The sequence below is a fragment of the Ranitomeya variabilis genome, chromosome 2, assembly GCF_051348905.1.
Source record: "Ranitomeya variabilis isolate aRanVar5 chromosome 2, aRanVar5.hap1, whole genome shotgun sequence".
NCBI lineage: Eukaryota > Metazoa > Chordata > Amphibia > Anura > Dendrobatidae > Ranitomeya > Ranitomeya variabilis.
In genome coordinates this window covers 141977108-142265465 of record NC_135233.1, presented here as the reverse complement: position 1 = coordinate 142265465, position 288358 = coordinate 141977108, and the positions used below count along the sequence as shown (strand labels likewise).

General features: G+C 43.8%; 2 protein-coding genes across 6 annotated transcripts; one reads left to right on the top strand and one right to left on the bottom strand.

Annotated features, from left to right (window-relative positions):
- Nucleotides 1-98066: 98066 nt before the first annotated feature.
- On the bottom strand, nt 98067-132230 carry ARV1 (ARV1 fatty acid homeostasis modulator). Of its 2 annotated transcripts, none has more exons than XM_077283046.1 (6): nt 132063-132230; nt 127737-127863; nt 121318-121437; nt 115061-115214; nt 103624-103848; nt 98067-100331 (listed from the first exon to the last, which is right to left on the bottom strand). In XM_077283046.1, exons 2-6 carry the CDS (start codon nt 127860-127862, stop codon nt 100213-100215), a joined length of 744 nt encoding a protein of 247 aa, XP_077139161.1. In that variant the 5' UTR covers nt 127863; nt 132063-132230; the 3' UTR covers nt 98067-100212. The 2 variants fall into 2 exon arrangements, with proteins under 2 accessions (XP_077139161.1, XP_077139160.1); XM_077283045.1 differs by having other exon boundaries at nt 131872-132088.
- Nucleotides 132128-273878, top strand: TTC13 (tetratricopeptide repeat domain 13). 4 transcript variants are annotated; one of them, XM_077283043.1, is made up of 23 exons: nt 132128-132236; nt 172512-172606; nt 180768-180843; nt 184521-184591; nt 192480-192545; nt 194223-194315; nt 198154-198270; nt 199321-199431; nt 201954-202036; nt 213199-213340; nt 216699-216873; nt 219424-219580; nt 222400-222530; nt 228144-228276; nt 230089-230181; nt 233004-233087; nt 233768-233852; nt 240134-240240; nt 256271-256406; nt 258526-258605; nt 269169-269247; nt 270659-270738; nt 273620-273878. In XM_077283043.1, the coding sequence occupies exons 2-23, from the start codon at nt 172538-172540 to the stop codon at nt 273732-273734; spliced, it is 2283 nt and encodes a 760-aa protein (XP_077139158.1). In that variant the 5' UTR covers nt 132128-132236; nt 172512-172537; the 3' UTR covers nt 273735-273878. The 4 variants fall into 4 exon arrangements, 3 of the variants coding, with proteins under 3 accessions (XP_077139158.1, XP_077139157.1, XP_077139159.1); XM_077283042.1 differs by having other exon boundaries at nt 132234-132491; XR_013221076.1 differs by lacking the exons at nt 132128-132236; nt 270659-270738; nt 273620-273878 and adding exons at nt 132245-132491; nt 257637-257713 and having other exon boundaries at nt 269169-269220.
- Nucleotides 273879-288358: the final 14480 nt, after the last annotated feature.

Genomic DNA, 288358 nt, shown 5'->3' with positions numbered 1-288358 from the left:
TATTGTCTCGGATAGAGGTGTCCAGTTTACTTCTCACTTCTGGAGAGCCACATGCAAGCTACTGAATGTACCTCTGGATTTCTCTTCGACCTACCATCCTCAATCCAATGGACAGGGTCGAGAGAGTCAATCAGATCCTGACCAACTTCCTGCGACACTTCGTTAATGCCCAGCACAATGGCTGGGCCATTATAACAACACAGACCAAGTTCACCACAATCACAGCCTTATAATGTGGATTTTACTGCTTTTTGCAAAATAATGATATGCGGTCAGCCTCAAAGGTGTATACCGAGTAGCTGCCATTATTTCTCAAAGAAAGCTGTCCCGCTTTGTACTCTCAGAGACCTTTGTGACGCAATATACACGTCTTCTTCAACACATGGCTTAACAATTATGACCAGGGACAGTATAGGTCTTTCATGGCCCACTGAGTCAATGTTTTGAAAGTGACGATACACCACCATAAGCAGGCCAGGTCATGATACCTCCACAGTTGGGTACTATGTCTGATTTCCACACCAGGCAGCGAGCACTTTTCCAGCTCCTTGTAGTATAAGTGCCACATGCCTGAAATCCTCACAATTACATGCTTTAATTTAGCATGTTATCAATGAGGTTGGTAAAGGTTATATGAGGAATATTCTACCATGCTCAATGAACTTGGGCACATAAATCATCAAGATCCACTGCTGGCAGCTCCCTTTGCAATTGTTGACCAATGACGTCCCAGATGTGCTCAACAGGATACACTGCATGAACTGGTAGCATGCTTAGGCTACACAGGCTGCTCACAGTAACACATGCAACTTGGTGTTGTGTTGATAAACAGCTTTGATGTTTCAGAGAAAATATAGTTTCAAGATCATTAAGTGCATATGTAGGAGAGACGTGAAAAAAGCCATACAAGGGCGGATCCGGTCTAGTCTCATCTCTGGCTATGATTCAGGTTTTCAAACTACCTAAAAATATATCTGGCTGTAGTTGTGCTTCCAGTGTTTGGGCAGCACACATTGAGCTACAGATTTCCTTTAACTGGAAAAACAATTTATGAGAAAATTGGCAGTACATATCAATTTTAGAATCCAAAAAATATTATATGGTATTACATCATAACAGACATTGGAAACAGCCTTGAACAAAATTCTGTCTACATACAGTCTTATGAAGAATAACAAAAAACTGTAACATATACAGTATATTGGGAAATTATGAAATGAAACAGATGTAAAAATCTAAGCGAAAATCATTTAAGTATTAGTCATTGATAATTCATGCATTGTAAATACTGCCACATTCAAAGGGATAATTACATAAAGGGAGATCCCAAAGCCTATAAATAATAGATGACGGTAGTCTTAGTTAAATATCATTTTGGCAGCATTTCAAATTATGCCACAATATCAAATCTTCAGACAGCAATCCTGTACTACAACTTCCTACAGGAAAGTAGCAACTTCCTCAGAGAAAGTAATTTCCTTTGGTTTCTGAGAAGAAAGATGGCTTGTATTTTATGTAGTTCTCACCTTCTACTTGAAAAATTAATAGGGTTGTCTGGTCACATACATTGATGATCTATCTATCTAGGTGATTATCATGAACAACACTATACTGCCCCCAATCATCAGGGCAATCACACAATTGACTGACGATTGATGGACGAGACAATGGCTGCTTCCGCTAACAGGCCAGTTATTGTGTGCTTTCCAGTGAACGTATAGTATATACACATCTAATCTCAACACACGGCTATACTGTGTGCATATTATATATATATCTATATATATATAATTGTCTAAGGTCCACTTCCGTCTCTTTATCTGTTTGTCTGTAACAGAAATCCCGCGTCGCTGATTGGTCGCGACCAATCAGCGACAGGCACAGTCCGGCCGCGAATTGACCCCTCCCTACTCCCCTCCAGTCAGTGCCCCCTCCATACTCCCCTTCAGTCAGCGCCCACATGCATTACACCGCGGCATAACGCGGTGTAACGCAGTCCGTTAACTCTGCCATTAACCGTGTAAGTGTGACCAACTTTTACTATTGATGCTGCCTGTGCAGCATCAATAGTAAAAACATATAATGTTAATAATAATAATAATAAAAAAAATCATTATATTCTCACCTTCCGGTGTCCGCGGCAGCCTTTCCCGCTCCTCGCGATGCTCCGGTCCCAAGAATGCATTGCGGCAATGACGCCAAATGACGTAGCGGTCTCGCGAGACCGCTACATCATCACAGGTTATTGCCGCAAGGCATTACTGGGAACAGAGCGTCAGGAGGAGCATCGCTAAAGGCCTGGGCTGGATCCGGGGGCTGCCAGAAGGTGAGTATATAACTATTTTATATTTAAATTATTTTTTTAACAGGGATATGGTGCCCACATTGCTATATACTACACGGGCTGTGTTATATACGGCGTGGGCTGTGTTCTATACTGGGTGGGCTGTGTTCTATACTACGTCGCTGTGCTATATACTATGTGGGCTGTGCTATATACTATGTGGTTGTGCAATATACTACTTGGCTGTGCTTTATACTACGTGGCTGTGTTATATACTACGTGGGCTGTGTTATGTACTGCGTGGGTTGTGCTATATACTACGTGGGCTGTGCTATATACTACGTGGGCTGTGTTATATACTGTGTGGGCTGTGCTATATACTACGTGGCTGTGCAATATACTACATGGCTGTGCAATATACTACATGGCTGTGCAATATACTACGTGGCTGTGCAATATACTACGTGGCTGTGCTATATACTACGTGGCTGTGCAATATACTACGTGGCTGTGCAATATACTATGTGGCTGTGCTATATACTATGTGGCTGTGCAATATACTACGTGGCTGTGCAATATACTACGTGGCTGTGCAATATACTATGTGGCTGTGCTATATACTATGTGGCTGTGCAATATACTACGTGGCTGTGCTATATACTACGTGGCTGTGCTATATACTATGTGGCTGTGTTATATACTATGTGGCTGTGTTATATACTACATGGGCTGTGTTATATGCTACATGGGCTGTGAGACTATTTCGCCTGGGGTCCTCAAAAACCTGGAGCTCGCCCTGGCTTCACTGATTGGTCGCACCCGGCCGCGAATAATCAGTGACAGACGCAGTCCGGCCGCGAATTGGCGCAGGATTTGAACCACGCTTCGCTAATTGGTCGCGCCCGGCCGGTCGAATCCTGTGTATTCATTGCATTATTTTGAAATCTTCACAAATAAACTGCATACATATTCTAGAATACCCGATGCATTAGAATCGGGCCACCATCTAGTATATAGATATATATATGTATATGTATAGATAGATACAATTGCTGGTTGTACCAGCCTCATGCGCGGTACCACCAGCAGAACACAGTCGCACCACACACACACACACTGTATACACCATGCGTACCACACACTCACACACTGTATATGCCATACGCACCACACAAACACACACACACTGTATATGCCGTACGCAGCCTCTTGCGCGGTACCATCAGCGGAACACCGTCGCGAACACGCCGCCGGGATTAGCCGAATGATTCACTGACTGCCACCATCTTTGTACAGGAGGAGCGCATGCGCAGTTTTAATGTGACCGCCGCTGTCTGTCTGCATAAAGATGGCGGCTGTCTGATTTACTGCCCAGGCGCAGTGAATCATTTGGCTGATTCCAGCAGCAGATGTGCGACATGTCTACAGGCAGAGAAAGCCGGTCACATTAAAGGGTTTTTTCCCACAAATGAAAGTTCATTTTAAAAATTGTCTGTGTCTGACCGTGTACGAAGCATACCACATCTCCTTGGCAGGGGAGGAAGCAAAAGACAACACTGACATTACAGCAGGGGATCACAGAGAATTCATTTTGTCAGGTAAAATATTTCACTGACTGTTTTTAAACAATATTTCACCTCACAAAATGTATCCTCTGCGATCTCCTGCTGTAATGTCAGTATTGTCTTTTGCTTCCTCCTCTGCCCAGAAGCTGTGAGAAAGCGCACAGGCGGGAGACAGCTCAAACTGGACAGCACAGGAAGGAGAAAGACAGCAGACAAGGGGGATAGCACATGGGGTAGACAGTTCAAAGAAGAGAGCACAGATGGGAGAAGTAAGCACACGGGGAAAGAGAGAGTCGATAGGTGGGTGAGCATATGGGGGGAGAGATTTTCAATGCTGCAAAGCCTGCCCTCATCGTGACATTACCACCCTGTGCAAATTAATTCAGGCAAAGCTTTTTTTAAGTAAAATCGTAAGTTGGTTACCACTCAGTGATTCAAACCAGTTTTAATATATAATAAATAAATCTTGGTCAACTAGCCAGTGGAAAAAGGTAATTTTCAGAATTAGTATGTAACAGTGCATTATAACAGTTTATTTTTTTGCTTTGTCACAATTAATTTGCACAGCACTGTATATATCTATATCTTAATATATACTTACCTTGTAATGTCTTCACATCCTGTTTGGTCAAGATGTGTCCGGATCCCAGCATTCCAAGAGGAGGAAGTTCAGCTACCGCCATATTGGGACACCCAAGTGATCGGTGTCTCAATATGGAAACTGCTCGTGGTACCAGCCTCTTGTGCGGTACCACCAGAGGAACACCATCGCGCCACACACATCACACACAGTATACGCCCCAAACACAAACACACACACAGACTGTATATGCCATATGCACCACACACACACACACACACACACACTGTATATGCTGTATGCACCACCACACACCCTGTATATGCTGTACGCAGCCTCTTGTGCAGTACCACCAATGGAACACCGTCGCGAACACGCCGCTGCTGGGATCAGCCAAATTATTCACTGACCGCCACCAATTTGTACAGGAGGCAGCATGGTGCCTTAGTGGTTAGCATTGCAGCGCTGGAGTCCTGGATTCAAATCCCACCAAGGACAACATCGGCAAAGGGTTTGTATGTTCTCCCCATGTTTGCATGTGTTTCCTCCGGGTACTCCGGTTTCCTCCCACATTGCAAAGACATTCTGACAGAGAATTTAGATTGTGACAGCGATGATAATGTGTGCAAAAACTGTAAAGCGCTGTGGAATATGTTAGCGCTATATAAAAATAAAGATTATTACTATTACAGGAGGAGTGCATGCGCAGTTTTAATGTGACCTCTGCTATCTGTCTGCACAAAGATGGTGGTGGTCTGATTTACTGTGCCTGCGTGAATTCCGTGCAGGAGCAGTGAATCATTCGGCTGATCCCGGCGGCAGATGCGCGACATGTCTACAGGCAGACGAAGCCGGTCACATTAAAGGGGTTTTCCCATGAACGAAAGTTAATTTTAAAAATTGTCTGTGTCTGACTGTGTACGGAGCATACCACATCTCCTGGGCAGGGGAGAAAGCAAAAGACAATACTGACATTACAGCAGGGGATCACAGAGGATTTTGTCAGGTAAAATATTTCACTGACTGTTTCTAAACAATATTTTACCTCACAAAATGTATCCTCTGTGATCTCCTGCTGTACTGTGGTATGTTCTCTACATGGTCAGACACAGACAATTTTTAAAATGAACTTTCGTTTGTGGGAAAACCCCTTTAAAAAGCAAATATCAATGCCAATATGGCTCCTCCTTAAAAGTACACCAATAACAATGAAAGGAAAGCAGCAATGGCACAACGTTGAAGATAACAATGGTCAAATGAGACTCTTGAAGAGCATTTGCATTGCTGGGACAAAAACAATGCACATGAGGGGAGAACACAGCACAGGAAGGAGATAGACAGCAGACAAGGGGGATAGCACATGGGGTAGACAGGTCAAAGAAGAGAGCACAGAGGGGAGAAGTCAGCACATGGGGAAAGAGAGAATGGATAGTTGGGTGAGCACATGGGGGTGAGAGATTCTCAACGCTGCAAAGCCTGCCCCCATCGTGACATTACCGCCCTCCCGATGCGATAGCATCTGGCCTCCATCTAGTATATATATATTGTGAGATAGTGCTACCTGAGTGGGTTGGGGACATTCGCTTGGCAATGGGATTAAAGCACTCAGGCACGGTTTCTCACAAAAACATAGCACTTTAACTCGCCAAACAGTTCATTATATACATCCTCATAACATAACAAGCACCAACAGTCTGTTCCAATAGCAGATACTTCTCTGCCGGTAACTCCCTTTGTCTGGAGTTACCTTACAGGAGCTCCTGCTCACACACTGAATCCTGTCAGTCCTGGTTCCCAGGGAAGCTGCCGAACTGGGATCACCGTCTTTGTGACCAATGCACTTCGGATAGTCCAAACCCGCAGACAGAACTGTAGATTCCCCAACACAGTAGCCATCACAGGCTCTGCAGTTATGGCCTCTCCGTGCGCTATTCAGGAAGTCCAGTCCCAGGCACTTCCAACACACAGGCCCTCAGTCCATGGCCTCACCATGTGCTTTCAGGAATCCAGTCCACTCCAGGACATTCCAACACAGACCATCCAGGACTTTACACACTGACCATTCTGGTCCACACACTCTGAACATGTGACCCAAGCCCTGGTCACATTATGTACCTGTAACCACCCCCATAGGTGGCAGGTGTGTATGATTAGCCAGTCCCACCCAGGTCTCCGACTAACACTGCAAGCCTCCCTTTTAACTATACAAATACTTCTGGAACTACAGGTCCCAGAACAACAATACTACAGACTTACAGCGCAGACTCCCTCTGCGCGACACATGCCGGCCATTTACAATCATGCCAGACACTGTTTCATTATCACCATTACAGATACGCCTCCATGCGTATCCTGAAGAGCACATAGAGCGCCCCCTGGCTGTAACATGGGTCACTGCATCACATAATATATATGTAACGCCCACAGGGTGTGACAAGGTAAAGTGGACTCACTAGACCACTGATGGTGCAGTGGCGGCTGTATACCCGATACTCAAAAGACAGGAGAGTGGATCTCAGAAACCAAAAGATATTTATTAACAAGGTAAAAACAAAAAGGAAACAGGTGTCAGAGGGAAAGAACCTCTGGATCACAACACTGTACCACGTAGTGGAGCACCGGGCAAGGTGTACCCCTATACAGGGATTCCCCCGTCACAACACCAGGTGGCCTGAATGCTACGAATCCAGGACCAGAGGACGACCCATACTGACAAACTAGCAACAGAGTAGAATACTTGGGCCTGCTGGTGGAGAGAATCCCAGAAGCTCCATGAAATCCAGCAAAGTTGATCCCACTGGTAGCAGGGTCTGGAGGATTCTGTGAGGAGAGGCAAGACAACTTGGAGTGGGAACCGGAAAGACCAGAGGAGTCCAGAATGGGATTCGCCAGAAGAGGACTCTGTGAAAATAGAATTATAAGTAAAGTGCAGAGCACAGCAGAGCGTGGCCTGAAGCTGAGGCAACAATCCAAAGAATGAACACATTGCCCAAGCACCTCCCTTAACTGGAGGGTGCTTTTTATTCACAGAGCATCATAACACAAACAGCTCTAATAGCGAACAGGTGTACTGCTGTTTCAAGTATGTTCAGGAAGCGGGGCGCGGCTCCTAAGAGCATTTCCAGGAGACCTGCCAAGCGGATGCAGGTTCTTAGCAGAGAAAGAAGCTGCTGATCGTCTGGAGCCACGGACAGGGTGAGTAAGGCTGTGTGATAGGCGCCGGTGTTGTGAATTCTGTTCTCGAGCTCCCTCCTGTGGTTATGAATGGTACTTCGGTGAGTTCTGTTCATGGACTCCCTCTGGTGGCTGTGAGTGGAGCTGCTGGTTCTGAGATTCCTTCTCCAGCTGATCTCATTCAGGCCTTGGCTGGCTGCTCTATTTAACTCCACTCAGAGCTTTACTTGATGCCAGCTGTCAATGTCCTAGTACTGGTTCAGTTCTCTTGGATCTTTCAGATGACCTGTCTATTTCAGCAAAAGCTAAGTCCCTGCTAGCTTATTTGTTACCATTGTGTTTTTGTCCAGCTTGCTATTATGATTTAATCTTGTTTGCTGGAAGCTCTGGGATGCAGAGTGGCACCACCGCGCCGTGAGTCGGTGCGGTGGTTTCTTTTGCACACTCTGCGTGGTTTTTTGTTAGTTTTTATGCTGACCGCAAGATCCCTTTTCTATCCTCTGTCTGTTTAGTTAGTCTGGCCTCCTATGCTGAAATCTATTTCATTCCTGTGTTTGTGACTTCCATCTTAACTCACAGTCAATATATGTGGGGGCTGCCTATTTCTTTGGGGAATTTCTCTGAGGCAAGGTAGGCTGTATTTTCTATCTTTAGGGGTAGTTAGCTCTTAGGCTGTGAAGAGGCGTCTAGGTAGAGTCAGGAACGCTCCACGGCTATTTCTAGTTGTTGTGATAGGATTAGGGGTTGCGGTCAGCAGAGCTCCCACTTCCCAGAGCTCGTCCCGTATTGCTAGTTTGCTCATCTGGTCATTACTAGTGCTCCTAACCACCAGCCAAACATAACACGCCAGTCTCCCTGCACAGCGGAAACCGGACCTGCGGCTGAGGGCATGACAGTATATATATATATATATATATATATATACATATATATATATATATATATATATATATATATATATACATATATACATACACACACACACACATATATATGTACACACTTCATTACAGTCACCACCAGGCTCCACAATAACCACAGAAAAAAGCTGCTACCACCAATTGTTTATACAGGTCGATTGGAAACTTGTTTCTGGTAATGTAGAGCTTCACAAGACTTCAGGGGTACAGTTTAAAGACTATTACATTTCATATCTTTAATCCCAAAAATTAGGCAGTGTTTACAAAAATGTACAAAAGATATTACAAAGGGGTCAAGACAATGCAGTATATATGCAATCACATAAAAATAAAAAGGGATGAATACAAGAAAATTACTGGACCTGATGTCACAGGAATGGTGTAGATCTTTGCATAGGGAAGCACTCCAACTGGAAAATATGGCTGTCCTACAGCAAGCTGTATCTCCCAGCACTGAACAATGGCATTAATTCAGAATCTGCTTTTATCAGGTACAAGCCACTCCCATTGGTGACCTCAGATGGGGGCTTGTAGATGTGATGTGGCTCAGGTACCAAAAATTATGAGATACCCGATATTAAGGATATCTGCACTACTGGAGGTCACAGGCCAGAAATATTAATGCCATATTTCCTATCATGATTTTAGCTATATGTGAAGACACGTCTCTACGGAGACATGGCATATCCAACTTTGTCCAGAGAAGCACACAGCACGGTGATGTAAGTAAATGCGTTTTGTTCACCACTTCATCACAACGCTAAAACTATGTCTCCCACAGCTATAAGACCTACACCGGTCACAAAAATGTTTTCCAATGGCTGGTATCCCATGCCATCCTAGCTATCTGAAATTATTTTGAACATAGAAAGCCTAATCTACATAGGAGAGAAAAGTGCGCCTCACATATCTGCTCTCCATCAGATAACCTACTTCAATTACCTGTTCACAGCAGGGATCAGATTGAGTGTTAGCTTTTTTCCATTTATAAAATATGATGATACCATGCTCATATGCTCAATATGAGGGTGACAGTGATGCTGGGAGTTGTAGCTATCAAAACTGGAGTGACACAGAGAACACTGCGGTATATATCACTGTTCTACATTAAAGTATTTTCTACCTGTTTCTGCACTTGTAAGTTGAAATAAGCATCTCCACTAGTGTTGAGCATTCCGATACTGCAAATATTGGGTATCGGCCAATATTCGCTGTATCGGAATTCCGATACCGAGTTCCGATATTTTTGTGATATCGGAAATCGGAATCGGAAGTTCCTATAAGCTCCCAGGCGTGTGCGGTGCGTATGGTTCCCAGGGTCTGGAGGAGAGGAGACTCCTTCAGACCCTGGGATCCATATTCATGTAAAAAATAAAGAATAAAAATAAAAAATATGGATATACTCACCCTCGGACGGCCCCTGGACCTCAGCGGTGCAACCGGCAGCCTCCGTTCCTAAGAATGCAGTGAGTGTAGGACCTGCGATGACGTCGCGGCTTGTGATTGGTCGCGTGAGCGGTCACATGAGCGTTCACGCGACCAATCACAAGCCGCGATGTCATCGAAGGTCCTTCACTCTGCATTCTTAGGAACGGAGGCAGACGCTTGCAGCGGTGACAGCCAGGGCTCGTCCGAGGGTGAGTATATCCATAATTTTTATTCTTTATTTTTACATGAATATGGATCCCAGGGTCTGAAGGAGAGTTTCCTCTCCTTCAGACCCTGGGAACCATCCAGGATCACTTCCGATATTTGTGTCCCATTGACTTGTATTGGTATCGGGTATCAGTATCGGCGATATCCGATATTTTTTGGATATCGGCCGATCCAATCCGATACCGATACTTTCGAATATCGGAAGGTATCGCTCAACACTAATCTCCACTCTACCTTCTGCAATTCTTAATAAGTTTCTCTTATTTGTACTGAGAAGTGAACAGTACATCATTTAGATTCTCTAGTAAGATTTTATCACAAGCCTCAATAAGCCCCAAACCCTATAACCATGGCTATTTGTGTGGAAAAAAAAAATCAATTTGAGGTTCTAATATCCTCAAATTTATAGGTAATTTAAAGGTTATTACATTTATAGGTAATTTAAAGGTTATTTATAGTAACCTTTTCTGAAAGGCCATAGAGGCTGCAATACCATTAAGCAAAAGGCATCACTAACTAAACAACACCATGAAGGAAGACCAAGTATATCTCCAAACAAGTCAGGGGCAAAGTTATTCAGAAGTACAAGTCAGGGTTGGGTTATTAAAGGGAACCTGTCACCCCCAAAATCGAGGGTGAGCTAAGCCCACCGGCATCAGGGGCTTATCTACAGCATTCAGTAATGCTGTAGATAAGCCCCCGATGTATCCTAAAAGATGAGAAAAAGAGATTATATTATACTCACCTGGGCAGGCGGTCCGATCCGGTGGGCGTCGCGGTCCAGTCCGGGGCCTCCCATCTTCATAGGATGACGTCCTCTTCGGGTCTTCATGCTGCGGCTCCGGCGCAGGCGTACTTTGTCTGCCCTGTTGAGGGCAGAGCAAAGTACTGCAGTGCGCAGGCGTCGGGAAAGGCTCTCCAAACACGACATGGCACCCGCCAATGATTCCAGCCAATTTTGCGCTCAAAAAGTCAAACGCTGCTCCCTCCCTCCTGAGCCCTGCCATGCACCAAAACAGTGGCTTTTCCCCACATACCCCTGTATGTACTCAGGAGAAATTGCACAACAAATTTTGTGGTCCATTTTCTCCTGATACCCTAGTGAAAATAAAAAAAAAATTGCTTCCAAAGTACATTTTTTGTGAAAAAAGTAAAATGTTCATTTTTTCTTCCACATTGCTTTAGTTCTCATTAAACACCTGAAGGGTTAATAAACTTCTTGAATGTGATTTGGGCACCTTGAGGGATGTAGTTTTTAGAATGCTGTCACTTTTTGGAAAAGACATGCCCCCCTGACAAACTACAGGTAGGAAAGGCAAATTCTAAAACCGAAAAGTTCGGCATTGGCAGGGACCCCAACTAAAAGAGCCACCTTGACAGAATGCAGCATTAGTGCTGCACAAGTTGGCTCTTGTAGTTAAAAACGCTGGGGGGGGGGGGGGGGGGTGTGACAGGTTCCCTTTAAAGAAGTAATCAAAGGGAAAGATATATGGGGCACATATACTGAACACACTAAAAAGTACAAAGTAATGAAATACAATACTAAAGGTACTGTATATAGGTTAAATGTCCAGCACAGTCAACATGGGTGCAGAGCAATGCAAGCGATACTATTCCTATAGGGTATACAGTACCTATACATAACAAAATCTACAAGAATGCATACATTAGTCCATGATTTAATAAAATAAGTCAATCTCCTGAATATAGAGAAGTAATCATGAGGAGAGACATACTTACAGCCTAATCTATATAGAAATTAAGATATAAGTATGAATAGCATACATCGCATCCCCGGTTCAAGGTGCGGCGCACACCCCGATGCATGTTTCGGAACTTAGTCCTTCGTCAGTTCAAGAATACAGCAGGTTAAAGAGCTGTAAGTGCATCGTCACATCCTAATGAACTTCAAGACTGAAATTCAAATCCTGATTTCTCCCTGCTGGAGCAGTTCTGTTGGGTCATCAAGGGATTCATTGGATTAAATTTTAAAGAATTACACAGTCATATTAATTGTTTGGTGGAAAGGATTCTGACATTTTCCCTTGAAAGGGCATGTGTCAGTAGGATGAAACCTCCTAAGTCATCCATAAAGAAAGCTGCAGGATTGGTACTTGATTTGTGAAACATTTGGTTTTCATAAAGTAAAAGGACGTGAAAAGTAAATAGATGTCTGCAGGCATGTCCTCCCATCTGGTCATCCTTGTATTCTACGCAGTCCCTGGCTATTGTTCACACTAGCAGAGACTCATGCGCCAGCCCTACTGCAGAAAACGGCATCAGGGCTGAGCAGGGATCAAGTGTTGTGGGCCCCTTAATTTCCAAGCACCAGCTCTTCTGCACCAAAATTAGCTAAGATCAAATGATGAATGGATCAATCCACTGAGGATTGAGTTCGAAACTGGGAAAGTTTCTCTTGTGTAGTGTGTAAGCTTTAATGGTCAGCAAGGTCCTCTCGCTCTCTATCCTGTAGAGAGTAAGCACTTATAGTCAGGGGGTTCTCTCTACCCTCTCCCTTATATGTATTCTGCAAGCGATTACAAGCTTTCCAGATTTGCTCATGTTTATTTTCCGCAAATCAAATTTTTTGGGAACATTAGGCGATGTTGATGAATTCGAATTTGAAAAGCGCCGCTCATCTCTAGTAAGAACCTGTACATTTTCCATGCTTTTTTTTTTTTTTACTATGAGGAGGCCATTTCAATCATACACAATCATTCAGTGTTATCAAATTGCACAAAATAAAGTTTTATAACTTGAGGGCAAGCTCACTGGTGCTTGTTAGGACATAATAAGGCACATATGTGTCATTTACTTCAATTTTAATCACCCAAGGGCCCCACTTCTCTCCTGCTACTGGGGCTTAATCTCATTACGTGTCAAAATTAGAATGACTCAATTTCATACTAGTGTAGCAATTCACTCGGAAAAATAGGCAACACACTAAAAACTGCAACTAACCCTGCCAGTTCCTGTACAGACCAGAGATCCTGACCGCACAGTCCTTAGTGGTTCCTGCGTGAGCTGAGATAGCTCTGACCACAGACTAGACGATCGCAACTCGGATCTACAGGTCCTTCTCAAAAAATTAGCATATAGTGTTAAATTTCATTATTTACCATAATGTAATGATTACAATTAAACTTTCATATATTATAGATTCATTATCCACCAACTGAAATTTGTCAGGTCTTTTATTGTTTTAATACTGATGATTTTGGCCTACAACTCCTGATAACCCAAAAAACCTGTCTCAATAAATTAGCATATTTCAACCGTCCAATCAAATAAAAGTGTTTTTTAATAACAAACAAAAAAACCATCAAATAATAATGTTCAGTTATGCACTCAATACTTGGTCGGGAATCCTTTGGCAGAAATGACTGCTTCAATGCGGCGTGGCATGGAGGCAATCAGCCTGTGACACTGCTGAGATGTTATGGAGGCCCAGGATGCTTCAATAGCGGCCTTAAGCTCATCCAGAGTGTTGGGTCTTGCGTCTCTCAACTTTCTCTTCACAATATCCCACAGATTCTCTATGGGGTTCAGGTCAGGAGAGTTGGCAGGCCAATTGAGCACAGTAATACCATGGTCAGTAAACCATTTACCAGTGGTTTTGGCACTGTGAGCAGGTGCCAGGAAGCATGAAGTGCTCCAAAATCTCCTGATAGCTAGCTGCATTGACCCTGCCCTTGATGAAACACAGTGGACCAACACCAGCAGCTGATATGGCACCCCACACCATCACTGACTGGGTACTTGACACTGGACTTCAGGCATTTTGGCATTTCCTTCTCCCCAGTCTTCCTCCAGACTCTGGCACCTTGATTTCCGAATGACATGCAAAATTTGCTTTCATCAGAAAAAAGTACTTGGGACCACTTAGTAACAGTCCAGTGCTGCTTCTCTGTAGCCCAGGTCAGGCACTTCTGCCGCTGTTTATGGTTCAAAAGTGGCTTTACCTGGGGAATGCGGCACCTGTAGCCCATTTCCTGCACACGCCTGTGCACGGTGGCTCTGGATGTTTCCACACCAGACTCAGTCCACTACTTCCTCAGGTTCCCCAAGGTCTGGAATCGGTCCTTCTCCACAATCTTCCTCAGGTTCCGGTCACCTCTTCTCGTTGTACAGCGTTTTCTGCCACATTGTTTCCTTCCAACAGACTTACCATTGAGGTGCCTTGATACAGCACTCTGGGAACAGCCTATTTGTTGAGAAATTTCTTTCTGGGTCTTACCCTCTTGCTTGAGGGTGTCAATGATGGCCTTCTTGACATCTGTCAGGTCGCTAGTCTTACCCATGATGGGGGTTTTGAGTAATGAACCAGGCAGGGAGTTTTTAAAAGCCTCAGGTATCTTTTGCATGTGTTTAGAGTTAATTAGTTGATTCAGAAGATTAGGGTAATAGGTCGTTTAGAGAACCTTTTCTTGATATGCTAATTTATTGAGACAGGTTTTTTGGGTTATCAGGAGTTGTAGGCCAAAATCATCAGTATTAAAACAATAAAAGACCTGACAAATTTCAGTTGGTGGATAATGAATCTATAATATATGAAAGTTTAATTGTAATCATTACATTATGGTAAATAATGAAATTTAACACTATATGCTAATTTTTTGAGAAGGACCTGTATGCTGCCTGAAAGGCTGTCAAACGCTTCACATTCCTCCTAAAGAAATGGAGGGTAGAGCAGAGTGGAAATTACCTACAGAAAAGAAAGTGTGTTGAATAGAAAGAGATCCCAGAATGATCCAAACTAAGCTGCCCTTTATCTTCCCTTATTCACACACTGATGTCCACTCTAACACATGGTAAGGTTTTTAATATTAGACAGTGTAAGACTGACCTGATAAGGTCACCTTGCGGACGGTGGGATACTATTTTTGATCAAAAGCAGTATTACTAAGAACCCTGTGTTATTTAAATGCACTTTTGCTTTTCACTTATTCAGTTAGAGCAGGGTTTATGTTCATTTTGTTTCTTGTAGGTTTTATATGCTCTATGGCCAATGTGAACATGCGTTGATGTGCTGCATGTGTACCAACTTAAACCAAGCTCAATTTTTGTGTTTTAACTAATCAGTTGGTAGAAATTGACAGCTGAGCTACAGCTGTCATGGCCTTAATCTGAAAAACCTCAGCTCCTGATTGTTTAAACTTCTAGATAATACGGTCAATACTTACAGAGGCATCTAAGTGGAAGGAGGGTCCGTTGGCCACTCTGTCACCCATGGAATGCTGATGGGTTACTGTGATAGGTGGAGGCCTTATAATGGCTTAAAGATTTGCCACCTACATAAGTCTACTAAGCCCTGCGGCAATGTCTAAAAATACTGTCTGAATAGAATACTGACACGCAGGCATACTACTGTGTAGTACATGAGTATTCAGTACACCCATGTGGTCTGTTCTGCTGAGGAATAAGGTACATAGGATTGAGGCGTTATGACCAAGAGTATAGCCTAGAATATTAGCATATCATTAATAAAATATATTTTATAGAAATTTAACAAGTGCATACAGAAAAACACTTTCAATACATGAATATGTAAAATCTTATTGCTTGGAACTGTCTTAAACTATGTAAAGTATTTATAGAAAGCATTTGTTTGTGTGAATTCCCTATGGTGCTCTTTGAAGGTAAAGGAATTTCAGGCATGAGAGCAGACCAGCACATGCTCTAGAATGCTAGAAATTTTGAGACATGTCTAGGGTGACTCCCTGTACAGCAGCTGAGCAGCAGAGCAAAAATACACGTAATTATATTTAACAAAAAAAAGTATAGTTTATGTATAAACATTTTAGTGGAAATGGGATATTCTGGCACTATGTCTTGACTTTTCACTAAATTTTGAGAAATAGCTTAAATATGTAAAATTGATACTCATAAAATACATTTGATAATTCAAATACGTGTCCGAATGTAAAAAACGATTAAATATTATCTGTCAACCTAAATAGCTATTTGGTACATATTTATATTAAATATATAAAACCCTAAAATTTCTTAGTACCACAATTCTATAGAATCATATCTATATTGCCATATACCAAAAACACAAGTCGCAGACAGATGAGGAAAGACAAGATAAGAACACCATAAATTTGGTATTTTGCACCAAGATACAAACATCAGATTCTTTTAAAGGGAATCTGTCACCCCCAGATGTATAAGACCTATTGATATGGGCATACAGGTAATAGAAATGTTACACTAGTCCTACCTGTATGCCTCATATTAATGGTCTTGTTGCTGAGAAATGTTATATTCTGTCTTTATGTTAATGATTTCTTACAGGCTCTGGGGCATGTGGTGCCTGGAAGAAATCCCTGCCTCCTGTCTTTATTGTAATACATACCACCTCCCATCAGCGTCAGTTATTCTTGATAACCAGCCTTGCTGAAGCTGACAGCTGAGGGTTGCAGCCCAAAGTTGTCAGTTTTGCCTGGCTGATTATCAAATATACAGTATACAGGGGAACCCCAAGTCATTTTTTACATTATTTATAGCACAGGGAGTGGCTGATGAATACTCCCATCAGCCGCCACCTGCTCTCTCTGTTAACAGTTGAATACAATTCTCAATATTGTCCCCTGCTAGCGCTGATTGGAGAACCGGAAACACAGACGTCTGAAAGAGCTCTTAGTGAACGCGGTCATTTACCAAACTTTGGATGACTTTTGCCGATTTTTAGGAAAAAAGCTCTAGAATCCGAACACGAATCCAAATGTGCAATGTTCATGCCAAATTTGAGATTGTCAAACATTTTCAATACACAGTATCAGACTTTTAGGCTACTTAAATTGTAAACACTGTCCAAAGATTTTCTGTTTTGGGGGCAGATACCTGTCTTGGTGGTGGTGTGTATGGGTATAATATTGGACTATAAATCAAATAATAAAGCTGGAGTGACTGAAAATGCAAATGTCTTATCTGCTAAACAAATTAAATAAAATATTGTGGGTACGTTCACATGAAAGAGTTGTGACAGTTGCAACTCCTATAAAAGCATGTAAAGACAGCTGCCGGACCACCAACAAAATGCCATATAGAAAAATGAGGAATACGGGAGTTCAGAGTCCGCACTGACCAAGGTTCAAAGGTGTATGAAGGTGGTTTATTATGTCAATGAGAGAGCTAGAGCTTTTTTTTCCCACTGATGAAGCTATTTGGTGGCTTGTTTTTTGGGGGGACAAGATGACCTTTTCAGCAATAACGTTTTTATTTACATATGAGTTTTTGGTTGTGTTTTATTTCCCTTTTTTGGCGGTGTCAAGAAAAAGCATAGTTTTTTGGCACGTTTATTATATACTAGATGGTGGTCCGATTCTAACGCATCGGGTATTCTAGAATATGTACAGTGCCTACAAGTAGTATTCAACCCCCTGCAGATTTAGCAGGTTTACACATTTGGAATTAACTTGGCATTGTGACATTTGGACTGTAGATCAGCCTGGAAGTGTGAAATGCACTGCAGCAAAAAAGAATGTTATTTCTTTGTTTATTTTTTTTTTAAATTGTGAAAAGTTTTTTCAGAGGGTCATTTATTATTCAACCCCTCAACCCACCAGAATTCTGTTTGGTTCCCCTAAAGTATTAAGAAGTAGTTCAGGCACAAAGAACAATGAGCTTCACATGTTTGGATTAATTCTCTCTTTTTCCAGCCTTTTCTGACTATTTAAGACCCTCCCCAAACTTGTGAACAGCACTCATACATGGTCAACATGGGAAAGACAAAGGAGCATTCCAAGGCCATCAGAGACAAGATCGTGGAGGGTCACAAGGCTGGCAAGGGGTACAAAACCCTTTCCAAGGAGTTGGGCCTACCTGTCTCCACTGTTGGGAGCATCATCCGGAAGTGGAAGGCTTATGGAACTACTGTTAGCCTTCCACGGCCTGGACAGCCTTTGAAAGTTTCCTCCCGTGCCGAGGCCAGGCTTGTCCGAAGAGTCAAGGCTAACCCAAGGACAACAAGGAAGGAGCTCCGGGAAGATCTCATGGCAGTGGGGACATTGGTTTCAGTCAATACCATAAGTAACGTACTCCACCGCAATGGTCTCCGTTCCAGACGAGCCCGTAAGGTACCTTTACTTTCAAAGCGTCATGTCAAGGCTCGTCTACAGTTTGCTCATGATCACTTGGAGGACTCTGAGACTGACTGGTTCAAGGTTCTCTGGTCTGATGAGACCAAGATCGAGATCTTTGGTGCCAACCACACACGTGACGTTTGGAGACTGGATGGCACTGCATACGACCCCAAGAATACCATCCCTACAGTCAAGCATGGTGGTGGCAGCATCATGCTGTGGGGCTGTTTCTCAGCCAAGGGGCCTGGCCATCTGGTCCGCATCCATGGGAAGATGGATAGCACGGCCTACCTGGAGATTTTGGCCAAGAACCTCCGCTCCTCCATCAAGGATCTTAAGATGGGTCATCATTTCATCTTCCAACAAGACAACGACCCAAAGCACACAGCCAAGAAAACCAAGGCCTGGTTCAAGAGGCAAAAAATCAAGGTGTTGCAGTGGCCTAGTCAGTCTCCTGACCTTAACCCAATTGAAAACTTGTGGAAGGAGCTCAAGATTAAAGTCCACATGAGACACCCAAAGAACCTAGATAACTTGGAGAAGATCTGCATGGAGGAGTGGGCCAAGATAACTCCAGAGACCTGTGCCGGCCTGATCAGGTCTTATAAAAGACGATTATTAGCTGTAATTGCAAACAAAGGTTATTCCACAAAATATTAAACCTAGGGGTTGAATAAAAATTGACCCACACTTTTATGTTTAAAATTTATAAAAATTTAACTGAGCAACAAAACTCTTTGGTTTGTAAGATTTATGCATCTGTTAATAAATCCTGCTCTTGTTTGAAGTTTGAAGGCTCTAACTTATTTGCATCTTATTAATCCTGCCAAATCTGCAGGGGGTTGAATACTACTTGTAGGCACTGTATGTATGTATATAGCAGCCACATAGTATATAGCACAGGCTGCGTAGTATATAGGAGGCATGTAGTATGTAGCAGACAAATACTACGTGGCCTGTGCTATATACTATGTGGCTGGTATATACATACATATTCTAGAATTCCTGATGCGTTAATACAGGCCATGCAGTACATAACACAGCCCACGTACTATATAACATAGCCCACGCAGTAAATAGCAGCCACGCAGTATATAACAAAGGCGACATAGTATATAACACAGGGCACATAGTATATAGCACAGCCCACACAGTATATAACACAGCCCACGCAGTATATAACACTGCCCATGTAGTATATAGCGCAGCCCCCGCAGTATATCACACAGCCCATGTAGTATATAACACTGCCCATGTAGTATATAGCACAGCCCCCGCAGTATATCACACAGCGCACGCAGTGTATAACACTGCCCATGTAGTATATAGCACAGCCCCCGCAGTATATCACACTGCCCATGTAGTATATAGCACAGCCCCCGCAGTATATCACACTGCCCATGTAGTATATAGCACAGCCCACGCAGTATATCACACAGCCCACGCAGTATATCACACTGCCCATGTAGTATATCACACAGCCCACGCAGTATTTAGTAGTGTGGGCACCATATCCCTGTTAAAAAAAATGATTAAAATAAAAAATAGTGATATACTCACCCACCGGGATCCACCGAAGCTCTGGCGATGGCGCGTGGCTGCCGCCATCTTCCGTTCCCAGGATGCATTGCGAAATTACCCAGAAGACTTAGCGGTCTCGCGAGACCGCTAAGTCTTCTGGGTAATTTCGCAATGCATCTCTGGGGACGGAAGATGGCGGCAGCCGCGTGCGGCTCGGCGGACTACGGAGGGTGAGAATAGCAGGTTTTTTGTTTTTTTTATTATTTTTAACATTACATTTTTTTACTATTGATGCTGCATAGGCAACATCAATAGTAAAAAGTTGGGGACACACAGGGTTAATAGCAGCGGTAACGGAGTGCGTTACCCGCTGCATAACGCGGTCTGTTACAGCTGCCATTAACCCTGTGTGAGCGCTGACTGGAGGGGACTCGGGAGAATGGAGCGGGCGCCGGGCACTGACTGCGGGGAGTAAGGAGAGGCCATTTTGACGCCGGACTGTGCCCGTCGCTGATTGGTCGTGGCCGTTTTGCCGCGACCAATCAGCGACTTGGATTTCCATGACAGACAGAGGCCGTGACCAATGAATATCCGTGACAGACAGACAGACAGAAAGACAGACAGATGGAAGTGACCCTTAGACAATTATATAGTAGACTTTTTGACTGTGCTCACAGATTTATAGATTGGATTATTCTGGACGTGGCAATGTCAAATAAGTGCACTTTTTTTACATAAATATATGTATTTATAGGTATAATTTTTTTATTTTGTGATTTAAAAAAAAATATTTTACAATTTTTTTAACCTTTTTTTTATTTTTTATTTTTTACAAAGTCCCACTATGGGACTTTAACTTTTATTACTATAGTCACTGGTATAATGCATTGCCTTGCATTACACTTGTCAGTGTTACACTGACAGAGTGCCTTTTAGACCATGCTATATTCCATCTGCTTTAATGTCCTAGTGTAGCAGGCAGACACTCGATTTCAAACCATTATCATGCCCTGTCATTTGGGTTTTAAGACTATTGTTTAAAAATATCTGTTTATATTTGCAGGACACGCAAGAATTTTTGTTTATATTTCAGGACTTTTTGTGGCATGATGAATTAAATCTTGACAGTATTAATGTCGAGCCTATACAGCTTCAATATGTGAGTGTGCAGGCAATTAGACATCAATTTCTTACATTCAGTGGAGGCATTATTATACATCTACATTATGTCTGATGTTCATATTAAATGACAATGCATTCCAGTTTGATGGCAGACAGTTCCGCCAGATATGTGGAACCGCGATGGGGATCCTTGTGGCCCCAACTTTTACTAATCTATTTTTGGTGACTTTGGATGATGGATTGATTTATAATACAGCTAATCTTTTTGTTAAGTATATACATTTGTATTTGAGTTACATGGACAATATATTATTTGTTTAGTCAGGTTCTGAAAATGAATTTTGCAATATCTGAATGGCAGCAACAGTAATATGCATTTTGCAAAAATATATTTGGTAAGGATCAATTGAGTTCTTGGATGTATCAAGGTGATAAATAAGGAGCTGGTTTCAAGCTATTATAAACCAACTGCTACAAATTCCCTGTTGCACTTTGATAGTTCTCATCAATATTATACTAATAGAACACTGCCACCAATTTTTATTTTTGAGAAGCAAAACAGCAAAGACCAGACATTTAGTGCACAAGCAGAGGATTTCTACCATTGTTTGAGATTGAGGGGTTGTCCCCAGGATAAAGCTTATGCTTCAAAAGGAGCACAAAATAAGGATAGGGAAATTGTATTAAGCAAAACAGGTTATAAAAGTAAAAGGGCAATGAGATTTGTATTTTCTCTTAGACATCCAGTTGAAGATATAAGATTGAGGGTAGGTGCCCACGTTGCGGATTTCTGTGCGGATTTTTCCACACAGTTTTTGAGAAATCCGCAGGTAAAACGGACTGCATTTTACCTGTGGATTACCTGCGGATTTACAGCGGATTTCCAGTGTTTTTTGTGCAGATTTCACCTGCGTTTTACCACCTGCGGATTCCTATTGAGGAGCAGATGTAAAACGCTGCGGAATCAGCACAAAGAATTGACATACTGCGGAAAATAAACCGCAGAGTTTCCGCGTGGTATTTTCCGCAGCATGTGCACTGCGGATTTTGTTTTCCATAGGTTTACATGGTACTGTAAACTGGATGGAAATCCACAGGCAAATCCACAACGTGTGCACATACCCTTCCTATTTTCAAGAATTGGTATAATATTACAAATAATTCCAAGATAGCTTAAATTTGTTAGAGTAAGCCAATTATATCTTTTTGATGGATTGAGAATCTTAGGGATTTCCTAGTATGATGATGTTTCATATTTAATACTTGCCAGAAGACGTGGTTTATGAATAATGTACTAAAAGGTATATACAGATGAGGTCAATACTGATTTTGTAGTCACCTGATCCATGGTAAGAGGCTGCAGATTGCAAGTAACACATTGGGCGTGAACAGCTTTCTCATCTGTCAAATGAATGTTGTGATATATGCATTCTTGTATCCATGCTAAAGGTTCTAAATAAGTAAAATAATTAGACCAATGTTTCAAAAGTTTGGGGAACATGATTGTGACATAGGATCCCTTTGTTTGATTGTCTCATGCAGGTAGAGCACTCAATGACAGGTTTTAATAGACATAATGCCCCATAGCAAAGTGTAAATTGTTTGTCAGATTAGGGCCATTAGGACTGCTCGGACTGTATGTAAATAAAGTGTGTATTGTTAAGTAGATGGGGTTTGCAGAATGTGGGGGGCTGCAATAGACAAAATGACAGTAGGCTTCTTTCCATGTTCCTATACCACTGTTGTAATAAATAGCCTATCTTTTCACTTCTTGGTGAATGACGTAGATTTTCTACTCTGTATATTGCTGTGGACTGTGATTTTACTGATAATGGCCTGGCAGGTTTATCACGTGAGTTATCTAGGATTTTTGTAATATGGAATGGAGCAGTGCCAGGTTACCTTTCTTTATTGTGCAACAGTTTGTTTTTTGCTGTAACCCAACCGCACCTGGGGAAAATAACTTTCTGAAACCAGAAAACTCCTGTTCACACTCGGTGTTTTTGCTGCTTTTTTATGCTAATTTTCAGCTGCTTTTTACAGTACCAGCAAAGCCTATGAGATTTCAGAAATCTCATGCACACACATTGTTTTTTTTGTCATCAGGATTTTGTGCTTTGCAGCATTTTTTTTACATAGAGCATGTCACTTCTTTCAGTGTTTTTTTCAGCGTTTTTGTAGCGTTTTTCACCCATTGACTTGAATGGATGGTGAAAAAATGCTGCAAATACGCAGGTTGACTTTTTTGCAGCGTATTTGCTGCAGAAAAGTCAAGGACAGCCAGATGTGACCTCACACTCAGCTCTGCTATTTCTAGGTGGCAGGCTGCATGATGCGTCCATACAGCCTGTCATCCAGCAGAGCGGACCCGAACCCTATTCACTTGAATGAGGGGCCCAACAATACAGTGTTTGACACACTGTCATATGCATGACAGCGCAGCAAATACCGCTTCTAAGCGATGGTGAAACCATCCCTGCCTGTCAGAAAGCCACAGTTCCCACGCTGTCAAAAGACAGCGGGAGTGCTCGGCTGTGATCGGAGGTATATAGTTTACAGGTGTCAGCTGATAAGACTACAGCTCCCATCATCTGACACCCGCTGCCGCTAATGACAGTGAGAGCAGGAGCAGCGGTGTTATGATGACCTGGTGGTTAGGAGCACTAGGAATGACCTGATGAGCAAACTAGTAATACAGGACAAGCTCTGGGAAGTGGGAGCTCTGCTGACCGCAACCCCTAATCCTATCACAACAACTAGAAATAGCCGTGGAGCGTACCTGACTCTGCCTAGACGCCTCTTCACAGCCTAAGAGCTAACTACCCCTAAAGATATTTCCCAAAGAAATAAGCAGCCCCCCACAAATATTGACTGTGAGTTAAGATGGAAGTCACAAACACAGGAATGAAATAGGTTTCAGCAAAGGAGGCCAGACTTAACTAAACAGACTGAGGATAGAAAAGGTATCTTTGCGGTCAGCATAAAAAACTACCAAAAAACTACGCAGAGTGTGCAAAAGAGACCCCCGCACCGACTTACGGCGTGGAGGTGCCACTCTGCATCCCAGAGCTTCCAGCTAGCAGGGCAAAATCATGATAGCAAGCTGGAACAGAAAAACAGTGGTAAACAAATAAGCTAGCAGGGAATTAGCTTTTGCTGGAGTAGACAGGTCATCTGAAAGATCCAAGAAAGAACTGAACCAGTACTAGAACATTGACAGCTGGCATCAAGTAACGATCTAAGTGGAGTTAAATAGAGCAGCAGCCTAGAACTAAACGAAGTCAGCTGAGGAAGGAACCTCAGAGCCAGCAGCTCCACTCACAGACACCAGAGGGAGTCCATGGACAGAACTCACCGAAGTACCATTCATAACCACCGGAGGGAGTTCGAGAACAGAATTCACAACACAGCGGATAGGAGTATTCATCAGCCGCACCTGCGCTGTAAATAAATAATTAAAAAAAAGGGCATGGGTTCCCCTGTATTTTTGATAACCAGCCGAAAAAATTAAAGCTGGGGGCTGCAACCCTCAGCTGTCAGCTTCAGCAAGGCTGGTTATCAAGAATAGAGGAGTCTCCATATCGTATTTTTAAAATTATTTATACAGTGGGGCAAAAAAGTATTTAGTCAGTCAGCAATAGTGCAAGTTCCACCACTTAAAAAGATGAGAGGCGTCTCTAATTTACATCATAGGTAGACCTCAACTATGGGAGACAAACTGAGAAAAAAAAATCAAGAAAATCACATTGTCTGTTTTTTTATCATTTTATTTGCATATTATGGTGGAAAATAAGTATTTGGTCAGAAACAAACAATCAAGATTTCTGGCTCTCACAGACCTGTAACTTCTTCTTTAAGAGTCTCCTCTTTCCTCCACTCATTACCTGTAGTAATGGCACCTGTTTAAACTTGTTATCAGTATAAAAAGACACCTGTGCACACCCTCAAACAGTCTGACTCCAAACTCCACTATGGTGAAGACCAAAGAGCTGTCAAAGGACAGCAGAAACAAAATTGTAGCCCTGCACCAGGCTGGGAAGACTGAATCTGCAATAGCCAACCAGCTTGGAGTGAAGAAATCAACAGTGGGAGCAATAATTAGAAAATGAAGACATTCAAGACCACTGATAATCTCCCTCAATCTGGGGCTCCACGCAAAATCCCACCCCGTGGGGTCAGAATGATCACAAGAACGATGAGCAAAAATCCCAGAACCACGCAGGGGGACCTAGTGAATGAACTGCAGAGAGCTGGGACCAATGTAACAAGGCCTACCATAAGTAACACACTACGCCACCATGGACTCAGATCCTGCAGTGCCAGACGTGTCCCACTGCTTAAGCCAGTACATGTCCGGGCCCGTCTGAAGTTTGCTAGAGAGCATTTGGATGATCCAGAGGAGTTTTGGGAGAATGTCCTATGGTCTGATGAAACCAAACTGGAACTGTTTGGTAGAAACAAAACTTGTCATGTTTGGAGGAAAAAGAATACTGAGTTGCATCCATCAAACACCATACCTACTGTAAAGCATGGTGGTGGAAACATCATGCTTTGGGGCTGTTTCTCTGCAAAGGGGCCAGGACGACTGATCCGGGTACATGAAAGAATGAATGGGGCCATGTATCGTGAGATTTTGAGTGCAAACCTCCTTCCATCAGCAAGGGCATTGAAGATGAAACGTGGCTGGGTCTTTCAACATGACAATGATCCAAAGCACACCGCCAGGGCAACGAAGGAGTGGCTTCGTAAGAAGCATTTCAAGGTCCTGGAGTGGCCTAGCCAGTCTCCAGATCTCAACCCTATAGAAAACCTTTAGAGGGAGTTGAAAGTCCGTGTTGCCAAGCGAAAAGCCAAAAACATCACTGCTCTAGAGGAGATCTGCATGGAGGAATGGGCCAACATACCAACAACAGTGTGTGGCAACCTTGGGAAGACTTACAGAAAACGTTTGACCTCTGTCATTGCCAAAAAAGGATATATTACAAAGTATTGAGATGAAATTTTGTTTCTGACCAAATACTTATTTTCCACCATAATATGCAAATAAAATGATAAAAAAACAGACAATGTGATGTTCTTGATTTTTTTTTCTCAGTTTGTCTCCCATAGTTGAGGTCTACCTATGATGAAAATTACAGACGCCTCTCATCTTTTTAAGTGGTGGAACTTGCACTATTGCTGACTGACTAAATACTTTTTTGCCCCACTGTATAAATAATTTAAAAAAAAACGGCGTGGCCCCCCCCCCCCCCCCCATTTTTCACAACCAGCCTTGCTAAAGCAGACAGCTGGGGACTGGTATTCTCAGGCTGGTATTCTCAGGCTTATTGATGTGCAGCGCCCCAGAGTCCTGGTCATTGCAGTAATGTCGCTCTCCCACCAGGGGGAGTGATGTTACGTCTGATGGTACTAAAGGAGTTCACCTGACCAGGTATCACAGTCACACACTACACTTCACACTCCAGTCCACCAGGGGGAGCAAAGGCGCTATTTACTAGGCCACTCCTCACACTTGGGTAAAACTGGTGGGTTGGATAGGAAGTGAGAGAGAAGCTGCCTGGGTTTGACCCAGAGAGGACCTGTCAGACAGACAGGGGGAGAAGGAGGAACATCTGAGCTGCAGACAGAGGGTCCCTGTCAGGGGTGGGATCCTGACAGAGGCCAAGCACGAGTTAGAACGTTACGGAGCTGCGCCTGCACTTCATTGCGGCAGCATCCTAAGAAAGGACACGAAGCGAAGTATATTGTGGAGAGTGAGAAACGAGATCACAGCACAAGGAGATAATACCAGTAGGAGGGTCTGCCCCGAGATCGGTGGCCTCCTTCTGAGGCGCGTAGCCTGTGGCCGGAACACCGAGGGAGTAATAGGCTCTACGCATTACTCCAGAACACGGCAGGACAGTTAATCCCAAGTTGGCTGTCCAACCTTTACACCTATGAAGGCAACGGAGGCAAATTGTGGGAGAGGGGCATCACTAGGGTCCCTATAAAATAGCTCCAGGCCTACCCCGTCATACGGGTTTGTCCTATCCATACCATCTGGGGGACAGAGAGAAAACATCAGAGACATCCAAGAGAGTTGTGAGGACTATCCCGTGGTGCTCAGCAGGGAGGTACTACAACACACAGGCGCTAGTAGGAAGGCTACTGATTTCCACCTGCAAAGGGAACTCTGGATGTGCCTTTGGACCAGCCAGACTCAGCCAGCCCTGTGAACAGTGCTCTGGACTGTGGACGCTGAAGTCTTCAGTAAAAGGTAAAGAGACTGCAACCTTGTGTCCTCGTTATTTACTGCGACCTACCATCACCATCTACTCTACTGGGAAGCCCTGGGGACATACTTCACCTCCCCCTCCACCAACACCGGGGCAGGAGGATCGACGGAGGGAACCATAGGAGCCACATATCTCCGCAACAACGACCTATGGAACACATTATGGATGGCGAAAGATGCTGGAAGGTCCAAACGAAATGACACAGGATTAAGAATTTCCAAAATCTTATAAGGACCAATGAAACGAGGCTTAAACTTAGGAGACGAAACCTTCATAGGAACATAACGAGACGATAACCAAATCCCCAACACGAAGTCGGGAACCAACACAGCGACGGCGGTTAGCAAAACGCTGAGCCTTCTCCTGGGACAATGTCAAATTGTCCACCACATGAGTCGAAATCTGCTGCAACCTGTCCACCACAGAATCCACACCAGGACAGTCCGAAGGCTCAACCTGTCCTGAAGAAAAACGAGGGTGAAAACCAGAATTACAGAAAAAAGGCGAAACCAAAGTGGCCGAGCTGGCCCGATTATTAAGGGCGAACTCAGCCAAAGGCAAGAAGGACACCCAATCATCCTGATCAGCAGAAACAAAGCATCTCAGATATGTCTCCAAAGTCTGATTGGTTTGTTCGGTTTGGCCATTTGTCTGAGGATGGAAAGCTGAAGAAAAAGACAAATCAATGCCCATCTTAGCACAAAAGGACCGCCAAAACCTCGAAACAAACTGGGAACCTCTGTCCGACACGATGTTCTCCGGAATGCCATGTAAACGAACCACGTGCTGGAAAAATAATGAAACCAAATCAGAGGAGGAAGGCAATTTAGGCAAAGGTACCAAATGGACCATCTTAGAGAAGCGATCACAAACCACCCAGATAACCGACATCCTTTGAGAGACAGGGAGATCTGAAATAAAATCCATGGAAATATGCGTCCAGGGCCTTTTCGGGACCGGCAAGGGCAAAAGCAACCCACTGGCACGAGAACAGCAGGGCTTAGCCCGAGCACAAGTCCCACAGGACTGCACAAAAGAACGCACATCCCGTGACAAGGAAGGCCACCAAAAGGATCTAGCCACCAAATCCCTGGTGCCAAAGATTCCAGGATGACCAGCCAACACCGAACAATGAACCTCAGAGATAACTCTACTAGTCCATCTATCAGGTACAAACAGTTTCTCCGCTGGGCAACGGTCAGGTCTATCAGCCTGAAACTCCTGCAGCACCCGCCGTAAATCAGGGGAGATGGCAGACAAAATGACCCCCTCTTTGAGAATACCAGCCGACTCAGGAACTCCCGGAGAATCAGGCACAAAACTCCTTGAAAGGGCATCAACCTTCACATTCTTAGAGCCCGGAAGGTACGAAACCACAAAATCGAAGCGGGAGAAAAACAGCGACCATCGAGCCTGTCTAGGATTCAACCGCTTGGCAGACTCGAGGTAAGTCAGATTCTTGTGATCCGTCAAGACCACCACGCGATGCTTGGCTCCTTCAAGCCAATGTCGCCAGTCCTCGAACGCCCACTTCATAGCCAACAACTCTCGATTGCCCACATCATAATTGCGCTCAGCAGGCGAAAACTTTCTAGAAAAGAAAGCACATGGTTTCATCACCGAGCCATCAGAACTTCTTTGAGATAGAACAGCCCCTGCTCCAATCTCAGAAGCATCCACCTCGACCTGAAATGGGAGCGAAACATCTGGCTGACACAACACAGGGGCAGAAGAAAAACGACGCTTCAACTCCTGAAAAGCCTCAACGGCTGCAGAGGACCAATTGACCACATCCGCACCTTTCTTGGTTAAATCAGTCAATGGTTTAACAACACTAGAAAAATTAGTGATGAAGCGACGGTAAAAATTAGCAAAGCCCAGGAATTTCTGAAGGCTCTTCACAGAAGTAGGCTGAGTCCAATCATAAATCGCCTGAACTTTAACAGGGTCCATCTCGATAGTAGAAGGGGAAAAAATGAAGCCCAAAAATGAAACCTTCTGAACTCCAAAGAGACATTTAGACCCCTTCACAAACAAGGAATTAGCACGAAGGACCTGGAACACCATTCTGACCTGCTTCACATGAGACTCCCAATCGTCCGAAAAAAACAAAATATCATCCAAATATACAATCATGAATCTATCCAGGTACTTTCGGAAGATGTCATGCATAAAGGACTGAAACACAGATGGAGCATTAGAGAGCCCGAATGGCATCACCAGGTACTCAAAATGGCCCTCGGGCGTATTAAATGCTGTTTTCCATTCGTCGCCCTGTTTAATACGCACAAGATTATACGCCCCTCGAAGATCTATCTTGGTGAACCAGCTAGCCCCCTTAATCCGAGCAAACAAATCAGACAGTAACGGCAAGGAGTACTGAAATTTGACGGTGATTTTATTGAGAAGGCGGTAATCTATACAAGGTCTCAGAGAACCATCCTTCTTGGCCACAAAAAAGAACCCTGCTCCCAACGGTGACGACGACGGGCGAATATGCCCTTTCTCCAAGGACTTCTTTACATAACTCCGCATAGCGGCGTGTTCTGGCACAGATAAATTGAACAGTCGGCCCTTCGGAAACTTACTACCAGGAATCAAATTAATAGCACAATCGCAATCCCTATGAGGAGGTAGGGCACTGGATTTGGGCTCATCAAATACATCCCGGTAATCTGACAAGAACTGAGGGACTTCAGGAGGATGGGAAGACGAAATTGACAACAATGGGACATCCCCATGTACCCCTTGACAACCCCAACTGGATACAGCCATTGATTTCCAATCCAATACTGGATTATGGACCTGTAGCCATGGCAAACCCAAAACGACCACATCATGCAGATTATGCAACACCAAAAAGCGAATATCCTCCTGATGTGCAGGAGCCATGCACATGGTCAATTGAGTCCAGTACTGAGGCTTATTCTTGGCCAAAGGCGTAGCATCAATTCATCTCAATGGAATAGGATACTGTAAGGGCTCCAAGAAAAAACCACAGCACCTGGCAAACTCCAAGTCCATCAAATTCAGGGCAGCGCCTGAATCCACAAATGCCATAACAGAATAGGACGACAAAGAGCAGATCAGAGTAACGGACAAAAGAAATTTTGGCTGTACCGTACCAATGGTGGCAGACCTAGCGAACCGCTTAGTGCGTTTAGGACAATCAGAGATAGCATGAGTGGAGTCACCACAGTAAAAACACAGCCCATTCTGACGTCTGTATTCCTGCCGTTCAGCTCTGGTCAAGGTCCTATCACACTGCATAGGCTCAGGCCTCTGCCCAGAAGACACCGCCAAATGGTGCACAGTTTTGCGCTCACGTAAGCGTTGATCGATCTGAATGGCCAAGGACATAGACTCATTCAGACCAGCAGATGTGGGGAATCCCACCATAACATCCTTAAGGGCTTCAGAAAGACCCTTTCTGAAAATTGCCGCCAGGGCACACTCATTCCACTGAGTAAGCACAGACCACTTTCTAAACTTCTGACAATATACCTCCGCTTCATCCTGATCCTGACACAAAGCCAGCAAGATTTTCTCTGCCTGATCCACTGAATCTGGTTCATCATAAAGCAACCCAAGCGCCAGAAAAAATGCATCTACATTACGCAATGCAGGATCTCCTGGCGCAAGGGAAAATGCCCAGTCTTGAGGGTCGCCACGTAGCAAAGAAATAATGATTTTTACTTGCTGAATGGGGTCACCAGAGGAGTGGGGTTTCAAAGCAAAAAACAGTCTACAATTATTTTTGAAATTCAGGAACTTAGATCTATCCCCAGAAAACAAATCAGGAATTGGAATTCTGGGTTCTAACATCGGGTTCTGAACTACATAATCTTGAATGCCTTGTACCCTTGCAGTGAGTTGATCCACACAAGAGGACAGACCTTGAATGTCCAAATCTACACCTGTGTCCTGAACCACCCAGAGATTTAGGGGAAAAGAAAAACAAAACACGCTGCAGAGGAAAAAAAAAATGGTCTCAGAACTTCTCTTATCCCTCTATTGAGATGCATTAACACTTTACGGGCCAGCTGTACTGTTACGATGACCTGGTGGTTAGGAGCACTAGGAATGACGTGATGAGCAAACTAGTAATACAGGACAAGCTCTGGGAAGTGGGAGCTCTGCTGACCGCAACCCCTAATCCTATCACAACAACTAGAAATAGCCGTGGAGCATACCTGACTCTGCCTAGATGCCTCTTCACAGCCTAAGAGCTAACTACCCTTAAAGATAGAAAATAAAGCCTAACTTGCCTCAGAGAAATTTCCCAAAGAAATAAGCAGCCCCCCACAAATATTGACTGTGAGTTAAGATGGAAGTCACAAACACAGGAATGAAATAGGTTTCAGCAAAGGAGGCCAGACTTAACTAAACAGACTGAGGATAGAAAAGGTATCTTTGCGGTCAGCATAAAAAACTACCAAAAATCCACGCAGAGTGTGCAAAAGAGACCCCCGCACCGACTCACGGCGTGGAGGTGCCAGTCTGCATCCCAGAGCTTCCAGCTAGCAGGGCAAAATCATGATAGCAAGCTGTAACAGAAAAACAGTGGTAAACAAATAAGCTAGCAGGGACTTTTGCTGGAGTAGACAGGTCATCTGAAAGATCCAAGAAAGAACTGAACCAGTACTAGAACATTGACAGCTGGCATCAAGTAACGATCTAAGTGGAGTTAAATAGAGCAGCAGCCTAGAACTAAACGAAGTCAGCTGAGGAAGGAACCTCAGAGCCAGCAGCTCCACTCACAGCCACCAGAGGGAGTCCATGGACAGAACTCACCGAAGTACCATTCATAACCACCGGAGGGAGTTCGAGAACAGAATTCACAACACAGCGGATAGGAGTATTCATCAGCTGCTCCTGCGCTGTAAATAAATAATTAAAAAAAAAGGGCATGGGTTCCACTGTATTTTTGATAACCAGCCGAAAAAATTAAAGCTGGGGGCTGCAACCCTCAGCTGTCAGCTTCAGCAAGGCTGGTTATCAAGAATAGAGGAGTCTCCATATCGTATTTTTAAATTATTTATATAAATAATTTAAAAAAAACCGGCGTGGGCCCCCCCTCCATTTTTCACAACCAGCCTTGCTAAAGCAGACAGCTGGGGACTGGTATTCTCAGGCTGGTATTCTCAGGCTTATTGATGTGCAGCGCCCCAGAGTCCTGGTCGTTGCAGTAATGTCGCTCTCCCACCAGGGGGAGTGATGTTACGTCTGATGGTACTAAAGGAGTTCACCTGACCAGGTATCACAGTCACACACTACACTTCACACTCCAGTCCACCAGGGGGAGCAAAGGCGCTATTTACTAGGCCACTCCTCACACTTGGGTAAAACTGGTGGGTTGGATAGGAAGTGAGAAGCTGCCTGGGTTTGACCCAGAGAGGACCTGTCAGACAGACAGGGGGAGAAGGAGGAACATCTGATCTGCAGACAGAGGGTCCCTGTCAGGGGTGGGATCCTGACAGAGGCCAAGCACGAGTTAGAACGTTACGGAGCTGCGCCTGCACTTCATTGCGGCAGCATCCTAAGAAAGGACACGAAGCGAAGTATATTGTGGAGAGTGAGAAACGACATCACAGCACAAGGAGATAATACCAGTAGGAGGGTCTGCCCCGAGATCGGTGGCCTCCTTCTGAGGCGTGTAGCCTGTGGCCGGAACACCGAGGGAGTAATAGGCTCTACGCATTACTCCAGAACACGGCAGGACAGTTAATCCCAAGTTGGCTGCCCAACCTTTACACCTATGAAGGCAACGGAGGCAAATTGTGGGAGAGGGGCGTCACTAGGGTCCCTATAAAATAGCTCCAGGCCTACCCCGTCATACGGGTTTGTCCTATCCATACCATCTGGGGGACAGAGAGAAAACATCAGAGACATCCAAGAGAGTTGTGAGGACTATCCCGTGGTGCTCAGCAGGGAGGTACTACAACACACAGGCGCTAGTAGGAAGGCTACTGATTTCCACCTGCAAAGGGAACTCTGGATGTGCCTTCGGACCAGCCAGACTCAGCCAGCCCTGTGAACAGTGCTCTGGACTGTGGACGCTGAAGTCTTCAGTAAAAGGTAAAGAGACTGCAACCTTGTGTTCTCGTTATTTACTGCGACCTACCATCACCATCTACTCTACTGGGAAGCCCTGGGGACATACTTCACCTGTGGGAAGGTACACCATCTAGCTGCTATAGCATCACCCCAGCGGACCCCTCTGCAGCGTCGGTCATCCTGACCGAATACCACAGGTGGCATCACGAACACCGTACAAACTTCATCCTTTAATTGGACGCCCCTCAGAAGGGCCACGGACCGGGTCGGGCCACCGTGACAGCCCCCGAGCAGAGAAGGACCCGGTACCGAGTTTCCCATTGCCCTACACGTGGGGGCGCTCCAGATGCCTCTCCATTACTAACCTTGGGGCTTGTTGGGTGTTGTGAATTCTGCTCTTGGGCTCCCTCCGGTGGTTATAAGTGGTAGTGCTGCTGTCTCTGGATCGCAGCATTCATCAGGTGTGTCAAGTTTTTGCAATCCTGACTGGGCTATTTAGCCTTGCTTGACCCTTTAGTCAGTGCCAGTTGTCCATTGTTCCTGGAGGATTCACATCCCTGCCTGCTATCTCCTGCTTTGCTGTTCATTTCAACAAAGATAAGTTCTGGCCTTGATTTTTGCTGTCCACATGCTGTGGCCTTATTGTTCAGTTCTTTTCCATGTTTTTGTCTTGTCCAGCTTGGTTTGTATAAGGATTTGTTTAGCCAAGCTGGTATCTCTGGAGATACAGATATACCCTCCATATCTTTAGTTAGCTGTGGAGATTTTGTATTTTCTGTGGTGGATATTTTCTAGTGTTTTAATACTGACCGCATAGTACTCTGTCCTATCCTTTCTATTTAGCTAGAAGTGGCCTCCTTTCCTAAATTCTGATTTCAGTCTGTGTATGTTTTTTCCCTCTCCTCTCACAGTCAATATTTGTGGGGGGCTGTCTATCCTTTGGGAATTTTCTCTGAGGCAAGAGAGTTTTCCCTTTTCTATCTCTAGGAGTAATTAGTCCTCCGGCTGTGTCGAGATGTCTAGGGAGTGATAGGTACATTCCACGGCTACTTCTAGTTGCGGTGTTAAGTTCAGGGTCTGCGGTCAGTACAGGTACCACCTTCTCCAGAGTACGTCTCATGCTGCTCTTAAGCCACCAGATCATAACAGTTGGGCTAAGCATACTGCGCACGCCCGAGAAGCAATTTGAATGCGCACGCCCCAAAACTATATGCGATCTGTGATATTCACAGAAAAGAATATGTACAGCAAGGCGAGGAAGGGGTTGGAGATGGACAATAAGCCCCGCCCATCGGAGCGGACAGAGGATATCTACATACACCGCAGGAGGAATAAAAATGGTATTTATGGATCGTAGGTGGGGAGTCAAGGGGTATCAAAAGTACTTGTATAATGCATAGGTGACACTGAATTGAATGATATTTTTCCATGATATTGTTAGAATCTGTTTAGTTTGTTACTATCCGCCATTTTCTTGTGGAGTTCCGGCTGCTGGTCTTTTTCCTCCAGTGCTGGGTTTGTCTTGAGTCAGGTGTTTGTTTCACTCTTTATTAACCAGCACCTGCCTCCCATTCCTTGCTGGACAACAGTGTTAATCTGATTGAGCTCTAGTTTGGTTCTTTGCTTAGTGTTCTGTGTGTGTTACTTGTGCAGTGCTGGTACCTCTGGTTCTGCTAGCCTTAGTTTCTCTTTTCTGTTGGATTCTGCAGCCTTCTCTGTGTTTTCTACTAGGAGGTGACCCGTTTTTGTACCCAGTCCTTAGTTCATTTAGGGTACCCCTTCCCCTTATCTATAGGTCTTCGCTTGAGATTAATCTAGGATCGTCGATGGGTCTATTCGCAAGGAATGGGTTGCCCACTCCATCGTAGGGTTTCAGCCTAGTCATAGTGCAGGGTCAGTTTTCCACCTTCTACCTTAGTCCTGTGTTGCAGATCCGTAACAGTTTGTCCAGCCAGAAAGAAGTATTAAAAAAAAAAAAACCCTCCCTGATTTCTGCAACAAGAACAGCATTCAAGAGCTTGCTCACCGTCTGCAAGGATTAACGTTGGAAGTTGCCAGCTTACAGCAGCACGTGAGTAAGTGCCCTGGAATCCGCTCTGATGAACCTAAGATGGGTTTGCCTGAATGTTTTTCTGGTAAACGGCAGGAATTTTTTTTCATTTAACCCCTTCGCTACATGCGCCGTACTAGTACTGCGCTGCCGGCACTGCATTTGTGCCAGCCGCAGTACTAGTACGGTCTCGCGCTGAGCGCCGCGGTGATCAGGTGCGGGTGTCAGCTGTATATGACAGTTGACACCCCGCAGCAATGCCCACGATCGGCACTAGCGCTGATCGCGGGCATTTAACCCCTCTGATGCCGCTGTCAGTAGTGACAGCGGCATAGAGGGGAATCGCGCAGGGACGGGGGCTCCCTGCGCTCTCCCACCGGAGCAACGCGATGAGATCGCATTGCTCCGGTGATCCGGAAGGAGTCCCCGGATCCAAGATGGCCGCGGGACTCCTTCCGGGTCAAGAAATCACCTGGCTAGCCGGCGCCTGCTTAGAGCTGCTGAGAGCAGGTGCCGGAAAGTCAGCTACACTTGCCTGTCAGATCGACGATCTGATCTAACGTTGAGTGCTATGCACACTGTCAGATCAACGATCTGATCTAATACAGTGATGTCCCACCCTGGAACAATAGTAGAAAGTAAAAAAAAAGAGAAATAGAATATATATAAAAAAAAAAAAAAATCCCCAAATAAAGGAAAAAAAAGATATTTCCCAGTAAATCCATTTATTTATGTAAATAAAAAAAAAAACAATAAAAGTACACATATTTGGTATCGCCGCGTCCGTAACGACCCGCTCTATAAAACTATCCCACTAGTTAACCCCTTCAGTGAACACCGCAAAAAAAAAAAAAACAAGGCAAAAAACAACGCTTTATTATCATACCGCCAAATAAAAAGTGGAATAACACGTGATCAAAAAGACGGATATAAATATCCATGGTACCGCTGAAAACATCATCTTGTCCCGCAAAAAAAAAGCTGCCATACAGCATCATCAGCGGAAAAATAAAAAAGTTATAGCTCTCAGAATAAAGCGATGCAAAAACAATTATTTATTTATATTAAATAGTTTTTATTCTGTAAAAGCGCCAAAACATAAAAAAATTATATAAATGAGTTATCGCTGTAATCGTACTGACCTGAAGAATAAAGCTGCTTTATCAATTTTACCACACGTGGTGTTACCCTTGGGAAAAAAAATATGGGGGCTAAAATATCATTTTCGTGGAAAAAAAAATATTTTATATTTTCACGGCTCTGCGTTATAAACTGTTGGTTCAAAGTTCTCACAACACATCTAGATAAGTTCCTTGGGGGGTCTAGTTTCCAATATGGGGTCACTTGTGGGGGTTTCTACTTTTTAGGTACATCAGGGACTCTGCAAATGCAACATGATGCCTGCAGACCAATCCATCTAAGTCTGCATTTCAAACGGTGCTCCTTCCCTTCCGAGCTCTGCCGTGCACCCAAACAGTGGTTTCCCCCCATGTATGGGGTATCAGCGTACTCAGGACAAATTGGACAATAACTTTTGTGGTCCAATTTCTCCTGTTACCCTTGGGAAAAAAAAATTGCGGGCTAAAACATCATTTTGTGGAAAGAAAAAATGATTTTTTTAATTTTCACGGCGCTACATTCTAAACTTTAGTGAAACGTTTGGGGCTAAAAGTGCTCACCACACATCTAGATAAGTTCCTTAGGGGGTCTTCTTTCCAAAATGGGGTCACTTGTGGGGGGTTTCTACTGTTTAGGCACATCAGGGGCTCTCCAAACGCGACATGGTTTCCGATCTCAATTTCAGCCAATTTTGCATTGAAAAGTCAAACGGCGCTCCTTCCCTTCCGAGCTCTGCCATGCGCTGAAACAGTGGTTTATTCTCATATATGAAGTATCAGCGTACTCAGGACAAATTTCACAACAACTTTTGTGGTCCAATTTATCCTGTTACCCTTGGGAAAATTAAAAATTTGGGGCGAAAAGATCATTTTTTGTGAAAATTAATATGAAATTTTTTTTACGGCTCTACATTATAAACTTCTGTGAAGCACTTGGAGATTTAAAGTGCTCACCACACATCTAGATAAGTTCCTTAGGGGGTCTACTTTCCAAAATGGTGTCACTTGTGGGGGTTTCCACTGTTTAGGCACGTCAGGGGCTCTCCAATCGCGACATGGGTTCCGATCTCAATTCCAGCAAATCTTGCATTGAAAAGTCAAATGGCGCTCCTTCCCTTCCGAGCTCTGCCATGTGCCCAAACATTGGTTTACCCCAACATATGGGGTATCGGCGTACTCAGGACAAATTGTACAACGACTTTTGTGGTCCAATTTCTCCTGTTACCCTTGGTAAGATAAAACAAATTGGATCTGAAGTAAAAATTTTGTGAAAAAAAAGTTAAATGTTCAATTTTTTTTAAACATTCCAAAAATTCCTGTGAAGCACCTAAAGGGTTAATACAATTTTTGAATGTGGTTTTGAGTACCTTGAGGGGTGCAGTTTTTAGAATGGTGTCACTTTTGGGTATTTTCTGTCATATAGACCCCTCAAAGTCACTTCAAGTGTGAGGTGGTCTATAAAAAAAATGGTTTTGCAAATTTTGTTGCAAAAATGAGAAATCGCTGGTCAACTTTTAACCCTTATAACTCCCTAACAAAAAAAAATTATGTTTCCAAAATTGTGCTGATGTAAAGCAGACATGTGGGAAATGTTGTTTATTAACTATATTATGTGATATAACTCTCTAATTTAAGGGCATAAAAACTAAAAATTTGAAAATTGCTAAATTTTCATAATTTGACAAATTTCTGTTCTTTTCACAAATAAATGCAAGTCATATCAAAGAAGTTTTACCACTATCATAAAGTACAATATGTCACGAGAAAACAGTGTCAGAATCACCAGGATCCGTTGAAGCGTTTCAGAGTTATGACCTCATAAAGTGACAGTGGTCAGAATTGTAAAAATTGGCCCTGTCACTTAGGTGAAAACAGGCTTTGGGGTGAAGGGGTTAAATATGCATGTTTACTTTATTTTCGGCTTAGACCCAGGTCTTCAGGGGCTGAATTACAGCGTGTGGGGATTATTATGTCATTATTGCGAGGTGAGCCCCAAGTTTGGGCATTTTCATTGTGTCCGGATGACCCTTGTTTGATGTCTGTAGAACCATTTTTTTGGTTATGGGGGTGTTATATGATGATCCTGATCGGGTCACTACAGCCGAGGCAGAATTCAGGCGGCTGAAACAGGGTTCTGGCGATGCTGAGAGATATTGTACTCAGTTCAGATGATGATCTGCAGAGGTCAGCTGGAATGATCCAGCACTCAAGAGTCAGTTTTTAGCAGGATTGAATGACAGGGTTAAATATTTGCTCATTGCATATCCTGCACCTTCTACGCTTGAGGTTGCTATGCAATTAGCTATCCAGGTGGATAGAAGATTAAAAAGTAGACAGAATGAGGAGAAGGTTTCAATTTTGCTGGAGAGCCCCGTTGACTGTGGGGAGCCGATGCAACTTGGGGCGATGTCCTCTTGTTCCCAGGAAAGGCAGAGAATATTCTTAGAGGGGCTATGTCTTTATTGTGGTAAGGCTGACCATTTTAATAAGTGAAGGACGCATATACAAGGAAAAGAGAATAAAAAGGTCAATCAGAATAACCCTCCATTTTGCATTGCATTTTTATGGTCGGCAGGAGTTTCTTTTTCTGGTAGTTCTACCTGTCGTGGTCATTCGATTGATTTTCAAGTGATGGTGGACTGTGGTTCTGCACTTAATTTGATTGCTCAACAATTTCTAGACAAGTATTAGATTGATCCTGTACCTTTATCATGCCCTTTTCCTGTAGTGGCGATTGATAACACTCCTCTAGAGCATGGGTGAGTTTCTCGAAAGGTCACCGGGTTTCCACTCACTGTGAATATTGAACACCAGGAATCTTTAGATTTGTTTGTACTTGATAAATTGCCTTTTGCAGTTGTCCTGGGGATACCCTGGTTAAAAATGCACAATCCTGTACTGGACTGGTCGTCAAGTACGATAAGATCCTGGGGTCAGGAGTGTTATGGGAAATGTTGTGATGTACACATTGCTGCTGTTGTGAAAAAAGAGCTACCTTAAGCTATTCAGGAATTCTGGAAAGTATTTTCAGAAGTGGAGTCACAAGCTCTCCCACCTCATAGAAATTACGATTTGCGCTATTGAGTTTGTCCCAGGTGCTACTTTCCCTAAGAGTCGTTTATTTAATCTGACGATTCCCGAGAGGGAGACCTTAAAGGAATACCTGCAGACTAGTCTTGCTGCAGGTCATATAAGACCCTCTAAGTCCCCCTGTGGCAGTGGGGTTTTTTTTGTAAAAAAAAAAAAAAATGGGGGTCTTAGGCTGGTTTCACACTTGCGTTTTTGTCTGCAGCGTTTTTTGCACAAAAAACGCATGCGTTTTTTTTCCTATATTTAACATTGAAAACGCATGCGTTTTTTTGCACATGCGTTTGGTCGCGTTTTCAAACGCATGCGTTTTTTGTCTGCATGCGTTCATTTTCAAAAATGCTACCTGCAGTATTTTCTTGCGCGTTTTTTTGCCGCGAAAAAACGCATGCGTTTTTTCGCGGCAAAAAAATGCATTGCTGTCTATGTAAACGCATGCGTTTTTAAGCACATGCGTTTGTTTGCGCTAAAAACGCATGCGTTTTTATAGAAAAAAACCAGAAAACACACTGAAAAGCCACCCACCACCATCAAGGTGATAAAGGGATCCAAACCCTAACCCTAACTCTACCCCTAACCTCACCCCTAACCGTTTAATAAACATTTTCTGACAGTCATATTGCCACGTATTTAAGTGCCACGTATCACGTATTTCAGTGCCACGTATGCCACGTGCCACGTATTTAAGTGCCACGTGCCACGTATTAAAGTGCCACGTGCCACGTATTTAAGTGCCACGTGGCACATATTTAAGTGCCACGTGCCACGTATTTTAAGTGCCACGTGCCACGTATTTAAGTGCCACGTGGCACATATTTAAGTGCCACGTGCCACGTATTTAAGTGCCACGTGCCACGTATTTCAGTGCCACGTATGCCACGTGCCACGTATTTAAGTGCCACGTGCCACATATTTAAGTGCCACGTGCCACGTATTAAAGTGCCACGTGCCACGTATTAAAGTGCCACGTGGCACATATTTAAGTGCCACATGCCACGTATTTAAGTGCCACGTGCCACGTATTTGAGTGCCACGTATTTAAGTACCACGTATTTCAGTTGCACGTATTTCAGTGCCACGTATTTCAGTCACGTTTAGGGTTAGGGGTAGGGGTAGGGGTAGGGTTAGGGTTTTCTTGTTTTTTCTTGTGTTTTCTTGTGTTTTCTTGTGTTTTTCTATAAAAACGCATGCGTCTAAAAAACGCATGCGTTTTACCGCGTTTACATGCGTTTTTCACACATGCGTTTTTTTTAAAAAACGCATGCAGACAAAAACGCAAGTGTGAAACCAGCCTTAGGCCATGTCTGGATTTCAAGGAGATTAATAAGATCACTGTGCGCAATCCTTACCCCTTGCCGCTAATTCTGGATTTGTTTAACCAATTAGTTGGAGCCAAGTGGTTCTCTAAGATCGATCTCCGTGGGGCATATAATTTTCTGCGGGTAAAAGAAGGCGATTAATGGAAGACAGCCTTTAATACCCCGGAAGGACATTTTGAGTGTCTAGTTATGCCTTTTGGCCTTACAAAATGCTACAGCGTTCTTTCAAAATAACATTAACGATATCCTGAGGCCGTTGATCGGTAGGAGTGTGATTGCTTATTTGGATGATATTTTGATCTATTCGCCCGATCTGGAGTCGCATTGGCAGAGAGTTTGTGAGGTTCTGCAGATTCTGAGAGAAAACACACTCTAAACACGCTAAACTGGAGAAATACGAGTTTGCGGTACAGAATATTAGTTTTTTGGGGTACTTTGCTTCCAGTGATGGTTTTGAGATGGACCCGGTGAAGATTCAGGTGGTATTGGAGTGGCCTAGACCTGAATGCTTGAAGTCGATTCAGAGATTTTTGGGGTTTGCTAATTATTATAGAAAATTCATAAAGAATTTTTCTGTTATCGCAAAACCCCTTACTGATCTTACTAAGGAGGGTTCCAATACTGTCCAATGGTCCCCTGAGGCTGTTAAGGCTTTTGAGCATCTCAAGGAGAGCTTTAGCTCTTCTCCTGTTTTGATCCAGACAGATGAGACTAAGCCCTTTCTGGTAGAGGTGGACGCCTCATCAGTTGGAGTGGGGGCTGTTCTGTCCCAGGTGGGGGAGGATGGTATACATCCCTGTGCTTTCTTTTCTAAAAATATTTCAGAGGCGGAGCTCAACTACAATGTTGGGAACCGAGAATTGCTATTAAGCTTGCGGTGAGCATTGGCGACATTTTTTGGAGGGCGCTAGACATCCTATACAAGTCTTTACTGATCATAAGAACCTGATCTACCTGGATGCTGCTAAAGGTTTCAATGCCCGTCAAGCTAGGTGGGCATTGTTTTTTGCCCGGTTCCATTTCTCTGTGACATATATCCCTAGGACAAAAAATGTTAAAGCTGATGCTTTGTCTCGAAGTTTCTCCCCAGCAGTTAATACTGAAAAGGAAGAATCTATTCTGCAGAGAGGGGTGGTGGTGGCAGCATTAGGTTCTGAGTTGGAAAATAGCATTCTTAAAGCCCAGGATGCAGCACCAACTAACACTCCATATGGGAAATTATTTGTGCCTAAAGCCCTGAGGAGAGCTTTGTTTACGGACTGTCATGAGTCTTGTTTGGTGGGTCATCCAGGGATTGCCGAAACAAGAAAGTTGATCAGTCGGAGTTTCTGGTGGCCGGGGTGGCTAAGAGATATTGTCAAGTGGGTGTGTCAGTGTACCGTGTGCGCTAGGTCTAAGGCTTCTCATTCTCCGGTGGCAGGGTTGCTTTGCCCGTTAGAGGTTCCTAATTCTTCAAGGACGAATCTTGCAATGGATTTTATCACCGACCTGCCAGTCTCTGAGGGTTTCTCTGTTATCTGGGTCGTTGTGGACCAGTTTAGTAAGATGTGTCATCTGGTCCCGTTCAATAAATTACCCTGTGTTAAAACACTTGCCAGGGCATTTGTGAAAGAGATTGTCAGACTCCATGGTGTTCCCACGGACATTGTCTCCAATAGGGGTTTGAGTTTGTGGCTCGCTTTTGGCCTGCCTTTTGTGACAGACTTAAGGTTCATTTGTCATTTTCGTCAGACTATTATCCTCAGTCCAATGGACAGACCGAGAGGAAGAACCAGGACGTTGAGCAGTTTTTGAGATGTTTTGTAGCGGACAATCAGGAGATGTGGTCGGAATATCTACCATTAGCTGAGTTTGCTCTCAATAATCGTACATCTTCTTTGGCTGGGTGTTCTCCTTTCTTTTGTTGCACTGGGAAGAATCCATCTTTCGGCCCTTTTTCTAGGATTGGGGCGGCGGTGCCTGAGGAGGAGTTTTTCTGGAAATTTGGTAAGGGCTTGGACCAGTGTACTCCATAATCTTAAACAGGCTAATAGGAGGTCTAAGAAATTTTTTGACAAGAGTAGAAGGGAGGCGAGTTTTGTTGTTGGGGACATGGTTTGGTTGTCTTCTTGGAATCTGCATTTGAAGATCCCTTCTAAAAAGTTTGGGCCGAAGTTTGCAGGACCTTTCAAAGTGGTTCACATTGTCAATTCGGCAGCGGTGAGATTAGACATTCCTTCGTCCTGGAAAATTAATTCAGTTTTTCATGTATCTTTGCTGAAGAGGGTTGACACGCCAGATAAGGTGGCTATGCCGTCTGCTCCTCCAATTGATGAGGACTGCAAGTTTGAGATTTTATGCATTCTTGATTCCAGGTGGCATAATGGAGGGTTACAGTATCTTGTGTCCTGGAAGGATTTCAGTCTCGAGGACAATTCCTGGCTGAAAGCTGTGGACGTCTCAGCCTCAAGGTTAATTAAGGCTTTTCACAGGAGATTTCCGAATAAGGCCCGGCCTAGAGGATCCGGGGGATCCTCATTAAAGGGGAGGTACTGTTAGAATCTGTTTAGTTTGTTACTATCTGCCATTTTCTTGTGGAGTTCTGGCTGCTGGTCTTTTTCCTCTGGTGCTGGGTTTGTTTTGGGTCAGGTGTTTGTTTCACTCTTTATTAACCAGCACCTGCCTCCCATTCCTTGCTGGACAACAGTGTTAATCTGCTTGAGCTCTAGCTTGGTGCTTTGCTTAGTGTTCTGTGTATGTTATTTGTGCAGTGCTGGTACCTCTGGTTCTGCTAGCCTTAGTTTCTGTTTTCTATTGGTTTCTGCAGCCTTCTCTGTGTTTTCTACTAGGAGGTGACCCGTTTTACCCAGTCCTTAGTTCTTTTAGGGTACCCCTTCCCCTTATCTATAGGTCTTCACTTGAGATTAACCTAGGATCGTCGGTGGGACTATTCGCAAGGAATGGGTCGCCCACTCCATCGTAGGGTTTCAGCCTAGTCATAGTGCAGGGTCAGTTTCCCCCCTTCTACCTTAGTCCTGTGTTGCAGATCCGTAACAGATATCCCAAAAAAGTGGTGACAGATTCCCTTTAACTTGGGCATAGAAATCATCTACTGATTATTATTATTATCTACTGCTGCCAGCCCCTTTGTAGTTGCCCAGCAACATGTGTCATGGACCTGTTGTGTTGAAAAATAGCTCATAGGACACTTTGGAGAAATTAATGTACCATCGGTTCCATGGTTGACCTATTCTGTACTGCAACTGAAGTTAAACGTCAATTAACAAGTTTAAAAATAACCCGACAGCTGATAAATGCTGCCCAATCCATGGATAGTATGTATCAGACACTGCCTGTATAAGCTCAGCCGTGTATCTTAGATTCTGAGGGGTTTCAGAGAAAAACATTCTTTAAGTGCTGCAGGGGATCGAGCCACTCTGAAAACTAGTCAGACGGATCCTCTGTGGTTTTTCCACGCCTCTACTCAGGATTGATAGGTCTCTGACTATATTCGCACATATTAAGTTATGTAATCACTGCACTCGTACTATGAGAAGTTCTTGATTCAAGTGAAAAGTTTATTCAAATAACATAGAAGTAGTGGAGCGATAGGCGTTAAAACGTTTCGGCCAACCCGTGGCCTTGATCACAATATCACTGTAACAGACAGAAAAATACAAAATAAATATTCTACAAATCCAAATATACATATATACAATTTGTTGAACTATATACATAATTCTGAAAACATGTCAGGGTAATCGCCAAATAGTTATATCCCAAGATATATGTGGGATATGTAAGATCAACAAGGCGTTTCATAGAGAGATTGGTTTAAATAAGCAGAGTAAGTTTCTTATATATTGAAGAAGGCAGATGGGATTTAACATACCCTTATTGAGAGGTTCCCTCTAGTATGAATACGAATTGTTGCTGAGGTAACCAACAAGGGTTGGAGGTGTGTTGCCCTGTTGAAGGTGACAGAGTAGTGAGGAATTTAACAAGACATGGAAAGTATATCCTGATAAAGTAGAACCCATATAGTCTATAAGGGAGTATCTATGTAATAGGAGGTATGCCCTCTAGCAGTTATGTCCGAAGATGATGGGTCGGAAATGTAGTGCAATTATACAGTTATACGTATACTTAAGTATAATAACCCAAAATGGGTAAAAAATGGTAAAGGATAATATGATAAGGATAAAAATTGTGGTGGTGTAGTAGAGTAATGAGCTTTATAATATCACCCCTAAGTGAATGAATAACTATGCCGTACTTGCCAGAATATTAATAGCACCAGGTACACAGCAGTACATGAGACATCGCTGTCTATAGTTGAAGATTATAAATAGACATAACTGTAGGAAAAAATTTAGAATAAAGTAGATAAAATGACTGAAAGGTTAACAAAATCGTGGCTCCATGGCTGTGTACTACCTGCACGTGTGGTATAAAGTGAGCCAGGTCCAACCAGTAATATCGCTGCACTACTTTAATAGGTAAGAAAATAAGGGGGGATGAAGCTGTGGAGAAATAATGTGGGTAAGGTACAGTTAGAAACATGGGTATAAAAGGTGACTAATCTCCAAAATGAATAAAACCTCAAAATGTACTGTTCCAAATTATTAAGCACAGTAGAATTTCTAGACATTTGATATGTTTTAAAGAACTGAAAATGCTCCTTTGTGGAATTTGCAGCATTAGAAGGTCACATTCACTGAACAAAAAGTTATTTAACTCCAAAACATCCTAACAGGCCAAGTTACATGTTAACATAGGACCCTTCTTTGATATCACCTTCACAATTCTTGCATCCATTGAACTTGTGAGATTTTGGAGAGTTTCTGCTTGTATTTCTTTGCATGAAGTCAGAATAGCCTCCCAGAGCTGCTGTTTTGATGTGAACTGCCTCCCACCCTCATAGATCTTTTGCTTGATGATACTCCATGAAGATGATTTTGCTCCTCAAGGCATGTTTCTGCTTTTTATACCATGGAAGAAAGTTGTTAGTCAGAAACTCTATATACTTTGCAGAGATCATTTTCACATCTTCAGGAACTTTAAAGGGCCCTACCAGCTGTTTTCCCATGATTCCGTCCCAAAACATGACTCCTCCACATCCTTGCTGACGTTGCAGCCTTGTTGGGACATGGTGGCCATCCACCAATTATCCACTACTCCATCCATCTGGATCATCCAGGGTTGCTCGACACTCATCAGTAAACAAGACTGTTTGAAAATTAGTCTTCATGTATGTCTGGGCCCACTACAACCGTTTCTGCTTGTGAACACTGTTTAGGGGTGGCCGAATAGTAGGTTTATGAACCAAAGCAAGCCTTTGAAGGAGCCTACACCTTGAGGTTTGAGGGACTCCAGAGGCATCAGCGGCTTCAAATATCTGTTTGCTGGTTTGTAATGGCTTTATAGCAGCTGCTCTCTTTATCCGATGAACTTGCCTGGCAGAAACCTTCCTCATTATGCCTTTATCAGCACGAAAATGACTGCGCTCAGATTCAGCCACAAATCTCTTAACAGTAAGATGATCACGCTTAAATTTTCAAGAAATATCTAATGTTTTCATCCCTTGACCAAGGCATTGCACTATTTGATGCTTTTCGGCAGCAGAGAGATCCTTTTTCTTTCCCATGTTACTTGAAAACTGTGGCCTGCTTAATAATGTGGAACATCATTTTTAAGTAGTTTTCCTTTAATTAGAATCACCTGGAAAACTAATTATCACGTGTTTAAGATTGATTTCAGTGATCCATTGAGCCCTGAGACACAATGCCATCCATGAGTTTATTCGAAAAGCAAAACAATTAAATCATTTTGACACTTAAATCCAATTTGCATAATAACTTGGAACACAGTGTATGCTGGTAATATGTGGTATTATTCGGTAACTATGTGGCCTGGTCATGATGTGGTGGTATTTTTTCCCTGTATGGGGTATTATTGGTCTTGGTATAGTGGATTGTGTTGTATATGGCAGTCATCTGTTCTCTCTGATATTAATTAGAAGATTCTTTATTTCCATTAGAGATTAGATACTTGGATCACAGCGACAGAGATGCAGTTCTACAGGGGTTCTCCTGTGAAAAAAGTAATCACAGGATTAGTGATAACGTATTGATTGGTGGTGGTGGTGGGGGGGTCTGACTGCTGGTACCCAGTCGGCAGATTGTGGAACTTTTATCCCCATTAGACTGGAGCGGTATGTCCAACTTGAACACTGATCCATTCATTCACTCTGTGGCTGCGAGCGCTGCTCTTGTTTTTTTCTGGAAGCCCCCAAAGAGAATGAATGGAGCTGTGGTCAGACATCTGAACTGCTGCTGCATTTTAAAATGAGGATAAGTGTCCTGTCATGGATAAAACTTCCCCACCTTCCGATCGGTGCAGTTTCTAATGGGCGGACCTAAGGGTACCGTCTCACAGTGGCACTTTGGTCGCTACGACGGCACGATCCGTGACGTTCCAGCGATATACATACGATCTCGCTGTGTCTGACACGCTACTGCGATCAGGGATCCCGCTGAGAATCGTACGTCGTAGCAGATCGTTTGAAACTTTCTGGATCACCCGCTGTCATCGCTGGATCGGTGTGTGTGACACAGATCCAGCGATGTTCATCGCGATGTGTTCACTTGTAACCAGGGTAAATATCGGGTTACTAAGCGCAGGGCCGCGCTTAGTAACCCGATATTTACCCTGGTTACCATTGTAAATGTAAAAAAAAACACTACATACTCACCTTCTGATGTCTGTCACGTCCCTCGCCGTCTGCTTCCCGCACTGACTGTGAGCGCCGGCCGTAAAGTAAAAGCAGAGCATAGCGGTGACGTCACCGCTGTGCTGTGCTTTACGGCCGGCACTGACACAGTCAGTGCGGGAAGCAGATGGCGGGGGACGTGACGGACATCATAAGGTGAGTATGTAGTGTTTTTTTTAATTTACATTTACAATGGTAACCAGGGTAAACATCGGGTTACTAAGCGCGGCCCTGCGCTTAGTAACCCGATGTTTACCCTGGTTACCCGGGGACTTCGGCATCGTTGGTCGCTGGAGAGCTGTCTGTGTGACAGCTCTCCAGTGACCACACAACGACTTACCAACGATCACGGCCAGGTCGTATCGCTGGTCGTGATCGTTGGTAAATCGTTTAGTGTAACGGTACCCTAAGCGATCACCTATCCTGTGGAGCCCATGGATCGGTGATAACTTGTTTTATCCATAGAACCTATAATGTAAAATACCACAAATGTACATCCCAGTTATGGGGGCACACAGTAGATGTGCAGAAGCCGCCGCTGTTTAACAGTCGATGCTCCACTATAATGATAACGACTGACATATTTGCATATAGGGTGGGCCCCTAGAGTCCATTCCCCTGGTTGGCCCCAGACACCCCAACCCGACCCTATATATAATAAACTATATAATCTGACTCTTACTGGTGTGATGCCACCCCCAGAAGAAGGCTGTTCGCCGAAACGTGCGTAGGGGCAGGCGTTGGCACCCACCAGAGGTAACTATTTGCACATTACTATTGGAACTCTTTGATGAGTATTTTTACGTCTAAAGATATACTAATTTTGTACTATATATTTATATATTTTGGTGCTTGATGTTTAATCATGTGCATTAAATTAGTTTGTTTAGTTTTTTATAGTACCTCTGTTGATAGCATGGTGGGTTCCTTTGCCAAATTTTGGTTTCCCACTTTTTAATGTCCATTATGTTTGTATTTTTGTTTTTTTCTTTTTCAATAAAATTTGTATTTTTTATATTATTGGTTGTAGTGTATAATTTTTCTTATCGGATTTTTGTGTCTATGTACTGAACCGTTACTATGTCCATCTTTGGTTAAATAGGTTTTGGCATCCATTTAGACTAATTGGATTTTGTTTTGTGTGTAGATACCCCTATTTTTTTTTATTCAACCCCTTTGTCTTCATTTCACTGAGAAACGTGGAGTCGATGTCTCCACATGTCGCCATATTGGTATAGAATGAGCTAGTAAAAACCCCATTAGGGCCAGTGACAATAGGAGGGAATTGAACCGTGAATCATGGTGGATTTACTCACTGCAAACAAGAGTACCAGCCGTTCTAATCTTCAGGCAGGACTTAATCTACCATTATGTTTATTATTCATTGTATATACTAAATGGGTCTCCTTTATGTATGTTTATTACTCACCTGTGTTTGTAATCAAATTTCTCACAGAAGAACAGCGCACCACCGGGTGTAATATCCAAAGTAATCTTTATTCAGCCATAGAGCATCAAAGCGACGTTTCGACCATATGTTGGTCTTTTTCATGCTTGAAAAAGACCAACATATGGTCGAAACGTCGCTTTGATGCTCTATGGCTGAATAAAGATTACTTTGGATATTACACCCGGTGGTGCGCTGTTCTTCTGTGAGAAATTTGAAGCTTTACCCAGGAGGGTTCCCTGGATATGGAACGAGCGCCCAAATGAGTGAGTGCTGTCAGCCACCTTCATACTCTGTGTTTGTAATCAATCATCAGCGACTGTATTGTCATGTGACTAAACAGGATATATTATTTAAAGTCAATCTATTCTCTAACCTCTGTTCAATGACTAAGGATGTTAACATCTGAAACAAGTTTGTTTCTACTAATATTCTGGTGTGCAGCTGCGATCAATTATGTTTTCAATAAAACTTCTTGGATTTTATCGGATGTTCCTAGAAGCTGGATTCATACTTGCCTTGTTCCTCTGCACCTGTTGTACCACCAACTCCAGATAGTCCAGAGGGTGACTGACTTTTTTCCTCATTAGAACATTAAAAAAATCTTACAAAAAGGTTTAGTTGCTATTTAACCCCTTCATGAGGTATTTGTTTTTGTGTTTTCATTTTTTGCTCCACCTCTTCCCAGAGCCATAACTTTTTTATTTTTCAGTCAATATGGCCATGTGAGGGCTTGTTTTTTGCTGGACGAGTTGTACTTTTGAACAACACCATTGGTTTTAACATATCATGTACTGGAAAACAGGAAAAAAATTCCAAGTGCGGGGAAATTGCAAAAAAGTGCAATCCCACAGTTGCTTTTTGTTTTGCTTTTTCACTATATTCACTAAATGCTAAAACTGAACTGCCATTATGATTCTCCAGGTCATTATGAGTAGAGATGAGCAAATTTGCTCAGGTTTCCTCTTATTCGGCAAGCTATAGCGCTTGCCGAGTAAGCTGCAGAAAGAACCCGGATACATGGAGCGCGCCAGCTGATCGGCGCCGTAGCTGCATGTGTCGTGGCTGTGTGACAGGCATGACACATGTATGGAGAGCCTGTTTGTTGGGCGGGATCCAGGAAGCATATGTGTATGGTTGATATTTTCATTGTTTTATTTTGAAAGGGGGGTAATTTGAACTTTAATATTTTTTTTATATGTTTTAAAATATTTATTTTTACTTTTGGCATGCTTCACTAGCCTCCATGGGAGACTAGAAGCTGCCATAACCCGATCAGCTTTGCTACATACAGGCGATGATCAGATTGCCTGTATGTAGCAGAATTACTTGCTATGAGCGCCAACCTCTGGGAGGCGCTCACAGCAATCCGGCAGTAACAACCATAGATGTCTGCAGGAGACCTCTGGTTGTCATGCCAACCCATTGGTGACCTGCGATCATGTGACGGGGGTCACCGATGGGCGGATTTCCGGTGCAATTGCCCAAAGTGCATGTTAAATGCCGCAGTCAGCGTTTGACAGCAGAATTTAACGGGTTAATAGCCACGGGTGTTCAAAACAGCTGACATGTGACAGGAAAGATGTGGGCTCAGCGCCAGAGCCCACATCAAAGGAAGGGTGTCCGACGTCGGCATACTATTACGGCCGAGGTCGCAAAGGGGTTAAGGTGCATTTAAACTGAGGCCTATCCAGTGTCGGCCTGAGGAGCCAGGGGCCGACCAGTAATTTATGCTGGGGGCCCACTTTTCAACTACATGCAAATGTGACATTATCCTTAAAGGGAATCTGTCACCTCATTTTGGCCCTATAAACTGCGGCCACCGCCATTAGGGGCTTATCTACAGCATTCTGTAATGCTGTAGATAAGCCCCCGATGTGACCTGAAAGATAAGACAAACAAGTTAGATTATACTCACCCAGGGGCGGTCCGGTCTGATGGGCTTCGTGGTCCGGGTCCAGCGCCTTCCATCTTCATGCGATGACGTCCTCTTCTTTGCTTCCTGACGCGGCTCCGGCACAGGCGTACTTTGTCTGCCCTGTTGAGCGCAGAGCAAAGTACTGCAGTGCGCAGGCACCGGGAAAGGTCAGAGAGGCCCTGTGCACTGCAGTACTTTATGCTGCCCTCAACAGGGCAAATCAGTATGCCTGCGCAGTAGCTGCAACAGACGCAAGGAGGATGACGACATCGTATGAAGATGGGAGGCGCTGGACCCGGACCTGCAACACCTATCGGATCAGGACCGCACCTGGGTGAGTATAATCTAACTTGTTTTTCTTATCAGGTTACATCGGGGGCTTATCTACAGCATTACAGAATGCTGTAGATAAGCCCCTGATGGCGGTGGCGGCAGTTTATAGGGCCAAAATGAGGTGACAGATTCCCATTAATCACAAATTTATATAACAATGAACTTGGTAGATTGTTAAAAAAATAAGATGCTGCCTTTGTCTACATTCAGTGATTCAAGAATTCAATGCTAAGTAGTGCACATATATCAGGTTGGTGGCCTGCTCCTGCACAGGGGCCTACCAGAGGATTCTCCTGTTGGCCATTAAAAGCCTGGGCCTATCTAAAGAGGCAGTCAATCGCCCATACAAACAAAACATTTGTTCATCATGTGAAATTATTTTTAAGCTTGCTTTAATATCTTTTCTCTTGGCAGCAAATTGTCCTGTATTAACAAGACGTGTTGTCGAGAATAATGTTATTCTATGTGCTTATGAAAGTGGGGTCGGCTTGTCTAAGCAGGCTATAAATCAACTATTTAACCATGAATAAGGGTGGTCTATCCACTTTAAACACATTGGTTTTTCTTGGATTTTTTTTGTCTTGCTTTTTATGGATTAATTAAATGTTCACATAGAATCTGCTTGAGTGTTGGACTATACCTCCATTACCTTATTAAACGTCTGCCAATCGGCTTCATATACCTATTCAGCGGTAGTTTACAGGCCGCGATAGGCCAGTGTAAATGCACCCTTTGATCAAAATACCTTATAGGTGAAGTCTTTCCTGATAGAATCTGTTCTCATACCTTTCTTCTTTATCTGGTCTACACACCAGGGTGACTTCACATCCACAGCTTGTCTCTGCAGATTTCCATCTTATCTTGTCATCTGTAACACATCTTGATGCAGTTCCCTTAAAGAATACTTCCCACATAAGTTTTTGTCCTCTTAATATATTGCAGTCATCATAATATATTATATATACAGTATATATGTAGCCTGACTGCCATTAGGTATCGAGATGAGATCCTCAGACCCCTTGTGAGACCATATGCTGATGCGGTTGAGCCTGGGTTCCTTCTAATGCAGGACAATGCCAGACCTCATGTGGCTGGAGTGTGTCAGCAGTTCCTGCAAGATGAAGGCATTGAAGCTATGGACTGGCCCGCCCGTTTCCCAGACCTGAATCCGATTGAACACATCTGGGACATCATGTCTAGCACCATCCACCAACGTCATGTTGCACCACAGAATGTCCAGGAGTTGGCGGATGCTTTAGTCCAGGTTTGGGAGGAGATTCCTTAGGAGACCATCCGCCGCCTCATCAGGAGCATGCCCAGGCGTTGGAGGGAGGTCATACAGGCACGTCGAGGCCACACACACTACTGAGCATCATTTCCTTGTCTTGAGGCATTTCCACTGAAGTTGGATCAGCCTGTAACTTCATTTCCACTTTGATTTTAAGCATCATTCCAACTCCAGACCTCAGTGGGATATTAGTTGTGATTTACATTGATCATTTTTTGGTTTTATTGTTCTCAACACATTCCACTATGTAATGATTGAAGATATACAACTGGAATATTTAATTCAGTGATAGCTAGGATGTGGGATTTTAGTGTTCCCTTTATTTTTTGAGCAGCAGTATATATATATATATATATATATATATATATATATATATATATATATATATATATATATATATACATACAGTATATATATATATATATATACATACAGTATATATATATACAGTATATATATATATATATTATATATAGCACTGTCTACTTACAATTACTTATTTTGACTTTTTACCCAGTTTATTCCTCTTGTTTCCATTATGCCCATGGCATTGCGTGATTAAAAACTGACTACCTGAATCCTTCTATGGTCTATTTAGAAACAGGAAATCTCTTTTCTCTGCATGAGTTATCTCCCTCTTCAACTCCTGACTCTGCTGCTCTGCTCCTCCCTACTGCAGTGAGTAAAATTATACTTCTAGAGCGGACTAATGGAAAACAGAAGAATTAACTGGGTAGAAAAGTAAAATGAGCAATTGTAAGTACAAAGTGCTATAAAATGTGATGACTGCAATCTATTAAGAGGATACAAATTTTGATAGGAGTAATTCTTTAAAAATCAGTGTCATAACGACGTCTGAATACAAATATCTGCCTATGAGGTGCCCTAAATAAGCCCTATGTTGAGCACCCGAACAAATAATTGCCTCTCGCCTCTCACTATGCTCCCTGCATAAAAGACCCCACACTATCCCTCTTAATATATATGGACTGTCCCGATCAGAGTTACCTTTTCGTGGTGGGATGGCTTTTATGCTAATTTTGATCAAAAACAGTATTACTAAAAACTCTGTATTATTTAGATGCACCTTTTGCTTTTTACTTACTTACAGCAGGGTTTTTGCTTACTTAAAGCAGAGTTTTTGCTAATTTTTTCTCTTGTAGGTTTTGTCTGCATTATTAAGTAAGGCCTCCACACTGTCTCAACATCTAGCTGTTAATTTCAGTAACCCCTGCCCCTTCTCCATATTGTGTCCTCACACTATCACAACTTTTGTATACTGACCCCCATACTGTGCTCTCACATTATCCCTCACTCTGTATGTTGCCCCCCATACAGTGTCATCACTCTACATATTGCACTCACATATGAAGCCCTCACACTGTCCCTCACTTTTTATACTGAACAAAACACTACTCTTCTCCCAGTCTACAATAAAAGTTTATTTTATCTTCTGCTCCACCTTCTCTCAGGCCTTCGGCTCCTCTGTGGCTCTCTATCACACACAACCAGCTTAACCCCATGTACCCCTCTGCCACACAGTCTGGTCCCCTTTGTACCTCTCTATAAAACACAAGCAGCCTGCATCCCCATGTACCCATCTATCACAAAGGGCATGCACCCTCACATACACCTCTATCACACACACAGCCTGCACCCCCATGTACCCTTCTATCACACACAGCTTGCACCCCCATTCACTCCTCTATCACACAGACACAGCCTGCACCCCCTTGTACATCACTAAATGATGTCATATTTTCCCACAAGAACACCCTAGTGGCATATTAGTGGAATATTTTGGTGTAATTGTTTGCTTATTTATTTCCAAGAAAGTCCTTGATGAGGTCTTTGAATGATAACCAAGCATTCTTTTGGAGTTCTGACGTTGTCCTGATGAAATGTTCATCTTTGTCATATGAGTTGTCAACCATCAAACACACCAGCCTTTACTTTTTCAAATGACAGGCTAGGAAATACCAAAATCAGGTACTTGAAACAGTCTACTCCAATTGGCAAAGCTTTAACTAATTGCTTCATGAGACCCAGTTTCATGTGCAGAGGTGGGAACTGAGAGGTCAAGTGGCTCATGTAGAATGTTTGGATCACTAGGTTTGAGGTCAGATTTTTGGAAGACAATTCTTCTCCACCCAGTGCTTCTCATGAGTTCTGCTGTCCCACATGCACAGAAAACAAGGATACTTTGTGTATCCGCATTGCTGACCAAGAAGTAAGCATACCATTTTAAGGTCAACACCGATTATCCAATTGTGTTTGCGATATTGCAACTCAATGATTCTCTTACTGTCCATGTATGCATCACAAAAAGAAACTGAATAGCCAATTTGGACTGCACCAAATAAATTGCCATTGTGGAGGAAGACATACTTTAAACTCCGTTTGGGCAATCGATGAATAGTCGACATTCATTTGAGTTATAGATTAGAACTCCAGATTCCTCAGTTAAACCATGTATGTTATGGCAATACACAAACCACGACATGGCAAAAGGCGTAACCACAACAAGGGGTGAAATGGTCCCGACCGCAACCGGGCCCGTGCAGGTGGGGGCACGTGTGGGTGAGCGGTACTCCGACGCAAGCAGAAACTTCAACTCAATATGACTGGGGGCACATGGCAGTGATGTCATGGCTCCCGTCGCTTGCACACTTAAGTCAGCTGCTGGCTTCAGAAGACGCCACAAGGCGTGTGAGTGGATGGGAGGTGAGTATAATTTTTTTTCTATGCATTAAAGAACAGCAGCAAAACAGGGGACATATACCTGGATGAAGCCAAGGATAATAGACATATTACCAGGATGTGGTCCAGGATAAGGGACATATACCAAGATAAGGGTCATATTACCAGGATGGGGGCCCAGGATAAGGGACATATACCAGAAGGGACATATTAACAGTATGGGGTATATATATCAGGATGGGGCCCAGGATAAGGGACATATACCTTGATGGGGGATATATATACCAGGATGGGGCCCTGGATAACGAACATATATACCAGGGTGGGGAATATATAAAATAGGATACCTTTGCTCCTTTTTTCAAGCTATTTTTCCTCACGCAGTCTTGATGCTAGAAGTTCTGAAGCCTTTTTTGATCGCCACAAATCTTGTGCCAAATCGTTCAACTCATGCTGGTTAAATCCCTTACAAACAGAGACATCTTCAATATTAAAATCTTCATCATTGCTGTCACTTTCTCTTCACCATAATGCTGTTCTTGAAAATAGGGTAGTTCAAGAAAAACTGACATTGGGATTTTAGATAAATGGGGCACTGGAGGTATAGCTGATGGTAGACTAGGACACTACATTTTATATCTACTTTTCTTAACCTGATGTTTTCACTTTAAAAAAGTAGCAGTCACTGGTATGATCTCTTGGCTCTCACCATACCATATGTATACCAAATGGTGTCTTATCACGTGTTCCCTTTGTTCACATCTGTAATCTCTTGATACACTTCTTGCACACCTTGTGGGCAGCCCAAGACTTACCTTGACCATCATGTTTTATATTTAAATAACTAGGCTTACTAGACAAATGTGCTGATGTCTGTCTTTTGACTGGAAATGGTAAAATGCCACAGGTACATCAAAAAGGAATCAGGGCTGTTAACCCCTTAACGACCGCCGATACGCCTTTTAACGGCGGCCGCTAAAGGTACTTAAACCACAGCGCCGTTAATTAACGGCGCTGTGGAAAAAGTGAATAGCGCCCCCCAGAGTCGGATTTTCTCTGGGGTCTCGGTTGCCTAGGGTAGCCGAGACCCCAGAGAACATGATTCGGGGGGTTTTTACCGACCCCCGAGTTGCGATCGCCGGTAATTAACCGTTTACCGGCGGTCGCAACAAAAAAAAAAACGCGATTTGCCATTTAATTTCTCTGTCCTCCGATGTGATCGCACATCGGAGGACAGAGAAATAGGGTCCCCGATAGCCCCCCAATACTCACCTACCTCCCCCGGTGCTCCTCGTGGCTCCCGATGGGCACCGCCATCTTTTTTCCGGGGAAAAGATGGCGGGCGCATGCGCAGTACGCCCGCCGCCCGGCACCCGGAAGATCTTTGGGGTCTCGGCTGCCGGGGGTAGCCGAGACCCCAAAGAACATTATCGGGGTCGGTTTGCACCGACCCCTGTTTTGCGATCGCCGGTAATTAACAGTTTACCGGCGACCGCAAAAAAAAAAAAAGCGATCTGTAATTCTCTGTCCTCTGATGTGATCACACATCAGAGGACAGAGAAATAGGGGGATTCGGGGACCCTAACATACTCACCCGGTGTCCCTGGGTCCTCTTCTGTCTTCTCCTGCCGGCCGGCTTTTTCGTCATGGCGGGCGCATGCGCAGTGCGCCCGCCATCTGCTGCCATCTGCCGGCCGACAGGAGAGACGAGTTGGGGCTAAAATTAGGGTTAGGGTTGGGGCTAAATTTAGGGTTAGGGTTGGGGATAAATTTAGGGTTAGGGTTGGGGCTAAATTTAGGGTTAGGGTTAGGGTTGGGGCTAAATTTAGGGTTAGGGTTGGGGCTAAATTTAGGGTTAGGGTTGGGGCTAAATTTGGGGTTAGGGTTAGGCTACTTTCACACTAGAGTTTTTTGGCTTCCGCCGCAATGCGTCGTTGGAGAAAAACGCATCCTGCAAAAGTGCTTGCAGGATGCGTTTTTTCTCCATTGGCTTGCATTAGCGACGCATTGCGACGGATTGCCACACGTCGCATCCGTCATGCGACGGATGCGTCGTGCTTTGGCGGACCGTCGGCACAAAAAAGCTACATGTAACTTTTTTGTGCGACGTGTCCGCCATTTCCGACCGCGCATGCGCGGCCGGAACTCCGCCCCCGCCTCCACGCACCTCACAATGGGGCAGCGGATGCGTTGAAAAAACAGCATCCGCTGCACCCATTGTGTGGCGCTTACACCGCTAGCGTTGGTACATTGGCCCGACACACTGCGATGGGCCGAGTACGACGCTAGTGTGAAGGTAGCCTTAGGCTTCTTTCACACTTGCGTCGGTACGAGGCGGTCGCAATGCATCGGCCCGACGTACGTTGTGAAAATTGTGCACAACGTGGGCAGCGGATGCAGTTTTTCAACGCATCCGCTGCCCAGTCTATGTCCTGGGGAGGAGGGGGCAGAGTTACGGCCACGCATGCGCGGAAATGGCGGACGCGACGTACAAAAAAAAGGTTACATTGAACTTTTTTTGTGACGACGGGGCTAAAGTTATGGTTAGGGTTGGGGCTAAAGTTAGGGTTAGGGTTGGGGCTAAAGTTAGGGTTAGAGTTGGGATTAGGGTTAGGGTTTGGAGTAGGGTTGGGATTAGGGTTACATTTGGGATTAGGGTTGGTATTAGGGTTACGTTTGGGATTAGGGGTGTGTTGGATTTAGGGTTTTGATTAGGGTTATGGTTAGGGTTGAGATTAGGGCTGTTTTGGGGTTAGGGTTGTGATTATCGTTAGGGTTGTGATTAGGGTTAGGGGTGTGTTGGAGTTAGGGTTGGAGTTATAATTTGGGGGTTTCCACTGTTTAGGTACATCAGGGGGTCTCCAAACAGGACAGCCAATTTTGCGCTAAAAAAGTCAAATGGTGCTCCCTCCCTTCTGAGCTCTGCCGTGCGCCCAAACAGTGGTTTACCCCCACATATGGGGCATCAGCGTACTCGGGATAAATTGGACAACAACGTTTGGGGTCCAATTTCTCCTGTTACCCTTGTGAAAATAAAAACTTGGGGGCTAAAAATCTTTTTTGTGGGAAAAAAAAATATTTTTTTATTTTCACTACTCTGCATTATAAACTTCTGTGAAGCACTTGAGCATTCAAAGTTCTCGCCACATATCTAGATAAGTTCCTTGGGGGGTCTAGTTTTCAAAATGGGGTCACTTGTTGGGGGTTTCTACTGTTTAGGTACATTAGGGGTCTGCAAACGCAACATAACGCCCGCAGACAATTCTATCAAAGTCTGCATTCCAAAATGGCGCTCCTTCCCTTCCGAGCTCTGCCGTGTGCCCAAACAGTGGTTTACCCCCACATATGGGGTACCAGCATACTCAGGACAAATTGGACAACAACTTTTGGGGTCCAATTTCTCTTGTTACCCTTGTGAAAATAAAAACTTGGGGGTTAAAAAATCTTTATTGTTAAAAAAAAAAATATTTTTTATTTTCACGACTCTGCATTATAAACTTCTGTGATGCACTTGGGCATTCAAAGTTCTCACTACACATCTAGATAAGTTCCATGGGGGGTCTAGTTTCCAAAATGGTGTCACTTTTGGGGGGTTTCTACTGTTTAGGCACATTAGGGGCTCTCCAAACGCGACATGGCGTCCGATCTCAATTCCAGTCAATTTTGCATTGAAAAGTCAAATGGCGCTCCTTTGCTTCCAAGCTCAGCCATGCGCCCAAACAGTGGTTTACCCCCACATATGGGGTGTCGGCATACTCAAGACAAATTGTACAACAACTTCTGGGGTCCATTTTCTCCTGTTACCCTTGGTAAAATAAAAATTTGGAGGCAAAAAGATCATTTTTGTAGAAAAAATGCGATTTTTTATTTTCACGGCTCTACATTATAAACTTCTGTGAAGCACTTGGGGGTTCAAAGTGCTCACCACACATCTAGATAAGTTCCTTAAGGGGTCTAGTTTCCAAAATGGTGTCACTTGTGGGGGGGTTTCCACTGTTTAGGCACATTAGGGGTTCTCCAAACGCGACATGGCGTCCGATCTCAATTCCAGCCAATTCTGCATTGAAACAGTCGAACGGCGCTCCTTCACTTCCAAGCTCTGCGGTGCGCCCAAACAGTGGTTTACCTCCACATATGGGGTATCGGCGTACTCAGGAAAAATTGCACAACAAAACTTGTGGTTAAATTTCTGTTTTTACACTTGTGAAAATTGAAAAAAATGGTTCTGAAGTAAAATGTTTGCAAAAAAAAGTTAAATGTTCATTTTTTTCTTCCACAGTGTTTCAGTTCCTGTGAAGTACGTAAAGGGTTAATAAACTTCTTGAATGTGGTTTTGAGCAGCTTGAGGGGTGCAGTTTTTAGAATGGTGTCACACTTGGTTATTTTCTATCATATAGACCCCTCAAAATGACTTCAAAGGTGATGTGGTCCCTAAAAAAAACATGGTGTTGTAAAAATGAGAAATTGCTAGTCAACTTTTAACCCTTATAACTCCCTAACAAAAAAAAAATTGTTTCCAAAATTGTGCTGATGTAAAGTAGACATGTGGGAAATGTTATTTATTAACTATTTTTTGTGACATATCTCTTTGATTTAAGGGCATAAAAATACAAAGTTTGAAAATTGCAAAATTTTAAAAATTTTCGCCATATTTCCATTTTTTTCATAAATAATCGCAAGTAATATCGAAGAAATGTTACCACTAACTTGAAGTACAATATGTCACGAAAAAACATCCGATAAAGCGTTCCAGAGTTATAACCTCTTAAAGTGACAGTGGTCAGAATTGTAAAAATTGGCTCGGTCATTAAGTACCAAATTGGCTCTGTCACTAAGGGGTTAAGGCACTTAAGATGAGAAATACCAGAGGCAGACATGATCTGAAAGAAAGGAAATAGGTGTGTAAACAAAAAATAAATTCTGCTAACCCCTTGTGTACAGACATTCGGAATACCTCTCCCCATATAGAGCGGCACACAACCTCTCGCCACTCTGTCTCACATGTAACTGAATAGCCTAGGCAATTAACAACCTGTTTCCGGTTGCCAATGTCGTCCTCCACCATTCACCACTTCAGGGCTGTTTGCTCTCGACCAATAAGAGAGCACTAGTGCTACCCTCGATCCAGCCTAGAGTAATCGCTTTAAGATAAGCTGTAGAGAAAAAAACTCTGATGTGATAGAAGAAAACTAACTGCAGTTTTGAAACCGGCATGCCTATTGTAGTCTAAATCAGCAGAAAAATCAAACTCAAAAATTATGTTCAAAATTGTTCCCCAGTGAATTAGTTGTTGATTACATTTCTGTGGTTTACTAAGACTAAACATTCTGAGGCTTTAACCCACAGAGGTGATTATATCCCCGGATGACAGATATACCCATGGATGGTGTTGATACTAGAGTCTTATTGAGATGGCATGCAATTATGGCATGTGAAGTCTCTGTTATGGAGATGACAATTATCTTCACCTTTCATGTAGCACCAATTTGGTAATGAGGAAGTACACAGCAATGGTTTGGCATTCAAAAAATGTCAGATAGTTGCTAATTAATTGATTTACACATAGGAGATGCTGCCAAGTGTCCAATGATATTGGCTATTATGTATCTGATCTATAACCCAATATCACTCCCATATCACACACAGCCTTCACCCTAATGTACCTTTCTAACACACTCCCATAATACTATTAAACATACTGCCTGCACCCCATGTACCCCCTATTACACATGTACTCCTCTCACACACATTGGCTGCACACACACACACCTGTTAGTCCATGTACCTATCTATGACACAAATTAACTGAAGAAAATAATGTATGGCACTCACCAATGCGGTTTTCACTTGCTTTATTAGACGCTGTGCGGCTCAGGCACGGGAGACATGTGCAAAGTACGGACTACAGCTGTTTCATGCTTCAGCACTTCAATGGGTCCTGCCTATCTATGACACATACTGCTTGCACCCCGTGTATCTCTCTATCACACACAGAGCTTACACCCCCATATAACCTGTTATCACACACAACCTACACCTACATTTACTCCTCAAATCACACACACAACCTGCAGCCCCTTAGTATCTCTCTCACACACACACAACCTGATCCTGCATGCAGGGTTAGACTGCCTACCGGGACACTGGTGAATTGCCCAGTGGGCCCCAGAGAGAGAAAAAAAATAGAATTAGACTTACCGGTAATTCGGTATCTAGGAACCTTCCATGACAGCATAGGAGGTTGTCTCCACACCCTAATGGGGGACAGGAAGCACAAAGAGGTTAAAAGCCCCTCCCACCTCCTACTCATCAGTGACTTATAACGAACACCATATCACCGGTTACCTTTAGGCTCCCAGGAGTTATCCAAGGAACATAGAGAGGAAATTAGTGCTGTCGTGGAAGGTTCCTAGAAACCGAATTACTGGTAAGTCTAATTCTATTTTCTCTAGTCACCTTTCCCGACAGCATAGGAGGAATACCAACCAATTCTGCACTAGCGGGGGACAACAACCTGGAGAACTTTCCAGCCAAAGACTAGATCCCTATTGGACAATAAGTCCAATCTATAGTGCTTGGTGAAGGTATGAAGCGAAGACCATGTTGCAGCCTTGCAGATCTGCTCGGTGGATGCACCTGCTCTTTCAGCCCAGGAGACTGAGGTAGATCTCATAGAGTGGGCTTTGACCCCAGCCGGGGGTGTCATGTTCTGAGCCAGATATATTTCAGATATGGCCCTCTTGATCCAATTCGAGATGGTACTTTTTGCAACCTTGTTCCCCTTATTTAGACCCGATGGATGAGGAAACAAATTTTGGTCAACTCTCCAGGAACTGGTTCTAGGTAGTTTAAGATAGTACGCCGAACATCGAAAGTATGGAATTCCTCCTCTTTTGGATTTGCTTGATTTTGGCAAAGGGAAGGGAGGGCAATGTCGTGAGACCGATGGAAAACAGACACAACTTTAGGAAGAAAGGATGGATAAAGACGGAGGACTATAGAGTCATCTCTAATTAGTAAATAAGGTTTTCTTATTGTTAAAGCTTGTAATTTTCCTACAAGACTTGCTATAGTTATAGCGACAAGGAAGGCTGCTTTGTATGAGAGGAGTTGAGGAGTACAAGGGTTTGAATGGTGGGCGTGTGAGCCCCTTGAGGACTAGATTTAGGTCCCAAGAAGGGACAACAGTCTGTTTTCTGGGATGCGATCTGAGAGCGGATATCATAAATCTCTTAATACAACGGTGGTTGGCTAAGTCCTGATCGAATACAGAGCTCAGGGTGGAGAACTGAACCTTCAGGAGTACTGGGTTTAAGGCCTAACTCTAGCCCTTTCTGTAGGAAGTCCAATATTTGTGAAATATTTGGGTGATATGGATCAGGCAGATTAGGGAGGCAGAAGGATGAAAACTTCTTCCACACCTTATTATAGATAGCGTTGGTAATTGGCTTCCTGGATCTCTGTAAAGTAGCAATTACAGTGTCCGAAAGTCTTCTAGCACTTAACACCTGGGCCTCAGTAACCAGGCAGCTAGATTCAACATTTGAGGTTTTGGATGATGAAGGGGCCCTTGTGAAAGAAGGTCGGCTTCCAACGGTAAATGAACTGGTCCATCTATATGCAGCTCGACAATGAGGTTGAACCAGCTTCTCCTCGGCCACACCGGAGCCACTAAGATGGTTGGAACCTGATGTTCCGAAGAGTTTTTGTCAGCATTGGAATTGGTGGGAATGCATAGGCCAACCAAAAGCTCCATTTTTGAACAAAAGCATTCACTCCCCTGCAGTTGTCTCTGGGATTCAGGGAAAAATAGACTTTGACCTGTGTGTTTTGACCTGAGGCTCCATGCCCCCGGCTGTAAGTCCTGGTGACTCAGGAAATCTGCCTGAATGTTGGAGGATCCCTTTAAATGGACAGCTGTCAGGGAGAGGTGTTTTTCAGCCCAACAGAATATTTGGTCTGAAGTGCCCCTTAGGCTGTTGAACCTTATGCTCCCCTGATGTTTGAGGTGAGCAACTGCAGTCATGTTGTCTGAATAAACTCTGACGTGACATCCAGAGATTAGATTGCTTGCTGCCAGAAGAGCTTCTTCCACCGCCTTCAGCGGAAAGGAGTATGAGATACTGTGGCCCCCCAGCCCCGCTTACTGGCATTAGATGTTATCATAACCAGAGGGGATTGTGACCAACTTATGCCTCTGCGAATATTTCCGGGGCTTAACCACATCAGGGAGGCCCTTACACACCCTGGAATGTGCACTCTCCTGTTCAGAAAGCTGGGATTCCCGTTCCAGTTCTTGAGGATGTGAGCTTGAAGAACTCTAAAGTGGGCCTGCGCCAAGGACACTGATTGAATACAGGCCGTCATGGCTAGGATTGACATGGCTTCCAGAAGAGTAGGGGATCTCTGTTCTCTGAAGTCTGCGATCTTTGCCATCACAGTCAGGCAATGATCTTCTGGGAGAAAATACATGTTTCCCAGAGTCTAAAAGAACCCCCAGAAACCTTCTTGTTTTGGAGGGCTGAAGCTGAGACTTCTTCAGATTTGGAAGTCACCCCAGAGATCGCAGAATATCTAGAGTCCTTGATACATGACTCCTGAGACTCAGAGGAGAAGCCTACGACCAGCAAATTGTCCAGGTAAGGTACGATGAAGACGCCTTGTCTCTGGATATGATACAGCCTCAGCCATTATCCTGGAGAAGACTCTTGGGGCCGAAGAGGAGCATGTGGAACAGGTAGGGCCTCACCTGCTGGTTCTGCTGTACCACAAACCTCAGATATTTTCTGTGCCATGGATGAATTGGTACATGGAAGTAAGCATCTTTCAGGTTGATAGTTGCCATGAAGAAGTGTGGGCCTATTAGGGGAATGGCCGATTTCACTGATTCCATTTTGAATCTGTGATAGAAAATGTGCTGGTTGAGATTCTTTAGATTTATGATGATGCGTGCCTCCCCTGAAGGTTTCTTCACCAAGAAAAGACGGGAGTAGTGGCCTGTTCCCCACTCCTCCGGCGGTACTGGGAAGATAGCATTTGATCTTAAAAGATCCTGGAGGCCTGCCATAAGCACTGTCTGGGCTCCCTGAGATCGTAGGGAGGTGACTCTCAGATCCCGAAGGCCCTCCTTGATGACATTGAGGACCCACCAGCAATTGGAAATGGCCCGATAATGGTGGAAAAAATTTGCGAGCCTCACTCCCACCGGATCAGAGTAATTGTTTATCCTGCTGGTGCTGTTGTTGGGGAACAAGGATGTTTTTCCCCTTTCCCTTAGCATAACTCCATCTCCCAGTTTTTCCCATTCCCTTTGTCTGGGGGGGTCTGAGACTGAGAGGCATGAAAAAATAACGCTTCCTTGGAGGTTTTTGCTCAGGAAGAGCCTTTTTTTCTATCTGTGGCTTTCTCCAAAATTTTGTCAAGAGCAGGCCCACAGGCTTATTCGTCTTTAAAGGGGATTGAGCATAACTTGACTTTCGAGGTGACATCCCCACTCCACATCTTGAGCCAGAGGGCTCTTCTGGTGGAGTTAGATTGAACCAGGGATCTTAATTCTAATTGACTCCATAGACGCATCAGCTAGAAAGGCAGTGGCCCTCTGGAGAATAGGCAGAGAGTCCAATAACTCCCCCCTTGAGGTACCCTGGGATATATGATTTTCCAATAATCCAGCCATCAGAAGAGTGCTCTGGCCACACAGGTGGAAGCTATATTGGATTTTAACGCAGAGGTGGATGTTTTCCAAGATTTCTTCAGCAGACTTTCTATCTTTTTCCATCGGATCTTTCAACTGGGAAGAATACTCAAAGGGGAGTGCGTTTTTTTGGCTACTCTGTACGTCCACCTTAGGAACGTCCCATCTAGGGGAGTCACTTTCCAAGGGAAACCTATGCTTCAATTCTGAGGGGGTGGTAAGGCGTTTCTCTGGAAGCTCCCATTCCTGAGATATCAAATATAGGATGTTTTTATGTACTGGTAAGCCAATCTGTCTCCCTGTTTTTAATCCCCCATTTTGTCCTGAATGGATTGAGGGACTGACTCCTCCTCCAACCCCATAGTAGTCCGTACTGCACTCACCAGCTCTTCTATATACTCTGAGGAGAAAGAATATTTTCTCGCCTCCAAAGTTTTAGGGGATGTAGATTCTTCCCATCGTTTTGAAGTATAAGAGTGCTCGGACTCGGAGTCCTCCACTTGAATTTTCCTCTTTTTAGGAGATGGTCCCAAAGAGGGGGGTTGTGGAGGGCGAGGGGTAAAGGCGGCTAAAGAGGATTGAACCTCCTGCTTAACCAGGGTATGGATTTCCTCAAGGAGGGCTGTTCTGCTCTGACCACCTTATCCGTGCACACTTGACAAAGCTGCTTCTCCCATAGCGAGGACCCTAGCCTAGGATCCACCCCGCATCAGACTTACTGGAGCTGGGGCAGCGCTGGGTTCTGCAGGCGCAGGGCAGGAAGCACCACCCATACTGAGGGGATCAGTCTTACCTGGAGGTGTCTTCAGGCAGGTTTATTTGGCCATAAACTCTGCCCTCAGCTCCGAGAGCAGGCATCCACGTGCTTCTGCATGCTCAGCACGCCGTTCGGCGATCCAGAGGCTGAACCTTGAAGTACATGCGCTCCAGGGTAGGACACAAGGCCTGGAAGTGACACATGCCCTTTGATGACCTCCCTTCCGGGACACCGAACAGCACGAAACAGGAGGAAAGACCGGAGAGCTCAGGGAGGCCTCCGGTCGGGGATCACTGGCCCACTTTACCCTCACGTGGGGACGCAGGTGGGCCAGGAAGGTCCCGAAACCACCGGACATGGGACGATGGGAGAACGGAGTAGGAGGGCCAAGCCCACGACCACCACTGCCTGGCTAAAAGGAGGTAAGCTGCAGTCACTGGCCCCACAGAATATATCATAAACTCTCCATGCTCTATGGGGGACAGGAAAGACACTGATGAGTAGGAGGTGGGAAGGGCTTTTAACCTCTTTGTGCTTCCTGTCCCCCATTAGGGTGTGGAGACAACCTCTTATGCTGTCGTGGAAGGTGACTAGAGAAAAAAATATTTTTTAGGGATGCGGGCCCTTTAAAAGCGCCAGAGGCAGAGGTGCAGTCACACAGAGCTGTCCCGCCATCATGACCAGGGCTTGCATCACATCCCACCAAACCCAAGTAAGTGCTTGGGCCATTGGCAAAAGGGGGGACACACCCTATGAGGCCATGAGTCAGGGGACCGGAGCATTGGGCCCATCTTATACTCACATCTCCTCATTCCCAGCAGCTAGTGTCTTTAGTGCCCTGACTCTGTGATGTCTCAGGGCAGAGGGCGTGATGACATCACCTTTGTCCTGGGCACTGCAGAGAGGGTGAGTATACTGAACCTGCGGCGGGATTGGGAGAGGTGAGTATTTGATTTTTTTATTGTATGGAGTATTATATGGGTCCCTTTATATACTGTATTGAGGAGCATTATATGGGGCCCATTATATACTGTATGGAGAATTATTATATGTGACCCATTATATACTGTATGGAGGAGCATTATATTGGGTCTTTTATATACTGTGTACTGTATGTAGGAGCATTATATGGGGCCCTCTGACCCCCCACCTCCACTCATAGCTACGCTACTGATCAGGACTTATCCCTGAACCTATATAAAAAAGAGAAAAAAGTGATCAGCACTCACCATTCCTGATGCTATAAAAAGTCTTTATTAGGACATGGACACGGACAGGGAGAGCATGGTGTCCAGGGATGACAGCTGTTTCGCGCTAAATGCGCTTCCACAGATCCCGATCCGGATCTGTGGAAGCGCATTTAGCGCGAAACAGCTGTCATCCCTGGACACCATGCTCTCCCTGTCCGTGTCCATGTCCTAATAAAGACTTTTTATAGCATCAGGAATGGTGAGTGCTGATCACTTTTTTCTCTTTTTTATATTATTACCTCTTTTTGGTTGAGCACCCCATACGCCCATGCACTGAGTAGGGGGTATAGGAGCTGGTACAGCGTATTGTAGCACGCTAATAGGTGATCGCATGGGACAGCAGTGCGAGTATATTATCTTTTGTTTGGACTTATCCCTGAACCTGTTTGTATCTAAATCTGGGTTTTCCCTTAACCTTGCAGTCCATCGTGTCCGCTGATTTTGAATTGTGTAGGTCTGAACTGTGTCCTATTCTGTTATCCTCTCCTGTCAGCAACTCCGAACTCAGTCCTTCTCAGAGTACCTGACACTTGGGGTCAGCAGCCGCAGTACCAGGCTCTGCCTAGGAGTGGTACCTGGCGGCTACCTGCAACTCAAATCTGACTCTACCATGTGCACCACCTGTGGGTGTGACACCTGACTACAACTAAGGTGGCGCACCCTAGTCGATGTAGGAGAACCTCAGCAGATGACCACGCGGTTACTAAAAAAAATCTCTATACAACTACCAACACTGATAACCATACTGTGGTAGATACCAGTCCTGCAGAACATGTATGAGATTACAGTACAGTTACAGATAGTGACTTACAGCTGACGTTTATTCTGGTGGAATAATTCACTTTTCCCTGTCTTTTCCTACTGGCCCAGACCGACATGACAACTTCTTTCATCGAGGGCTTGGCTGCAGAGAATACAACAATGACACATTTGACTTCTCACATTTCCAGCACCGTCCCCATCTTTCCCCAACCTGCACAAACTCTTTATCCTGCTATTACCCCAGTGTTGAGCTGCTGTGTCCATATTACTGCACCTACTGTGTGGTACTATGTGCTCTGTAATTTTCATCCTACTAAGTTATCCTTTCATTGCACTCACAGTAGGAGATCAACAAGTGTCCCACAAACACTGCAAGATATCCCCACAGTGAATTCCTCCACATGCACAGTATGATGATCCTACTCTATCCCCCCTCAACTCTTCTGGAAACGTATGGTGACCCCAACACAGTATGATCCCCCAACTGTGACCCCCCCAACACAGCCCTCCATGCAGTATAATGTGCCTACATACAGTATAATGGCCCCACACCTCTCCACTCTATGTAATGGCCCGCACACAGCACTCCACACAGTATGATGGACAACACAAACCTTCACTGTATAATTGCTTGCATACAGTATAAAGACTCCCACATAGCTCTCCAAATATTATAACCCCATATAGCCTTCCATATAGTATAATGCACTCCCCACAGTCCTCCATATAGTATAATGTACTCCCCATAGCACTCCATACATATAATGCACTCCTCATAGTCCTCCATACAGTATAATGAACTCCTTATAGCCCTCCATACAGTATAATGCACTCCTCACATTCCTCCATATAGTATAATGCACTCCTCATAGCCCTCCATACAGTATAATGCACTCCTCAGTCATACATACAGTGAAATGCACTCCATAGTCCTCAATACAGTATTCTGGCCACCATATTTTTCTCACCGATTAGAAAAAACAAATGCAATACTCACCCTCTCCTCCTCATTTCCCCTCTGCTCTTGGCAACAAGCGTTCTGAAGCATGTCCCTATGGTGAAATTATTTTCGATCTTTTCTAGTGGTACCATCATTTTTGCCCAGTCCGTTTTCATTAGTTTTTTATTCTTCTATTGAACCACAATTGAAAAGCAATGTCTGATTTTAATTAGTTTATATTCAATAAATTTAAATTGAAAATGACTTTCGTAAGTTTCAAGTTATTTCAATGATCATTGTGGGGTTTTCTCACTTTTCCAGGATTTTTGCCGTGTGTGTACATGGTTATGTATTTTATTAATTAATGTAATAACTACGTTTTTAAGTTAAACCTAATCTAAAACATTTATATATTAGTATAGTTGTGCTTCCCTTATATGACATGAAATACCCGTTTTTGGGTCGTAGTGAAGTAGTGACTCAAGTCAAGTGTCAATGCTGGATGACTCCTGCTCTCCTGTGAAACATCTGTGAGTGTACCAGGTAACTTAGGTTTGATGTTTAAATCAGTGACAAATGTCTATGTGAGTTGTCCTTAAAGAAAGTGCCAAGTTGGCACAAGTAGATGTACAGTATAGGGCAGTCAATGCTAGCTAAGAGAAAGGTATGTAAATAGCTTTTCCAAGAGGAAGAAAGCTGCCACCTATTGGAGGTACTCGCCCTATAAATCAAAGGTGATCCCCTCAGCAATGTATGTATGGAGCTGCTGTGTTCTATCCTATAAATTGGATAGTCAAAGCCGCTGCCAAAGCAGTTTACAGCTCTTTAGTGGGTGTGCCGTATGTCTGACCCCTACCCATGGATTAGTCATCAATACTACAGTTTTAGAAAACCACAATAAGCCTTAATTGTAGAAGAGATCAGTCCCCCAAAATACAAGAGACCAGTAAAATAGTAGTTCCTAACAAAAAAATAGAGTCTATTCCCTTGATGCGGGCACTCATCAGGAATTTTAGGCCCTATTTACTGCATCAGATCCATTGGCATATATTGGAGGTACCACACTGAAAAGTGCATCCGGATAGGAAAATAATTGCTAAAGTAACACCTTCAATTGAGCATTTCAGCGCACTTTGCCATATTGCTAACTTTCTGGCTATTAGGGTCAGAGTATTCAGAATATATAAGGCATTATAGGAATTTTGAGTCACTTGCATAGTGGTTGACTACTTTAACCCCTTAGTGACAGAGTCAATTTGGTACTTAATGACCGGGCCAATTTTTACAATTCTGACCACTGTCACTTTATAAGGTTATAACTCTGGAACGCTTTAACGGATCCCGCTGATTCTGAGATTGTTTTTTCGTGACATATTGTACTTCATATTAGTGGTAACATTTCTTCGATATTACTTGCGATTATTTATGAAAAAAATGGAAATATGGCGAAAATGTTTAAAATTTTGCAATTTTCAAACTTTGTATTTTTATGCCCTTAAATCAGATAGATATGTCACACAAAATAGTTAATAAGTAACATTTCCCACATGTCTACTTTACATCAGCACAATTTTGGAAACATTTTTTTTTGTTAGGGAGTTATAAGGGTTAAAAGTTGACCAACAATTTCTCATTTTTACAACACATTTTTTTTTTTAGGGACCACATCACATTTGAAGTCATTTTGAGGGGTCTATATGATAGAAAATAACCAAGTGTGACACCATTCTAAAAACTGCACCCCTCAAGGTGCTCAAAACCACATTCTATAAGTTTATTAACCCTTTACGTGCTTCACAGGAACTGAAACAATATGGAAGGAAAAAATGAACATTTAACTTTTTTTGCAAACATTTTAATTCAGAACCATATTTTTTTTATTTTCACAAGTGTAAAAACAGAAATTTAACCATACATTTTGTTGTGCAATTTCTCCTGAATACGCCGATACCCCATATGTGTGGATAAACCACTGTTTGGGCGCACCGCAGAGCTTGGAATTGAGATCGGATGCCATGTCACGTTTAGAGAGCCCCTGATGTGCCTAAACAGTGGAAACGCTCCACAAGTGACACCATTTTGGAAACTAGACCCCTTAAGGAACTTAACTAGATGTGTGCTGAGCACTTTAAACCCCCAAGTGCTTCACAGAAGTTTATAAAGTAGAGCCGTGAAAATAAAAAATCGCATTTGTTTACACAAAAATGATCTTTTCGCCCATAAATTCTTATTTTCACAAGGGTAACAGGAGAAATTAGACCACAAAAGTTGTTGTGCAATTTCTCCTGAGTACGTCGATACCCCATATGTGGGGGTAAACCACTGTTTGGGCGCACTGCCAAGCTTGGAAGAGAAGGAGTGCCGTCTTACTTTTTCAATGTAGAATTGGCTGGAATTGAGATCGGACGCCATGTCACGTTTGGAGAGCCCCTGATGTGTCTAAACAGTGGAAACCCCCCACAAATGACACCATTTTGGAAACTAGACCCCTTAAGGAACTTAGCTAGATGTGTGGTGAGCACTTTAAACCCCCAAGTGCTTCACAGAAATTTATAACGTAGAGCTGTGAAAATAAAAAATCCTTTTTTTCCCTCAAAAATGATTTTTTAGCCTGCAATTTTTTATTTTCTCAAGGGTAACAGGAGACATTGGACCCCAAAATCTGTTAACCAGTTTGTCCTGAGTACGCTGATACCCCATATGTGGAGGGGGGGGGGGGCACTGTTTGGGTACCCATCAGGGCTCGGAAGGGAAGGAGCGCCGCTTGGAATGCAGACTTTGATGGGATGGTCTGCGGGTGTCATGTTGCATTTGCAGAGCTCCTGATGTACCTAAACAGTAGAAACCCCCCACAAGTGACCCCATTTTGGAAACTAGACCCCCCCAAAGAGCTTATCTAGATATGTGGTGAGCACTATGAACACCCAACTGCTTCACAAAAGTTTATAATGTAGAGCCATGAAAATAAAAAAAAATCATATTTTTTCCACAAAAATGATCTTTTCACCACCAAATTTTTACTTTCACAAGGGTAACAGGAGAAATTGGACCCCAAAATTTATTGTGCAATTTATGCTGAGTAAGCTGATACCTCATATGTGGGGGATAAACCACTGTTTGGGTGCATGGCAGAGCTCGGAAGGGAAGGAGCGCCGTTTTGGAATGCAGACTTTGATAGAATGGTCTGTGGGCATTATGTTGCATTTGCAGAGCCCCTGATGTACCTAAACAGTAGAAACCCCCCACAAGTGACCCCATTTTGGAAACTAGACCCCCCAAGGAACTTATCTAGATGTGTGGTGAGAACTTTGAATGCCCAAGAGTCGTGAAAATAAAAAATATATTTTTTTCCACAAAAAAGATATTTAGCCCCCAAGTTTTTATTTTTCCAAGGGAAACAGGAGAAATTGGACCCCAAAAGTTGTTGTCCAATTTATCCCGAGTACGCTGATGCCCCATATGTGGGGGTAAACCACTGTTTGGGCGCACGGCAGAGCTCAGAAGGGAGCACCATTTGACTTTTTGAGCGCAAAATTGGCTGTGGCGTTTAGAGACCCCCTGATGTACCTAAACAGTGGAAACCCCCCAATTCTAACTCCAACCCTAACCCCAACACACCCCTAACCCTAATCCCAACCCGATCCATAATCTTAATCACAACCCTAACCCCCAAAACACCCCTAACCCTAATCCCAAAGCTAACCATAACCCTAATCAAAACCCTAAACCGAACACACCCCTAATCCTAATCTCAACCCTAACCTCAAAACCTAACCCTAATCCCAATACACCCCTATCCCTAATCCCAACCCTAGCATTAACCCTAATCCCAAACCTAACCCTAATCCCAAATGTAACCCTAATCCAAACCCTAATCCCAACTCTAACCCTAACTTTAGCCCCAACCCTAACTTTAGCCCTAAACCTAGCCCCAACCCTATCTTTAGCCCCAACCCTAATCGTAGCTCTAACCCTAACCCAAGCCCTATCCCTAACCCTATGTGCACACGTTGCGGATTTTGCTGCGGATCCGCTGCGTTTCCACAGCTGCGGGTCCGCAGCAGTTTCCCATGAGTTTACAGTACAATGTAAAGCTATGGGAAACATAAAACGCTGTGCCCATGCTGCGGAAAAAAACACGCGGAAATGCAGCGGTTTACATTCCGCAGCATGTCAATTCTTTCTGCGGATTCCGCAGCGGTTTTACACCTGCTCCATAATAGAAAACCGCAGGTGTAAAACCGCAGTGGAATCCGCACAAAAACCGCGGTACATCCGCGATAAATCCGCAGGAAAAACGCAGCGTTTTGGCCCTGCGGATTTATCAAATCCGCTGCGGAAAAATCCACAGAGAACCATTCTACGTGTGCACATATCCTAACCCTAACCCTACCCGTACCCCTACCCCTAATTGGAAAATAGAAATTCATACATTTTTTTATTTTTTCCTTACTAAGGGGGTGATAAAGGGGGGGGGGGTATTTACTATTTTTTTTATTTTGATCACTGTGATAGGATCTCACAGTGACCAAAATAAACAAGTGGAAGAATCTTCCTCTGCCGGCCGGCAGATCATGGCGGGCGCACTGCGCATGCGCCCGCCATTTTCTTACCGGAGCAAGAAGCCGGCGGCCAGCAGAAGCAGGAGGACCCAGGGACACCGGTAAGTATAACAGGGTCCCCGAATCCCCCTATTTCTCTGTCCTCTGATGTGCGATCACATCAGAGGACAGAGAATGACATCGCTTTTTTTTTTTTGCGGTCGCCGGTAAACAGTTAATTACCGACGATCGCAAAACAGGGGTCGGTAAAAACCGACCCCGATCATGTTCTTTGGGGTCTCGGCTACCCCCGGCAGCCGAGACCCCAAAGATCTTCCGGGTGCAGGGCGCACTGCGCATGCGCCCGCCATTTTTTCCAAGGAAAAAGATGGCGGCGCCCATCGGGAGCCACGAGGAGCAGCGGGGGAGATAGATGAGTATTGGGGGGCTATCGGGGACCCCATTTCTCTGTCCTCCGATGTGCGATCACATCGGAGGACAGAGAAATTAAATGGCAAATCGCGTTTTTTTGTTGTTGCGACCGCTGGTAAACGGTTAATTACTGGCGATCGCAACTCGGGGGTCGGTAAAACCCCCCCCGAATCATGTTTTCTGGGGTCTCGGCTACCCTCGGCAACCGAGACCTCAGAGAAAATCCGACTCTGGGGGGCGCTATTCTCTTTTTCCACAGCGCCATTAATTAACGGCGCTGTGGTTTAAGTACCCTTAGCGGCCGCCGTTAAAAGGCGTATCGGCGGTCGTTAAGGGGTTAAGGAAAACTACAGCAATATTGACACACTGTGTTCGGCCTCATTAATACGGCCGTGAAAAAAATGTAATGGCGTCAGTGATTTGCATCACTGTGTCCGTTTTTACGTTCAGTGCTTTACATGGATAGATAAATAAATGAATTACAAAATCTTTTCCTATACTTTGCAATGTTAAAAACCCACACAGCAGACATCTGTATTGCACAATTAAAGATGTGTCTGACAGGATATCAACACTCTTCAGACGACCACCCATTCCTGCTAACAGATGTGGGGACAAATGACACCGCAAGAAAGGACCTGGAAACCATCTGCAGTGACTTTGAAAACTTAGGCAAGAAAGTGAAAGAACTGGGAGCGCAGGTGGTCTTCTCTTCCATCTTCCCAGTGGATGGCCATGGAACAAGGAGGTGGAATAAGATTCTGCAGGTGAACAACTGGCTACGTCAATAGTTTTGTCAGCAAGGATTTGGATTTCTGGACCATGGAGGTGCACCTTATGAAGACTGGAAAACATGTATTTGGAAGTCGCTTTGCTGCAATCATCAGGAGAGCTTTAAACTAGAACAATGTGGGAAGGGAAGCAAAAGGCCAGAAAAAGCCATACACCTGATAAATGCTATTGAGAACTCTGCTATTAGGAGTGGAAAGGAAGAACAAAGACAAAAAATCTAAATATCCTTGTGTCTTGACTTCCCTGTACACTTCTTTCCCTGGCAGAACAGGAGAAATAAGGGGAAGACTGCTTCACCGAGTGAATATTCACAAAGATCACTTAGCAGTATTGCAGTAAGTAGGTAAAGGATTACGAGGGAGGCACATCTCAGCCGACGCTAATGACTCATCCACTCTGGAGGAGCTTCTGCGGCTGGACCGACCACTTGCCTGGCCATCACCCATATCGTCACGGGTCTTTCGCTGGGCAGTACGGGGCTTCTGAACAGTATTCACGTGCTGGGCTCACCTGCTCCTGCTGCTCACTTACTTCCATTATGACAATGGCTCAGAAGCATGGAGCTTGTGCAGTGTCCATTTTTAAGCACACCTCTGTTATGACCTGGTGGTTAAGAGGCCACACCGATATGACCTGGTGGCTAAAACGCAACATGGGACGAGCTCTGAGGAGGTGGTATCTCTACTGACCGCAGTCCCTAATCCTAACAACAACACTAGTAATAGCCGTGGGATGTTCCTGACTCTCCCTAGACACCTCTTCACAGCCTAAGAATTAACTACCCCTAAAGAAGGAAATAGAAAGCTATCTTGCCTCAGAGAAAACCCCAAAAGGAAAGATAGCCCCCCACGAATATTGACTGTGAGTGGAGAGGGAAATGACATACACAGAAATGAAATCAATTTTCAGCAAAGGAGGCCAATACTAAACTTGATAGACAGAGAGAAAAGGATACTGTGCGGTCAGTATTAAAAACTACAAAAATCCACGCAGAGTTTACAAAAATGAACTCCACACCGACTCACGGTGTGGAGGGGCAAATCTGCTTCCCAGAGCTTCCAGCTAGCCTGAATATGACATAGTGACAAGCTGGACAAAAAGAGACATATTTGCAAAGCAATAATGTCCAAAGCAAATGGACAAACAAGAACTAGCAGAACTTATCTTTTGCTGACAAGGACAGGCCATATGAGAAATCCAAGGAGAGAACCAAATCCAACCTAAGACATTGACAGCTGGCATGAACTAAAGCCCAGAGCAGGTTTAAATAACAAACCCAGGCAAGGCGATCAGTGATGGCAGCTGCTACAGCTATCTAAAGGAGCAGCAGTTCCACTCGAAAACACCAGAGGGAGCCCAAGGGCAGAACTCACAAGAATACCATTAGCAACCACAGGAGGGAGCTCCTGAACGGAATTCACAACACACCTCCCTCTCCAGATATACGGTTCAGCAGGTCCTGGCCCGGGCGCTTCTTCCTTCCCCAGAACTGTCATACTCCCAGCGCAACTTGACTGCCCCAGTGCCCTGCCTCCTGCAGCCAACCGACCGAGTCACTGCCCCTGACCCCAGGTGCCCCAGACCCCGACCACTATCCATCTGAGCTGGCACCCGGCAGCAGGGACGCACCCCCAGGCCCCACCCCCTGATGCATCGCCACGGCGATCCCAGCCACATCACTGAGACGCCGACCGCATCAGGGGGCCCGCCCAGGGGGCGCCACCAGCCGAGCCCCCGGAACACACCACAGCCCCAGCAGCACGCCGAGCAGCGCCATGTCGGGGACCGCACAGAATCTAAAGGGGCATACTTACCTTCTTCCGGCTCTGGCCCTCCGGAGTCGGTAATCCCCCAGACACCACTCCACCTGCCTGCTCACTGCCACGCGGCCCACCCTGGTGCTTCCAGGGACCCTGCATTGGCCAAGGTAGGGGACCCCCACTACTTGAACCGACCAGCCGGGCCTGGGATCCATCAAATCCTTCACGGGTATGTCTGTAGGAAAAGGGTTCACGTCAGGGACAGGAAACCAACTGATCCTCAAAATTCAGGCAGTGCACAGTCACCTGAATCACCCTAAAAAGGCTTTGATTGATTAAATCAGAGGTGCTTGCCAGGTTACAATAGTAACACAGCTTGGAATAGTACAGCGGATGTTTGCCATAGCAGAAGGGAACAAAACTCAAGGCTTGATGGGACAGGTGACAAAGATCCATTTATGCCGCACAATGAGCAGTGTTAAACATGTTAAACTGCTGGGCAGCGGTCATGTACATAGGCCAAACCTGCTTAAGATGCTCATTGAATGAAGAGAGTAGATCATTCACTGCAAATAGCTGCCATTAATATCGGCAGCAGAAGTGGATGCACTGCTGAGAACAATGATCTTTTGTGCACACCAAAAAATCGTTTCTCCCAATGAAAGTGGAGTTTGCTCATTCGTTGGGTGAATGGATGCCTGTTTAGACTGCACAACTATCATGAAACAAGCAATCTTAGGAAAGCTCGTGCAGTGCAAATGCAGCTCAATTGTCTAATCCCTGTTTTCTCTCATTATAGTTTAAACGCTACAGACATAAAAAGTAAAGGAGTTCTACCAGATTTGAGAATTTTCACTCATGTCAACAGGCAGTGTCTGGTGCTGCAGGTCTGCAAAATACAGACGAATGCTAAACTGGAATCCCAGGCACAGCCCACAAACAGCCAACCTGTTTTTGGAAAAAAAATGTGTCAACCCTTGGAGCCAATCCCAAACAGCTTGTTCAGGCTGCTGCTCCAACCCATCACTGCACTTAAAATACACATTTATTAAGGTATAAGGCCATTTGCAGATTTGCATCAGGTTTTCAGTGCAGATACAAAGCACAATATAAGTGGAAGAGAGTCCATACAGTTCCATTCACACTGCTGTTTTTCAGCCAAGCCCTGAGCATTTTCAAATCTGTAGTAGCACATTTCTCATGGATTTTGATGCAGTTTGTGGCCACATACGCAGATATTTACCATATCTGCCTTTCTAAAATCTAACCTTGACGTCTGAGTCTTCACGGGTCTTCCTCCTCTAGTTATCCAAAATTCTAAAATAGCATGGTCGCTACCTCCTAGGGTCCCAGCCACTCTTACCTCCTCAACCATTTCCTCCCTGTTTATAAGCATTAGAGCCAAGGTAGCAGATCCCCTTGTTTTCTCTCTTACCTTTTCGAAGATAAAGTTGTCACAAGAGAGGATAAGAATTTGTTTGACCTGTTAGTTTTGCCTGAGAGAGATTCCCTACAAATGTCTGGATAGTTGAAGTCTCCCATGACAACTATGTCAGATTTTTTGGAGAACTTGGTCATTTGATGCATAAAGAGTTCATCCATATCTTCAGCTTGCACAGGCGGCCTGTAGTAAATGCCTACAATGGTGCCCTTTCCATTGCTCTCTCCTTGTATTCTTACCCAAACAGTTTCTACAGAACTCCCAGTCTCTGAAGCTTCAATCTCTGTGCAGATATATGCTTTTCTAACATACAATGCGACACCTCCTCCTCGTTTATCAAGTCTGTTTCTTGCAAATAAGTTGTTTCCTTCTAGCCTTGTATTCCAATCATGTACATCGTCCCACCAAGTTTCAGTGATTCCAATGACATCATATTTCTTTTCCTGCCTTAGTGGTTCCAATTCTCCTGTTTTTTTTTCTCATGCTTTGTGCATTTGTATAGAAACATTTTAGTTTGTGATTTGGTTTCTCTTCCTCCAATACTTTTATTATTTAGATTTTATCTGCTTTATGATTGAACATAAGGTCAATTGTATTTTATTTTTAGATGTCAATCTTAAAACTTATGCTTTTGGCAACATTCTTTCATGTCACATTAACTTACTGTCACGCCTTTAAAAAAGGCTTAAAGTGAAATGAGGTTTAATTAAATGTGTGTCCTACTGCAGACAGGGCAGAGGGGGAGAGGCTCCTGCTGCAGCTTGTTGTCTAAGGCTACTTTCACATTTGCGTTTTAATCTGCAGCGTTTAATCCGCAAACGCAAGTACCAGAAAAACGCAGAAAAGCGCGTATAAACGCAGCGGTTTTTAAGCGCATGCGGCTGTAAAACGCTGCGTTTACATGCTTTTTTATGCGTTTTTCATGCGTTTGCGTTTTTGGTGAAAAATTTTACAGGAGAAAAATCTAGATTACCAGAAACAGCTAATGGGACTACCGAGGGCGTGTATTATGGGATATCTATATATAGACCCTAGGACTGCTGAAATCTTCAGATTTTGCTCCTGTACCCTGTGTCATGATGGATCTTCACATGGATAGCTTTTACTTCAACCTGGATCTCAGCATCAAGCTTTTTTTTGCGTGTGCGTTTGCTTGGGAGCAACACCGAAACCGTGAAAGACGGAGAGGGACCCTGCGTAGGCGTTTTTGGAAACACCCCATTATAGAACTGTGGGAGAGCCGTGGTGCATATCACACACTGTATGTCGAGCTCAATGACAACCCGGACAAATTCCCGGAATATACCAGGATGTCGCAAGACTCTTTCCGGGATTTGCTTGCTCATGTCCAAGGAGTCATCCGGAGACAGGACACACAGCTCCGTAGAGCGATTCCACCAGAGGAACGTCTCCTGGTTACCTTAAGGTATGTAATAATTCTAAACAAATGCTAGTCATAATTATTGCTGGTCTGACATGTATTCTTTGCATTTTTGTAAATTATTTTTTCTTTATTACAGATTTCTTCCAACTGGAGAGAGCTTGTCATCCCTACACTTCCAGTACCGCCTTGGAATTTCCACCCTGTCCGGAATAGTTTTTGACACCTGCCGGGCTTTGTGGAATGTTCTCCGTGAAGAATTTATACCCATACCCAACTAAGACATGTGGATGGCAATAGCTGATAAATTCTGGACTGTGTGTGATTTCCCCAACTGTTTGGGTGCGGTGGATGGGAAGCACATCCGGATTATCAAACCGGCCAGAACGGGATCACAGTTATTCAACTACAAAAAATATTTTTCAGTAGTTCTCATGGCAATAGCCGATGCGGACTGTCGCTTCATTGCCGTGGACATTGGTGCTTTTGGCCGTGGCAACGATTCACAGACTTTCAAAAACTCTGATATGGGCCGACGTGTTTATGGCAAAAATTTTAATTTTCCACAGCCACGACCTCTCCCCAACACTCAAGGCCCACCGATGCCATTTGTAATGGTTGGGGATGAGGCATTTCAGATGAGTGAAAATCTACTGCAGCCCTATTCAAGTCGGGACTTGAACCACACAAAACGGATCTATAACTACAGACTAACCAGGGCCCGCAGAACAGTAGAGTGTGCCTTTTGGATTATGGTGTCAAAATGGCGCATTCTTGCAACAGCCATAAATCTAAAAATGGAGACAGTGGATGAGGTGGTAAAAGCATGTGTGGTTCTCCACAATTGCATTCTGGCTAAGGAGCAACCTACCATTGAACTTGATGAACAAGTTGCAAACCCTTTGCCTGATTACCGGCATCACCCGCTGCGGTCAACTGTTGAAGTTGGCCACATGCGGAACCAATTTGCTGCCTTTTTTGATTCAGACCTTGGACGTGTGGAATGGCAGGACAATATGGTGTAAAATGTCCTGTTGGCTTTGGGTCTGTAACAGTTATTTTCAAAATATTGATAATGTTTGTTGTAATAAAATAATTGTGTTTTATTATCTCCACCATGTCTCCCATGTATTTGCTTTACACACCACTTAGGGTTTTTGGGCTTAGGCTGTTGACGTCATTGCATCCTGACTCGGTTCACCAGTAGCTATTTGACGCAGACTGTAGAGACGATGGCTGTTTGGTGCCGTCACATTCTCAGTATTTGTTCATTACTTAACATCAGTATTTGTAAGCCAAAACCAGGAGTGGTTGTTAAATGCAGAGGTGGTGTTTATATTTTTATTTGACTTTTCCTCACATTGATCCACTCCAGGTTTTGGCTTACCAATAGTGATGTAAAATACTGAGCAAATACTGTCAGTGTGACGGAAGCCTACACAACAGATCAATAGTCATCAAGTCAGGTGTCAGAAATAATGAATTTATGATGCACAAATAAATAGCTCATGAATTTATTATTTTTGACACATGTCCTTTTGGGTATAGATATGCCTTGTATCACCTCCATGGTACCTTCACTTTGTGTAAAATAGATTTAATGTACAAAGAAGATAAAATGGAGGTAATACAAGGCATTTATCTACTCTGCAGGTCAGGTGTCACAACTAACGATTTTGTGAAGACACGACCAGTTGAGTATAGTTAAGCTGTGTATTCAGCTGTGTATTGACACCATTTTTTCTTCAGTCTGTGACAAAAAGTCACAAAGTGAAATACGTACGCTACTTACCTGGTAGCAGTGTTTTTTCAGGAGCCCATGACAGCACAACGAGAGAGGGAATCCGCCCTTCAGGGACAGGAAACCTACAGACATAAAAAGGGCGGTACCTCTCTCCCACGTCAGTTGGTTCCAGAGCATGAGAGGACCACCTTGGTTAGTAACACAGATGCAGCATATAATTATGTACATTTTATTGTATGAGTGAACATGGAAGAGGAAAAACCACAAAAAAAAGTGTTGCATCAAAGAAAAGAATAGGGTTGGGAATATAAGGGTGCTGTCATGGGCTCCTGAAAAAACACTGCTACCAGGTAAGTAGCGTACGTATTTATTCAGTCGCCATGACAGCACAACGAGAGACTTTCAGAGAAATAAGAAAGATTAGGGAGGGATAACAGCCTCAAGTACCCTTCTCCCAAACGTAAGGTCTGAGGAACTACCCAGATCTAATCTGTAGTGTTTAAGAAAGGTAGATGGAGAAGACCATGTGGCCGCCTTACATATGTCTTCTATCGATACTTCTGATCTCTCCGCCCATGAAGATGCTATGGCCCGCGTGGAGTGTGCCTTTATACCATCTGGAACTTCGTTGCCACCTGCCGTATAAGGGAGAGAGATCGCCTCCCTGATCCATCTGGCTAAGGGTACCATCACGCAGTGCCATTTTCATCGCTACGACGGCACGATCCGTGACGTCGCAGCGTCGTATGATTATCGCTCCAGCGTCGTAGACTGCGGTCACACTTTGCAATCACGGCGCTGGAGCGATGCCGAGGTCCCCGGGTAACCAGGGTAAACATCGGGTTACTAAGCGCAGGGCCGCGCTTAGTAACCCGATGTTTACCCTGGTTACCAGCGTAAACGTAAAAAAAACAAACAGTACATACTTACATTCCGGTGTCTGTCCCCCGGCGCTGTGCTTCTCTGCACTGTGTAAGCACCATAGCCGGAAAGCAGAGCGGTGACGTCACCGCTGTGCTCGCTTTCCGGCTGGCAGGCGCTCACAGTGCAGAGAAGCTGAGACGCCGGAGGACAGACACCGGAATGTAAGTATGTACTGTTTGTTTTTTTTACGTTTACGCTGGTAACCAGGGTAAACATCGGGTTACTAAGCGCGGCCCTGCGCTTAGTTACCCGATGTTTACCCTGGTTACAAGCGAACACATCGCTGGATCGCTGTCACACACAACGATCCAGCGATGTCAGCGGGTGATCAAGCGACGAAAGAAAGTTCCAAACGATCTGCTACGACGTACGCTTCTCAGCGTGATGTCTGATCGCAGTAGCGTGTCAGACACAGCGATATCGTAACGATATCGCTAGAACGTCACGAATCGTGCCGTCGTAGCGATGAAAATTTCACTGTGTGACGGTACCCTAAGGTGTTTTTAGATACTCTAAGACCCTTCCTCACTCCCTGATAAGCTACAAACAAGGAGTTATCTTTTTTCCAAACATTCGAAACAGAAATATATTTAAGAAGGCATCTTCTTACATCTAGGGAATGAAATTTACGTTCCTTATCATTGGTAGGACTAGAGCAAAACGAAGGTAGGACTACCTCTTGTAATCTATGGAATTTTGAAGCAACTTTTGGAAGATAGAGGGGATCAGGTTTCATGATTACAATATCCTCCCTAAACTGCATGTATGGTGGATGTCTGGAAAGTGCCTGCAGATCACTAAAGGTACCGTCACAATAGGCGATATCGCCAGCGATCCGTGACGTTGCAGCGACCTGGATAGCGATATCGCTGTATTTGACACGCAGCAGCGATCTGGATCCCGCTGTGAAATTGCTGGTCGCTGCTAGAAGGTCTGCACTTTATTTGGTCGCTAGGTCGCCGTGTATCGCCGTGTTTGACAGCAAAAGCAAGGATACCAGCGATATTTTACACTGGTAACCAGGGTAAACATCGGGTTACTAAGCGCAGGGCCGCGCTTAGTAACCCGATGTTTACCCTGGTTACCAGCGTAAAAGTTAAAAAAACAAACAGCACATACTCACCAGCGCGTCCCCCAGCCTCTGCTTCCTGACACTGACTGAGAGCCGGCCCTAAACTGAAAGTGAAAGCACAGCGGTGACGTCACCGCTGTGCTGTTAGGGCCGGAGCTCAGTCAGTGTCAGGAAGCAGACGCTGGGAGGCGCGCAGGTGAGCATGTGCTGTTTGTTTTTTTAACTTTTACGCTGGTAACCAGGGTAAACATCGGGTTACTAAGCGCGGCCCTGCGCTTAGCAACCCGATGCTTACCCTGGTTACCCGGGGACCTCGGCATCGTTGGTCGCTGGAGAGCGGTCTGTGTGACAGCTCTCCAGCGACCAAACAGCGACGCTGCAGCGATCGGCATCGCTGTCGCTATCGCTGCAGCGTCGCTTAATGTGACGGTACCTTAACCCTTCTTGCAGATGTGAGTGCAACCAAAAGGGCTGTTTTGATTGAAAGGATTTTTACAGGGATAGTATCGATAGGCTCGAATGGGGCTTGCGTTAAGGCTGAGAGTACCAGATTTAGGTCCCATGGAACTAACTTTTGTTTTATGATTGGTCTGGACCTAGTCACTGCTTTGAAAAACCTAGAAATCCAGTGATTGCTGGCCAAGTTAAGATTGTATAGCGCCCCCAGAGCCGATACTTGAACTCTGAGAGTACTTGTGGCCAGGCCCATTTCTAGACCTTTCTGTAAAAATTCAAGAATCTGATTTATACATGGTTTTTGGTCAATCTGAGCCCCTGTACTTGATAGAAATTTTCTCCACACCCTAACATAGATATTTGTTGTAGCGGGTTTTCTACTCTTAAGGAGTGTATTTATTAGATCCTGAGAGAATCCCTTCCTCCTTAGTAACGACCTCTCAAACTCCACGCCGCTAGATGTAAGTTGGCTACTTGTGGATGGAGGATTGGGCCTTGGGAGAGCAGATCTGGCAATTCTGGAAGAATCCACGGTTGGCAGAGAGACATCTTCCTCAGCCAAGGGAACCACACTCTTTTGGGCCAAAATGGGGCTATTAAGATTACCCGGGCCTTGTCCTCCTGAATCTTCCTCAGAACTAATGGAATTAGGTTTAGAGGGGGGAAGGCATAAGCGAAACTGAAGTGCCATGATATCAGAAAAGCGTCTACTGCATATGAGTTGTCTTTTGGATTTAGGGAGCAGAACTGTTGTAATTTTTTGTTCTCTCTGCTGGCAAAAAGGTCTATTTCTGGACAACCCCACCTCTGTATGATCTGCTCGAAGATAGCTGGATTCAGCGACCACTCTCCCTGTCTGAGCTTGTTGCGGCTTAGATAGTCGGCTTTGGTATTGAGACTTCTTTTTATATGAAGAGCCGTTAGAGAGAGAAGATGTTCTTCGGCCACCTGAAAAATATGATTTGCGACCTTCATTAACGAACTGGATCGCGTACCTCCTTGACGATTAATGTAGGCCACGGTTACCCGGTTGTCCGATAACAGCCTGACGTGTCGACCCTGTAGGGGTATAAGGAACCTATTTAAGGCGTGATCTACGGCCAATAGCTCTTTCAGATTGGAGGATGAGACCTGCTCAGACTGAGACCATAGCCCCTGAACCCAATCCTCCCCTAAGTGAGCTCCCCATCCCTTGGGCTGGCATCCGTAGTCAATACTCTAGATACATGATTTATCCAAGGAACCCCCCTACGAAGATTTGAAGTGTGTGTCCACCAAACAAGTGAATGCGCAAGTGAATTTTCACTTTCCGCAGAAAGTGAAAATTTACTATTGAGGTGAGCTCCTAGACGATGGGAATTGTGTAAGACGTCCCATTGCAGTGTTCTGGCGTGGAACTGAGCCCAGAGAACCGCCGGGATACAAGATGTGAGGGAACCCAAGAGAGACATAGCATTTCTTACAGACACTAAGGGATTGTCAATTGCCCTAGTGACTAGATGTTGAATCTTAGCTACTTTTGAATCCGGCAGGCGACATTCCTGTCGACTAGAGTCTATAACAAACCCCAGAAACTCCTGAGATTTTAGAGGCTGTAGACGCGATTTCCTAAGGTTGATAATCCAGCCTAGCCTGTGCAATGCCCCCATCACCTTCTCTAGCTGGTTCCTGCAATGTGACTCTGAATGACCCACAATTAGTAGATCATCAAGGTATGGAACTACTAATACGTCCTGTTCATGCAGGTGTGCCATAACTTCCACCATAATTTTTGTGAACACCCGGGGTGCGACAGCGACTCCAAAGGGAAGGGAAGTGCCTGATATTGAAAATGCTCTACCGTGCCGGCAAGTGAGACCGCCACCCTAAGAAATCTTTGATGATCTACATGTATTGGAACATGGTAGTAGGCATCTTTGAGGTCCAAGACGACCATAAAGCAATGGTTAAAGAGTAATTTTATTGCTGTTTTAACCGATTCCATCTTGAAGGACGGAACCAACAAGAAATTGTTCAGGCCTTTCAAATTAATAATGGTGCGATATGAGCCGTCTGGCTTCTTGATTAGGAATAGAGGGGAATAGAACCCCCTACCTTCCTCTTCTGTAGGGACCCTGATTAGAACCTTCTTCTGTTGAAGTTCCCGGACCTCTGACTCCAGCGCCAACTGTTCTGTAGAGGAGGAACGAACAGGTGTCAACATATTCCTCGGGACAAGTTTATGATGGAAATCGAACCTTAGGCCCTTTTCCACAATGCTCAAAATCCATGGACTGCTCGTGATCTGTACCCAGGCCGGGTAGAAGGCCAAAAGCCTACCCCCCACCTGGTCCGCCCGTCATTGTGGTTTTTTAGAATCTCGTGAAGGATTAAAGATAAATCCTTTACCCCTTTTCCTGTTGCTGTCGTATCTAGTAGACTCCCTGTTAGAATCTCTATATGGCCTTCTGCGGTTAGACCAAGCTCTATTGTAGTCCCGTCTGTGAAAGGGTCTTCCAAGGAAGGGGAAGCGTTTTTTATTATCTCCCGCTTTCTCTAAAAGCTCATCTAGGACCGGACCGAATAAATGAGCCCCTTCACAGGGAATGCTACACAACTTTGTTCTGGCCTGTAAGTCCCCTGGCCAGCATTTTATCCATAGCGCTCTCCGGGCTGTGTTGGATAATGCTGAGGATCTGGCGGCTAATCTGACCGAGTCTGCTGATGCGTCCGCAAGGAAAGCTGCAGCATCCTGGATTATAGGCATAGAGGATAATATTTCAGTCCTGGGAACTTTATCCTTGAGCTGATCTTCAAGGTGACCTAACCACACCATCAAGGACCGAGCCGTACAGGTGGCTGCTATAGCCGGTCTCAAGGATCCAGCCGAAGTCTCCCAGGCCCCTTTAAGGAAGATATCAGCTTTCCTATCTAATGGGTCCTTTAGGTTCCCCAAATCATCGAAGGGAAGAGATGTTTTCTTGCACGCCTTGGCGACTGCCGCATCTAGCTTCGGGACCTTATCCCATGAGGATGAAGCTTCCTCCTCGAAAGGATATCTCCTTTTAAATGCTGGCGAAAGTGACCCCTTTCTCTCGGGTTTCTTCCACTCTTTTGAGATTAATGTCTTAATTTTGTCCACCACTGGAAAGGCCCTTCGGGACTTCCGCTCTATACCTCTGAACATAACGTCCTGAATAGAGCACTCCGACTGGGTGTCCTCTATCCCCATTGTACTGTTGACCGCTTTAACCAGATGGTTAACTCTATCAAGGGACAAACAAGCTCGACCAGATTCCATATCCTCAGATGAGGAAGAAGACGGAAGGGACCCTGAGCTGAGCTCCCCCGAGTCCGAACCCATTTCTGAAACAGGGGATGACTTCCCAATTTCCGTTATACGAGACCTGGACCTCACAGAACTTCGGACTTCTTGTCTGACCATCTTTCTTATTGTAGAGGTCAGATCAGGAGCCTCTTCCTCTAGCAATTGTTGAACACAGGATTTACACAATCTTTTTACGTGCCCATCCGGAAGCGGCTCCGCACATTCGGCACACTGCCTATGTTTGGCCTTAGTTACACACTTTCTCCCCTAATAAGGAGAGAGGGAATATAAGGGGAACAATGATCAATAACTGAACATTCACGTAGATCACTTACCCCGCCAGCAATGAGTGGTACCGTATTCGGGGGGCCCTTCGTAGCCGACAAACTTTTACGGCCTGAGGACTTTGATGATCGGGACTCCTTAGCTCCACCAGCACGACTATCATTAGAACGTCGCTGGGAGCTCCTCAAAGGCTTTTCTGCCTGAGGCTGCTCTAGTGGCTGCTGTTGCTCACCGCTCTGCGTTGTTCCTTCCGGCGACTCCATAATGGATGGACGGTCAGGAACACGCTGTGGCCCACGTGCATGGCTTAAATCCCCCTGGGTACCGCCCCCAGCCGGGGGTCAGTAGGGAAACACTCCAGGTGCTGCTGATCGGATCTGCCGATTGGTTCCGGTCCACTGCTCGAGCCGCGTCCTAGTGCCGGAGATCCCGAGGTCCAACCCCCTTCCAAGACGCCGGGCGCCGCCATTAGCCGGGAAGAAAGCGCTACCGCGCATGCCCGGCCGCGTCATCCACCCGCGCCGCCCGCCGCGTCATCCGGACACGCCCCTTCCGGTCGCGGCCGCGGCGCAGGGAGCAGACGCGCTGGACAAGGACGGCCCCACTCCCCAGCCGATGCCGGCACCAGCGCAGGTGGCGGCAGACCCCAGGCCCCAGCAGACACGGCCCTACGAGAACCTCATACTCACCAGGCGCGGACACCGCAGAAGCCAGCTCATTCATACCAGAGCTGCTTCCTCCTGCTGCCACCTACACGAACAGTCCCCCTGCCGTGTGGTGCCTCCATTCTCCTGACCAGGCCGAGGTAGGGGACCCCCGCTACCTGTACCGGTCTGTCAGGAGTGGGACCTTCATTCTTCGACCTTCTTCACGAGGCCTGTCTGAAGAGGTTCCGCTGTCAGGGACAGGAAACCAACTGACGTGGGAGAGAGGTACCGCCCTTTTTATGTCTGTAGGTTTCCTGTCCCTGAAGGGCGGATTCCCTCTCTCGTTGTGCTGTCATGGCGACTGAATAAAATACAATAGTTATTTTTTTGGGCAACCTCTTATCTCTATACCAAACACACACAAACCTTCTGTGTTGTACTAGCTACTGGAGCTAGGAGGTGGCCCAAAAAAATGTGTTCGGCGCATTTTTGGATTTGGCGTATGGGGTGTGTTGCCGGCGGCGAAATACACAATTAAACAAACCTTATTGTGGGCAAAAAACATGAATATTTATTTTTACAAAATAAACTAAAATAAAAAATTATCTGCGCCTGCTTGGGGTTGATTGACGAAATTGGGGGGTGTGGAGCAGTGAGGGCTGGCTAACTATCGACGACGCAGGGGTGGCTGGAGAAGGTGCAATAAAATTACTGGGGTCTGGAAATTCGGGGATTGGGCTAGACACGAGGGCAGAGACACACTAGAAAGATGAGACAAACCAGACATTACAGACACATTGGGAGGTGAGGGGGGAGGGATAGCTATTGTCTTTTGTTTTTTATTGCCTTTCCCTTTTTTGGATCGGCGCTGCCGTCCGGGGAGCCTCGTTGGGCTACTTGGTATTGGCCTGGCCGTGGTGGCCGACCTGTCACGGTCCGTGTGCCATTGTAGTGGCATTCTTGTGGTGGTGGCGGGGAACGCCAGGGCAGGGTCCGGCAGCGGCATTCTTGTAGTGGTGGTGGCGGGGAACGCCAGGGCAGGGTCCGGCAGCGGCATTCCTGTGGTGGTGGCGGGTAACAGGCCTGGGTCCGGCAGCGGCATTCTTGTGGTGGCGGGGAAGGACAGGCCAGGGTCTTGCGGCTGCCGCATGGTGGTGGCAGTGGAGGAGGTCCAAGCAGGAGCAGCAGTTGTCATGGTGGTGGCGGTGGGCTGTCCTACTGCACTCGGCATGGTGGTGGTGCTATAATAAGGTCCGGCAGTGTTTGGAATGGAGGTGGCCGTGCAGTGGTATGCAGCAGATGTCGGCATAGAGGTAAAGCGTGACAGTGTGGGCACTGGTGGAAATGCCCCCACTGTCTGCTGAAAATACCGACTCTGCTGCAATGCCTGCACATAAGCAGCATTACAGGCCTGCATAACACTAATCTGGAGATCGGGAGTAAGGTGTTCCGACATGCCCTGTTCTATTTGATTAAAAAAATGATGTGCTGGCCTCTGGAGGTCGGCTTTCACTTGGGCAAGGGCTGTGGTAACCTCCTGGATACGTGTACTCATATGACTAATGGCAGTATCCAGTCGGTCACCCATCGCCTTGAGTCCCTCGTGGAAGACCGAGCTCAAGTGCAAAAACTCAGGCATGAGTGACCTGTCCGAAGCCCTCTGCCGCTGCCGGGAGGAGCCAAAGAAAAATTGGGCAGAGGACTGGGGAAGGGGATCACCTGATGGACCAGCTTCCTGGTCTCCAGTTTGTGTAGCAGGCCCACTTGCTGCAGCGCTGGAGGATGGCTGGGACGGGTCCGTGGCTGACTGATGAAGGACCGCTCCAGAACCTGGGCCAACAGTGGTGCTCCATGTGCTGTGAAAAAAGAATGAAAAAAAATGTAAGACCAAACATTTACAAAATGCAAATTCCTGTGGAATAAAAACATAGATTAAGGCTGAGGTCACACTAGCAGTATTTGGACAGAGTTTTACCTCAGACTTTGCAAGCCAAAATCAGGAGTACTACAGTACGAGCAAAAGTATAATAAAAACATATGCTCCACTTCTGCATTTATCAACCACTCCTGGGTTTGGATTCCAAATACTGATGTAGAATATGAAGGGACGATGGAGGTGATAGTCTTAGTTACTCACCGGTTAACGGTGTTTTTCGGAGTCCATGACAGCACTACGGAGAGAGGGGATCCGCCCTTCAGGAACAGGAAACCTATAGATACATAAGGGCGGCACCTCTCCCACGCATCAGTTGGTTTACAGAGCACAAGAGGACCACCAAGGTTAATAGCATACATAATAAACAATGATACAATAACTAACTATTCACTACCCGTGAAATATATAAATAAAGGAAGAGGTGTACACCCAGAACTTAAGAAGACGGGAGGGTATGTACAGGTGCTGTCATGGACTCCGAAAAACACCGTTAACCGGTGAGTAACTAAGACTTTATCGGTCGTCCATGACAGCACTACGGAGAGAATTACAGAGAGTAACTAACTAGGGAGGGACTACAGCTTGCAGCACCCTTACACCAAACGAAAGGTCAGAAGAGGCACCCAAGTTCAATCTATAGTGGTTATAGAATGTGTTTGGGGAAGACCAAGTAGCAGCCTTACAAATTTGGTCGATCGACACCTCCAATCTTTCCGCCCACGAAGCCGCCATAGCTCTAGTGGAATGCGCTTTCAGACCTTCAGGCGCCGGCTTGCCCTTTGAGATGTATGCCAGCGAGATAGCCTCCCTGATCCATCTAGCTAAAGTAGATTTTGATGCCCTGTGACCCTTCCTACTACCCTGATAGGACACGAATAGGGCGTTATCTATCTTCCAGGGATCAGTTACTGCCAGATATTCCAGGATACATCTTTTTACATCTAAAGTGTGTAGCTTCCTTTCCTTATCGTTAGTAGGATTGGGGAGGAAGGATGGAAGAACTATTTCCTGTGTTCTGTGGAACCTGGACACTACTTTAGGAAGATATGCTGGATCAGGGGATAGTATCACTCTATCATCCCTAAGCTGCATGTAAGGGGGAACCCTGGATAATGCTTGGATGTCGCCTATCCTACGCGCCGATGTTAGGGCCACCAGGAAGGCTACTTTAAGTGATACATTTTTAATAGAGACTGATGCAATTGGCTCAAATGGGGCCTCTGTCATGGCTAAGAGGACTAGGTTCAGGTCCCATGGCATGACCCTATTCTTCACCATTGGCCTGGACCGTATTGTCGCTCTGATGAATCTGCTGACCCAGTGATTCTCAGCAATGTTGCAGCCAAAGAGGGCCCCTAAGGCTGATACCTGCACTTTAAGTGTATTTGGGGATAACCCCATATCTAACCCTTTCTGTAAGAATTCTAAAATCTGGTCTATTGGTATTGACTGACCAGCTATTACCCCCGAGTTTTGAAGGAACCTCTTCCAGATCCTAACATAAATCTTTGTGGTGATTATTTTTCTGCTCTTCAGCAGAGTGTTAATGAGGCCCGGAGAGAACCCCCTATCCTTTAACAGCGCCCGCTCAAAATCCACGCCGTCAGATGAAGGCCAACCGCCCGAGGATGGTAGACTGGGCCCTGGGACAGGAGATCCGGGATGTCTGGCAAGACCCATGGGTCGGATATCGACATAGCCCTCAGGCATGGAAACCACGTCCTTCTGGGCCAGAAGGGGGCAATTATTATCACTGTGGCTTTGTCCTTCCTGATTTTCCTCACCACCAGAGGAAGTAGAGACAGGGGAGGAAAGGCGTAGGCTAGCCTGAAGTTCCAGTCTATGAGGAGGGCGTCTACTGACAGAGGATTTTCTCTGGGGTTGAGAGAGCAGAATTGTGCCACTTTCCTGTTTTCTTTTGTGGCAAACAGGTCTACCTCTGGTTGACCCCATCTTTCCACGATGAGGTTGAAGATGGAGTCGTTCAGGGACCACTCTCCCTGCCTCAATGTGTTGCGGCTTAAGAAATCCGCTGTAGTGTTTTCTGCCCCTCTTATGTGAAGAGCCGTCAATGAGAGAAGATGTTGCTCTGCTAGATGGAATAGACGATCTGCTACGCACATTAGGGATTTGGAACGAGTCCCGCCTTGGTGATTTATGTATGCCACGGCGACCCGATTGTCCGAGAATACACGCACGTGGTGGCCCTGTAGATAGACAAGGAGTGATTTAACTGCCTGTTCCACAGCCGTTAACTCCTTTAGGTTGGAAGACATTTCTATCTGATCCCGATCCCAAAGCCCCTGGATCAATGTATCCCCCATGTGAGCCCCCCATCCAGAAGGGCTAGCGTCCGAGGTGACTATACGAGTTATATTATATTCCCAGGGGACCCCTGTGGACAGGTTCTCTTGGACTAGCCACCATCCGAGGGATATAATAGCGTCTTGGGATAGGGTCATCAGGCTCTCCAGACATCCCCCCAACCTTTTTTGTTGTAACAGCACCTCGCCCTGAAGTATCCTCGTATGATACTGGGCCCATCGGACCGCTGGAATACAGGACGAGAGAGAGCCCAACAGAGACATGGCTCTTCTAAGGGACATGGTGGGGTTTTTAGAGGCATTCAGCACCTGAAGGTGCAGGCGATCAATTTTCTCTTGAGGCAAACGGCATTCCTGAACCTGGGAATCCAGGGTCAGGCCTAAAAATCGCTGCACCGTCATGGGCTGTAAGCGTGATTTTTTGACATTTAGCATCCACCCCAGACGCTCCAGAGCAGACATCACTTTATGTAACTGTTCCAGACAGTGATCCGCCGTTTTACCTACGATAAGGAGATCGTCCAGGTAGGGGATTATTAGAATGTTGGACTCATGCAAGTGTGCCATAACGTCCGCCATAACTTTGGTAAACACTCGAGGGGCGACCGATATACCAAAAGGGAGGGCCCTATACTGGAAGTGTCTGATTACCCCATCCAACCTTACCGCCACCCTCAGGTATCGTTGGTGACCTGCATAAATAGGGATATGGTAATAGGCGTCCTTCAAATCCAATACTACCATAAAGCAGTTTTTAAACAGCAGCTTTATTGCGGTGTTAATAGTTTCCATCTTAAATGATTGGACGGTCAGGAAATTATTAAGAGCCCTAAGGTTAATAATTGTTCTGAAGGAGCCATCAGGTTTACTTATTAGGAATAGAGGAGAGTAGAATCCTCTACCCTGTTCTCCTTCCGGAACCTCTGACAGGACATTCTTATTGAGCAGGTCGTGAACTTCTGCTTCCAGGGCCGCCTGTTCTGCTGGAGAGGACCTGAGTGGGGTAATTCTGAAGAAGTTCTGAGGGAGAGAAGAGAACTCTAGCCGCAGACCCGTAGCTATTAACCCCAAAATCCAATCACTACTGGAGATTTTGGACCAGGCCGGGTAGAAGGCAGATAGTCTACCTCCCACCGGGGCGACTAGTCATTGGGGTGGTTTTTTGACCTCACGGGATGGCTCCTGACGTCCTCCACCTCCAAACATAAATCCAGTACCTTTCTTCTTTTTCTCATCCCATCTGCTCTGGTCTCTGGCTGGTCTCCTCCGAAAGAATCTCTTCCCTGCGAAGGGACGCCTGTAAGAGGTAGTTGGTAGATTGGGAAACTTTTTCTTCTCGTCTCCAGCAGTTCGTCTAGGACTGGACCAAACAGGTATTCCCCTTCGCATGGGATAGAGCACAGACGGGATCTGGATTGAAGGTCACCCGGCCAACATTTCAGCCATAGGGCCCTGCGTGCTGCGTTTGATAGTCCGGCCGCCCTAGCCGCCATTCTTGCCGAATCCGCAGATGCGTCCGCGAGAAAGGCAGCGGCATTCTGAATTGTTGGCAGGAATTTCAACATAGAATCTCTGGAAACACCGCCTTCCAACTTAGACCCTAGCTGATCCAGCCAGACCATCATCGATCTGGCTGCACATGTTGCGGCTACAGCAGGTCTCAGGGCACCCGCCGACATCTCCCATGTCCCTTTAAGGAATGAGTCAGCCTTCTTATCGAGAGGGTCCTTTAGGGAAGCCATGTCGTCGAAGGGGATAGATGATTTTTTAGACGCCTTAGACACCGCTGCGTCCAATTTCGGCGCCTTATCCCATGTATTCACCATGGGGTCCTCAAAGGGATATCTGCGTTTAAAGGCAGGTGGAAAAGAGCCTTTCTTCTCCGGTTTTTTCCATTCCCTTTTGATGAGGTTCTGGACCTTGTCATTGAGCGGAAAAGACCTACGTTTTTTTAGGGTCTAGACCGCCAAACATTAGGTCCTGTGTAGAGAGTTCTGGCCTTTCATCAGCCACACCCATGGTGGATCTAACTGATTTAATAAGTTTGTCCATTTGGTCCAATGGGAAACAGAACCGGTTAGACTCCTCTTCCGAAGAGGACGCTGAGGAGACAGAGGCGTCTGACTCATTCTCCCTACTAGGGCCAGCGGACGAATCCGAATCTGAGGCGCTAGGCTCCCTTCTTCTTTTGGAAGACTCCCCCCGGGACAGGGATTTCAGGGAATCCTTCACCTCCTTCCTGATAATCTCCCTAAGGCTTGATGTGAAATCAGGAGACTCTTCCGCCACCTATGGGAGCGGAGAAAAAGGCTATGTAATTTATCTGGCGCTACCGCTATCAGTGTTCCCATCAATTTATTTCCTACCGTCTGCCGTACACACGACTGACAAAGTCTCTTAGGGTAGGCGTCTGGCAAAGGGCAAGCGCATAGCGCGCACTCCTTGTTTTTTGATTTACCAGCGCTTTTTTTCCCCTACGGAAATAAACATAGGAAAAGACTGCATCAGGGTACATTCACGAAGATCTCTTACCCAGGCAGTAGCGGTAGGTACCGGATTACTGGGGGGTCGGTCCAGATCCTTCTGTTTAGATCTGCGACTGGTCTGGTTACTGCGTCCGCGGGTCTTCAGCTGGGGGTTCGCATGGGACTTCTCCGAGGATCCGTCCTGCTCCTGCTCCAGCAGACCGACGGCAGCTTCCGGCTCATCCATAGCTGCAGATGGGCTCACAAGCAGTGCTGCAGCATTCTGTTTGGCTATAAATAGCCCTTCCCCCGGATCCGGAATCAGTGCAGGTGTGTGGCCAAATCCACCCCCCCGACTTGCAGGTCACTGCTCCACCCCCCCCTGCACCCAAACGCCCCCCCCCCCCCCCCCGCCGCATGCAGGACAGCGGCGTTTTTAGAAAAAAAACGGCCGGTTTTTGACTTCCGGTCCTGGCCGTGCCCCCTGTGCGTCACTTCCGGTTTCGGGCAGAGCGCTCAGGAACGCGCCCGGAAGCCGGGGAACGGTGCCGCCGGACCACCCAGCCGCCCCCCGCTACACTACCGCCGCTTCCGCGGCCGCAGCCCAGCGGTGACCGCGGCAGAGGCCGGCGTCCGACCCCCAGCTCCGGTCCCGAATCGAAAGGAGCACACAGGACGCCGCACCGCACCGCACCAACGGGGATCAGAGTGGGGAAGACCGAGGCCCAGGGGGGTGAGCGGACCCCGGGGGGGGGGACATACTCACCTCGCTGACCACTGGGGATGGACCTCCTCCGGACGTCGCTCCACACTGCACCGCTCACTGTCGTGGAGCCCTACCCGGACCCACCGTGGCGCTTCCAGGGACCCGCACTGCCCGAGGTAGGAGACCCCCTCGCTACCTGGGTCGGACAGCCGGCCTGGGTATTGATAGGTGAACGAAGTCGTATCTGCAGGGAATCCTGTCCTCCAGGAACAGGAAACCAACTGATGCGTGGGAGAGGTGCCGCCCTTATGTATCTGTAGGTTTCCTGTTCCTGAAGGGCGGATCCCCTCTCTCCGTAGTGCTGTCATGGACGACCGATAAATAAGGCATATCTACACTCACCAGGACATGTGTCAGAAATAATGAATTCATGAGCCCTTTCTTTGTGCATCATGAATTCATTATTTCTGACACCTGACTTGATGACTATACACTCACCGGCCACTTTATTAGGTACACCATGCTAGTAACGGGTTGGACCCCCTTTTGCCTTCAGAACTGCCTCAATTCTTCGTGGCATAGATTCAACAAGGTGCTGGAAGCATTCCTCAGAGATTTTGGTCCATATTGACATGATGGCATCACACAGTTGCCGCAGATTTGTCGGCTGCACATCCCAAAGATGCTCCATACAAGGCAGGATGGATCCATGCTTTCATGTTGTTTACGACAAATTCTGACCCTACCATCCGAATGTCGCAGCAGAAATCGAGACTCATCAGACCAAGCAACGTTTTTCCAATCTTCTACTGTCCAATTTCGATGAGCTTGTACAAATTGTAGCCTCAGTTTCCTGTTCTTAGCTGAAAGGAGTGGTACCCGGTGTGGTCTTCTGCTGCTGTAGCCCATCTGCCTCAAAGTTCGACGCACTGTGCGTTCAGAGATGCTCTTAGGCCTACCTTGGTTGTAACGGGTGGCGATTTGAGTCACTGTTGCCTTTCTATCAGCTCGAACCAGTCTGCCCATTCTCCTCTGACCTCTGGCATCAACAAGGCATTTCCGCCCACAGAACTGCCGCTCACTGGATTTTTTTTCTTTTTCGGACCATTCTCTGTAAACCCTAGAGATGGTTGTGCGTGAAAATCCCAGTAGATCAGCAGTTTCTGAAATACTCAGACCAGCCCTTCTGCCACCAACAACCATGCCACGTTCAAAGGCACTCAAATCACCTTTCTTCCCCATACTGATGCTCGGTTTGAACTGCAGGAGATTGTCTTGACCATGTCTACATGCCTAAATGCACTGAGTTGCCGCCATGTGATTGGCTGATTAGAAATTAAGTGTTAACAAGAAGTTGGACAGGTGTACCTAATAAAGTGGCCAGTGAGTGTAGATCTGTTGTGTAGGCTGCCGTCACACCAACAGTATTTGCTCAGTATTTTACATCACTATTGGTAAGCCAAGACCAGGAGTGGAAGTATATCAGGACAATTATAAAAAAACATATGCTCCACTTCTGCATTTATCTACCACTCCTGGTTTTCATTTACAAAAACTGATGCAAATTATGGACCCAAAAATGGTAGTGTGACGGCAGCCAAGTGCATTAAAAAACATCTTTTTTTTCACCAAAAATATACTTACGTTCTCTGGGCAAGGACCAGTCTCAAAAATGCAAGGATGTGGTGGTCCTTGTATTTACGGATCCTTGCTCCTGAACCACTAGGAAGCCGGCTCTCTTGACGCAGGTCCTTGTTGAAGCGGTCCTTCATCGATCGCCAACGTGTTTTGACTTTAGACACTGTTGACAAAACAAAACATAATAGTTAGGACAATGGTCTTTTGACCGTGGTCACACAACTGTGTGTGCTGAGAAAAATTAATGACTTTCTCTCATCATACACAGTTGTGTGAGTACGGCCAAGGTCTTGGCTGCATCACACTGCATTGCAATACTTACCAAATGCAGAACGGACCCGAGTCGGGGCATTGTCCCAGCCATCCCACAACGCTGTGGCCACCTCATTCCAAAGCCGCCGGATCGTCACGTTGTTGGAGTGCAGTGGATCCCGGGTGTCCCACAACGGGACTCGCTCATGGACCAGGGAGATTAGGTGCTCATTCTCTATGAGGTCCTCATCCCGTTCTGGAACCTAAAAAAAACCCAGAACATTAATTTTGGAGGAGACATTAACATAAAGAAGAAAGAAAACAGAAGCAGAGAAATGGCCTGAATATTAAAAGTAAAAAAAAAAAATTAGTACAGAAGCAACAGGGAAAGAAAGAGAAAAATACAGAAATGAAGATTCAAGAATTGTAAAGTGAGGATACAATAAACAGTCAGCCAGGTATACTTACACGCTGCCGCCGTGCCACCCGACCGTGACTCCGCTGCTCCTGCCCAGTCTCTGCCGCAGTAGAAGAGCTCTGAAAAAAGGAAAAATAATTTGTCATATGTGTAGATGTGACAGTGAATACTTACCAATCTGAGGAGGTGAGTACTCACTTTGCTGACATTTTCCGCTTGTGCAGGCCCAGGCGTTTGATCCTCATCAGAAGAAGAAGAAATTCGATGCATGCAGAAAAAAAAGAAATGGAAGAAATTAGGACATGTAGAGGCAGAAAATAGAAAATAGAGGCATTGGCTAGGATATACTCACATTGTTCTGACTGTAGATTCCTTCCTGTGTCTGCTCTGCTGTATCTGGAAAGCTTCTCTGTCTGCTGCGTAGTGACCTGCAAATGTCCACTCCCTCCCTTTATCACCTTGAATGTGGGGGGTGGCTAATTAGTGTCTAGACATGTTTTTCTCTGGTGCAACGCATGCGTTTACAAACGCATGTGCTTGTAAACGCATGCGTTTACATAGACAGCAATGCGTTTTTTTGTCGCAATCCTTACGCAATCGACCGCATACATTTCCAGGAAGCAAATTGACGCCTCTAAAAATTACTACATGTTGCATTTCCACGCCAAACCGCAGACGACGAAACGACGCATGCGTCGTCAAACGCGGCAAAACGCGAACAAAATGCGTCCCTAATGTTAAATATAGGAATACACAACGCATGCGGATATTTGCAGAAGAAACGCTGCGGACACAACCGCAAATGTGAAACCGGCCTTAGAGTCAGCACAGGATAGTGAGAAGAATCAGAAGACACATGGCCGATTTCCTGTGACAAAGAAGATTTTGTTATACACTTGTCAGTTTTAATAACAATATGATCAAGTAGGAATTAAAAGATTAACAAAGAAATTTGTATGCACTTTGTTAATGTTTCTTTAAAATGTATTAAGACCTAAGAAGAATAAACAGACTTTCTTCTAGGTTCTAGGATGTATGGAGCAGTGAATGTTCCTACCTTAGTGTATCCATGCAAGCATGTGTATGAAATTACCAGGAGGAAAAAGTTGTGGAATTTTGGAAATCACTGGGCTTATGGACATATTAATGATATGCAAATGATGAAAAAATAAAACAAAATTTTAAAAAGATCTAAATTTATTCAGCATAGGTGCCATGTTTAAAAAGAACTCTCACTTACAGTGGATACGGAAAGTATTCAGACCAATTTAATTTTTTCACTCTTTATTTCATTGCAGCCATTTGGTAAATTCAACAAAGTTCATTTTTTCTCATTAATGTACATTCTGCACCCATCTTGACTGAAAAAAACAGAAATGTAGAAATTTTTGCAAATTTATTAAAAAGAAAAACCAAAATATCACATGGTCATAAGTATTTAGACCCTTTTCTCAGACACTCATATTTAAGTCACTTGCTGTCCATTTCCTTGTGATCCTCCTTGAGATGGTTCTACTCCTTCATTGGAGGCCAGTTGTGTTTAATTAAACTGATAGAACTTGATTTGGAAAGGCACACACCTGTCTATATAAGAACTCACAGCTCACAGTGCATGTCAGACCAAATGAGAATCATGAGGTCAAAGGAACTGGCCAAGGAGCTCAGAGACAGAATTGTGGCAAGGCACAGATCTGGACAAGGTTACAAAAGAATTTGTGAAGTACTCAAGGTTCCTAAGAGCACAGTTGAAGAAGAACCTTGGTGAGAGAGGAAAAGAAGAACCCCAAGATCACTGTGGCTGAGCTCCAGAGATGCAGTAGGGAGATGGGAGAAAGTTCCACAAAGTCTACGATCACTGCAGCCCTCCACCAGTCGGGCATATATGGCAGAGTAGTCCGACAGAAGCCTCTCCTCAGTGCGAGACATATGAAAGTCTGCATAGTTTGCTAGGAAAACACATGAAGGACTCCCAGACTATGAGAACTAAGATTCTCTGGTCTGATGAGATGAAGATAGACCTTTTTGGTGATAATTCTAAGCGGTATATGTGGAGAAAACCAGGCTTTGCTCAACACCTGCCCAATACAATCCCAACAGTGAAACATGGTGGTGGCAGCATCATGCTATTGGGGTGTTTTTCAGCTGCAGGAACAGGACAACTGGTTGCTATTGAAGGAAACATGAATGCGGCCAAGTACAGAGATATCCTGGATGAAAACCTCTTCCAGAGTGCTCTGTACCTCAGACTTGGACGAAAGTTCACCTTCCAACAAGACAATGACCTTAAGCACACAGACAAAATAACAAAGGAGTGGCTTCAGAACAACTCTGTGACCATTCATGACTGGCCCAGCAAGAGCCCTGTCCTAAACCCAATTGAGCATCTCTGGAGAGACCCTCCAGCTGTCCACCAACGTTCACCGTCCAACCTGACGGAACTGGAGAGGATTTGCAAGGAAGAATGGCAGAGGATCCCCAAATCCAGGTGTGAAAAACTTGTTGCATCATTCCCAAGAAGACTCATGACTGTACTAGCTCAAAAGTGTGCTTCTACTCAATACTGAGCAAAGGGTCTGAATACTTATGACAATGTGATATTTCAGTTTTTCTTTTTTAATAAATTTGCAAAAATGTCTACATTTCTGTTTTTTTTCAGTCAAGATGGGGTTCAGAGTGTACATTAATGAGAAAACAAATGAACTTTTATGAATTTACCAAATGGCTGCAATGAAACAAAAAATGAAAACTTTAAAGGGGTCTGAATACTTTCCGTATCCGCTGTACATGCCTTGGCTGTCATCAATGAGGTTATTGGCCGTCTTAGGAATGTTCTGCTGGGCTGAATGCATATTGGCAAGTCACTAAGAAAGTGACAGCATTTAACATTTGTTAACACATAAAAACCATGGAGAACCCTGCGAAAGTTTAACCTATAAGAAAATAAATATTTTGTACTTGAAGAGTATATAGTGTTTTCCACAGAAGACAAAATGTTCAGGAGTTTTTCCACATCACTCCAGGTGGTCAGGAGAAGCCTTAGATTGTTGGGGTATGAACATTTAATATACTGTCCACTGAATGGATGAAAGAGATTTTCAGAAGTAGTCCACAAGCTATAGCGATCAGTGATAGGGCTCGGCTCACATTTAAGGTTACTAGGGGAAGCAAAAAAAAATTACAAATTATTATATACATATTTTAAACAATATATCAAACAAAATGCTAAAGATTATGATAACACTACTAATTAATATATTAATTATTATATGAACCATGATAATAAAACTTATATACACTTTTTTATCTTTATAATTAATTTTCAGATCTCTGCTTACTAGAAGTGAAAAATAGTTGCAGCTTACAACCTTTTCTGAAAAAAAAAGAAGAGTTAGAAGAGAGCACTAATACATTTAAAGGTTTGCCTCATCATATTAAATGGTTATTGCTAAGTTCTTGCAAAACCTCAAGAAGAAAGGCATTTTATAATTTTATAGTTTACTTTCCGTTGTCTAGGTTACCGGCCACCTGCAGTCTCAGTGGCCAGTTTCCTAGGCACTTTAGGCCCTATGCATTTGGGCCTGCAAGCACTGCTCTGAAGCTAGCCAGATCCCTGGATCAAGCCAGCTTCAGGCAGCGGGGGTCTGAGTGCCAGAGCCAGGCAGGTTCAGAACGCTACTAACCTGCAGATTAACCCCACATCTGCAGGACAATACCGTTTTTCCATGTGACAGGTTTGAGATGTTTTTATGGATACCATATTAGGATAGCTATGATATTTTGATAGCCTCTTACAGCATTTTTCACAGTATCAATGTGAGGAAGAAACAGTGTTTATATATCAGGTTAATTCTTTTTATATTTTAATAGACTATTCTGGATGTGGCGATACCATATGTTTATTTTACCATCTTTATTTTTAATGGGGAAAAAGTAGGGTGATTTGAACTTATGTTTTATTTATTTTTTTCCCATTTTTTAAAACTTTTATTTCCCACTTTTTTATTAGTTCCCTTCGAGGACTTTAACCTGCGATCGTCTGAATGCTTGTGTTATATATAGCAATACCATAGTATTGCTGCATATAGTAAAACTCAAGATCTCCTTTGAAACCCGTCCATAGGCTACGTTTCAAAGGAGCTCCGTAATGACAGGAGTCAAAGTCTTCAACTGACCCCCGACTGTCGTAGCAACCATTCGGCGCCCCACAATCTTGTCACAGAGCGCAGATTCATTGACTCATAGAATGAAGGACCCCCATGCCGGTGTGCTGTTAATGCCAGTGTCAAACTCGGATTCTCATTTAACAGGTTAACAGTTGCCGGGTATGGGGTTAGCTCACCCTGTGAGCCCGGTCCATACAATCAGCGCCCTGCAATCTTGTCACAGAATGTCGATTGACTCATAGAATGAATGACCCCTATGCCGATGTGCTGTTAATGCCAGGGTCAAACTCTGATTCTCATTTAACAAATTAACAGTTGCCGGGTATGGGGTTAGCTCACCCTGTGAGCCCGTTTCGTACACCCTCTACTGACATGTGGCGAATATTTATGGTGGCTGTCGGTAAGGGGTTACAACATTTTGCTAACCTCATGTGTCGAATGCAGTAGTGTATAATGAATGAGTTGTCATAACAAGGTCTTCTTTATTTTAAAATAATGCATTTTTAGGTGAACCTTCTGCAGCTCAAAAAGTAAAAGCCTTAGCAGGTTTTTTTCTGTATACAGCCCCTGGCAAATATTATCGAATCACCGGCCTTGGAGGATGTTCATTCAGTTGTTTAATTTTGTAGAAAAAAAAGCAGCTCACAGACATGGCACACAACTAAAGTCATTTCAAATGGCAACTTTCTGGCTTTAAGAAACACTAAAAGAAATCAAGAACAAAAAATGTGGTAGTCAGTAATGGTTACTTTTTGTAATCAAGCATAGGGGAAAAATTATGGAGTCACTCAATTCTGAGGAAAAAATTATGGAAGCACCCTCTAAATTTTCATACCCAAAAATAACACCTGCATCAAATTAGATCTGCTCGTTAGTCTGCATCTAAAAAGGAGTGATCACGCCTTGGAGAGCTGTTGCACCAAGTGGACTGACATGAATCATGGCTCCAACACGAGAGATGTTAATTGAAACAAAGGGGAGGATTATCAAACTCTTAAAAGAGGGTAAATCATCACGCAATGTTGCAAAAGATGTTGGTTGTTCACAGTCAGCTGTGTCTAAAATCTGGACCAAATATAAACATGGGTGGGTTGTTAAAGGCAAACATACTGGTAGACCAAGGAAGACATCAAAGCATCAAGACCGGAAACTTAAAGCAATATGTCTCCAAAACAGGAAATGCACAACAAAACAAATGAGGAACGAATGGGTGGAAACTAGAGTCAACGTCTGTGACCGAACTGTAAGAAACCGCCTAAAGGAAATGGGATTTACATACAGAAAAGCTAAACGAAAGCCATCATTAACACCTAAACAGCAAAAAACAAGGTTACAATGGGCTAAGGAAAAGCAATCGTGGACTGTGGATGACTGGATGAAAGTCATATTCAGTGATGAATCACGAAACTGCATTGGGCAAGGTGATGATGCTGGAACCTTTGTTTGGTGCCGTTCCAATGAGATTTATAAAGATGACTGCCTGAAGAGAACATGCAAATTTCCACAGTCATTGATGATATGGGGCTGCATGTTAGGTAAAGGCACTGGGGAGATGGCTGTCATTACATCTTCAATAAATGCACAAGTTTATGTTGATATTTTGGACACTTTTCTTATCCCATCAATTGAAAGGATGTTTGGGCATGATGAAACAATTTTTCAAGATGATAATGCATCCTGCCACAGAGCAAAAACTGTGTAAACATTCCTTGAAAAAAGACACATAAGGTCAATGTCATGGCCTGCAAATAGTCCGGATCTCAATCCAATTGAAAATCTTTGGTGGAAGTTGAAGAAAATGGTCCATGACAAGGCTCCAACCTGGAAAGCTGATCTGGCAACAGCAATCACAGAAAGTTGGAGCCAGATTGATGAAGAGTACTGTTCGACACTCATTAAGTCCATGTCTCAGAGACTGCTAACTGTTATAAAAGCCAGAGGTGGTGCAACAAAATACTAGTGATGTTTTGGAGTGTTTTTTTTTTGTTTGTTTTTCATGATTCCATAATTTTTTCCTCAGAATTGAGTGACTCCATAATTTTTACCCTATGCTTGGTTAAAAAAGTAACCATTACTGACTACCACATTTTCTGTTCTTGATTTCTTTTAGTGTTTATTAAAGCCAGAAAGTTGCCATTTGAAATGACTTTAGTTTTGTGCCATGTCTGTGATCTGCTTTTTTTCTACAAAATTAAACAACTGAATGAACATCCTCCAAGGCCGGTGATTCCATAATTTTTGCCAGGGGTTGTAGTTTTCTGTATAGCAAAAATAAAATCCTTACCTCGGATTGCTTGAGTATTTGCTGTAAGAACAAAAAGTGTGATGAGCCTGAAACACAGGGGAGTGTAATCGTGTTCCCAAATGACAGCAGGAATCAGCAGGAGCTTCCCGTAGCTGGACAGCAAAAGGGCTTTCAGAAGAAAAGCAAACTCAGAATGAGACTTCAAAGTCTCGGGTCTTGCCAGGAACAAAACAATAAAGATCCCCAAGAGAAATGCGACTTGTTCTATGGGAAAAAATCAAAATACGTTATACATTTTTCTCTACATTCATGGACTGAACATAGCAGGGGATATTCCACCCAATCAAGTGAAATCATATCACTTGTACTAATACGTATACGGTCCAAAGACTAGACCCCCTTCCTCTAACGGCTTATTTTTTCATGTACAGCTTTACCATGTACCCAATTCCCTTGAATAAATGTTTCCGAATTTTCAGTACATTCTATGGAAATGCGAATGGTTAATTCAAAACTATAGTTTCACAAAACAGAAGCCCTCATACAGTGGTGCTTGAAAGGTTATGAATACTTCAGAATTTCTACTTAAATTTGACCTGAAACATCAGATTTTCATAAAAGTTGTAAGAGTAGAAAAAAAGAATCAATTGCAACAAATGAGTAAAAAATATTAGACTGTCATTGTTTATTCAGGAAAATGATCCAATAACAAATGTCCGAGTGGCAAAATATGTGAACCTTTGGGGTTATTAGATAAATTTGAAGGCGAAACCAGAGTCTGGTGTTTTCAATGAATGGAATGACAATCAGGTCTTTTATTTAACCCCTTCACGACCAGAGGTATTTCCATTTTCTTTTTTTTTTTCTCCCCTTCTTCCCAGAGTCATAACTTTTTTTTTCGGTCAATATGACCATGTGAGGGCTTATTTGATCGGCTCTGCCTCATACAGGCGATGATCAGATTGCCTGTGTGCAGAAGAAATGCTCACTTGCTATAAGCGCCAACCACGGAGCAGCGCTCATAACAATCCGGCAATGACAACCATAAAGGGCTGCTTCAGACCTCTGGTTGTCATGCCGACCCGAGATCATGCGATGGGGTTACTACCGGGTGGGATTAGCAACGTGCTTCCGGTAAGCACGAGTTAAATGCTTATCAGAAATTGACAGTGGCATTTAACTAGGTAACAGCTGCTGGTGGATTGCGATTCCACCTGTGGCTGTTGTGGGCACATGTCAGATGTATACAACCCCTGGCAAAAATTATCAAATCATTGGCCTTGGAGGATGTTCATTCAGTTGTTTAATTTTGTAGAAAAAAAAGCAGCTCACAGACATGGCACAATTTCAAATGGCAACTTTCTGGCTTCAAGAAACACTAAAACAAATCAAGAACAAAAAATGTGGTCGTCAGTAATGGTTACTTTTTTTTAACCAAGCATAGGGGAAAAATTATGGAATCACTCAATTCTGAGGAAAAAATTATGGAATCGCCCTCTAAATTTTCATACCCAAAAATAACACCTGCATTAAATTAGATCTGCTTGTTAGTCTGCATCTAAAAAAGAGTGATCACACCTTGGAGAGCTGTTGCACCAAGTGGACTGACATGAATCATGGCTCCAACACAAGAGATGTCAATTGAAAAAAAGGGGAGGATTACCAAACTCTTAAAAGAGGGTAAATCATCACGCAATGTTGCAAAAGATGTTGGTTGTTCACAGTCAGCTGTGTCTAAAATCTGGACCAAATACACAACATGGGAAGATTGTTAAAGGCAAACATACTGGTAGACCAAGGAAGACATCAAAGTGTCAAGACCGGAAACTTAAAGCAATAGGTCTCCAAAACAAGAAATGTACAACAAAACAAATGAGGAACGAATGGGTGGAAACTGGAGTCAACGACTGTGACCGAACTGTAAGAAACCGCCTAAAGGAAATGGGATTTACATACAGAAAAGCTAAACGAAAGCCATGATTAACACCTAATCAGTAAAAAACAAGGTTACAATGGGCTAAGGAAAAGCAATCGTGGACTGTGGATGACTGGATGAAAGTCATATTCAGTGATGAATCGCGAATCTGCATTGGCAAGGTGATGATGCTGGAACCTTTGTTTGGTGCCGTTCCAATGAGATTTCTAAAGATGACTGCCTGAAGAGAACATGCAAATTTCCACAGTCATTGATGATATGGGGCTGCATGTCAGGTAAAGGCATTGGGGGGATGGCTGTCATTACATCTTCAATAAATGCACAAGTTTATGTTGATATTTTGGACACTTTTCTTATCCCATCAATTGAAAGGATGTTTGGGGATGATGAAATCATTTTTCAAGATGATAATGCATTCTGCCATAGAGCAAAAACTGTGAAAACATTCCTTGAAAAAAGACACATAAGGTCAATGTCATGGCCTGCTAATAGGCCGGATCTCAATCCCATTGAAAATCTTTGGTGGAAGTTGAAGAAAATAGTCCATGACAAGGCTCCAACCTGGAAAGCTGATCTGGCAACAGCAATCAGAGAAAGTTGGAGCCAGATTGATGAAGAGTTCTGTTTGACACTCATTAAGTCCATGCCTCAGAGACTGCAAGCTGCCATAAAAGCCAGAGGTGGTGCAACAAAATACTACTGATGTTTTGGAGTGTTTTTGTTTGTTTGTTTTTCATGATGTCATAATTTTTTCCCTATGCTTGGTTAAAAAAGTAACCATTACTGACTACCACATTTTTTGTTCTTGATTTCTTTTAGTGTTTCTTAAAGCCAGAAAGTTGCCATTTGAAATGACTTTAGTTTTGTGCCATGTCTGTGACCTGCTTTTTTTCTAAAAAATTAAACAACTGAATGAACATCCTCCAAGGCCGGTGATTCCATAATTTTTGCCAGGGGTTGCAGATCAGCTGTCATGTGCCGGGAAAGGTGAAGTTGAGGTGGAGAAACAGGGGGAGTCCGACACCGGCGTGCTATTACGCCCGATGTCGGAAAGGGGTTCAAGAACCGGGATCTATCAAAGTCTAATTTTCTCATTACATATGTGGAAGAGTATCATGACACAAACAAAAAACATTTATGAGGACCTCAGAAGAAGAGTTATTGATGCTCCTTAGGCAAGAGAAGGTTACCAATCTACAGTCAAACAGACTGTTTACAAATGGATGAAATTCAAATGTTCATGAGTCCACCATTAAGAGGACACTGAACAAATGTGCATGCCAGGATTGCAAGGCGAAAGCCATTGCTCCCCAAAAAGAACATAACTGCCCATCTGCAGATCACCTAGACAACCCAGAAGTCTATTGGGTAGGATGAAGAAATCTTGAAATTCGTATTCTCCAACCTGAACAAATTGTTCCCAAATATTTGATTCATGGCTAATCAATTCACCGCAAGTGCTGTTAAGCCTACAAAAAGCCCAGAAAAGGTGTGCACTCTAACGGCTACTAGCACTGTACTGAACCCTTTTCATTAATGCAAACACAGACTTAAAAATGTCAAAGTGACCTCAACCCATCTAGCTAGAGGAAAACAAATAGCTATAGATTTGAATGACACCTTTTACTTTGCCATACAATGCACTGAAAAATGGGAAACAAAATCCATTTGTACGATAACCAAGACTATTTAACTAACACCAAACTGGGAAACCTAGGGCAGTTCTAGCCACTGGTCCAATTTCTGAACCAGAAGTCCATGAGATTGAGGCTTAGGCTGCCGTCACACTAGCAGTATTTGGTCAGTATTTTACATCAGTATGTGTAAGCCAAAACCAGGAGTGGGTGATAAATGCAGAAGTGGTGCATATGTTTCTATTATACTTTTCCTCTAATTGTTCCACTCCTGGTTTTGGCTTACAAATACTGATGTAAAATACTGACCAAATACTGCTAGTGTGACGGCAGCCTAAGGGTATTTGCCAGAGAACAGACACAGTAAAGGTTCAAATAAATAGGTGCGCCTGATTACTGAAAACATCTGGTCCATCATGTCAAATAGAACGTACAGTGGGTATGTAAAGTATTCAGACCCCTTTAAATTTGTCACTCCTTGTTTCATTGCAGCCATTTGGTAATTTTAAAAAAAAGTTCATTTTTTTCACATTAACCCCTTCATGACCTTGGGATTTTCCGTTTTTCCGTGTTCGTTTTTCGCTCCCCTCCTTCCCAGAGCCATAACTTTTTTATTTTTCCGTCAATTTGGCCATGTGAGGGCTTATTTTTTGCGAAACAAGTTGTACTTTTGAACGACAACATTGGTTTTAGCATGTCATGTACTAGCAAACGGGAAAAAAATTCCAAGTGCGGTGAAATTGCAAAAAAAGTGCAATCCCACACTTGTTTTTTATTTGGCTTTTTTTGCTAGGTTCACTAAATGCTAAAACTGACCTGCCAATATGATTCTCCAGGTCAACTGAGTTCATAGACACCTAACATGTCTAGGTTATTTTTTATCTAAGTGGTGAAAAAAAATTCCAAACTTTGCTAAAAGAAAAAAGAAATTGCGCCATTTTCCGATACCCGTAGCGTCTCCAGTTTTCATGATCTAGGGTCGGTTGAGGGCTTATTTTTTGCGTGCCGAGCTGGCGTTTTTAATGATACCATTGGTGCAGATACGTTCTTTTGATCGCCCGTTATTGCATTTTAATGCAATGTCGCGGCGACCAAAAAAACGTAATTCTGGCGGTTTGAATTTTTTTCTCGCTACGCCGTTAAGCGATCAGGTTAATCCTTTTTTTTATTGATAGATCGGGCGATTCTGAACGCGGCGATACCAAATATGTGTAAGTTTGATTTTTATTTTTTTATTTATTTTGAATGGGGCGAAAGGGGGGTGATTTAAACTTTTATATTTTTTTTTATTTTTTCACTTTTTTTTTACTTTTTTTAAAATTTTTTTGCCATGCTTCAATAGCCTCCATAGGAGGCTAGAAGCTGGCACAACTCGATCGCATCATTAGATCGCTGCTATGTAGCTGAATTGCAGGTGTGCTATGAGCGCCGACCACAGGGTGGCGCTCACAGCTAGCCGGGATCAGTAACCATAGAGGTCTCAAGGACCTCTATGGTTACTATGCAGAAGCCATATTCAAAACAGCTGACATGTCCCAGCTTTGATGCGGGCTCACCGCCGGAGCCCTGCATCAAAGCGGGGTATCTGACCTCGGACGTACTATCCCGTCCGAGGTCAGAAAGAGGTTAATGTGCACACTGCACCCCATTTTGACTAAAAAAAACAAATGTAGAACATTTTTGCAAATTAAAAAAGAAAAACTGAAATATCACATGGTCATAAGTATTCAGTCCCTTTGCTCAGACACTCATATTGAAGTCACATGCTGTCGATTTCCTTGTGATACTCCTTGAGATGGTTCTACTCCTTCATTGGAGTCCAGCTGTGTTTAATTAAACTGATAGGACTTGATTTGGAAAGGCACACACCTATCTATGTAAGGCTACTTTCACACTAGCGTCGTGCACTGCACGTCGCAATGCGACGTTGCAGAGCACCGACGCTAGCTGTGGAAGCGCCGCACAACGGGGGCAGCGGATGCTGTTTTTCAACGCATCCGCTGCCCCATTGTGAGGTGCGGGGAGGCGGATGCTGCAGATGACGCACCAAAAAACGTTACATGTAACGTTTTTTGGTGGCAACGGTCCGATGCAACACGACGCAACCGTCGCACGACGGTTGCGACGTGTGGCAATGCGTCGCTAATGCTAGCCTATGGAGAAAAAACGCATCCTGCAAGCAATTTTGCAGGATGCGTTTTTTCTCCAAAACGACGCATAGCGACGTGCAGTGCACGACGCTAGTGTGAAAGTAGCCTAAGACCTCACAGCGCATGTCAGACCAAATGAGAATCATAAGGTCAAAGGAACTGGCCAAGGAGCTCAGAGACAGAATTGTGGCAAGGCACAGATCTGGCCAAGGTTACAAAAGAATTTGTGAAGTACTCAAGGTTCCTAAGAGCACAGTGGCCTCCATAATCCTTAAATGGAGGAAGTTTGGGACCACCAGAAGTCTTCCTAGACCTGGCCATACAGCCAAACTGAGCAATCGTGGGAGAAGAGCCTTGGTGAGAGAGGTAAAGAAGAACCCCAAGATCACTGTGACCGAGCTCCAGAGATGCAGTAGCTAGATGGGAGAAAGAAAAATATTTGTCAACTATCACTGCAGCCCTCCACCAGTCGGGCCTTTATGGCAGAGTGGCCTCTCCTCAGTGCAAGACATATGAAAGCCCGCATAGCGTTTGCTAAAAAACACATGAAGGACTCCCAGACTATGAGAAATAAGTTTCTCTAGTCTGCTGAGACGAAGATAGCAAATGCTAGCTCTGACTAGGATTAGTAACAGGGCCCAGATTATAAAGGGGAAAGGAATGGCTAACCGAGCTCAACTGTGAACACAGGGATTTCCAACATGGCCGATTAACCCCTGTTCTGCCAGAAGGAATAAACACCATTAAAATGAAGAAGTGCTTCTTCTCAGTGCTGAAGTAGGAGCAATCAGACGATGCAGTCTTCTGTCTCCACACTGTCACAGTATTCCCCTGACAGATGTTTTAATTTAGCAAAAAAAAACCAAAAAACAGTTTTTGCAAAATTGTTTACAAATTGCACATCGGTTGGGTCCCAAATCTATTCACAGTGACCAAACAGGTTTTGTCCAACATAGAGAGGCCCGTGAAAATACTAACAAAGCCCTTCTTGTCACTTCTCACACCTTCTCTCAATCAACGCTGAAAAAATGTACGACCATGTTAACTGGATTTTCCTTCATGCAAACTTGAAACAGTTGAGATTGTAAGATGGGGAGAATACTTTCCTTGTACCACAACCTTACAACCCGTGTATGTACTAATGGGATTCGCTCTTCATTATTCCAAATAACCAATGGGACAAGGCAGGGCTGTCCACTGTACTCCACTACTCTATGTTTTGGCGATTCTGAACGCAGAGATACCAAATATGTGTAGGTTTGATTTTTTTTATTGTTTTATTTTGAATGGGGCGAAAGGGGGTGATTTAAACTTTTATATATATATATATATATATTTTTTTTTTTTTTTTAATTTTGGCATGCTTCAATAGCCTCCATGGGAGGCTAGAAGCTGCTACATAGAGGCGATGCTCAAATCACCCCTATGTAGCAGAATTACTGCATTGCAATGAGCACCGGCCACAGGGTGGCGCTCATAGCAATCCAGCATCAACAACCATAGAGGTCTCAAGGAGACCTCTGGTTGTTATGCCGACGCGCCGATGATCCCCGATCACGTGACGGGGGTCACCAATGAGCGTATTTCTGGCAGGATGCATGACTTAAACGCCGCTGTCAGAGTTTGACAGCGGCATTTAACTAGTTAATAGGAGCGGGCGGATTGCGATTCCGCCTGCGCCTATTGCGGGCATATGTCAGCTGTTCAAAACAGCTGACATGTTCCGGCTTTGATGCGGGATCACCGCCGGAGCCCACATCAAACCTGGGGTTCTGCGCTCGGACATACTATTCCATCTGAGGGCAGAAAGAGGTTAAAATAATCATTTACCCCATCTCACTAACCAACCTGCCGTGGGTCCCCCCTCACCCGAGACCCCTAGTCTCTGAATTTCCGCCCTTGATTCAAGCTCTGACATTTTGGGACAAATCATGTGAGAGACTGCAGCTTTCCCACAGACCAAGATTAAGGAGCCCCCTTTATGACAATCCAAGATTTCCCATTCTGAGCTGGTATTCTGCTGATCGGGTTAGACTGGGACGTGTGATGGCTGACTTGTCTAAGTTTCCCTCTTTTGCAGCCCTACTGGGGGCTTGTCCGTGGTCAACTACCTTGATTTGAGTATTTGGAGCTTAAAGCCTTCCTCAAAGACACATTCCCATGAGTCTTATCCTCCTCTACCTGTTCCTCCTTTGAATCTCTTCTCCAGTTATCCACCCTCCCCTCACGTCCTATTTGTCTCCTATATAATATCGTTAACGTTGCCCTCGAAGACAATGTGCCTGGGCACCTTGACACTTGTCAAAAGAAACTTCAGATTACTCTATCAGAGATGGAATGCATAAAAATATTCACTCCCACTCATAAGATGTCTACCTCTTGCATAGCTCAGGAAAAAATTAAAATTAAGATTTTAACTTGCCCAGGACTTTTGAATACCAACATCCTCAAAGTCGGAGATGTGGGATTGGGACTGGCACTATGACCCATATACAGTGGTCAAGATGTTAGCACGTTTATAACCTTGTCTGTACATTAAGTTGAAAATTCCTTGTAGATGTACAACTGTATTGTATACTTATCTAAAATTTAATAAAACATTTTTCTGAAGAAAAAAAATAAATAAATAAATTATATATATATATATATATATATATATATATATATATATATATATATATATATATATATATATATATATATATATACACACCCACCGTTGTGGCCAAAAGTATTGGCACCCCTGCAATTCTGTCAGATAATACTCAGTTTCTTCCTGAAAATGATTGCAAACACAAATTCTTTGGTATTATTATCTTCATTTAATTTGTCTTAAATGAAAAAACACAAAAGAGAATGAAGCAAAAAACAAAACATTGATCATTTCACACAAAACTCCAAAAATGGGCCAGACAAAAGTATTGGCACCCTCAGCCTAATACTTGGTTGCACAACCTTTAGCCAAAATAACTGCGACCAACCGCTTCCGGTAACCATCAATGAGTTTCTTACAATGCTCTGCTGGAATTTTAGACCATTCTTCTTTGGCAAACTGCTCCAGGTCCCTGATATTTGAAGGATGCCTTCTCCAAACTGCCATTTTTAGATCTGTCCACAGGTGTTCTATGGGATTCAGGTCTGGACTCATTGCTGGCCACCTTAGAAGTCTCCAGTGCTTTCTCTCAAACCATTTTCTAGTCCTTTTTGAAGTGTGTTTTGGGTCATTGTCCTGCTGGAAGACCCATGACCTCTGAGGGAGACCCAGCTTTCTCACACTGGGCCCTACATTATGCTGCAAAATTTGTTGGTAGTCTTCAGACTTCATAATGCCATGCACACGGTCAAGCAGTCCAGTGACAGAGGCAGCAAAGCAAACCCAAAGCATCAGGGAACCTCCGCCATGTTTGACTGTAGGGGCCGTGTTCTTTTCTTTGAATGCCTCTTTTTTTTCTCCTGTAAACTCTATGTTGATGCCTTTGCCCAAAAAGCTCTACCTTTGTCTCATCTGACCAGAGAACATTCTTACAAAACGCTTTAGGCTTTTTCAGGTAAGTTTTGGCAAACTCCAGCCTGGCTTTTTTATGTCTCGGGGTAAGAAGTGGGGTCTTCCTGGGTCTCCTACCATACAGTCCCTTTTCATTCAGACGCCGACGGATAGTAAGGGTTGACACTGTTGTACCCTCGGACTGCAGGGCAGCTTGAACTTGTTTGGATGTTAGTCGAGGTTCTTTATCCAACATCCGCACAATCTTGCGTTGAAATCTCGTCAATTTTTCTTTTCCGTCCACATCTAGGGAGGTTAGCCACAGTGCCATGGGCTTGAAACTTCTTGATGACACTGCGCACGGTAGACACAGGAACATTCAGGTCTTTGGAGATGGACTTGTAGCCTTGAGATTGCTCATGCTTCCTCACAATTTGGTTTCTCAAGTCCTCAGACAGTTCTTTGGTCTTCTTTCTTTTTTCCATGCTCAATGTGGAACACACAAGGACACAGGACAGGTTGAGTCAACTTTAGTCCATGTCAACTGGCTGCAAGTGTGATTTAGTTATTGCCAACACCTGGTGCCACAGGAAAGTTACAGGTGCTGTTAATTACACAAATTAGAGAAGCATCACATGATTTTTCGAACAGTGCCAATACTTTTGTCCACCCCCTTTTTTATGTTTGGTGTGGAATTATATCCAATTTGGCTTTAGGACAATTCTTTTTGTGTTTTTTCATTTAAGACAAATTAAATGAAGACAATAATAACAAAGAATTTGTGTTTGCAATCATTTTCAGGAAGAAACTGAGTATTATCTGACAGAATTGCAGGGGTGTCAATCCTTTTGGCCACAACTGTATAATATTATATATATATACATACACATTGCACAAAAATGGCTGGTATACATTTCAGAGGTAGATTGGAAAACATTTGTGCAAAATTTACAACTTTCTGATAATCTTGTCATTTCATATGTTTGTAAGGTGGGATGAACAAAACTGGCAATTCTAGAGTATGTTTTCAGAGTTAAAGCATTCACTGTACAAGAGAAATATTTCTAATATGTGTAGATATATGGATGTGATACATGATAGGTGTAATTTTTTGGATGTTTGCATGTGGTTTTTGGACTTTGTTTTCTTATTAAAGGGAATCTGTCACCCCAAAAATCGTATAGGAGCCAAGGCCACCGCCATCAGGGGCTTATATACAGCATTCTATAATGCTGTAGATAAGCCCCTAATGTATCCTGAAAGGTAAGAAAAGCAGGTTATATTATACTCACCCAGGGGCGGTCCCGCTGCGATCCGGGTCCGATGGGCGTCGCAGTCTGAGTCCGGCGCCTCCCATCTTCATACGATGACGTCCTCTTGTCTTCCTGCCGCGGCTCCGGCGCAGGTGTACTGATATGCCCTGTTGAGGGCAGAGCAAAGTACTGCAGTGCGCAGGTGCTGGGCATCTCTGACCTTTCCCGGCGCCTGCGAACTGCAGTACTTTGCTCTGCCCTCAACAGGGCATATCAGTACACCTGCGCCGGAGCCGTGGCAGGAAGACAAGAAGAGGACGTCATTGTATTATTCAGAAATGACACTACTTTTTTTTTTTTCATTACAATGTTTTTTACATTTTCTTTATAACATTTATTAGTCACATGAGAGGACTTGAAAACGTGATCCTTTAATCACAAGTAAAATGCAACGCACGGTTTATTTATTTTTGTAGTGTGGTGTATTATTCCAGCCTGTGAGTGTTATACTAACTGGCAATCATGGACTGTGCGACTTACAATATTTATTTATGGGTACACCTAGATGCCATTATTAGATCTTTGGTTGCCATAGAAAACCATCAGTACCACACAAGCACATTTTTGGGGAGAGGACGGAGTGACAATTGGGAGCGATCTCCCTGTGGCGAACTCCTTACATGCTGCACTCGCTACTGATCGCAGTATGTAAGGGATTTAATTAAGCCACTGCACACACTGACACTGCTTACTCTCTGCTGCTGTATCTGGCGTTGTCAGAGGGCGAGAGCGTGACGGTGCATTGCCTTTTTAAGTCCTTATGGAAATTGGCACATTATCAGGACATTAAAAGGATGTGGTTAAACAGGTCACTTTTTGAGGACACTCCCGTTAAGTGGTTGCACAAGGTATACCAACTCCTTTATGCTTTGATATAGGTCTTAAGATCTATACACAGGGGAAATACACATTATAAATAGTAGTTTGAAAATTAAGAAAATAAGGCACCGAGACCATACCCAGAGCAGCTATCCCAAACTGCTTGTAGAAATCCCATTCTTTTGCATATCTGATAATGTCTTCTGGGTCGGTGTGGTTGCTGGATCCGGGCAGCTGTCTCCACCTGGTGTAGGCTTCACAGAGTAGACAAAATATGCAGAGTTTGCCATGAATCTAGTGAGTAAGGTAAAAACATTCTTATCTTTAGGTAATGGATAGGACCACAGATGCTAGAGTTGTGAATTTTCTCCCATAGCTGTTATTCATACTGCAACAACATATAAATGCAGGACATAGTACTTGACGGCAGAAGAAAAAAAAAATAATAATATCGAGGCATTTAGTATATCTACAGACTGGTGCATAAACTATACAGAGTTTTGATACCCATGAATGCTAAAGCAAATCTGTCTCCAGGTTCTTGCTACCCCGTCTGAGAACAGCATAGTGTAGGGGACGAAACGCTAATGCTACTGATATATCACTCGCTGGGCTGCAATTCTGGAACAAAAAAAAATCACTTATCTACTGCAGACCTGCCAGTTCTCTGAATGCTGAGTGCGGCAAAACCCTTGCTGGTTGGTAACTGTGTGCACACTGTGCATAGGCAGAAAGCTGCCAAACAGTGGTGGGGGTCATATAGAGTTCATGAATGTGGATGGCTACTAGTCCTCTAGTGATAATCTCCTACTGAAAAAAAACTGACATTATGAAAACTACAGCAATCAGCCCAGTATGTGACCCAAAGCTGTAATCAGGATCTCTGCCCCTACATTATGCTGCTCTCAGATTACGTGGTACAAACCCTTTAAATAGACTATGTATGTATCTATATAAATTCATAAGTTTGATGCAGAAAAGTACAAGATACAAAATAAAACAAAAACATGGCAGAAAAAAAAAAAAAAACGTAAATAAAAATGGAAAACAAAAAAATTTTTTTTTTTTTTTTAAAATGCTAGGACACAGATACGCGATTAATGCTCTGTGACAAATATATCAGCTATGGAGCAGGTCAAGATCTTGCTCCACAAACAAAATATGCCGGCTATGTGAACAACAATGGTTGTACAGTAGATAATTAAAAAACAAAACATCTGGTCCAGAAAGGTCTTAAAATTAGGTAAATAAAACCTCGATGAACATCACATGATAAATTACAACATGTCATTATATAAAAAAAATATGGTAGATCATAATGCAGAAACAGTGTGTGCGTCAATAAGTAGTAACAAGCTAAGGAGCTGTCAGATGTTAATAATCACAGCGTCCCCGATTAATTGTTCTTCAGCAAGGGTGGCCACTTCTATAAAAGAACATGTTTGGGTAATTTGTTCGTCTAGAGCATTTACGTGTTAGCACGTTGCAAAGCAGGAAAGGCATCAGCAATATTCTTAGAAAAACAGTTGTTGCTGTCCATCAATCTGGGAAGGGCAATAAGCCCATATCCAAACAATTAGGAGAAAGTCATTCTACGGTGAGAAACAGTATTCTCAGGTGGAAAACAATCAAGACAGGTCACAAACTTGATTGAAGTAGAAGTTCCAGCAAATTCACACCCAAATCAGACAGTACAAAGCTCAGTGAAACTGCAAATAGACCTGTTGGAGTCTAAACTGAAGACTCCAAAGGCTTCAGATAGCATGTATAAGAAGCCAGGAGGTAAGGTCCTGGATGGACGGTATTTGCCACCGATATGGTTTTTATTTTGACTGGATTTTAGCTCAAAAGAGCTTGGGTGGGAAAGGTCACTCACATACGCCAGTCCGGTTCTGACTGGCCTAATAAAATGTGCCTGGTCTATCTGAGATGGTTGTAGTGTGCTGGAGAAAGACAGAGCTGGTGGATAGTCTGGTCTGTATGGCAGCCTGAGAGGTTCCTGTAATACCAAGTTGGGAAGATCATTTGATTTACTTTGCCTTACCCAGAGAGAGGTCTGTTTTGTTATTTATTTGTGCTGAAGAAAAGACTGGTCATTCACTTGTGCTGAAGAAAGGCCATGTTGAAACTGTAAAGTTTATGAAGGGCAATAAACAATATTCTGTTTTAATATAAAAACCCTGCACATATCCAAGCTGCTACCAGAGAGCTTAAACCCCTACAATTGGTGTTTGAATGTGAGAAAAGTCCCAAAGAGTACAGGTGATTACAGTTTAAAGACTGAATGTAAAGGCAAGTACTGGACTGCAAACATGGTCTGAAAGCATGCAGGGGTTTATAAAGCAACAAGTCCAGGCCAATCTACAGTTGCAGCAGCAGCCCCAACAGGAAACCAACAAACTCATAATTCAGCAGTCTCAACAGCAACAGCAGCAGGCGCTCTTGACAAACTGTCCGAACCACGGAGATGGCACCTCCTACCAGCCAAAGTGATAATACCCGTGTAAGGCGACCAGTACGGGAGGCCTTGCCAGTACGGAAAGCCTTGCAGAAAATCACTGCGTTACCCAAAGAGATCCCAAAGTGCTCAAGACTTTGTGAACCTCATGGAAAGATGAAAGGATGTGGGGAACTCCCTTAGCAATCCGGTGAACCTGAGGTCACCTTTCTGGGATAACCAAAAAAAGTTTATGTCTGAGAGGCACCCAAAGACCTAGGAAGGGTCATGGCCGGTTTCAAGGTGTACATCTCATACCATTATCTGTTGAAAGGGTCATGACGTGGGTGATATAGCAGCACATTTTCTTACGGCCCCAAAGCCGTATGCCATTTTTTTTGCACATTCTGCGTGCAGTGGCATACCTCACCCTGGTGAGGGACCTTCTCTGTACCAGGTGACGGTGAATGGGTGTCACTATAAATTAAGGGTTTGGTTACCCTATTAACTGCCACAATTCTGTATGTGATTGTCCATAGAAAGAGGGCATGGGTGAGGTGTATCCATGGAGACTCCAAGACCTATCTCATGGCCCAGGTTGACATATGCACAGATTGTGGTCAAGGACTTAATGCATGATATTGTTTTCGGAACAAGATTTTCCTATGTTCCGGGACTTATGGACTAAAGCTGTAGCACCCATTAGTCAGATATGCTGCTAGGAGTTGGCTATGGTAACAAGCTCACATGATGTGATCGGTGAATTTCCCTTCTCTCTAGCCAGTATAGTGAAAGTTGAGGAGGCATCCCCTGAAGTCAATTTTCCTGACCTGGAGGAGTCCCAGGATAACTTTGGGACTGCCACGCTGAGACATACTGTTGAAAGGTGCTTTGACAAATGTAACAGGGTTGAATGGTGTTCCCCAGGGAGACCAAAGTGAGGGCCATGTAATAGAGAACATCAGACCTCACGGGAGCTGCACAGGCGCACACAACAGCATATTTCCAACATCAATTTGGCCAGTCAGGATCAGGCTAAGGGTAAAAGTTTGTCTACAGTGGCAAATCATTTCTTACAGGTACATTCTACCAGTTTACATGGCTTGCGTGTTGTTGGCCTACAAAAATTATCCAACACCATCTGCAAGTCAGATAGACAAGGGGGACTACTAAGACTAGAGTCTAGATGGATCTACAAGCTTAATACGGTGGCCCCTCATGGCATCAATGAAAATTTGTTATATATGGGATTCTTGGCGCCATGAGTTATGTGTAATAATTAGTGATGAGCGAGTGTAGTTGTTGCTCGGGTGACCTCTGAGTATTTGTTATTGCTCGGAGATATCGTTTTCATCACCTCAGTTGCATGATTTACGGCTTCCAGATACCCGAGCAACAAGTACACTCGCTCATCACTAGTATTAATTTAATATAGTTTTTCTAGTTATAAACATTTGAAAGCAGGGATCTGAGATGGTAGTAATTATATAGATGGGTCTAAGTAATTGGTATTATTGCTCCCTCTCTTGCTGAAGTGTGTTTTGTAAAGTGTGGTCCTTAATTTTATATATATATATATATATATATATATATATATATATATATATATATATATATATATATATATATATATATATATATATATATAGCCTACAGGGTTAATCTAATAGGTAACTTTGTTTTCTCTTTTGCGTAAATATATTTGTAAACATCTTTCCTTTGGGCACGTGCAATACTATTAGTATATAGGTGTATTGCTTTTTAGCCCTGATGACTCTTGCGCATATGCGCTGATTTAGTTCCGACCTTTGGAATGCACTGTGACACGCATACAGACCGGCAGCAAGACAATTAATAGGTTTTCATTTCTGTTGCTTTGCGCATGCGCGTTGACATAGTTTCCGGCTTGTGGAACGCACAGTGACACGCACGCCGATTTACAGCATGCTTCCTCTTCTGGATACAGCGATCTTGTTCCCTGACCGCCAGCACAGGTGTTGGTGATTCCGGTAATAGTAAGTGCACTTACTTCTATGTATAGCAGACTTGCAGCGCATTCTTCCATCTTCCCCTGACGAAGCTACAGATGGTAGCAATACATGTAGGGATGTGTCATACGGCTTGATTCAGACCATTTGGCAAGTATATTTTCTGCTCACATGCATGTCTGATTGATATTCTAGGGTGGGTGAGGTGCTTTCATTATTAATGCATAATATGTGAAGATCCCCTTCATCTTGGTTTCTGTCTTATTAAGACACTGATATATTATGAACCTTCCATGTTGACACGTATATAATTATGTAGGTTATATTTAAGCCTTCACTTATCTATTTAGGACATCATATTGTTATCATAATCACTGGATATTTTTGTTATACAGCACCAGTGATTTGAGTGTTATTTATAGACATTTATCTATCTTTACATGTGTCATCATGACCCAATATAGCCATGTCTGTATATGTTTTCAGTGTTTTTAATGTTCTATATGTATGTATGTGGATTGTTATTTCAATAAAGCCTTTTTCACAGCCGATAGTTTACTTGGGGAGAAAGCTTTTCCTATGTAAGAATAATTACTGAATTAAAGAGCCCAGACCAGGTAAGTTACATAGAATTTCGGATGCTCTGTCAAGAGTCTGGAATTTAAGACCGACAAAAAGAGCCAGGATGGGAAAGGTTGTTTCCAGTCCGGGTCTTACTGGCCTAATAAAATGCACCTGGTCCAGCTCAGCTGGTAGTAGTAGTGTGCGAGGCTGGAGAAAGACAGAGCTGGTGGATACTATACTGTAGCCTGAGAGGTTTTTGTCATACCAAGTTGGTCATACCATTTGATTTACTTTGCCTTACCCAGAGACAGAGCTGTTTTGGTATTTATGTGCTGAAGAAAAAAAAGTTTGGTTATTCATTTGTGCTAAAGAAAGGCTGTTTCATTTTGTAGCTGTTAAGTTTATGAAGGACAATAAACTTTATTTTGTTTTGATATAAAAACCCAGTGTGTGTGTGTCAAAGCAGCTACCAGAGAGCTGAAATACACATGTAAATTCTTCAATTTCACGACAGTACAGATCAAAAAACAAACAAAAACGGAACAAGTATGACTTGTTTGGAAGAATTGCCAATAGAAAGCTTTTTCTTTCTAAAAAGAATATGGCAGCATGGCTAAAGTCTATAAGAGCTCTGGAACAATAACATTTGCACAGACGAGGCCAAAGTGGAGATGTTTTGCCATAATCCCCTGCCCTACATTTAATGAAAACCAAACATATGAATTGTCAAGCACAGTGGTGGAGGGGTGGTAATTTGGGCTTATTTTGCAGGCACCTTACAGTCATTGAGTCGACCATGATCTTCTCTGTATACCAAAATATTCTAGAGTCAAATGTGAGGTTATCTATCCAGAAGCTAAAGCTTGGTTGAAACTGGGTCATGCAACTGGACAATGATCTCAAGCACACCAGCAAATGTACATTAGAATAAATGAAAAATAAAGAAAATTAAGGTGCAGCAATGGCCGAGTCTAAGTGTAAGTCCAGACCTCAACTCAATGACCTTCAAGGGGATAGTCGGGACTTTTTTTTTAAAAAAAGGCACATAGTCGCTAATAGAGGAAACTACCCGTCTTTTGTACCCGTCACCAGTCACTGACCGCTCCTGCCGGAGATTCAGCTGCTCCCTGTCAGAGAAGCAGTTTCTCTCCCTGTTGACAGGGTGGGGCTACTGGTGTCATGCTGATTGACATCCGGCTCTCTGCTGCCTAATTGGGGGAAGCCGGCTGTCAATCAGCATGACACCAGTAGTCCCACCCAGTCAACAAGAGAAACTGTGCTTATAATTAAAATAAGCACATGTATTAATGACATGCCTTTCCCTTTGACAATATTGTTATGTACTAGTGAACACTTACTTCTATTATGAAAATTAATGAAATGTGCATTAGTGTGACATAAAACTTACATTGATTGCTGTATTGAACAGGATGTGTCGGTATGCTTGCACTTTACATAGCATGGCATTGATCAGAATAATGACCGGATCATATTCAATGTACTTATCCACAGGCTTTTGGCAGGATGTCTAGTTAAAAACAGAATGTCAGTATTTAAGTCACGTTATATCTAAAAATCAAATGTCAATAAAAAAGAGGGGCTGCCCAATACCTGAACACTCCTTTTAAATAGAGTAATTCTCCTTGTAAAACAGAAATAACATACTCCCCCAGTCCTCGCACTCCTCGGAGATGTTAAACTGATGTCGGCACCAGGTCTCGCGTGATAGTATGCCATGTGAGCTCCGCAGCCAATCAGCAGATGCATTTGTGCTGCCGCCGAGCTCCCACTACTTCCAATAGCGGCCAGTGATTGGCTGCTGGGCTCATGTGAACCCTGGGAAAGCAGGCACTGTTATCACGGGCAAGGAGCTGGTACTGGAGGAGAGTATTTATTTTTATTTTGCAAGGGGGGACTAATTTACTTAAACAAAGGTGGTCCAAGTAGTGAACAACTCCTTAAATCTCTTGCAGTAAATGGCTCCCCCAACTTTGACAGCAATAGACTATAGAACAATACTATACCAAAGAGCTCAGCTGTGAGGACTAGTCTGTCTGTGGAAATACTAAACTTCGCATTTAGCGATTCCTCTAATATAGGATATAAAAAGTGGGTGTGGCTAATTGGAGGTGTGTCCTACCCACTCTCCAATCAGTGCTGACAGTGGCAGATTAGGAGGACACGCCTACAGTGGAGAGTGCAGATTCCAGGAGTGGCCACATCGGTAGTCAGTGACTGTCAGAGCGCTGCAGGCTCCCACCTACATGGAGCTGGAGCTTCTCTAAATATTATGTGAAGTCATTATGTTGTGTCATGATGGATCAATAACTTTGTGGTGGCCACCAATTAGAAAAGCACTGGCTGGCAGGTAGTAGGAGGTTAGCAAGGCGCTAGTCCAGCAGTCACAGATTAACAGCTTCGCCGTTAGACAGGGTTCTTGCACGTCTTTTTGCCCAACTCTAGACAAACCCTTTAAAAAAAAAAAAAAGGATTGGCAACATTCTCCCCTGAATATACAGGGAATAAAAAAAAACTACGAAAAAGAAAAGTAGGCCACTCACAGTTCATGGCCCAAAATAACTCAGATTATAGACTGACAAACAAATACTATACTCTACACCAGGATTAAACAGTAATTTTATTAGATATACGGTCATTAAAAAAACATAAAAACAAACTAATAAAGGTGGAAAAGCTGACAAAGAGACAGAGGACTGGGGTGTGTGTAGCATAGTACAGATGACACAGAAATGTGAGAGCGGTACATCGATGACATATAATGAAGTGCACATGGGCTAAATGCCTAAATCACAGAGTATAGTAACACCAACATGAAGCGTGCATATACCAATAAATATGAAGCACCAACACAACAGGCGCTCTGCAGCTGGACGTACACTTTGTCATCACCTCATCTAAGAGGACAACCTCACAATGGCAACTTCTAGCTTATGGGCAGCCTACAAAAGTTAGATGAAAATGAATGACTGAAGGAGGAACCAATGAGTAACTCTAGATATATAAAGGCCCCTGAACCTTGATCTGTTCCTGGGGAGAGGGAAACCAAAAACAGAATCATAAGGCAAAAGAATGTGTGGGATTGGCGGCACATAAGAGATGGGGGATTAGTGCCCAAGAGCAGATTGGACACATCTTCTGAGGAAACAGAGGTGAATCCACGAAACTGGACCACCAATGAGCATTAAATATGAACATGGTCAAAGGAACGACACCTTGGATATTATGTCTGGACAACCAAACTCATCCATGAATATTAAAATAGAGTAGAAATATGCAAACATGCATTATGTGAAATATTAGTACCCAAGAACATATGTGTGAATCAAATCTGGATAGAACAGGAAAAACTATTTATTAAATAGCAAATGTGATAGAAAAAGAAATGCAAGTGCCCAGTAAGCAGTGACGCGTGTGTCGAGACGATGTAAAATCATAAATGACTAAAAATACAAAAGGAACATACTAAACCCCTACATAATAGGATGATCACCAATTTATAGTAAGATCAAATAATCTAGCTATAATAAATAGTTTGAGCACTGTCCTCTTAGGAGCAGTGTAGGACGGGGTGCAGACGGCCTGCTAGGTTGGTACTTCATAGTTATTGGTGGGTGAACGTGTCACTTTGTAGTTAGTATTTTCTATACTCCATGTATTTAGCCAATGTGCAGGTCAATATAAGTAGCCGATGTGCTTCATACAGTCCGACCACCGGCCCTCTGAGTTTTTTGTGCTTTATAGGAGTTTTCTATATCATTTTTTATGACGGTATATCTAAAAAAAATTACATGATGATTAAGTGTAGGGTATGTAATGTAACGGAGATCGGTTGGGCACTGTGCAGTTTACTTTGAGTACTATACTGCGTGCTATGAGTGGCCCAGTTTTTTTTTTTCTTTGTAAGGAATGGTAATGACGAGGTGTTAATAACTCATAAATATGGAAAAATAGCAGGAAACACACTACACAAGTCATACCAACAACTGCCCCAGACAAGTCACAACAGGTGACAGGTCCTCTTAGAAAAGGAATCAGAAGAAGACTACAGCTCCACCATCTCGCCCTTCTGACCAACTATATGGGGTGATGAACAGATTCACAGGGAAAAAAAAGGAGTAAAGGATGCAGTATGACACTATAAGGCTGGGGTCACACTTCCGAGTGGGATGCAAGAAACTTGCACGAGTCTCTCACATCAATACCCAGCAGCAGAACAGAATATGCAGCCGCACGCTCCGGTCCCAGTGCCGGCAATATTGATGTGCGAGTTTCTCGCATCACACTCGCAAGTGTGACCCCGGCCTAAGGCTTAGTTCACACTGGGCGTTTTTGCTGCATTTTTTAAAATCCTTTTTTATGTTATTTTTCAGCTGTGTTTTACAGTTCCAGCTGTGTCTATGATTTCAGAAATCTCATGCACACTTTCTGGTTATCAGTATTTTGTGCTTTGCATGTTTTTTTGGACATAGAGCATGTCACTTCTTTCAGCGGTTTTTCATTGCTTTCAATGGGTGATGAAAAAAATGCTGACAAAATGAAAAAAAAAGCAAATACAGCAGTATATGAAACCCATTCATTTTTGTGATTTTTCCAGGTGTACCGTCTTGTCTTGGCCACCTGAGGTGGCAGTTTGGATTAGTACAGTTTAATTCAATGAACGATGTGTAAAAGTAAACATTGGCCAACAAAGGTGTGAAACTGAACAATGCCTGTGGCTGACCGAGGTGTGAGATAGCTCAATGTGTGAGCAACTCAATGGTGTTTCAAAGTCACTAGGACTTCTTCAGGGATGATATCATGAATTGTATCTAACCCTGAAGAAGTCCTAGTGACTTTAAAACGCGTTGGGAATAAAACCACCATTTATATCTCCATACATTCCTTTATGCAGCAGCGCGGGTAATGTCCACGAATCTCTCCATATGAAAATTCTGAAGTGGTCACTGTCTGATCAGTGAATCTGTGGCAGCTGCTAAACTCTGATGAGTTTCTTTTACGCCATAACTCCAAGAAATATCAGGTGAGTGTAAACTCATTTATACTCTGTGATTTCTATCGGATAAGACCCTATTGGCACTTTTCTCCCCTACAGTATCGCCTATTGTTAACCACTGATACATATATGACCAGGTTCAGACTAAAAAGAAGACAAGGTTTGCCCAATAAATACATATGAACTGGACATGGAGGACTAAGGGTATGTGCACATGTTGCGGATTTGCCTGCGGATCCACAGCGGATTGGCCGCTGCGGCAAAACCAAATCCACTGTGCCCATGGTGCGGAAAATACAGCGCGGAAACACAGCGTTGTATTTTCCGCAGTAAATGTTATGCTGCATTTTGTTGTTTTTTTTCCACTTTCTTGATTTCTGTGGGTAAAAAAAACACTGTAAAATGCTGGAAAAAATTGGCAAACTGAAGATTTTCAAAAAAGCGACAATACTAAAATCGAGTCAGTCAGCAAACAAAAAAAGTGTATGCATCAGACTTCTGAAATCCAAAACATCATAGATTTTGCTGGTACTGTAAAACACAGCTTCTTTTCCACCTAAAAGATAAAACAACGCTGAAAAAACGTTACATGTGAAGATACCATAAGTCATTGACTCTAATAACATAGAAGATCTAGTCCTGGGATCAAGTTTCTGGGATCCAATCTAAGAGATCTATTAAAAAAACTGTGGGACCCTGGTTTTCAATCTGAGTAGTGAAGTCCAGTCTATTTTGCCCTGATCAGAGGCACATTTGTCACATTACACCCATCAATACACAGAAGTATTTACCTATATCTTCAGACAGACCTCCCATTCAGGTGACATTCCCTTCATTCATGAAGAAAAGGAACAGCCACAGAAAGGGTGTGTGGGAATACTAATAACTGTCTGCTGAAGCAAACACATTACCTCAACATGAACATGTAAGCAATCCTTTTACTATTTTCCATCTTGCCCGAAATACAATTCTATTTTCATCCATGACTAGTCATGGCAGAAAGTATTGGCACCCTTGACATTGTTCCAGAAAATGAAGTATTTCTCCCAGAATATTATTGCAATTAAACAAGAAAAAAAAAAATCTTAAAAAGGGGCAAATTGAACATAATTTCACACAAAACCCCCAAAATGAGCCGGACAAAAATGTTGGCACCTTTCCAAAATTGTGGGTAAACAACTTTGTTTCAAGCATGTGAAGCTGGTTCAAACTCACCTGTGGCAAGTAACAGGTGTGGGCAATATGTAAATCACACCTGAAACCAGATAAAAAGGGAAGAAGTTGACTCAGTCTTTGCATTGTGTGTCTGTGTGTGCCATACTAAGAACGCAGAACAGAAGGAAGGAGCAGAAGAGAACTATCTGAGGACTTGAGATCCAAAATTGTTTATTCAACAAACTTAAGGATACAAGTCCATCTCCAGAGATCCTGATGTTCCTTTGTCCACAGTGCACAACATAATCAAGTTTACAACCCATTACACTGCAGCTCATCTTCCCAGACAGCAAAGAAAAATTGCTGAAAGGTTGCAATACAGAATAGTCCGGATTTGTGGATAAGCAGCCCCAATCAAGTTCTAAACAAATTCTAGCTGCCCTGGCAGGCTCAGAGTCCATACTAGTCAGCGTGAACGATCAGTCGTCATATGAATGAAATAAAACGCTATGGCAGGAGACCCAGGAGGACCCCACTGCTGACACAGACATAAAAAAATTAGACTGTTTGCCAAAATCCTTCTGGGAAAGAGTCTTGTGAACAGAGGAGAGCAAGATAGAGCTTTTTGGTAAAGCACATCATTCTACCGTTTAAAATGGAATGAGGCCTACAAAGAAAAGAACACAGTACCTACAGTCAAATATGGTGGAGATTCAAAGATGTTTTGGGGTTGTTCTGCTGTCTCTGGCACTGGGTGCCTTGACTGTATGCATGGCATCATAAAATCTGAAGATTACCATAGGATTTTGGGTGGCAATGTAGTTCCCAGTGTCAGAAAGCTGGGTTTGCGTCCTAGGTCATGGGTTTTCCAGCAGGACAATCACCCCAAACATACTTCAAGAAGCACAGAGAAATTGATGGAAACAAAGCACTGGAGAGTTATGAAGTGGGCAGCAATGAATCCAGATCTACAGCCCATTGAACAACTGTGGAGAGATCTTAAAATTGTTGTCGGTAAAAGGCAACCTTCAAATAGGAGAGAATTGGAGCAGTTTGCAAAAGAAGAGCGGTCCAAAATTCCAGTTCAGAGGTGTAAGACGATTGTTGATGGTTATAGGAAGCAATTGATTGAAGCTATTTATTCCAAAGGGTGTGCAACCAAATATTAAGTTGAGGGTGTCAATAATTTTGTCAAGACCATTTTTGAAGTTTTGCGTGAAATTATGTCCAATTTGCCTTTGTTTATTCGTTTGTGTTGCTCCAATACACACTAAGGAAATAAACATGTGTATAATAAAACACATGTAATTGCAATAATTTTCTGGGAGAAATACTTCATTTTATGAAACAATTTCAAGGGTGCCAATAGTTTTGGCCATGACTGTCTTTAGATCTTATATAGTTATCCCAAGCACCAAAGTCTTACTTCATTTTTACGATTCTAGTTACACTGACCCGACATCTTCAGAGGGCTCTCCTACTTTATTTGTTAAAGTCTATGGGACTGCAAAGTGCCTATATGTATTGGTGACAAGTATCACCTAACCGCAATGATATATTTCCCTTTGATTAATCAGGTTGTTTCATTCTCCAAGGAAAACAAGCCAGAAACACCCCTAGTACCTAAAAGGAGAGCATGCCCCTCATTCATTACTCACACAGATAGTGATCTTTAACACTCCATGCTTGTAGTCTCTATACAGCTCAGTGGATTCCTTATTGCATTCAATGCACCTGTAGACCGGCTTCCGACTTACGCCCATGACGTCCGAATGAGCGTTCATTCTGTAATGCAATAAATGAAAATTACAAGTAGCCTCAATACTTTCATCATAGGACACATTCTGTAATAACTGATCCCAATATAATGAAGACATCACTTTCAAGTGTCCTACTAGGGCAGTCATGTTCACCTGCAGCCCGAGGGCCACACACGTGTGGCCCACAATGCCGTTCTGTGTGGCCCCCCCCAACCATATGGACAGGAAACCGCTCTGTCTAACAGGTTAACTATATGTTAGCAGCCACACACAAAAGAGGAGTGGCAGCAGCTGAGGAGCAAGACTGACGGGTAATAATGGTAGACATCTCTGGAGGCCTCATACATCAGGCAAATGGGGTCTCTTTAGAAAAGCAGTGTGTGAATTAGACCAGTGGTCTTCCGTGTCTGTGGCCATCATCACTGCAGTTTATGGGAATTGTGAAACATGAGGCAGTAAGGAAAAAAAACCATGATCCATTGTAGAGAGCCATGTGCATGCATCACCTCTACCTTTTCAGGACAGTTTTTTTCCAGAAGGATTTAGAAGAGGATTTTACTGCAAATTTACATAAAAAAATGCTTTGAATAATCTTCCCATTAGTTTTACTGGGAAATGTTCAAAATAACGTTAAAAAAACCCAAAAACATTACTGTGTGCACGAAAGGAGATTCGCCAATTAAGATCAGTCGGAAACTTATTCAAAGAGTATTTGACACATTTTTTATGTGGATTTAGGAGTGGAATCTATTTCTAAATCTTCATCAGATATTTGTGAGTATCATTAAATTACAGATTAGTGGAGGCAAAAGTCCTGGAAGTAGAATTTCAGACATTTCTGGTATATGCTTTCAATGTGCCACAAAAGGTAGCTTTAACTTGTACTGCCTCCTGATTGCTTCAGAATGACAATGGGGCCCTTGGACAAGAAAAGGGTTGTGCACCCTCGTATTAGTGCATATGGATGCTATAAAGGGGGGAATCCTCCCTCTAAGGCCACGTTCAGTATTTGGTGAGTTTTTTACCTCAGTATTTGTAAGCCAAAACCAGGAGTGGGTGATAAATACAGAAGTGGTGACGTGTTTCTATTATACTTTTCCTCTGATTGTTCCATTCCTGGTTTCGGCTTACAGATACTGAGGTAAAAAAAAACCTCACCAAATGCTGAACGTGGCCTAATATTTAGAGTTGCCACCAAAGATCAGTCCTCGTTCTGGTGGACGTGACTGATCCACGTATTCATTGGCCACCAGAGCAAAATGTATGTTGATCTGTTTATCTCCAGGTTGGCTTTATTCTACAAAGAGGCTGCCATGATCTTTTTAAAAGTAACTCCTTGCTAATCACTGTTTTAAAAGTAAAAAAATTTGCTAAAACTTTAATCTGATAAACTTTAGAGGCCATATTCGTTGTGTAGCCCCAGCCTTCACGACATGCCAGGGGCAGCCCCATCTGGTACAATGCTTATACGCCAAGGACCAGAAGTCACTGGTTAGCACAATGTAGTCATTGTCTGGATCGGTGTTCTGTTTTGTATGTTTGTGGTTTAGTGACGTTGGTTTATCCATGCAAAGAGCAGATGTGGAGTATTAAACATTTACTGTAAGGTACTTTTTTCAATTTCACTTTTAAAGGGGTTTTCCACTGTTAAAAAAAATTGTCCCCCATGTCCAGCACCGGCCGGCGAGGTAAAGTCCCATCTGATATTATTATTTTACATAACGTAACTGCTGTCATTTGAGGACCATTTTTTTTAAAGTAGAAAACCCTCTTGTCAGTGGGCATTGCAATCTCAAAACGAATGTGATATGTGACAAATCAATTATTTTCCAATAGTTGACAAAGAAAAAAAATGAAAACAAAGAAAACACGGGTTTGAAGATGATGCAGAATTTCTCCACAATGAAATAGACTTGTGGTGCAGAACTTTTAAGAAAAAGAGAGAATCCTGCAGCAAAATCCATGTGCAAGAACAAGTGCAGACTGCGCCTACAGTATGTCAGGAGCTTTCCCCGACGTATACTCTAATGTCCCCATAGCCCCATTCACCAGACGGAGGTATAACATGGGCTGTGTTTGGCCTCTGTCCGGTATCTGCACACCGCTTGTATAATTGTAGGAGAAAACACAGCAGTCTGCACTTTCCCATACAGAAGAGGATGTGAAGACACAGATCATGGAGTTTACATGTTTACAATGCGTCCCTATGGTGGACGGATGGCTCCTGACTGCGGCCTCTGTTGGGTGTATACGTCCTGAGCGCGTGCCTCCGACACTGGGGACAGAGCCTTACATGTCAGCTATGCTGTGGATTTGCCACAAAATGGCTGTACCTGCTTACAATGGAAGAGCAGCTCTACTTGATATAGTTGCAGAAGTCGGGGATATACATTTCTCATCAGTTTCCATTAGTTACTAACAGTTGTCAAGTGTGAGAAAAAAAAAACAAAAACTGATGAGCTGTGGTGAAGACTAGGGTTGAGCGACCTTTAGTTTTTTAGGGTCGAGTCGGGTTTTGTGAAACCCGACTGTCTTAAAAGTCGATTGAAATCGGCTGACCACCGTTAAAAGTCGGGTTTCGGCCGAAACACGAAACCCAATGAAGGATCCTCCTCCTCCTCCTCGTAATCCTCCTCCTCCTTTCCCTACTGCGCACAAGCGATAACATGACGATAGGCGTTCACTCCCCTAACACCTATGTCATCACTCTGCTCACGCTCATTCATTGGCTGAAAAAATGGCGCTAATCGTGTCATACGAAACGCGACTTTCGCGCCATGATCGCGTACCACATGGCCGACCCCGCACAGGGATCGGGTCGGGTTTCATGAGACGCCGACTTTGCCAAAAGTCGGCGACTTATGAAAATGAACGACCCGTTTCGCTCAACCCTAGTGAAGACTGGTCAGACCTGGTTCAACGTAGCACCAAATAAAGACGAATAGGATCTGTCATTATCAGGTGAGACTAGGCAGGGATTCATGGACTTTATTGTTAGTGGTCAGAAAACGACACAATATAATGGGCACAGTGCAATGATCTAGTATAGGGCCGGTCAGTTGCATTACTAAAATAAAAACCTCCTGCAGCAAACCTCACCGGAAAAGATCACCCTTGAGGCCACACACAGATGTGGCAGATTCCACACCGGAAATCCATCCCAAAGTACAGGAAACATGTGGCAAAGAAGGGGAAACAGGCAGCGAGAAAAGGGGAAACGTCCGGCAAAGAAGGGGGGAAACGTCCGGCAAAGAAGGGGGGAAACGTCCGGCAAAGAAGGGGGGAAACGTCCGGCAAAGAAGGGGGGAAACGTCCGGCAAAGAAGGGGGGAAACGTCCGGCAAAGGAAGGGAACGTGCGGGATCGAAGAGCACCAGCTTTGCTCACACGCAGCTTCCCCTCAGGATAACAGATCACCGACCACCGGGGCAATCAGTTTTTGGGCATAACAGTTCGGTCAGGCTATGTGAACATGTTGAGTAAGTGGATGTAGAAATTTCTGCATCTCTTGGCAGGAAAAAATGCAGCTGTAAAAAAACCCACACTTTTTTTGGTGCGTTTTTGACTGATATGAATGAAGTCAATAGGGAAAACCGCAGGGCAAAAACGCACAAAAACTGATATCCTGCAGACTATTTTCTGAACCAAATCTGCAAGTCGCCAATAAGCGACCTGTGCTTCAGGCTTCTCATTCACTCTGCTGGCATCAGGATTAGTTCAGGTTTTGCTAGAAAATCTGCATTGCAAAAACGCACAAAATCTGCGAGGTGTGCACAGCCCAGACTGGAGATTACCTAACAAGCAGCGGCTTTGGCCTGGGCAGACTTGTGTCATCAGTGTATTACAGGAAGAATCACTATTTCTGAGAAATGATGAGCTGACGGCAGGCAGTGATTATGAGCAGAGAGTTAGGACAACTCTGTCATTAAAGGGATTGTCTGTGATGAAACAACCCCTTTAAATATTCCCCACTATAACAGATCCCCAATAAATGCCATTAATAATCATGCAGTTAATAGCTGAAAACCCATTACCTGTGGTACACAAGCCGAATGACCCTTCTAGTGGCGCAGACACCTAGTAACCAAAGCCCCCGCCACAGTCAGCCCCGTTATATAGGAGTTATCCCGGGAAAGTGGTCGGGTCGGACAGAGGGCCCCGTGGCCGGGCACTTAAAGGAACACATAAACATTAATCAGCATTTTGGGCAGCACGACACACCCACCTCTGCTGACAACCTGCCCCAGGAGCCTCAGCCTGTCCTGCTCTGACAGCAAACACGTCGGCCACTACTTCCTGCTCAGTGAATGAAGCGCGGAGGCTCACGGGAGATGTAGTTTCGGCGGCGACTCGCTGAACGTACACAGCCGCCTGAAAGACTACGAATCCCAAGCACCGAGTAAGCGGGCGGTGTGTACACAACACACAGGCACAGTTATAGGGACGATGGTGGCACCTGGTGTGGGTGCACTGTGCGCTCTGTTGCTGCTGGTGGCCGGAGCCCCGGGCACAGGGGCGAATGCCAGCGGGGGAGGTGGAGCGAGCACCCTGCACCGGTCAGTGCTGAGCCCAGCTCTAGGCAGGCATGTCGGGCCCGGGGGCTGCAGTCACAGGGACCCGGAGTCTGACTCCGCCTGGGACCTGGAGGAGTGCGGTGAGTGCGGGAGCTGGGGGCTGCGAGGCTGGCGGGGTTAACCCTCTGTGTGCCCACCATCTGCGCCCATGAATGAGGAGACCTTGTGGTTCAGGGCGCACGTCACCTGTGTCTGGGGAATAAAGTTATTATTAGGAAAAGTTAGAAAACTTTCTGCTGTACTGTACTTCATTTCTGTAGGGTCTCACTATTTGGCCTGACAATGGATTCCCCCATTAAATGCCCAATTTACAGGGGTATTCCCATCCTGTACTTCTATAGCACATCCCAAAGCATAATGTTGTGTGAAGATTTCAGAGAGAATTGAATTTTGCGTTAATTTAAAGGTGTGTTTTTTTTTGCTAAAATATATTTTTAGGTGATTAATGTATCATTACTGAGCGCCTGTCTACAAGGACCCCCACCGATCACTAGAACTGGGGGCTGCCTCAGCGCAGCTGTCACTGTCAATCACATAGAATTTAAATGTGGCGGCAGGACAAATGCTTCACCACTGATCCATTAAAGATCCTCCTCCTGTGGACTTGTCTGTAAAGAAATAAGGGACTTGGGACCCCCATTCTAGTGACCCCCAGTGATTGTGCTTCTGTCATCTATCCACTGAATAGATGACACATTATTTGTGGGAAAACACACACTTAATGATCGTCACAGGTAAACACGAGAAGATCATGTTGGTGAAGTCAGTATTCTTGGAATGCTGCGGCTTTATACAGTGGCTGTAGGGGCGTTCGGCTAATAACACCCGTCTAACAACAGGATAGGCGATGGTTACTAGATCGGTGGGCGTCTGTCCTCCAGACGGTTGGTTCCATGTTTGTATAGGGCAGTGGTTACTCGTGCTTTCTGCTGCAGCTCCATTCAAAGTTTATGGGAATCTCAGTCTCATCGAGGTGTATGACTACTGGCCAAAGCAAATTAGCAACATAGCCTCTATCTTCTGGTGTTTTGAGTGGTGGAACCCTACAGATCTAGCAGTTATCTCCCCCTTCGGTAACCAGAATACCTTTTTAAAGGGAACTTGTCACCCCCCCCCCCCCAGTCGTTTCAAACTAAAAGAGCCACCTTGTGCAGCAGTAATGCTGCATTCTGACAAGGTGGCTCTTTTAGTTCTGGGTGCTGTAACTAGAGAAATAATCAGCTTTTTAATTTGTCAGAAATACTTTGTCTTCAGTCAAGTAGGCCGGCGGTTCCCCCCTGCTTCAGGCAGCACACAGCTGTCACTCACATCTTCTTGGCACCGGGCGCCGCCTCCTCCTCACCGCTGTTTTGAAAATAGCCGGCGCCTGCGCTCTTTTCCCCTGCCTGGTGCAGGCGCAGTGAGCACTGCCCGTCTTTCCTCATATGCAACCCAGCTGACTGCGCCTGTGCGGCCGCCCTGCTTGTGATTCCCAGCCCCGCAGTGACTTATGATTCATTCACATTCAGGGCGGCCGCGCAGTCAGCTGGGCTGCATATGAGGAAAGACGGGCAGCGCTCACTGCGCCTGCACCAGGCAGGGGGAAAGAGCACAGGCGCCGGCTATTTTCAAAACAGCGGTGAGGAGGAGGCGGCCCAAGAAGATGTGAGTGACAGCTGTGTGCTGTCTGAAGCAGGGGGGAACCGCCGGCCTACTTGACTGAGGAGCAGGTATTTCAGACAAATTATAAAACTGATTATTTCTCTAGTTACAGCACCCAGAACTAAAAGAGCCACCTTGTCAGAATGCAGCATTACTGCTGCACAAGGTGGCTCTTTTAGTTTGAAACGACTGGGGGAGTGTGACAGGTTCCCTTTAAGGCTGCCGTCACACTATCAGTATTTGGTCAGTATTTTACATCAGTATTTGAAGCCAAAACCAGGAGTGGAACAATTAGAGGAAAAGTATAATAGAAACATATGCACCACTTCTGCATTTATCACCCACTCCTGGTTTTGGCTTACAAATACTGATGTAAAATACTGACCAAATACTGCTAGTGTGACGGCAGCCTAAGGCTATGTGCACACGCTGTGGATTTTGCTGCGGATCCGCAGCGGATTTGACGCTGCGGATCCGCAGCAGTTTTCCATGCGGTGTACAGTACAATGTTAACCTATGGAAAACAAAATCCGCAGTGCACATGCTGCGGAAAATTCCGCGCGGATTCGCTGCGGAAAAAAAGAAGTAGCATGTCACTTCTTTCTGCGGATTCCGCAGCAGTTTTCAACCTGCACCAATAGGAAAGTGCAGTTGAAAACCCGCAGAAGAAACCGCGTGAAAATCCGCAGTGAAAACCGCAACGTGTGCACATACCCTAAAGGTGTTGTCTTGAGAAAAAAAAAATATATATATCTATCAGTGCCTTGCGAAAGTATTCGGCTCCCTGGAACTTTTCAACCTTTTCCCACATATCATGCTTCAAACACAAAGATACCAAATGTAAATTTGTGGTGAAGAATCAACAACAAGTGGAACACAATTGTGAAGTTGAATGAAATTTATTGGTTATTTAAAATTTTTGTGGAAATTCAAAAACTGAAAAGTGGGGCGTGCAATATTATTCAGCACCTTTAACTTAATACTTTGTTGCGCCACCTTTGGCTGCGTTTACAGCTGCAAGTCGCTTGGGGTATGTCTCTATCAGATTTGTACATTGAGAGACTGAAATTCTTGCTCATTCTTCCTTGGCAAACAGCTCGAGCTCAGTGAAGTTTGATGGAGATCATCTGTGAACAGCAGTTTTCAGCTCTATCCACAGATTCTCGATTGGATTGAGGGCTGGAATCTGACTTGGCCATTCTAACACCTGGATACATTTATTTGTGAACCAATCCATTGTAGATTTTGCTTTGTTTGGGATCATTGTCTTGTTGGAAGACAAATCTCCGTCCCAGTCTCAGGTCTGTATTTGGCTCCATCCATCTTCCCATCAATTTTAACCATCTTCCTTGTCCCTGCTGAAGAAAAGCAGGCCCAAACCATGATGCTGCCACCACCATGTTTGATAGTGGGGATGGTGTGTTCAGGGTGATGAGCTGTGTTGCCTTTACGCCAAACATATTGTTTGGCATTGTTGCCAAAAAGTTCGATTTTGGTTTCATCTGACCAGAGCACCTTCTTCCACATGTTTGGTGTATCTCCCAGGTGGCTTGTTGCAAACTTTAAACAACACTTTTTATGGATATCTTTGAGAAATGGCTTTCTTCTTGCCACTCTTCCATGAAGGCCAGATTTGTGCAGTGTACGACTGATTGTTGTCCTATGGACAGACTGTCCCACCTCAGCTGTAGATCTCTGCAGTTCATCCAAAGTGATCATGGGCCTCTTGGCTGCATCTCTGATCAGTCTTCTCCTTGTTTGAGATGAAAGTTTAGAGGGACGGCCTGGTCTTGGTAGATTTGCAGTGGTATGATACTACTTCCATTTCAATATGATCACTTGCACAGTGCTCCTTGGGATGTTTAACGTTTTGGAAAACATTTTGTATCCAAATCCAGCTTTAAAGGGAACCGGTCACCCCCAAAATCGAGGGTGAGGTAACCCCACCGTCATCAAGGGCTTATCTGCAGCATTCTGGAATGCTGTAGATAAGCCCCGATGTATCTTAAAAGATGAGAAAAAGAGGTTAGATTATACTCACCCAGGGGCGGTCCCGCTGCTGATCCGGTCCGATGGGTGTCGCGGTCCGGTCCGGCTCCTCCTATCTTCATCAGATGACGTCCTTTTCTGGTCTTCACGCTGCGGATCCGGCGCCGGCATACTTTGTCTGCCCTGTTGAGGGCAGAGCAAAGTACTGCAGTGTGCAGGCGCCGGGCCTCTCTGACCTTCCCGGTGCTTGCGCACTGCAGTACTTTGCTCTGTCCTCAACAGGGCAGACAAAGTACGCTGGCGCCGGATCCACAGCGTGAATACAAGAAGAGGATGTCATCGTAAGAAGATGGGAGGCCCCGGACCACGACGCCCACCGGATCGGACCGCACGCCCAGGTGAGTATAATCTAACCTTTTTTCTCATCTTTTAGGATACATCGGGGGCTTATCTAGAGCATTACAGAATGCTGTAGATAAGCCCCTGATGCCGGTGGGCTTAGCTCATCTTGGATTTTGGGGGTGACAGATTCCCTTTAAACTTATCCACAACAGTATGACGGACCTGCCTGTTGTGTTCCTTGGTCTTCATGATGCTCTCTGTGCTTCAAACAGAATGCTGAGACTATCACAGAGCAGGTGCATTTATTCGGAGGCTTTATTAAGCTATGTGCACACGTTGCGGTTTTTGCTGCGGATCCGCGGCGTTTCTGCATCTGCGGGTCCGCAGCAGTTTCCCATGAGTTTACAGTTCAATGTAAACCTATGGGAAACCGAAAACACTGTGCACATGCTGCAGAAAAAACCGCGCGGCAACGCAGCGGTTTACAATCCGCAGCATGTCACTTCTTTGTGCAGAATCGCGGCTATTCTGCACACATAGGAATGCATTGATCCGCTTACTTCCCGCATGGGTCTATGCCCACCATGCGGGAAGTAAGCTGATCATGTGCAGATGGTGCCCGGGGTGGAGGAGAGGAGACTCTCCTCCAGGCCCTGGGAACCATATTTGTGTATTAAAAAAAAGAAAAAAAAGAATTAAAATAAAAAATAATGATATACTCACCTCTCAGCGCTGCACGCGGCCTTCCGGTCGCAGGGATGCTATGCGAGCAGGGCCTGCGATGACGTCGCGGTCACATGACCTTCTTGCAGAGCATCTTTGGAGCCGGACCGCCGCGTGCAGCGCTGAGGAGATCGGGACGTCAGAGGGTGAGTATAACCATTTTTTTAATTATTTTTTAACATTACTATTGATGCTGCATGTGCAGCATCAATAGTAAAACAAGTGCAGGAGTAAACCCGCAGCGGAAACCGCAAGACAAACCGCGATAAGTCTGCAGGGCTAACCGCAGCGGTTTTGTCCTGCAGATTTATCAAATCTGCTGTGGGAGAACCCGATGAGGACCCTTCCTACGTGTGCACATAGCCTAACACACAGGTGGATTATATTTATCATCATTAGGCATTTAGGACAACATTGGATCATTCAGAGATCCACAATGAACTTCTGGAGTGAGTTTGCTGCACTGAAAGTAAAGGGGCCAAATAATATTGCACGCCCCACTTTTCATTTTTTGTATTTTCACAAAAATGTAAAATAACCAATAAATTTCCTTCAACTTCACAATTGTGTTTCACTTGTTGTTGATTCTTCACCAAAAATTTACATTTGGTATATTTGTTTGAAGCATGATATGTGGGAAAAGGTTGAAAAGTTCCAGGGGGGCCGATTACTTTTGCAAGGCACTGTATGTATCGCCCGATTCCTGAGCTAGGTATTAGTGATTCTCGCAACCGACAGGAATGACCTGTCAAGTAATATGTGGGCTGACATTTAAAGGGACTCTGTCATCACTGAATGACTGTTCAAACCAAGTACAGGGGCTCAGGGCTTCATGATGTGGCCAAACATTTAAGGCACTTTTCAGGTCTCCCAAACCCTCCAACCCAGCAGTATTCACATATGCATTGCTAAATTTCCCTCCAACCAGCCCTTTATAATGTTATTCACTTAAATCCATGTTTTAAAAAAGAGTATTTCTAGCCTCCGCTTTTCCTATGCTAATTAGCCCTTTGACTAGTTGATGGAGTGATAGTTTCCCCACACATGCTGTCCCTCTCTGCCTGTTGTCACACCCCCGTGGGCCTGATAACAGGAGATGGAGTCATGGCCAGCTCTCTGCAAACCTCGCGCATGCGCACAGCTCTATTTGGCCACCTCATTACACCTCTGAAAACAAGCGGGTGGGAAGGTGTATATAAATGATTGGGCCCGCCATGGAGCGCTGTACTTGGTTTGAACAGTCATTCTGTGTTGATGGACCTTTTTAAAGGGAACCTGTCACCAGGTTTGGCCGATATGAGATGTGGCCACTGCCTTTCAGGGCTGATATATAGCATTCTATAATGTTGTATATCTATCCCCAACCCGACCTGTAAGAGAAGAAAAATAACTTTTATTATACTCACCTGCGGGCCTGTCCGAGGGGTGTCGCTCTTCTTGGTCTGGTGCCTCCCATCTTTTTGCGATGCCGCCCTCCTGCTTGCTTCATGTGGATGACGTGTCCCTGCATCATCCACACAGGCTCCCCGGCATCGCGCTCCTGCACAGGCATACTTATCTGCCTTGTTGAGGGCAGAGCAGAGAACTGCAGTGCGCAGGCGCCGGGGCTTTGACCTTTTCCTGCGCACTGCAGGACTTTGCTCTGCCGTCAACAGGACAGATAAGTACGCCAGCGCCAGAGCGCGATCCCGGGGAGCCATGAAGTAGCAGAAGGGTGGCATCGCAAGAAGATGGGAGGCACCGGACCGGATCACCCCACAGGTGACTATAATAAAACTTATTTTCCTTCTCTTACAGGTCTGGTTGGGGCTTTTATACAGCATTAGCGACTGCTGTATATCAGCCCTGAAAGGCAGTGGCCATAACTTGTCAGTCAAACATGGTAACAGGTTCCCTTTAAATGGCAGCCAATGTAATACTAGACAGGTCAGTCCTGTCAGTTGTGAGAATCACTAATGCCTAGCTCAGAAACTAGGAGGGGAGATACACAGTACATCACAAAAGTGAGTACACACCTCACATTTGGTAAATACTATAATATCTTTTCATGGAACAAAACTGAAGATAAAGCGCTTTACATTGTATCAAAGTACTCACTTATGTGATTATTTTTCTACATTTATCGAGACCACACCTTTTGAGTTGGGTTCTGGTAATACCAAAGTGGGTAGGTGCAGATATCTGCAAGGGGGTTCCACCACAGTTTGAAAAGTAATTCTGTGCTGACTGTCCCTTTAAAAGGTTCTCATAGTTGATCTTCATGAGCACGCTGCACCTCCTTGCAAGTGCATGCTCCTTGCCAAGGAAACAAGGAATCGCAGGAGATTTCTGCTCTGGAGCCTGCAGAATTGTGAAACAGACTGTAAAGATAAATTCCAACATCTGTTTATTTTTGTTTTGTTTCATACTCAAAATGAGGACTGATTTTTATCATTGTGTTGGATCTGATTTTCATCTTTGTGGCTCACTTGTCTGTTTTTACTAACTATGCGTCATTTAAAAAAATGGTCACATGACAAGAAGCGCAGAATAAAAGGTGTGCGTGTGCAATACATATAAAAACCAGATAGCAGAAGTGCGCAGAAAGCCAGTTATGTGAATGGGGCCTAACTCGAGATTAGTACAAGATGCACAATCATTTATGAGGTTGTTACCTATTTATTTATTGTTTTGGTTGCTTGTTGCTTGCTTTTTGCTATGGTGAAAGGCGTTTTTCACAAATATATTTTGATAACTTTACGCTCTAAGTAAAAACAATAATGTAAGTTATATTCACTCCCCAGGGGCAGTGCTGCCTTGAAGGCTGTCGTAATGACATCATGACTAGAGGACGTTACCACTGCAGCCAATCACTGGACTCCGTAGTAATACAATGTAGTCTGCATGTGATTTTGACGGATTGTGACTGATTGTAAAAAAAACGGAAGTGTGAAAGAGGCCTAAGCTATAAAAAATAAATAAATAAATAAATTGCGGAAAACCCCCTATGTTCCTAATTGTAGCACCTCCACTGTGTACCTTCCAAAGCACAAATGTCTCAGCTGTATCTGCAGTGGCATATACAGCTGTGGATATCATTGCGGGGGAGGGGGAAATATACACCAGCATAAATTGACATGCTACAGATCTGAAACCAGTCAGATGAGATGTCTTAATCTTATGAACTATGATGACGCTGTAAGACACCGCAGATCTTCTGTAGGTAACTCAGCATTGGACAGTCCGCTGTGTTTTTTTTTTTTTCATTGTGGAAACTGAGACTTGATAGATTTCTTTGTTGTATTCACTCATCACTAATAGTGATGAGCGAATATACTCGTTACTTGAGATTTCCCGAGCACGCCCGGGTGTCCTCCAAGTATTTGTAAGTGCTCGGAGATTTAGTTTTCATCGCCACAGCTGAATGATTTACATCTGTTGGCCAGCATAAGTACATGTGGGGGTTGCCTGGTTGCTAGGGAATCCCCACATGTAATCAAGCTGGCTAATAGCTGTAAATCATTCAGCTGCTGCAAGGAAAACTAAATCTCCGAGCACTAAAAAATACTCAGAGGACACCCGGGCGTGCTCGAGAAATCTCCAGTAACGAGTATATTCGCTCATCACTAGCTGATTAGGGATGTGATGTGGTTTATCTTTTACCGTTTCCCTCCCCCACTTTTTTTTTTTTTTTTTTTTTGTGGTTACCCGCACCATTAGATTTTATAATATTCCGCAGCTCCGTTTACACCTACAAATATTCACTGACTCTGAACCAGTTTTCTTGGGGACGTACAAAAAGAATGAAGAAAAAGAATAAATAAAAGGAATGACCGTTATAACTTATTGGTCCAAAAATATGGAAAGGCATAATAAGTTTTATGAAGATAATAGGGGAATGAACACATCTCATATAAACAGCTGTATATTATATTCCCTGTGCTTGTTAGGTAGGGACTGAACACTGCTGTTTTAATATGGTCGTGTTCCAGATTATCCTTATTCCAGAATAACGAGTTTCATATATGAGATCCCAATTGATCTGACCATTTATGTCTAACTCCTTAGATACGTTGATGATATTATGACCTGTGAGCCAATGAAACTGGCAGCAATAGCCAGAATATTGTACATTGCTAGAAAGCTCCATGCCCAACATTGGTTGCAGGAAAGTCACCTTTCCATCAGCAAAGATTTCACAATCTCTAGTTCCTTGGTGAGCAAGTTTGGCAGATGCCTTTCGTAGAATCTGGATCTCCAAGTTTCTTTATTTGCAATGCGGTAATCAATACCAGCAGGTGTATTAATTACTGCATTGATGCAGTAATTGATGCAAAAGGGTCCCAGACCAAGTATTGAGTTCATTTACTGAACATACATTTCAGTAGGTTAACATTTCGGATTTTAAAATCATTTTTCAAGCTGGTGTTAAAGTATTCTAATTTATTGAGATAATTACTTTTGGGTTTTCACTGGCTGTAAGCCATAATCATCAACATTATCAGAAATAAACACTTGAAATAGATCACGCTGTAATGACTTTATCTAATATAAGTTTAACTTTTTGTATTGAAGAACTGAAATAAATTAGCTTTTTGATATTCTAATTTTGTGAGATGCACATGTATGTGGGTAACATCCCACTCTGAAGCAATACAGTTTCAGTCTTTCCTACACAAGACACAAAACCACTGGAGACTCCTCTCTCCAGTCTTGCTGACCAAAGACTGCCTCTAAAGCCCAGTTATTTAAACCCAAGACCATATGACTTTTTCCATCATGTGAGTGACCACATGATCATGACATCACACAGGTCCTGTCGGCTCTGCATGTGGAGATATGGTGGACCTCCTACTGCTCTATGAAGGTCCACTAAAACGAGCCCATTATGCAACTGTAACTTAACCCTCACAACATGTAGTGTGCTGGAGGAAAATACTCTGGTTTCATATCACTGACGCCATTAAGCACAGGGACAAATATCTCCCCTCTATTACATTACCAGTGACTTTGTCACAATACACACCTGAGATGCCATAGATGCTGCAACACCATTATGCAAGAAGCAAAACTAACGAAACACTACCATGAAGACCAAGGAGATCTCCTAACAAGTCAGGGACAAAGTTGTTGAGACGTACAAGTCAGGGTTGGGATATTTAAAACAAACAAAAAAAAATCCTAATCTTTGATGATCCCCCCCCCAGAGCACCATTAAATCTATTTATCATCAGATTGAAAGGACATGGTACCACAACAAACCTGCAAAGAGAGGACCGCCCCCAAAACTCTCAGCCCTGGCAAGGAGGGCATTATTCAGAGAGGCGGCACAGAGACCAAAGTTGATCCCGAAGGAGCTGCAGAGTTCCCTAGCAGAGACTAGTATCTGTCCATATGACCACAATAAGCTGTACACGCCATAGAGGTGGCCTTTATGGAACCCTGGGCAGAAAAAAATGCCTTTATTTATACAAAGAGTGTAAGACTTGTTTTGAGCTTGCCAAAGACATGTGGGAGACACTACAAATGTATGAAGGAAGGTGCTGTGATCAGAGAAAACCAAAATTGAACTTTATGGCCACCAAGGTAAATGCAGTGCTAGCGCCAACCCAACACAGCTCATCACCCCAAGAACACCATCCTTACAGTGAAACATGATGGTGGCAGCATCATGCTGTGGGAATATTTTTCAACAGCATGGACTGGGAAAATGGTCCAAGTTGAGGGGAAGATGCATTTAGTGAAGTACAGGGATATTCTTGAGCAAAACCTGTTTGTCAGTGATTTGAGATGGACAGAGTTTCACCTTTCAACAAGACGATGACCCAAAGCATACTGCTAAAGCAACACTCGAGTGGTTTAAGTGAAATGTGTAAATGCTTTGAAGTGGCCTAGTTAAAGCCCAGACTTTATCCAATGGAGAATCTGTGGTCCGACTTGAAGATTGCTGCTCACCAGAGGAAACCATGTAACTTGAAGGAATTGGAGCAGCTTTGCATAGAGAAGTGGGCAAAAATGTGGTGGCAAAATGTGGAATGCTCATAGAGACTTATCCAAAGCGACTTGCAGCTGTAGTGTCCGCAAAATTAAGACTCTACAAAGTACTGACTTTAGGGGGGTGAATGGGTATGCACTCTGAATTTTTCAGTTATTTTGTACTATTTGTTGGCTTCACAATAAAGAGAAAACCAAACGTTCACAGTTGTAGGCATGTTCTTTCCATGAACTGATGCAAACTGTCAAAAAGAAAGAGGGGGAAGAAAAAAAAAAAAGATTCCAGGTTGTGAGGTAGCAAAACACGAAAAATGCCATATGGGTTGAATGCCAAATGGGTGAATCACCCTCACGTTGAATATATGGGATTATAACAGGGCAAGTGAAAAGGAGTTGACACTTCAACCTCTGAACTAGGACCTCCTACCATGAACAGGTAGTTAGAGGAGGATATCTTCTGACAGCCAGCCATCAAGTCTAGGATTTGTATACTGAGGGGTGGAGAAGTACACTTTCAGCAACAGGGGCTTCATCTTTTCAAAGGAATTAACTCAGACATTCCAGAGCCAGTGTTCAGTTATGAATATTGGTATTTGCATCAATCCCATATTTTATAGGAGATACGTTTACCACAATGCCGAAAATATAACGCATTCGTTCATATCACTATAAGGCCGACTATGTATTTCCTATCTATGCAAACTTATCATGATTGGAAATACTGCTACAATATCTCCCACATGAGACCTCCAGGATCGAAAGATATTCTGGAAGTTGGAAATCTCATAGTTTTCTGAAGACCTATCCACATCCCACAACCATCCCCCCCCCCATATGAGCCCACCAAGGGAGGCCACCAAGGGAGGTTTGTGGGCTTTACTTTGATGTAATAAAATCAGATTTTGGGTTTTGTCATTTATCAGTCCTGGAAGACACCATTCTCTGTGAGTCTGTCTATTGCTCTAAGGCAGTGATGGTGAACCTTTGTAGAGACTGCTCAAACTGCAATCAAAAACCTATTTATTTATCGCAAAGTGCCAACACAGCAATTTAAAACCGAATACTGAGGTTTTAGTTTAGAAAAACAACTTTTATATATTAGCGTGAGCTATAGAGTTTATAATGGCAAAGATATTGTAAGCACCGCTCTCCATGCCTAAGATACTAGCCACTCATTGCAGTGGAGGTCTGCTCTTGAAAATGGAGAGGATTTTGAATCAAAAGTAAAATTGCAAAGTTGTTTGCTTTTTTTACAACCTCTTTGCAATTGTAATCCTTTTTTCATGATGAGAATAACCCTTTTTAGCCAGGGATGTCAAATACACAGAAGGCCAAAACTTAGCTTAGCTTAGACAGTCGGGGGCAAACCTTGATATTTAAGGAAAAACTTCCTCAACTGTAGACATTTAAAAAAATACAAAAAAATCAAAACAATTCACTTTTGGAATTATATTGGAATAATATGCCATGTAAGAGCAGTAAAAAGCATATGGCCTAATTTATATATGTAATAACAAAGGATAACAAAACCTTGAATAAAACAAAGTATCATGCAAATGAAAGTGCCCCCAAACACAGTAGGATACCCCCACAGTGAATTCCTCTACAGTACCCTCCACATGTACAGTATGATGACCCCATCACAGTATGATTCTCCAAATGTAATCCCCGCATACTCCTCCATACAATGCAAAGGGACCCCCGCATTTAAAAAACAAACAAAAAAACAACTCTCCTCTGCCCGTTCCTAAACCAACCCACCCCCTGCTCCGGACTCTTCATATATCACAGTCCTACCTGTGGGAACGAGTGCCATCTCCTCAGCACTGCCGCCGCCGCCACTCTCCTCTCCACATGCACCATCATCATCCTCATCATGCGCGTGGCCTGATGGGATGGCGATCGCGCTCGTGCATAGAAGAGCGGTGACGGTGCTATTTTGTGACTGTATATACAGTATTGTAACATATGTAAGTAAAGTCCTTACTCAGAGCTGGAAGAGATGGGAAAAATATGTAGACAATCCGCTTATCAAGCTGAGACTGAAGTTTATTCGGAGATTTCACATCAGAAAAGCACATTGAAAAGTCAGTGAGACAAAGCATGCAGGCATGAACCAGACAGACAAAGTAACTCTGGGATATCTGGCGATGGTCTGGCCATAGCCTGGCGATGGACTGGTGGCAGACTGGTGATGTTATGGCACCGAACAAAAGTAACAGGGACTTTTTATACATGGTTTAGACAAAGAAAGCACATTGCAACAAAAAGGTCATTTTCATGATGGCATCATACTGCGGAGAAAAGCATATATTCAAGTACAAAGCATACAATGGTTAAATGTAATGACATCAAGGCTTTTTACCCCAAACTCCATTAGAACTCGTAAATCTCCATGTTCCTGTTAGCCACTGTTATTAATCACATCACAGCTCTTGTGCTGCTCACATAAATCTGTACATATTGACAACTGTATATGTCTGTTCTCCAATATCACTACAAAAAATACACTTATTTATTACCATATGTTACCCATTTTTTATTGTCTCATTGCCCTGCAGCTGATCCAATTAACTTTTGTGTGTATGCGAGCTATACCTGCTTATGGCCATGATCTCATCTTGTGTCACCAATCTGTCAAGGGCTTTCAGAAGTACATCTTATTAGCTCTTTTAGATGCAGAATTAGTTGGTTTCTAACTTTGCACAAGATGGCTGCTAGAGCCAACATGGATGTTCAATATATTATGGCTGAGCATTCTCTTACAACTTATTTTGTATATTTTGATTATAAATACTGCATATTTTGCAGATTAAATATATACAATTTTTAGGTTTGTTCCTCTAGCTCTATAAACCGCACCCCTGAAGCCATATGCTACCTGTAACAGATGTCCAAACGCAAACTGCCTGTATAAACAATTAGTGGTGGTGTTCGTTTTTCATGGGTTACTGGGAAGCTGGGCAGTCGCCCAGGCTGGAGTATATACACTGCTCAAAAAAAATAGAGGGAACACTAAAATCCCACATCCTAGATATCACTGAATGAAATATTCCAGTTGTAAATCTTTATTCATTACATAGTGGAATTTGTTGAGAACAATAAAATCTAAAACTTATCAACGTAAATCACAACTAATATTCCACGGAGGTTTGGAGTTGGAATGATGCTCAAAATCAAAGAGGAAAATGAAGTTACAGGCTGATCCAACTTCAGTGGAAATGCCTCAAGACAAGGAAATGATGCTTAGTAGTGTGTGTGGCCTCCACGTGCCTGTATGACCTCCCTACAATGCCTGGGCAAGCTCCTGATGAAGTGGCAGATGGTCTCCTGAGGGATCTCTTCTCACTAAAACATTTGCCAACTCCTGGACAGTCTGTGGTGCAACATGACGTTGGTGGATGGTGCGAGACATGTCCCAGATGTGTTCAATCGGATTCATGTCTGGGGAACGGGCAGGCCAGTCCATAGCTTCAATGCCTTCATCTGGCAGGAACTGCTGACACACTCCAGCCGCATGAGGTCTGGCATTGTCCTGCATTAGGAGGAACCCAGGGCCAACCGCACCAGCATATGGTCTTACAAGGGGTCTGAGGATCTCATCTCGGTACCTAATGTGTCATGATTCCCCAATGGCATGGGAACATCAGAAGCACAAAATAACAGACTAGCTCTCGGGTGATGGAAACTCAAGCTGACCGTGACCTAAATCTACCACACAACTAACAGTAGCCAGGGAGCATTCCTACGGCTGCCTAAATGCCACGCGCCAGCCGGAGAACTAACTACGCCTGGAAGAGGAAGGAACAGACCTGGCTTACCTCTAGTGAAATTCCCCAAAGATGATAGTAGCCCCCACATATATTAACGGTGAGTTCAGAGGAAAAGACATACACAGTATGAAGGTAGATTTAGCAAAGCGAGGTCCACTTACTAGATAGAGGAAGGATACAAAGGAGGACTTCACGGTCAGCTGAAAAACCCTTTCAAAAACCCATCCTGAGATTACTTTAAGACTCCTGTGTCAACTCATGACACAGGAGTGGCAATTTCAGTCCACAAGAGCTTCCAGTAACAGGGAATGACAAAACTGTAAACTGGACAAAAAATACAAAACAAAAAGGACAAGAGTCCACTTAGCTGATCAGCAGACTAGTAGCAGGAACATGCAACTGAATGACTCAGGTTACAATGATGACCGGCAAGGAAGTGACTGGAGAGCAAGGCTAAATAGGGAACTCCCAAAACTGATGGAAACAGGTGAGCTGAGGGAGAAAAGCACACACAAGCCTCCAGTACCACCAGCCACCACCAGGGGAGCCCAAAAAGCGGATCACAACAGTACCCCCCCCTTAAGGAGGGGGCACCGAACCCTCACAAGAACCGCCAGGGCGACCTGGATGAGCCCTATGAAAGGCACGAACCAAATCCGAGGCATGAACATCAGAGGCAGTTACCCAAGAATTATCTTCCTGACCATAGCCCTTCCACTTAACCAGATACTGGAGTCTCCGCCTGGAAATACGGGAGTCCAAGATCTTCTCTATAACGTACTCCAATTCACCCTCAACCAGCACAGGAGCAGGAGGCTCAGCAGAAGGAACCACCGGCACCTCGTATCTCCGCAACAACGACCGATGGAACACATTATGGATAGCGAAAGATGCCGGGAGGTCCAAACGAAAGGAAACAGGGTTAATAATCTCCAAAATCCTATAGGGACCGATGAACCTAGGCTTAAATTTAGGAGAAGAAACCCTCATTGGGACAAAATGGGAAGACAACCACACCAAGTCCCCAACACGAAGGCGAGGACCAACCCGACGCTGGCGGTTAGCAAACCGCTGAGTCCTCTCCTGGGACAAATTCAAATTGTCCACCACTTGTCCCCAAATCCGATTCAACCGATCCACCACAGCATCTACTCCAGGACAATCCGAAGATTCCACCTGACCAGAAGAAAAACGGGGATGAAACCCCGAATTGCAAAAGAAAGGGGAAACCAAAGTGGCAGAACTAGCCCGATTATTAAGAGCAAACTCCGCCAACGGCAAAAAGGCAACCCAATCATCCTGATCCGCAGACACAAAACACCTCAAATACGTCTCCAAAGTTTGATTAGTTCGCTCCGTCTGGCCATTAGTCTGAGGATGGAAGGCAGATGAAAAAGACAAATCAATGCCCAACCTGGCACAGAATGCCCGCCAAAATCTAGAAACGAACTGGGTACCCCTATCAGAAACGATATTTTCAGGAATACCATGCAAGCGAACCACATTTTGAAAAAACAAAGGAACCAACTCAGACGAGGAAGGCAACTTCGGTAATGGCACCAAATGAACCATCTTAGAAAAACGGTCACACACCACCCAGATAACAGACATCCTCTGAGAGACAGGAAGATCAGAAATAAAGTCCATAGAGATGTGCGTCCAAGGCCTCTTTGGAATAGGCAAGGGCAACAACAACCCACTAGCCCTAGAACAACAAGGCTTGGCCCGAGCACACACATCACAAGACTGCACAAAAACACGCACATCTCGAGACAGAGATGGCCACCAGAAGGATCTAGCCACCAAATCCCTGGTACCAAAAATTCCAGGATGACCCGCCAGCGTAGAAGAATGAACCTCCGAGATGACTCTACTGGTCCAATCATCAGGAACAAACAGTCTACCAGGTGGACAGCGATCAGGTCTATCCGCCTGAAACTCTTGCAAAGCACGTCGCAGATCTGGGGAAATAGCGGATAATATCACCCCATCCTTAAGGATACCTGTAGGTTCCGAATCACCAGGGGAATCAGGCTCAAAACTCCTAGAAAGGGCATCCGCCTTCACATTCTTAGAACCTGGTAGATATGAGACTACAAAATTAAACCGAGAGAAAAACAACGACCAGCGCGCCTGTCTAGGATTCAGGCGCCTGGCAGACTCAAGGTAAATCAGATTCTTGTGATCAGTCAAAACCACCACGTGATGTCTAGCACCCTCAAGCCAATGACGCCACTCCTCAAATGCCCACTTCATGGCCAAAAGCTCCCGATTACCGACATCATAATTTCTTTCGGCGGCAGAAAATTTTCGAGAAAAGAACGCACAAGGTCTCATCACTGAGCAATCGGAACTTTTCTGCGACAAAACCGCCCCCGCTCCGATCTCGGAAGCATCGACCTCAACCTGAAAGGGGAGAGAGACATCGGGCTGGCGCAACACAGGGGCAGACGAAAAGCGGCGCTTAAGTTCCCGAAAGGCCTCCACAGCGGCAGAGGACCAATTGGCAACATCAGCACCCTTCTTAGTCAAATCCGTAAGAGGCTTAGCAACACCAGAAAAACCAGTTATAAATCGACGATAAAAATTAGCAAAGCCCAAGAATTTCTGAAGACCCTTTAGAGAAGTAGGCTGCGTCCAGTCACAAATAGCCCGAACCTTGACAGGGTCCATCTCAACAGAAGAAGGGGAAAAAATGTACCCCAAAAAAGAAATCTTTTGAACCCCAAAAACACACTTAGAACCCTTTACACACAGAGAATTCTCCCGCAAGACCTGAAAACCCCTCCTGACCTGCTGAACATGAGACTCCCAGTCCTCAGAAAAAATCAAAATATCGTCCAAATACACAATCATAAATTTATCCAGATATTCACGGAAAATATCATGCATAAAGGACTGAAAAACTGAAGGTGCATTAGAAAGGCCGAAAGGCATCACCAAATACTCAAAGTGGCCCTCAGGCGTATTAAATGCGGTTTTCCACTCATCTCCTTGCTTAATTCGCACCAAATTATACGCCCCCCGGAGATCAATCTTGGAGAACCACTTAGCCCCCCTTATACGAGCAAACAAATCAGTAAGCAGCGGCAACGGATACTGATATTTGACTGTAATTTTATTCAGGAGTCGATAATCAATACAAGGCCTCAGCGAGCCATCCTTTTTAGAGACAAAGAAAAACCCAGCTCCTAAAGGTGACGAAGAAGGACGAATATGTCCCTTTTCCAGGGACTCCTTAACATACTCTTGCATGGCAGCATGCTCAGGTACAGATAGGTTAAACAAACGACCCTTTGGAAATTTGCTGCCTGGAATCAGATCTATGGCGCAATCACACTCTCTGTGGGGAGGGAGAGAACCAATTTTAGGCTCCTCAAAAATATCCCCAAAATCCGACAAAAAAGCCGGAATCTCAGAGGGAATAGATGACGAGATAGAAACCAAAGGTATGTCCCCATGAGCCCCCCGACATCCCCAGCTTAACACAGACATAGTTTTCCAGTCCAGTACTGGGTTATGAGATTGTAACCATGGTAATCCAAGCACTAAAACATCATGTAGATTATGCAACACGAGGAAGCGAATCACCTCCTGATGGTCTGGAGTCATACGCATAGTCACTTGCGTCCAGAACTGTGGTCTATTACAAGCCAGAGGTGTAGAATCTATACCCTTTAGAGGTATAGGAACTTCCAGAGGCTCCAAATCAAACCCACAGCGCCTGGCGAAGGACCAATCCATGAGACTCAGAGCGGCGCCAGAGTCCACATAGGCATCCACGGTAATAACTGATAATGAACAAATCAGAGTTACAGACAGAAGAAATTTAGACTGTAAAGTGCCAATAGAAACAGACTTGTCAACCTTCCTAGTACGTTTAGAGCATGCTGATATAACATGCGCGGAATCACCACAGTAGAAGCACAAGCCATTTTTGCGCCTATAATTCTGCCGCTCGCTTCTTGACAGAATTCTGTCACATTGCATTTTCTCTGGCATCCCTTCAGAAGATACCGCCAAATGGTGCACGGGTTTGCGCTCCCGCAAACGCCGATCAATCTGAATCGCCATAGTCATGGACTCATTCAGACCTGTGTGCGTAGGAAACCCCACCATGACATCCTTAACGGCATCAGAAAGGCCCTCTCTGAAATTTGCCGCTAGGGCACACTCATTCCACTGAGTAAGCACAGACCATTTACGAAATTTTTGGCAGTATATCTCAACTTCATCTTGCCCTTGAGACAGGGCTATTAAAGCTTTTTCAGCTTGAATCTCCAAATTAGGTTCCTCATACAGCAACCCTAAAGCCAGAAAAAACGCATCCACATTGAGCAACGCAGGATCCCCTGGTGTCAATGAAAATGCCCAATTTTGAAGGTCACCTCGCAGCAAAGAAATCACAATCTTAACCTGCTGAACAGGATCTCCAGAGGAGTGATGTCTGAGAGAAAGGAATAATTTACAATTACATTTGAAATTCAGAAACTGAGATCTATCTCCGGAAAATACCTCTGGTGTAGGAATCTTAGGTTCAGAAATAGGAGTACGTATAACATAATCTTGTAAATCCTGAACCTTCGTAGCAAGATTATTAAAACCTGCAGCCAAACTCTGAGGGTCCATCCTTAAACCGGAGAGATCAGAGCCATTCAAGGGTTAGAAGGAGAGAAAGGCAAGGCTGTAAATAGAGCAGAAATACAACTGAGCCAACTAAGTAGCAAACATGAGAGGGAAAAAAAAAAAAAAATCTACAGACTTCTTTTACTCTCCTTTCTTCTGCCAATTACTTTAACAGCGGCCGGTCATACTGTCATGATTCCCCAATGGCATGGGAACATCAGAAGCACAAAATATCAGACTAGCTCTCGGGTGATGGAAACTCAAGCTGACCGTGACCTAAATCTACCACACAACTAACAGTAGCCAGGGAGCATTCCTACGGCTGCCTAAATGCCACGCGCCAGCCGGAGAACTAACTACGCCTGGAAGAGGAAGGAACAGACCTGGCTTACCTCTAGTGAAATTCCCCAAAGATGATAGTAGCCCCCACATATATTAACGGTGAGTTCAGAGGAAAAGACATACACAGTATGAAGGTAGATTTAGCAAAGCGAGGTCCACTTACTAGATAGAGGAAGGATACAAAAGAGGACTTCACGGTCAGCTGAAAAACCCTTTCAAAAACCCATCCTGAGATTACTTTAAGACTCCTGTGTCAACTCATGACACAGGAGTGGCAATTTCAGTCCACAAGAGCTTCCAGTAACAGGGAATGACAAAACTGTAAACTGGACAAAAAATACAAAACAATAAGGACAAGAGTCCACTTAGCTGATCAGCAGACTAGTAGCAGGAACATGCAACTGAATGACTCAGGTTACAATGATGACCGGCAAGGAAGTGACTGGAGAGCAAGGCTAAATAGGGAACTCCCAAAACTGATGGAAACAGGTGAGCTGAGGGAGAAAAGCACACACAAGCCTCCAGTACCACCAGCCACCACCAGGGGAGCCCAAAAAGCGGATCACAACACTAATGGCAGTCAGGCTACCACTGGCAAGCATATAGAGGGCTGTGCGGCCCTCCAAAGAAATGCCACCCCACACCATTACTGACCCACTGCCAAACCGGTTATGCTGAAGGATGTTGCAGGCAGCAGATCGCTCTCCACAGCTTTCATCTGTGAAGAGCACAGGGCGCCAGTGGCAAATTTGCCAATCCTGCTGTTCTGTGGCAAATGCCAAGCGTCTTGCACGGTGTTGAGCTGTGAGCACAACCTCCATCTGTGGATGTCGGACACTCAGACCATCCTCATGGAGTCGGTTTCTAACCATTTGTGCAGACATATGCACATTTGTGGCCTGCTAGAGGTAGTTTTGCAGGGCTCTGGCAGTGCTCTGTCTGTTCCTCCTTGCACAAAGGCTGAGGTAGCGGTCCTGCTGCTGGGTTGTTGCCTTCCTACAGCCCCCTCCTTCCTGGTAGCTCCTCTGGACACTACGTTGACAGACACAGCAAACCTTCCCACAGCTCGCATTAATGTGCCATCCTGGATGAGCTGCACTACCTGAGCCACTTGTGTTGGTTATAGAGTCCGTCTCATGCTACCACGAGTGTGAAAACACAACCAACATTCAAAAGTGACCAAAACATCAGCAAGAAAGCATTGGTACTGAGATGTGGTCTGTGGTCCCCACCTACAGAACCACTCCTTTGAGTGTGTCTTGATAATTGCCAATAATTTCCATCTGTTGTCTACTCCATTTGCACAACAGCATGTGAAATTGATTGTCAAACAGTGTTGCTTCCTAAGTGGACAGTTTGATTTCAAAGAAGTTTGATTTACTTGGAGTTATATTCTGTTGTTTAAGTGTTCCCTTTATTTTTTGAGCAGTGTATATTCCATATGTTGGAATCAAGATGTTTATGTACTATACATTCACTTTAAGCTCCTTTTAATATCCAGCCTAGTAGTGAATTTAGCTGCTGCCTTGTCCATTAATCTACAGCCAATTGCATGATTGTCTTGACGATTGGAGTGCTGGTGCATGATCATGTGGCAGCGGCGACATAACAGCGTGATCCCCTGGCTATGAAATGTGTTTAAAGGGCACCTGTCACCCCGTTTTTTCAGTACGAGATAAAAATACTGTTAAATAGGGCCTGAGCTGTGCATTACAACAGTGTATTTTGTGGACCCCGATTCCCCACCTATGCTGCCAAAATACGTTACCAAAGTAGCCGTTTTCGCCTGTCAATCAGGCTGGTCTGGTCAAAAGGGCGTGGTGTCTTCCCCCAGATCTTGCTTAGTTTTCTGTTGGTGGCGTAGTGGTTTGCGCATGCCCAAGGTCCCGAATCCACTGCACAGGGGAGTTAAAAGAACGCGATGTGCACTATTTCATTGGTGATCGGTGGGGGCGGCCATCTTCCTTTGGCCGCGCGTGCGAACTCTGCTTCAGGAAAATGGCAGCCGCGATCTCCATCTGCGCACGCGCGGCATCCCGCGGCCATTTTCCTGAAGCCGCGGCCAGCAGAGCGCCGCTTCTGCGCACGCGCGGCCAAAGGAAGATGGCCGCCCCCACCGATCACCAATGAAATAGTGCACATCGCGCTCTTAAATCCCCTGGCAGAGGATTCGGGACCTTGGACATGCGCAAACCACTACGCCACCAACGGAAAACTAAGCAAGATCTGGGGGAAGACGCCACGCCCTTTTGACCAGACCAGCCTGATTGACAGGCGAAAACGGCTACTTTGGTAACGTATTTTGGCAGCATAGGTGGGGAATCGGGGTCCACAAAATACACTGTTGTAATGCACAGCTCAGGCCCTATTTAACAGTATTTTTATCTCGTACTGAAAAAACGGGGTGATAGGTGCCTTTTAATTTCCCTGTAATCTACATATATTCCATGTTCAATCCCCACCTAACAAGCACAGGGAATATAACGCACACCTGTTTATATGGGACGTGTTCTGTCCCCTATTATCTACAGCTCTGGCAAAAATTAAGAGACCACCATATCAAAACCCTGTCATGGGCAGCCCAATGTCCAGACCTGAAGCCCATTGAAAACCCTCTGGAATGTAATCAAGAGGATGATGGATAGTCACAAGCCATCAAACAAAGAAGAACTGCTTAAATTTTGCACCAGAAGCAGTGTGAAAGACTGGTGGAAAGCATGCCAAGAAGCATGAAAGCTGTGATTAAAAATCATGGTTAGGCTGCCATCACACTAGCAGTATTTGGTAAGTATTTTACATCAGTATTTGTAAGCCAAAACCAGGAGTGGAACAATTAGAGGAAAAGTATAATAGAAACATATGCACCACTTCTGCATTTATCACCCACTCCTGGTTTTGGCTTACAAATACTGATGTAAAATACTGACCAAATACTGCTAGTGTGACGGCAGCCTTATTCCACACAATTTTGATTTCTGAACTCTTCCTGAGTTAAAACATTAGTATTGTTGTTTCTAAATGATTATGAACTTGTTTTCTTTGCATTATTTGAGGTCTGAAAGCATTTCTCCTTTTTCAGAAAAAAAGTACAAAATTTTCTTGGAAATTCGGAGACGTTGTCAGAAGTTTATAGACTAAAAGAACAATTTACATTTTACTCAAATATACTTATAAAGAGAAAAATCAAAGAAACTGAACATTTTGCAGTGGTCTCTTAATTTTTGCCAGAGCTTTATTTGTATTCCATGTTCATTCTATGTCTAAGATGCAACTAATTTGTTTAGGTGACAAATAGTACAGCACTGCAGAATTGTGGAAAGGTATAACAGACCAGACAACTTGGTGGCTCAGTGGTTACTGAAAAGCTACCCAGATTTGCCTGAGCTACTTGTAAAGGCACGCAACGTGTGCGCCCATTTCTGCAAGTTAGTAACAGCTGCTTCTGGTCTAGCAGTGCTACAGCGGTGCTTGCAAGTGCAAGCTCACCGATTTGGTGTGCGACGTGACCACGCACTGGAGCTCCACATTGCATATGTTGGCAAGGCTTTGTGAGGACAGGGACAAGGTGTGGACAAGGATGTCTTGCCTGTTGGGAGTCTGGCAAACATGGCTGACTTTATGTCCTGCTGCCTTTCCTGTGACCCTCGCATTATACGCTTTTTGGCGATTACTGGTTCACTTTTCTCGACCCGCACTACATGGAGAAATCATGTAAATTTTGTTGGAAAAATGAGAAATTGATGGTCAACTTTTAACCCTTATAACGTCCAAAATTGTGCTGATGTAAAGTTGACATGTGGGAAATGTTATTTATTACCGTAACTATTTTGTGTGACACAACTCTCTGATTTAAGGGCACAAAAATTAAAAGTTTGAAAATTGCAAAATGTTCACAATTTTTACCAGATTTCCGTGTTTTTTTCATAAATAAACAAAAGTCGTATCAAAGAAATTTTGCCACTCTCATGAAGTACAATGTGTCACGAAAAAACAGTCTCAGAATCAGTGGAATCCGTTGAAACGTTCCAGAGCTATAGCCTCATAAAGTGACAATGGTCAGAATTGTAAAAATTGGCTTGATTACCGGTACTAAGGGTTTAAAGCAAAAAAAAGTCTAGATAACAAAGGCTATCTTGCAATAATTGTTAAGAGTTTCTCCAAAACTCTTATTTATCTGCATGCCAAAATAATGGCTTTAAAATCAAGAAAAAAAATGGATGAAAAGGAAAAAAAAATTATTCTCTCATCCCTATAATCAAAATATGCCTCCTTCTTCTGAATGGGTAATATATTTTTTCTTCCATTTTAATGTAATATAATCTGAATCATTAATGTATAGATGTAGTAAATGTGAGCCCAATTTTGCCAAGTATCTGGGCACATTATGTATACTGTCTCTGTCTTCATGTTTAATAACTAAGTGATAATTTGAGGATTACATTCCCCATTTTCATAATCTTATCTTGTGATTTTAGAAGTGCTTTGCCCCTTCCTACCACCAAATTTCCTTAAATGGCAATAGCCTGCCGTAGGGAGACATCAGCACTTTATACTGTATATTTCTCCTGTAATCTATCACGGCACAGTCATAACTAGGCCTGCCGGTGATATATGTGCTCTCTCAGGTTTATTACAAATATTACTGGCTAAGATGATGGGTTTGTTATGGTCACAGTCCATTTCTCTGGACTCTGTTTAGATAGAAATAAGGTAACTCCTCATAATGGGGGCTCTCAGGCAATCTGTCTTTGCAGGAAGCTGTAGCTACAGTTATGGTTTCTGCTGTACCAAAAAAAAAGCCTCTCGTCAGACAACTGTATTGATGCCTATATGTAAAGGGGCCCTATGGTTAGTGTAAATGGAACACTAGTTACCAAATTAATTTCTACCCATCGATGTACCATTCCCGAGTTTGTCTTGGTACAACGAGACAAAGAAACTGAAGTGTGGAAAAAGTTACCCAAGAAGGGCCACCATCAGGTCATTACTGCCCTTACTGCTGTATGGGGCCTGGTGAGCAGCGGTACAGAGGGGGACCCACAGGTCTGTGTCCCCGTTCTTGTGCTTCTGCTCACTGGGCCCCATTGTGCACTAAAGAGCTTTGCGCTGCTGCACCCATGTTGGCGCAAGGGCCCTGGGGCTTTCTCTGAGCTGTGCGCTGCCATCCAACCTTGACGGCTGCATAGCTTCCACTCCCTCAGTCTTTACTTACGTACTTACGTTCAGGTGACTGCGCGTATGTGATAACATCATCGCGTACCCGCTGACATGTAAAGGGACGCTAGAAGCGGAGCTGCGCCTGCAGGGATTTGTAAGGGCGGTAAGTATGAAAAAAACTGTTTTGTTTTCTTTATAATATGACTTAAATTGGTGAGGGGAAATTGCACATTAAGTGGGGGGAGGGGGACTGCAAAAGATGGCGTGGGGGGCATGGGACTGCAAAAAAGATTAAGGGGATGAGGGACGTCACATGATGAAGTGGGAGGAGGAGGGGGACTGCACATGAAGCGGGGCTGTACATAATGAATTGGGGGAAAGGGGGGCTGTACATGATGGAGGCCTGCACATCGGGAACAGCAATTGAATTGAAGGTGGGGAAAGCAAATGATGACCTGGGGGATAGCAAATAATGATGAATTTTGAGGATGGGAAGAGCAGTTGATAATGAATAGAGGGCGAAAGGGGCAGGTAAATATAATGAATCGGGGTTAGGGTTAGAGCGGGAGGTACATAGTGGGGGGGTGCTGAGAATGCAGTGACTGGTAATGAATTGGGGGGAAAGAGTACAGGTGCTAATTTATATATTACACACGTGGTCAAAATTGTTGGCACCCCTCCTTTAATGACGGAAAAACCCACAAGGGTCACAGAAATAACTTGAATATGACAAAAGTAATAAAAGATCCATGAAAATGAACAAATGAAAGTCATACATTGCTTTTTAACTATGCTTCCACATAACTTAAAAAAAGTAATACTCATGAAATAGGCTTGGACAGAAATGATGGTACCCATGAAAGTAATGTGACAAAAGGGACTTGTTAAATCACAGTGTGTCCACTAATTATCATCACAGGTGTCTACAATCTTAGAATCAGTGAGTGGGCCTGTATATAGGGCTACAGATGCTCACTGTGCTGTTTGGTGACATGGTGTGTATCACACTCAACTTGGACAAGAGGAAGGGAAGGAAAGAGTTGTCTCAGGAGATTAGAAAGAAAATTATAGACAAACATGTTAAAGGTAAAAGTTATAAGACCATCTCAAGGAACATTCGTGTCGGATTGCACCATCCGTCGTCTGAGCCAAAGTGGACTTCATGGGAGACACCATTGTTGAAAAAAAACAAAACAAGCCAGACTGGAATTTGCCAAACTACATGTTGACAAGCCACAAAGCTTCTGGGAGAATGTCCTATGGACAGATGAAACAAAAATGGAACTTTTTGGCAAGGCACATCATCTCTATGTTCACAGACTGAAAAATGAAGCATATCAAGAAAAGAACACTCCCTACTGTGAAACATGGAGGAGGCTCTGTTATGTTCTGGGGCTGCTTTGCTGCATCTGGCGCAGGGTGTCTAGAATCTGTGCAGGGTACAATGAAATCTCGAGTCAAGACTATTAAGGGATTCTAGCGAGAAATGTGCTGTCCAGTGTCAGAAAGCTTGGTCTCTGTTTCAGGTCATGGGTCTTGCAACAGGATAATGACCCAAAACACACAGCTAAAAACACCCAAGAATGTCTGAGGAAAACATTGGACTATTCTGAAGTGGCCTTTTATGAGCCCTTACCTAAATCCTATTGAGCATCTTTGGAAATAGCTGAAACATGCCGTCTGGAAAAGGCAACCTTCAAACACGAGACATCTTGGAGCAGTTTGCTCTTGAGTGGGCCAAAATACCTGTTGAGAGGTGCAGAAGTCTCATTGGCTGTTACAGGGACTGTGTGATTGCCTCAAAAGGTGGTGCAACAAAATATTAAGTAAAGGTTACCATCATCTCTGTCCAGGCCTGTTTCATGAGTTTTATTTTTTTTTAACCCCTTCCCGACCTTTGACGCCACGTAGGCGTCATGAAAACCCGTGCCAATCCGACCCATGACGCCTATGTGGCGTCATGGAAAGATCGCATCCCTGCAGATCGGGTGAAAGGGTTAACTCCATTTTCACCCGATCTGCAGAGACAGGGGGAGTGGTACTTCAGCCCAGGGGGGGTGGCTTCACCCCCCCCGTGGCTAAGATCGCTCTGATTGGCTGTTTCACTTTCAACAGCCAATCAGAGCGATTTGTAATATTTCACCTATGAAAATGGTGAAATATTACAATCCAGCCATGGCCGATGCTGCAATATCATCTGCCATGGCTGGAGACCCCGATCTGCCCCCCCCCCCACCCCACCGATCGCCCCCCCCCAGTCGTCCTTTCTGCCCCGATCTCCTGTCCGCTCCCCTCCTCCCTCCTGTCCGCTCCCCCGGTCCTCTTGTCCGCTCCCCCGGTCCTCCGATCCCCCCCCCCGTGTTCCGATCTTACCCCCCCATACTTACCTAGCTTCGATGTCCCTCCCGGTGTCCGGCCGTCTTCTCCATGGGCGCCGCCATCTTGGAAAATGGCGGGCGCATGCGCAGTGCGCCCGCCGAATCTGCCAGCAGATTCATTACAAGTACATTTTGATTGCTGTGGTAGGTTCTATCACAGCGATCAAAATAAAAAAATAATAAATAAACCCCCCCCCTTTATCACCCCCATAGGTAGGGACAATAATAAAATAAAGAAAATATTTTTTTTTTCCACTAGGGTTAGGGTTAGAAATAGGGTTAGAACTAGGGGTAGGGGTAGGGGTAGGGTTAGGGTTATGGGTAGGGTTAGGGGTAGGGTTATGGCATGTGCACACAGAGCGGATCGGCCGCGGATCCGCAGCGGATCGGCCGCGGATCCGCAGCGGATCGGCCGCGGATCCGCAGCGGATCGGCCGCGGATCCGCAGCGGATCGGCAGCGGATCCGCAGCGGATTGGCCGCTGCGAATTCGAAGCAGTTTTCCATCAGGTTTACAGTACCATGTACACCTAAGGAAAACCAAATCAGCTGTGCCCATGGTGCGGAAAATTCCGTGCAGAAACGCTGCGTTGTATTTTCCGCAGCATGTCAATTCTTTGTGCGGATTCCGCAGCGTTTTACACCTGTTCCTCAATAGGAATCCGCAGGTGAAATCCGCACAAAAAAACACTGGAAATCTGCTGTAAATCCGCAGGTAAAACGCAGTGCCTTTTACCTGCAGATTTTTCAAAAATCGTGCGGAAAAATCTCACACGAATCCGCAACGTGGGCACATAGCCTTAGGGTTAGGGTTGGAATTAGAGTTAGGGTTGGAATTAGGGCTAGGGTTTGAAATAGGGTTAAGATTAGGCTTGTGGTTAGGGTTACGGATAGGGTTAGGGGTGTGTTGGGGTTACAGTTGTGGTTAGGGTTGGGATTAGGGTTGGGATTAGGGTTAGGATTAGGGTTAGGGTTGGAATTAGGGTTACGGTGTGTTGCGGTTAGGGTTGTGGGTAGGGGTGTGTTGGGGTTAGGGTTGTGATTAGGGTTATGGCTACAGTTGGGATTAGGATTAGTAGTGTGTTGGGGTTAGTGTTGAAGTTAGAATTGAGGGGTTTCCACTGTTTAGGCACATCAGGGGTCTCCAAACGCAACATGGCGCCACCATTGATTCCAGCCAATCTTGCGTTCAAAAAGTCAAATGGTGCTCCCGTCCTTCCAAGCCCCGACGTGCGCCCAAACAGTAGTTTACCCCCACATTTGGGGTACCAGCGTACTCAGGACAAACTGGGCAACAACTGTTGGGGTCCAATTTCTCCTGTTACCCTTGCAAAAATAAAAAATTACTTGCTAAAACATAATTTTTGAGGAAAGAACAATTATTTTTTATTTTCACGGCTCTGCGTTATAAAGTTCTGTGAAGCACTTGGGGGTTGAAAGTGCTCACCACACATCTAGATAAGTTCCTTCGGGGGTCTAGTTTCCAAAATGGGGTCACTTGTGGGGTGTTTCTACTGTTTAGGCACATCAGGGGCTCTGCAAATGCAATGTGACGCCCGCAGACCATTCCATCAAAGTCTGCATTTCAAATGTCACCCCTTCTGAGCCCTGACGTGTGCCCAAACAGTGGTTTACACCCACATATGGGGTATCAGCGTACTCACAACAAACGGGGCAACAAATATTGGGGTCCAAATTCTCCTGTTACCCTTGTGAAAATAAAAAATTGCTTGCTAAAACATCTTTTTTGAGGAAAGAAAAATGATTTTTTATTTTCACGGCTCTGCGTTGTAAACTTCTGTGAAGCACTTGGGGGTTGAACGTGCTCACCACACATCTAGATAAGTTCCTTGGGGGGTCTAGTTTCCAAAATGGGGTCACTTGTGGTGAGTTCCTACTGTTTAGGCACATCAGGGGCTCTGCAAACGCAACCTGATGCCCGCAGAGCATTCCATCAAAGTCTGCATTTCAAAACATCACTACTTCCCTTCCGAACCCCGACGTGTGCCAAAACAGTGGTTTACCCCCACATATGGGGTATCAGCGTACTCAGGAGAAACTGGACAACAACTTTTGGGGTCCAATTTCTCCTGTTACCCTTGGGAAAATAAAAAATTGTGGGCTAAAAAATCATTTTTGAGAAAAGAAAAATTATTTTTTATTTTCATGGCTCTGCATTATAAACTTCTGTGAAGCACTTGGGGGGGTTCAAAGTGCTCACCACACATCTAGATTAGTTCCTTGGGAGGTCTAGTTTCCAAAATGGGGTCACTTGTGCGGGAGCTCCAATGTTTAGGCACACAGGGGCTCTCCAAACGCGACATGGTGTCCGCTAATGATTGGAGCTAATTTTCCATTCAAAAAGCCAAATGGCGTGCCTTCCCTTCCGAGCCCTGCCGTGCGCCCAAACAGTGGTTTACCCCCACATATGGGGTATCATCGTACTCAGGACAAACTGGATAACAACATTTGGGGTCCAATTTCTCCTATTACCCTTGGGAAAATAAAAAATTCTGGGCTAAAAATCATTTTTGAGGAAAGAAAAATTATTTTTTATTTTCACGGCTCTGCGTTATAAACTTCTGTGATGCACCTGGGGGTTATAAGTGCTCACTATGCATCTAGATAAGTTCCTTGGGGGGTCTAGTTTCCAAAATGGGGTCACTTGTAGGGGAGCTCCAATGTTTAGGCACACAGGGGCTCTCCAAACGCGACATGGTGTCCGCTAACGATTGGAGCTAATTTTCCATTCAAAAAGTCAAATGGCATGCCTCCCCTTCCGAGCCTTGCCGTGCACCCAAACAGTGGTTTACCCCCACATATGAGGTATCGGCATACTCAGGAGAAATTGCCCAACAAATTTTAGGATCCATTTTATCCTGTTGCCCATGTGAAAATGAAAGAATTGAGGCTAAAAGAAATTTTGTGTGAAAAAAAAGTACTTTTTCATTTTTACGGATCAATTTGTGAAGCACCTGGGGGTTTAAAGTGCTCACTATGCTTCTAGATAAGTTCCTTGGGGGGTCTAGTTTCCAAAATGTGGTCACTTGTGGGGGAGCTCCAATGTTTAGGCACACGGGGGCTCTCCAAACGCGACATGGTGTCCGCTAAAGATTGGAGCCAATTTTTCATTCAAAAAGTCAAATGGCGCTCCTTCCCTTCCGAGCCCTGCCGTGCGCCCAAACAGTGGTTTACCCCCACATATGAGGTATCAGCGTACTCAGGACAAATTGGACAACAACGTCCCTGGTCCAGTTTCTCCTTTTACCCTTGGGAAAATAAAAAAATTGTTGCTAAAAGATCATTTTTGTGACTAAAAAGTTAAAGTTCATTTTTTACTTCCATGTTGCTTCTGCTGCTGTGAAACACCTGAAGGGTTAATAAACTTCTTGAATGTGGTTTTGAGCACCTTGAGGGGTGCAGTTTTTAGAATGGTGTCACTTTTGGGTATTTTCAGCCATATAGAACCCTCAAAATGACTTCAAATGTGAGGTGGTCCCTAAAAAAAATGGTTTTGTAAATTTTGTTGTAAAAATGAGAAATCACTGGTCAAATTTTAACCCTTATAGCTTCCTAGCAAAAAAAAAAAATTGTTTCCAAAATTGTGCTGATGTAAAGTAGACATGTGGGAAACGTTATTTATTAACTATTTTGTGTCACATAACTCTCTGGTTTAACAGAATAAAAATTCAAAATGTGAAAATTGCGAAATTTTCAAATTTTTTGCCAAATTTCCGTTTTTTTCACAAATAAACTCAGAAATTATCGACCTAAATTTACCACTAACATGAAGCCCAATATGTCACGAAAAAACAATCTCAGAATCGCTAGGATCCGTTGAAGCGTTCCTGAGTTATTACCTCATAAAGGGACACTGGTCAGAATTGCAAAAAACGGCAAGGTCATTAAGGCCAAAATAGGCTGGGCCATGAAGGGGTTAAATTCTGTGGAAGCATGGTTGAAAAAGCAATGTCTGACTTTCATTTGTTCATTTTCATAGATTTTTTTTATTTTTTATTATTACGTTTGTCAGATTCAAGTTATTTCTGTGACTATTGTGGGTTTTTCTATCATTAAACAAGGGGTACCAACAATTTTGACCATGTATGTAGGGTTCCGCAGGGCTCAGTCCTAGGCCGCCTCCTCTACTCTCTATACACTGCCCCTATTGGACAAACAATCAGCAGATTTGGGTTCCAGTATCATCTCTATGCTGACGACACCCAATTATACACTTCTTCCCCTGACATCACCCCTACCCTAATTCAAAATACCAAGGGTCTGTCTCCTGTCTCTAACATCATGTCCTCCCTCTATCTGAAACTAAATCTCTCCAAAACTGAACTTCTTGTTTCTCCCTTCTACTAACCTCACTCTACCTAACATCGAAATAACCCTGGAGGGTTCAACCATAACTCCCAAGCAGCATGCCCGCTGTCTTGGGGTCATATTCGACACCGAACTTTCCTTTACTCCCTATATCTGATCACTTACTCGCTTTTGTCACCTGCATCTTAAAAACATCTCCAGAATCCGACCTTTTCTCACCTTTGAAACTGCTAAGACTCTTACTGTCGCTCTTATTCATTCTCGTCTGGACTACTGCAACTCTCTTCTGATCGATCTTCTTACCAAACTTTCTCCTCTCCAATCCTTCTTAAGGGTATGTGCACACGTCAGGATTTCTTGCAGAAATTTTCCTGACAAAATCCGGACATTTCTGCCAGAAATCCGCAATTTTTTTTTTTTTTTTTTGCATGTTTTTTTGCGGAATTTTAGGCGATTTTTTTTTTTTTTTTTTTTTTTTTTTTTTGGCGGATTTTTTGCGAATATCCTCCTGACACTCCAAAATCATGGGAAATCCACAAAAAATCCGCAAAAAGAATTAACATGTTGCTTCTTTTTGCGGATTCCGTTTTTTTTGCGGAAAAAAACGCAAAATTTGCACAAAAAATGCGGAATGCATTCTAAATGATAGGATGCATAATTTAAGCGTTTTTGTGCAGAATTATTGTGTTTTTATCGGGGAATTCCGCAAAAAAAACCGCAAAAATTCCTGAAGAAATCCGGACGTATGCACATACCCTGAATGTGGCAGTCAGGGTCATATCTCTGTCCAGCCGCTTCACCGATGCCTCCATCTTGTGCCAGTCATTACACTGGCTACCCATTCGCTACAGAGTCCAGTATAAACTCCTCTCTCTCACCCACAAAGCTCTCCACAGTTCTGCACCGCCTTATATCTCATCTCTGTATATCGCCCTACACGTGCCCTCCATTCTACAAATGACCTAAGACTAACATCCCCTGTAATCCGAACCTCGCACCTCCGTCTCCAAGACTTCTCTCCTGCTGCGCCAGCTGTCTGGAATGGACTTCTCCAGACGATCAGGCTGATACCTAGCCCCGACTTATTCAAGCGCGCTTTGAAAACCCATCTCTTCAAACAAGCCTACCACACCAACTACTCAGTAAACTAACTTTGCCCTGTTCCCTCCTTCCAAATATTATTCTGAATCTGCACCCTACTATTCATCTGTCTCCACACCCTCCATGCACATGATAACTGCACTTGATACTTGACTATTGCACTTAAACACACGGGCTGATGACCGGATCATGCAGCTTTATATGAAAATCCCTATTTACTATAATTGCCAGACCTGAAATAACAAGCACTTTTCACCTATTGTGTCCCCCCATTTCCTTGTAGATTGTAAGCTTGCGAGCAGGGACCTCACTCCTAATGTCACTGTTTAAATTGTCTTAACTTGTATTGAATTTATTGTCTGTACATGTCCCCGCTTAATTGCAAAGTGTTGCGGAATATGTTGGTGCTATATAAATAAAAATGATGATTATTATTATTATTATTATTATTATTCTTCTGGGTATTTTGCTTTTGACAATACTTTACTGATACAGTCAGGTGATGTGTGGCTTACATATGTTTTTTGTGCGTTTCTTCTGCAGAAACTTACTAAGACCATGTTCACACATTGCGGTTTTTACCGCAGATCTGCAGCAGTTTTCCATGCGGTCTACAGTACCATGTAAACCTATGGAAAACCAAATCCGCTGTGCACATGCTAGGGAAAAAAAGCGCGGAAACGCAGCGTTTTTTCAGCAGCATGTCAATTCTTTGTGCGGAACTGCAGCGTTTCTGCACCCATAGACTTGTATTGAGTCGGGCACTTCCGCAGCTAAACCGCAGATGTAAAAAAGATATGCGGTTTTAGCTAAGGAAACGCTGCAGTTCGGGAGGGGGGGAAGAGTGTGGGCGGAGTGTCGGCGGTGACTGTGTGTGTGTAGGCGGGGTCTGCGAGCTCTCTGTGCCGGGTCTGCGGGCTGTCCGGGTGGTCTGCGGGCTGTCCGGGTGGTCTGCGGGCTGTCCGGGTGGTCTGCGGGCTGTCTGGGTGGTCTGCGGGCTGTCCGGGTGGTCTGCGGGCTGTCTGGGTGGTCTGCGGCCTGTCCGGGGGTCTGCGGGCTCTCTGTGCCGGGTCTGCGGGCTGTCCAGGTGGTCTGCGGCCTGTCTGGGGGTCTGCAGGCTCTCCGTGCCGGGTCTGCGGGCTGTCCGGGTGGTCTGCGGGCTGTCTGGGTGGTCTGCAACCTGTCCGGGAGTCTGCGGGCTCTCCGTACTGGGTCTGCGGGCTGTCCGGATGGTCTGCGGGCTGTCCAGATGGTCTGCGGGCTCTCCGTGCCGGGTCTGCGGCCTGTCCGGGTGGTCTGCCGGCTGTCCGGGTGTGTGTGGCACTGTGTGTGTGTGTGTGTGTGTGTGTGTGTGTGTGCACGCGCGGGCATCGTCCAATGGGACTACAAGTCGTCCCATCCGGCTATGCCTGCTACAGTGACAGTGATTGACACATTAGCCAATGATGGGACAGTAGTAGTCCCATCATCCGGCTAATGTGTTGAATGTATAAAAAAAAAACAACAAACATACTACATACATGCAACATACTACATACATGCAACATACTACATACATGCAACATACTACATACATGCAACATACAGTACATATAACAGAGTACATACTCTCCGTCACTTGTCACTTTGATCCCCGAAGCCAGTGTCACCTGTAAAAAAAAAATATTAAAATAAACAAACACTATACTCCCTGATCCGCAGAAATCCAATTAAAACGAGTGTCCCACGATGATCTCCCGTGGAGAGCAGCAGCATCAGCTGATGCGACCGCTCTCCAGAGGCTCCAGGAACACAATGACGGAAGGTATCCTTCCGCACTGTATTCCTCCGCCACTGTAGTCCCTAGTCTCACTTGTGGCACTGCTGTGTGAGAAAGTTCCCACTCAGCAATGCAATAAAGTGAGACGCTGAACTAAGGTAAACCTCTTCAGTGATGCACCGCAGGAGCCATTGTCTCCTGTCAGTGTGTCACTGGAGGTCTATAGAGCAGTGACATCACCCAATGTCACTGTTCTATAGGGGAGATCGTCGTGGGACACTCGTCATTAATTGGACTGCGTCAGACAGGGAGTATACAGTTTATTATTTTTAATTTTTTTACAGGCGATCGAGTATGGCAAGTATGGTGAAATTAAGAATATTGAAATACTTTTTTCTGTTGGTGTCTTTTTTTTTTTTTTTTTTCTTCTAACTCTTTCACTACTCTAGGATTAATAATGAATAGACATCTTATTGACGGAAAATGTGCATGATTTCAATGGAAAAAATGCATGAAAAACCGGATTCGGAGGCCGGATTCATCATTTCACATCTCAGTTTCATACGTTTTTCGCCGGATCCGTCGCTGCGCGTTTTTTTGCCGGACAGAAAAAACTTTCCTCTGTACGTTTTCTCCGTCCGCCGGAAACAGTTTCTTTTGATGGATCCATCAAAAAACGGATGAAACGTGTGGCCATCAGGCGCTAATACAACTCTATGAGAAATAAACGGATCCGGCGAAAAAAAAAAACTGATCCGTTTTTTTTTTCAAAACTCGCCAGATTATGCCTGACGGCAAAAACCTGATGTGTGAAAGTAGCCTAACTATCCATATATCTATCTATCTGTCTGTCTGTCTATGTGTGTAATGGAGTGTGGGTTGGACAAATGTAAAAGAGGAGGTTGGACAAGACATGACATCATAAATCTTTTTTTTTTTTTTTGTTCAATAATATAAAACGCATACAAATCCGCTCAGAAAGCGCATCAAAAACGCATCTGCGTTTTCTGCCAAGAGCTGCGGATTTAGTGCTGGAAAATCCGCAGGCAAATCTGCAACGTGTGCACATACCCTAAAAAGGCATGCATTTTTCACATATAAAGTCATTCTGTGAGAATTTCTACACTCTTTTTAGTAAATCAAATTTACATGTTGCGCGTTTCAAAGACACAAATTTGCGTAGCTTTAAAAAAAGAAAAAGGCATGAGTCTTCTACAAATACCACCCACTTTGTTGTTTGTGCAGCAACAATATGCAGTGTCAAAAACTCATTGTGGAATTGGGCCGATTATGCAAATACTCTAGAATCAAATAGAGTTTGGTCAGAGTGTCAGTGCACTGTACTCCGATCCTCTTGCATGCGAAAATCGCAGCGCAGGTGGGCAGGAGACAGAAAAAGTAATTTCTCCATTTCTGTGTCCGTGGTAATCGCACTGCACTTGGATTATATCTGAGTGCAGTCCAGTTTCACATGCACCCATTGACTTGTATGTGTGCATGTGAACCGATATTCGCTGCATGCTGCAATTGTATTCTTATGCTGAATCAGCCTTAGAAAAAAAAATTGTAGGTCTGGTGTGCCCCGTAGAAAAACACTGGGCTGAGTACTACCTGATGAAACATTGCACAACACTCGTTATACCCTGGTGTGAGTAAAGGTACCGTCACACTAAGCGACGCTGCAGCGATACAGACAACGATGCCGATCGCTGCAGCGTCGCTGTTTGGTCGCTGGAGAGCTGTCACACAGACAGCTCTCCAGCGATCAACGATGCCGAGGTCCCCGGGTAACCAGGGTAAACATCGGGTTGCTAAGCGCAGGGCCGCGCTTAGTAACCCGATGTTTACCCTGGTTACCAGTGTAAAATGTAAAAAAACAAACACTACATACTCACCTTCGCGTCCCCCGGCGTCCGCTTCCTGCACTGACTGAGCGCCGGCCCTAACAGCAGAGCAGTGACGTCACCGCTGTGCTGTACTTTCACTTTGCGGCCGGCGCTCAGTCAGTGCAGGAAGCGGATGGCGAGGGACGTGTGACAGACATCAGAGGGTGAGTATGTAGTGTTTGTTTTTTTACATTTTACACTGGTAACCAGGGTAAACATCAGGTTACTAAGCGCGGCCCTGCGCTTAGTAACCCGATATTTACCCTGGTTACCATTGTAAAACATCGCTGGTATCGTTGCTTTTGCTGTCAAACACAACGATACACGGCGATCTGACGACCAAATAAAGTTCTGAACTTTAATCAATGACCAGCGATATCTCAGCAGGATCCTGATCGCTGCTGCGTGTCAAACACAACGATATCGCTATCCAGGACGCTGCAACGTCACGGATCGCTAGCGATATCGTTTAGTGTGACGGAACCTTAAGCCCTGATCTCTGGAGGCAGATTATCAGGGAGATCTGTGTCCGGCCCATAGATCTTAACAGCTCGTTTACATATAAGACAAGCATGGATTTCTCTAGAATAAGACATCGGATCACAGATCTCAAGGTATCATTTAAAAAAAAAAAAAATTGTCCGTAGTACCTCATTGAATAATACAGTATTCAAAGAAGGGAAAGGGATTATAAGTCGTCTCGTCACATCCAGAAGCACCTGGCTGTATCAGGTGAAGCCGCACGGAGTCGTCCCAGTCCAGGACGTGGAAAGAAATCTAAGATGGAGGTCCTCCAGTGGCAAATATCCACTATATAAATTGATGATCCGGTTGGAATTAAAAATCGCCTTTTTTTGACTCAACATAAGAAATATAAAAACTGGCCACCTAAGAGGATGGTGTGTGTGTGTGTGTGTGTGTGTGTGTGTGTGTGTGTGTGTGTGTGTGTGTGTGTGTGTGTGTGTGTGTGTGTGTGTGTGTGTGTATATATATATATAATGTATAGAAGCTGATGTGTTTCACCGAAGTGCCTTAATCGTGGTGTGTGAATGCTTTGATGGACGCTCATTCACGATAATTGTTCAGTATTTGGTCAGTATATTGCTTGGTAGCTAGAGTACATACAAGAAGAGCTAAACATTATTCAGCACTGGTGTAGTGACAAGGATATTGTGCCGGTCAAGCCCACAGTTATGGCTAATAACTAATAGGAGGAAGGAAATCATCCTTCAGACTGATCTGCAAATCTGATTATATGAGCCAAAGAACATTGAGTTTACATGTGATCCATGACCTTGTGAAACAAATCATAAAATATCTCATTTCATTTTATGTCCTCTGTTTCCGGCCTTGGTGTCTGGTTCTAAGTAAGGCTCCTTAGTTTAAGATCCTCAGTATTTTATGGCTGATCTCAGTCTTAAGCAGATTGACTTTTTAACCTCTACTGCGCTGTCATAAAGTACTACTGCACTATTCCATAAAGAAGCATCCAGCAAATACCGCCCTATACTTTTTTTTTTTTCTTTCTATTTTTAACATGGTAGGACATTTTCCCAATTTCTACGTCTGACGCAGTGAAAGCGTTAGAAGAGCTCAGTACTTTCACAGTAAGGGTCAAGCACACTGTGCGATACAGCTTTATACCACACCAAGCTGTATGAAATGGCAATCTGTGGGACCTTACTGTACCCCAATAGGAGGTTTGCACAATTTAACCCCATATTAAGGATATTTTCTGACAGCTGATATCTATCACTTCTCCATGTAAAGGCCCACTAACAGGAGTTTTTACAAAAGTGTGCCGCAAATGATTCCTGTAATGTAAAATATCAAAGACCGATATTACTTACTCTTTTGTTCTCCTGTGATGGCTCCTCGTCGCTGTATTGGTGTTTTGGCAGCAGCGGTGACGTCACATCGCCAGGCATATCAGTGCTAATTGGCTGCAGCGGTGACGTCACATCGCCAGGCATATCAATGCTAATTGGCTGCAGCGGTGACGTCACATCGCCAGGCATATCAATGCTAATTGGCTGCAGCGGTGACGTCACATCGCCAGGCATATCAATGCTAATTGGCTGCAGCGGTGACGTCACATCGCCAGGCATATCAATGCTAACTAATTGGCTGCAGCGGTGACGTCACATCGCCAGGCATATCAATGCTAACTAATTGGCTGCAGCGGTGACGTCATATCGCCAGGCATATCAATGCTAATTGGCTGCAGCGCTGACGTCACATCGCCAGGCATATCAATGCTAATTGGCTGCAGCGGTGACGTCACATCGCCAGGCATATCAATGCTAATTGGCTGCAGCGGTGACATCACATCGCCAGGCATATCAGTGCTAATTGGCTGCAGCGGTGACGTCACGTCGCCAGGCATATCAATGCTAATTGGCTGCAGCGGTGACGTCACGTCGCCAGGCATATCAATGCTAATTGGCTGCAGCGGTGACGTCACATCGCCAGGCATATCAATGCTAATTGGCTGCAGCGGTGACGTCACATCGCCAGGCATATCAGTGCTAACTAATTGGTTGCAGCGGTGATATGAGCTGTTGACACTACGGCAGTGGTGCCTCCTTTCTTCATACGATTACGTCCTCTTCTTGTCTTCCTGCTGCGGCTCCTCCTGTTGAGGGCCGAGCAAAGTACTGCAGGGCGCAGGCGCTGGGCCTCTCTGACCTTTCCCGACACCTGCTCATCCCCTTTAAGTATTTGCTACATGACTCTGGGGTTACATCCAGCCCTGAGTTACATGCACAATTTTGCCCCAATGTGAGAGTGAATCAGAACTAAAATGTCTACAGCACTGATAGATTTTTCCAGAGCACGTGAAGTGATAAAATATTTAGAGGCCTTAAGGCCCCGTCTCACATAGCGAGATCGCTAGCGAGATCGCTGCTGAGTCACAAGTTTTGTGACGCAACAGCGACCTCAGTAGCGATCTCGCTATGTGTGACACGTACCAGCGACCCGGCCCCTGCTGCGAGATCGCTGGTTGTGTCGGAATGGCCTGGACCTTTTTTTGGTCGTTGAGGTCCCGCTGACATCGCTGAATCGGTGTGTGTGACACGGATTCAGCGATGTCTTCACTGGTAACCAGGGTAAACATCGGGTTACTAAGCGCAGGGCCGCGCTTAGTAACCCGATGTTTACCCTGGTTACCAGTGTAAAATGTAAAAAAAACAAACAGTACATACTCACCTTCGCGTCCCCCGGCGTCCGCTTCCCACACTGACTGAGCGCCGTAAAGTGAAAGTGAAAGCACAGCGGTGACGTCACCGCTCTGCTGTTAGGGCCGGCGCTCAGTCTGTGCAGGAAGCGGACACCGGGAGACGCGAATGTAAGTATGTACTGTTTGTTATTTTACATTTTACACTGGTAACCAGGGTAAACATCGGGTTACTAAGCGCGGCCCTGCGCTTAGTAACCCGATGTTTACCCAGGTTACCAGGGGACCTCAGCATCGTTGGTCGCTGGAGAGCGGTCTGTGTGACAGCTCTCCAGCGACCACACAGCGACTAAACAGCGGCGCTGCAGCGATCAGCATCGTTGTCTGTATCGCTGCAGCGTCGCTATTAGAACTTTGTAAAAGCTGATTCTGCCCTTACATGGTTGTATTATGACTTTACCAAGTCCTGAACTGTAGAGGGAGATAAGATACTAGTACCTCTGTGTGATATGATTTGGTGAATCCTGCATTGAGTAGGGGGTTGGACACGATGACCCTTGAGGTCCCTTCCAATTCTGCCTCTCTATGATTCTAATGGAAGCCCCAAGCCCCTCCCCCGCAATGAAACATGTCGTTTTTACACATTGTACTGTAATAGCTGATTTGGGGTCAAATAAAGGTCAGCAGTTTAGCTGTGGTAACTTCAATTTTATCATTTAAGTAACCCCAAATAAAGCATCACGGCCATTTCTTCCAAGTTGGTAGTCCAGTGTTTTTATTTAATGGGACTGGGTTTTGTTGCTACATTTTTATAAGCGTGTGTGATGCTTCATACAGTATATGCATGTACATTTTTCTCCATTACTGAGTACTGTCTTTATTTCTTTATATAATTTATTTTCAGATTCAGCATTTTTTACCTTTCGTGAAATGGACTGTGAGCCAAGAGGATCCCCAGCTTGTGAATCCATTATTTCACGAAACACTGAGAAAATCCTGGTACTGTACTCTGCTCATAAAGGGGTTTAAAGGACATAGAACGTAGAAGAGTTTGTCAGATAGTTTTAAGCTGTGTTCCACAGATTTTGGTGATTTACATAGCTATTCTAAATTCTTGTGGTTGTCCTTGAAAGTGGGATATCACCTTACTGAATTGTCATGAAGACTATCCCTGTCCACAAGCCCTGTGGTTATAGGGGCATTATGGGGTGAAGGGAAAGGGTTTTCAGCTTATTAACCACCCTCCACTCATTGAAAGAGCATCTTGTGTTCTGTATTACATTGCATACAGCCATTTAGTATGTACAATATACAGTCGGGTCCAGAAATATTTGGATAGTGACACAAGTTTTGGCATTTTAGCGCTTCACCATAAAATATTCGAGATATAGTTATATAATCAATATGGGCTGAAAGTGCAGACTCTCAGCTTTAATTTGAGGGTATTCACATCCTAATTGGAGTAAGGGGGTAGTATTTAAATCTCTCTAACTCCATAAGGACTAAGACACTTTGTACGTTAATAACCAATCCTCATTTTCCAATTCTGACCAGTGTCACTGTGAGGTAATGGCTCTGGAACTCTTTAACATAACCCAGTGATTCTGAGTTTATTTTTTTTGTGACATGTTGTACTTCATGTTATTGGTAAATTTTGGTCCGTATGATTTGTGTTTTATTTCTGAAAATATAAATTTGTCAGAATTTGAAAATTTTGAAACGTTACATTTTTATGCCCTTAAATCAGATAAGTTATTCCACTCAAAATAGTTAATAAATAACATTTACCACATATCTACTTTACACAAGCATCCGTTTTCAAAGATATTTTTTTAGTTAGGTTAGAAATTCCTCCACATCACATTTCAAGTGACTTTGAGGGGCCTATGTGACAGAAAATACCCAATAGTGATGCCATTTTAAAAACTACACCCCTGAAAGAGCTCCAAACCACATTCAATAAGTTTATCAACCTCTTTAGTTTTACATTTTAAATTTTTCCCACAAACCTGTTCCTTTTGCCCCCAATTTTCCATTTTCACAAGGGTAACAGGAAAATATAAACTATACAATTTGTTGTTCAATTTCTCTTGCTCTTGAGTACAGATACCACCCCCCCCTCCATATGTGGTTGAAAACTACAGGCACACAGCAGGGCTCAGTAGGGAAGGGGCGCCATTTGACTTTCGTAGTGCAAAATTGACTGGAATAGATGGCGGACACCATGTCTCGTTTGCAGAGCCCCTGATATCCTTAAACAGTGAGAACTCCCCACAAGTGACCCAAGTTTTGAAGCTACACCCCAGCTTGAGCCCACAGGTGCTTCACAGAATTTTATATCATTGAGCCTGTGATAAATAAACCTAGAGTCAAAGAATGTTAGGCCGGCGTCACACTCAGCGTATGAAAATACGTTTTTTTACGGCCGTAATACGCAGAAATGTTCCTAAAATAGTGATCCGTATGTCCTCCGTAGGCAGGGTGTGTCAGCGTATTTTGCGCATGGCATCCTCCGTATGTAATCCGTACTGCGATATTTTCTCGCAGGCTTCCAAAGCCGACATCTAATGGATTTATGGGCTCAAATGCTCGCTAAAACATATATACAGTGTGTGTGTGTGTGTGTGTATATATATATGTGTGTGTGTGTGTGTGTGTGTGTGTGTGTATATATATATATATATATATATATATATATATATATATATATATATATATATATATATATATATATATATATATATATATATACTGTATTTATATTTAATTCAGCGCTAGATTTCAGAACAGCCGGTAATTCAATTGCCAGCTTTTCATTTCTCCTTCACAAGCCCGACATGATATGAGACATGGTTTACATACAGTAAACCATCTCGTATCCCTTTTTTTTTTTTTTTTTTGCATATTCCACACTACTAATGTTAGTAGTGTGTATGTGCAAAATTTGGGCGCTGTAGCTGTTAAAATAAAGGGTTAAATGGCGGAAAAAATTGGCATGGGCTCCCGCGCAATTTTCTCCGCCAGAGCGGTAAAGCCAGTGACTGAGGGCAGATATTAATAGCCTAGAGAGGGTCCATGGTTATTGGCACTCCCTGGCTAAAAACATCTGCCCCCAGCCACCCCAGAAAAGGCACATCTGGAAGATGCGCCTATTCTGGCACTTGGCCACTCTCTTCCCACTCCCCTGGAGCGGTGGGATATGAGGTAATGAAGGGTTAATGTCACCTTGCTATTGTAAGGTGACATTAAGCCAGAAATTTTCCCAGGCTCGAGTTCATGAGGACATCCAGCAGGGGGCGCATCACCGCGACTCAAGGTAACTACAGGACATTCCCCTGCTTTCCATTCATTCCACGGGGTTTTATAGGCACGAGCACTGCATTAGCACAGCTCCTGGCTGTAAAATGATTTAACCCCTTCAGATGGATTTACATCGTGGGACTGACGGAACGACGGAAGGTATGGGATCTTGTTGTTTTTTTTTTTTAACTTTATTTCAGGTGACAAGGGTCTTCAGGTGGATTACCAGTATAGTAAAATATTAAAACACCCTGTGTCTTTATTTCATTAAAATACTTTAAAATAATGTGTGTGTGTTTTATTAACCATTTCGTACTATTGGATTAATAATGGATAGGTGTCATAATTGACGCCTCTCCATTATTAATCTGGCTTAATGTCACCTTACAATAGCAAGGTGACATTAACCCTTCATTACCCCATATCCCACCGCTCCAGGGGAGTGGGAAGAGAGTTGCCAAGTGCCAGAATAGGCGCATCTTCCAGATGTGCCTTTTCTGGGGTGGCTGGGGGCAGATGTTTTTAGCCAGGGGGGCCAATAACCATGGACCCTCTCTAGGCTATTAATATCTGCCCTCAGTCACTGGCTTTACCGCTCTGGCGGAGAAAATTGCGCGGGAGCCCACGCCAATTTTTTCCGCCATTTAACCCTTTATTTTTAGAGCTACAGCGCCCAAATTTTGCACATACACACTACTAACATTAGTAGTGTGGAATATGCAAAAAAAAAAAGGGATATGAGATGGTTTACTGTATGTAAACCATGTCTCATATCATGTCGGGTTTGTGAAGGAGAAAGAAAAAGCCGGCAATTGAATTACCGACTTTTCTATAGAACACCGCTGCGTATTTCTCGCAAGTCACACTGCTGGTCTGTGTGTAATCCGTATTTTTCTCGCCCCCATAGACTTTCATTGGCGATTTTTTTGGCGCAATACGGTGACAAACGCAGCATGCTGCGATTTTCGACGGCCGTAGAAGACCGTATAATACGGATCCGTAAAATATGGCTGATAGGAGCTGGGCCATAGAGAATCATTGGGCCGTGTGTTATGCGTATTTTACGGACGTATTTTCTGCGCTCATACGTCCGTAAAACTCGCTAGTGTGACGCCGGCCTTAGGGTATGTGCACACGCTGCGGATTTTGCTGCGGATCCGCAGCGGATTTGACGCTGCGGATCCGCAGCCGTTTTCCCAAAGTTTACAGTACCATGTAATCCTATGGGAAAAAAAAAACGCTGTGCACATGCTGCGGAAAAAAACGCGCGGAAACGCAGCGGATTATTTTCCGCAGCATGCCAATTCTTTCTGCGGAATCCACAGTGGTTTCCAACATGCACCAATAGGAAAGTGCAGTTGAAAACCCGCAGAGGAATCCGCAGAAGAAACCGCGATGAAAACCGCAGTGGTTTTGCACTGCGCATCTTCCAAATCCGCTGCGGAAAAATCCGCAGCAGAATCCGCAACGTGTGCACATACCCTTAGAGTTGGAAGAGACCTCTAGGGTCATCATGTCCATCCCCCTGCTCAATGCAGGATTCACTAAACCATATCAAACAAATGTCTGACCAGCCTCTGCTTCAAAACTTCTATTGAATGAGAACTCACCGTCACCACCTCTCGTGGCAGCCTGTTCTACTCCTTGATCACCCTCACTGTAAAACAATTTTTTTTCCCCTAATGTTCTTGTCTGTATCCTCTCCATTTCAGTTTCATTCCATTGTTTCTCGTGTTTCCAAATGAAATGAGAATGATGATCCCTCTACACTGTGATATCCCTTCAGATATTTGAAGACAAATATTATTGTGGTTTTCAGACTATAGGATGCATCGGACCATAAGATGCACCCCAAATTTTGGGGTAAAAAAAATAGCAGAAAAAAGATTTTTATAAGATGGGGGTTCGTCTTATTGTCCGCATTTAAAGTATCTTACCTGAGGGCCGGCTGCGGTAGAGCTGGGTCACAGGAGGCATGGTTCCTTCCTCAGCCAGCGATGGCAGAAGTGGGGCAATGCTGCAGTCCTTGGGCGATGCTGCGTGTCCAGTGTCGGTGGTGAGGCAGAGTCCCTTCTTCAGGATTCAGGATACCAGCGGCAGAAATGTGGAGACATCGCGGCCTGGTGTCCAAGGCAAGCAGAGCCGAGGGCATCACCGGTTTCTCAGCGGCCATCTTCCTAAGGATGTCTGTGGCCCTCAGCTTCAGGAGAATGGCTGCCGAGATGTCAGTCTGCACATACGCTGCCTCCAGCAGCCATTTTCCTGAAGCCCAGGGCTGCCGAGATCTCAAGTCCACAGCCTCAGGAAAATGAAGCGCGAGAGGTCAGCCGAGATCTCAATCTGCGCACGCGCCGCCTCCGGCTGCCCATGGCTTCAGGAAGATGGACTCAGGGAAATCAATGATGCACTTCGCTCCGCCAACACTGAGCCTCAGCATTGCCACACGTCTGCCGTCACCGGGTCCCTGAAGAAGGGACGCTGCTACACCACTGCTGCTACCACCCTAGTGAGCCTGTGTTCGGTCTATAAGACGCACCCCACATTTTCCTCCCAAATTTTTTTGGGAAAAAGTGCATCTTATAGTACGAAAAATACAGTAAATCTCCTCTTAGCCTTTTTTTTTTTTTCAAAGCATTCCCAGATCCTTTAACCGTTCATCATAGGACATACTTTGCAGTCCATCTTTGCAGCTACCATCCTGGTAGCTCTTCTCTGAACTTGCCCCAGTTTTTCAATTTGTTTTTTAAAATGTGTTGCCCAGAACCTGACCTAGGAGGAGTAGAGGGGGATAATTATTTCACTTGATCTTGACTCTCTGCTTCTCTTGTCTCTTTGCTGCTGCATAACACTGTTGACTCATGTGCAGTCTGTGATTTATTAGTATGCCCAAGTCTTTTTGACACATGCTGTTGCTTAGTTCTATTTCTCCCATTCGGAAGATGTAATGTTTGCTTCCTTGCCCAGATGTAGAATCTTGCATTTCCCCCTGTTAAATACAATTCTATTAGTCACTGTTAGTGATAAGCAAATATACTCGTTACTCGGGATTTCTCGAGCATGCTCGGGGGGGGGGGGGGGTCCTCCGAGTATTTTTTTAGTGCTGGGAGATTGTTTTTCTTTCCGCAGCTGAATGATTTACATCTGTTAGCCAGCATAAGTACATGTGGGGGTTGCCTGGTTGCTAAAAAAAATCTCCGAGCACTAAAAAATACTCGGAGGACCCCCGAGCATGCTCGAGAAATCTCGAGTAATGAGTATATTCGCTCATCACTAGTCGCTGCCCATTGTTCAAGCTTATCTAGATCCTTCTGAATCCTTTCTCTGACTTTTCTAGTGTTAGCTATCCCACCTAGCTTTGTTTCTGAGCCATTTATGAATCTACCTAACCTTAGCCGTGTAAATACCATACTTTGATTCTTTTTCCACTAAGGATAGTATGAAATACTCTATGCTTTGCTGACGTCAAGATACATTCTGTCTACTGTGGACAAATCTGAACTAATTATCTTTCCTGCATCTCGCACACCTTCCCTACCTGATCTGTCTATCACAATAAATGAACTCACACTTTCCCCTTGACTCTGCCCTGTCCTTGAAACCGCACATCCATGCTCTCGCCACATCCTGTCACCTCAAGCTCAAAAATATTTCTGGAATCCGTCCTTTCCTCAACCCTCACTCTACCAAAATGCTTGTGCTGCCCTAATAATCTCCCGGCTCGAAGGTTGTGGCCAACCTTCTAACACTCTCGCACCCCTCCGTCCTTAACTCTGCTGCCCGACTAATTAATCTCTCTCCTCGCTACACTCCTGCTTCCCCTCTTTGCAAATCCCTTCACTGGCTTCCAATTTCCCAGCATATCCAGTTTAAACTACTTACAATGACCTACAAAGCCATCCATAACCTTTCTCCTCTGTATATTTCTGAGCTAATCTCTCAATATCTTCCCTCACGTAATCTCCAATCCTCCCAAGACTTCCTTCTCTCCTCCACACTTATTCGCTCCTCACCCAATCGCCTCCAAGACTTCTCCTGAATATCCCCCATCATCTGGAATTCTGTACCCCAACACGTCCGGTTATCCATCACATTTGGATCCTTCAAACGAAATCTGAAAACTTATCTCTTCAAAGAAGCTTACAAGCTGTAATCACCACACGCCACCTCAACACCATTAGAGCTACTGCCACCCCGGACCTACTGTCTCCTTCCCCACAATCCTGTACAATGTAAGCCCGCAAGGGCAGGGTCCTCTTCCTTCTGTACCAGTCTTTCATTGTTAGTTTTGTTTACTGTAAGTGATATTTGTATTTTGATGTAACCCCGTCTAGTGTACAGCACCATGGAATTAATGGTGCTATATAAATAAATTAATAATAATACTGCATTTCCCTGATCCGCCCAGTCAGTGATTCCATCATAGAAGGAAATTATATTAGTCTGGCATGACTTGTTTGGTACAAACCCATACTGGCTCTAGTTGTTACTATATTCTTATCCAAGTACTTGCATACATCTCTAGAAAAAATTAAGAGACCACTGCAAAATGTTCAGTTTCTCTGATTTTTCTCTTTATAGGTATATATTTGAGTAAAATGTAAATTGTTCTTTTATTCTATAAACTTCTGACATGTCTCCGAATTTCCAAGCAATACATTTTGGATTTTTTTTTCTGTCAATGAAAAATGGTCAAAAAAAAAAAAAAAAAAGCAGTGCTTTCAGGCCTCAAATAATGCAAGGAAAACAAATTCATAATCATTTAGAAACAACTATACTAATGTTTTAACTCGGGGATAGTTCAGAAATCAATATTTTGTGGAATAACCATGATTGTTAATCACAGCTTTCATGTTTCTTGGCATACTTTCCACCAGTCTTTCACACTGCTTCTGGCACAAAAATGTAAGCAGTTCTTCTTTGTTTGATGGCCTGTGACTATCCATCATCCTTTTGATTACATTCCAAAGGTTTTCAATGGGGTTCAGGTCTGGTGATTGGGTTGCCCATGACCGGGTATTGATGTGGTGGTCTCTTAATTTTTTCCAGTGCTGTACATGCTGTTTAATAATTTGTTCAAAGATCTTTCCTGGAATAGAAGTAAGGCTCACTAAAATGTAATTTCCTGGCTCCATCTTCTTTCCTTTTTTGAAAATAGGGACAGCATTTGCCCTTAACCAATCTTCTGAAACTTCTCCTGTTCTCCAGGATTTTTCAAACATTCTGGCGTGTGGTTCTGCAGTTTCATCTGCTAACTCTTTCAGTACCTTAGGATGTAATTCATCTGGACCAGGAGATTTGAATTCATTTAAATTAGCTAAGTGTTCACTCACCACAGCCTCTATTTTTGATAACCAGCCAAGCTAAAGCTGACAGGTGAGGGCTGCAGCCTGCAACTGTCTGCTTATCTACACTTGTTCTCGTGTTATTTTTTTTCTAATGTGGTGTGTCGGCCAATCACAGCCATGCCTGTACTTGGCATGTCTGTGATAGTGCTGGAGGTGCCCACACAGGAAAATCTTGTTGTGAGGGCTGCTCTGCACATCATGAAGTTTCGGTCACTGTACAAATATTTTGGACCTAACTATATGTACTGTATGATCTTGCACCATGTATCGGGCCTTTGGTCTTCTCCTTTAAATGATTTAAAATGAATCCCCTTCCCGATCTACAGTGTATATTTTTGAATAGATAAAAAAATAATGTAAAGGCCAGCAGTCTCTATCAGCCTGTGTACATGGCCTTTCATTTAGTTTCTTTGATATTAACAATTTCATTTTTGAGTGCTTTGTTACGTCATGCTGAATTTTTAATTTTTTTAGTTGCTTATATTTAATACTACTACCGCTGCTTTTCCTTTTAGAGCCAAGCTAAGACACTGGCCGAGCAGAAGAGATTGCCATTTGTAACAGAGGATGATGATACAAATGAGGAGCTTGGTAAGGAAAGAATATGAATTCAATCTACAAATGTTGGCAGCAAGCCAGTGGGCCAGTGTGAATAGCCGTAAATAATCAGTTACAGAACCTACAAGTATGACAGCGTGTATGTTAAAATGATAGTTTTAAGTCAAATTATAAAATGTACAGAATAAAGAATAGTGGGTGACATTGTCTCAGAGTAATGCCTAATAAGATCTAGGACGTGACCAATGATGCGTGGAGACCAAGAAACTGACAATCAAGTTATAGAACAATACATAAAGTGTGTGTTGGCCAAAGGCTATGGCAATAACTGGAATACATACCGTAGCTGCAGTGAAGCGGTCTGTATTTTGTAGAATTATCTTACTCCTTCCTCATATGCATTAATTTGTGCTATCTGTCATTAAAGGGTCATTCCAAGATCCTATCCTAATGTGTAGTAGGTATATTAATATTAGCAAACGCCTCCAATTAGAAATGTAGTATAGTTCCTCTGAGTCGCAATGTCCTTTACCTCATGTGCAGCACATTGCAGCAGCTTAGGTATCCATGGTTACGACCACTAGCAAGTAACTGTATCTATATGAGTGGTCGTAACCATAGATATCGAAGCTACTGACATGCCATGCACATGAGGTAAGCGACATAGCGCATCAGAAGAACTTTACTACATTTTTAATTGGAGGTATTTACTAATATTATCATTACACCTACTACATATTGGAATAGGATCTTGGAGATGGGAGGACCCCTTTAAATCCTTATCTTTAGGTTGTTACATTTTGCAATTTGTTCTTGTTTGCTATTTGTTACCCCTCACTAACTCCTATTTACTTATTCAATACAGCTGTGAATTCTAGCTGTTTACCATAGCCTTTGTCTGACACAATTTATGTATTGTTATACCACTTGTCAAGTTTCATTGTGTCCATGTAGCACCCTGTATCTTCTCTGGCATTGCTTTTAGACAATATCAACAACTATTTTCTATTCTATTTTATTCGGTATATTTTATATTTTGACTTAATAAAGCTATCCATTGAAACTGTATAAATATTTCAATCAATCATTAAAAAAAAAAAAAAAACCCTGCAGTTCTGCTAAACTCTTCTACCCTTAAAGAGAACCTGTCACCCCCAAATCAGGGGCCTTATCTACAGTATTCTGTAATGCTGTAGATAAGCCCCTGATGTATCCTGAAAGATGAGAAAAAGAGGTTAGATTATACTCACCCAGGGGCGGTCCTGCTGCGGTCCGGTCCGGGGCCTCCTATCTTCTTACGATGACGTCCTCTTCTGGTCTTCACGCTGCGGCTCCGGCGCAGGCGTACTTTGTCTGCCCTGTTGAGGACAGAGCAAAGTACTGCAGTGCGCAGATGCCGGGAAAGGTCAGAGAGGCACGGCTCCTGCGCAATGCAGTATTTTACGCTGCCCTCAGCAGGCCAGACAAAGTACGCCGGAGCCGGAGCCGCAGCGTGAAGACAAGAAGAGGACGTCATCGTAAGAAGATAGGAGGCCCCGGACCGGACCGCGACGCCCATCGGACCAGAACCGCAGCAGGACCCGCCCCTGGGTGAGTATAATCTAACCTCTTTTTCTCATCTTTCAGGATACATCAGGGGCTTATCTACAGCATTACAGAATGCTATAGATAAGCCCCTGATGCATGTGGGCTTAGCTCACCTTCGATTTTGGGGGTGACAGGTTCCCTTTAAGTTTCAATGCCAACTAAGGGTCTCTGCACTCAGTACCTGACCAACTGCTGGAAATGTACCTACACATACCTGTGGCATTTCCACTTTTTTTTTCATGTTATACCCATAAATGTTTTTATAGGGATTTTATATGATGCACCAACACAAAGTAGCAATTGTTTGTGACGTGTAAGGGAAATATGTTTTTTAAAAATATTTAAAAAATTGAAATCTGAGAATTGTGACGTGCAGTTATATTCAGCCCCTGAGTCAACACTTTGCCCATTCTTCTTTGCAAACTAGCTCTAACTCAGTGAGATTGAATGGAGGTGTCTGTGAACAGCAATTTTCCAGTCTTGCCACAGGTTCTTGGTGCGATTTAGCACATTAATATGCTTTGATATAAACCTTTCTATTGTAGCGCTGGCAGTATAATTGAGGATTCTGATTTTTAGAAATTGTATTCAGTGAAATATTTACAATATTATTTTTCAAACTAGATGGTGGCCCGATTCTAACGCATCGGGTATTCTAGAATATGCATGTCCACGTAGTATATTGCCCAGTCACGTAGTATATTGCCCAGTCACGTAGTATATTGCACAGACACGTAGTATATAGCACAGGCCACGTAGTATATTGCCCAGCCACGTAGTATATTGCCCAGTCACGTAGTATATTGCACAGACACGTAGTATATAGCACAGGCCACGTAGTATATTGCCCAGCCACGTAGTATATTGCACAGCGACGGAGTATACAGCACAGAGCCTTGTAGTATACAGACTTAAAATAAGAAATAAACATATACTCACCTTCCGGTCCCAGGGTTGGTATGAGTGCAGGACCTGTGATGACGTCGCGGTCACATGACTGTGACGTCATGGCAGGTCCTTCTCGCATACCATCCTTGCCACCGAAACCTGCCGCTTGCATGGAGCGGTCACCGGAGCGTCGCGAGGAGCGGCAAAGGCGGCGGATGGTGAGTATAGCAGGTTTTTTGGTTTTTTAATTATTTTTAACATGACATATTTTTACTATTGATGCTGCATAGGCAACATCAATAGTAAATTGTTGGGGACACACAGGGTTAATAGCAGCGGTAACAGAGTGAGTTACACCGCGGCTCGTTACCGCTGCCATTAACCCTGTGTGAGCGGTGACTAGAGGGGATTATGGAGCGGGGGCCGGGCACTGACAGTAGGGGAGGGACTAATCGGACTGTGCCCATCGCTGATTGGTCGCGGCAGCCATGACAGGCAGCTGCCGAGACCAATCAGCGACGCGGGATTTCCCTGACGGAAGTTGAGGATAGAAAGACGGAAATACCCCTTAGACAATTATATATATATATAGATGGGGTGTGCTCATTTATGCTGAGCACTGTAAATTTCATTAGGCAAGGAGCATTTATAAAGTTAAAATAGCAGTTATCCTCCAACTAGGATTTCGAGGGAATTTAGATATCAATTAGAGAATTAAATTAGATAACATAAAAATAAAGATAGTGGTAATATCCATGGGGTAAGGTTATTTTTTTTCATTGATAGTGGAAGCTTTGTGTCATTTTAAAGTAACAAAACTGAAATGTCACTTGGATTCTGAGCCAAAATCTCCATGTATTCCACCTCCCATTGATGATTTTGTGCGTGATTTGAAATTCTTGATGCGGATTATGCATCAGGTAACCGCACCTGACCACATTTAGCGGACCAGAATCCACATGTGATCTGTCGGGGGTGGATTCATTTTGTGTGAACATTGCCCTTTCTATTAAAATTGTTGATGCAAGACTCACAAATTTAGCGAGAGATATCTCTACTGGATCTGACGTTTCCTATATTTCACTCTGTTCTAAACTTGTGTAAAAATCGCCTATTATCTTGTCTTATTGGTTTGTGGAAATGGTGTCTTATGTACAGTTCAAGCCATTTTATTAATCCTTTTGAGATTACTTCATGCTAGTCATTAATTAAATATTTTTGTTTTTATGTTCAAGCTATAGGATATGTATTAATAGGCAGTGGCCTGCATGATGAGGCTGTAAAACATTTCTCTTCAATGCTTCAGGTAGGTTTGTTATTTCTATTTTTATTTTTTATAAATAATATACCTTTTTTTTTTTTTTTTGCTATACCATTGACTGATCTAGTGTGACATAGTTTCCATCATTAAACAGAAGCTATCATTCCTAAAAAAAAAAAAGCTACTGTTTAGTGTTACATACATACCGTATACATTTTTTTTCTTTATTGAGTAATGTCATGTTTTCTTTTCTTTTAATTTTTCATATCACAAGCTTCAAAAAATAAATAAAATAATCGCACACTTTTCACACTAGTCACTCAGTTTTTTGTTTTCCAAGTGTGTTTTTTTTTTTTATTCGTAAGGACAGAACGAGTTTTGATCAGGCTACTTATTAGAAGCCAGATGGGGGAAAAAAAACAAAAAACATGTTGCCAGATTTGTTTAAAAAAGAGCAGTGAATATTTATTGTCTTTAACAGAGGGCACATGTGATAGGCTGGCAACTGCAGGAATCTGGCGGCTGCTGCTACTATGACGGCTATTAAAGATCAATGAATATTCACTGCTCTCCACGCCTATGGGAGTGGAGAGCAGTGAATATTCATTCCCTGAGGCAGCGGACCCACATGAAACCCTGTCTGGTATTAAAGAGATATGAATATTCACTACTCTCCACTCCCATGTGCATGGAGAGCAGTGAATATTTATTTCTCTTTAACAGCAGGCAAAGGTGCTAGCTGCAGCAGCAGGCTCCTGCATCCTGTGACGCGCTGCCGCTCCCCCACCTCCCCACCACATCCAGAGCCGGTACATCCGGACTATATGACGCACCCCCATATATAATAAATATATATATATATATATATATATATATATATATATATATATATATATATATATATATATATATATATATATATATATATATATATATATATATATATATATATATATATATATATACATATATATATATATACAGGTCCTTCTCAAAAAATTAGCATATAGTGTTAAATTTCATTATTTACCATAATGTAATGATTACAATTAAACTTTCATATATTATAGATTCATTATCCACCAACTGAAATTTGTCAGGTCTTTTATTGTTTTAATCCTGATGATTTTGGCATACAACTCCTGATAACCCAAAAAACCTGTCTCAATAAATTAGCATATCAAGAAAAGGTTCTCTAAACGACCTATTACCCTAATCTTCTGAATCAACTAATTATCTCTAAACACATGCAAAAGATACCTGAGGCTTTTAAAAACTCCCTGCCTGGTTCATTACTCAAAACCCCCATCATGGGTAAGACTAGCGACCTGACAGATGTCAAGAAGGCCATCATTGACACCCTCAAGCAAGAGGGTAAGACCCAGAAAGAAATTTCTCAACAAATAGGCTGTTCCCAGAGTGCTGTATCAAGGCACCTCAATGGTAAGTCTGTTGGAAGGAAAAAATGTGGCAGAAAACGCTGTACAACGAGAAGAGGTGACCGGACCCTGAGGAAGATTGTGGAGAAGGACCGATTCCAGACCTTGGGGAACCTGAGGAAGCAGTGGACTGAGTCTGGTGTGGAAACATCCAGAGCCACCGTGCACAGGCGTGTGCAGGAAATGGGCTACAGGTGCCGCATTCCCCAGGTAAAGCCACTTTTGAACCATAAACAGCGGCAGAAGCGCCTGACCTGGGCTACAGAGAAGCAGCACTGGACTGTTGCTAAGTGGTCCCAAGTACTTTTTTCTGATGAAAGCAAATTTTGCATGTCATTCGGAAATCAAGGTGCCAGAGTCTGGAGGAAGACTGGGGAGAAGGAAATGCCAAAATGCCTGAAGTCCAGTGTCAAGTACCCACAGTCAGTGATGGTGTGGGGTGCCATGTCAGCTGCTGGTGTTGGTCCACTGTGTTTCATCAAGGGCAGGGTCAATGCAGCTAGCTATCAGGAGATTTTGGAGCACTTCATGCTTCCATCGGCTGAAATGCTTTATGGAGATGAAGATTTCATTTTTCAGCATGACCTGGCACCTGCTCACAGTGCCAAAACCACTGGTAAATGGTTTACTGACCATGGTATTACTGTGCTCAATTGGCCTGCCAACTCTCCTGACCTGAACCCCATAGAGAATCTGTGGGATATTGTGAAGAGAAAGTTGAGAGACGCAAGACCCAACACTCTGGATGAGCTTAAGGCCGCTATTGAAGCATCCTGGGCCTCCATAACATCTCAGCAGTGTCACAGGCTGATTGCCTCCATGCCACGCCGCATTGAAGCAGTCATTTCTGCCAAAGGATTCCTGGCCAAGTATTGAGTGCATAACTGAACATTATTATTTGATGGTTTTTTTGTTTGTTATTAAAAAACACTTTTATTTGATTGGACGGGTGAAATATGCTAATTTATTGAGACAGGTTTTTTGGGTTATCAGGAGTTGTAGGCCAAAATCATCAGTATTAAAACAATAAAAGACCTGACAAATTTCAGTTGGTGGATAATGAATCTATAATATATGAAAGTTTAATTGTAATCATTACATTATGGTAAATAATGAAATTTAACACTATATGCTAATTTTTTGAGAAGGACCTGTATATATATATATATATATATATATATATATATATATATATATATATATATATATATATATATATATATATATATATAACAGAAAAGTTGAACGGCACTGCCTGTAATCCTCCAAACGAAGAAAGCCGGTATGCAGGACAATAGATCTAAAATCCAACAGCAGCCACACTAGACGATTTCGGGTGCACATCAATAGAAAAATAATCACAATCCATAAAATGTTTGAAGAAGAAAACGGAGTGCACTCACCAATCTTCAAAAAATAAGCTTTATTGAATCTTCATAAAAAATTCCATTGCCGGGAGGTCGAGAAATGGGGCTACAGCGAGCAGGAAGAGACTATGGCCGTTTCGCGCAGTGCTGGCGCTTCAACGGGTCTGTACGGTACAGACCCGTTGAAGCGCCAGCACTGCGCGATTTCTCGACCTCCCGGCAATGGAATTTTTTATGAAGATTCAATAAAGCTTATTTTTTGAAGATTGGTGAGTGCACTCCGTTTTCTTCTTCAAACATTTTATATATATACATACACTAGATGGTGGCCCAATTCTAACGCATCGGGTATTCTAGAATATGTATGTATATAGCGGCCACGTAGTATATAGAAGCCATGTAGTATATAGCAGACAAATAGTATACAGCACAGGCCACGTACTATGTGGCTGCTATATACATACATAAATATTGTAGAATACCCGATGCGTTAATACAGGCCACGCAATATATAACAGTGGCCACGCAGTATATAACACAGCCCACGTACTATATAACACAGGCCACGCAGTATATAGCAGCCACGCAGTATATAACACTGGCCACGTAATATATAGCACAGCCCACGCAGTACAAAACACAGCCCACATAGTATCTAACACTGGCCACGTAGTATATAGCAGCCACACGCTATATAACACAGCCCACGTACTATATAACACAGCCCACACAGTATATAGCAGCCACGCAGTATATAACACAGGCGATGTAGTATATAACACAGGCCACGCAGTATATAACACAGGGCACGTAGTATATAGCACAGCCCATGCAGTATATAGCAGTCACGCAGTATATAATACAGGCACACAGGCGACGTAGTATATAGCACAGGCCACACAGTATATAACACTGCCCATGTAGTATATAGCAGCCACGCAGTATATAACACAGCCCACGTAGTATTTAGCAGTGTGGGCACCATATCCCTGTTAAAAAAAAAATAATAATTAAAATATACTCACCCGCCGGGATCCAGCGAAGCTCTGGCGATGCGCACGCGGCTGCCGCCATCTTCCGTTCCCAGGATGCATTGTGAAATTACCCAGATGACTTAGCGGACTCGCGAGACTGCTAAGTCTTCTGGGTAATTTCGCAATGCATCTCTTGGAACGGAAGATGACGGCAGGCGCGAGCGCATCGTCGAACGCCGGAAGGTGAGAATAGCAGGTTTTTTGTTTTTTTATTATTTTTAACATTAGATCTTTTTACTATTGATGCTGCATAGGCAGCATCAATAGTAAAAAGTTGGGGGGACACAGGGTTAATAGCAGCGGTAACGGAGTGCGTTACCCGCGGCATAACGCAGTCCGTTACCGCTGGCATTTAGCCTGTGTGAGCGTGATTGGAGGGGAGTATGGAGCGGGCGCCGGGCACTGACTGCAGGGGAGTAGGGAGGGACTAATCGGACTGTGCCCGTCGCTGTTTGGTCACGGCAGCCATGACAGGCAGCTGGCGAGACCAATCAGCGACGCGGGATTTCCGTGACGGAAGTTGCCGACAGAAAGACGGAAGTACCCCTTAGACAATTTTATATATATATATATATATATATATATATATATATATATATATATATATATATATATATATATATATATATATATACTAAATGGTGGCCCGATTCTAACGCATCGGGTATTCTAGAATATGCATGTCCACGTAGTATATAGCACAGCCCACGTAGTATATAAGGCTACGTTCACATTTGCGTTCGGCGCCGCAGCTTCGGGCGCTGCAGTGTCGCCGCATGCGTCATGCGCCCCTATATTTAACATGGGGGCGCATGGACATGCGTTGCACTTGTGTTTTGTGATGCATGCGTCGCTGTGGTGCATGCGTCAGGGCGCAGAGGATGCAGCAAGTTACAGTTTTTTCTGCGCCCAAAACCATGCAAAAGTGGACGCATTCGTCACAAAACGCTGCTTTGTGCATGCGTTCACATTTGCGTTGTGCGTTGCGTCGCCGACGCTGCGGCGCACAACGCAAATGTGAACGTAGCCTAACACTGCCCACGTAGTATATTGCCCAGCCACGTAGTAAATTGCCCAGCGACGTAGTATATTGCCCAGTGACGTAGTATACAGCACAGAGCCACGTAGTATATTGCACAGCGACGTAGCATATTGCCCAGTTACGTAGTATATTGGCCAGTTACGTAGTATACAGCACAGAGCCACGTAGTGTATTGCACAGCGACGTAGTATACAGCACAGAGCCACTTAGTATATTGCCCAGTGAAGTAGTATACAGCACAGAGCCACGTAGTATATTGCACAGCGACGTAGTATACAGCACAGAGCCACGTAGTATATTGCACAGCGACGACGTATACAGCACAGAGCCACGTAGTATACAGCACAGAGCCACGTAGTATATTGCCCAGTGAAGTAGTATACAGCACAGAGCCACGTAGTATATTGCACAGCGACGACGTATACAGCACAGAGCCACGTAGTATACAGCACAGAGCCACGTAGTATATTGCCCAGTGAAGTAGTATACAGCACAGAGCCACGTAGTATATTGCTCAGCGACGTAGTATACAGCACAGAGCCATGTAGTATATTGCACAGCGACGTAGTATACAGCACAGAGCCACGTAGTATATTGGCCAGTCACGTAGTATATTGCCCAGCCACGTATGTCACAGGTTAAAACATAAAAAATAAACATATACTCACCTTCCGAGGGTACCCTTGTAGTTCTGTCACCTGTGTGCGGTGCAGGCGGCAGCTTCCGGTCCCAGCGTATGATGACGTCGCGGTCACATGACCGTGACGTCATGGCAGGTCCTTCTCGCGCAGGAGCTGTGATGACGTCGCGGTCCTTGCCACCGGAACCTGCCGCTTGCATGGAGCGGTCACCGGAGCATCACGAGAAGCGGGAAAGGCGGCGTAGGTGAGTATATAATGATTTTTTATTTTTTTTACATTTTTTTTTAACATTAGATGTTTTTACTATTGACGCTGCATAGGCAGCATCAATAGTAAAAACTTGGTCACACAGGGGTAATAGCGGCGGTAACGGAGTGAGTTACCCGCGGCATAACGCGGTCCGTTACCGCTGGCATTAACCCTGTGTGAGCGGTGACTGTGGGGAGTATGGAGCGGGCGCCGGGCACTGACTGCAGGGGAGTAGGGAGGGACTAATCGGACTGTGGCCGTCGCTGATTGGTCGCGGCAGCCATGACAGGCAGCTGGCGAGACCAATCAGCGACTTGGATTCCATGACAGACAGAGGCCGCGACCAATGAATATCCGTGACACAGACAGAAAGACGGAAGTACCCCTTAGACAATTATATAGTAGATATATTACACACACGCACGCACGCCCACACCCGTTCAAAAGTTTAGGGTCACACAAAAATGTCCTTATTTTTTTAAAGAAAATCATTTTTTTCCAATTAAGCTAACATTAATGATTCAGAAATACACTCTATACATTGTTAATGCGGTAAATGACTATTCTAGCTGCAAACGTCTGGTTTGTAATGCAATATCTTCATAGGTGTATAGAGGCCCAGTTCCAACAACCATCACTCCAGTGTTCTTATGGTACTTTGTGTTTGCTAGCTGTGTAAGAAGGCTAATGGATGGTTAGGATACCCTTGAAAACCCTTGTGCAAGTATGTTAGCACAGATGAAAACAGTTTGATTAGAGAACCTATAAACCTGACCTTCCTTTGAGCTAGTTGAGAATCTGGAGCATTACATTTGTTGGTTCCATTAAACTCTTAAAATGGCCAGAAAAAAGAACTTTCACGTGAAACTCGACAGTCTATTCTTGTTCTTAGAAATGAAGGCTATTCCATGCGAGAAATTGCCAAGAAACTGAAGATTTCCTACAACGGTGTGTACGACTCCCTTCAGAGGAGAGCACAAACGGGCTCTAAACAGAGTAGAAAGAGAAGTGGGAGGCCCCGCTGCACAACTGAGCAACAAGACAAGTACATTAGAGTCTGTAGTTTGAGAAATCGACGCCTCACAGGTCCTCAACTGGCAGTTTCATTAAATAGTACTCCCAAAAGGCCAGTGTCAACGTCTACAGTGAAGAGGTGACTATGGGATGCTGGCCTTCAGGGCAGAGTGGCCAAGAAAAAGCCATATCTGCGACTGGTTAATAAAAGGAAAAGAATAATATGGGCAAAAGAACACAGACATTGGACAGTGGAAGATTGGAAAAAAGTGTTATGGCAGACAAATCCAAGTTTGAGGTGTTTGGATCACACAGAAGAACATTTGTGAGATGCAGAACAACTGAAAAGATGCTGGAAGAGTGCCTGACGCCATCTGTCAAGCATGGTGGAGGTAATGTGATGGTCTGTGGTTGCTTTGGTGCTGGTAAAGTGGAGATTTGTACAAGTTAAAAGGGATTTTGAATAAGGGAGGCTATCACTCCGTTTTGCAATGCCATGCCATACCCTGTGGACAGCGCTTGATTGGAGCAAATTTCATCCTACAACAGGACAATGACCCAAAGTACCCCTCCAAATTATGCAAGAACTATTTAGGGAAGAAGCAGGCAGCTGGTATTCTCTCTGTAATGGAGTGGCCAGCGCAGTCACCAGATCTCAACCCCATTGAGCTGTTGTGGGAGCAGCTTGACCATATGGTAAGCAAAAAGTGCCCATCAAGCCAAGCCAACTTGTGGGAGGGACTTCTGGAAGCATGGGGTGACATTTCTCCAGATTACCTCAGCAAATTAACTGCTAGAATGTCAAAGGTCTGCAATGCTGTAATTGCTGTAAAGGGAGCATTCTTTGACAAGCAAAGTTTGAAGGAGAAAATTATATCAAATAAATATCTTTTTTTTTTTAACCTTGTCAATGGCTAGACTAGATGGATATATATTCTGTCTCTCTCTATCTCTTATCTCGGTATTCGCAGCCGAATTCTTGTGCCAATATATGGCAAAACCACATCATTTAAGGTGGAGATGTATGATTCCAAGTTTTTACTGTCTGTTTAGCGAAGGATGTGCTGTTATTGTGGGTTATTCTTGTTTAACGTTTAGTAAAAGTCGGTTACTTGATCTATTTAGTAAAAATTATGTTTTTTATTAGGAGGATGCAGATCTTGTGAGTGCTATATATGGCCGAGGAATCGCCTATGGTAAAAAAGGACTTCAGGTAAGTGATACATGTATTATGTTTTACATACTAGGGGCTGATTGCTAAAGGCCACTTTAAAGCCCAAAGTGCACAGTTAATGAGCTCAAAAGTTCCTTTTGAAGGGATTCTTTCTTATGGAAAACTCTATTAACCTGCAGTCATAGACTTAGTCAGCAGTTTGAGTGCATTACGGTTCTGTTTTCGGCCACCTAACAGAAAATCGGCTCATCTGAGAAAATGAAGTTCTTTTCGGTAGCCGTTACACAGCACTGTGTGGCTACAGTCACTGCTCAGTATTCTGTGAGCAGCAGCTTTATTGCACAAACTTTGACCGCTAGCTCTGCACAGATCCGCTGCATAGCGAGCTGTCCGAGTGCCAGTGACGTGTTTACAGCAGGTAGCAAGTGGTAACAGCAGCTGCTTAGTGCCTCATTGACTAAAAGCCGGCGGCTTCCTGGAGAAAATGCGTTCATTTTCTCCTGGTAGCCACACTTTCAGTAAGGTGGCCGGGCTGCATTCTAACATAACTAACCTGCAGATTAACCTTATACTGTATCTGCAGGTAAATGGCATTGTCTGCGGTGACGGTTTCCCTTTAAAGAGTGAACCAGAGAGCAGAGGACTGTACTCCTTTCACTATTATGAAGTGACTACATTGTGAAGGAAGCCCTGTATCACTGAGATTACAGGAGATTACAGGAGACTTCCAGGATGGTTCTTTTTCTTCACATTTACTTTAGGGGCAATAAGTGATCACTTTATCAGAATTAAAAGGAAAAGTGTTCATATAGAAAATAATTGTAAAATCTTGCAGTTTTCACTGCGGCTACCAAGTCTAATAATAAAATAATAAAAAGGAGTTTTCAGCAGTGATTATTACTTAAGGCTGGATTACAGTGACAGATAATGCCTCCATGTACAGTAAGTTAGCCAGAACTCGCCATTCATCATAGGTGATGATCAAAGCTCACCTCTTCCCCCTTCCTGCGCATTGACCTCTGCCTAGAATACCGTCCTGTGGAAGTCAGTAAACCTCTTCAATCCATTGTTTCTAATAGTAACTGGAGCTGCTGATTATAGAAATGCTTTTAACCGAAGCTCAAGCGAAAACTGCTGATAAAAACGTTGGAAAAAATATATATTAGTAACTAATTTTAATATATAGGTATAGGTAGTATATTTCCACAGATGACATAATTGTACTGAAATATATCTCTGCAATGTTCTACATGTACACATTTTTGCACGCTTGAAAAAAAAAAAACCAAAGAGTATATTTTAATGTTGAGGTATATATTATATATTCAATTGTCAAAAATTGATTGTGTATGTTCCTTCTGTACTAAGGTTAATATACTCCTTTATTCCAAGTAATGGTAATTTTTTCCGATGGTGTATAAGCAATGATAATTAAAGATTAATTACGGTTTAAATTTTACTGTGGGTTCTTGGTCTTTTTTTTTTTTTTTTGTTGTGCCCACAGAAATATGTTGATTTTCAATCAGTCATTACATTGAAATAAGTTACATTGATTCCATAAGGGTAACTTTTGTGTCTACTATTGTACGTGTGCAGTCAGGCAGCTGTGCATGGCACTCATCCCTTTATGTCTTCACCATCTGTGATAATATTAATGTGAGGCTATTGGGTTTATTTTCCACTATTCACTATTTTTCTCCTTTTACTGTCTTCAAGGATATAAAAAATGCCGAGTTAGCATTATTTGAGCTGAGCCGTGTTATCAGTTTGGAGCCGGATCACCCAGAAGTATATGAGCAGAGAGCAGAAGTAAGTGATGTACCCATCTTGTGGGACGTGCACACTTGTAGCATATTAGGGAACTGTAGAATTACTGCCAACCTTCTTGCACACCACTCTCCCTCTACTGCGGGAATTGTAATACCTGCCTGCAGATAGACATAGAAGTGTTTTCACCCATGTTGTGCTTGAGGAGATCTCCAGGTTTATCCTCCTCAGTCAGTGTCACAGCTTTACAGCAGTGCACAAAGAGTGCACCTGAAGACGAGAGATTTGTGTTACAAATGGCATTAGATCAATATTGTAAAAAATCATCTGTTAGAGCTGCACTTCTTAAGGAGAAGTTTTTAGCTTCTTTGTGAAAAGTTTCTATTCATTGACTATTAGCAGATTTATTCAAAATGCTAATGTTTATTGGGGACTGCTGACTGTACTGAGCAAGCCTTTTATAGCAGACTACGGTAGATGGTGGCCCGATTCTAAAGGTACCTTCACACGAAACGACATTATAACGATATCGCTAGCAATCCGTGACGTTGCAGCGTCCTCGCTAGCGATATCGTTTCGTTTGACACGCAGCAGCGATCAGGATCCTGCTGTGATGTCGCTGGTCGCTGAATAAAGTCCAGAACTTTATTTGGTCGTCCGATCGCTGTGTATCGTTGTGTTTGAAAGCAAAAGCAACGATACCAGCGATATTTTACACTGGTAACCAGGGTAAACATCGGGTTACTAAGCGCAGGGCCGCGCTTAGTTACCCGATGTTTACCCTGGTTACTAGCGTAAAATGTAAAAAAAACAAACAGCACATACTCACATTGCGTCCCCTGCAGTCTGCTTCCTCCTCTGACTCAGCGCCGCAAAGTGAAAGTGAAAGCAGCACAGCGGTGACGTCACCGCTCTGCTCTCACTGTACGGCGCTCAGTCAGTCAGGAAGTGGACGCAGGGGGACGTGAATGTAAGTATGTGCTGTTTGTTTTTTTTAGATTTTACGCTGGTAACCAGGGTAAACATCGGGTTACTAAGCGCGGCCCTGCGCTTAGTTACCCGATGTTTACCCTGGTTACCAGGGGACCTCGGCATAGTTGATCGCTGGAGAGCGGTCTGTGTGACAGCTCTCCAGCGACCAAACAGCGACGCTGCAGCGATCGACATCGTTGTCGCTATCGCTGCAGCGTCGCTTCGTGTGAAGGTACCTTAACGCGTCGGGTATTCTAGAGTATGTATGTATGTACGTCGCGCTTAGGCACTGCCACGTAGTATATAGCACAGCCACACAGTATATAGCACAGCCACGCAGTATATAGCACAGCCACGCAGTATATAGCTCAGCCACGCAGTATATAGCTCAGCCACGCAGTATATAGCTCAGCCACGCAGTATATAGCTCAGCCACGCAGTATATAGCTCAGCCACGCAGTATATAGCTCAGCCACGCAGTATATAGCTCAGCCACGCAGTATATAGCTCAGCCACGCAGTATATAGCTCAGCCACGCAGTATATAGCTCAGCCACGCAGTATATAGCTCAGCCACGCAGTATATAGCTCAGCCACGCAGTATATAGCTCAGCCACGCAGTATATAGCTCAGCCACGCAGTATATAGCTCAGCCACGCAGTATATAGCTCAGCCACGCAGTATATAGCTCAGCCACGCAGTATATAGCTCAGCCACGTAGTATATAACACAGCCCACGCAGTATATAACACAGCCCACGTAATATATAGCACAGCCCACGTAGTATATAGCACAGCCACGCAGTATATAGCACAGCCACGCAGTATATAGCACAGCCACGCAGTATATAGCACAGCCACGCAGTATATAGCACAGCCACGCAGTATATAGCACAGCCACGCAGTATATAGCACAGCCACGCAGTATATAGCACAGCCACGCAGTATATAGCACAGCCACGCAGTATATAACACAGCCCACGCAGTATATAACACAGCCCACGCAGTATATAACACAGCCCACGCAGTATATAACACAGCCCACGCAGTATATAACACAGCCCACGCAGTATATAACACAGCCCACGCAGTATATAACACAGCCCACGCAGTATATAACACAGCCCACGCAGTATATAACACAGCCCACGCAGTATATAACACAGCCCACGCAGTATATAACACAGCCCACGCAGTATAGAACACAGCCCACGCAGTATATAACACAGCCCACGCAGTATATAACACAGCCCACGCAGTATATAACACAGCCCACGCAGTATATAACACAGCCCACATAGTATATAGCAGCCAGGCAGTATATAACACAGCCCACGTAATATATAGCAGCCACATAGTATATAACACAGCCCACGTAATATATAGCAGCCACATAGTATATAACACAACCCACGTAATATATAGCACAGCCCACGTAGTATATAGCAGCCACGTAATATATAGCACAGCCCACGTAGTATATAACGCAGCCCACGTAATATATAGCACAGCCCACGTAGTACGTAGCACAGGCCACGCAGTATGTAACACAGGCCACGCAGTATGTAACACAGGCCACGCAGTATGTAACACAGGCCACGCAGTATGTAACACAGGCCACGCAGTATGTAACACAGGCCACGCAGTATGTAACACAGGCCACGCAGTATGTAACACAGGCCACGCAGTATGTAACACAGGCCACGCAGTATGTAACACAGGCCACGCAGTATGTAACACAGGCCACGCAGTATGTAACACAGGCCACGTAGTATATAGCAGTGTGGGCACCATATCCCTGTTTAAAAAAAAACAAAAAAACAAAAAAAAAAAATTAAAATAAAAAATAGTTATATACTCACACTCCGGCATCCATCTAAGCTGTCCCGACGCGCGCGGTGCGGCCGCCAGCTTCCGTTCCCAGAGATGCATTGCAAAATTACCCAGATGACTTAGCGGTCTCGCGAGACTGCTAAGCCATCTGGGTAATTTCACAATGCATCTCTGGGAATGGAAGCTGGCGGCTGCATTGCGCGCAACGGTGGACGTCGGAAGGTGAGAATAGCACAATTTTTTATTTTTAGCATATGTTTTTACTATTGATGCTGCAAAGGCAGCATCAATAGTAAAAAGTTGGTCCGGGATGGGGCGACACATTGGCACTGACTGGAGGGGAGTAGGGAGGGGGCACTGACTTGAGGAGAGTAGGGAGGGGCCAATTCGCGGCCAGACTAAGCCTGTCGCTGATTGGTCGCGGCCTGCCGGCCTCAACCAATCAGCGTCACGGGATTTCCGTTACAGACAGACAAACAGACGGATGTACCCCTTAGACGATTATATAGATAGATGTCTTGCAAGCATTTGTCATGGTGCCCCATTTACACAAGTCTTTTACCCTCTTTTTGAACGATTCATAAAATGTTGCTTTATGAAATGTTATGTGCATGGTTCCTGGGCATTTCGGAGCACAGTAAGGTCCTTTACTAGAAGAATGATTTCCTCAATGTTGTGGGGCAACATCTACACCGAGTCATTGTTGCACAGATATATACCTCATCAGGACACTGCGATTTTCACACAGCTTTTTTGGTAAATTGCATGACTGACCTGGTCACATGTGTTTTTAAGAATTTTTTTCTTAATTCGCTTCCATGACACTAGTATCTTGTTCACATTAAGAGCTTGTTCACTGTTGTGGACAGGAATAGAACATTGCTTCTTTCTACACGCATTACTTGGCAGCCAGGTCTCCTTCACTTCTAGGCCACTCCAATCCCTGTGGGTATGAGCTGAAGTATTGCCAACCTGAGCATGTTATACATGTAGAGGGGCACAAATATATTCATGCGTAGGTATACCCGATATTATATAGGATAGGTGGTATTCAACCTCCTTTGTTTCCTTGTACAGATTTTGTCCCCACTGGGTCGGATCAGTGAAGCACTTAGCGACCTCACTAGAGCTATTCAGCTACAGCCATCAGCCCGGCTATATAGGCACCGCGGCACCCTATACTTTATATCTGAGGTAAGATGAGATCATCATCACTTTGCTGCGAAATCAATAATTGAGTTTATGCTGTTTTGTTTTTTAAAGAGGCCTTGCATATTTCTATGGAAAGTTTTAAGGGGGTTTTATCTTATGTGACACCTTTTCAATTGGTGGGATCGCCTCTGACTTTCAGATCAGTGGAATTCTGGTTGTAGGGCGATCCAAGCATGGTGTCCCTCACAGTCATAAATGACAGTTACAGAGACATTTCACTACTCCTTTATATGTACTTTATATGACTTTACATGAAGCTTATAGATGCTTATATACAGAGAAGGCTGAATGCTCTCGCTCCAGGGATATGGCTTCCCAGGAAAGATACGGTTACGGGCAGCTTCTTTTCTAACAAAGCAGATGACTGCAGTCATGTTTTTAGAGTTTTTTGGAGTTCACATGCCATACTCCATTCTTTTTTGAGACCCCCCCAACATGTTAGCACCAATCGGGCTAATTTTATAGGACTAGGCAACCATCTAATGTTTAAGGCCTCACAACTTTCCATTCTCTTGGGTTATGAGTGATCACCCGAGGTGTCTGACATTGGATTACTCTCTCTTCCCGTGCTCTGTAGGACGAATCAGTGAGCGAAATGAGCATGTAAGGTGTGTACAAGAGAGGAAATATGTCTGCAGACCTTCAAGGGCAGACAAGTCATCCAATTCATGGCTATCCTTGGCATACATATGATCAGTGCCATTCTGACTACCAGGACCTCCGATAGTCAGCAGAACAATGGGACTGTGGTCTTGTTGGAGTGCTGCCGCCCCTTTTCTGCGTTCACTGAACCATGGCCATCCATGTTCCTGTACAGCCATGTCTGGGATCTCAATCCCCTGCAAGTAAATGATGTTCATCTGCTTGTACAGACAGCTCGGACTGTATTTCCTTTTTTACGTTTGCTTCAAACACAGTGACAAATTAGACCCTTTTTCTTACCCATTACCAGATTTGTTTAGTCCACACTTGTGTTTCACTCTCTAGACACATTGCTACAAATTGTGAATAACCTATTTCCTTTTCCTTCAGGATTATGTAGCAGCTCACGAAGATTTTCAGCGGTCCCTGGACTTAAACCAAAACCAGCCAATAGCAGTTTTATACAAAGGTTTGACATTCTTCCACCGAGGCCTGCTGAAGGTAATGACCTGGTGAAATCCTAATTTGTTTATTGCCCAATCAAAATGCTCTGATGCACCCGGGCGAGCGTGTGTGTGCGCGTGCGCATGTTACTGTACTTTGTTTGCATCATTGCATCCATGAGGAGACAGTGCTGCTTAACCAACAGTATGTAACTAACTCAAAAAAGGAAAATCTACGTATATTTATGTAAGCATTATACGGTGGGTTACAGTAATGGGGTCAATACAGTATATTATGACACAGCAACACAACTAAGTACAATATCTATGCAGGGTTCTATTGCATAAACTGTTTGTTTTCTAGCAGTTAAACGACAACTAATGCCTTTGTCTCAACTTCACTGGCAGCACTCTCAATGCTAGGCCCGGCCCTGTCGTGTCGTAGTCTCTGTAAACACCTCTGATCATTACACTGGCCCTAGTGGGGGGTCACTTATATTTCTCGCTAGGCTACAAGTCCTAGACATACGAGCGAGTGGGTATACGGTGTGAATGTCTCATAGGCCATCTCCTTCCCCGAAGCACGACCTGAGACTAGACATGAGCAAATATTGTCGGATCCCTCCTTATTCAGCAGGCTGTAGCGCTTACTGAAGAAGCTGCAGCTGGAACCCGGATACCTAGAGCGCTCCGATAATCAGGTGTCCAGCGCCGCAGCTGTATGTGTCATGGCTGTGTGACGGTCACAACACATGCATGGAGAGCCTGTGTGTTGTGACTGTCACACAGCGGCGACACATGCAGCTGCGGCGCCGGACACCTAATTGTCGGGAGCGCTCCAGGTATCCGGGTTCCCGCTGCAGCTATTCGGTGAGCTGTATTAGTGAGCCGAATAAGGAGAGAGCTGAGGATATTCGCTCATGTCTACCGGAGACCACACCCTGGACCGTACGTCTGCGCTGGAAGTAGCAACCAACAGGAACGGTCCTCTGCTACAGCCAGATCGTCTCACGAGCCTTGTATGGATCTGGTCACTAACTTCTACTGGTGCCAAACACAGATCTTCCTCACACCTCAAGCCTCATCCGGCATCTGACCACTCTCGGACCCTTCTGTGGCGATGGTGGTTGTAAGCCCACCTAGCAGCCACACGACCTGTCCTGGTACAGGTTCTGGAGCCAACTGCCTCTTCTCGGCCCAATCAGGCCTTTTATAATTAGTAACTGCGACACAGGTCTCACCTGACCTTGTGCCTTGTTTAACCTAGTTTCTCACTAATAGGTTCTTACTTCTGTAATTTTTTGTTTACTTTTACTTTCACCAGCAGATGGCGGCGTACGCTGGCAATTACTCAGTTAAGGTACCTTCACACGAAACGACATTATAACGATATCGCTAGCAATCCGTGACGTTGCAGCGTCCTCGCTAGCGATATCGTTTCGTTTGACACGCAGCAGCGATCAGGATCCTGCTGTGATGTCGCTGGTCGCTGAATAAAGTCCAGAACTTTATTTGGTCGTCCGATCGCTGTGTATCGTTGTGTTTGAAAGCAAAAGCAACGATACCAGCGATATTTTACACTGGTAACCAGGGTAAACATCGGGTTACTAAGCGCAGGGCCGCGCTTAGTTACCCGATGTTTACCCTGGTTACTAGGGTAAAATGTAAAAAAAACAAACAGCACATACTCACATTGCGTCCCCTGCAGTCTGCTTCCTCCTCTGACTCAGCGCCGCAAAGTGAAAGTGAAAGCAGCACAGCGGTGACGTCACCGCTCTGCTCTCACTGTACGGCGCTCAGTCAGTCAGGAAGTGGACGCAGGGGGACGTGAATGTAAGTATGTGCTGTTTGTTTTTTTTAGATTTTACGCTGGTAACCAGGGTAAACATCGGGTTACTAAGCGCGGCCCTGCGCTTAAAGTTACCCGATGTTTACCCTGGTTACCAGGGGACCTCGGCATAGTTGATCGCTGGAGAGCGGTCTGTGTGACAGCTCTCCAGCGACCAAACAGCGACGCTGCAGCGATCAACATCGTTGTCGCTATCGCTGCAGCGTCGCTTCGTGTGAAGGTACCTTTAGGCATCAACTTCAACTATATTTGTCTCTTGCCAACTTCCTTACATGTGTTTGTCATATGCACCATTTCATGGGTTATAGCTATTACCATTTTGTACAGTATTTTAGTGTTAGGCTCAGGTTTTTTTTTTTTTTAATTTGCACTTTTTCCTATGTAATTTTACTATAAAAGCAATAGTATCGTTATTTATTATTATTTTATAGCTATAGCACCATTGATTCCATGGTGCTGTACATGAGAAGGAACTTAATCAATCTCAATCACTGTGGCTGTAGCTGAAGTTGCCTATGCAGAAAAAAATTGGTTTCTCCATTTAAGCAAAGAGGAATAGAAAGTTAAGCGAACCTTGCAATTTTGTGCACGTAGTTGTGTATTTTTGGACCATTTTCTTCAGGTTTTGCATAAATAATTATGTTTATATACAAATCTCACCATGATCATATTTTGCTTGTTTTACTTTATACATTTTACCAGTTATCGTACTTTTTTTTTTTTTTTTTCAGGAAGCCATTGAAACTTTTAAGGAAGCCTTAAAACAGAAATCAAATTTTATAGAAGCATATAAAAGTCTTGGCCAGGCCTACAGGTAATCTCTCGTGCTAGATTATTCTTGCAAATGCACATTAGCAGTCAATCTCCCCATAGTGCAAATCCTTTGGTACACACCAACGATTATATACGAGTGACCTTCCCGTGAAAGATGACCTTTATTTTGTAAATTGGGAAAAGAAGGCCTATGTACAGTGTTTTTCAGACTATGGGACGCACTCTAGTATTACATAGCAGAAAATAGGAAAAATATACTGTATTCTATACTAAATAAAATATCCTTGGTGATGTAAATACACTGAGGGGTTATTAAAGTGCTCTAGGGAGCTCTATAGAGAGGTGCAAGGTTAACAGTCAGCTCCTGTCAGCATTTCGCTACAATTGTTGCTAAAAAGTCCCAGAAAATCACACTCTGATCAGAGTTTGATCACAGTGTGATACAATTTTCTCGGAGGTGGAGAGAAAAAAAAATGTCTACATTCATTCTGTCTGAAAATCAGACTGCACTGTGACCCATAGACATGAATGGTGGAGGATAGGGATGAGCGAGTAGTGAAATATTCAGACTCGCTATACTCATAAAGAGTAGGTCCTAATACTCGGGTATTCGTAACGAGTAGCGACTCCAATGCAAGTCAATGTGTGCGAGAAAAAAAATCTCACTGCACTTGCACCATGCGAGTGCTGTCCGATTTTTACACATCGGTGTCCTTTAAAAAGCCGGCAATTCATGTGCGGTGTACAGTAAAATCACACTGACATGTTAAAAAAAAAATAAAAAAAAATATATATATATATATATATATATATATATATATATATATATATATATATATATATATATATATATATATATATATATATATATATATATACAAATATATATTATATATATATAGCAGTGACATGTATACACTGCTCTAGAAAATAAAGGGATCGCTAAAATACCACATCCTAGATATCACTGAATGAAGTATTTCAGTTGTAAGTCTTTGTTCATTGCATGTGTTGAGAACAATTAAACATAAAAATGATCAATGTAGATCAAAATGAATATCCCATGGAGGTCTGGAGCCAAATTACAGGCTGATCCAACTTCAGTGGAAATGCCTTAAGACAAGGAAATTATGGTGTGTGTGTGTGTGTGCGTGCGTGCACGCGTGCGTGCGTGCGGCCTCCACGTGCCTGTATGACCTCCCTACAACGCCTTGGCATGCTCCTGATGAGGCGGCGGATGGTCTCCTGAGGGATCTCTTCCTAGACCTGGACTAAAGCATCCGCCACCTCCTGGACAGTCTGTGATTCAACGTGACGTTGGTGGATGGTGCGAGACATGATGTCCCAGATGTGTTCAATTGGATTCAGGTCTGAGGAATAGGCGGGCCAGTCCATAGCTTCAATGCCTTCATCTTGCAGGAGCTGCTGACACACTCCAGCCACATGAGGTCTGACATTGTCCTGCATTAGGAGGAACCCAGGGCCAACCGCACCAGCATATGGTCTCACAAGGGGTCTGAGAATCTCATCTCGGTACCTAATGGCAGTCAGTCTACCTCTGGCGAGCACATGGAGGGCTGTGCGGCCCTCCAAAGAAATGCCACCCCACACCATTACTTACCCACTGCCAAACCGGTCATGCTGAAGGATGTTGCAGGCAGCAGATCGCTCTCCACAGCGTCTCCAGACTCTGTCACATGTGCTCAGTGTGAACCTGTTTTCATCTGTGAAGAGCATATGGCGCCAGTGGCGAATTTGCCAATCCTGGTGTTTTGTGGCAAATGCCAAGCGTCCTGCACAGTGTTGCGCTGTGAACACAACCCCCATCTGTGGACGTCGCGCACTCAGACCATCCTCATGGAGTTGGTTTCTAACCGTTTGTGCAGACACATGCACATTTGTGGCCTGCTGGAGGTCATTTTGCAGGGCTCTGGCAGTGCTCCTCCTGCTCCTCCTTGCACAAAGGATGAGGTAGTGGTCCTGCTGCTGGGTTGTTGCCCTCCTACGGCCCCCTCCACGCCTCTCGACACTACACTGACAGACACAGCAAACCTTCTTGCCACAGCTCGCATTGATCTGCCATCCTGGATGAGCTGCACTACCTGAGCCATTTGTGTGGGTTGTAGAGTCTGTCTCATGCCCACCACGAGTGTGAAAGCACAGCCAACATTCAAAAGTGACCAAAACATCAGCCAGAAAGCATTGGTACTGAGATGTGGTCTGTGGTCCCCACCTGCAGAACCACTCCTTTATTGAGTATGTCTTGATAATTGCCAATAATTTCCATCTGTTGTCTACTCTATTTGCACAACAGCATGTGAAATTGATTGTCAAACAGTGTTGCTTCCTAAGTGGACAGTTTGATTTCACAGAAGTTTGATTTACTTGGAGTTATATTCTGTTGTTTAAGTGTTCCCTTTATATATATATATAGAAAGGCTCAGTGTGAGCCGAAACGTCGTATGGTGATGTGGGGCTGAAATAAACTTCACAAGCTTTTTTCACTTTTAAAAGAATTGGAGTGCTGCCTTCATTTTTACTTGGCATATTAATCGGGTGGATGAGTGGACCGTCTTGCCCAGGAGGCCTGGCACCCATCGGTGAGCATTGTGCTGCTTCCATTATATATATATATATATATATATATATATATATATATATATATATATATATATATATATATATATATATATATATATATATATATATATATATATATATATATATATTACAGTTAGGTCCATATATATTTGGACAGAGACAACATTTTTCTCATTTTGGTTATAGACATTACCACAATGAATTTTAAACAAAACAATTCAGATGCAGTTGAAGTTCAGACTTTCAGTTTTCATTTGAGGGTATCCACATTAAAATTGGATGAAGGGTTTAGGAGTTTCAGCTCCTTAACATGTGCCACCCTGTTTTTAAAGGGACCAAAAGTAATTGGACAGATTCAATAATTTTAAATAAAATGTTCATTTCTAGTACTTGGTTGAAAACCCTTTGTTGGCAATGACTGCCTGAAGTCTTGAACTCATGGACATCACCAGACGCTGTGTTTCCTCCTTTTTGATGCTCTGCCAGGCCTTCACTGCGGTGGTTTTCAGTTGCTGTTTGTTTGTGGGCCTTTCTGTCTGAAGTTTAGTCTTTAACTAGTGAAATGCATGCTCAATTGGGTTGAGATCAGGTGACTGACTTGGCCATTCAAGAATATTCCACTTCTTTGCTTTAATAGACTCCTGGGTTGCTTTGGCTTCATGTTTTGGGTCATTGTCCATCTGTAGTATGAAACGACGACCAATCAGTTTTGCTGCATTTGGCTGGATCTGAGCACACAGTATGGCTCTGAATACCTCAGAATTCATTCGGCTGCTTCTGTCCTGTGTCACATCATCAATAAACACTAGTGACCCAGTGCCACTGGCAGCCATGCATGCCCAAGCCATCACACTGCCTCCGCCGTGTTTTACAGATGATGTGGTATGCTTTGGATCATGAGCTGTACCAAGCCTTCGCCATACTTTTCTCTTTCCACCATTCTGGTAGAGGTTGATCTTGGTTTCATCTGTCCAAAGAATGTTCTTCCTGAACTGTGCTGGCTTTTTTAGATGTTTTTTTAGCAAAGTCCAGTCTAGCCTTTTTCTTCTTGACACTTATGAGTGGCTTGCACCGTGCAGTGAACCCTCTGTATTTACTTTCATGCAGTCTTCTCTTTATGGTAGATTTGGATATTGATACGCCGACCTCCTGGAGAGTGTTGTTCACTTGGTTGGCTGTTGTGAAGAGGTTTCTCTTCACCATGGAGATTATTCTGCCATCATCCACCACTGTTGTATTCCGTGGGCGCCCAGGTCTTTTTGCATTGATGAGATCACCAGTGCTTTCTTTCCTTCTCAGGATGTACCAAACTGTACATTTTGCCACTCCTAATATTGTAGCAATTTCTCGGATGGGTTTTTTCTCTGTTTTCACAGCTTAAGAATGGCTTGTTTCACCTTCATGGAGAGCACTTTTGACCGCATGTTTACTTCATAGGAAAACCTTCCAAATGCAAGCACCACACCTCAAATCAACTCCAGGCCTTTTATCTGCTTAGTTGAGAATGACATAATGAAGGGATTGCCCACACCTGTCCATGAAATAGCCTTGGAGTCAATTGTCCAATTACTTTTGGTCCCTTTAAAAAACAGGGTGGCACATGTTAAGGAGCTGAAACTCCTAAACTCTTCATCCAATTTTAATATGGATACCCTCAAATGAAAGCTAAAAGTCTGAACTTCAACTGCATCTGAATTGTTTTGTTTAAAATTAAATTGTGGTAATGTCTATAACCAAAATGAGAAAAATGTTGTCTCTGTCCAAATATATATGGACCTAACTGTATATATATATATATATATATATACAAGTTTTAGAGCAAGTGGTGTCGCGTACTGGTGTGCTTAGGAGAATATGGCACTGACGTGCCGGAGAAGGTAGCAATAATAAAAATGTAATCCTTGATTTTTGCATGATATTCGAGAGTGCCAATTTTTTTCTTCTATATTGGGAGTGGTATCCTATTCGTGCACCTCATTTTTACGGAGTGCCATGCAATTCCTCTTCATTGCATAGGGATATAGATAGATTAGCCGGTAATGCATTTGTCGGCTTCTGTAAAAATCAATGCAGGAGCAGACAGGATAGGAGCCATGGTTTACATACAGTAAATCCATGCAGAATAGTTTGATATGTAGATGTGTGTGTGTGTGTGTGTGTGTGTGTGCAAATTATAGGACTTGTATGTATTTAATAAAAGAATCTTTTTGGGGAAAAAATGGCATGGCTCCCGTGCAATTTTCTGCGCCAGGGCGGGAAAGCCAGCGTCTGGAGGCTGATCTTTATAGCTTAGAAAGGAGTTAGTACCCATGGATCTTCCCAGGCTATGAATATCAGCCAGCAGCTGTATATTTAGCCTTTACTGGCTATTAAAATAGGGGGACCCCCCAAAAAAAATGAAGTGGGGTCCCCCTATAATTAATAGCCAGAAAAGGCTATGCAGAGCTGTGGGCCACCAGCTCACAGCTTCCCTAGAAATGGCGCATCTGTAAGATGTGCCAATTCCGGCACTTAGCCTCTCTCTTCCCACTGCTCTTTAGGGGTGGCATATGGGGTAATAGGGGGTAAAAGTCACCTTTTGTATTGTAAGGTGACATCAACACACACACACACACACACACACACACACACACACACACACACACACACACACACACACACACATACATACACACGTGGAGGGCAATGAATATTCATTTCTTCCTGGTATGATTGATTGGCCCCATCAGTAAAGATTAAAAAAAACAAACCTTTAATCTTGCCTTCCTCCGCTCCCTCACAGTCGCAGCGTCCTGCTCCAGGGCACCTGCTTAATACTTGTAAGCAGCTCATGGCAGGGACATCATACGCTGCTCACAAGCAGAGCACAGCTGCCGGAATACTCATCGGGTGTTCATCAGAGATCGTGGTGAGTATCCATTTCTCTTCAGTAGCACGCACTGTCAGCCGCCTGCTTCCTGCCAGGGCCGGCGGTCACGTGTGCCGATATTTAAGAGAAATTAATATTCTTAGCGCATACACAGGCTGGACACCCAGTGCTACAAAACGCATACTGTGTGAACAGAGGCCACAGTTTACAGAGCCATCTGGGTCTAACTGCACCCTGTAAGATAAAGTGCAAGAAAACATATCAGTATATGTAAGGTATTAGTTAATATTAGGGCCACAATACGTAAGCTGGCATATACCAAGCAATCACCCACCTTCATGGATTGGTAGCCTGAGAGTGATTGCTACATCGGTATTGCTGCACCTGTGTTTCTGCCATCATTAATCGGGTCCGCTGCACCCTGTCACTGTATTCGTTTGGAGGCCTGAGCACGTAATCATCTCTGCCTTTTTTTCTGTGTTTTTTCAAATTTTTGGAGGATTTTCAAGTCATCTTTTTGTGTCTGTGAGTTCTGTGATAGTGAGACAGTGACCGGCGTCATTATGAATGGCCGGTATGTGTCGCAGAGGAGATTCTCTGCGCTGTGTTTGTGCAGTTGTAAAGGGAGGCTTATAACCACACACACATCCCACCTATGGGGGTAGCTACTGGGATATAATGGGACTGAGGTCTGGTCACATGGTCAGAGTGTATGGACCTGAATGGTCAGTGTGTAAGGTCCTGGATGGCCTGTGTGTTGGAAGGTCCTAGGAGTAGGACTGGATTCCTGAAGAGCACATGTTGAAGCCATGGATCTGAAGGCCTGTGAGTTGGGAGGTCCTGTGTGTGGACTGGATCCCTGAATAGCACACTGAGAGGCCACGTACCTGAAGGCCTGTGTGTTGGGCGTTCCTGGGAGTAGGACGGACATCTTGAATAGCACACGTAGAGGCCGTGGACCTGGATGGCCTCTGTGTTGGAAGGTCCTGGGAGTAGGACTGGATTCCTGAAGAGCATGGGGTGAGGCCATGGTCCTGCAGAGCCTGTGACGGCTACTATGTTGGGGATGCTACCGTCCTTCTGTGGGTCTGGAACTGTCAGGTGGCCTGGTAAGTAAGGCGTGATCCCTTTTAGGCAGCTTCCCTGGGAGAGAGGACTGACGAGGAGTCAGCGTGTGGAGCAGGAGCTCCTGTGAGGTAGCTCCAGATAAAGGGGGTTATGGGCAGACGAGTATCTGCCAGTGGAACAGGCTGTTGGTGCCTAACTGTGTGGTCTCCCACGGTAACTGGACGAAGTGAGTTCCGGCGTGTTTAGAGGCTGCAACCTGTTGGGGAATGAGCTAATGACACAACTGGTCTGTGGAATGGAATACCTCCCAAGGGTGCTTTCGGACCATAAGCTTATAGAATTGTCGATTAGACGGATAAGGGGGAAGATTGGGAAGAGTGTTGGGTGGAAGTTGAATCCGGTATGGCTGGAATATATTAATATGAATACTATAAAGGAAGAATTGGAGGAGTATTGGCGGATTAATGAAGGGAGTGCAGGTAGTCGGGTGGTGTGGGACACTATGAAAGTGGTCCTAAGGGGTCTCTTGTTTCGAGAGATTTCCAGGTGTAGGTCAAAATCTAAGCTAGAAGACAGAGAAATAATAGAAACCGTGGGGAGGGATATGGTACTAGATCCATCAGCCGAAAATCAGAGTAGGCTAAGGGGTGCACAGGAAGAGGTTAATAAGGTGTATTTGAGGAAAGTGGAGAGGAGGAGGAGGGCCTTCCAGAAAATGTAACTTTATGATGGTGAAAAAGTGGGGAATCTGTTGTCAGTGGTGGTAGCGGCGCAGAGGGAATCGTCTTATGTATATAAATTGAAGATTGATGAGGGAAGGGAGGTGGGGGACGCAGAGAGTATTTTGGGGGAATTTAGACGATTCTGTAATCTATTATATTCTTCGGGCCGGGGGACTCATTGGGAGACATAGAGGGTTTTCTTCAGGAAGCAAGGCTCCCGAGTATTAAAGACAGTGATAGGGCGAGACTGGAGGTGCCCATAACAAAAGAAGAGATTGAAATGGCTATTATATCTATGGCTAATAGGGCCTCGGGGGCAGATGGTATCCCAAGTGAAATTTACAAACAATTGAGATGGTAACACCCAGACTGCAAAAGGTTTTTGAAGAGGCTCTTAGGAAGGGTGAATTACTGGCATCCATGAGGGAGGCGGTGGTGGTGGTCATTCCAAAAGAGGTAAGAGATCCAAGGTTGGCGGAATCTGATAGGCCCATCTCGTTGCTGACGGTGGATGTAAAGATTTTGGCTAAAATTTTGGCTAGCCGTTTGGCAAGTGTGGTTCTGGATCTTGTTCATCCTGACCAATCCGGATTTATGCCAAATAAGTCTATGGCGATTAATTTGCGCAGACTTTTTCTGAATTTGCAGCTGCCGTCGGACTATAGGGGCAGAAGGATGGTGTATCATTGGACGCGCGTAAAGCGTTTGATAGTGTTGAGTGGCAGTATCTTTGGAGGGTGTTGGAAGGCTTTGATTTTGTGCCAACCTTTATTTCATGGATATGGTTGCTATATACTTCCCCGACTGCTAGGGTCAGAGTTAACTGGCAAATCTCTGGGAGTTTTGCACTTCATAGGGGGACTAGGCAGGGGTGTCCGCTGTCCCTGCTATTTTTTGCTTTGGCAGTGGAGCCTTTGTCGCAGACAGGAGGACGGCTTCGGTTAAAGGGTTCAGTTATGGCATGGTAGAATAAAAAGTATCCCTGTATGCAGATGATGTGCTGCTTTTCCTTTTTTTGGAGGATTCCGGATAGTCGTTGTTGAGAGCAATGGATATTATTAAAATATTTGGGTCTATATCGGGATTAGAAATTAACTGGGAAAAATCCACTGTAATGGCTGTAGATGATTGTTGTTGATTTGCCAGTGTCAGGGGAGGGTAGTAGGTTGGCAGTAGTGCGACAGTTTAAATACCTGGGCATTCAGGTGGCACTTCCGATTTCGAGCTATGCAGATTTGAATCTGATTCCACTGAGTAAGTTTAGGAGTAAAGTAGGGGCGTGGTGTAAACTGTATCTTTTAGTAGTGGGAAGAATTAATTTGATTAAGATAATTTTGATGCCCCAACTACTGTATTTCCTGCACAATGCCCCTATATGGTTCCCTAAGTGGTGGTTTCGTACTATTGACTCTATGTTTAGGGATCTTGTGTGGGGAAAAAAGCAGCCGAGGATCAGACTTGAGATACTGCAGAGGCCCAAGGATGGAGGGGGACTGGCGCTTCCGAATCCTTGGATTTATTACTTAGCTGCTCAGGGCCAACAGATGAGGGGGTGGAGGGATGTGTCTGGGGCTGGTTCAATACAAAGGGTCTTGGTCCAGGTGATGGGGAGGGATCCCTTGGTTCAGGGGTTTGAGGCAGGAAGTTTTAGGAAGATGGGTTTGGTGTATCCTACTTTAGCGCTGATACATAAAGTCTGGGAGGCAATTAAAAAGATTAGGGGTTTGGAGCACTTCAAATTTTTCCCCGATATGGCAAAACGGGACTCTACCGGAATTTGTTAAAATGGGAGAATATAAAAATTGGATGAGACTGGGAATACAGTACATGGTTCAGGTGCAGAACGCACAGGGACTGGTGCCCTTTGGAAAGTTGCAGGAAGATTATGGGCTACAAGATTTTAATATGGGCAGTTTTAGGCATGCTTATGTTATGCAGAATAGGACGATAAATATGGAGATTCACAAGGATATATTGATTATATCTGCGCAGAGGGGGGGACAAAAGGGGTAGTGTCGGGCATTTATAAGGATCTAATGCATTCTTTTATAAATAATTATTCTATTAGAGCACAGGGGAAATGGGAGGAGGAGTTGGGTAGGATAGAGGAAGATAAATGGGAAGCGATTATGGAATATATACCCCAATTATCGCTGAGTGAACCGGGTAGACTCTCGCAGATATTTGCACTCCATAGAGTATATAGGACTCCTGAAAGGCTGTATAGAGTGGGTCTGACATAGCAAATAGATCAATGGCTGCACTCAACTGTACTAAAACAAGGAAATGTGCCATACATGAAATGTGAATAGCATAATGGCTTGTGAAATCTATGAAAAAACACATGAGATGCTTGGCACAAGATTTGGCCAAAATTGTGAGCCCATCCACCAAACGTCAAGGTAATCTCAGATCGGATGGGTACCTGACCTGACTGACTAGTGTGAAGACTTACCTATGGTTAATAACATGGTAAAGCCTGCATTTATAGGAAGGTCAGAACCAACTGTGTTTGGATGTAATTAAAATCACAGCATGGTGAAGGGCAGGGCGTTCAAGTCAGAAAAAATAGTACATAGCTGTTCAGTCAGTTTTCCTATATTTACTATCTAGTCTGAACTGGTGCATAACCAAAAAAGACTTACATAGCAAATAGATCAATGGCTGCACTCAATAGAGTGGGTCTGAGACAGACTTCTGAGTGTCCTCGGTGCTGAATGGATGGGGCTGGAATTCTCCATATGTTATGGCCGTGTCCAAATCTGAACCCATATTGGACAGCGGTGCTTAATGCCATAGGAGGAGCATATGGTTGTAGGATTGAGAGGAACCCTGTGGTGTGTATTCTGGGATATGTGGAGGAGGTCCAGGTACATAATAAATATAAGGTGGCAATAGCTAGAATATTATATATTGCGCTGAAACTAATCGCCAAATACTGGATAAATGAAGATCCGCCGACGTTGAGGGAATTTTTCTGACAGTCTGACTCTATTGTGAATATGGAAAAAAACATTTATGTTAAGAGAAAAGGCATAAGAACATTTGAGACACTGTGGACACCTTGGGTGGAGAGAAGATGACCCTGAACTTAGGTTATACCATGCATTATTCGCTGCTCTTGTATGTAATGGGGGGAGGGGGAAGGAGGGAGGGAATTTCTGAAACTAATGACCATTGTTGTTCTCATTGCGATTTGTTTTATTGCTTTGTACTTTGAATTTGGTTAAATAAAAATATCTGATTTAAAAAAAAAAAAAAAAAGAGACTGCAACCTAATGTCGTGTAATGCTATGTGAATAGAGACATTGATACGGCGCACGGACAACCCCGAGAACTGGTCAGAAGAGGACTGGCGGGTGTAGTGTCTGTTAAGTGAAGGAAGCCGTGTACTATTAACTATATGTGTGTGATGTGTAATATGGCGGTTTATGACGTGTAAAGAAACCGCATGGACTGTTTAATGGAGAAAATCGTGCTTTGTGACTGAATCCCGTTGCTAAGCGAGTGTCCTCAGAACCCTGAGACTATCACAGAGCAGGTGCATTTATACGGAGACTTGATTATACACAGGTGGATTATATTTATCATCATTAGACATTTAGGACAACATTGGATCATTCAGAGATCCACAATGAACTTCTGGAGTGAGTTTGCTGCACTGAAAGTAAAGGGGCAGAATAATATTGCACGCCCCACTTTTCAGTTTTTGAATTTCCACAAAAATTTTAAATAACCAATAAATTTCGTTCAACTTCACAATTGTGTTCCACTTGTTGATTCTTCACCCAAAATTTACATTTGATATCTTTATATTTGAAGCATGATATGTGGGAAAAGGTTGAAAAGTTCCAGGGAGATCGAGATACAACCTAAAGACAGACGAGCCATGAATGCTTTTAACCATTGTGGTCCTATAATTTGGTACACGTTTGATTCTAGGGAGCTTGGTAATTTTGATGCGGCCATGGAGAACTTCCAGAAAGCACTGATGCTGAATCAGAACCATGTGCAGACACTTCAGTTAAGGGGGATAATGCTTTACCACCATGGCAGCCTGCATGAGGCACTGACAAACTTTAAGGTGAGTCTTTTAAAAAATATTGCTAATTCCAGGACTTCAATCTTGTTGACAAAACCATGTTAAGCCCTTTTTAAATAAATTGCAAGTTTCCCCAAACACTCTTAATCCTTATCCTTTGTTTGCCTAACCTTGGAAAAACCTGGGCTGTTTTCCTGAGTTTGCCAGACACCTGTCATGGGACATGGTTAATGAGAAGCCCACAGCCCTGTTAAGTAAAATCGTTGACAGGCTTGGGCTTCTTGGGTGGTTTATAGTAGTTTCTCTCCTGCTGCTACGTCCCCCATTCCCCATAGATAGAAGTTGCTTCTCCTAGCCACCTCATCTTCTGGAGTAATCCCCCTTCCTCACATATTGTATCTCAATCCCTCCTTCTTCTTTGTGGCATAGTTTTAACTATTATAATAGTTCTTAACAGATGATATGATTCTTACCCTACTTATTCTTATAGGGTTCATATTATTTGAATTGCATGCCTTCCTCAGTATTGGACCGATTTGTTCTGCCATTTTACCCTTGAAGAGCAATTTCAGCCTAAAAAAAATGGGCTGAAATTCTCGGCTTATACTCAAGTATATACGGTATTTGAAACCTGGTTTGATGCATTGGTATCTAGATTAGGGACGTTTCAGGCATTTAGGGATTAGTTGTGGAGGAGCAGGGGCCAAATTGCGTGATTAATAGGGTGCCAACCTCCACGGCTAGGTAGGGCACAGCCTCAGGGTTAAAATATCAAAAAGTTCATTTATTTCAGTTCCTCAATACAAAAAGTGAAACTCTTATATTATATAGCGTCATTACAAACAGAGTGATCTATTTCAAGTGTTTTTCTATTAATGTTGATGATTATGGCTTACAGCCAATGAAAACCCAAAAGTCATTATCTCATAAAGTATAATAATTTACTAACACCAGCTTGAAAAATGATTTTAAAATCTGAAATGTTGGCCTACTGAAATGTATGCTAAGTAATTCCACTCAATACTTGTCGGGGCTCCTTTTGTATCAATTACTGCATCAATGTGGCATGACATGGAGGTGATCAGCGTGTGGCACTGCTGAGGTGTTATGGAAGCCCAGGTTGCTTTGATAGCAGCCTTCATCTCATCTGCATTGTTGGGTCTGGTGTTTCACCTCTTCCTCTTGACAATACCCCATAGATTCTCTACGGGGTTAAGGTCAGGTGAGTTTGCTGGCCAATCAAGCACAGTGATACTGTTGTTTGTAAACCAGGTATTGGTACTTTTGACAGTGTGGACAGGTGCCAAGTTGTACTGGAGAATGAAATTTCCATCTCCAAAAACTTTGTCAGCAGAGGGAATCATGAAGTGCTCTACAATTTCCTGGTTGACGGCTGCACTGACTTTGGTCTTGATAAAACACAGTGGACCTATACCAGCAGATGACATGGCTCCCCAAACCATCACTGATTGTGGAAACTTCACAGAAGACCTCAAGCAGTTTGGATTGTGTGCCTCTCCACTCTTCCTCCAGACTCTGAGACTTTGATTTCCAAATGAAATGCAAAATTTACTTTCATATTAAGACAAAACCTTGGACAACTAAGCAACAGTCCAGTCCTTTTTTTCTCCTTGGCCCAGGTAAGGCCCTTCTGGTGTTGTCTATTGGTCATGAGTGGCTTGACACAAGGAATGCGACACTTGTAGCCCATGTCCTGGATACGTCTGTGCATTGTGGCTCTTGAAGCAATGACTCCAGCAGCAGTCCACTCCTTGTGAATCTCCCCAAAATTTTTGAATCGCCTTTTCTTAACAACCCTTTCAAGACTGAGGTCATCCCGGTTGCTTGTGCACCTTTTTCTACCACACTTTTTCCTTCCATTCATCTTTCCATTAATATGCTTGGATACAGCGTTCTGTGAAGAGCCAGATTCTTTAGCAATGACCTTTTGTGGCTTACCCTCCTTGTGGAGTGTGTCAGTGGACATCTGTCATGTCAGCAGTCTTTCCCATAATTGTGGAGCCTACTGAAACAGACTAAAGGTTTTTTTTTAATTAATTCTAATTTACTAAGACAAGGACTTTTGGGTTTTTATTGGCTGTAAGCCATAATCATCAACATTAACAGAAATAAACACTTGAAATGGATCACTCTTTTTGTAATGACTCAATATAATCTTTATAATTTCACTTTTTATATTTAAGAAGTGAAATAAATTAACTTTTTGATGATAATCTAATTTTGTGAAAAGCGACTGTAAATCAGCTACAATAAATTGTCTGGTGCCTATACTGTTCTGGTGCCTATACTGTTCAAAGCACACTAATCTATTTGGCCATTGAGCGTTTTTGATTTATTTTTTCATATTTGTTGTATATGGATTGATTGTTTTGGGGATATTAAATATAATTTGATTTTAGGGGATTTTGTTTTAGATTTGAGATGCTTTTGACAGGTGATCTAAGGGGTGAAGTTTCTCCATGTGGAGAGTGCCAAGTTGGCGCTTCTGTTCTCTTCCTCTGTGCAAATGCTTTTTGCATATGTAATTTTTCAGGGGAGCATTACATGGCACACTACAATAAACTGTACACCTTAGATCCCATGTTCACAGCTTCCCAGCCATCCAATTCTCCTGTTTTACCATGCTGAGACAAAAACCCTAAAACGCATGCTTGCAACTGGAGCTTCTGGTTGGGTTGTTTTCCCAAAATCATAAGACCAGGCCCATTTTTAAAGGGTTAACATTGAGTTTTAAGATTGCTACTTTTCACTGGTGGCACTAGAGTCCCTGCTCTGTACCTCTGAAGAAGTTATTTGCACAATAAAATCTAGACACAAATGTATCTCAAGCCCACACCAATAATGTTGGGACTGGATGTCCTAATGCCTAACCAGAGTAATAGTATAAAGATATATTCATGTAAGTACAATCTCCGGAATCTATAGATAAAGTAAGATAAATAACTCCTAGGACTTAACTGTTAATGCACAACTTTAAAAGATACTGATAAAAATGTTATTGGCCTGTAAACATAACACACCGGTATAAAGTTGTGTGTTGAAGGTTTTATATCTTCATTGTATCTGTAGATTCCCGAGATTGTATCTAGGAAAGAAGATCTGGACGCAGCACTTTTTTCCTTGTGTTTTCTAATGAAAACCTTTTATGTCTGTGCAGTCCAACAAAGTTGGAACATCTTCAACCTTCACTATTTCCACTTTTCCTAAGTCCTCCTGTGCTAGGCTGAAGGAATTACAGTAGGTTTCTTTAGAGCTAATCTGTGACCATATAGTGGGGTATTAGAAGAAAGCTGGTAGTCTGCTAATTTATTAATCAAGAATGCTACAATGTTCATTATGTATTTTAAACATTTTTTTACCACCTTTTTCCTATTTATAGAGATGTCTTCAGCTGGAGCCGTACAATGAAGTGTGCCAGTACATGAAAGGGCTCAGCCATGTTTCTATGGGACACTTTTATGAAGGAATTAAAGCTCAGACCAAAGTTATGTTAAATGACCCAATGCCTGGTCAGAAAGCAAGCCAGGAATATTTAAAGGTGAAGTACCTGAGAGGTAAGCGTCATCAGAACTATGGCTTGTTCCATATTACTTTTTATATGGTGCATCGCTATAAATGTTCTGCATTACTGGACAGCAGAGAAAGAGTATAAAACAAATATATAGAGGGCAACATAAGATTGATATCTAGCACAAAATGTTTCATTTTAGTCAAGTGGTCTTAAGTGTTTACTCTGCTCACTTGCCTGATCTAAAAATTATTTATTTCTTGTATTGTAAGCCCTGAATAAGTGCCAGATTATAAGAAATTGATTGCATTGATAAAAATTATAAAAGAATAGATATGATTAAAAAAAATATATGTTTTTTTTGCGTGGAGGTAAGAAGGGAGTCAATCTACATATCCGTTAAACAGTAGTTATCTTTCTGGAGGGTCATATGTTGGAAACCTTTTATGAACCAATCCCCAAGCTCGCTCTTCATCATAATAGTGACTCTATTGTCTTTATAGGATTTAATTTTCTTTTTACATTTTTTGCTTTTAAGGCTGTGTGCACACGTTGCTGATTTTTCGCGTTTTTTTTTTTCGCGAAAAACACGCTATAAAACCGCAAAAAAACAGCATACAATATGCATCCCATCATTTAGAATGAATTCCGCAATTTTTGTGCACATGATGCATTTTTTCCGCGAAAAAAACGCATTGCGGTAAAAAACGCAGCATGTTCATTAATTTTGCGGGGTTTTTTTGCGGATTTCCCACTATATAATGCATTGGGAAATGTCCGGAAAAAAACGCACCAAAAAAGCGGCAAAAACGCATGCAGATTTCTTGCAGAAAATGTCAGGTTTTTCTCAGGAATTTTCTGCAAGAAATCCTGAACGTGTGCACATAGCCTTGAGGGAATCTCACCATGTTTTTGATGCCTAATTTGAGAGCAGCATAATGTAGAGACAGAGACCCTGATTTTGTGTTATTTACTTGGCTGCTTGTGTAGTTTTGATAAAAATCATTGTTTTATCATCAGTAGATTATCACTAGAGGACCAGTAAACCTGCTGCCAAGTAGTCCCCCATATTCATGAGCTCTGTATAACCCGCCCCCACCACTGAGTGACTGCTTTCTGTGTACACTGTACACAGAGTGGGTCTCACACTCTCAGGTAGGCATTAGGCAGCGTTCGCACAGTCACTGTATTCTTGGGTCAAAACAATGTGATGTTTATTTCCACAGAAAAATAAACACAAAAATGAGCTTGGTTTAAGTTGGTACACATGCAGCGTATAAACGCATGTTCATATTGGCTATAAAGCATATAAAACCCACCAAAAGCAAAATAAACATAAACCCTGCTGTAACTAAATAAGTAAATTGCAAAAGTGCATTTAAATAACAACATATGGTCCTAATTAACACTTTTTTGATAAAAACAAATAACATAAAAGCCATCCCACCTTCGGCAAGGTGACCCTGATCGGGACGGTCCTACACTGTCTAATATTAAAAACCTTACCATGTGTCAGAGTTGACCTCCGCGTGTGAATAAGGGCAGACAAAGGACCGGGTCCCGACCTGTGGACACCAGCCTTGGGAAGCTTTCAAATGTAATTTCAAGGAAGGGAGGCCAAGGGCATCTGTCCACAGGTCGGGACCCTGTCCTTTGTCTGCCCTTATTCACACGCTGAGGTCAACTCTGACACATGGTAAGGTTTTTAATATTAGACAGTGTAGGACCGTCCCGATCAGGGTCACCTTGCAGACTGTGAGATGGCTTTTATGCTACTTTTTATCAAAAACTGTGTTACTAATGTTATTTAAATGCACTTTTGCTATTTACTTATTTAGTTACAGCAGGGTTTATGTTTATTTCCACAGGTTGCACAACTCCAAAACAAAACCATAAGCAAATCCCTAGACTTGTCCAGGCACTTGTTAAATAGTACAGATGCTGGCTCCTCAAACACGGCTGATCTGGCTCCAATCCGGTCAAACAAATCTGCTACTGTCCATGGCAACCACTGATACTTGTAGTTTGGTGCACACGGCCTGTGCAGTCTCTTTTCAGAGAGATTCTGGCTTGTCTCTCTCTCTTACGCTCCAATACAATCCACTCTGGGCAGCCTCCCCCAGTAGACTGAATAAAGTGAACACCTTGCCTGGTTATATGCAGAGCTAGCCAGGTACACCTCATCAGAATCTGTAGAGCTGAGGTTCAACCATAACCTATCTGGCCTTTATACAGTGGGTAGGAAGCTTCTAATCAGTGGTGTGGTTGGGGTTGTACAGAGCTCAGCATGCAGAGACAGAGAACTGGTAGATCTGCAACTGATTTTATCAAAATGTCAACAAGCAGCCTGGAAAGTGAAACGTTGCTGGAATCATGGTCTCTGCCCCTACATTATGCTTTTCTCAGATGGGATAGCAATAACCTGGTTATGATTCACTTGAATTACATTAAGACATCTTGCTTTTGCCACTATAAAGTTTCCCTAAACGGAGCTGTTCTGTAATTTCATGAAATAGGAATTATAGATTTAATTTTTCAAGTAACTGTATAACAACATAATACAGAAGTGCTTGTACTTGATCCCTCTTTTTTACAGAATACTCCCGTTACTTGCACTCCCATCTGGATACTCCAGTCACAGAATATAATATTGATGCTGATCTGCCTGGAAATTTCAAGGATCATTGGGCAAAAAATCTCCCCTTTCTCATTGAGGATTATGAGGAGCAGCCGGGACTACAACCTCACATAAAGTAAATGCCTTGTGTTTCTTAAGTTACTTTTGCTTCTTATTTTACTTTGAAGTGCAGCAGAATGTGTTAAGGTAAGACCACTGACTCCACTTTAATGGAGGTGTTCCTCCCAAACTGATCCTTTTAATATAACAGTAGTATGTTCTTCTGTTATCACTTGGGAACGTCTCTGAACACTAGCAGAGTTGATTGCCTGGCTTATAATGCAAATGACCCTTTCCTTTTAAAGGGGTGTTCTCAAGTTTAAACGTTATACCCCATCAATGGGAAAGGGGATAACTTCTGTAACTTTTGGGGTCTGACCGCCGTGGCCCCCACCATCTGAAGAGCCCCTGCTGAATGGAGTAGAGGTGGCTCATGCACTCTACTTCTCCATTCATTCTTTATGGGAGTGTTGTAGATTGCGGAGTTCTGCGCATAGCTGATCTTTGTGCTCCGATTAGAATTACTGAGAAGGTAGTGCGCTCTTAGGATTGGTGGGAGCCATGTTGGTGGGACCTCCAATGATTGGAAACCTATCCCCCATCCTTTGGATAGGGTCTGATTTTCAAACTTGAGGACACCACTTTCAAAGACTGATTTGAGAGTAGCTGCATGTAACGCGAGGTACAGTCTGATATTTCTGGACCCACAGTTTAGATGCGTGTAGCAGGAGGTCCCATATCACTTATTGCCTTAGCCATGATCCTGCAGAATACCGCTATTAAAGGGAATCTGTCACCAGGTTTTCGCTGCTCCATCTGAAAGCAGTATGATATAAGGACAGAGACCCTGATTCCAGGGATGTACTGATTACTGGGGTTCTTGTGGTCATTTTGATAAAGCCACTGTTTTATCACTGTTTGATCCACCAGTTCCCTGAATGCTGAGCTCTGTATAACCCAGCCCACACCACTGATTGGCAGCTTTCTCTATACTGCGCATAGGCAGAAAGCTGCCAATCAGTGGTGTTGGTGGGGTTACACCGAGCTCATGAATATGAAGGACTACATGTCAGCAGGGTTACTTGTCATCTAGTAATAATTTCTTTATCAAAACTACAGCGAGCAGCCCAGTAAGTAACACATCGCTGAAATCTGGGTCTCTGCCTCTACATTATGCCGCTCTCAGGTTGGGTGCCAAAGACCTGATGACAGATTCCCTTTAATCTAGTTCGATTCCCTTTAATCTAGTTCAACCACCTTTGACATTTACTCCATTTAGTGTATTTCATGGTTTTTCTGCTGCTATATTCAGTCCCAGAGCCCTTATCCCATGCTTATAGGCAGCCTGTCACATGTACAGATATTGCCTAGAAATGCTGCCGATACTCGCCGCATCATCATGAAACAATGTCAGTCCAGGCAATCTGAGCAGGATTACATATGAGATGATATCTACTTTTTAGGGTATGTGCACACGTTCAGGATTTCTTGCAGGAATTTCCTGACAAAAACCGGACATTTCTGCCAGAAATCCGCATGCGTTTTTACTCATTTTTTGCGCGCTTTTTTCGCATTTTTTTCCGAAGCTTTCCCAATGCATTAAATAGCTGGAAAACCGCAAAAAAATCTGCAAAATTAATGAACATGCTGCTTTTTTTACCGTGATGCGTTTTTTTTGCGGAAAAAAAACACATCGTGTGCACAAAAATTGCGGAATGCATTCTAAATGATAGGATGCATATGTATGCGTTTTTTTATGCGTTTTTATTGCGAAAAAACGCGAAAAATCCTGAACGTGTGCACATACCCTTAAAGTTTGCTGAACACACTCTTAGTGCTAATTTTCAGCTGCTTTTTACAGTACCAGCAAATCCTATGAGATTTCAGAAATCTCATGCACACACATTGTTTTTTTGTGTCATCAGTATTTTGTGCTTTGCTGCGTTTTTTGGACATAGAGCATGTCACTTCTTTCAGCGTTTTTGCTGTTTTTTCAGTGTTTTTCACCCATTGACTTGAATGGGTGTTGAAAAATCGCAGCAAAAACGCAGGTATCATTATTTGCTGCGTTTTTGCTGCTGAAAATTCTAGGATATATAAGCATAGACAAAGAGGAAAAAAAGTGCAGCAAAAAAAACGCACCAAAAACGCACCTAATACGCAACAAAAAACGCACCAAAAACACAACAAAACCTGCGTTTTTGAAGCAGCTTCTTTCCTGCCAAGAAGATCAGGTTTTGCTGCAGAAAAGAAAGCAGCAAAAACACCCTGTGTGAACTTACCCTTAATTTACATAAAGCAGGGAAATGGTTAAACATTTGTGTGCATTTGACCCTTTTCTGTAAGTTTAGCAGGATAGCTTTATATTGTCCTTTGATCTGTTTGGAGCAGATTTCCTTGTTTGCCTGAAGAGCGGGTCTGCAAATAACTATTCTTGGGTTATGTTGTGGCCACCTGCCAACATCACTGCCTTGGCCCTACATGGTCTGATCCTCACGCAGGATTACAGAAGATGCACTGAATATTAATAACAACTGGACGGCTTTTAATGAGCAAAGGGAATGAGGGAAAAATCTGGTTGAATAGCTGATGTAGGCAAGATGGCCAACTATTTAGACAGACTGAAGATTGACAATTAAAAGTTTGAGGTGTGGGACTAGTTAAGATACAAATGATTAGAGTCTTGCAAGACAATTAAGTTATGTAGCCTTCACTTTCCTTGGATCCAATAATGTGAAGATACCAGGCCTTCCTCTAATGTCCTGACCATCAATAGTCTGAGTGGTCAAGCTGTATAGAGCCGTCCACATCTTTCCCTGGTCCAGCTGCCTGCAAAAATGAGATTAAAGGGATTAAAAAAGCCACAACACTAACTTCAATTTCTATCGTTTTTAGGGATGTTTTACCACAAAACTTTGAAAGCTACAAATTAGAAATCCAAGAACTTATTTGTGTGTCAGATCGATTAGGAACCTTAATGCAATATGAGACGTCTGGATTTCTGCCGAACAAGAGAATCCACAGAGGTAATGTAGAAACGCAGCTTTATGTGATGGGAAATGGAGTATCCGGATTAGGAAATATCTGACATTGCCAATGGTTGTGAAGAACATGCATGTCAAGTTACAAGAGTGCAGACATGAGGTTAACGTGAGAGGATGAGAATGAGAAGCGCTGTAGGGTTTTTTATACAGTAATTATTAACCTATGTGATGGGTTTCTAATGACTAAGTCCCACCATTGAGGAACCATGATCCAGAATAGTGAGGTCCTTGTGGTGTGTTCTTCTCCATGTGACTCTGGTGAGAAGAACTTTGAATATAGTGGCAATAGAGTATGAGCCGCGCCACTCTGCTCATAATCTGAGGGTAACGAATAAGGGTATGTTTCCACGGTCAGGAAACGCTGCGGATTGGACGCTGCGTACAGCCGCAGCGGCCAGATGTTATGCTAGTTTCACACTAGCGTTCGGCAGGGCTGCGGATGAAATCCTTCTTCCTCTGTGAAGCCCCGCCCACTGCCGCACCTCTTCCTTCAGCTCCTCCTACGTCGGCATGCGTCCTACGTACCCTATCTTTAACATTGGGTACGCAGGCCATGGGGATGTATGCGGATGCCTCCGCATGCGTCGTTTTGACCACAACAAAATTCATCATATTGCATTCGACGCAACATGCAAATCCGTGTTCATCTGATAAATTTCTTAAAGATGTCCACTACTTTATCATTGATTATCTATCCTTAAGATAGGTCATCAATCTCTTATGGATTGGGGCCCGACACCCGTCACCCCAGCCGATCATCTGTACTTGGCGTCAGCGGCTGACCGTCAAAGCTGCTCAATTGCGGAGCAGCGCCATCTTCTGATAGTGGCCGCGGCAGAGTACTGCACATCCACCTCCTATTGAAGTGATTAGAACAGCTGATCAGCAGGGGTGCCAGGTGTCGGGCCTCGACCGAACAGACATTGGTCATTAATGATAAAGTAGTGGACAATCTCTAAGTGTGGCCAACTAATGGGGTTGTTTGCTTGGTAAGTTCCTATTTGTTAGAAGGTTCCCTACGCTAATCACAAACTTTCCCCCTGCTGTGACCCCCAATGTAATCTGTGGGGAATCCTGGCAGTAGAGTATTCTGCTTGCCTTCAGCAGCATAACTGGGGATTCTAAGCGTTATCGAAAGGCTGTAATTTCAAATCAAGTGTCATCTGGGTCAGAACTCGGGAGTGTGACCCATGTTTTACACTTCTATACCTTTTTAAACATTTTATTTTTTTCCACTTCATTCTTTCTAACCTTCATAAGCTTTTTGTTTCTTTATAAAGGGAATGTCACATAAGAAAATGACCTATTGTTTAAATCAGATTTTTTTTTTGTTTAAATGTATTTTTTAAAACATATTGACAATGTTTTTTTTTTTTTCAAATCACCATCTGTATTTCAAAAAAGAAAAAAAAAAATCAGTTTTCACACTGACCACTAGGGCTGTCTTAGGGCTGTCCCACACGTCCAGATAATTCCGGTACCGGAATAAATCGGTACCGGAGTTATCCGTGTCCGTGTGCCTGGGAACTCACGGAGGCCATACCTGCGGCACACGTGTGCCGCCCGTATGGCGAGTGGGTACCACACGGAGCGTGTGGTACCCACTCTGCATGGTGCTGAAGCTGCTGAAGCTGCGATTCATATCCTCTCTGCAGTAACGTTTGCTGCAGAGAAAATATGAAGAATAGTGTTAAAAATAAAGATTTAGGTGTCCGCCGCCCCCCCACCCCCTGTGCGCCCCCCCGCTGGTCAGAAAATACTTACCCGGGTCCCCCGTCGGCTGTCGCTCCTTCTTGGTCTTGCCGCGGCTTCTCCTGCATGCGGTCACGTGGGCCCGATCATTTACAGTCATGAATATGTGGCTCCACCTCCCATAGGGGCGGAGCCGACTATTCATGATTGTAATTGATCGGCCCCACGTGACCGCATACAGTAGGAGGCGCGGCCAGACCAGGAAGGAGCGAGTAAGTATTTTCTGACCAGCGGGGGGGCGCACAGGGGGTGGGAGGGCGGCGGACACCTAAATCTTTATTTTTAACACTATTCTTCATATTTTCTCTATAGCAAACGCTGCTACAGGGAAGATATGAATACCGGCTTCAGCACCATGTGGGGGGGACAGCGCTTACTGTAGCGCTGTCTCCGGCACGCACACGGACCCCAGACGGAGAATGTCCGTGTTTTACGCGGACCCATTGACTCTATTAGGTCCGTGTAAAACGTGCGCTCCCACGAACACTGACATGTCTCCGTGTTTGGCACACGGAGACACGGTCCGCACACGGTCCGCAAAAAATCAATGACATCTGAACAGATGCATTGATTTTTATGGGTCTACGTGTGTCAGTGTCTCCGGTACGTGAGGAAACTGTCACCTCACGTACCGGAGCCACTGACGTGTGAAACCGGCCTTAGGCCTTTTCTGGTCTGGCCGCGCCTCCTACTGTATGCGGTCACGTGGGGCCGATCAATTACAATCATGAATAGTCGGCTCCGCCCCTATGGGAGGTGGAGCCACATATTCATGACTGTAAATGATCGGGCCCACGTGACCGCATGCAGGAGAAGCCGCGGCAAGACCAAGAAGGAGCGACAGCCGACGGGGGACCCGGGTAAGTATTTTCTGACCAGCGGGGGGGCGCACAGGGGGTGGGGGGGCGCACAGGGAGTGGGGGGGCGTCGGACACCTAAATCTTTATTTTTAACACTATTCTTCATATTTTCTCTGCAGCAAACGTTACTGCAGAGAGGATATGAATCGCAGCTTCAGCAGCTTCAGCACCATGCAGCGTGGGTACCACACGCTCCGTGTGGTACCCACTCGCCATACGGGCGGCACACGTGTGCCGCAGGTATGGCCTCCGTGAGTTCCCAGGCACACGGACACGGATAACTCCGGTACCGATTTATTCCGGTACCGGAATTATCTGGACGTGTGGGACAGCCCTTAGACTCACATTTTTGTTCTTTACGAAATACTTTTTAGCAGTCTCACAACTGATCTACTAATCACGACAGGCGATGTCACCAGTCCGTCCGTACCTTATACACATGCTCATTAGATACAGTACCTCAGTACAAAAGATCTGTGTCATGTACTATACAAGTGGATTTCTTGATATGGGAAGAATTAGTCTAAAATGGCCCCAGTGGCCGGCCAGTGTGAAAATTGCAAGATTTGCATTTTTTTTATACCGATGTTGATCAGAAAAATTAAAACAAATACATTTAATATACGGTAAAATCTGATTTAAACAATGGGTCATTTTCTGAAAAGTTTTATCATAATATAAATTGAAAATGCATAAAAGTTTCTATTCTACTCAGTTCACCACATTTTTTATTTCCCAACTGTTCCTTCTATACAACAAATCCTCCTGTCCGTTTCTCTACTTTCCAATGACTTTCCATTTCAGCATCGCAGCATGCCCTGTTGATTCTCCAATGGAACGTCATCAAGGAGCCGGCGCAGCGGTGCCTGCCATTGATTAGGGAGATCATTAGGTGCCTGCCATTGATTAGGGATGTCATTAGGTGCCTGCCATTGATTAGGGAGATCATTAGCTATTAGGCATTGATTAGGGAGATCATTAGTTGTCTGGCATTGATTAGGGATGTCATTAGGCGTCTGGCATTGATTAGGGATGTCATTAGGCGTCTGCCATTGATTAGGGATGTCATTAGGCGTCTGGCATTGATTAGGGATCTCATTAGGCGTCTGCCATTGATTAGGGAGATCATTAGGCGTCTGCCATTGATTAGGGATATCATTAGGCGTCTGCCATTGATTAGGGATATCATTAGGCCTCTGGCATTGATTAGGGATATCATTAGGCATCTGGCATTGATTAGGGATATCATTAGGCGTCTGCCATTGATTAGGGATATCATTAGGCGTCTGGCATTGATTAGGGAGATCATTAGGCGTCTGGCATTGATTAGGGAGATCATTAGGCATCTGCCATTGATTAGGGATATCATTAGGCGTCTGGCATTGATTAGGGAGATCATTAGGCGTCTGGCATTGATTAGGGATATCATTAGGCCTCTGGCATTGATTAGGGATATCATTAGGCGTCTGGCATTGATTAGGGAGATCATTAGGCGTCTGGCATTGATTAGGGAGATCATTAGGCCTCTGGCATTGATTAGGGATATCAGTAGGTGTCTGGCATTGATTAGGGATCTCATTAGGTATCTGCCATTGATTAGGGATATCATTAGGCGTCTGCCATTGATTAGGGATATCATTAGGCATCTGGCATTGATTAGGGATATCATTAGGCGTCTGGCATTGATTAGGGATATCATTAGGCGTCTGGCATTGATTAGGGATATCATTAGGCGTCTGGCATTGATTAGGGATATCATTAGGCGTCTGGCATTGATTAGGGATCTCAGTAGGCGTCTGGCATTGATTAGGGAGATGATTAGGCGTCTGACATTGATTAGGGATATCATTAGGCGTCTGGCATTGATTAGGGATCTCAGTAGGCGTCTGGCATTGATTAGGGAGATCATTAGGCATCTGGCATTGATTAGGGAGATCATTAGGCGTCTGGCATTGATTAGGGAGATCATTAGGCGTCGGGCATTGATTAGGGAGATCATTAGGCGTCTGGCATTGATTAGGGATATCATTAGGCGTCTGGCATTGATTAGGGATCTCAGTAGGCGTCTGGCATTGATTAGGGAGATCATTAGGCGTCTGGCATTGATTAGGGATATCAGTAGGCATCTGGCATTGATTAGGGATCTCATTAGGCATCTGGCATTGATTAGGGATATCAGTAGGCGTCTGGCATTGATTAGGGATATCAGTAGGCATCTGGCATTGATTAGGGATCTCATTAGGTGGCTGGCATTGATTAGGGATCTCATTAGGCGACTGGCATTGATTAGGGATCTCATTAGGCATCTGGCATTGATTAGGGATATCATTAGGCCTCTGGCATTGCAATCATTCTCTACAGCTTCTTTTACTGCCAGCGTCCTGAAGATCTCCCCAACAATGGCAGTGAAAGAAGCAGACGGGAGTGACTGCACCAGCTCCTTGATGTTCACTCCTTTACAGGGAACCTGTCATGTCTATTAACGCTATAAACCTGCATGATTGAAAGAAAAAAAATAAAGTTAATTTTCTCCCAGTACAGCAGCCAGACCCTTCATAACTGTATTAACAGGCAGATTAAAGGGGATGTCCAGAGAAAAACTACAATTATGATTCTTCAGTTTCGGTCCCAGAAGCGGCGGTCATTGACTATAAGTATGTAATAGGCATACCCTGGGCATATTCCGACTAGACTGTATTGAGCGAGGCCAGAAACACTTGCAGTGAGCGACGCTGCTCCTATCTAGTCAGATTGAGTGACTACAAACTTGTAGTTTTAGACTGGACAACCTCTGTAAACCTGTATCTGCAGGTTAATAGCATTGTTGGACATGGCCGTTCCCTTTAAGTCTCAAACACTTATTTTATCACTACATTCTGTCCCATTCCATTAACCTCTAACACTCAAAGTGAATAGATGGAAGCGCGGAAACCTTTTCTCCTGTCGCCCTGGGAAACTATTGATCTATGTGTTGTTGTTCTAGCTATGGGGTTAGCGGCTCTGGAAGTCATGCAAGCTGTCCAGAAGACGTGGACGAACTCGAAAGTGCGACTACATGGGAAAACCAGGCTCATGCAGTGGAGAGATATGTTTGACATTGCTGTTAAATGGAGAAGGTATAAATGACCAGAAACTAAATGTTCTATCAAACTACATATGAATTCTCAGAGTCCAAACCATTAGGCGATATCCATTCCACCGTGTTTCACTGCCGTTGTACGGACCACAATGCCTGCACCGACCACGTGTCTCATGTTGTACGAGACTGTTCGTTCAGGACAGGAGAGCCACCATCAGTCCAAGCATGGGGGTCCCTACATAGGCCATGCAATGCTGCATATTGACTGATACATTTGGTTGTATTTATCTAAAGCTTTGTAGTTTTATTATATTATTATGCCACTCTATCCCTCAAACACTCCCTGGGCAGTCTGGAATGGATCTTGCATAACAGACTAAATAGCATCGCTGGCGTCATTACTACTTGTTTTGTAAACTGACTGTTGGGTCCTATGGTGAATAAGTGAAAGATTGATCTGAAAGGCTGACATTGGAGAGACATTGCTCTTCTTCCTCCTTTTTAAATAAAGTATTTGGAAATATGTGGAAAGTGGACACAAATGACATTATTTTTTTATTATTATTAATAAATATATATATTTTATTGAACTGTGTTTATTAAGGTTTTCTAATAATTGCCTTTTAAGATTGATCAAAGTCCACTTGTTACCTCAATACTGCCATCAGTACATTGTCTTCTGCAGAAGGTGTAGACTTTATCCAACTAGCAATATTTGCTGTCATCGTCCGTTCCTGAAGTCATGAATATTCTAAATGTCCAACTAATCAGCAGTTTGACCTCAATTTGAGCAATGACACTTCCATTCCCCCTAACATCAGTTGTTTTGGTCCGCATTTATGGGTCGCCATTTGCTTTTTGTGTCTATTAATGGAATTGTGGAAATTGTCTTCTCTATCTCTTGCATTATTATATTTAAATATATACAAAATATAGATTTAATAATACATTAAAGTAATTTAAAATTCTATATATACAAAAATATATGCAGCAAGTTTATATTATATTCCTTTTTGGAAGGTCTCTCACGCATTCTATATGCTATGTTAGAACATTTTCTGGTAGAACGTTAAACAAAAATAAAAAAATTTAAATTTTATGACTGGTTCAGACGACACAATCTATGCTCTTAAACAACCAGCCGACCATACTTCCGTGTGCACAGAATGATCATGGCTATGTTTTGTTTTTTTTTGTTGTGTTTTTTTTTTTCCTTAAAGCCAAACTAAAAAAAATTATGAATTGTGTAATGAAGATGTGCAGTGTACTGGCTTATAAAACCCTTTAAAAGCAATTAGAGAAGGCAGGCCGATGCTCATTCACATATCTGACGGATAGGCTAGTATTATTCCTGAGAATTAATAAATCCGCCACTAGATGGCACTACACAACAACCGATTAGTGATACAGTTTACAAACAAGATTCCATAATATTTTGCTACACAAATGTGACAATTTGTAATTCCGCTATTAGATCCCCCGAAGCAGTGTTGTTTCTATATCTATCAATGTGCAACATCAGAAACAGTTCATGTAATCATTACTAACCGCCTTCAGGCATGAGGATAACATGAGCGCCAGCCTCCACCTCATATCCCAAAATATATTTCTCCCTCTGGCTGAGATAAGAATGTGTTCATGGGTAAAAGCATTGATTCTGATGATAATTTGGAGTTCATCCTCTAAATGTCTCTTTAGTGTTTGTATAATGTTATGCTGCCTCTTTATTCTTGCTGTACTTGCTGATATTGTAAAAATGAACCATTAAATTATTGAAAAAAACTCTTCTCTATAGACCACAACCTACATCTTATAGGTAGTTGACGAATCTGCGCTTTTTCACTGGCAGGATTGCTGACCCGGACCAGCCAGTGCTTTGGTTAGACCAAATGCCAACGCAGAGTCTCATTCGAGGATTCAATAACCACATCAATCTCATCCGGTAAGTGCCAAGCCTCCGAATACAGACCTGCTAGAATGGCAGCTTATTGGTTTACCACGCCTATAGATTTGGCCTAAAAGGTCATTTCTTCTGGAGGTTCATTAAATCGTACCAGGGTTGTCCTCTTTTCTAGTATCTCAATAGGTCATTCACTTTGTTTTGATATTGATTGCAGCGGAATTGGGAATAGGAAATCAATGAAACCCATTGATGACATCTGATTCACCTTTTTAATGGTGGTCATCAACGGGCTTTATTCCACTATGTCAAAATTGAGATCAGTGCTATAGAATGAAAGCGCTAAAATCGCCATACCCCAGCTGTCATCTTAGTCATGTCATAGATGGAGGGTGTGATGGGCATGCCAACAGAGGTGACAGCTGTGACAAGCCAATGTTATGACACAGGACTGTGCTCTCCGCATCTCCTCTTACCTGTGATTTTTGAATCCCCTTAAAAAAATACAGAAATGTTAATATATATTATGTTTATGTAGTTCCTTTATTTTTTTTTAACCCAACTTAGCCAGTCAGCGAAGTTTTTGTTTTTGGAATTATTATTTTTTTCCTCCCCTTCGTCCTAGAGCTATAACTTCTTTTTTGGGTGCTCCAACTAGTTATATGAGGGCTTATTTTGGGGGGGATGAGTTGTAATGTTTCCAAGCATGGTGAAATCGAGAATAAACTGCAATTCCTCCATAGAGTTGGGGTTTTGTTTTTACGGGGTTCATTTTATGTAAAAATGACTTGTTGCTGGGCTTCACAAGAGTACCAACTTGTTAGGCACGTGGCATTTGTCGGGCAATGTGAAGCACCCTACGATCACATCATGGGAGCCTCATGGACGCATGGAAATGCTCACCGTGCGCTAGAAATGCCGCTGTAAGAGATTAATAGCTACACTTACAGGGGGTATAGAACAGTGATCAGCTCTAATTGCTGCTGTTGCAGGCAGATGTTGGCTGTGTAAGGCCGGGTTCACATTGCATCAGTGGCAATGTGCTGACGGCATCCGTTACATAGCGCCACTAACGCTATGTAACGGATGCGTTAACGCATTAGTTGACTGTCATTATGTAGCGCAACGCTAATGCATGTCATAATCGGCATGCGTTAGTGATGTCATCATTCTGTGATGGACCCTCGGATGCAGTCTGCAGCGTTTCGGGGTCCGTCACCGCTAGCGCAGAACGAGATCTTTAAAAGGCACTTGCGTTGTGCAGTCCGTTTAGCACATGCGTTGAACGGACTGCACTTAACGCAGTGTGAACCTGGCCTAACACGGGGAGCATCTGCAAAGTATGGTGCATGCTCGGCTCCTGAGTCCGCTCGATACTTTCACACTCTAGGTATTGGGAAGGAGTTAAGGCCCAGAATGCATGCAGTGGGAAGGGGTTAATGATTTTATTATCATTATTTTATTACTTTATATTTTTACTATTCCGTATGGCTGTTATTTCATAGGTGAAAATGAAATATTAAAATTTGTTTTTGAGAAATGGTCTCAGATTTGTCAGTCCAAGCATAGGTTTTTTTTATATAAATCCACATAAACTGTTGATAGACTTTTAGAAAGGAATACATTTTTTTCATTCCCTCCTTTATGGTGATTTGGATAGTACAAAAACTATATATTCTCTTTGTACTATCGAAATAATGTACTACCGTGTACTATTTTACATCAGCCAGCTATAGGCTGAAGTAAAGCGGTCATATCAATGGCTGAAGCTTGTAGTTGTCTGACCTCTTAGGTCTCGGTCAGGTACGGATTTTGGCACTGTATTCTGAGCAGGTGTGTTTCACTTCCAATATTCCACAAGGACATTATCACATTCTCACTGCATAAGTTTAATAGATCATATTTCATTATAGTAACACTTTTCGAATATGTTAATGGTGCTTGTACAGGACAATGCTGACCGCAGCGTGGTTCATGCACAGGTATCATGATATCTGTTCTTTCAGCATTTCTTAGCTTTGATGATTGGCCCGGTTTTGGGGGACAGTTTAATGAAGTTTCTAAATAATACTGCTCTAGTGTTATAAATATGAAATTAAATTTGTAAATATAGGTTTAACAATCTTAATAATGTGCCGTGCAAATCCTTGTTACACTTTAAAATTTTTAACATTTTTATTGTTAATTTACTTCCACAGTATAAATTCTGAAACGAAAGCATTTAAAAAAAAAAAAATAAATAAATTGTAATTTGTTTTTCCTATACTACTCATTGTGGGATAAGGTACACATATTGATCTTTTATAATAAATATATTAACCATAAAGCTTGTGCAGAAGGTCTAGAACTCTAGGTGAGTGCTTTGGCAAAAAAAAGTTGCCAAACCTTTTAAAACTCCCGTTCTCTCCACTTCCTCTCTCTTTTCTCTGTGTTAAAGGATTGCAGCAGGAAGGAGAGGGTTGTGCACTGAACTCCACTGCATGGAGAGGATCTTAGGGCGGGCAGAGAAAACAGGTTTCAGAATAGGAGGAAATAAGTGCAGGATAGAAGCTGTGCTGATATACTTACTATGTTAGCTAATTGTGGATACAGACAGACCTCATGTCCAGCCTATATTACAGAAAGAGATACTCTCAACAAGAAAATGACCTGAAACTTGGATCGGGCTGCAGAATTCATAAATGGGTTCTAAAAATTTAATAAAACAACTGAAGATGGCAGACTGAAAGTTGGCTAATAAAATTGTACTAGCTTGTAAAAATCATTTTTCCATGTCAAAGGCCTCCATAGCTTCTAACTTTTAAAAGACAAGTAGGTTTGACAGTCTTATGTAAACCATTAATTCATATTCATAATTTTCACAGTGGTCAGGTTATCAATATGCGATATCTGGAATATTTTGAGAAGATACTCAGTTTTATAAAGAATCGGATAATGATATATCACAGGTAAATATTTCATTTGTGCTTGTCAGCCTTTGGAATCTTATAGTTATAAGTGTTAAAGAGAAGCTATCCTCGGAAAATGATATATTGTTTAAATCCACTGTTTATATTACATGTATTAAAAAAAAAATTAAATCAGCAAGTGGCAATGGGTTTTCTTGTGGTGGTATGTTTTTGTGTTTTTGGATGGTAGGTAGGGGTGTGGTTAAAAAAAAAAAAAATAGTAATCTTGCATTTTTCACTGGGTCTTTTTAGACTCCTTATCAAATCAGGGGTTACAATGACAGGTCACACCTGTTTTGACTATTGATAACACAGTATCCACCAATCACCGCAGGCAATTTCACAACTTCCTCTCCCTTCACAATGATTTTTGGACACGTGGAGTAAAGATAGGGTCAGAGGTCTGTTCATTGTCACTAATGTAGATATGGATTTATTGTAAAAAGAAAAAAATAGCCCAAGTGGCCAATGTAAAAATTTCAGGAGTTCTTTAAATTTTTTTCCCCAGTAAAAATTAGAAGACTTTTAACACAAAAACTGGATTTAAGCTATAAGCAATATTGTTGTTGGTTCCCTTTTAAATATTTTAAGTGTTGGCAATATTCCCTTCATGGTAGAATATGGTGTCCTTTTTAATTTATTAGAAAATTTAAATTATTTGCAAATTTGTTCTATTTTAGTGCCAACAATCCAAGAGGTCTTTCAGAAGTCAAAGATGCATTAGAAAAGGTCCATAAAGTAGAAGACCTCTTGCCAATCATGAAGGTAACAATTTTCCTGTTTATTCTTTGCTGCGACACAGACTGTCAGATTTTAAAGATCCTGTAATGGATCCCATATGTGAAGGTGATGGAAGAGGGCAAAAACTTGTGCACTGGATGACCATTGAAATCTTATTTGTAGTTTCTTAAATTAAAATCATCAAGTTTTTCGTTAGGGTTATGTAAAATGTGGGAGAAATGTTAAATAATGTCATTTGGTGGTGTAAAGGGGATTCTCTTTCTTTCTCGCTTCATTGGGGGACACAGGTAACCATGGGTATATGCTGCTGTCACTAGGAGGCTGACACTATGCAAATAAAGAAGTAGTAGCTCCTCCCCGGCAGTATACACCCTCCGACAGGCACCAGGCAACTCAGTTTTTGCTTAGTGTCTGTAGGAGGCGGACCTGGATCTAACCCCAGATCCGCATTTCTTTTACAGGGTTTTGTTGTGTTTATTATTATTATTAATTTGTTGTGTCTTTTTCAGACTTTTTTCTTCAGGGTAACAGGGTGCAGTTTTTTCTCACCCTGTTTTCCCTACTTTTGAGCGACCGAGAGAGCAGTGTGGTATCACCCACATCACACCCTCTCGGACCCGCTGGGCAGGACTTTGTCCCCTGTCACCCATTCGGGTGTTCAGGGTGACCTTTCCTCGGTGGCCAGTCCTGCCCGTTTTCCCCTCCTCATCCCTCTCCTCGGAGAGGGCTGAGAGGAAGACTGCAGTCACTTCCAGTGACCCTCTCCCCCTGGTTAGGGGTCGACGCCGTCTTCTGCGCCGGAGTTCGTGGCGCGGGAAGGAGGACTTCTTCAAGGACCCTCTACTTCACCAGGGATCCTGATGTGTTCCTCATCTCCAGGTAGGGAGTCTTCAAGCAACAGTGGAACACCCCCCCCCCCCCCCCCCCCCCCCTGGCCCGGCAAGCGATCTCCTAGTTCTTTCCAGGGCCTCCTCTTGATAGGGGAGTGGGCTGCAGCGCCGGGATACACTGATCGCCGCAGAAACATAGTCATAAGGCACAGAAATCGCTGGTTTTTCCCTCCGCTTTATTCAAACCTGCGGGCGCACTCGCCCGCCATTTTTTTTTTTTTCTCCTTTTCGGCGCTTGCGCGCCCTCTTGTGGCGGCCGGCATTATTGCGGCTGGGAGTTTTTTAGCGCTCTTGGGGGCGTTCCTCATGCTTCCCCCCTTCGGCGCCGGTGCACGCCCACAGCGTCGCGCTGTCTATGCGCTCTTTCTGTGGCTTCCTGCTCCCTGTCAGCGTCGACTCTCCACGGTTTCTCGGGGAACACAGGCAGACTTCTGCGGTTCCGCTGTCGCTGTCCTTCAGCAGGCTCAGCGCTACTGCTCTCTCGGGCTCAACTCCTACCGGCAGTACTTCTCCTCTCCTGGACAAGGTAATATCAACCTATGTCCGACCCCACTCCGGCCTTTGCCACTACGCGACTTCCCTTAACAGACAGACAGATCGAGGCACTAGCAAAATCGTCCTTTGAGGCTTCCGTAGCTTCCCTTTGCCCTAGTTTCGCCTCGTCTTGGGTAGCCAAGGCTGTGTCAGCCTGGGCCAAGACCCTGTGCAGGGGCATTTTGGCCTCTGCTCCTGCTGAGGAACTGTCTGATTTGGCGGATCAGATTTCCCTTGCGGGAAAATACCTCATAAATGCCTCCCTTGCTGCAGCGGCCTGCTCCACCAGGGCTAATAGCAACATTGTAGCCATTCGCCGGATTCTCTGGCTAAAAGCGTGGAACGCTGACCCCGCTTCTAAGAAATCTCTCACTGGTCTGCCCTTCCAGGGTTCTAGACTCTTCGGCACGCAGCTGGATCAAATGATCTCGGACGCTACAGGGGGTAAGAGTACCTCCTTACCCCAGTCCAAGCCGAAACGTCCCTTCAAAAGGAGGGGCCCCCAGTCCTTTCGTCCTTTTCGGTCCTTCACCTCCTCAGGAAACCCCAACCAGGACCGTTCTTCCTCGCTAGGAGACCGAAGAAAACTTTCTTTCAGGCCTCCACTACGCTGGAGGGCTAAGAGCCACCCCGCAAAACCATCCGGATCTCGGGGCCACAGGTTTTCTAATAAATGGCGGATCGTCCCCACTTGGAAATCCATCCAGGGTGGGAGGCCGGCTTCTTCTGTTCTCAGAGGTTTGGCTATCTGTAGTCGACGATGCCTGGGTCAGGGACATCGTCACGTCAGGCTACAAGATAGAATTTTCATCGCCCCCAGGAAGACGTTTCCTGCTCTCTCGTTTTCCCAAACAGCCCTCCCACCTCTCAGGACTTCTCCAGGCCGTCGATTCGCTCCTCGCCTCAGGAGTCGTAGTTCCGGTGCCTTCTCGCGAGCGGTTTTCGGGTTTTTACTCAAACCTGTTCGTGGTTCCAAAAAAAAGACTGCTCTCTCCGTCCAATTTTGGATCTCAAGCAGCTGAACCGCCATCTCCGGATTCGGCGATTCAGGATTGAATCTCTACGCTCGGTGGTCGCGTCCATGGAACAGGGAGAGTTTCTGTGTTCCGTGGATATCCGAGATGCGTACCTTCACGTTCCTATTTGCGTACGACATCAGAGATTCCTTCGGTTAGCGATCTGGGGTCATCATTATCAATTCACGGCCCTCCCCTTCGGTCTGGCTTCTGCGCCCAGGGTCTTTACGAAGGTCATGGCCATTCTTCGTTCGAAGGGGATTCTGGTAATCCCATACCTCGATGACCTCTTGATCAAGGATCCATCCTATCGGGATTGCAGCCAGAGCCTCCATCTTACTCTGGACTCGCTTCTTCGCCTCGGCTGGATAATCAATGACCAGAAGTCTTCTCTGATTCCAACTCAACATCTGGAGTTCCTGGGCATGGAATTTGATACCTCTCAGGCTCAGGTCTTTCTCCCCAAAGAGAAGTTCCTTTCTCTTCGCCGGGGGGTCAGAGCTCTAAAGAGCCCGAATCCTCTGTCTCTCCGCCTCGCCATGAGGGTTCTGGGGAAAATGGTCACTTCCATGGAATCGGTCCCCTTTGCTCAGTTCCACTCTCGTCCCCTCCAGCTGGCTCTTCTGTCTGCCTGGGACAGGAACCCACTTTCCCTGGATCACCCGTTACGCCTCTCGCCCAGGGTGAAACAGTCTCTCTCTTGGTGGACGCTGTCCACCTCCATTCTGCGCTGGAGATCATTTCTCCCTCCCCGCTGGCAGGTGATCACCACCGACGCCAGTCTCCAAGGTTGGGGAGCGGCTTTTCTCCACCTCACGGCCCAGGGCCGCTGGACTGCTCAGGAGGCGTGCCTCCCTATCAACCGCTTGGAAATCAAAGCCATCTTCCTAGCCCTCATCCGCTGGGAGTCCCTCCTCTCGGGAAAGCCGGTCCGCATTCAGTCAGACAACGCCACAGCCGTGGCATACATAAACCATCAGGGAGGGACTCGCAGCAGGCAAGTCGTGGCGAAAATTCTGCGTTAGGCGGAGGGTCACGTTCCCTCTCTGTCAACCGTCCACATACCAGGGGTGGACAATTGGGAAGCCGACTTTCTAAGTCGCCAGGGCATCGTGGCGGGCGAGTGGTCTCTTCTTCCCGCAGTCTTCAGCCAGATTTGCCAGCGGTGGGGCGTCCCAGACGTCAACTTGATGGCTTCCCAGGCAAACCACAAGGTTCCCCTGTACGTCTCCAGATCTCGGGATCCGAGGGCCGTCGGATGCGACGATCTCGTGATCTCGTGGATCCAGTTCCAGATGCCCTATCTGTTCCCACCCCTCCCCTTGATTCCAAGGGTCGTAAAAAAGATCAAGACAGAAGGGGTTCCCGTACTCTTAATAGCTCCACATTGGCCTCGCAGGGACTGGTATGCGGAACTCGTGAACATGCTATCGGACGTTCCGTGGAGGCTTCCGGATCTTCCGGACCTTCGCCTTTTTCCGTTGGTGTCAGGACAACAGTCTGTTTCCTATGACCTTTTCCCTTCCATCCCTTCTCAGTTTCCTTCAAGCGGGTCTAGATTCGGGTCTTTCCCTTAGCACCTTGAAGGGTCAGATTTCCGCTCTGTCCATTCTTTTTCAAAGGGACCTGGCCTCCCTGCCTCAGGTGAGGACCTTCATCCAGGGAGTCGCTCATATAGCTCCCCCTTATCGTCCTCCTGTCGAGCCTTGGGATCTCAACCTCATGTTGGACGCTCTCCAGCGTGCGCCCTTTGAACCGATTCAGGACATTTCTTTCTCGCTTCTATCCTGGAAGGTAGCCTTTTTGGTCGCCATCACCTCCATTAGAAGAGAATCGGAGCTGGTGGCATTATCCTGTCGTTCTCCCTTTCTAGTCCTGCATCGGGACAAAGTGGTTCTTCGTCCGGTTCCTTCCTTTCTACCAAAGGTGGTTTCGGCTTTTCACATCAATGAGGACATTGTCCTCCCTTCCTTGTGCCCTTCCCCAGTTCATCCCTTGGAGAAATCCTTTCACAAGTTGGATGTGATCAGGGCTATCCAGATCCAGAACTGCCTTTTTTCGTCAGGCTGATCCTCTGTTCATCATCTCGGAAGGGCGGCGAAAGGGGCTCCCCGCCTCCAAGTCCACAATTGCTCGTTGGATCCGTTCGGCGGTTCTGGAGGCATGCCATGTCCAAAACAAACGGCCTCCTTCGGGGGTGAAGGCTCACTCTACCCGGGCTGTGGGAGCTTCCTGGGCAGTTCGTCACCAAGCTTCGGCCTCACAGGTTTGCAAGGCCGCAACGTGATCATCCATTCACACCTTTGTCAAATTCTACAAGGTGCATACTCAGGCTTCTGCGGACGCGAGCCTGGGTAGGAGGATACTACAGGTGGCGGTTTCTGACCGGCCGACCTAACTCCTCTTTTTCTGCTGAATATCCCGCCCTAGGGACTGCTTTTGGACGTCCCATGGTTACCTGTGTCCCCCAATGAAGCGAGAAAGAAAGAGGGATTTTTGGTTCTTACCGTAAAATCTTTCTTGGAGCCTTCATTGGGGGACACAGCACCCTCCCTTGAAGTTGTACCGTGTTGGCCAACGGGCCGTTGTTGTGGGTTGGTACATAGGTTGAGTTTTATATTACCTGTTCCTACTAGTGCTTTTGCACCAACTAAGTTGCCTGGTGCCTATCGGAGGGTGAATACTGCCGGGGAGGAGTTACTTCTTTATTTGCATAGTGTCAGCCTCCTAGTGACCGCAGCATACACCCATGGTTACCTGTGTCCCCAATGAAGGCTCCAAGAAAGAGATTTTACGGTAAGAACCAAAAATCCCTCTTTTTTAAAGTGTTTTTTTTTTTTTTTTCCATTTATCCGCTCATTACTAATCTATCTTTATGCGAAGTCTTATGTGACAGTCTGATAGTAATCCGCTGCCTTCACGACCACAGACTTGTCAGGCAAGGAATCACTATATTACAGGCTGTTTCACATTACACAAGTCTGTGGTTTAAAGGGATTGTCCCAAGTTGTTAATCAGGAGCACACTCGTGCCTCTCAGCTTCCTACGAATCCATCTTGGGGATGCATCACCCATAGTCAGAACAGGACGCACACTGCCTAAAACAATGGCAGCCTATGCGCATCATGTAGTGCATTCTGCCTGTGTAAACAGGCTACTAAACAACCGCCAATCTGTAAATGATTACCAATAAGCAGTCGTTTAGTGCCACTGGTCGGTTTTGTAAACTGACTCTAATCCTTTAAGCCAGAACTTGTTGAACTGTGGCAGAGAAGAAGTAAGAGGAATTTATCCAAGCTTTTATTTATTTATTTTTTAAAAGTTTCTTACTGACAAATTTATTAAAATAAAAAGTTAATATAGTCTTCAGTTAGATTACCATTTTATAATATTATCCATAATAGCTAATAGTCATAGCAGGAATATAAATCTACAATGCGATATATCAATTGCCAGCCTCTAGTCTTCTTATTTAATTTCCCTAGCCTCCAATATAAACAGGGCAGTCAGATGCCTGTTATTTGGCCGATTATGGAATTGGTTTCATTAGAATTGTTCCTTGCATATGTTTTCATGCCAATAGAGGAAAATGTTTTTTCCATCAGTTAAACTTTAGTGTACCCTATCCTCATTGATTGATTGATTTACTTAGTCTATTTTGCTTGTAAAAATCTGAAAGTTTTTTGCTTAATTTGATTGTTCAAATTTTGTAAAACTTGGTTCTAAAAAAAAAAAAAAAAAAAAAAAAAAAAAAAAATATGTTCCTTGCAGCCTGCAGGAATTTGTAAAAACATAAGATGAAATAATTTAAGATTAAATTAAATCTGCCTAATTTGCTATTACTCATCTTACTTTTTGAAAACAGTTAAACAGCAAAACGAGAGATGGATTCACAGTGAACACAAAGGTTCCCAGCCTAAAAGATCCAGGGAAAGAATTTGATGGATTCACAATAACAATAACAGGAGATAAGTAAGGGACATCTTTTTTGCATGTGAACCTCTTTTATTTATTTTCACTGATGCATTCCTTTATTCTTCTAACTATATCTTTTAAAAGTTTGTGCACCCTGGTCAAAATTACTGTTATTGTGAACAGTTAAGCAAATAATCTTTAAAAGGCCTATAGTTAAAGATGACATATTTTCTTTGTATTTTAGGCACAAAAATAAATAATTATTTTTATCTTTTACATTTTAATAATTACAAAAAGTAAAATGGGCCAATGCAAAAGTTTGGGCACCCTGCGTGGTTAGTAGTACCTAGTAGCACCCCTTTTTGCTTGTACGCGCTTTTTGTAGCCAGCCAAGAGACTTTCAATTCTTGATTGAGGGATTTTTAACCATTCTTCATTGGAAAATTCTTTCAGTTCTGTGAGATTCCTGGGTCATCTTGCATGCACTGCTATTTTGAGGTCTAGCCACATATTTTCAATGATGTTCAAATCAGAAGACTGTGAGGGCTGTTGTAAAATGTTCAGGATCTTTATCCATTTGTAGAAGCCATCCTCTTTTCATCTTCAGCTTTTTTTAAGAGATGGTGTTAAGTTTGCATCAAGAATTTGTTGAAATTTCATTGAATCCATTCTTCCCTCTACCCGTGAAATGTTACCCATGCCATTGGCTGCGACAAAACACCAAAGCATGATTGATTCACCCCCATGCTTCACGGTTGGCGATATGTTCTTTTCCTCAAATTCTGTGCCCTTTTTTTCCACACATACCTTTGATCATTGTCGCCAAAGAGTTCTATTTTAACCTCATTGGTCCACAGGACTTGTTTCCCAAGCATACTTCTGACAATGAACCTTATCGTGTGGACACGGGAGAGGTTTTCTTCTGATGACTCTTCCATGAAGGTCATATTTGTGGAAGTGTCTCTGGAAATTTGGTACATTGTTCTAATTTTTAGAGTCTGCTAAATCTTTCTGAAGGTATTTTACATTCAAGCAGGGGTTTTGATTTGCCTCTCTAGCAATCCTACAAGCAGTTCAATGAAATTTAGCTTGGTCTTCCAGACCTTATCTTTACCTCCACTGTCCCTGTTAACTGCTCTTTCCAGGACGTCATCCTGACAGCACTATGGAGGACGTCCTCCTCCCCCTTGCTGGGACAGGAAACACACGAGAGTTCAAAAGGTCCGGTCCCACCCCCATTCCCCAGTGTTTTTCCTGTCCCTGCAAGGGACACATGAGAGAAGCTGCGCAGCTTACAGGAGCTCAGGGGGATCGTGCGGCTTGCCAGATCCTTCCCCCTGTCAAGACGCTCAGGGCAGAAACACTCCAGAGGGGGGTCCCTCTGTTCCAAAGACCAGCAGCCGCTCCTCCCGGTGGGGGGGCTCTCGGCTGCGGACGCGGTTCCCGAGGTCAGCAGCATCCAGCAGCGTGAACGCCGGGCTCTGACTCTTCGGGCGGAAGTTCCGGGGACCGCGTCACTTCCGGTTTGCGGCATCCGTTACCGTCACTTCCGGTAACGCTGGATGTACAGGGAAGGCGTGCGTTCCAGCAGGTGTCTCTGGTATCGTGGCGCTTTGGCAGTCGCTGCAGCGGTGACACTTTGGAGATCATGGAGAGCATGCCACCTGAGGATGGGGTAAGTGCGCAGAGCGCAAACTCCCCTAAGCACCCCTGGGAAAAAAAAAAAAAAAAGCCACCCTGTTACCTTCCCTATCTTATATCGTTTAAGGATAAGGGAACCCCAGCCGTCCCCCCTGGTCAAGCTAAGAGATCTGGAAAGGCCTCTGGGAAGTCCAGCAGATGTCCACTATGTAACGCAAAACTCCCGGACACCCATGGCAAAACCTTATGTGCAGATTGCACATCCAAGGTTATGAGAGAGGAGCAGCCCACCTTATTATCTGAGATGAGGTCCTTAATCAGAGAAGAGGTCCAGGCTTCCCTAGCTACCATGGTGGAAAAGTCCAGCCCTATGCCCAGTCGCAAAAGGGCCAGGCGGGAGTTGGAATATACTTCCGATGACAGGTCTGACTCTGAAGACCTCGTCTCTGAAGAAGAGGGAGAGCTTCCTTCCGGAAGCCAGGACCGTCAGAGAAAGTACCTTTTCCAGGCGGAGGACACAAATGAGCTGGTGCAAGCGGTGCGATGCACCATGCAAGTAGAAGAAACATCCAAGCCGCAATCCAGGCAGGACCTGATGTTTGGGGGACTTATGTCACGTCGGCAGACAGTCTTCCCGGTTAGTGAGCATATCAAGGCCATGGTGCTCGAAGAGTGGAAGGAGGCGGAACGTCGGCTGACACTGTCTAAAGACTTTAAGGCGCGCCTAGCCTGATGACGTTAAGCTGTGGGACGAGATTCCCAAGGTGGATGTCCCGGTGGCGAAGGTCGCCAAGAAGACAGCTATCCCATTTGAGGACTCATCTACCTTGCGCGATCCAATGGATCGTAAGGCGGACATATTGCTAAAAAGAGCCTGGGAGTCATCCGCGGCTCTAATTAAAACTAATATTGCAGCTACCTCGGTAGCCCGGTCTATGCACCTTTGGATGGGTCAATTAGAGGAGCATCTCTCTAATAAGACCCCTAGGGCAGAGATCCTAAATTCTCTCCCCATAATGAAGTCAGCTACCGCTTTTCTATCTGACATGACGGCTGAATCAGTCAGATTTTCAGCCAGAAATGGATCATTGTCCAACGCGGCTAGAAGAGCGGTCTGGCTGAGGTCTTGGTCCGGCAATAACGCGTCCAAAACTAAGTTATGCTCAATCCCCTTCTCAGGAGCGAGGGTGTTTGGTCCTTCCCTTGAAACTATATTAGAGTCGGCTTCGGACAAGAAAAAAGGGTTCCCAGAGGACAAGCCTAAAAGGCCTCAGTCTTTTCGGAGGGGGTTCCCCTTTAGAAAACAGTCCGACTACAGGTCCGACTTCCGGGTGGGAAGGTCCAATAGAGGCTTTAATAGGGGTTCCCGTGGCCACGGCAGTAAGAACAGGAGTTTCTTCTTTAGCCCCTCATCTAAGTCTAAATCACAATGACGCCACTCTTATAGGGGGGAGGCTTCGCCATTTCGCGGTAAACTGGAGCAGAGTCACACAGAATCAATGGGTCCTGCGCACTGTGTCAGAGGGCTACAGTATAGAGTTCTACTCCCCTCCACCAGGCAGGTACATCGTACCCACGGTGGTTATGCAGGACTCTCCCATGTTGAAAGACTTAATGGAGATGCTTTCCTCCAGAGTCATAATACCAGTACCACCGCCAGAAGTAGGCCAGGGTCACTACTCCTCCCTGTTCTCCATAACAAAACCGTCAGGCGACTCACGTACGATCGTAAATTTGAAACCCCTGAATGCCTGGGTCAGGTACAAGAGGTTTCGCATGGAGTCCATCCGTTCTGCAATCCTTCTCATAGATCAGAACGCGGTAATGTGCACTCTCGATTTGAAGAGTGCCTATTATCAGGTCCCTGTCCATCATCTATCTCAGAGGCTTCTGAGGTTGGCGGTAGCTCTGCCGTCCGGGACCTGTCACTATCCGTTCCAGTGCCTGCCGTTTGGACTCGCCTCAGCACCTCGTGTGTTTACAAAGCTGGTGTCAGAGATAGTGGCTTTCCTGAGAAACCAGGGGATTACAATAGTCCCTTATCTCGACGACTTCCTTCTGATAGCAAGAACACCAGAGATCCTATCGGATCACAGGAACCGGACCATCGCGGTAATGGAACACCTAGGATGGATCGTCAACTGGCAGAAATCAGACCTGTTTCCGGAACACAAAAAGGTCTTCCTGGGTGTCTGTCTGGATTCTGCAAACAGAATATCCCTACTGCCCGAATCCAAGCTGGAGACAATACAGACTCAGATCAGACTCCTACTAGAACGCAGAATTTCAATAAGGATGGCCATGAGAGTGCTAGGCCTAATGACGGCATGCATACCATGCGTAAGATGGGCACAGTTCCATTCAAGACCTCTACAGAGCTTAATCCTCTACAAGTGGACCGTCGTCAGTCTTCTCTGGACAGTATTTTATATCTACCAGATCCAGTACGAAGATCTCTCCTTTGGTGGACAGACCCAAAGAATCTAAGAATCGGAGTACTATGGGCTACCGATCCATACGTAGTGGTTACTACAGACGCCAGCGCCTGGGGCTGGGGAGCTCACTTAGAAGGAAGGATCCTCCAAGGACGATGGCCTCCACACATAGCAAGCAACTCATCCAACTTCAGAGAACTGTATGCTGTCTGGGAAGCCCTGAGAAGAAATCGTCGCACTCTGGAGAATCGTCATGTCAGGATATTGTCCGACAACGTGACAACTGTTTCCTTCCTAAAACACCAAGGAGGCCCAAGGCACCATCTTCTCCAGGAGCTGGCAGGGAGAATATTTTGCTGGGCAGAAAGGTCGGTCCTTTCCATCTCCGCAGTCCATCTGGAAGGCTCCCAGAATGTCGTAGCAGACTACTTGAGCAGAAGAAGAGTGTTTGCAACAGAGTGGGAGCTCAACCAGGACATCTTCCAGGAGCTGTGCCGGCGTTGGGGCACTCCCAGCATAGACCTCTTTGCAAACAGGAGAAACTCGAAGGTCTCAAGGTTCTTCTCGCTGAACCCTCAGGATCTGCCGGAAGAGATAGATGGTCTAAGTCAAAGATGGACGGAGCCCCTCTCGTATGCATTCCCTCCTCTAGCATTAATCCCGGCTGTTCTCAGGAAGATCAAGGAAGAACAGGCTCGAGTAATTTTGGTAGTTCCATACTGGCCAAGAAGGAGTTGGTTCTCCCTTCTGGTAGACCTGGCGATAGAGAGTCCAGTGGAGCTCCCTCACAGACCAGATGTAATCCACCAGGGCCCAGTTTTCCATCCGGACCCAGAAAAACTACATCTCTCAGCCTGAATCCTGAAAGGAACATTCTGAAGGCAAGAGGCCTGTCTGACCAAGTCATAACCACTATCAAGGCTAGCAGGAAGCCGGTCACGTCAACAATCTACCTGAAGATCTGGAGGCGTTTCTGTCTGGAGGGTGGCAGGTCTGAGGTTGCGGCAGGCACTCCCGACTTACCCAGAATTCTGGATTTTCTGCAGGCTGGGTTCGATAAAGGGCTTAGGCCGAGCACCTTGAAGGTGCAGATCTCGGCACTTAGCTCCTTCCTAGACTATCCCCTGGCAACACACCCTTGGATAGTTAGATTTGTCAGAGCCACCCAAAGATTGCGCCCCACCATTAGACAGTTATCTCCTCCCTGGGATCTTAACCTTGTCCTGAGATTCCTCTGCAAAAATAACTACGCATCAGCAGATAACATGTCCATTTCGGCCCTGACACGTAAAACGGCATTCCTAGTGGCGATCACCTCGGCTGAAAGGGTGGGGGAAATCCAAGCCCTGTGTACAAGGGACCCGTACCTCCAGATTAGAGATGATAGCGTGATCCTTAAACTAGATCCCTCGTTCATTCCAAAAGTGGGAACTCTAAAAAATAGAAACCAAGAGATAGTGTTACCATCTTTTTGCTGTAACCCTTCTAATTCTAAAGAGGAAGCTCTACATTCCCTTGACGTCAGACAGGCAGTCATCGACTACCTGTCAGCCACCAACCCATGGCGCATTGACCCAAATCTGTTTATTTTGTTTGGCGGTAAAAATAAGGGAAAAAAGGCTTCTAAGGCCTCCATTGCTCGATGGATCACATCTGTGATCTCCGAGGCCTATCAGTCAGAGGGCATCCCTCCTCCAAAGGGTCTTAGTGCACACTCTACTAGGGGGATGGCTACTTCTTGGGCTGAGAGGGCAGGCGCCTCTCTAGAGCAGATTTGTAGGGCCGCTACATGGGCTAGTGCAAATACATTTTGTAGGCATTATAAACTAGATGTCCTGTCCGGCCAGCAGACTGCATTTGGGAGAAAAGTTCTCCAAGCGGTAATCCCACCCTGAGGAGGTGCTTTGGTACTCTCCATAGTGCTGTCAGGATGACGTCCTGGAAAATAGGTATTAAGCTTACCGTTAATTGTGTTTCCAGGAGTCCATCCTGACAGCACGGGTAATTCCCTCCCTGTTAATATAATTATGCTTTGTAATATGAACCTGACATGTCTGTAGTATGTTCATAACATATGATGTAATATGTTCCTAATATATGGTGTTATGTTCTTACCATTAAATATTATTTTTTTGCATCTCCCTTGAGGCGGTTCTTGTTACAACACTGAGGAATGGGGGTGGGACCGGACCTTTTGAACTCTCGTGTGTTTCCTGTCCCAGCAAGGGGGAGGAGGACGTCCTCCATAGTGCTGTCAGGATGGACTCCTGGAAACATAATTAACGGTAAGCTTAATACCTATTTTTTTAACTACATTTTGAACTGAGGAAAGGGAAACTTAAAAACGCTTTGCTATCTTCTTATAACCTTCTTCTGCTTTGTTGGGTCTCCACCATTTTCATTTTCAGAGTTGATAGACAGCTGCTTAGAAGAACCCATGGCTGCTGTTTTTTGGCACAAGGTTAAAGGGACTCTGCGACCTCAAATTGGTGAGATATTTAAATGACTTTTTACCTGTCCGATGGGCAGCGTTTCATCTTCATTTCTCCACCCCGTCCGTCCCTATTGTCCGCAATATGTTAGTGAGTTAGAGTACTTGTGCTCCATAGTTGGCGCGTGCGCAATGCAATCTTCGGTCACACACACGCAGTATGCTTTGCCCAACTGCGGGCAAAGCCGAAAAGCATTACTGCGCATGCGCTCGCGCAGTATGTCCCGCCACACAGCGAAATACTTCCGGAACATAGTGCGTGGGCGCATGCGCAGTAATGCTTTTCGGCTTTGCCCGCAGTTGGGCAAAGCATACTGCGCGTGCTTGACCGAAGATTGCATTGCTCGAGTACTCTAATTCACTAACATATTGCGGATCAACAGGGACGGACAGGGTGGAGAAATGAAGATGAAATGCCGCCCATTGGATAGGTAAAAAGTTATTTAAATATCCTGCCAATTTGAGGTGACAGAGTCCCTTTAACCCCTTCCCGACATTTGACGTACTATCCCGTCGAGGTGGGGTGGGCCCGTATGACCGCCGACGGGATAGTACGTCATACGCGATCGGCCGCGCTCACAGGGGGAGCGCGGCCGATCGCGGCCGGGTGTCAGCTGCATATCGCAGCTGACATCCGGCACTATGTGCCAGGAGCGGTCACGGACCGCCCCCGGCACATTAACCCCGGCACACCGCGATCAAACATGATCGCGATGTGCCGGCGGTGCAGGGAAGCATCGCGCAGGGAGGGGGCTCCCTGCGGGCTTCCCTGAGCCCCCCGCAGCAACACGATGTGATCGCGTTGCTGCGAGGGTCTTACCTCCCTCCCTGCCTGCTCCAGACCCGGATCCAAGATGGCCGCGGATCCGGGTCCTGCAGGGAGGGAGGTGGCTTCACAGACGCCTGCTCAGAGCAGGCACTGTGAAGCAGCCTGTACTTCTCGCAGATCGGTGATCTGTCAGAGTGCTATGCAAACTGGCAGATCACCGATCTGTATTGTCCCCCCCTGGGGCAAAGTAAAAAAGTAAAAAAAAAAATTTCCAAATGTGTAAAAAAAAATAAAAAAAAATATTCCAAAATAATGAAAAAAAAATATATATATTATTCCCATAAATACATTTCTTTATCTAAATTAAAAAAAAAAAAACAATAAAAGTACACATATTTAGTATCGCCACGTCCGTAACGACCCAACCTATAAAACTGCCACACTAGTTAACCCCTTCAGTAAACACCGTAAGAAAAAAAAAAAAAAAACGAGGCAAAAAACAACGCTTTATTACCATACCGCCGAACAAAAAGTGGAATAACACGCGATCAAAAAGACTGATATAAATATCCATGGTACCGCTGAAAACGTCATCTTGTCCCGCAAAAAACAAGCCGCCACACAGCATCATCAGCAAAAAAATAAAAAAGTTATAGTCCTGAGAATGAAGCGATACCAAAATAATTATTTTTTCTATAAAATAGTTTTTATCGTATAAAAGCGCCAAAACATAAAAAAAATGATATAAATGAGATATCGCTGTAATCATACTGACCCGACGAATAAAACTGCTTTATCAATTTTACCAAACCCGGAACGGTATAAACGCCTCTCCCAAAAGAAATTCATGAATAGCAGGTTTTTGGTCATTCTGCCTCACAAAAATCGGAATAAAAAGCGATCAAAAACGGTCACGTGTCCGAAAATGTTACCAATAAAAACGTCAACTCGTCCCGCAAAAAACAAGACCTCACATGACTCTGTGGAGCAAATGTGGAAAAATTATAGGTCTCAAAATGTGGAGACGCAAAAACTTTTTTGCTATAAAAAGCGTCGCTGGTTTCACACTTCCGTTTTTGTCTGCAGCGTTTTTTGCACAAAAAAACGCATGCGTTTTTTCCCTATATTTAACATTGAAAACGCATGCGGTTTTTTTGTACGCGTTTGGTCGCGTTTTCAAACGCATGCGGTTTTTTTCTGCATGCGTTCATTTTCAGAAATACAACCTGCAGTATTTTCTTGCGTTTTTAAGCACATGCGTTTGTTTGCGTTAAAAACGCATGCATTTTTATCGACAAAAACAGAAAACACACTGAAAAGCCACCCACCACCATCAAGGTGATAAAGGGATCCAAACCCTAACCCTAACTCTACCCCTAACCTCACCCCTAACCGTTTAATGAACATTTTCTGACAGTCATAGTGCCACGTATTTCAGTGCCACGTATTTCAGTGCCAAGTATTTCAGTGCCACGTATTTCAGTGCCATGTATTTCAGTGCCACGTATCACGTATTTCAGTGCCACGTGTTTCAGTGCCACGTATTTCAGTGCCACGTATCACGTATTTCAGTGCCACATATTTTAGTACCACGTATTTCAGTTGCACGTATTTCAGTGCCACGTATTTCAGTGCCACGTATTTCAGTGCCACGTATTTCAGTGCCACGTATCACGTATTTCAGTGCCACGTGTTTCAGTGCCACGTATTTAAGTGCCACGTACCACGTATTTCAGTTGCACGTATTTCAGTGCCACGTATTTCAGTGCCACATATTTCAGTGCCACGTATTTCAGTGCCACGTATTTCAGTGCCACGTATTTCAGTGCCACGTATTTAAGTGCCACATATCACATATTTCAGTGCCACTTATTTCAGTGCCACGTATTTCAGTGCCACGTATTTCAGTGCCACGTATTTCAGTGCCACGTATTTCAGTGCCACGTATTTCAGTGCCACGTGTTTCAGTGCCACGTATTTAAGTGCCACGTATCACGTATTTCAGTGCCACGTATTTCAGTGCCACGTATTTCAGTGCCACGTATTTCAGTGCCACGTATTTCAGTCACGTTTAGGGTTAGGGGTAGGGTTAGGGTTAGGGCTAGGGTTGGAGGTAAAGTTAGGGTTGGGGCTAAAGTTAGGGTTGGGGCTAAAGTTAGGGTTAGGGTTTGGATTACATTTACGTTTGGATTAGGGTTGGGATTAGAATTATGGGTGTGTCAGGGCTAGGGGTGTGGTTAGGGTTACCGTTGGGATTAGGGTTAGGGGTGTGTTTGGGTTAGGGTTTCAGGTAGAATTGGGGGGTTTCCACTGTCCAGGCACATCAGGGGCTCTCCAAGCGCGACATGGCGTCCAATCTCAATTCCAGCCAATTCTGCGTTGAAAAAGTAAAACAGTGCTCCTTCCCTTCCGAGCTCTCCCGTGCGCCCAAAAAGGGGTTTACCCCAACATATGTGTTATCAGCGTACTCGGGACAAATTGAACAACAACTTCTGGGGTCCAAGTTCTCTTGTTATCCTTAGGAAAATAAAAATTTGGGGGGCTAAAAATCATTTTTGTGGGAAAAAAAAGATGTTTTATTTTCACGGCTCTGCATTATAAACTGTAGTGAAACACTTGGGGGTTCAAAGTTCTCACAACACATCTAGATAAGTTCCTTGGGAGGTCTAGTTTCCAATATGGGGTCACTTGTGGGGGGTTTGTACTGTTTGGGTACATCAGGGGCTCTGCAAATGCAACGTGACGCCTGCAGACCAATCCATTTAAGGATGCATTCCAAATGGCGCTCCTTCCCTTCCGAGCTCTGTCATGCGCCCAAACAGTGGTTCCCCCCGACATATGGGGTATCAGCGTACTCAGGACAAATTGGACAACAACTTTTGGGGTCTAATTTATCCTGTTACCCTTGTGAAAATACAAAACTGGGGGCTAAAAAATCATTTTTGTGAAAAAAAAAAAAAGAATTTTTATTTTCACGGCTTTGCGCTATAAACTTTAGTGAAACACTTGGGGGTTCAAAGTTCTCAAAACACATCTAGATAAGTTCCTTGGGAGGTCTAGTTTCCAATATGGGGTCACTTGTGGGGGGTTTGTACTGTTTGGGTACATCAGGGGCTCTGCAAATGCAACGTGACGGCTGCTGACCAATCCATTTAAGTCTGCATTCCAAATGGCGCTCCTTCCCTTCCGAGCTCTGTCATGCGCCCAAACAGTGGTTCCCCCCCACATATGGGGTATCAGCGTACTCAGGACAAATTGGAAAACAAATTTTGGGGTCCAATTTATTCTGTTACCCTTGTAAAAATACAAAGCTGGGGGCTAAAAAATCATTTTTGAGAAAAAAAAAAAAAATTATTTTCACGGCTCTGCGTTATAATCTGTAGTGAAACACTTGGGGGTTCAAAGCTCTCAAAACACATCTAGATAAGTTCCTTAGGGGGTCTACTTTCCAAAATGGTGTCACTTGTAGGGAGTTTCAATGTTTAGGCACATCAGGGGCTCTCCAAACGCAACATGGCGTCCCATCTCAATTCCAGTCAATTTTGCATTGAAAAGTCAAATGGCGCTCCTTCCCTTCCAAGCTCTGCCATGCGCCTAAACAATGGTTTACACCCACATATGGGGTATCATCGTACTCAGGACAAATTGTACAACAACTTTGGGGGTCCATTTTCTCCTGTTACCCTTGGTAAAATAAAACAAATTGGAGCTGAAATAAATTTTGTGTGAAAAAAAGTTAAATGTTCATTTTTATTTAAACATTCCAAAAATTCCTGTGAAACACCTGAAGGGTTAATAAACTTCTTGAATGTGGTTTTGAGCACCTTGAGGGGTGCAGTTTTTAGAATGGTGTCACACTTGAGTATTTTCTATCATATAGACCCCTCAAAATGACTTCAAATGAGATGTGGTCCCTAAAAAAAAATGGTGTTGTAAAAATGAGAAATTGCTGGTCAACTTTTAACCCTTATAACTCCGTCACAAAAAAAAATGTTGGTTCCAAAATTGTACTGATGTAAAGTAGACATGTGGGAAATGTTACTTATTAAGTATTTTGCGTGACATATGTCTGTGATTTAAGGGCACAAAAATTCAAAGTTGGAAAATTGCAAAATTTTCAAAATTTTCGCCAAATTTCCATTTTTTTCACAAATAAACGCAAGTTATATCGAATAAATTTTACCTTTAACATGAAGTACAATATGTCACGAGAAAACAATGTCAGAATCGCCAAGATCCGTCAAAGCGTTCCAGAGTTATAGCCTCATAAAGGGACAGTGGTCAGAATTGTAAAAATTGGCCCGGTCATTAACGTGCAAACCACCCTTGGGGGTGAAGGGGTTAAAAGAGGCTGGCTTTTTATAAAGCTGGGAAATTTGCATCACCTCGCCTTCCCTAACTATCATAGTGAGCAAGCCATAACCCCAACAGGCTAATTAAAGTTATTGAAGCACACAAATTGCCAAGAATGCCCAAACTTTTGCATTGGCCTATTTTTCTTTTTAACATTTTTAAAATGTAAAAAATTACAATGTATTTTTTGTTGTTGCCTAAAATACTAAGTAAATGTGTCATTATAACTTTAGCTCTTTTTGGAGATCATTACATCTTCAACTTGCTTAACTGTTCACAATAACAGTAATTTTGACACATTTTGGTAATGTAAAGTCATTGACGACCAGTGAAGACTTACCCCTTCACCAAATGGAATAGAAACACCCTGTTGTCAATTTATTCATTCATTTCCAGTCGGAATAACAGAGGAATGGCACAATTCAGAGTTCTTTAAAAATATGTTTTGGAATTGTTGTTTCATGGTGGATACATGAATCTGTTCAAACAGACGTGTCAGGAGAGCAGACCTATTAAGAAAAGGATGGCAACTGAAAAGAAAAAGCTGTAGGCGATGCACATATTGCATTCATACAAATTATAGTTAACCTCAATTTTTCAGAGCTTTATTATTATTTGTGTTTCACATAGCGGTTTGGCTTGAGGTTATTTTTCCCTGTTTCCTGTAATAAACTAGCAATCGACTGTGGGGTTTCCATTGGTTTTGAGAACAGAAGTGATAACATTAGTCTATTGCTGGGAATATTTTGTATTGAAAATATTATTGAATTATTGTAAAGTAGTTTGTGAGAACCTGCATGTTATTATGTTGTGAAGCGCGTGACCAGCAATACAGCATGGAGACTACTGATATGTGGAGAGCTCCATAGCATAGGCGATAACATATTGATCTATTGGGGTCTGACTGCTGGCACCCCCAGAGATCATAAGAACAGAGTTCTGAAACACCGGACCGGGCTCTGCAGAGAACTGTCTTAAAGGGCCACTGTCACCCCCCTCCAGCCGTTATAAACTAAAAGAGCCACCTTGTGCAGCAGTAATGCTGCAGTCTAACAAGGTGGCTCTTTTAGTTTTTGATTCCGTTATTCCCTCAATAAAGCGTTTTAAAGTTTGTACAAAATAACCTGTCCTCAGACCTGGAGGCGGTCCGAAGCTTCCTCGGTGAATCTCCCAACGGCCGTCAGTCTTCTCTTCTGGGGATGTGGTCGCTGCCCCCTGCGCGCTGTTTCTTCTTAAATCCGGCGCCTGCGCTGTGCGTGCCTGCCTGGGGCAGGCGCAGTCTTCATTGTCCTTCATAGCTCAGATCCAGGGTGCCTGACTGCGCCTGTGCCGGCAGTGCGGCCACCCTGTTGCTGAATCCCCGCCCCGCACTGTGTTATTCATTATGCACAGTGCGGGGCTGGGGTTCCTGGGCATGCGCACTGCGCTGTTCAGACGCTCCCCCAGCTCAGACGCTCCCCCAGCTCCCCCGCCTTCCAGCGTTATTTGCGGCTGCTTCATTCCAAACGCTGGCAAGGAAACCTGTATATTACGGCAACGCTGGAAGGCAGGGGACCGGGGGAGCGTCTGAACAGCGCAGTGCGCATGCCCAGGAACCCCAGCCCCGCACTGTGCATAATGAATAACACAGTGCGGGGCGGGGATTCAGCAACAGGGTGGCCGCACTGCCGGCACAGGCGCAGTCCGGCACCCTGGATCTGAGCTATGAAGGACAATGAAGACTGCGCCTGCCCCAGGCAGGCACGCACAGCGCAGGCCCTGGATTTAAGAAGAAACAGCGCTCAGGGGGCGGCGACCACATCCCCAGAAGAGAAGAGTGACGGCCGTTGGGAGATTCACCGAGGAAGCTTCGGACCGCCTCCAGGTCTGAGGACAGGTTATTTTGTACAAACTTTAAAACGCTTTATTGAGGGAATAACTGAATCAAAAACTAAAAGAGCCACCTTGTTAGACTGCAGCATTACTGCTGCACAAGGTGGCTCTTTTAGTTTATAACGGCTGGAGGGGGTGACAGTGGCCCTTTAAAGAGAGCCACTTAGCCTCTGTCATTACTTAGCCTCTGTCATTACTTAGCCTCTGTCATTACTTAGCCTCTGTCATTTTAGGGCTGCCAGAAATGGGGCCCATCTCACTAACTTGAGAATAAGCCTTCTAAGTAAAATGTGGATCATCCAGTTTTGAGGATATTTCTGATGGTTTAATTTTTAGAACACACAAGATCTTAAAGGCCCCGTCTCACATAGCGAGATCGCTAGCGAGATCGCTGCTGAGTCACAAGTTTTGTGACGCAACAGCGACCTCCATAGCGATCTCGCTATGTGTGACACGTACCAGCGATCAGGCCCCTGCTGCGAGATCGCTGGTCGTGTCGGAATGGCCTGGACCTTTTTTTGGTCGTTGAGGCCCCGCTGACATTGCTGAATCGGTGTGTGTGACACCGATCCAGCGATGTCTTCACTGGTAACCAGGGTAAACATCGGGTTACTAAGCGCAGGGCCGCGCTTAGTAACCCGATGTTTACCCTGGTTACCAGCGTAAATGTAAAAAAAAAAAAACAATACATACTCGCCTTCTGATGTCCGTCAGGTCCCTTGCCGTCTGCTTCCTGCTCTCACTGACTCCCGGCCGTACAGTGAGAAGTGAGAGCACAGCAGTGACGTCACCGCTGCGCTCTGCTCTCAGTGTACGGCGGCTCAGTCAGAGCAGGAAGCAGACGGCAAGGGACCTGGACACCGAAAGGCGAGTATGTACTGTTTGTTTTTTTTGGTAACCAGGGTAAACATCGGGTTACTAAGCGCGGCCCTGCGCTTAGTAACCCGATGTTTACCCTGGTTACCCGGGTGCTGCAGGGGGACTTCGGCATCGTTGAAGACAGTTTCAACGATGCCGAACTCGTTCCCCTGATCGTTGGTCGCTGGGGAGAGCGGTCTGTGTGACAGCTCCCCAGCGACCACACAGCGACTTACCAACGATCACGGCCAGGTCATATCGCTGGTCGTGATCGTTGGTAAATCGCTAAGTGAGACGGGGCCTTAAGTCACCTGTCTGTCCTAGTGGTAATGTACATCAAAGATGATTGATGACGATAGAAAAAAGTCTGTCCAGAAGAACTGCTGCTGGTTGCAGAACTGGGCTTAAGAAAAGAAACCTCCCACATGATGCTGGCATAAATTAAAGGGAACGTGACAGCTAATACATGGTGACCAATCCCTAGACTGCCCGTATCAGTGACTGGCTGTATATTTTCTGTATGACTTCTCTCTGCGCCTAAAGCGCAGCAGGCAGGAAGAAGTCTCCAAGGACCCTCGTATCCGATTAGTCTTCCGTTAAGCTTATTCTCCAGCGCTTTTTCTGAAACGCCCATTGTCTCGCAGTCAAACATACCTGACTGAGATCCTACAGCCAGTCTCTGATGTATGCTACCTGTGGATGGGTTAATGTTCACCTTAATTACTGCATCCAGTTCCCATCTCCCATGTGGCCATGTCTGTAGGTAGAATGAATGGAAACGGAACACAAGTGACCTCACTAGCCTCCTAAGCTGTGCAGCTCAATAAACAGCACAGGAAATATTTTGGTAAATATGTGTTACACAATAGTCTGCTATTTCCCCACATTGATTTCATTTCTTAAATGGGAAAATATCATAATACCTGTATTAACTACTTCACGACCTGTGATTTACGTTTTTGTCACCTAAGGGTTTTATGAAGTGATCTCAGGAGCCGTGCAGTCTTCATATGCAACAGATGCTGGCTTTGTTAAATACCCGGCATCTGCCTGTAACTGCAGCAATTGGAGCTTGCTCCGATTGCTTCAGTTTAACCATTTACATGTCACTATCAATGTTTGAAGGCAGTATTGAAATTGTAATCTACACGTGTGTGCGTATGTACTTCCCAACGCAACAAAATCATGGGAAACTGTTTTTTGTCCATGGCTCTTTCAAACATCTGACCAGGAGGGTATGTGCTCACGATCAATAATTGCGCATCGTCCAGTTGTTAAATCACAGTGGATGAAACTTCTACAAATCCCATGTTCACTATGTGTGTATGTGCACCTGCAGATCACCCTCAGAGACTGACATGTGGCGTGTCTTTCAGATCCACACCATGTCAATTTCTCTTGTGGAGACACTAGTCTCCGCAACAGTAATCTCCACAAAACAATTTACTGGATGCGGTAAATCTGCATGGCTCAGTGAACACATGTGGATTTACCTGCGTTCAGTAGAAGGCATACGCTGCATCCAAAACGCTGCTACTCCTGATCGTGGGCACATAGCCTAAGGGTGCTGATAGCTGGAGCCTTGCAAATCTGCTTATTCTGGATAACCCCGTTAAAGTTTTCTCATCGGTAATATTCGTTTGTGATATTTTACACATTCTCTTTCAGAATTGGAAACATTTTGTTTTCAGTGGAGACACAGACAACAGAGGAGAGGACCCAACTGTACCATGCAGAGATTGAGTCTCTCTATAAGGATCTTACAGCAAAAGGAAAGGTGCTGGCGCTTTCTACAGAACTAGGAGTGAGTGGAATTTTTGTTTTGTAAATTTTTTTTTTTTTTTCAAATTTCCAACAAATTTTCTAAGCCAGCACATGTCGAGTTTAGTACATTTTGCATCTTGTATCTCAGGACAGTAGCGTTCCTCTGTTATTGTAGAAATGGATGACCTAACCGACTACTAGGTGTTACCAATCCTACTTGTGTCCGTCCCTGCAAAGTGACAGGTTAGGGAAAGGAAGCTGAGCGCAGCACATAAGTAATACCGTTGATGGTAGGGTGCAAAATTAAGTGATGGTGAGAACTCTAACTTTTGAAGAGTCACAACAACTATACATGTGTGAAAAGAGTAATAAAATGCCAGCTACAGAATGCCACCCGAGAGACCACGAAGAAAAATCTTCCAATATGGCAATGGTAGTAGGTGGGAGTAAAAGAAATTGGGACATTAGGGCGTCTCTGTATAAAAATAAATAAAATAGCAATTTTATTTTTAAAACTGCGAAGTACTGAAGGTTTTTTTTTTTTTTTTTTTTTATAAATGTCCATCTGCACAGTGACAGTGTTGACCTTGATTGGATAGGTTCAGACTGTGTAGTAATACCAACTTCTTAATTTAATTTTTATTAAATTTCTCAGAGGTAAACTAGCATAATGGCACAATGTTAATCCTACTAGAAATGTATAAATAAAGAGACAATTGTGTATTGAAGAAGTGATCCACTAACTCCCTGGACAGCTCCTTTTTAAATAAAGTAGTCCACCTTACAAAATAAAAGTAATGCAGAATCCCCTCCCGGAGTCTAGCGCCATCATGTCGATGCCAGGTCTCCCAACACATAACAGTGCCACGCAAGCCCCAGTAGACTCTGCGTTGATACAGGATGTAAGTATCTCTTATTTTTATTTAACAAGGGGTTGTCCAAGTAGTGGGCAATTCATTTAACATTTCTCTTATCAAAACGGTGTGTCTTTACAAAGTCGGAATTTCCAATAGAAGAAGAATGAGGTTCTACAAGGTGCTGTCAGTTGGTATTATCACAATGCGCAAAGCTTGATTCTTTTCTCAAGTTAGCTTAATTGTTACAAAAAGTAAAGACAAAGCATCAAATAAAATATATGGTAATAAACGTGCTGAAACAAACTTGTTTTTGACACTGAACCAAAGTTTTTATCAAATAAAAAGTTAAACCAGCTGATAGCTCTTGAAAGAACCTTATTATTATTATTGGAATTCACCTTCTGTACCCACAGTACCCCTATCCAGGGAGGTCCGGATAAAGAGGCAGGCAGCAGCCAGCTAATACAGGCTTTTCCACATAGCTCACAAGGTGAGCACAGACCTATACGTTTTCTCCTCTCTCTCTTTTGACCGAAGGCTATTTCACCTATCTAGCTTTCCTTTATTTTTGCATATAGTATTATTCTTACAAAGTCTGGAACTGATTGGAGAGAGTCCACCACAAGACACCCCAGCTGGAAACACCCATTTGTTAATAGTAGAACAGCGCAGTATGAATAGTGACTACTCCATTGTAACCTTTTCCACACTCACACATTTGAACCACTTAGATGAAATGACTCAATACTTGAAGTAGGGCATTTCTCACACAAAGCTTCACTCGGTCTTCAAAAAGTGACCACGCTGACATAAAAATGTCAAAAGTTGCAACATTTTGTTCAATTATGTGTAGTACAAAAATGTCAAGCTTTTTCTTTATGCCAAATTGATCTGCATTAATCTGTGCCAATGAGTTTATTACAGAATTTTCAAGTATATCAACTCTCTGTATTCTCAAGGTGACTGGAGGGTATTGTCATATTTATAGACCTACATTCATTCTAGCTTTCTACATATCCAATTTCACTGTGTATTTCAATACGTGAAATCGTTATCAATGCAGAAATGAACCAAGGCCATCTTGTATTATATGAATCAAAAATAAATAAATATTCATGGTTTTGTCATAATGCACCGCAAATGTTATTGAGTCTATCGGAAGATAAGCTGGCCTACACAGGGAAAGAATCAGTGCATTTCTGTGAAACCGCACACCACTAATGTATTGTCTATGAAGCTTTTAACCTTGCTCTCCGAAAAACATGACTGATGCTTGGAATGCTTCTCATTTTTGGTTTCTAGGAGGCAGATGTTGTATGTGAACTCATTCTGTCATTGGTGTATTATTTCTACAATTTAATGCCGCTGTCCAGAGGATCCAGGTCAGTGTCATCCATCATGATAAAATATTTGTAAAGAGCAATGTACTGCTTGTATCAGTCTTATTTTCACAGAAGGAAAATGCAGGATGAAGATAGCGCAAACTAAAATAAGGAAATATCTGTTGTCCTTTAGACGCCGGGTTCACAAATGACACTATTTGTTAAAATCCAGACAAAAATTCTCTATGAAATGCATGTTATATGTAGATTTTATTGTTTATTTTACTGTAGATTTCCAAAATTGCATTGCAAGGACTAAATCCACACGGGTTCTACAACAGCATGTCTAGAATTCAATGCAGATTTTCATTCTGTAAGTGAGTGGGCTTGGGGCTCCGTTCACTTATATTGTAGTGTCCAGGGATCCCTCAAAAAAAAAAAAAAAAGAAAAAAATTAGTAGCAAATGAGCGACATGGAAATCAAGACTAAAGCCCCACCCAGATATACATTGGACTAACGTTGGCCAAACCTATCGGTTTGAACAGAAAATTGATTGTTGGCAGAGATAAGAATAGACATGTCTGATTCCGGACTGACTATCCTTTTGTCCTCCCAAAGATCAACCACCATCATCTGCTCTTTCCTAAAGAATAGAGATGAGCGAATTTGATGGGGTCAGGACTTATACGGCAAGCTGTAGCACTTACCAAATAAGCTGCAGAGGGAACCCAGCTTCCAGGATCGCCCCGGCTGATCAGCTGTTCGACCGCAACAAACAGGCTCTCCATGCATGCATCGTAACTGTCACACAGCCGCGACACATGCAGCTGCGGAGCTGAAGGACCGTTCTCCATGTAGCCGGGTTCCCTCTGCAGCTTATTAGGCAAGTGCTATAGCTTGCCGAATAAGGCCTGACCCGTTCAAATTTGCTCATCTCTACTAGAGAACACAGGCACTTAGCTGAGCGTGCACTCCTGTGAGTAGGAAAGATGTCCGAGATGGCTGCCAGCCGAACGATCATGGGGAAAAAAAAACAGAATTCAGCTGACAGGCGCCAAAGGTGTTTGCGGTGCCTAACCAGAAAGCTATTTCCGATTCAGCATTTTCATTTTTAAGCCACTTTTGTATTTTTTGTCTTGTTGTATTCACTGGCGTTGTTGTCGCCATATCCTTCTAAATGGTACACGTTTTCATAAATTTAGCTTAAATTAGGAAATGCTCTTTTTTTTTTAGCTTTCACATTTTTTGTGCTTTTCTTTTAGAGCAAACAGTTGTATGATTCTTTTAAAATGTTGCAAGTAACTCTAACAATTGTAGAAAAAAACTACCGTGGGGAGGAGAAAAAGTATATTTGTTCAAAAATGCACAACTTTTTAAAAAGTTGCAAATAATTGCTGCAAACATCTGGATTACAAAAACCACATGCCTACAATGACAAACAGAGAAAAAACGACAAGTAAAAACAGACTTCAAAATTTACCCGACTGAAAATAAGATTTTGTCACAAAAGCAGCCTCAAAATTGGAAAAATAGACAAAAAAGTCAAATACAATAATGAGTTGGGCCCTTAGTTCTTCTTTTTTTATATAGAAACTGGTTTTACACTGAAATCCTTAATCTGCATGATTCACAATGGTGGAGGGCTAGTAAATTGGGCTTGTTTTGCAGCCAGGTGATCTGGGCATCTTGCAATCAATGAATTGACCATGAACCTCACTGTAAACCAAAGTATTCTAAAGTTTAATGTGAGGTCATCCATCCAGAAGAATGAGTGCCATAAAACAAAACAAAATAGACTATAACAGAATTGCATTTCTTTTCTTTTTTCACAGTTTTACTATTCTTGGATTTTTTTCTGTTTTCTAGTACACCATAAGCAAAAATGAATAGTGTCCTTCAAAACTACAACTTATTATAGAAAAACCAAGCCCTTAAGTGGCTTTTCAACGGAGGAAAAAAAAATAAGTGTTATGCCTCTTGGAAGAAAGGGAGGAACAAACAAATGCCCCATAATCGCTTGGCCTCTATGTGGTTAAGGGTTTCCATAACTTTTTATTTCATAAATCAATAATGCACATGAAAATAAGCAAATTTGTAATAGATGTCATCAGAGATGAGGAATTTTCTGTTTCCTCCTCCAGAATTGATCTTTCCTTCTCAATTCATGGGTATAAACTATCTCACATGGGTATATAGATTTTCTCACTACTGAGATAGGACACGAGTTAGTGCTCACAAACTTCTATGGACTGGGGAGGAGCGAGAAGCAGATATAGACATCCCGTTGCACTTTCTCCTAAAATGACCGGGCATAATTCGCTCCAGAACGATATGAGAAACTGATAATAAAAACCATTACTTCACGTTATTGCTGCTGGGGTGTACTTAATATTTCCCACACTGCTTCTGCATTTTGGTCTAGTTTTTGTTAAATAATAACGTGGAATAATTTGTCATATGTTGTTCAACAGAGATTGATTGTATTTACCTAGTTTTAAGACCTTCTAAGGACCATATATTTTTTTTTTATGTCCTGATACGTAAAACCATAAAGTTTAAAGTAGGTTTAGTTTACTCATGACTGTTCCAGTAAACATTAATCTGTTAATCAACCTGAACTGCCAATTGCAGAGTTGAAAAAGGAAATGGCTTCACTGTTCTACCTTGGCTTCCTGTGAAGAGATGTTCACCCACTGGTCTTTAAGCTTAGTTGAAAAGGGAAAGAATAGTGTCAAAAGGAATCAGTTCGAGTTTTATTTACAATTTTATTTTGGTGAAAAGTTTCTAAACTTTGCTTATGTTCAGGGCCGTATTTGCCACTAGGCACGTGAGGGCATGTGCCTAGGGCGGGGACAATGCAGGGGGCGGCACCTGAGCAAGGTTTGTTGTTGTTTTTTTTTTTGTTTTTTTTTATATATATAAAAGCTGGGTCACCTCTCGACCGACCCCCGGCCGCCCGCCCGCCTCCCACCCACCCTCCTTGAAGACGATACTCACCCTGCTCCAGCGATGCCTGGTCTCGGCTTCTGCAGCGCTCCTGAATGAGCGGTCATGTGGTACCGCTCATTAAGGTCATGAATATGTGCATATTCATGACCTTAATGAACGGTATCACATGACCGCTCACGCAGGAAGAAAGTGCTGTGCAGGGAGTCGGGACAGAGCCAGAGGGATGTCGGCGCGGTGAGGGACAGGTGAGTATGAGGGAGGGGGGATGAAGGAGGACGGTAAGCCGCGCCATGCAAGATGGGAGTGGGGGGTGGGGTGGAGAGATGAGCCATGCATACCAGGGGGGGGGGGAAATATGAGCCATGCATACAGGGGGGTGGAATATGAGCCATGCATACAGGGGGGGAAATATGAGTCATGCATAAAGGAGGGGGGGTGAATATGAGCCATGCATACAGTGGGGGGAATATGAGCCATGTATACAGGAGGGGGAATATGAGCCATGCATACAGGGGGGGAAATATGAGTCATGCATAAAGGAGGGGGGGTGAATATGAGCCATGCATACAGTGGGGGGAATATGAGCCATGTATACAGGAGGGGGAATATGAGCCATGCATACAGGGGGGGTGAAATATGAGCCATGCATACAGGAGGGGGGAATATGAGCCATGCATACAGGGGGGGGAATATGAGCCATGCATACAGGAGGGGGGTCATTATACAGTATTGAGCATCATGTGGGATCATTATACAGTATGGAGAACTGTGTGGCCATTATACAGTATTGAGCATCATGTGTGGCCGTTATACAGTATGGAGCATGATGTGTGGCCATTGTACAGTATGGAGCATCATGTGTGGCTGTTATACAGTATGGAGCATCATGTGCAGTCATTATACAGTATGGATAATATTTGCCGCGGCGCACTACGCGCGCCGTAAACTTTTATAACTCCTTCCCTTCTTCAAAAGTTGGGAGGTATGGTACCGCATTTGCCAGATCATGGCAAGTGCCGCAAATCCCATAGGGAATGAATGAGGCCGAACGCAGTGTTGCCGTAAGTGATCCGATACGCTTCAGATGCTGAAAAACTGCCGGATCTGCTGCAAAAGGCTACTTTCACATCAGCGATTCTTGCCAAAGTCACTGCCGATAGTGTCATACTCACCAAAGGGGGAGGCAGCACTAAAAGTGCCTAGGGCAGCAGAAACTCTCTAAATACGGCCCTGCTTATGTTAGTTCTACATTGTACATACCATTCTCTTGAAATGAGTAATGCACGTCCTCTAAATGGCAACTATAGTCTACGTATAAAATATTCTCTGCCAGGGGAGCGTGTCTTGCAGTATAGGACATTGTGATCCTAAATGCTTATCACTTCTCTAACAAATATAATAAACAGCTGCAAATGTCTGGACATGAGCTTATGAACATCCGCAGATTAATCCCTGCTGTAAACTCTGCAGTTTAGATATTGTCACTGGAAAATTGTGGGCATTGAGCAATGTCTTCCAGTTTTAAGATTTTGTAAGGAAAAAAGTACATAACGAAAAAGTGTACAATTGTAGTCCAAAATCTAAACCCCCTCACCGCCTTTTTTTCCTTTTTCCTTCTTCGCCTACCACCAGTCGTTTGGGCTTATTGGGCCTCTGCTGGCCCCATGTCAGTGTTCAGATCTTGGTTCTGAACGGTCTACGCTACCAAACCAGTTTATTACTTGGTTCCCAATTTCTGTTTTTTATGTTTTTGTTGGTTTTTAACCCATTAGTGACCAGGCCAAATTTTTAAAATCTGACCAGTGTCTCTTTATGTAGCAATAACTCTGGAACGCTTCAACGGAACCCAGTGAATTTTTAGATTTTTTTTTTCTTGGCACATTATAATTTATGATAATGGTAAATTTAGGTCGATATGTTTTGTTTATAAAAAAAAATATCAGAAATTTGACAAAAATGTAAAAAAAATTTTTTTGCAGTTTTCAAAGTTTGAATAATTATCTCTTTAATCCAGATAGTCATACCACACAAAAACGTTAATAAATAACATTTCTCACATGTCGGCTTTACATCAGCACCATTTGTAAAATGATATTTTATTTTGTTAGCATTTTCAAAGGTTTAAAAACTTAACTGTAATTTTTCATTTTTTCATGGAAATTTACAAAATTTATTTTTTTAGGGACCTATCCAGGTTTGAAGTGACTTTAGGGGTCCTATAGGTCCTATATATTGGACCCCCCCCCCCAAAAAAAAAAAAGGGATACCATTTTAAAAATATCACCCCCTGACATACTGAAAACTGCTGTCAGGTAGTTTATTAACCCTTCAGGTGCTTTTCAGGATTTAATGCCAAGTGGCATGATAGGAACGAAAAAGTGAATTTTTACCTCCTAAATGTCGCTAACTTCTGAACAGGCTGCTGTAGCCGGCAGACTCTAAGGCCACTATTTGGCTGTGAAATGCCACGGCAAACATCAGGACCACACAATCGTGATCTGAGGGCACCAATGGGGATAAAGAGGACACCAACACCCTCTTTTAACCATTTATATGATAGTCATTATTGACAGCAGCATCTAAGGGGTTAAGTAGATATGGACGGCGCCAACACTGATTGTGGCTGATGCAGCAAGTTGTCAGGTATAGTGTACGCCGACAGCTGCTGGATCTGGATTGTTACCTGTATGGGGATGTTATTCTCTTACATCTTTTTACTGACCTGAGATATATTGGCTTGTCACTAAGGGGTTAAATCTTTTCTGATGTGCCTGAAATATCACATATAATAATTCCTTTTAAAATATACCAATGTTTTTTTCCAGAACTGCATAGTAAATGTACATACATGAAACGTTCTTTGTAGTAGCCTGTATTTCCGTTATCACAGTATGCAGGCTCTCCGTAATCTCTTTATAGTTGGGATACACCACCGACCGCCCCACCCATTGGCCGCCAATCATATTTGTTTGCGGTAAGGCAGTTGTTTAACCCCTTACCGACATCGGGCGTACATTTACGCCAGTGCCGATCTCCCTCCCTTTGATGTGGGCTCCGGCGGTGAGCCAATATCTTTGCTGCAACATGTCAGCTGTTTTGAACAGCTGACATGTGCCCGCAATATCCGCGGGTGGAATCGTGATCCACCCGCGGTTATTAACCAGTTAAATGCCGCTGTCAAACTCTGACAGCATCATTTAAATTGCTGTTCTGGGCGGAAATACGCGCATCGGTGACCCCCGTCATGTGATCGCGGGTCACCCGTGTTTTGGCATGACAGCCTGAGATCTCCTGGAGACCTCTATGATTGTCAGTGCCGGCTTGCTGTGAGCGCCATCCAATGGTCGGTGCTCATAGCAAGTCAGTAATTCTGCTCTATAGAGGCGATCTGAACATCGCCTCTATGTAGCAGAGCCGAACTGGCTATGGCAGCTTCTGGTCTCCTATGGAAACAATTGAAGCATGCCAAAAGTTAAAAAAAAAAAAAAAGAGGAAAAACTCCAAAATTACGTTTTTTTTGGTCTCCGCGACATTTCGTTAAAATAAAAAGTTCGTATATGCACCTTAATGGTATAATTAAAAACGTCAGCTCGGCACGCTAAAAATAAGCCCTCACCCAACTCGAGATCACAAAAAATGGAGACTTTACGGGTATAGGAAAATAACTCAATTTTTTTTTTCAAAGTTTTGCATTTTTTTTCACCACTTAGATAAAAAAAAGAGCTTAGACATGTTTGAGGTCTATGAACTCCTAATGACCTGGAGAATCATAATGGCAGGTCAGTTTTAGCATTTAGTGAACCTAGTAAAAAAGCCAAACAAAAAAAAAAGTGTGGGATTGCAATTTTTTTGCAATTTCACCGCACTTGGAATTTTTTCCCCGTTTTTTTTGTAGTACACGACATGGTGAAACCAATTGTCTCGTTCAAAAGTACAACTCGTCCCAGCAAAAACAAGCCCTCACATGGCCATATTTACTGAAAATTAAAAAAGTTATGGCTCTGGGAAAAAGGGGAGACGAAAACGCAAAACCGTAAAACCCTCCAGGGGTTAAGGGGTTAATATCCTGTTTATACAGACCGCATTTAATATGCGCACAAAATGATCAGTAATAGATCATACTCTGCACGTAGACTGCCGCAGGTCGCACAGGTCCTGTTTATACAGGTCACTGTGCTGACGATAACATTTATCTTGTAAGAGAACCAAACGCTCATGAACAAGCTTTGTTTCTCATTCGTCACTTGATTGGGAACCTGTTTACATTGCTGAATTGTTCAGGAATAGAGGATTCCTAGGAACAAGTATTGAACATGTCACTAATTTTCTATGTAAATACAGCTCTGGCAAAAATTAAGAAACCACCACATCAAAACCCTGTCATGGGCAGCCCAATCTCCAGACCTGAACCCCATTGAAAACCTTTGGAATGTAATCAAGAGGATGATGGATAGTCACAAGCCATCAAACAAAGAAGAACTGCTTACATTTTTGCGCCAGAAGCAGTGGAAAGAGTGGTGGAAAGCATGCCAAGACGCATGAAAGCTGTGATTAAAAATCATTGTTATTCCACAAAATATTGATTTCTGAACTCTTCCTGAGTTAAAACATTAGTATTGTTGTTTCTAAATGATTCTGAACTTGTTTTCTTTGCATTATTTGAGGTCTGAAAGCACTGTTTTTGGTTTTTTTAATTTTGACCATTTCTCCTTTTCAGAAAAAAAATAAAAAATGTATTGCTTGGAAATTCAGAGACATGTTGTCAGGAGTTTACACTATGTTCCAAATTATTATGCAACTGACATTTTTCTCGGATTTTCCTAAATGATCGGTGCAAATGACAGTCAGTCTAATAAAAGTCATCACCCGTTAGAGTATACATCGAATTTTATTGAAGAAACCTCCCAATGATAACAGTATAATCTCCAAAATGAATAAAAACTTAAAATGCACTGTTCCAAATTATTAGGCACAGTAGAATTTCTAAACATTTGATATGTTTTAAAGAACTGAAAATGCTCATTTGTGGAATTTGCAGCATTAGGAGGTCACATTAACAGAACAAAAAAGCTATTTAACTCCAAAACATCCTAACAGGCCAAGTTATATGTTAACATAGGAACCCTTCTTTGATATTACCTTCACGATTCTTGCATCCATTGAACTTGTGAGTTTTTGGAGAGTTTCTGCTTGTATTTCTTTGCATGAAGTCGGAATAGCCTCCGAGAGCTGCTGTTTTGATGTGAACTGCCTCCCACCCTCATAGATCTTTTGCTTGATGATACTCCAAAGGTTCTCTATAGGGTTGTGGTCAGGGGAAGATGGTGGCCACACCATGAGTTTATCTCCTTTTATGCCCATAGCAGCCAATGAGGTATTCTTTGCAGCATGAGATGGGGCATTGTCAGCATGAAGATGATTTTGCTCCTGAAGGCACGTTTCTGCTTTTTATACCATGGAGGAAAGTTGTCAGTCAGAAACTCTATATAGTATACTTTGCAGAGGTCATTTTCACACCTTCAGGAACCTTAAAGGGCCCTACCAGCTGTTTCTCCATGATTCCAGCCCAAAACATGACTCCTCCACCTCCTCGCTGTTGTTGCAGCCTTGTTGGGACATGGTGGCCATCCACTACTCCATCCATCTGGACCATCCAGGGTTGCTCAACGCTTATCAGTAAACAAGACTGTTTGGAAATTAGTCTTCATGTATGTGTGGGCCCAATGCAACCATTTCTGCTTGTGAACACTGTTTAAGGGTTGCCGAATAGTAGGTTTATGCACCACAGCAAGCCTTTGAAGGAGCCTACACCTTGAAGTTCGAGGGACTCCAGAGGCACCAGCAGCTTCAAATATCTGTTTGCTGCTTTGTAATGGCTTTTTAGCAGCTGCTCTCTTAATCCGATGAACTTGCCTTCCTCATTATGCCTTTATCAGCATAAACACATCTGTGCTCAGATACAGCCACAAATCTCTTAACAGAACGATGATCACGCTTAAGTTTTCGGGAAATTTCTAATGTTTTCATCCCTTCACCAAGGCATTGCACTATTTGATGCTTTTCGGCAGCAGAGAGATCCTTTTTCTTTCCCATGTTACTTGAAAACTGTGGCCTGCCTAATAATGTGGAACATCATTTTTAAGTAGTTTTCCTTTAATTAGAATCACCTGGAAAACCAATTATCACATGTGTTTAAGATTGATTTCAGTGATACATTGAGCCCTGAGACACAATACCATCCACGAGTTTATTTGAAAAACAAAACAATTAAACTTTATGACACTTAAATCCAATTTGCATAATAATTTGGAACACAGTGTATAGAATAGAAGAACAATTTACATTTTACTCAATAATATACCTATAAAGAGAAAAATCAGACAAACTGAACATTTTACAGTGGTCTCTTAATTTTTGCCAGAGCTGTATATTTCTAAAGGTGCTATTGACGTGAAATTCTCACCAGATGTCCATAACAACCCATCCAATATACACAGACAAAGAACTCAAACTATAGATTTCCATAAATGATGTGTAAAAATGAGAAATGACAAAGAGAAAAGTATTGAACACGCTTACTGAAATGTATTTAATACTTCATACAAAAGCCTTTGTTGGTGATGACAGCTTCACAACGCCTCCTGTATGGAGAAACTAGTCCCATGCATTATTAATTATTTATTAACAACCGTATATTTTTTTTATTATAAAAAAAACTTTTTTTTCCCCAAAACTTTGGGAGGAAAATTGGCATGCGTCTTATATAATCTGAAGGTAGGTTACCTTGCCGTTGGTTGTGGTGAATCGGGATCCCAGAAGGCAGGGTTGCTGCTGCAGGAGGCTGGAAAATTCTGGGAATTGCTGCGGTTCCCAGGCTGGGAGGAGGGGGCGTCCCGGCAGCACTCGGTTGGGGGCCCTGGTCTTTCATTAGATGTTGGCGATGAGCAGAGTACCTTTCCCATTGATTTCCCTGTGGTGGACATCAGGAACATGGATGCTGAATGTGGTACATGCACAGATTGAGATTTTTTGAGACACCCCCGCTGGCCTCCGCTCCATCACAGCCACTTCCCCTGGTAAGTTACCGTAAAATCTGACTATAAGACCCATTACCATTTTATTGAAAATAAAAATGGTTTCCTATTTTCCTCTCCAAAGTTTGGGGTGCTTCTTGTCGCCCGATCAATCTTGTAGTCTGTAAAATACTGTATTTTGTGTAATATAGCGATCTGGTTTACGGGCATAAATATTATGTTTGAAAATTGCTAAATTTTCCAATTTTTTTTTTTGTCAAATTTTCAATATTTTCATAAATGAGAGCAAACCATATCAACCAAAATGTATCACTAACATGAAGTACGGCATGTCATGAAAAAACAATCTCTGATCTATGCCTCAGAATTACTTGGATATGTTGAAGCATTCCAGAGTTATTACATCCTAAAGTGGCACTGGTCAAAATTGAATACATTTGCCTGGTGTGGAAGGTGAAAACCGGCTGGGAGGATGAAGGGGTTGAGCAGCAAATTTTGTGAAACCCAAATTTTGTACCCATCTATTTTTGGAAATGGGTGTAGTGACAATAATTTGAGAGATACAGTACATAGAAGAAGATTAATTTTTTTTTCCCCAATCGCTGTTTAAATATTTAGTTTTTTTTCCCTGCTTTTCAGTGTGGTTGCTTATTCTGTAATTATGGGTGCTTTAATGGCCAGTGGTAAAGAGGTTTCAGGAAAGATTCCTAAAGGAAAGGTACAGTACATCTATTTTCTCTAAAATTACAAAGTTATTTTTGTCAATTTCTGTGCTCATATTTCTCTTAATTTTAGATCTCTAGATCCCATATAAAGTGTAAAATTACTATAAATCATAAGTTTGTGACTGTAACAGATATGGCAGTTGATTTGTTTACAGAAATAGTCATTTACCATATTGTTTATTTTAAAGGGCCACTGTCACCCCCCTCCAGCCGTTATAAACTAAAAAAGCCACCTTGTGCAGCAGTAATGCTGCAGTCTAACAAGGTGGCTCTTTTAGTTTTTGATTCAGTTATTCCCTCAATAAAGCGTTTTAAAATTTGTACAAAATAACCTGTCCTTAGACCTGGAGGCGGTCCGAAGCTTCCTCGGTGAATCTCCCAACGGCCGTCACTCTTCTCTTCTGGGGATGTGGTCGCCGCCCCCTGTGCGCTGTTTCTTCTTAAATCCGGCGCCTGCGCTGTGCGTGCCTGCCTGGGACAGGCGCAGTCTTCATTGTCCTTCATAGCTCAGATGCAGGGTTCCGGTCTGCGCCTGTGCGGGCAGTGCGGCCACCCTGTTGCTGAATCCCCGCCCCGCACTGTGTTATTCATTATGCACAGTGCGGGGCTGGGGTTCCTGGGCATGCGCACTGCGCTGTTCAGACGCTCCCCCAGCTCAGACGCTCCCCCAGCTCCCCCGCCTTCCAGCGTTGTTATTTGCGGCTGCTTCATTCCAAACGCTGGCAAGGAAACCTGTATATTACGGCAAATCTGGAAGGCGGGGGGACCAGGGGAGCGTCTGAACAGCGCAGTGCGCATGTCCAGGAACCCCAGCCCCGCACTGTGCATAATGAATAACACAGTGCGGGGCGGGGATTCAGCAACAGGGTGGCCGCACTGCCCGCACAGGCGCAGTCAGGCACCCTGCATCTTACCTATGACGGACAATGAAGACTGCGCCTGTCCCAGGCAGGCACGCACAGCGCAGGCGCCGGATTTAAGAAGAAACAGCGCTCAGGGGGCGGCGACCACATCCCCAGAAGAGAAAAGTGACGGCCGTTGGGAGATTCACCGAGGAAGCTTCGGACCGCCTCCAGGTCTAAGGACAGGTTATTTTGCACAAATTTTAAAACGCTTTATTGAGGGAATAATTGAATCAAAAACTAAAAGAGCCACCTTGTTAGACTGCAGCATTACTGCTGCACAAGGTGGCTCTTTTAGTTTATAACGGCTGGAGGGGGTGACAGTGGCCCTTTAAGCCTGTTATATCCATTTCAGTACATAGTATGAGTCTATACTTCTCCCCTCTCTTTTTTTTTTGCTGCACAAGGTGCTTCTATATTTTTAGACACCATCATTTAGTTTTGTACTTTGACCATTTAAGTCGGGTGCTAATTAATTATTTACAATAATTTTGTTTTTCAGCTGGTGGATTTTGAAGCTATGACCGCACCAGGATCTGAAGCATTCAGCAAAACCTCCAAAAGTTGGATGAATCTAAGAAGGTAATTGAAAAATTTAAATAAAAAAAAAGCCTTATGCAAAGTAAGTTTTTCTTTTCTATTGTTTACATATTTCCTATAAAGATCATTTCTGGCTTCTGTAAAAAAAAAAAAAAAAAACAAACAAAAAAAAACAACTTTCAGATTCTCCGGCAGTACTATCCTTTCCACCAGACCGCTAGCCATGTCATCACTTTAGTCAACTGACCACTGCAGGCTCTGATTTGATGCAGTAGACTGGTGGTTGGGACGTCATCTCTTCTAGTCTGGCAGGGGATGTTTGAACGACAGTGTTGTAGTAGTGAGCTGATTTTTGGTGTGAATCACAGATGTTATTCACTCTGTTACACCAGACGTTCTTACCCGTGTGTGGCAAGTACTTCACTATTGTTTGGATGTGTGTAGGGCAACAAATGGAGCCCACATCGAACTGCACTGAATAGGTATGAAACTGGGGGAGCTTTTCTTTTATTTGAAGAAAATTTAAAATTTCTATTGTGTTTTTTTTGTTGCCTTCCAGTGACTGGTCAAAAGTGCACCGTGACTTTATGGACACACTGTATATCCTTTTATCCCTGTGGATTGCCACTGTCCATTTTTTGAAACAAGCCAGAAAACCCAAGTATGCTCATCATGAGCAGAAGGCAGTAGCCAACTCCCGATTGTATAAGACTTCTGTGCAACCATATTAATGCTGACTATGGCATACAAGAAGTCATACTTGACATTTTAAAACCGTCTCAAGTGCCAGCAGAATGCTTACATAATAATACATTTATACCTGTCCACTGTCTTTTGGCCGCAACTAAAAGATGGGATGGGGTTTATTTTAAGTTGACGTCTTTTTTTTTTTTTTTTTTCCATGACCAATAATCAACATTTATTCAAATATAATCATGTCATCACTTTCTGGAACATCAACATAACTCTCCAAACCCTGAATCCTATCATGAATTTCTTGACCTCCCATTTTCTTTTTTCCGTATACAACAATCTACTCTTATACATACTGATGAATAACGATTGGGTTAGAATGATCACTCATAGATCATTCTGTCCCCAAACCTATCATGTTGTCAGGAGCACATCTCCTGTTTATAGCAGGCAATGTGCTAACGAGAACAATGTCCCTGATTCATTAAGACTGGCGTTGTGCACGTCAGTCTTAATGAATGAGGCCGCTGGAGTAAAACGTATCCAATTGATTTAAGGCGCACACCACTTAATAAATTAGGAATCTTACAATATTATATATAAACACATAAACAGAGGCGCACATCAATTGTAAGAGATCAGCTCTCATGTAGACACGGGTGCACACACAGGGGTCTGATACGTTGGTTCAAAACGAACGTTCATTTTATTAACTGTCCATGACCCATCCAGTTTAACAAATAAAACAGCCTCTTCTGGGTACAAAAGGTTTAACAGTACCAAAACTGAAAATAAACAGTCGTCTTATAGTATGAACTCACCCAGTTAAATGTCAGACCTTCACTCATCCTCCAGCAGACACTGAGCCACACATGCAAGGTCTTTCACCTTGTACATTCTGCACTAATGATACATCTAGACTTGCTGATATCTGCCGTATCAGGCCTCGAGGGGATATGTGAGCAGCCAGTCCCAACCATCTCTTTGCTCCTAAACCCGGCCCTGGATCCTATTAAAGGGAACCTGTCTCCCCCAAAACCGAAGGTGAGCTAAGCCCACCGGCATCAGGGGCTTATCTACAGCATTCTGTAATTCTGTAGATAAGCCCCCGATGTATCCTGAAAGATGAGAAAAAGAGGTTATATTATACTCACCCAGGGGCATTCCCGCTGCGGTCCGGTTCGATGGGCGTCGCGGTCCAGTCTGGGCCCTCCCATCCTCTTACGATGACGTCCTCCTCTTGTCTTCATGCTGCGGCTCCGGCGTACTTTGTCTGCCCTGTTGAGGGCAGAGCAAAGTACTGCAGTGCGCAGGTGCCGGGAAAGGTCAGAGAGGCCCGGCGCCTGCGCACTGCAGTACTTTGCTCTGCCCTCAACAGGGCAGACAAAGTACGCCTGCGCCGGAGCTGCAGCGTGAAGACCAGAAGAGGACGTCATCCTATGAAGATGGGAGGCCCCGGACCGCAACACCCATCGAATCGGACCGCCCACCCAGGCGAGTATAATCTAACCTCTTTTTCTTATCTTTCAGGATACATCGGGGGCTTATCTACAGCATTACAGAATGCTGTAGATAAGCCCCTGATGCTGGTGGGCTTAGCTCACCTTTGATTTTAGGGGTGACGGGTTCCCTTTAACTCTCTCAGCACTATACATGCTGTGCCTTCCTTTTTCGGGTTCATATCATGGAGACTACCAACCACGATGATGCATATCTCACCTCAAGGACCTGGTCGGCAGCCATCTTACACTATATATAGAATCCTGCAGTTAAGAGACCTTTGACATGATGGTCACATGACCATAATGTCACCAAACTTCCTCAAGCTCCTTGAACCTCAGAATAGAAACACTGGGAGCCCCTAATAGTGAGGGTCTTGAAAAATTGCCCAGTTTGCCTCCTTCTAACACCGACTCTGACTGTAACTAGGGCTTATTTTTGGAGTAGGGCTTTGATTACATTTAAGTTTGCATAAAATAAATTTCATTCTGTAAAAAAACAAAACACATTAGGTCTCTAATGACTGTAATAACTTGATGAATGTATACACATACATTTGATAGTGATTATAGTAGGGCCTCATACGGTTGCAGAAAATTAAAAATTCAAAAGTTAGAACTGCTGAAACGTAGAGTCAAAAATTCATAAAAAATTATCTGATCGTTAATGCGATTTCCGGCTTGCTCAATACAAGGTTAATGCAGTATGACAATGATGTTTTGTTCCCCAGCTTGCCTTCTTCGTACAAGAGCCTTCCATCTGTATCGGAATCATTTCCTACACTGAGAGCAATGATTGAAGTCTTGAACACTGACTCTTCTCATCGCTGCGTAAAGAAATCATGACTGGTTCTAGATTTATGAAGGGGACCTTTTTGCCAATTAAATTATTTTGGATTTGTATTTCCTGAAAAAAAGTGCAATTGTGAACAAACTAGGTTCTTTACCACTTTTGGTATTTTTTTTTAAATACATTTTCAATAAAACTTGAAAAGATATTATGTCCAGAGCCGTTAAGAGACCAAACCAAAATGTGAAATCAAGAAAAGCTTCTGGCCCTCACATGTCAGGATTGTGTTTGCATACTTGATTGAAGTTGATTCATTTCTGGCTATGTACTTCATTTTCTTTTATATGGCATTTGTTTTTCTAGGTTACACAAAGGAAATCATTAGTCTTTGTATGGCAGATAAGCAAAAAGAGTTACATTTGAAAAATATTTCCACACATCAATAGGAAAATTTATTTTTTTTGGATAGTGCCACCACTGGTTGGCATTAAATATAGGTTTGCAACACTATCAAATTCAAGTGATTGGGGCTAAGTGACCGTACGTACGCTGCCATAATACATATTGAAAAGACAACCCCTTTAGGTTTCGCTCACACACTCATGCGAGAGAATCGGCTCAATTATGCTAATGTCACCCTCCCCAAATCTGACAGAGTTTGAGCAGAGTGTCCTTACCATAATCGAGCCAAGTGTCCTCTTACTGTGATCTGATTCCTTCGCATGAGAGAATTGCAGCACACGTGTGGAGAAGACTGAGAAATTAAGTTCCCCATTGTCTCTATTGGCGTACATCGGACTGCACTCGGATAACTTGCCGAACCGGATGAGAAAATAATCACAGATCCATGGTACAACATTGGGCCGAGTGCTATCCAATACAACATCAGATAGTACTCGGCCATGTTATATATAGGGGTGTAACAATCGTGGTTGCAGAGATCGCATCTGGGCCCTTGTGGGGGGCCCACTAATACCAGCACTACTTCAACTGTTTGTGCGTCCTCAGACACATATTTAGCTCTATTTCGGCGCAAACACCCGCCAAGTCTATGTGCTGCAGTACATTCTGCCAGCCAATTAGAGGCCAGCAGCTGATGTGACTGGGGGTAATAGCTGTGACGTCATGTGCTCCCATCACTTGCAAGCTGAAGTCAGCTGCCGGCTCTTGAAGAGGATGCTGTGCGGAGGGAAGCAAGTAGAATCTTTTTTTTCCCTGTGAATTGAAAAACAGTGGTAGAATGGGGAATGGGGGTCATGTACCAGGATCGGGCCCAGGATAAGGGACATGTATACTAGAATGGGATGGATAGTAGGTAGCAGAGTAACTGGTTACTGGCATGAGCAACCACTCCATATTTTCCTTCAACCAGTTTGGACAAATTTTCCATCTGTCCTGTGTTGCCTGGGCACCTTTGCAAGAAATTACACCTAGTTGTAACTCCCACTAAATTTTAGGGCCATTTTTATGGCCACGAGACCCTGTCTCTATTCTAGAATGTAGCAAACCTTAGCATTCTTTCTATAGAGCAATTGCATTCCAACTGGTTAAACCTATGAGCAGGATGTGCTTAGCAAGGTTGTTTAATTTGGATAACACTTTCATTTGGCTGAGTCTGGCTGATCATTAAGCTGTCCCAGTACTTTGCCAAATGTATTTATTTTTATTTTTTTTAGCCATCGGTCAGCAGGATTTCATACCCCAAGCTATTTATATACGCATGTAGTGCTCAAGGGCAAGTCCAGCAATATCTTTACATGTCCAGTCCATACCTCCAGTACTGAGAACTGATCTATTGTAGATCTGTAGCCTATGTCGCTCCAGCTCTACTACTTAAATATCACATACTCCTGCTGGCGCTCAGTGAGGAATAGAGCTAGAGCAACAGAGGCTTCAGATCTACAGTACCATGGCCCCCTAGCCTCTTTTACATTTCAGTTCAAATGTTGATTTCACAGTAATGTTGGAATTGACTGGCCATGTAAAGTTATTGCTGGACTTCTCTCCATGTGCATATAAATAGTGTTGGGGTGTGTCCTGCTAACAGATTCCCTTTAAGTCCTGGCCAACTCGCAATGGAGCACCTCAGTAGGTTAAACTATATTTTTGATAGTGCTGAGACTGTGAACAACTCATTTCTTCCAGTACCAACATATGGAAACTGGTTGCACAACTAATAACCCTTTTTGATAAAATATCTACCGTACAGCTGATTATCTTTGTGTAACCTCAATGACTTTCTGTCGATAGTAGAGTTGAGCGAATTTGATCGGGTTTCGGCTTATTCGGCAGGCTATAGCGCTTGCCGAATAAGCTGCAGAGGGAACCCAGATACATGGAGCGTGATGGCTGATCAGCTGTCCGGCGCCGTACTGCCTGTTTCACGGCTGTGTCACAGCACATGCATGGAGAGCCTGTGACAGTGACACAGCCACGGCTGCGGCGCCAGATAGCTGATCAGCCAGCGAGCTCCATGTATCAGGGTTCCCTCTGCAGCTTATTCAGCAAGCGCTTTAGCCGAATAAGTCAGGACCCGATCAAATTCGCTCAACTCTAGTTGATAGGTATTTTTGGTTTAATATGTTTTAACATCTAGCTACATCAATTTTAAAAAATATTATTTATAATAAAACTATTGAACAGCAGATTTTTAAACCAAGTTATCCCAAAGAGAAAGGCAGAGTTATCACACTGCAACATCGTAACACCCTTAACCATGCCAACATGTAGATTGCCATATTTTTGTACAGCTAAAGTTGCGGTTCAGCTGCAAAACCAAACAATTGTTAACCATCGAACAAAAAATGCACTGATCTGCATGCCACCATGCTTAAGGTCGCGATGTAGCCACCATGCTCATCTGCATGAAAGTGACTAAGATTTTTTTTTTAATCTGTGTACTTCATGTTTTTATTTGCCTCTTAAATCATTGAAATAATTTGAAGCAGTTACAGATTTTATTTTGTATGTTTGTTTTAGAAGACGGCAGCTATCATTACTGTAAAACGAACAAAAACAATTTGATTTCTATGGATAAAAAGGAAATGGTATGACCATGAGACATACCTCCTACATGGTAAATATACTTGAATTTTAGTATGGAGAATATTGCAGCTGAGTATTTGAAAGCACAATAATTTGATGGAAGTTTCAACTGATGTCAAAAGAATAAAGAAATAAAGGTTGATGTTTTACCTCAATAAATCTAGTGTGTCACATTGTGTATTACACACATTTTGTATCGGTACATAGACATTACAATATTGTATCCCCAGTTTTATGATGTGTGCTTGGGGCATAGAGCTGGAAGAACAGAATTCTATTTTCCGTACTTAAAAACAGCTGGTCTGGCGATCCAAGCACTGAGGAAGAACGTCCCATATTCATCATTGTCTTGCGTCTTTCTTCTGTAGTGAATTGGTTCTATTCATGACTTTTGTTTGCACCTTTTTTTTAAGTTAATTTTACTTGTTTGTTTTTTGCAATGTGGTTGCAAGGTTTTCCTGATCCAAATGTTTTAGCCTAATTCAACATTTACAACTGTTTTGAAATGTTGCTAAATTATTGTACTTCCGAACCCAGCTGGAATGTAAAATTTGTATAATTTTATTTTTTGCACGGGAAAAGAATACATTTTCAACATTTTAAAGGATCATGCAACTTTTTGCTCTAAAGAGCAAAATGTCTAAAACAACAACAAAAAATTATATGTTTGATTTTGTGCTGAATTAATCAACATACATGCTCCATTTTTAAGATTTTGGCACAGAAAATGGCACCAAATATCACAAGATAAAAAAGAAAAAAATAATGCAAATGATGAATGCTTTCGTTAATTGTTGAGATTTAAGACAGATACAGGTCCATTGAGTTCAACATATAATCCTGACATGTTAAGTCAGAGGAAGGCAAAAATAATATGTAGCTGCTAATTTCCCCATATTAGAGAAAAAAATCCTTCCATCTTGCTCAACGTTCCATCCTAGAATCTAGGAATCTGTAATATATTTACCAAGAAAGGCATCCAGGCCCTCCCTGAACTTTTAAAGTGAATCAACCATTACAACTTCATGTGGCAGAGCGTTCCATAGTCTCACTGCTCGTGCCTAGGTGTAAAAAGATCATTAGAAAAATCTCGGTACTGACTCTTCATATATTTATACATTAATAAGATCACAGATAAGCCATTGTTTTTCCGAACCGAATAAACCCAAGTTTAATAACCTGTCTTGTTATTGTAGTCCACCCATTTCCTTAACCCCATCACGACTGATGACGTATAGGTATGTCATCGGTCATGTTTCCGCCTTTTATGCGGGTTCCGGCGCTGAGCCAGAATCTTTCCCTGAACATGACAACTGATCTGATCATCTGTCATGTGACTCTAACATCTGTGGGTGGATCTGAGATCTACTCGCTGCTGTTAACAGGTTATATGCCGCTGTCAATCTCTGAAGCCAGTAAAAAGAAAAGTTTTAAAGAATATAAAAAAAAATGTCAATTCACCCTCCTTTTGCCACACTCAAAATAAAACAATGAAAAAATACCAGACATTTGGTATAGCTGCATTCAGAAATGTCCGCTCTATCAAAATATAAAGTAAATTGATCTGTAAATGGTGTAATGAGAAAAAAAATCGAATTCCAAAAATTACTTTTTTTGCCTCTCAAAATTGCAATTACGGGCAATCAAAACCTTGTATCTATCCTAAAATCAGCCCAGGACGCAAAAAAAAACAAAACGCATCCAACCTTAGATCTCGAAAAATTAAGACTCTACGGGTCTCGGAAAAGGATGACATAAGCATTTTTTTTCGACAAATTTACAAAATACAGATTTTTTTTTTCACCACTTAAAAAAGAACCTAGTTCAAAAAAATCACTGCACACGTACGAGTTGAAAATTATGCTTCAAGTGAGAATTTATTAATAGTGATTGCTGAAGCGACAGGCAAAATGACTGTTCGGCCAGTTAATAGCCTTGATCACATAGTCGCCCATTTAATGAAGCATCTTAGGTCAAAGATTCAAAGATAATTATCCCTGTGGTGTAGTATTTCATTCAATATGATATGGTGTATCCTCACAAGGAGAGATACAGGGATCTTTTCACAGGTGCTGACAAAAGAAGGTTCCACACAAAAGGTTCTGGTGTGGAGCTGTCGCTATCTGTTGGAGGCACAGTGGTAGATGCTGACACTTCAGTGTCTAAGCCTGGTGTAGCATCTAAAAAAGAACCTATACATGGTTGGTATCTGCTTACTTGTAATGACCTTGAAAATCATACTGGCAGGTCAGCTTTAACATTAAGTGAACATGGTAAATAAATTTAAAGAAAACAAAAAACATTCTGGAATTGCACTTTTTTGCAATTTCACCACACTTGGAATTATTTTCCAGTGTGCTGTATGGTAAAATCAATGGTGTCATTCAAAAGTACAACTTGTCCTGCAAAAATATAATCCTTTATGTGACTATAATGACGTAAAAATAAAAAAAAGTTATGGCTCTTGGAAGAAGGGGAGGAAAAACATAAAATGGGAAATTGCCCAGGTGAGTGTCATGTTGGACGCTGTTCAGACCAGGTCGTTCGACAGACAGCGGTAATTCCGCTTTTGACCACTATTTGCTCATTGGCGTCGGCTAGGTTTTGTCCAGCTGTTCCAGGGTTAATTTACCTGATCCTCGGATTGGAAGCTGGGCCATGCCCAGGGCCTTGAAATAGTTCTCCGGATCATTGGGCGTCGCCGATTATAGCTTCTGTCTTGCGTTGTTATCTCGGTCTGGAGTGGAGAGCTGGTTGTTGGAGAATCGTTTGCTGGTGGTGTATTTTCCTTTGTCTTATTTACTCCTTCCTATATTTGTGTTTATTTTGCCCTGCACATTTATAGTGTATTCCTGAGTGACTGCGGCGTGGTGTATATTTTCCTTTATCCTTGTCTGTGCTAACTGTGGGTATTGGTGTATTACATTCACTGGGTGGAGTGCGGAGGTTTTCAGCTTAGGGTTGTAACAGGAGGCAGGGTGAGGTTCGAGGCCTGGACATGCACACCATCAGTGTAAACTTCAGGTAGAGGGTCAGTCAGCATTTCCCTAGTCTGAGGGAAATTGCAGGGGCCCGGTTTATTAGCTCTCACCCACCTAGTCTCCCCGTGACATTATAATCGGCCCAACAACAACAACAAAAAAAAAAAGGGTGTTTCTTTTTTTTGTGTGTGTTTTGTCATGGATCCCATGACTTCCATAACCCGCCAGTTGGAGGCGCTGTCCCTACAGGTCACGGAGTTGAGGGGGGCAGTACAGCAACAGGGACTAGCAGTATCTAATGTGCAAGCTAGAGCGACAGAAAGAGTTGCTGAGCCTAAATTTCCTTTGCCTGAAAAATTTGCTGGGGAACGCAGTAAATTTTTCTTTTCGTGAAGCTTGCAAACTATATTTCCGTATGCGCCCGATCTCCTCGGGTAATGAGGCTCAGCGTGTGGGCCTGGTGTTGTCATTGTTAAGCGGGGATCCCCAAGCATGGGCTTTTTCTTTGCCATCTGATTCAGCTGCATTTGACTCTGTGGAGAGTTTTTTTTCTTCTCTTGGGAAAATCTATGATGAACCTGACAGAATGGCTCTGGCAGAATCTAAGATACGCTCCATTCGCCAGGGGGAGCGAGTAGCAGAGGATTACTGTTCTGAATTCCGCCGCTGGGTGATCGATACCCAATGGAATGATCCAGCATTGCGGAGTCAGTTTATTCATGGGGTTTCTGGAAGGGTTAAAAAAGCCCTTCTGATGTACGAGACTCCTGCTTCTCTAGATTCCGCTATGAGTCTGGTTGTCCGCATTGATCGCCGTCTGCGTCAGGGGGAGCATGAGACACCGCCTGTGGGTGAAGGTTTAGGTTCACGTGAGGTTGCTGCAGGTGAGCCCACGGAGCCTATGCAAATCGCAGGAGTGTCACATGTAAAGCGTCGAGCCCCAGAGATCAGGAAGCAGGGAGCCTGTTTTTACTGTGGTAAAACTGGTCATTTTATTAACATCTGTCCTCTGCTGTCTAAGAAAAACGCAACGGCGGAAAACTTCTAAGCTCAGATGGTGTGGAGGAGACCAATCTGAGCTTATGTATATCCTCCATGGTGGTTTCTCAATGCATGCTCCCTGCTAAGGTTTTTATCGCTGGCAGTGAGCTGCCAATTACTGTTTTTGTGGATAGTGGTTCAGCCACAAATCTCATTGATGAGGAGTTTGCGCGCACAGCAGGTTTTAGGATTGATAAACTGTCTCATCCTATCCGTGTGGTCACCATCAATGCTGCTCCTCTCTCTCAGGGAGATTACTGAATTTGAGGCTGAGGTGAAACTCCACATTGGGGTTCTACATTCCGAGCGGGTTACATGTAAGGTGCTCAGGAATCTTCCTGCTCAGGTGGTTTTGGGTTTTCCTTGGTTGTCCACGCACAACCCGGTAATTGACTGGAAAACTCAGGACATAATTCAGTGGAGCGAGTTCTGCCAGGAGAATTGCCTGGCTACATGTGTGGCTGCGGTGACTTCAAGCGTTCCGGAGTTACTTCTGGATTTTGTAGATGTGTTCTCTGAAAAGGGTTGCTCAGAGTTGCCGCCACATCGTCCCTATGACTGTTCTATCAGGTTTAAACCAGGGGCCAAGTTGCCTAAAGCAAGGATGTTTAACATCTCCGGTCCGGAGAGACAAGCGTTCAAAAATTATATTGCTGAAAGCTTGAGCAAAGGGCACATCAGGCCGTCATCCTCGCCGGTGGCAGCAGGGTTCTTCTTCGTGAAGAAGAAAGATGGCGGGTTACGCCCGTGTTTGGATTTCAGGGAGTTGAACCAGATTACGGTTCGTGATCCATACCCGATGCCACTGATACCAGATTTGTTCAACCAAGTGGCGGGTGCTAAGTGGTTTACCAAGCTTGACCTCAGGGGGGCGTACAACCTCATAAGAGTCTGTCAAGGTGATGAGTGGAAGACGGCTTTTAATACCCCTGAGGGTCATTTTGAAAATTTGGTGATGCCTTTTGGGTTGACTAACGCACCTGCAGTGTTCCAACATTTCATCAATGATGTGTTCTCGCATGTTTTGGGGAAATTCGTTATCGTGTACCTAGATGACATCCTCATATATTCTTGCGACCGTGATGTTCATTTAGATCATGTCAGGCAGGTGTTACAGCTTCTCAGAGAGAATAAGCTGTATGCTAAACTTGAGAAATGTGTATTTTCTGTTCAGGAGTTGCCTTTCTTGGGTTATGTTGTGTCTGCTTCTGGTTTTAAAATGGACGCCGCTAAGGTGCAAGCGGTGCTGCATTGGGAACGTCCTGATAACCTGAAAGCACTTCAGCGGTTCCTTGGGTTTTCTAACTACTATAGGAAATTTATCAAGGATTTTTCCATCATTGCTAAACCGCTAACTGACATGACTAAAAAGGGTACCAATTTCTCCGTTTGGCCTGAGGCTGCTGTGCGCGCATTTGAATTTCTTAAGAACAGTTTGGTTTCAGCCCCCATTCTTGTGCAGCCAGACGTATCAAAACCCTTTGTTGTGGAAGTCGATGCGTCTGAGGTTGGTGTGGGGGCGGTACTATCTCAAGGCTCATCTTTGAGTGGTTTGCGTCCGTGCGCCTATTTCTCCAAGAAACTGTCGTCCGCAGAACGTAACTACAATATCGGCAGCAGGGAGTTGTTGGCAATCAAGTTGGCCTTTGAGGAATGGCGACACTTCTTGGAGGGGTCGGTACATCAGGTTACTGTTATTACCGATCATAAGAATCTGCTGTATTTGGAGTCAGCCAAGCGTCTGTCCCCCAGGCAGGCTCGCTGGGCATTGTTTTTCACGCGGTTCAATTTTGTTGTCACTTACAGACCGGGGTCTAAAAACACTAAGGCGGATGCTCTGTCCAGGTGTTTTCTGGGGGGTGAACCTCGGGAGGATCCAGTACCCATCCTCCAAAAGGGTGTTGTGGTTTCGGCTCCCACTACTGAGGTTGAGGCTGAGATTGCCGAGGCTCAGGAGGAGGTACCATCTGAGCTTCCCATCAACAAATCTTTTGTACCGCTTCATCTCCGCCTAAAGGTTTTGGCGGAGCATCATGATGCTGTCCTGGCTGGCCACCCAGGGGTTAGAGGTACCTTGGATTTGGTGTCACGTCGGTTTTGGTGGCCCAAGATCCGACAGGACGTGGTCTCATACGTGTCAGCTTGTACCACGTGCGCTAGGGCTAAGACGCCCCGCTCCCGTCCTGTTGGCACACTACTTCCTCTTGAAGTACCTAGTAAGCCATGGACGGAAATCTCCATGGATTTCATCACTGATTTGCCCTCATCAGCTGGGAACACGGTCATCTTGGTGATTGTTGATCGGTTTTCAAAAATGTTGCACTTTGTGCCTTTGCCTTCGTTGCCTAACGCTAAGACTCTGGCTCAGGTATTTGTGCAGGAGGTGGTCAGACTTCATGGGGTTCCGTCTGACATCGTGTCTGATAGGGGGTCTCAGTTTGTGGCAAAATTTTGGACAGCATTTTGCTCACGGCTGGGGATCAAGTTGTCTCATTCTTCGGCGTTCCATCCTCAGTCAAATGGTCAAACTGAGCATATGAACCAAAATTTGGAACAGTACTTACGCTGCTTTGTCTCTGATAACCAGGAGGAGTGGTCTACCTTTCTTCCTTTGGCTGAGTTTGCCATCAATAATCACCACCAGGAGTTGTCTGGGGAGTCTCCTTTTTTTGTGTTTATGGGCTACATCCTCAATTTTGTACCTTGAGTCAGAGGGGCTCTTCCGGCGTTCCGGAGGAGGATCAGTTAGGAGCACAATTATCATCAGTCTGGAGGAGAGTGAAACAGCGCCTGTTGAGTGTGGGTGCTAGGTACAAACGTGTGGCTGACAGTAGGCGTGTGCCAGGTCCGGACCTGAGTGTGGATAACTGGGTGTGGTTACAAAAAACATAAGACTCAAAATACCATCTCTTAAATTGGGTCCACGGTTTATTGGTCCATTTAGGGTCACCGCCGTCATTAACCCAGTAGCATACTGATTGGGGCTCCCTACGGTGTATAAGATACACAACGTGTTCCACAGGTCTCTTCTAAAGAAGGTGGTGGGTTCTGTGGACGAGGCGCCTATGCCACCTCCAGTCTTGGTGGATGGTAATTTGGAGTTTGAAGTCTCCAAGGTGGTTGACTCTCGTGTAGTGGGTCGTACTTTACAGTACTTGTTACACTGGCGTGGTTATGGGCCTGAGGAGAGGTCCTGGGTACCAGCCTCGGATATTCATGCGGATCGGCTGGTCAGGTTTTTTCATCGTCGCCATCCAGACAAGCCGGGTCCTATAAGCCGTGAGGGCCCTGGGGTCCCTCGTAGAAGGCGGGGTACTGTCATGTCGGACGCTGTTCAGACCAGGTCGTTCGACAGACAGCGGTAATTCCGCTTTTGACCACTGTTTACTCATTGGCGTCGGCTAGGTTTTGTCCAGCTGTTCCAGGGTTAATTTACCTGATCCTCGGATTGGAAGCTGGGCCATGCCCAGGGCCTTTTAAATAGTTCTCCGGATCATTAGGCGTCGCCGATTTATAGCTTCTGTCTTGCGTTGTTATCTCGGTCTGGAGTGGAGAGCTGGTTGTTGGAGAATCGTTTGCTGGTGGTGTATTTTCCTTTGTGTTATTTACTCCTTCCTATATTTGTGTTTATTTTGCCCTGCACATTTATAGTGTATTCCTGAGTGACTGCGGCGTGGTGTATATTTTCCTTTATCCTTGTCTGTACTAACTGTGGGTATTGGTGTATTACATTCACTGGGTGAAGGGCGGAGCTTTTCAGCTTAGGGTTGTAACAGGAGGCAGGGTGAGGTTCGAGGCCTGGACATGCACACCATCAGTGTAAACTTCAGGTAGAGGGTCAGTCAGCATTTCCCTAGTCTGAGGGAAATTGCAGGGGCCCGGGTTATTAGCTCTCACCCACCTAGTCTCCCCGTGACAGTGAGGGGTTATCTTTGGACACTTTTCTCTGCATCCTGCTGCAGAGAAGAACTACTGTTTGGGAGCAGCGCAGGACTCAGAAAGGAAGTAGTGACATTTAGGAATTCAGATTTTGATGGAATGTTCTACAGGTGTCATGTCATATTTGGAGAGCCCCTAATGTGCCTAAACAGAAGAACCCCCCCAAATTTAAACTATTTTGGAAACTACAGCTATCAGGGAACTTATCTACATTTGTGCTGAACACCTTAAACCTCCAGCTGCTGTACAGAAGTTTATAACGTGGAGCCGTCAAAATACAATTAATCACATCTTTCCCACAAAAATTTTAGTGCCATTGTTTTTTTGTTTTTTTTTACAAGGTAACAGGTGAAAATGGACCCCAAAATTTGTTGTGCAATTTTTCCTTTCTACATAGATACCCCATATGTGGTGAAAAACGAATGTTTGGGTGCATGGCAGGGCTCAGAAAGGAAGGAGTGACGTTTAGGAATGCATTTTTATGAAATGGTGTGCAGATGCCATGTCACGTCTGGAGAGCCCCTGGTGTGTCGTAACAGTGGAACCCCCCCCCCCCCCAGAAGTGACCCGATTTTTTTGAAACTAGAACCCTCAATGAATGTATTTAGGTGTGTAGTAAGCCCCTTGAACCTCAAGGTGCCTCACAGGAGTTAAAAATTCTAATCTTTCAAATAAAAATGTATTTTAGCCCCAATTTTTTTTATTTTCACAAGGGTAACAGGAGAAAATGGAACTCAAAATTTGTCGTGTAATTTCTCCTGAGTACACTGATACCCCATTTGTGGTTGAAAACTAATTTTGAGGCATAGTGCAAAGCTCAGATTTTGCCGGACTGGTTTGAGGGTGCCATGTCACATTGGCAGAGCCCCTGAGGTGCCAGAACAGTAGAACTTTCCCCCCCAAAAGAGACACCATTTTACAAACTGCACCTCTCAATGAATTCATCTAGGGGTGCAGTGATCATATTCACACCACAGGGGAGTCACAAAATTTTATACCGTTGGGCAGTGAAGAAAAAAATAATTACATTTTTACCACCAAAATCTTGATTTAGCCCCAGATTTTACATTTTCACACTGTTCCGGCAATAGGTAGATTGGCAAAATTTGTCCCACAATTTCTGCTGAATGTAGAAATATCCCATATGTGGCTGTACTGTACTGCTTAGCCACACGGCGAGACTCTGGAGGGACAGAGCGCTATTTGACTCCTAGAGCACAGATTTTCCTAGAATAGTTTGCAGACTCCATTTACAGAGCCCCTAAGTACTAGAAGAGAAGAATCCCCCCTCAAGTGACCCCATTTTGGAAATTATACCCCTTGGGAATTTATCTACAGGTATAACGATTTTGACTCCATGGGTGTTTTCCAGCAGTGGATGTTGCTGAGTGATAATTGCAAACTGCCTCTGTAGTGGCCAGTACGTTGTGGGAAGATGACAGTCCATTGAGGTGCAAGGCCAATTGATCTGAGAGTCACAAACTGGCTTCTCCGAACATCTCCATTGAGCCAGTCAACCAGCAGCTCACAATCCTGGCTTTCTCCAAACATATCCATGGTTCAGCGATGGTCAATGGAGCAAATCTGTATTCTTCCAACCGGGGCCGACGTGCTCTAGGTTGTTTCCTGTAGAATAATAGATCTCTCGTGAGGGAGCCATGATGTATTGGCAGCAGTCCTGTAGTGTCCCCTGGATTTTTGAATGGTTTGGCAGAATCTCTGACTGTCTCTCTCTGTCTTTCTGAATACAGACAAATCCTCCTTTTTATAGGTAACTAAGAACTTTTCATTTAGTCATTCCACCACAGGTTTGGGGGAAGGTGGTAGGGCCATCTCTCACTGCTGGAGTGTTCAAACAACATGCATAGATTGTCCTTCAAAAGCACTCTGGGCTTCCATAACACCTCAGCAGTGCCACAGGCTGATCACCTCCATGTCATGAGTTTCACCTTTTGTATTGAAGAACTGAAATAAATTAACTTTTTGATGATATTCTAATTTTGTGAGAAGCACCTATATAGTCTTTTTTTATGTAGGTGGTGAAAAAAAACATTTTTAGATCTCTCCACAGGTGTTCTATGGGATTCAGGTCTGGACTCATTGCTGGCCACCTTAGAAGTCTCCAGTGCTTTCTCTCAAACCATTTTCTAGTGCTTTTTGAAGTGTGTTTTGGGTCATTGTCCTGCTGGAAGAACCATGAGGTCATATGAGGGAGACCCAGCTTTCTCACACTGGGCCCTACATTATGCTGCAAAATTTGTTGGTAGTCTTCAGACTTCATAATGCCATGCACACGGTCAAGCAGACCAGTGCCAGAGGCAGCAAAGCAATCCCAAAACATCAGGGAACCTCCGCCATGTTTGACTGTAGGGACCATGTTCTTTTCTTTGAATGCGTCTTTTTTTTTTCTCCTGTAAACTCTATGTTGATGCCTTTGCCCAAAAAGCTCTACTTTTGTCTCATCTGACCAGAGAACATTCTTACAAAACGCTTTAGGCATTTTCAGGTAAGTTTTGGCAAACTCCAGCCTGGCTTTTTTATGTCTCGGGGTAAGAAGTGGGGTCTTCCTGGGTCTCCTACCATACAGTCCCTTTTCATTCAGACGCCGACGGATAGTAAGGGTTCACACTGTTGTACCCTCAGACTGCAGGGCAGCTTGAACTTGTTTGGATGTTATTTGAGGTTCTTTATCCAACATCCGCACAATCTTGCGTTGAAATCTCTTGCCAATTTTTCTTTTCCGTCCTCATCTAGGGAGGTTAGCCACAGTGCCATGGGATTTAAACTTCTTGATGACACTGTGCACGGTAGACACAGGAACATTCAGGTCTTTGGAGATGGACTTGTAGCCTTGAGATTGCTCATGCTTCCTCACAATTTGGTTTCTCAAGTCCTCAGACAGTTCTTTGGTCTTTCTTTTCTCCATGCTTAATGTGGTACACACAAGGACACAGGACAGAGGTTGAGTCAACTTTAATCCATGTCAACTGGCTGCAAGTGGATTTAGTTTTTGCCAACAGCTGTTAGGTGCCACAGGTAAGTTACAGGTGCTGTTAATTACACAAATTAGAGAAGCATCACATGATTTTTTTGAACAGTGCCAATACTTTTGTCCACCCCCTTTTTTATGTTTGGTGTGGAATTATATCCAATTTGGCTTTAGAACAATTCTTTTTGTGTGTTTTCATTTAAGACAAATTAAATGAGGATAGTAATACCAAAGAATTTGTGATTGCAATAATTTTCAGGAAGAAACTGAGTATTATCTGACAGAATTGCAGGGGTGTCAATACTTTTGGCCATGACTGTATGTCCATGTAGTATATTGCCCAGCCACGTAGTTTATTGCCCAGCCACGTAGCATATTGGCCAGCCACGTAGTATATTGGCCAGCCACGTAGTATATTGCCCAGTGACGTAGTACATTGCCCAGCCGCGTAGTATATTGCCCAGAGACGTAGTAAACCCAGCGACGTATATTGCCCAGTGACGTAGTATACAGCACAGAGCCACGTAGTATATTGCCTAGCCACATAGTATATTGGGCAGTCACGTAGTATATTGCCCAGCTATGTAGTATATTGCCCAGCCACGTATGTCACAGGTTAAAAAAATAAAAAATAAACATATACTCATCTTCCGAAGGCGCGTTGTAGTACTGTCGCCTGTGTGGG

Bases quoted from the DNA above. Each gene is read 5' to 3' on its own strand.
- ARV1 (XM_077283046.1), bottom strand. From the start codon at position 127,862: ATGAACGCTCATTCGGACGTCATGGGCGTAAGTCGGAAGCCGGTCTAC. The intron at 121,438-127,736 runs GTGAGTAATGAA...GTTTTTAACTAG, and splicing joins TGTTAAAGATCACTATCTGT to ACATCCTGCCAAAAGCCTGT. The intron at 100,332-103,623 runs GTAAGGATTTTA...TGCTTCCCCTAG, and splicing joins AAATACTCAAGCAATCCGAG to TAACCTTAAATGTGAGCCGA.
- TTC13 (XM_077283042.1), top strand. From the start codon at position 132,284: ATGGTGGCACCTGGTGTGGGTGCACTGTGCGCTCTGTTGCTGCTGGTG. The intron at 198,271-199,320 runs GTAAGATGAGAT...CTTTTCCTTCAG, and splicing joins CCCTATACTTTATATCTGAG to GATTATGTAGCAGCTCACGA. The intron at 269,248-270,658 runs GTACAGTACATC...TTTGTTTTTCAG, and splicing joins GAAAGATTCCTAAAGGAAAG to CTGGTGGATTTTGAAGCTAT.